Below are 288,358 nucleotides of genomic sequence, written 5' to 3'. Positions count from 1 at the left end.
CTATATGTTATAATCTCATTGGCAGAACAGTGGTTGGTAAATTAATTGAGACAGAAACTGACCCGCCACGCAATACAGGTTGTGAAGCACTCAACTTAAAGGCAACTAATTGTAGGCTAAGGCAAAAAGATGTGTTTTAAGTTTGGATTTAAAGGATTCAACAGACTGATTGTCTAATGGGAGCAGGAGGTTATTCCACAAGAATGGGGCCCAATAAGAAAAGGCCCTGCCGTCAGCTGACTTCTTTTTAACTATGGGTACACACAGGAGACCTGTATTTTGAGAGTGGCGAACTTGAGATGGAATGTACGGTTTATGGAGATCAGACAGGTAAGATGGGGCAAGCCCATTTAGGATTTTATAAGTCAGCAGATGCACCTTGAAATCTGATACAACATGGATAGGTAGCAAATGAAGGGAGGCATGAATTGGTGTAATATGGTCAAATTTTCTAGTTTTACTTAGGATTCTAGCTGCAGCATTCTGAACCATCTCAAGACTTTTAGTACTAGCATGTGGTAGTCCTGAAAATAGAACATTACAGTAATCAAGTCTGGATAAAACAAATCCATGTATTAGAGTCTCTACGTCAGCCATGGACAGGAAAGACCAAATTTTAGCTATGTTACGTAAGTTAAAGGCAGTCTTAGTGATTTCTTTTTTTTTTGTTAGATATTTTTCCCCCGTTTTCTCCCAAATTGTATCCGGCCAATTACCCCACTCTTCCGAGCCATTCGATCTCTGCTCCACCCCTTCTGCCGATCCGGGGAGGTCTGCAGACTACCACATGTCACCTCCAATACATGTGGTGTCACCAGCCGCTTCTTCTCACCTGACAGTGAAGAGTTTTGCCAGGGGGATGTAGCACATGGGAAGATCATGCTATTCCCCCCAGTCCCCCCGAACAAGCCAGACTGTCCAGTGGAGGTGCTAGTGCAGCCACATACCCACATCCGGATTCCCACCCACAGACACGGTCAGCTGTGTCTGTGGGGATGCCCGACCAAGCTGGATGTAACAAGGGGATGTGAACCACTGATTCCCATGTTGGTAGGCAACGGAATAAACTGCCACGCCACCCGGATACCCCCCTTAGGGATTTTTTTAATGTGCTTATCAAAGGAAAGGGTGGGATCAAACATCACACCCTGATATTTGGCTGCCACACTTTGTGAAATCACAGAGTTTACGATTGTTCTTGTTACTTGATCAATGTCTGTGTTTAGCAGGGCCAATGACCAGCATCCCAGTTTTGTCTGAATTTAAAAGCAGAAAATTTAGTGACATCCAATTTTTCACAGCAGCCAAGCAGGCATCTAAGTGAATCATTTGAGTATGATCATCAGCCCTTATAGGCACATACAGCTGAGTATCATCAGCATAGCAATGGAAATGTATTCCATCACTGCGTATAATTTGGCCAAAAGGTTAAACATAAAGAGAGAAAACTAAAGGGCCAAGAACTGAGCCCTGAGGTACACTATATTTAACGTCAGAGAATTTTAATGTAATATATTATAGCAGACACAATGCGTTCTTCCAGATAAGTAGGACTTAAGCCAAGAGAGAGCTAAGCCAGAGACACCAAAATTACAGTTTATTCTGTCTAATAATATACAGTGATCAGTGGTGTCAAGGGCTGGACTGAGGTCCAGGAGTAGAAGCACAGAAGTAGAATCAGAGTCCATAGCTAGTAGACGATTATTCACTACTCTGGTCAGAGCAGTTTCAGTGGAGTTACAGGCCCTGAAAGCTGATTGAAAAGGTTAATAAAGATAGTTTTCTTCTATGTGGGTCAAAATGTTGATACACAACTTTCTCTAGTACTTTGGAAAAGAATGAAAGTTTAGAGAGTGGTTGATAGTTATAAAGAGACATTGGATTGAGGTGCTTTTTTTTAAGGACAGGTTTAACCACAGCTGTCTTAAAACTGCAGTGCCAGTAGTAAGTGATACATTAACAATGTCTAGCATTGTAGGTCCCAGAAAAGGCCAGAGGTTTTTAAAAAGTTTTGTTAGTAAAGGATCAAGTAGGCAAGTAGTTGGTTTAGAAGCTGACACGAGCTTAGTCAAAGTATTCAATTCAATTCAATTCAATTTTATTTGTATAGCCCAATGTCACAAATTACAAATTTGCCTCAGTGGGCTTAACAGCAACACAACATCCTGTCCTTAGACCCTCTCATCGGATAAGGAACAACTCCCTAAAAAACCCCTTTAACAGGGAGAAAAAATAGGAAGAAACCTCAGGGAGAGCAACAGAGAAGGGGTCTCTCTCCCAAGATGGACAGCGTGCAATGGATGTTGTGTTCACACAATTTACATAATAGAACATTGAAAGAGGATAACAGAATTATAATGGACACAAAATGTATGAAGAACATGATGCACAGGATGCCAAGCAGTGTCCACATGCCAGCGGAGCAGTCCAGGACCTAAGCCACGCGACCAGCATCATTATGTAATAAAAAAAAACTTATGTGAGGAGAGGAAGGGCAGGCAGCATCAAAATGGTGACCACCATCACCACGGAGACCTGGGAGGGGAACCGACTGCACATGCATGCAAGAGAGACTCACATGACACCATTCAAACATAGAAAAAGAGAAAGGAGAAGACATCATTCAGAGAGAGAGAAAAGACATGTTAGAGAAGTGAACAGTTTGAAATAGTCATTAGTCATAATCAATTAGTCATAATCTATACTCTGTAATCTATACTCGATAATCTCATCGGCAGAACAGTGGTTTGTAAATTCATTGAGACAGAAAACCAACTTGAAGGCAACTAATTGTAAACTAAGGCAAAAAGATGAGTTTTAAGTTTGGATTTAAAGGACTCAACAGACTCTGATTGTCTGATGGCAGCAGGCAGGTTATTCCGCAACAATGGAGGCCGACAGGAAAAGGCACTGCCACCAGCTGACTTCTTTTTAACTTTGGGTATACACAGGAGCCATGTATTTTGAGAACGAAGTGCTCGAGATGGCATGTAAGGTTTAAGGAGATCAGACAGGTAGGATGGGGCAAGCCCATTTAGGATTTTATAAGTCAGCAGAAGCACCTTGTATTCTGATCTAACATGGATAGGAAGCCACAAACAGGTATGATCACTGTGTATCTAGTGGTAGATGGAAGAAACAATGCACATTATAGATAACTATACAACTTTACCATATGTCTCACTGAAATGGATCAAATAAATTTGCAGTAATGTCAGACAATCAGTGTACAGTGGTAGGATGTATTAAAGTGTATTAACAGTACAATGACAAGACTTTTGTACTTTACAGAGCTTCATCGAAGGGGAAAACATCTTTGCCTGATGAAGAGGAGGAGGAGGCCAGGGCAGGAACACCCTCTCCTGATGAAGAGTAGGAGAAGGCCAGGGCAGGAACTGAGCATAAGGTCAAGAGCAAGAAGGGCAGTCATTTTAAACTCAAAAAAGCATGAATCATTGTTTATCCGAATGGCTTGAAGAGAAAGCTTGACTTAATATTTCACCGGTGCCTTTAGTCCTGGGTAAGACGCTAAACTGCAACCGCAGGCTGTAGAGGGGTAGCACCTTACCTTAGCAAGGGTCCTTTGGCTAAGGACGACGTCCATTCTGATAGAGCTGGTCCTCCTGCATGCCTATGGTACTTCCCATGTCCAGCCAACACATTGGGATAGGAGAAGGGAACTCTGATTTCAAATCCACCTGCTGCCTTTTGGGTTGATGCCTCTTTAGGTAAAGGCTAGGAGAAGGAAACACTCTGACAACAAAACCACCTGCTGCCTTGCAGGTTGATGCCTGTTAAGGCAAAGGCTAGGAGAAGGTAACTCTGAATTCAAATCCCCAGGCAAAGTCTACCCAGCTGTCAGTACCCGGAAAGGGTAAACCATGGCGGCTCCGCTCAGTCAACTCGGTAGCGGTTCCGGCAACCGACAGCTCTGTTCGTCAACTCAGCAGCAGTTCTGGCAAAAAGCAACAGGTTTCTTCTGCGGCCGTCTCAGCTATGCTGTGCCACTGAACAACAGAAAATCTTGCCAAGGGACACTACAGAGGACCAAATAGTGTCGTCATCTAGGGTGCAGCCTCACATTTGAATATGGAGACAGCGAATCATAGATTTATCTTGTGTTTTACTCGTCTCGGGTGAAAGCGTGTGTGTGTGTGTGTGTGTGTGTGTGTGTGTGTGTGTGTGTGTGTGTGTGTGTGTGTGTGTGTGTGTGTGTGTGTGTGTGTGTGTGTGTGCCTTCAGTGAGGTGCTGTTTTGAGATTACCTCTGTTGGAACCAGTGTTGTAGTCAAGTCACTAAACCTCGATTCCGAGTCGAGTCTCGAGTCCCCAGTGTTCGAGTCTGAGTCCAAGTCCGAGTCCCCAAAGAAGAGTCCGAGTCCGAGTCATCAAGGTTGAATCTGAGTCGAGTTCCAAGATGGGCTCCAGTGCTCCACTCTGGCACCGTAGAAAAGCTGACATACAAATAAAAAAGGTCTACATTAAACAAAAATGGCACAGCTGTCACCATTTCAAAGGGAGTTTATTTACTTTGTGACACAATAGCCAAACAACAAAAAAAACTAACAAAAACAAATAAATGTCTTTATCAGTTAACAAGTCCGAGTTCTCATCTCCAACTTCCGAGTCTGAATGCAGTCAATGTTCGAGTCCAAGTCCAAATCCGAGTCATCAGTGCTCAAGTCCAAGTCGAGTCCGAGTCCTGGACTCGAGTACTACAACAACGTGGAACATTTATGTGCATGGAGATAGTACTCTCAAAGAAAACTCAGGAATGATAGGAGGGAGCAACATCAGTCACCACAACCTTAGAATGTACAGATCCGTGAGATAATTAAGTCCAGAGTGTGCCCCTTGTTGTGTGTGGGCTCCATCACGTGCTGAGTCAATCCATAGTTATCAAGAACACAACACAGTTCTTTAGTCCCTCTGTCTTGGGGGTTTTCAGCATGGATGTCTAAATCACCAGCAATAACTACACACTCAAAGTCAATACAGATTATAGACAGCGGCTCAGTTAAATCATCAAAAACGTTTGAATTGTAATTGAGTGGCCTATAGATATTTAAAAATACAACTAGAGGAGAGGAATACAACCGAAGAGCCACATATTCAAAAGAAGCAAAATTCCCTAAGATATCTTCTTGCATTTTAGCAAGTCATTAAAGAAAATGGCAAATCCACCTCCTTTCTTGTGCTGTCTGGTTTTGCTCACAAAACTGAAATTGGCAGGGGTGTACTCAATAAAAACAGTTGCACTGTTGTCTTGGTCTAACCAAGTTTCAGTTAAAAACATAAAATTGAGATTATGCTTGGTGATAAAATCATTGATTAAAAATGTTTTTCCTCCACTACGGACCAGGGTTCGCGCCTCGGTCTCGTCAGATCCGGCTATGGCTGGATTCGATGAATGACGATTTAGGAAGGATGAATCTGTTTGACCACATCCAATTCCAAAGTAGAATGACGGGAAGACGCAACCTTAATGGCTAGGTTGTGGGCCGTGTCCAAAACACCAGTTCGCTAATATAAGACATAAAAAGGTTCAGCCACTTGCTTGCAATCACGGTAACGACTGGTCATCTGCCAGCTTGCATAGAATGTAATGCAGAAAAGTACGAGTTTAACTGCTATTGCAAAATACATACTACGATTGAAATTAACCTTAATTAAAAAAAATTACCACCTACAATATTTCTACTCACAAACCTAATGTGAACATTTGTAAACATTTCCAAAATACATCAACCTCTAGAAGATATTAAAACCACAGTATAGCAAAGAATTACATTCACATTTTGTGGCTAATGCTAGCTACACATAGTGTGGTGAAGGCTATGAACCGTAAGCTAGTCACATCAACGTTGCAAATATATTTATGAATAACAATATTTAATAAACTTTTACTTTGCAGGGTACTTAAGATATTCAACACAAAATATGTTACACATGGTACTGATAGGTTTACACGTGCTTACCTAATATAAGAAATAAAAATGTTCAGGCACTTGCTTGCAATCACAGTAACGACTGGTGATCTGCCAGCTTGCATAGAATGTAATGCAGAAAAGTACCGCCCAGCAAGCCCGACCTGTAGAATCACGGTCTCTTAAAGTGACAGTACCGAATTAGGCATAAGATACTCATAAATGTAAACGTACTATTGTAATATGATAGGGGGTTACATTAAAAGTAATACCTGCACAGTTATTTGAGACAGACTGTGGCTGCTGGCATTCAACTGGAGTCAGGTTAGATGAAGTAGCTGTGCGCTTTGAGTACATTTTGTTCCTCCTGAAGCTGGTCAAAACAGCAATTGTAAACATTCGGGTCGCTCTTTGCTGTCCGGGGTGGGCTGTAACAGCAGCAGAGGGTCCATACCCAGGAAACAGAGGGAGACGTGAGGAGGGGGTGGCTGAGAATGATCCATGGTGTAGTCCTTGTTTTCTTGGGTAGAGCAATGTATGATGTCAATTAGTCGGAGAAGATGCAAATTGTTAATTGTGTCAATTGTGTGCAGGCACAGCTACTCTGAAGTGTATTCCGTAAGGCATTAAACTCAGTTAAGGACAGGATCACTACTCTTGGTGTCAAAACCAAATTCTTAAAGGACTGGTATTATACCACCAGGTGCACAGGCAACAATCCATATTAAAATTTAGTCAGTTGTGACATCACATTGGACTGATTGGCAGGACTTGGTCAGTCATCTCTGGATGTGATGTCACAAGTGTTTCAATTTTGAGATGGCTTGTTGTCTGTCCACCTGGTGGCACAATAACTGAGTGTTAAGCAGGTATGATTGAAAGCAAGCATTCAGCGGTTAATTCAGCTCCTATTGGTATGGAAATTAGAGTAGTCAGCATCATGCAGTAGGGTCAGAATACAGCAGTACACACACATACTCATCATCATGGAAGATAAGGGAAGGGCTGGAGATTGCCAGTTGATGTTGGCATGCAATTGCGGCTTTGCAGGTAATTAGGTTCCCTACTTTCAGGCCGAACATGATTCTATAATCAGACAAGTCGGGAGTAATGTACTTCATTGATTTAATGTCCTGTTTGAGTGCCAAATGGAGGAATGTTTTGAGAGGAAGCGGTTAAAGTGTACAGATTTGGCAGTTGACTTGTCCATCTTGGGGAGAGATCCCTCCTCGGTTGCTCTCCCTGAGGTTTCTTCCTATTTTTTCTCTCTGTTAAAGGGTTTTTTTTTAAATTTTTTTTAGGGAGTTGTTCCTTATCCGATGAGAGGGTCTAAGGACAGGATGTTTTGTTGCCGTAAAGCCCACTGAGGCAAATTTGTAATTTGTGATATTGGGCTATACAAATAAAATTGACTTAACTTGACTAGGGGAGTAGCTCTTGGAAATTTTTGCAGGTTAGTGGTAGGTGGAGGGTGGTTCTGGGAAGCCAAAACTCACTGTTGAGCCTTCTGGAGGTGTCATGGGCCAAATTCCAAATTCAACAAAACATCAGGGATGGAAGGTGCCCCCTTGATAACCCCAGTGAAATACTAATTTTGGCGTTCTAATTGGTATTTGCAGTTTTGCAGCCAAAGCCATTTGAAACCAGGTTTATTGCGATTTATGATGGCACTCCCTGATTTTCTCTCTTTGAATGCGGGAACAGGTGTGTGACGTTGGATGAATTCAGTTTTTTGTATTTTGGTTTGTTGAATTGGGGTTTTGTGTATTGCTCCCTAAATGGGAGCAATACACAAGGGATTTAACATCAGGGTTAGCACGGTGATGCAGTAGTTAGCGCGGTTGCCTCACAGCAAGAAGGTGCTGGCTTCGAGCCCCAGGGTAGTCTGACCTTGGGGGTTGTCCCAGGTCATCCTCTGTGTGGAGTTTACATGTTCTCCCCGTGTCCACGTGGGTTTCCTCCGGGTGCTTCAGTTTCCTTCCACAGTCAAAAGACATGTAGATCAGGTGAATCAGCCATACTAAAATTGGCCTTAGGTGTGAATGTGTCAGCCCTGTGATGGACTGGCGGCCTGTCCAGGGTATCTCCACATCTGCCACCCAATGACTGCTGGGGTAGGCTCCAGCATCCCGCGACCCTCAGCAGGATAAGCAGTTTGTCTAATGGATGGATGGATTACCATACTGTCTGTGACCATGTCTTTAAATAGTCATTCCTCATATACTTTTAATAATGTTTACAAGTAAAGTTTGTCAGTTCTGTTGATTGATAAATTGAGGATGTCACTTAATATCGTACAGGATCCCTGGATGCTGAATTGATTGTCTGTGATCAGTTTTATGACTGATATCTGGAAGCCCTTTTAACGTAGAAGCTCCAATCTTTCAAGATTTAGCATTTGAGCTGCTAGATGGAAGGCGTCACACTACAGGGAAACTTTGACTAACATCTGACTGGCAGAAATGATTACTGATGCAACGTGTGATGGTTAGATACACAATCAGCCTGTCCTCACCCAATTATGCATTAAAATCATGGCAGTAATTATTATGTAATGACATCCTATCCAGCTTCCAATTTCAGCTTACGCACTATGTACTAAGACTGAATTGAAAAATACATACAGAACACTATGAAAACAAATATAATTATGGACACTGATATACAGAATATTAATACAAATAGCTGTGCCACCCAGTGGTTTGATGGTACTAATTCAGTGGTTTGGTTGGGTTTTACTCCTGCTAGTTCAACTGGACTCCCAATCCTTCCCATTCTCCATCGGCTTCGAGCAATCTAGTATACTGCAGGCCTGGGGGTTGTAAAACCGACATAAGGCAAGCTTCTCATGGGATGACTGATTCAATGACTTATTGATGGAACACTGCTGCCCTGTGGATGGATTTGGATTCTGTATTATTTAGGGAGTAGATGAGAGGATGGATAAGAGTTTCTCAGATTCCTCTAATAAAAAAAAAACTTTAAAGAAGTGTATCGGAAGCTTATGAAAGTGCGGTAATATCGGTGGATTTATCTCATTCAGTCTCAGAATTTGATCGATGTTGTACCCACACACGCAGAGTTGTTTGTGGTACAGGCAATTAGGTTGGGGTATTTCAGATGGAGGAAAAAAGCAACATAGATGTGTTTTTATTATTGGCAAGTGTAAACTAAACAGGTTTTTGCCTTTAAGCTCAGCCTTGGTTGTGTGATATATTTTAAGAGTCTTTAAACTGCTTGTTTGGCTGTTATTGCTGCATATAAAAGCAAATACCATGTATATTTTGCTGCCAGCGGTTGAATTGATGTTCTTGTATTCTGTCGGTGGATCTTAATAGAGATGATAAAGAATAGCTTACATGTGTCAACATGCCCATGATACTGAGAAGCCACCAAAATCAATAACAAATATTAAAGTCATCACTAAATTTGCTTGATGTCTGCAAGTGTATGGTAATTTTGCTTTTCACCCCTAATCTTCCGATGTACTGTGCAGACTTGGACTTTGTTATTCTCAGATGATGATAATGTGGCTTATTCTGAGAGGATGAAAAATTGGGGAACATTTCTCTCTGTCTCCACCCTTCTCATACACCCCGAGTCCTCTATTTTCATTCCCCCCCCTCACCTGTACCTCTCACTGCACTGCCTCTGATCAGTCCTGACAGCTGTCCTCCTCATCCGCTCTCTACATATACAAACACACTCTACAAAGCCAGCAGCAGCAGCAGCTCACACACAGCCTCACGAAGCAGCATATCGATTCTGCTTTATGATTCACAGCAACATTATGACAGGCTCGGTGAGCTGAGGAAAATATTATCCAGGCAATGACCTGATTAGGGTAAAGAAGAAAACAAAAAGGGGCGCACTCCAAGAATCGGTGTTTTCTTGGACAGGTTGGTGCCATTGCACAGAAGGACACACTTATTCAGCCAAAAACAAATGACTGACTTCTCATGTCAATTAAAACAATGTTAGAGTTGTGGCATATGGTAAGTGCTTCCTGTATGCCCTGCTTGCTTGTGTGTAAAGACTTTTCTTGTTACTCTTGGCTGGCATTTCTTAGCCCTTAGTGCACTTTGTGCTGCCAACTTGGACAGAGGGGTTTTTACTTAACCCCAACAAACACATCCCTGAGACCTTGGAAATTGAAACTTCAACATTTTGTATGATTTACTTCTCTCACTATGGAAGTTGCCAATTGCAAAATGTATTTTCAGATTGCATGCCCAAATCCATCCATTATCCAAGCCGCATATCTGAATTCGGGGCACAGGATGCTGGAGCCTATCTCAGCAGTCAGTGGGCGGCAGGCGGGGAGACACCCTGGACAGGATGCCAGTTCATCACAGTGCCGACACATTCGCACCCAGGAACAATTTAATATGGCCAAGTCACCCGACCTGCATGTCTTTGGGCGGAAACCGGAGCACCTGGAAGAAACCCATGCAGACACGGGGAGAACATGCAAACTCCAAACAGAGGATGACCAGGGACGACCGCCCAAGGTTGGACTACCCTGGGGCTCGAACCCAGGACCTTCTTGCTGTGAGGCGACCGTGCTAACCACTGCGCCACCGTGCCACCCCAAATTGCATATTGAATTGCCAATTGCAGAATGCATTGCCATTTGAATAAAGAAGCCAAAAAACATCCATATCTCACAGCCAAACCAAACATTTCATTTCCCACTTAGTCGCTGCCTTTATGGTACCAGTAAATACTAATCATCTCAGGGAGGCCTGGCCCAAAGACTTGGGAGTTCCAGTGTCAGATGAACTGCGGAAGGAGGGCCTGTCCAATATACAGAACTGTTCTATCAATTCTAGATGTAGATTAATTCAATTTAAAATCTTATACAGATTGCATTACTCCAAATCTAAATTTAGTAAAATATTTGAATCCGTTTCTGTGGTACTGCCGAAGGATCACTGTCACACTTATTCTGGCACTGTCCATTACTATGTAGAGGAGCTCAATCAGGAGTCGTGACAACTTTCTCTGTCGGCTACGCGATGTGCACCATTTATTCCTTCACCATAACAACCACAAAAACCCGCGCAGCGGAAGTGTGTCACAGTAAACACGAACCGAGAAAACAGCAGCTGTTAACAAACGTTCCTGCTAGCTCAATAAGGGGAATTATGTATCCCTATAACCACTACACACGTCCCCCCAGAATTCGCCTTAATACAAAAAGTCAGTATGGCGAGGTGGGCGGATCTCTCTGCCCCAACGGCTCCGCTGAACAGGAGCTGGGGGCTGGTTAACCGCAGGCAAAGCAGCAGAGTCCTCACAGCTGGACCGGGGAAAGGGAGGGGCTGGGGAAGCAGGGGGCGGCTTGCCGGGGGAGGGGGGCAGAGCCGGTGGGCGCCCCCGCTGTGGAGGCAGGGCCAGACCAACAAGGCGGTCTAAGTCTAGGTGAGCAGGCTTGAGGCGGTCCACAGAAATCCGCTCCAGCCTGCTGCCAGCCTCCACCACAAAGTGCTTATCTCCAGTGTCCCGTACCCGAAATGGGCCGTCGTAGGGTGGCTGCAGGGGACCGTGGTGCGCGTCGTGACAGATGAAAACATACTCCACCGACCGCAGCTCCGTGGGGACATAGGACTGACAGCCGCCATGCTGAGAAGTGAGGATCGGTGCAAAAGCCCTGGCTTCCTCCTGCAGCGCAGTCCGTTGGCAGCTGGCGGACCAGGGAGCTGTGGCAGTGGGAAGGAAATCCCCCGGGACCCGAAGTGGCTGTCCGTAGACCAGTTCGGCGGATGAGGTCTGGAGGTCCTCCTTGGGGGCCGTCCTGAGCCCAAGCATGACCCAAGGCAGTCTGTCGACCCAGCGGTCGTCCTTGAGGGTAGCCCGCAATGCAGCCTTCATCAAGCGATGGAACCTCTCGACCAATCCATTAGCTTGGGGGTGATACGCTGTGGTGTGATGGAGCCTCACCCCTAAACCCGCGGCGATCTCCTCCCAGAGCGCTGACGTGATTTGCGGCCCTCTGTCCGAGGAAAGGTCAGATGGGGTGCCAAAGCGGGCGACCCAGGTTCCGATGAAAGCTTGGGCAACCTCAGGCGCCGTCGTGGACGAAAGCGGGACGGCCTCTGGCCATTGCGTGGTCCTGTCGACCATGGTGAGCAGGTATGTGAAACCACGGGAGGGGGGTAGGGGGCCTACCAGGTCCACATTCACGTGATCAAACCTCCTCTCAGGTACCGTGAAAGGTATCAGGGGCGCTTTGACGTGCCGGAGAACTTTGGAGTGTTGGCACTCCACACAGGTATCAGCCCAGTCCCTCACATCCTTTTTGAGTCCATGCCAGACAAACTTTGCCGCCACCAACCTCTGTGAAGGCTTTCTGCCAGGGTGAGACAGCCCATGGACTGCGTCGAAGACCCGCCGCCTCCAAGCAGTCGGAACGACGGGGCGGGGCTGACCCGTAGAGACATTGCACAGGAGCGTGGCACCGGCGTCGTCGAAAGCCACATCCTCCAACTGCAGCCCTGTGACGACGGTCCTGCATGCCTGCACTCCTGGGTCGGTGGCCTGGTCAGCAGCCATCTGGCTGTAGTCGAGTCCCAAATGGGCGGCACCAGCGATGGCCCGGGAGAGACAGTCGGCGACCGGGTTGGACTTCCCAGCGACATGCCTCACGTCGGTGGTAAACTCTGAGATGTAGGCCAACTGTCGCTGCTGGCGGGCTGACCACGGCTCTGCCACCTTGGCCATCGCGAACACCAGCGGTTTGTGATCGACGAAAGCCGTGAACTGACGGCCCTCCAGTAGGAAACAAAAGTGCCTAACAGCGAGGAAAAGGCCAAGCAGCTCACGATCAAAGGTGCTGTATTTGCGCTCTCTCAGGTTCAACTGCCGGCTGAAGAAGGCAAGCGGCTACCACGCGCCGCTCACCCACTGCTCATAAACCGCGCCGACAGTGTAGTCCGAAGCATCTGTCGTGATGGCGATGGGCGCTCCAGACACAGGGTGTGCCAGCATCGCCGCGTCAGCCAGGGCGGCCTTCACATCCTTAAAAGCCTTGTCCCTCTCTGCAGACCAGTCCACGGCGTATTTGGGGGCTGTGCCCTTCTTAGCCTCATATAGGGGGCGGAGGAGATCAGCAGCCCAGGGGATGAACCGGTGGTAGAAGGACACCATGCCAATGAACTCCCGGAGGGACTGGGCTGTGTGTGGGCGTGGAAAGTCTGCGACGGCCTCCACCTTAGATGGAAGGGGAGCCGCCCCGTCCTTGGTGACCCGGTGGCCCAGGAAGTCGATGGTGCTCAGACCAAACTGGCATTTGGCCGGGTTAACTATCAACCCGTGCAGGCTGAGCCTCTCGAAAAGGGCTCTGAGGTGGGACAAGTGCTCGGACACGGAGGCGCTAGTGACCAGGATGTCATCCAGGTACACAAAGAGGAAAGGCAGGTCCCGCAACACTGAGTCCATGAGGCGTTGGAAGGACTGCGCGGCGTTCTTGAGCCCAAACGGCATGCGCAGGAACTCGAACAGTCCGAACGGAGTTGTCACAGCCGTTTTGGGGACATCAGTAGTTTGGCACCTGGTGGTATCCACGGACGAGGTCCACCTTGGAAAAGATCACTTTCCCAGCCAGGTGGGCGGGGAAATCTTGGATGTGAGGGACCGGGTAGCGGTCCGGTGTTGTTGCGTCATTGCGCCGACGGTATTCACCACATGGACGCCACCGACCGCCAGGCTTAGGCACTATGTGGAGGGGTGAAGCCCACGGGCTGCTGGAGCGGCGGATGATGCCGAGGCGCTCCATGTTCTCAAACTCCGCCTTGGCGACAGAGAGCTTGGTCGGGTCGAGGCGCCGAGCTCGGGCGTGCACCGGTGGGCCAGTGGTGACGATGTGGTGCTCAACCCCATGTTTGGTCGTAGATGACGAGAATGTGGGCTGAGTGAGGTCCCAGCTGAACCGCTGTCCATTAAAACACATGTCAATGTGCCTCGTGCCGTACGTACGGATAGAGCTGCCGTTAGCAGCTTCCATGGGAGGGCCGTGAGCGCCGGACAGGGCGTCCACACTTGATGCAGGTACGACACTCCTCTGCGCCCCAGTGTCGCATAGGAAACGGAGCCCCGAGATGGAGTCTTACAGGAAAAGTAGCCTGTTGTCCTCCATGCCGACGCCCACGGCCACTAGTGAGCGCCGGCCTTGGCGTTTCCCGACGTAAAATTGCACGGGGAGTTGTACTTTTTCGCCTTGGCCCCGAACTTTGCATGGTAAAAGCACAGGCCGGGCTCCTGTAGCCGACCGGGGGTTGCCGCGGCGACCACCATGGAGTCACCAGGTGGTGGCGTGTGGGGGTGGGCAGGGGTGAGCGCGGACGTGCAGTGCTGCTGTTGGCTGGCCAGGAAGAACTTGTCAGCTTCTTCAGCTAGCTTGTGGAAATGCTGGCGTTAGCCAAAACGGCCCGCACCTGAGCAGGCAGTTCTCGCAGAAACAGTTGGACAAAGAGGAAATCAGGCGTGTGCGCCGGTCCCAGCAGATTCAGCATTTTGTCCATGAGCTCGGATGGCTTGCTGTCACCCAAGTGTAACCAGGTTAAAATTAATGTTTTTATTTTATTTTGTTTGAGTATGAAATATCACCAAATCCTGTCTGTGTGCTGTTATTTGTGTTTACTACATTTTATTTTATGTCATTATTTACTTTTATGTATGGTTTCCAACGACCGTCATATACATGTACTGTCGCTTTAAGAGAGAGGTCTTGTGGGTACACGGAAGAGGGAACGCGGGAGAGGCCATTTTTGTTTTGTGGGAGGAGTCTCAAGCAGTGATCGAGCCGAGCCACGCGTGTTTCTTACGGTAGGACAGTTTTGCTGGATGAGGAGAACGTAACCTTGAGTATCCCTGTAAGAAGATACTGCAAGCTGTGGGATAAAATACTTGTTTATCCTTTCTTACATCGGAGTCCCGTGGACGGTTTCTCCTTCTAACGCACACGAGTGGAGTCCGGGCAGTGGTTGAACTTCGACCCCCACGTCCGTAAGAAACACCGCTCCCGCTGGAGGACTGGACGGTTGTCGAAGGGTTTGAAACCAAAATAAATGGCAAGGTGGGCCAAATAGAGTCCTGTGTGTCCCCGCTCCTTCCTTGATCGTGATGATGATGATGATGATGATGAGAGACTGAGGCCCCCACCCCAACAACACCTGGGGCCCCACCCAAAATAGAACACAACGCAGAGCTGATGATGAGAGTGACGGGCGTGCAGCAGGCTGACCAGCATAGAACAGCATAGGACTGCCCCCGTTACATTGGTGCCGTGACCCTCCTGGATTCTGAGAGTGACATCAGTTGCTCGCCGCGGGAGGCTGCTGTCGTCATCAAGCCCCAGACGTCCTCAGGTATTTCTACAGACTGTACACTCATGTTACAGTGGACTGGAGTTGAGCTGTGTGGACACTGGACAGTCATAGCTGTGGTTACCATGGACTGGGCTTGTGAACAGGACATTTGTATATACTGAAGGAAGAAAAACACACGAAAAAAAAAAGGAAAAAAAGGTTAATGTTGATGTGATTGAAGGACTCGTGTGAATAATCTATTGATCTAAACTACTGGATATGTGCATATGTGATTAATCTATTGGTGAATTTGTTGATTGTGTGTGATTGTTTCAATCTCTTAGTGATTATTTTATTTTTTATTTTATCTGAGTGTTAGAGGTAGGAACATGGCAGAGGGTGGTTCGTACGTAGGTGGGGGTAACATTGCTGATCAGGATCTTTTGGATCGCCAGTGTGCTATGGAGAGGGGGTACCAGTTAGATGTGGGTGGGGGTTTACGGCTAGGTGTAGGTAGGAGTTTCGGGCAGCTCTTAGAGGGCGGGGAACCAGACACCAGAGCACCAGGACCTAGAGACCCGACCACATTTGGCACTCCTCAGTTCACCTCCACACGCTACGTAGAACGGGCCAGGCCAGGTATCAGCGAAGGGGCTGTGCTAGGTAACAGCGAGCAGCCAGTGGGTGAGTTAGCCATGCTCATTACTCGGTTAGCAGAGAAGATAGGAGAGTCAATCACTGCTAAGCTGCAGGAAACACAAGTGCTTAGAAACACACACACAGACAGTGCTAGGTCTGCTGAACAGCGTTTGGAGACAGCTCCTAGTGTTAGAGTAGTAATGCAGACAGACGCTAGGGAGCCTCCTATTTTCAGGGGCGATAGCTCTGATAAGTTTACAGTTCATGAGTGGGAGAGCCTTATGACTTTGTATTTGAGGAAGCGAGCCATTCCAGTTAGTGAGCAGTCACATGAGATTCTAGCTAAGCTTATGGGGAAAGCAGGGGACGTGGTGAGGATAAAGCTGCGCAACACATCTGTCGACCACATAGCGAACCCCCACATTATTTTTGATGTACTGAAGCAACACTTTAGTGACCTCACATACTCGAGCATGCCCCTGGCGGACTTTTACAGTACGCTGCCCAAGCCAGGTGAGGACGCTATGGAGTATTGGATTAGGCTTAATAAAACAGTGGAGGTGGCTGACGAATGCTTGAAGTGGCAGGGCCGTAGTATTGAAGAGCCAAGCCACGAGGTAAGCAGGATGTTTATCAAACACTGTCCAGATCAGTCTCTTGCCAATGTTTTTAAGTTCAAGTCCGCAGGGAAATGGTCTGCTAGCGAGATCCAGGAGAGGCTTGATGAGCACATGCTGGAGAGGAAGTCCCGTGTTGCTGCAGGTGGACAACGTGAAGCAGGCGCGGTAGAGCGTAGGTTCCATTCACAGGTTCATGTCCCTGTAGTCGACATGGCTCCCGACTTGAACACGACCGTGCCGGTGGTGCCATCTCCCGTCCCGGCTCATGCGTCATCTCCTATACCATTTTGTGCAAGGTCTCCTACACCGTCTCCCGCACCGTCTCCCGCACCTGTCTCTGGCGGTGATGACTATATTAGGAGTTTGGTGAGCTTGCTAGACCGTTTGGTCACAATGCAGACTCAGGTTCCAGTTAGCGCTGCAGTCCGGACACCGACGCTGACTCAACCGCCAGCTAACGCCGCAGGGCGGGTGCCAGACGCACCACAGAGGTTGTGCAGGGTTTGTAAGTCTCCGGATCACTCCACATTTTCCCACTGCAGCCGGGAGAACCGATGTATAAACTGTTTGTCTCCTGGTCATTGGAAGAGGGACTGTCCTCACCCTCAGCCGCCCAACCAGCTCCGTTCTCAGCCTGGTGGGAGAGCTGGTCGTCAGTCTCGTCCGTTAAACTACTAAACCCACACCTAGAGAGGGATGGTGTGGGTAATGTAGATGTATCCCTCACTGATGTCTCCGACCTGGCTCACTTGTATGAAGACAAGTGTGCCAAAGCACCTCAGGGTTCGCGTATGGTCATTCAGGCGACACAGAGGATTCAGGCTTTCAGTGACTTGTTCTATGCTCCTGTTCTTGTCAACCAGAGTGTGCAGCTTAATGGCATGTTGGATACTGGCTCTATGTCATGCAGTATCAGTGAAAATGCAGTAGAGAAGCTCCGCTCTGGGGGTGTTTTACCTGAGAAGCAGCAGCCTGAAGAGAACATTGTCTTGATTGGCTGCGGTGGTCTGGAGACTAGGCCTGATGGTTTTTATGACCTCAACATGCAGCTTTATGGTGTTTCAATGCCACTGTTCACGAGACCACGGGTTATGCACCTTTCTTCCTGATGTATGGGCGTGTCCCAAGACTGCCGGTGGATGTTATGTTCAGGCAGGTTTTGCATGATCCTCACGTTGTTGACTATGACTCTTATGCTCAGTCTCTGCTTTCCTGTCTAAGGAGTGCAATGGAGATTGCTCAGAAGCACTCCACGGCTGAGCAGCAGCATCAGGCGCGACAGTACAACAGACACGCCAAGGGCACTGTCCTGTCTGTCGGGGATCGTGTTTTGGTTGCGAACCAGAGTGAGCGAGGGAAGAGAAAGTTGGCTGACAAATGGGAGAACGGAGTGTACACGGTTGTCGGTGTCAACCCCAATATCCACGTCTACAAGATTCAGGATGCAGAGGGGCACACCAGAGTGGTGCACAGGAACCGTTTGTTGGAGGTCAACTTCTTGCCCCTCCCTGAGTTAGATCAGGGTGAGGAGTCCAGTACAACCAGTCAGTTGCTTGACTGCGCAGAGTCCGATGAGGAGGACAGTGCAGATGGCCTGACGGTCTCAGGGGATGCAGTGGGGCTAGCAGTCTCATCACTTGGAGACTCGCCTAGATCTGAGTGGGCAGAAGCGGAAGAGTTCATTCCGTCTAGTCTGGTAGTCAGTCCTGTGGGGGCCACTGCTCAGTCTCCACCCAACACACACGCACCACACAACACACATGCACCACACATAGAGGCATCACACTCACTCGATGTAGGTGTTATATCTCACACTGATTCGCACACAGGGGCACCACACTCACTCGATACAGATGTTGCAGCTCGCACTGTCTCACGCACACAAGTAGAGAGCGATGGTCGGGTTAGGACACGCACAGGGAGGGTGGTGAGGTCAGTGAACAGGTTAATAGAATCTATGGCTCAGATGCCATTTCTACGGAATGTGAGGGTTTGAACTTTGATGGAGGTTGGAGTCATTCAAACTAGTTTAATGTGAGTTATTAGGTGTCTATCAGACAGGGTTGTTTTGGGCCAAGTGCATGGTGTGGCGTATCAGGCGTCACATTGATCTAAGGGAATTCTGAGACTTGATCAACCTCATTATTTTCTGGACCTCGTAACCGAGGTAGCTCCTAAGTTGACTGGAGGACTAGGTCCTTCTTTTCACTTGTGCCAGTAGTCAGTGATGGACTTTTCCTTTCCTCTTTCTCTTTTTATCCTGCTGTCAGGATGTTGGTGAATTTCAGGAGGGGTGAATGTAACCAGGTTAAAATTAATGTTTTTATTTTATTTTGTTTGAGTATGAAATATCACCAAATCCTGTCTGTGTGCTGTTATTTGTGTTTACTACATTTTATTTTATGTCATTATTTACTTTTATGTATGGTTTCCAACGACCGTCATATACATGTACTGTCGCTTTAAGAGAGAGGTCTTGTGGGTACACGGAAGAGGGAACGCGGGAGAGGCCATTTTTGTTTTGTGGGAGGAGTCTCAAGCAGTGATCGAGCCGAGCCACGCGTGTTTCTTACGGTAGGACAGTTTTGCTGGATGAGGAGAACGTAACCTTGAGTATCCCTGTAAGAAGATACTGCAAGCTGTGGGATAAAATACTTGTTTATCCTTTCTTACATCGGAGTCCCGTGGACGGTTTCTCCTTCTAACGCACACGAGTGGAGTCCGGGCAGTGGTTGAACTTCGACCCCCACGTCCGTAAGAAACACCGCTCCCGCTGGAGGACTGGACGGTTGTCGAAGGGTTTGAAACCAAAATAAATGGCAAGGTGGGCCAAATAGAGTCCTGTGTGTCCCCGCTCCTTCCTTGATCGTGATGATGATGATGAGAGACTGAGGGCCCCCCCCAACAACACCTGGGGCCCCACCCAAAATAGAACACAACGCAGAGCTAATGATGAGAATGACGGGCGTGCAGCAGGCTGACCAGCATAGAACAGCATAGGACTGCCCCCGTTACACAAGCCTTGCAGAGAAAAGAGACGGTGGGCCCTCTCGGCGTCGGAAAGTTCAAAAATCTTCAAGAGGTGATCTTTGAGCCCCTTGTATTTGTCTGCCGCCGGAGGATTTGTAAGGAGACTCACCACTCTAGTTGCAGTCGAGCACCCGAGCGCCGATACCACGTAGTAGTATTTAGTAGCATCATCCGTTGTTTTGCGGGTAGCAAACTGCGCTTCCGCCTGGGCGAACCATGTCGTTGCCGTTGACTCCCAGAACTCTGGCTATTTGAGAGAAACCGCGTTGATTTCGTCAACCATGTTCGTTCGAAAGATTGTCTCTGATAACTACCAAGAGACAAACGTCGGGGTCGCCAGTGTAGAGGAGCTCAATCAGGAGTCGTGACAACTTTCGCTGTCGGCTACACAACGTGCACCATTTATTCCTTCACCATAACAACAACCACAAAAACCCGCGCAGCGGAAGTGTGTCACAGTAAACACGAACCGAGAAAACAGCAGCTGTAAACAAACGTTCGTGCTAGCTCAATAAGGGGAATTATGTATCCCTATAACCACTACAACTAGGTAATTTCTGGTGGGACATATTTAATCGGTTTTCCAAACATATGAAAAAAAATATCAAACATTCAGCCAGACAGTGATTTGGCAATATTTGGGATAAGGGCCCTTCCCTCGCACCAAAGGCAGACTCTAGAGATAGGTATGGTGGCAGCTAAAAAATGAATATTACTAAACTCTAAGACTCCATCGTCCCCATCTTTCAGGAGGTGACTCAACAAAATACTTTCTATTGCTAAGATGGAACAGATTCGTTGTAGTAAAAGGAATTCACAAAATTATTTCCTGAAGGTGTGGAAGCTGTTTTTGACAGTGCTGGATGAGACCAAACTGTATAACTGATGAGCTCTGTTGCTATGGTGCATCTTCATTCTGTGCAAACTCTGCCCCGTCCTGCATACTGACTAATTTTCTGGCAGTCTCCCACCCACATGTTTTTTCTTCGTTTGGTGTTTTATTTTTCTTTCTTCTAGCTTGACCCTCCGTGCGGAGGGGGCAGTCCCCCGTTTTGCCAATATTGCTGTCTTACTGGAGGCTTTGAACTATTCTTGGGCGTGCTGGATATGAATCCCCTGTCTTTTGTCCACGGTACTGGGTGTTTTTGGTTTATTGTTTGTTTTTGTTGTAAAAAAAAGTCATAAATGAAATAATAAAAAAATTTGAAACTTCAGAAATCACATTTGATTGCATCATACTCTTTTCTCATTGTAGCATAAAATGTCGTGTTGTGTGTAGGCGCATGTTGCATTTTTTTATTGAGCGATCTCTAATGAGTTGCAAGTCAATGATCCTTTTAATTGTTCTCAAATTGTGTGCAGCGGGTTGATCATAATGAAAAGTTCAGAATGTGTCTCTCTGTGTTTAAAACATGGCTTGGTTGGCTGCGGTTTGATAGAGCAGCTAACCTCCCTAATCAGATATTTCCTTCATTTCAAACTACTGCTATTGTGTATCCATCCATCCATCCATTATCTTAACCGCTTATCCTGCTCTCAGGGATGCTGGGGCCTGTGCCAGCAAGTCATTGGGCGGCAGGCGGGGGAGACACCTTGGACAGGCCGCCAGGCCATCACAGGGCTGCTATTCTATAATTTAAAGATATTATGAGATTGAAGGTGATGCTGCAAAAAAAAAGTATGAATGCAATCCTGGGTATTACTTTAATCTCGAAGAACTACAATAGCCCATACATTTGTTATGATCCAAGGTTGTTCTGCAAACACTTTTTTTATTTCCAAATGTAAAACTGTTCGGTGTAAGTGACACGTTCTACAAAGACAAACGTGTAAAATGTGTTGCCACTGGTTCGTCCTTGCTGCCAGTTCTTTCGTAATAAATCTTAAATCGAGTATTTTATTCTTTTCCCCAATGCACTTTGTAGTTTACACTCCACTCGGGGCTGGCAGCAGACCACAAGTTATTTATAGCATGCCGCAGAGCCGGTGACAGCCAGTAGTCATCTGCCAAATACTCGAGTGAGTCAAGTTCAACCCACGAACTTGTTTAGTTTTGTCAACGAAGTAGTTCAGGGCTGAAACGAGCTTCTTCTCCCCGACCCCTACGCGTCTCTCCCCGTTCACATGGGCAAGAGCCGGAAGTAAAAAAAAACACAAAAAAAGCATCTGACCAAAACCAGGAAGTGAAGGCGGTCGGTTCGCGAGCTTGTTTAGTGATAGGCGTAGGCGGGGAGAGAGCATCGCAACGGCAACAGAAACACAGGCGGTTGACTATGCTAAGGAAGTAACTAGCCCGGCAAGCTAACATCTCCAGTGACTCTGCACTATTTGACAATAAGTCCTGCTGAGACAGGGAGCTGGAGAGGGAAAGAGGCAGAGAAAAGAGAGCCCGATTCGTATACAAACCACCAGCGAGCACACGCTGGAGTGACTTGCACACTGGTTTAGCCCCACAGGGTAAGGAAGTGCGTCTGTCTCCGTTTCTTCCGTTGAGAACACGATGTGTTTGTGAGTCATGAGAGATAGAGTGTGTGTGTGTGTGTGTGTGTGTGTGTGTGTGTGTGTGTGTATGGGGGGAGTGAAAGGGAAGTTTTCTGTGTATGAAAAGTATTTTTTTTCTGCTGTTGGTTGGTTGTGTCTACAGAAGTGGAAAAAACCCAAAACAATGCACACAGAGAAACAGGAGGGCCCGCAGGAGAGACGAAAGAGAGTGAGATAGAAGAGAAATAGATGGGAATGGAAGCAGAGAGGCTTGTTTGCAACACAGACCCTGCTGTTTTTATTGTGTGTGTGCCAGGCGTGCAGCATGGTCTCTCTCCATTCTTCCTCATAGCTCCCATGGAGTGGACTGAAAGGGGATTGAGGGCTGAAAGATAAACATGAACATAACTGAACAGTGGCCTGAACATGAGCAAAAGGTGGTTGGGTTATTAGAGAAAGTTTGTATGTTGGGCCATCCTCCATGTTGCTTCTGTGTCAGTAAACAAAGTGAGTATGTGTGCACACAAAGTTGGATGACCACAGATGGTCTCCTATTGTTTATTGCCCTTGCAGCAACAGGGACACTACTAATATTGCACAGCTTGTGTTAGGTTTTATTGCTTTTAATATTTTATTTTCACTGTGCCCCCATTGGTTGCTGTCTTTGCAGGAATTTCAAAGCGGAAGACTGAAGTGATGATTCTGAAAGATCTTTAGGATAATATTCACCACATAAACTTTATTTTGTGCAGCGGTTGAAACTATGTCCCCAAGATCAAATTGATTTATATCTTGACTTCAGTTCTATGTGTCTTCCGTCAGACTTAACTGATCTTATTCGCAGAATCATCAGCTGCCATGAACAACCAGGACAAGCACTGGAACGAAACGATGGGACAGAAACAGGAGGAGCTACCGCAGATGGATGGTTCATGTGATGCATGTGAGCCTGATGAGGCTCAGCCTGCTACACAGGTGTGCCAGACCTGCAGCTTTGCCTTCTGCCCTACCCATGCAGAGAGACACACCAGCAGCACACATCACCCGTTGACTCCCTATTACCATGAAGCAACACAGGCTCAGAGACTGGAGCTGGATAACAACTCTATCGTTGAGACTGGGGTTGGCGCAGGGGGGGAGAGGGAATTGGAATTTGTTGAAAGTGATTCACTTAAAGAAAATGTTGCTCTGTTAGGGGCAAAGGTTCAGGAGGTTGAGGAAGATGGAGTGGGAAGGGCAGGTGAGAATGAGGAGGCTGGGGAAAGGCCAAGAGAGCTGGTGCAGAATGGTCTGCCCCTGAAAGCTGAAGGGGGTGCAAGGGCTGAGGGTGCAGAGGCAAGGCCGGAGGCCGTGGCTGCTCCGGAGGCTGGGAAGAGGGACACTGTGACAGTGGAGAGACTGCGCTGCAAGATTCATGGTCAGGAAGGCTCACTCTACTGCAAACCAGATGAGAAGATCATCTGTGTGGTGTGTGCTGTACAGGGAGACCACCATGAGCATGAGATCATCACACTGCAAGAAGCCTATTTTTGGCAGAAGGTGAGCTTCTCACTGATGAAATAAGAATGAATGAAGCTGTGGGATCCACCATTATACCCTCTACTGTATGTGACTAACAGCTTGAGTTGCATTTCTAATGCTGTATTTAGCAGTATTCCAATAGCTATTGGCCCTGTTGTCAACTTATTTGAGCTGTGTGTAATTTTAAATATGCGTCTCATCACCCAAATGACAACCTGAAAAATTTGCTAAATAATCTGGCTTTATCAATAGTTTGTGGGGAAACTTTTCAAATGGGCATTTACATGTGATAAACTTAATCCAGTGCTCATATGGATTTGTATAAACTACTGCTTCACTGTCTATTCCCCTGATATGGTTTTACTTCAGGCGTGTTTAATGTGGGACCAAAGAGTCAACTGCAGCATTGCAGTGGGTACATTAGGCCGGTCGGCTAACTTTCGGCTGAGAGAGATAAAGACTATCATCAACCAGTTTGGGCTGAACTCAGCAGAGCATAGACTTTATTATGATTACTGCCCCAGTCAGAGTCAGACGTTACTGGTGCAGTTGTCAACACATTAGAATTGTGTCACTGCACCAAGTGCTGTTTGGCAGGTATGTGTTAAGATCAGCATTCATGTCTGGTTTGGGGGTAATATTTTCAACAGTCACAGTCTATGCTGTGTTAGTCAGTCTATGCTATCCCCGTAGTACCTTTGCTTGAATTGATTGCTTATTTAGAAATGCTGAGATTGCAGAGTGCATGTCTGCAAATTAAAAAAAACCCATAATATCCAAGAATGAAGTCTACTGAAGCATTTACAATTTGTAGCAGCATTTCTAAACTGTAGGTAATGTATTTAGTGACAGCTGTAATGTCCCATGTAATACAGTGACTGTGATATTTAGAGTTAGAGTATGATCCTTTTTAAGGCTATTCTTCAATATTGACTTATATCACCATTGCTATGCATCAGAAAAATAGAACAACACTTCAGTAGATGATTCTTACATCATAGTTACGTATAGCTGCATATAGACAGAAAAAGGGGTCAAACTACACAGCCCCAGGCCACATTATTTACACTAGACCTACTGTAGCATTTAGTGTGCTTGCGGACGCTGGAATCAGGCTCCCTGTTTGAGCCTAGCCATGTAAAAGGATCATTATTTTCTAGGGTAGTGATGTGACGCCCTATTGTGAAAGTTTTGATTCGTTTTGTTGTGTTTGCTGCACATTGCAGTGAGCATGTCATGGTTTGTTAAACTACTTGGTATTCTAGTGTTTCACACCTAGAAATTAAATTAAAATAAGTATTCGGTAACACTTTAGTATCTACTACTACTACTTTCGGCTGCTCCCGTTAGGGGTCGCCACAGCGGATCATCCGTTTCCATTTCTTCCTGTCTTCTGCGTCTTCCTCTGTCACACCAGCCACCTGCATGTCTTCCCTCACCACATCCATAAACCTCCTCTTTGGCCTTCCTCTTCTCCTCTTCCCTGGCAGCGCCATATTCAGTATCCTTCTCCCAATATACTCAGCATCTCTCCTCCACACATGTCCAAGCCATCTCAATCTTGCCTCTCTTGCTTTGTCTCCAAACCGTCCAACCTGAGTGGTCCCTCTAATATAATCGTTCCTAATCCTGTCCTTCTTCGTTACTCCCAGTGAAAATCTTAGCATCTTCAACTCTGCCACCTCCAGCTCCGCCTCCTGTCTTTTCGTCAGTGCCAATGTCTCCAAACCATATAACATAGCTGGTCTCACAACCATCTTGTAGACCTTCCCTTTAACTCTTGCTGGTACCCTTCTGTCGCAAATCACTCCTGACACACTTCTCCACCCACTCCACCCTGCCTGCACTCTCTTTTTCACCTCTCTACTGCGCTCCCCGTTACTTTGGACGGTTGACCCCAAGTATTTAAACTCAAATGCCTTTGTCACCTCCACTCCTTGCATCCTGACCATTCCACTGTCCTCTCTCTCATTCACACATAGGTATTCCGTCTTGCTCCTACTGACTTTCATTCCTCTTCTCTCCAGTGCATACCTCCACCTCTCCAGGCTCTCCTCAACCTGCACCCTACTCTCGCTACAGATCACAATGTCATCCGCGAACATCATCGTCCATGGAGAATCCTGCCTGATCTTGTCCGTCAACCTGTCCATCACCATTGCAAACAAGAAAGGGCTCAGAGCTGATCCTTGATGTAATCCAACCTCCACCTTGAACCCATCTGTCATTCCAACCGCACACCTCACCATTGTCACACTTCCCTCATACGTATCCTGCACCACTCCTACATACTTCTCTGCAACTCCTGACTTCCTCATACAATACCACACCTCCTCTCTCGGCACTCTGTCATAAGCTTTCTCTAAATCTACAAAGACACAATGCAACTCTTTCTGGCCTTCTCTATGCTTCTCCATCAACATTCTCAAAGCAAACATCGCATCTGTGGTGCTCTTTCGTGGCATGAAACCATACTGCTGCTCGCCGATCATCACCTCTCCACTTAACCTAGCTTCTATTACTCTTTCCCAAATCTTCATGCTGTGGCTGATCAACTTTATACCTCTGTAGTTGTTACAGTTCTGCACATCGCCCTTGTTCTTGAAAATCGGTACCAGTATGCTTCTTCTCCACTCCTCAGGCATCCTCTCATTTTCCAGGATTGTGTTAAACAATCTAGTTAAAAACTCCACTGCCATCTCTCCTAAACATCTCCATGCCTCCACAGGTATGTCATCAGGACCAACTGCCTTTCCACTCTTCATCCTCTTCATAGCTGCCCTCACTTCCTCCTTGTTAATCCACTGAACTTCCTGATTCACCATCCCTACATCATCCAACCTTCTCTCTCTCTCATTTTCTTCATTCATCAGCCCCTCAAAGTATTCCTTCCACCTTCTTAGCACACTCTCCTCGCTTGTCAGCACATTTCCATCTCTGTCCTTGATCGCCCTAACTTGCTGCACATCCTTTGCAGCTTGGTCTCTCTGTCTGGCCAATCGGTACAAGTCCTTTTCTCCTTCCTTAGTGTCTAACCTGTCATACAACTCACCATACGCCTTTTCCTTTGCCTTTGCCACCACTCTCTTTGCTTTACGCTGCATCTCCTTGTACTCCTGTCTACTTTTTTCATCTCTCTTACTATCCCACTTCTTCTTTGCCAACCTTTTCCTCTGTATAATTTGCTGTACTTCCTCATTCCACCACCAAGTCTCCTTGTCTTCCTTCCTCTGTCCTGATGACACACCAAGTACCTTCCTAGCTGTCTCCCTCACTATTTCTGCAGTGGTTGTCCAGCCATCTGGCAACTCTTCACTACCACCCAGTGCCTGTCTTAACTCCTGCCTAAACTCCACACAACAGTCTTCCTTCTTCAACTTCCACCATTTGGTCTTCGGCTGTGTCTTCACTCGCTTCCTCTTCTTGGTCTCCAAAGTCATCCTACAGACCACCATCCTATGCTGCCTAGCTACGTTCTCCCCTGTCACCACCTTGCAGTCTCCAATCCCTTTTAGATGGTGCCTTCTACATAAGATATAGTCCACCTGTGTGCACTTTCCTCCACTCTTGTACGTCACCCTGTGTTCCTCCCTCTTCTTGAAATATGTATTCACCACAGCCATTTCCATCCTTTTCGCAAAATCGACCAACATCTGTCCTTCCACATTTCTCTTCTTGACTCCATACCTTCCCATCACCTCCTCATCACCTCTGTTCCCTTCACCAACATGTCCATTGAAGTCCGCTCCAATCACCACTCTCTCCTCCTTGGGTACCCTCTCCACCATGTCATCCAACTCACTCCAGAATTCTTCTTTTTCATCCATCTCACACCCAACTTGCTGGGCATATGCGCTGATAACATTCAGCAATAAACCTTCAATTTCCAGCTTCATACTCATCACTCTGTCTGACACTCTCTTCACCTCCAGCACGCTCTTGACATACTCTTCCTTCAGAATTACCCCTACCCCATTTCTCCTCCCATTCACACCATGGTAAAAGAGTTTGAACCCACCTCCGATACTCCTGGCCTTACTCCCCTTCCAGCTGGTCTCTTGCACACACAGTATGCCTACCTTTCTTCTTTCCATCATGTCAGCCAGCTCTCTCCCTTTACCAGTCATAGTGCCAACATTCAAAGTTCCAACTCTCACCTCCACATGTCAACCCTTCCTCCTCTCTAGCTGCCTCTGGACATGCTTTCCCCCTCTCCTTCTCCTTCGCCCAATAGTAGCATAGTTTCCACCGACACCCTGCTGGTTAACAGTACTGGTGGCGGTCGTTGGTAACCCGGGCCTCGACCGATCCGGTATGTAAGTCTTATTTATGATCCGCATATTTGATTTGGCAAAGATTTTACGCCGGATGCCCTTCCTGACGCAACCCTCCCCATTTGTCCGGGCTTGGGACCGGCGCTAAGGATGCACTGGCTTGTGCATCCTCAGTGGCTGGTTTTTCGGTAACACTTTAGTATGGGGAACATAAAAAAACTTAATTACTAGTGAATTAGTAATGATCAAGATGTCACTTTAGTATGGGGAACATATTCTAAGTAACAAAAACTTAATTTACAGTAATTTAACACTGTTAACACTTGTAGTTTTGTTATGTAAGAACAGACCATATTCATTAAGTGTTAGTAAGGGAGAATAACTCTTCTTGTGGTACTACCACCTTATAAAGTCCATACTAAGCAAAGCATATTGAGAGGGTACTACTAATAAGCAATAATTCTGAGGTTATAGAGGGAAAACTCATAGTTAATGGCTTACTGGTTGTATAATAAGGCCATGCAGAATAAGGCATTAATGAGTACGTAATAATGACCAATTAAGAGCCAATATGTTGCTAATTTGCATGCTAATAAGCACCTAATTAATGGTGACTATGTTCACCATACTAAAGTGTTACCAAGTTTTCATATAACTAAAAATATGAATGTAAAAAGATTGATTCTTTCTTGATTCAAGAGTAAATCCTTTTTACTTGTATACCATAGCCCAAATCACCAATTATTGAATTATTAAATTATTCAACAATGTTTAATTCTGATTCAGTCACTTCATTGATAAAAGGGTGCCCTGTGCCTAGAATCCTGCAACAGAAAGCGCTCTAAAAAATGTAACGATTGATTGATTGATTGATTTTTTTACATGAATGAATATGAAAAGAATGATGATATTCTCCTCTCTGTGTTTACTGCTCCACTCTTAGAGCCGGGAGGGCCATGACCTGCTGGGCTGCACGCAGCAGATGGCTGAAAAGATCAAGACTAAGTGGACCAATCCTGAGGTGAGTCCACAAGACTGAGCTGAATCCCAAAGCGAGTCTCATCGTTAAAACCGGGGCTCATTCATTTGCATTGCACATCTCAAAGATGCCTGAAAGCTTTGCCTAGTTGCTCTTCATCTTTCCATTGATTTGCAGTTAAGCGTCCATCATTAAAAGAGCTCTTTTATCAAGTGGTGGGGAAGTTTCTTAGATGAATTAATAGGTAGAGTTGAGCACATTGTAAGTGATGAAAATATTTTCATCCCTTCGTGGTTTAATTGCTTTTTCTTTGTTGTGATTTCACAGTAGTGTTCAAACGTCAACATTCTCTCTTGCCGGTTCACTCAAAGGGTCTAAAGCAGAGCGAACCAGGGTCATGGTTGTATGGTTGAAAGAAAGTTAAAGAGGGCTATTTAAATCCAGGACACTACCACCTTACCACCCACTTATGTTCTTTTTAAAGGGCCTACCCGGTGTTTGGTTTACGTTAGGCTCCTCCGCTGTACATTTTTAAATAATGCATCAGCTGTGTGTGCATTCTGTCTCGGGAGTGCTTACATCAGTGGGTAAGTTTTCTCATGTTCACCGTACAGCCAAGATGAAAGTCAGCAAATCTAAGCATCCTTTGGGAAGGAATGTAAAAAAAAATTATTCACTGCTGGACAGCCAAACACTGCAAGTTTTGGAGAGATTGGTGTTCGACCAGATAGTCCAGTTTTCAAATGATTTCCCCACATCTGGTCAGAGAAATCAACCAGATGTGTAAATGTTTGTTTTTTTAATCTAGAACAAACCACAATGCATATACTGCTCGAGTTAAGCAAATAATCATTTGGAAGAAAGAAAGCCACTTTATTTCGTCATTGTACAGGTTATAACGAAATGTGTTCTCTGCATTTAACCCAGTGGGAGCAGTGGGCAGCTGTAGCATCCAGGGACCAACTCCAGTTCTTACAATGTCAAAATTTCATTTAGAAGACGCTTTTATCCAAAGCGACGTACATCTGAGGTTAATACAACACAAGCAAGGATCTAGTCAGGACGCGGCAATGCAAGTAAGTGCCAAAAAAACTAGGTTCAAGTTCAATAGGACATAGGTGTCAACAGGCAGTGCACAAAGGCAATGCATAGAAGCCTTTTTTTTTCAGTTCTTCTTTCCATTGCCTTGGTCAGGGGCACAGAAAAGAGTATTAACCCTAACATGCATGTCTTTTTGATGGTGGGAGGAAGCCAGAGCACCCGGAGGAAATCCACACAGACATGGGGAGAACATGAAAACTCCACACAGAAAGGACCTCGGACGGTTTGGGGTTCGAACCCAGGACCATCTTGCTGTGAGGCAATAGTGCTAACCACTGGGCCACCATGCCGCCCCAAAGCGGTCGTGTTTGTTTACACACAAGCAAGCAGTGAATGGTTAGTCAGTGAATGTTTATTGATTCGCGCAAGGTTGACTGTCTGTGATTTCTCGGATCACAGATGGTAATTGGAAAAGCAGTCACATTGTGAATAGTCTATATGTGTGCAATTAAGGCATATGGTGTTCAACCACATTATGGTAGAAAGATCTGTTGTTTGCTCTGTAATTATTTCTTTTCTTTTCTAAAAGTGGTGGTTGTCGGTAATCTTTGCACTTGGTTCTAGTTTTTAAATTTTTAATTGTGAGCGTAGAAATTATAACACATGGGTAACAGGCGCAAAAATAAACAAGCGTTCCATCCACCAGCCTGAATCGAGACACACACACACACACACACACACTCACTCACTCTCTCTCTCACCCCAACCTACCTCTGAAGTAAAGGTACACACCCCCTGGCCATGTGTCGTAAGTCTAACGTGATAAGGAGCACTTTTGCTCAGTTCTGCTTCTTGACCAACATCTTAAAAACATAGCAAATGTAACTTTAGACAACCTGGTATTCATGCTCATGGTCACAAAAATTAATCTTTTGAATTGTGTCCTGGAGCACAATTGTCTGACTTTTTTCATGCAGCACAGAACGACATTTAAACCCATGCCTTTTAAATGGGAGCATTTGTCAGACATTTGTGTCTGGTTTTGGCTTTGCATGTGTGCATTTTATTTTCATAATTTCCATTCAGTGAATGTATATGATATTTAGTTTGTTAGTTATTACACAGATTGGGCGAAGGAGAAGGAGAGGGGGAAGGCATGTCCAGAGGCAGTGGCAGAGGAGGAAGGGTAGGGATGTGGAGGTGAGAGTTGGAACTTTGAATGTTGGCATTATGATTGGTAAAAGGAGAGAGCTGGCTTATATGATGAAGAGAAGGAAGGTAGATATACTGTGTGTGCAAGTGACCAGGTAGAAGGGGAGTAAGACCAGGAGCATCGGAGGTGAGTTCAAACTCTTCTACCATGGTGCGGATGGGAGGAGAAATGGGGTAGGGGTAATTAAAAATAATAATAATAGTAATAATACATTTCATTTGTGGGCGCCTTTCAGAGCACTCAAGGACACCTTACAGAACACAATTAAAAAAATCAGCACTGTATCAGACAGCATAAAATCAAAACACAGCAGGGTAGACAATAAAAAGTTAATACAACAGATAAGTATAAAATCATCATCTGCAAAAAACTCAATGAAATGTGGATCAGACTGAATGTACGAGTTTGAAAAGGTACGTTTTGAGATGGGAATCGAAGGTTGAAGGTTGGTTATGAAGGAGTTCAGAAAGATGTGAAGGAGCTAGGTTATTAAGGGTCTTAAAGGTGAGAAGCAGTATCTTGAAGTCAATATGGTATTCAACAGAGAACCAATGGAGTTGCTGAAGAACAGAAGTGATATGATCTATGGAAGGAGTTCTGGTAATGATACGGGCAGCTTAATTCTGGACCAATTGGAAGTTTATGAAGACACTGATTCTGAAGGAAGAGTATGTAAAGAGGGTGTTGGAAGTGAAGAGAGTGTCAGACAGAGTGATGAGTGTGAAGCTGGAAATCGAAGATGTGAAGATGAATGTTACCAGAGCATATGCCTCACAAGTTGGGTGTGAGATGGAAGAGAAAGAAGAATCGTGGAGTGAGTTGGATGAAGTGGTGGAGATGGTACCCAAGGAGGAGAGTGTGCTGATTGGAGCTGACTTCAATGGGCATGTTGGTGGTGAGGAGGTGATGGGTAGGTATGGTGCCAAGGAGAGGAATGTGGAGGGACAGATGGTGGCGGATTTTGCGAAGAGGATGGAAATGGCTGTGGTGAATACATATTTCAAGAAGAGGGAGGAACACGGTGACGTATAAGAGTGGAGGAAAGTGCACACAGGTGGACTATATCTTATGTAGGAGGCACTCTCTGAAAGGGATGGGAGAATGTATCTAGGCAACATTGGCTGGTGGTCTGTAGGATGACTTTGGAGATCAAGAACAGGAAGAGACTGAAGGTAGAGCCAAAGATAAAATGGTGGAAGTTAAAGAAGGAAGACTGTTGTGTGGAGTTCAGGGAGGAGTTAAGACAGGCACTGGGTGGTAGTGACGAGTTGCTGGATGGCTGAGCAACCATTGCAGAAATAATGAGGGAGACAGCTAGGAAGGTACTTGATGTGTCATCTGGACAGAGGAAGGAAGACAAGGAGACTTGGTGGTGGAATGATGGAGTACAGGAAAGTATACAGAGGAAGAGGTTGGCAAAGAAAAAGTGGAATAGTCAGGGAGATGAAGAAGGTAGACAGGAGTACAAGGAGATGCAGCGTAAAGCGAAGAGAGAAGTAGCAAAGGAAAAGGCATATGGTGAATTGTATGAGAGTTTGGAACCTAAGGAAGGAGAAAAGGACTTGTACCAATTGGCTAGACAGAGAGACTGAGCTGGGAAGGATATGCAGCAGGTTAGGGTGATGAAGGGTATAGATGGAAATATGCTGACAAGTGAGGAGAGTGTGTTGAGAATGTGGAAGGAGTACTTTGAGAGGCTGATGAATGAAGAAAATGAGAGAGAGGTTGGATGATGTGGGGATAATTTTTGTTGGGAGTGATGAAGAATGACAGGATTAGGAATGATTATATTAGAGGGACAGCTCAGGTTTGATGGTTTGGAGACAAAGCAGGAGAGGCAAGATTGAGATGGTTTGGACATGTGCGGAGAAGAGATGCTGGGTATATTGGGGGAAGGATGTTGAATATGGAGCTTCCAGGCAAGAGGAAAAGAGGAAGGTCAAAGAGGAGGTTTATGGATGTGATGAGGGAGGACATGCAGGTGGCTGGCATGACAGAGGAAGATGCAGAAGACGGGAAGAAATGGAAACGGATGATCCGCTGTGGCAACCCCTAACAGGAGCAGCCGAAAGTAGTAGTAGTTATTAAGAAGATTCTTATAGGTCTCGCTAGAAAATAGTTGGAATGCAATGTTTCTGACACTGAACACAACCCCAAAACACATTTCTGCAATACTTCGTAACAATCCTAAATAAATTGACGTTGTGTTTTTTTTGTGTTTTTTTTTTTCAAATAAACCCCCTAAATGTTGAAATATTGACCTCTGAAACTTGACCTCACTGCATGTTGGAAGGCTTGTCATTCAGCAACAGGGGGGGCTACAGACATAGGACCAACTGTTGTAGAGAGCTCTTGACTGCAGTTATATGTCTATACCCATATGGGTATAGTCACCAAGTAGGGGCTCTCAAATATGGTCAAAATTAATTTTCACCCATTTAACAATTAGATATTTAAAATATGATCACACAAATGTGTTTCTCATTCCCATGAAACCCTCAGTGTACTCTCAATTCAGTATTTACACCTAACAAATCTAGGAAATACACTAATATTTTTAAAACTACAATTTCCTTGAGCCGCGCCATGCAGCTTGATCCAAATCAGCACCATAGTTGTAGTTCTTGTCTTGCAAAAAATGGTTGTAAATAGGGTCTTAAAAAGATATATGCGGCACGGTGGTGCAGTGGTTAGCGCGGTCGCCTCACAGTAAGAAGGTCCTGGCTTCGAGCCCCAGGGTAGTCCAACCTTGGTGGGTCATCCCAGGTCATCCTCTGTGTGGAGTTTGCATGTTCTCCTCGTGTCTGCGTGGGTTTCCTCCGGGGGCTCCGGTTTCCTCCCACAGTCCAAAGACATGTAAGTCAGGCGAATCGGCCATACTAAATTGTCCCTAGGAATGAATGTGTGTGTGTGTGTGTGTGTGTGTGTGTGTGTGTGTGTGTGTGTGTGTGTGTGTGTGTGTGTGTGTGTGTTTGTTTGTGTGTGTGTGTCGGACCTGTGATGGCCTGGCGGCCTGTCCAGGCTGTCTCCCCGCCTCCCGCCCAATGACTGCTGGAATAGGCTGCAGCATCCTTGCGACCCTGAGAGCAGGATAAGCGGTTAAGATAGTGGATGGATGGATATAGTATATATATGTATCAACATGAGTTGATGATGAGTGTGAGACGCACGAAACAGGCCTGTACTGTGCATTAAAATCTTTTTTCCTGTATCCGTGTTGATATTCCGCTCCTCATTAGTCGAGCACTCAACACCATTGACGGTTTCGGAAAAAAACGCGATATATATATAGTGGGTTTTTTTTTTCTTTTCGGAAACCGTCAATGGTGTTGATAGAAGTGCTCAACTAATGAGGAGCGAATTATCAATATACGTAGATGTAGGAAAAAAAAACGTTTAATACATAGCAGTACAAGCTTGTTTCGTGTGTATTAACGCCTCATTAACAGCTGATGAGTGCACGACGCACGAAACAAGCTTGTACTGCTATGTATTAAAGTTTTTTTCCTACATCTATATTGATATATATATATATTATGTAGAATATATCAAATATTTACTGCAACCAAAACATAAATTACTCTGAATTTAGGTGGTTTATTTGGGGGAAAAAAGCTTACAAATGTTGATTTTATTTAGGATATTTTAGCAAGTATTCTAGAAACGCGTTTTGGGGTTGTGTTCAATGTCGGAAATGTTTGTAAACGTTGCATTCCAACAATTTTCTGACAAGACCTGAAAGAATCTTTGTAATAACTAACAAACTAAATATCATATACATTCGTTGAATGAAGGTTATGAAAATAAAATGCAAATTTCTCCCTAGAAATGTTATCAAAATGCATTTTATGCCAACACTATCTTAAGATATTGCATTTTCCACTGAGAATAAAAGGAATGTCAGCCATTTTTTTTCTTTTTGTAGAGAGAAACTTGACAGTCACGTGACTTGTATGCAGCCTCCACCAACATTGGCTATAAGTAGATGTGAAAAGATGGGAAATGTATTTTTGGTTCAGAAATAGTGAGATTTTTATGTATCCGTGGTTCACAGAAACATGAAATGCCAACATTTTCTTCTGGTGACTGGGTTGCCACCCCTTTTAAAGTCCAAGAAAAGCTCCCAACTGAAATACATTGGTTTAAATTTCCTTCAGTCCAGCATGAAAAAAGTCTCTGAGAAATGCTCAGATTTAAAAGGCATGGGTTTAAATTTCGTTCTGTGTAGTGTAATGACCACGGATGACTAGACTCGCTAGCCCTTGGCTAACGGGTCAGACCCTTTAGTTGACTGGTTAGTGCAGTCGCCCGTGGTCTGGGCTACCCGGGTTCGATTCCCGGCTGCAACGGATTCCTGGCTGGCCCTGAATGCGCTACAGTAGTTTAGAAAAAGTTGGACAATCGTGCTGCGGGACACGATTCAGTAGATTAATTTTCATGACTACGAGCACGGAAAAGCATGATACTGGATTGTTTTGGACTAAAACAATTACATAAAATAACTGTAGATCAAAGCAAACATGTTTGTATTGTCTTGGAGCAGTATTTGACTAAAGTGGGCCTTTAATCCAGAGTATAGCAATACTTTTGCTAAGTAATGCCAGTACAATATTGTTTGATTTACTGTCTTTCTTTATTCCTCTCGTTTTGTAACATATCAGACCCATTTGTCATGTTCATGCAATGTAAGCAAATTGGAAGGATGTTGATGAGTTGCATGAGTATGTAAAGGCTGATGAAATGGCCAAGTTACTAGATGTTCTTTCTGTGACTCCCGTCTCACTAGTCTAAATAGAAAATTGGAGTTTAAGGCTTACATGAAACATGCAGAAATAAATCAACATATTATGCATAGAATTCTGTGACTTTTCCTAGAATTTGACCACTCGGGAATAGTTCACAAAAATTATAAAGTTTTGGTAGAAAAGGGCTTCTGGGGACTGAAAAACTAGTCGAACTTTACTAAGTATAAAAAATGACTGCTTTCCTTCAGCCGGTATGTTTCACCATCGTATTGCGAAATCAAAATGATTCAGAATGATAGTTTAAAGCAAAACATGCACGTTGCAGCAAAGGCAACCAAAACCCAGTTTTATTCCGTAGAGAGCAATAACAAAGCAGAAAAAAATGAGCCATTACTCATTTCTAATTCAGTAAGTAGAATGGTAAGCATTGCAGTGCTGTAGACACTGCAGCAGTGGAGGCAGTCTGAAATGCGATAAAGGGGGATTAGACGGAGATTATGTCATAAAGGCGTCTGGTAGTAAACATTAGAGCCAATTAATTCAATCCATATACTCATCCATTCTGCCCTATTCACTGAGCTTGCCTACTGGGTCTTAGTAAAGATATATTTCCACCACAAGCTTAGGATTGATTTCATTCCAGGCTTCTGTTGATGTCACTCTTTTGACTCAGCACTTCTCAACCCCTGCATTGAGTCAGAGGTTGCATTTTCAAAGTTCATCTGCAATTTAAGTCCCAGGCTGTACAAAGTGGAGTAGAATATCATTGAATCCACTTTTCTCAGGTTTTTTTTTTCTTCGTCTTCTTGGTGTTTTTAACCTTTATTCAACCAGGTATGTCAGCAGAATCCGTTATCATGTATTGCTAGTAAGGCCTTTTGGAGTTTAAGGGTGGATTTGGGATTATGCACTTAAGTACACACACACACACACACACACACACACACACACACACACACACACACACACACACACACACACACACACACACACACACACACACACCAGAGAGCTTGCCCCATAAAGCCACACTCTATTACTGATGATAGCTGAGTACTTCTGATAGGGGACTCGTGCCTTGCTAGGGAGCACATTGATGGCAAATATTAACGGACAAAGAAAGCGGGGCTAGTTCTCGTTCCATACCAAGATTGTCTCTGTCGATCATGGGATTTTAGCACACGACATTCAGGTCACAAGCCCATGTTTTTAACCTTCAGGTTAAAGCCCATTAAGCTAAGGGGCATCGGTACATCTCCTGTAAAATCATCCTGTCACCAATTAAAAAAATTAAAAAAAACACCAAAAAGTAGTTAAAGCAGTGTTTTCCGGTTGACCTTGAAAACACTGGCTGTACTTCCATTACAAATGGCTTAGTTGAGGAATGCTCTGCCATGGAAAATAAAACCTGACCACAGACTGTGATGTATGCTGTGTGAGAATGTACCAGAGTTGCAGGGCCAGGGCAAAGCAGCTAAATCTCATCTGTTTACCATCTACAGTGGCTGCACCTGCTCCCTCAGCCACCCCTGCAGCCCCCAGCCCTCCGTGTTCCTGTGCTCTGTGTTTCGTGTAACATTACTGTCTCCGTTTCTACCCACGAGCCCCGGGACGTAGAATGAAGCATTGCTCACAGTCTTCTGAGACCTTTCTGGTGGCACAGTGGCATTATGTAGAAGGTTAATATTAATGGCCTGTGAGAGGTAATACCTTTTTATTGGCACTCATTGATCCACTCAAGCTGATGGCCATTATCATACCGAAATATCAGCTCAGCCCTTGGGAGCTCCTGGACATTTTGTTCCCTGTTGTCGGACAGGAGAGTCGCTGTCATCTCAGAGAGAACCACTCTCCTCTTCACTTGCAGGGAAATGTGTCAGACACCATTATGTGGATTTGTCAGTGTGTCCTCCTCTCACTCCGAAATGTCAGCACTTCTTATTATGCATGACTTGTAGCCAGTAGAGTGACTGCTACCGGTAAGGAACGAGTGTGCTAGTCTGAATATCTGTCGGTGCAGCAGAATAGCTTGGGGAGCTGAAACTCTGAGGGGGGGAGGAGGCTGTCGTCTGAAAAGAGTTTGGGAAGGATGAAGCATGAGCATTTGTTTGCACACATGGGCAATTACGTGTTTTCACATGTGCTTGTGTGTATTTGTCTGTGTGTATGGGATGAATGAATGAAACAATTTAACCCCTAGCTAGTGTTTACTTATTAAATATTCTGTCTTTAATTACGTACTTTGCCTCAGGTGTAGGGATTTTAATCTCTGAGCTCGCATATCTCCCTTCTCCGCGAGGGAATAGACTATAATACATAAAAACAGTGATAAGACCCCATACATATTAATAAGGGACCAGAGGGTTAGCTGAACATGGGGGGTCCGAGATAGCTGTTTAACAGTCAGCGAGTATTACAAACTCTTGATAGTCAGAGAATGGGGCTCTGTGTTTGAAGCATAGTGTGGCTTCAGAGCCAGACAGCAGGTAGTCAGCATATTTACCTCACTCTCATGTTTTATTTACTCTCTTTCTACTGTGCATAATGTCACCTATGGTGCTCTGCTGTCTGTGGATACAGAGAGAGTAGTGTGTTACCTAAAGAACACAGTATCTGGGCGTCCGGGTAGCATAGCGGTCTATTCTGTTGCCTACCAACACGGGGACCGCCGGTTCGAATCCCTGTGTTACCTCCGGCTTGGTCGGTCGTCCGTACAGATGCAATTGGCCGTGTCTGCAGATGGTAAGCCGGATGTGGGTATGTGTCCTGGTCGCTGCACTAGCGCCTCCTCTGGTCAATCGGGGCACCTGTTCGGGGGGGAGGGGCAACTGGGGGGAATAGTGTGATCCTCCCACGGGCTACGTCCCCCCTGGTGAAATTCCTCACTGTCAGGTGAAAAGAAGTGGCTGGCGACTCCACATGTATCGGAGGAGGCATGTGGTAGTCTACAGCCCTCCCTGGATCGGCAGAGAGGGTGGCGCAGCGACCAGGACGACTCAGAAGAATGGGGTAATTGGCCAGATACAATTGGGGGGAAAACGGGGGGGAAAAATCCAAACCCGCCCCCCCCCAAAAAAACTGCATCATCCACCCAGTTACACACACACACACACACACACACACACACACACACACACACACACACACACACACACACTCAGATGAATGTGTCCACTAGCTCTCTTGGTTTGCTGTGTTTAACGAAATTCACAGTAGCAGCATAGACGTCAGAGTTGAGGTAGACCAGGCTCAGAAACAGACCGACAGGAAGACATGAGGATACGTGGCTGCTGGGGCTTGTCTTATTTATCCTGCTTTTTGTTCTCTGCACTTTGTTTTCCTCCCATCGTCTGTATCTTCCTTCTTTCTTTATTCCTCATCTCCCTCACAATGGCTTTATCAATCTTACTTCCAATGTCCTTCTCCTCCCTCTGGATTTTAATTGAATTGGGCTATGTGTCATTTCCCGAGAGCTTACTTGGCTGACATTTCTCCTCTCACAGTGGATAAAAAGAGGCGAAGCATTTAAACTCCATACCACCGTACTGCCAGAAGCCTTCCACTCATCCATCCTCTTGACTCCTTTCACGTCCCCCATTCTATTACATATTATTTTGACTTTTGGGAAGGGGGGGCGCTTTTTAAAATTAACTTGCTGTGTATTCCTGTTTTGTGTTGTGTTGGATACTAAATTTGGAGATCTAATTTTGGAGGAAATAAGAGCGAGAGAAAGGGAAAGAGGGAGCGGAGTAAATGGATGGAAGTGTTCATTTGGAACAGGGCCACTGCTGCCAGGGGCAAGGACACAGTTCATGTCCATTTGCTGCTAATGTTCTATTAATGGTATTTAGTTCTTCAAAAAAAATGTATAAAAAAAAGAAATACCTTTAATAAGCAGTGGGTCAGACCCTGTTCAGGTGGTGAGAACAATCAATATCGAGTTAAAAAGCTTGAGTCATTTAGGTTTTTTTAAAAATCTTTTTGTTTTCCAATTTAGTTTGTGCTAATACTCTGTTAATGTAATGTGGCAGTGAAGTAGAACGTTTGCTCAGATTTGACTTCAATCTTCATTTCTTCTTCTTACTCGCTGATCTATTTGAGTCCCAAAATGTTGAGTTCCAGATGCGTTTGTCGTTTAATTTTTTCATTACCAAATTGCTTCTTTATGCTTCTGGATAACGCCACCCTTTTATTAGCCAGGCACAAAGAACATCCTTGTGTGTGTGTGTGTGTTTGTGTGAAGTTAATCCCATTGGAATGTGTTGAAAGCACAGCAGTCATGTGGAAAGTTTGTGGTACTTCTAAGGTGTTGCAGCTGTTTTTCATAAAGCATAGATCACAGCTCTCGCCATCAGCAGAAATGAATTCCTTCACTCCCCAAATCTTTTTTTTTTTTCAATTTCAAACCACATTCTCAGCCTCTCACTGCCCACCCGTCATACTTCTTTTTTCTTTTTGGAATTTTCCCCCTTTTTCTCCCCAATTGTATCTGGGCAATTACTCCACTCTTCTGAGCCGTCCCGGTCACTGTTCCACCCCCTCTGCCAATCCGGGGAGGGCTGCAGACTACCACATGCCTCTTCCGGTACATGTGGAGTCACCAGCCGCTTCTTTTCACCTGACAGTGAGGAGTTTCGCCAGAGGGACGTAGGGCGTGGGAGGATAATGCTTTTCCCCTTCCTCCTGAACAGGCACCCCGACTGTCCAGATGAGGTGCTAGTGCAGCCACCAGGACACATACCCACATCTGGTTTCCCACCTGCAGACATGGTCAGTTGTGTCTGTGGGGATCCCTGACCAAACCAGAGGTAACATGGGGATTTGAACCGACAATCCCCTTGCTGGTAGGCAACGGACTAGACTGCTACGCTACCCAGACACACCCGTCATACTTAAATACTATTCCCCTGTTTGTCAATTGAATTTAATAAACAAGAAGTGGGAAAAAAATCAGTCAAAATAAATTCTCTGGTTAACATATACATACAGACATGCATAACAGTTACAAATTATACTGTAATAAAACTGAATTGGCATTTCAAAGTATTTTAGTAATCGTACAATTTCATTAGCTTGCACATCTGTTTTTCCTGAGGGCTCCATTTGCATGATTCAGGGGTAATAACACTAATACATTTTAAACAAGTATTTTCTGATCTGCCAGTCTAATGAGGTACCTTTGCCTGTACTCTACTTCTCCGATTCTCTGCAACCCTGCCCACTGTGCCCCTGTCTCTTCTCTTGTTTTGGTTGGGGGCCCCAGCTTGTAGCCATGTAAATGAAGATTAGCACGCATGGATGCACCCCTTCTTCACCAGCAGGACAGATGCTCAGAGATACTCTGTTGCTGAGCAAAGGTTCCTGGGGCAGGGCTCCCACTTAACAAGTGGAAGAGCACTGATCAGGGATCAGAGCCTCCATCTGGCTCCGAGGTCAGGGAGATTGAGTTTGAGGCCAGAGGGGTTTTTTGAGGTCCCGCAGAATAGCAGAGGTGGCAAGAGAATGTGTCAAGGTGCCAGATTGATGACAGACTGGATACTAAAGAGAGGGGAAGGCCTTAGGATGCAGTGCTGTTCCTCTCTTTCTGTTTAACCATCGTGCTCTTCTGCAACAGTAGGTTTTCTGATGCTGCTTTGTCACTATACTGCTTACCTTTATAAATGAATTCAAGAATATCAATAAAAAAAATTTATAGATATTTTATTTTATGTTCTATGATCTTTATGCTATCAATCATGATATTCACAGTTGTTGTTTAGTACCATTCTAGCACCAACATTTTGCCCACATTTCTACAAATGCCGAATCCCAATTTATTGATAACTCTTTGCAGTGTCCATGGCCAAAGCCATGATGAATACATATTTACAATGGCTAAAGAGCATTAAAGGTACTACAGTGTCACAGCTGTTGCTGATGAGAGCCAAAGCACTATCTCAGATCAATAACTTTGGCATTTCACTCCTATAGCAAAATGGAGTAATAATAATCACGTCAGGGTCAACTTGTTTATTTGGGTGGCATGGTGGCCCCATGGTTAACACTGTCACCTCACAGCAAGAAGGTCCTGGGTTCGAACACCAGGGTTGTCCAACCTTGGGGGTCATCCCAGGTCATCCTCTGTGTGGAGTCTGCATGTTCTCCCCGTGTCTGCGGTGGGTTTTCTCCGGGTGCTCCAGTTTCCCCCAGCATCAAAAAGACATGCATGTTAGGGTTAACACTTCTGTCTGTGCCCCTGACCGAGGCATGACAAGACAAACTGGAGTTGGTCTGCAGGTACTGCACGGCGGCTGCCCACTGCTCCTAGCTACACAGCTAGGATGGGTTAAATGCAGAGAAAGAATTGCCCCATGGGGATTAGTAAAAGTAGTGAAGTAATAACCTTGACAGTCTTTAAGAGCATACACACATCTTTTTATGAGAGATTGTATTAGTCTGTTTTCCAATTTGCTAGTATCTATACTATTCATCTTACGGTTTGGAAATTCTCCTGCATTGTGTCTAAATGTACACATTTGAAGATACTGTTCAGTGGAATTTCTATGGACTCGGAATAGTACAGCTGGACAGTGCAGTTCATCAAAGTTCTTCGAGTTCAAAGAGAGTTCTTCTTCATTCATCAGGCCATTTTAGTGGGGAAAGAAATATAGGATTGTGACATGAGGATTCTTTAATTGCGAATTAACTCTTAACCCCTTCCTCATCCCAAATGAGTTATAGGCAAGTCCCCCCCCCCCAACTATGAATAGGAAGTAAATTAAAAATGTTACTTTTCTTGCTTGGTGTAATAGGCAATTCAGAGAATCTTGATTGCTTTAGTGGAAATGCCTAATACACAAAAACAAGTTGCCCTTGGGAGCCTTGTGGGTGGGAAGGCTGTGAGAAAATTAGGAAATAAATGGAAAAGAGAAGAGTAAAGTTTACCTTGGGGGAGAGAAGGGGCTGATGGAGCAGCTGAACGAGACCAAAACGATGAAAAAGCAATCTGGGGTAGCGGTAATGTTGGGGAAGTTTTGGTTGCGTGTGGTTGTGATACCATCTGTGTTAGAGGTGGAGCCAACTCAGCGGTAAGGCTGGCGGTGGTAGTGGGGTGTTGGTGTGTGGGTATGTGAGGCTGTGGGGTGGGTCTGCTCATTGATGTGGTGTACAGTAATGACTTGCAGCAAAAGAGAGTCTCATCAGGGATCTAGGAGATGGAATCAAAGGGAATCTCGATACGTGGCTCTGTTGCCTTGAAAGCCAAACAGATGGCCTGCTGAGGTAGAAAGCCTCTGAGGTCTCTATTTACTAATAGGATGTATGGCGATGGCCTCCAGAGGAGCCGCTTCATGCCTTCAATTAGCTACAAGATAATGGAGACCAACAGCCTCATTAAAATGACATTTTGGGAGGAACTGTTGACAACCGACATGACATTTGACCAGAGCTGCTGTACTCTGGTCATTCTATATGCATTTTGCTGCCCTCCTTTTTGCTCCTGTCGCTTACTACACCTATCGATTTTTATTTATTTATTTATTTTTTTATTCATTTCTTGTCTATATTTTTACTTCCACATTTATGTACTCTGTGCCCATCTCAGTTTCTGTATTTCATGAAATCTCAATGATTCATACCTACACCGAAGCACTTCATTCATGCTCATTTGAATTGACAGCCTATTATGTCTTTCTATCTTGCTCACTTGCAGCTTGCTTCTAACATTCCCCATCTCTGTCTGTCTGTCTGTCTGTCTGTCTGTCTGTCTGTCTGTCTGTCTGTCTGTCTGTCTGTCTGTCTGTCTGTCTGTCTGTCCCTCTCACCCTTTTTCTATCCATTATTTACTCCACCTAGATGTCTGCAGAGCGGTTAGAGGCCTATGTGAATAGCCAGTTTGATGAGCTCCAAAAATTGGTGCGCCTGGAGGAGAAGAGGACACTTCACCTAGTGGACCTTAAAGAGGCCTTCCTGACTGCCACTGCTGCTGAAAAAATCGCTGAGATCACCGTCCACACAGAGCGCCTTCAGGAGGAGATGGCCAGCATCACGCACCAACTGGGCCTGCTGGACCAGGCTGAGGCAGAGACACAAACACAGGCTATGCCAGCAGCTGAGGTCCTCGCAGGGAGGCTGAGCCCAGGTCCACCTAGAGGCCCGAGACTGCAGGTGAGAAACCATGTAATCGTTTTTAAGAGTATATATTGAGCAGTTTAGATCATAATGATAACTGAAAGGATTAAAGATAGTCCATAAAGACCAGAGCACACCAGTGCCAGTTGACACATGGTAGAAGGGACGCTCCTATTCATTGGAATAAAAAACCCCTCACCAGTGGCATCAAGCCTCAAGTTGATGCACATTTACATAACATGCAGTGACTCCTTAGAACACTGTTCTGTTCTCCAGCATTGCTGCTCTTACAGAGTCACATTTTCTTTGTGGAAAAAGGTGTTTTTAGTAGTGCTAAAACTGTTTTTCATATCTGTGTCTATCCTGTGCTTCCTGTTTATGCTATAGACTACACAATACCAAGTCATTTGCCTCACCACTCTGCTTCTGCACTGTTATGTGTTCCACTTAAGATAACCTTTCTACCTATGATTGGGATTGAATCTCACAAATAATTGCACACTGTGAACAGAAAGTGTAAATATGTGCCATCATACTCAGTCCAAACGAGTCCAAAGAGAGACTAGCTATGGTTACGGTGGCATGCTCTAAATTAATGTTGGGAACTATTCCATTTCATGGAGCAGCTGTGAAAATATGATACAGGTGTTTAGATGCAAACTTGTGTTTCGGTATTAGGCAGCAGGGCTTAACTGAAGCTATGTTTGTCCCATGGCCTTTTGCTGGTTATACATGAACTTCCCAGCTGTGTAAACTGTCCCTTCTTTTTGCATACCAACCTTGGGGTCATGGTGGGGTCCCCAAACTCATTATTCACATGCACAACAGCACGTGCAGATGTTGTGTGGCATGCACACACAGAGTTAAAGAGCATGTGTATTTATCTCTCTTACACCAAGGGTTACCCTCGGACTATAACATTTCACTCTCTCCACTGAAACATTCAATGGGAGGCTCTTATTGCTTATAGGCTCTAAATTAACGGATCCCAATGGTCTATTTGTTACCTGTAGTGCTGAATGCAGCACTCGGAAAGAGGCAAGCAACCAGCTTCATTCTCTCTAGGTGAAGCTGGCAGGGGCAGAGAGGCTACAGTAATATCTGTGACCAATGTGCAGATTACTTTGCCGACTGAGACATGATTCCTTGTTGAGCCAAGTTCATTAAAGCCATAAATGAATGCTAATGGTCATCCTTTTGGTTCTCGTGGATTAGTTATTGCTGCAGTGAGTAATACTGCTTGGAGATTTGGGGCTCTATTGTATATGTCCAGGTGGGTTCTACACTGAGTTGCCAGTTTATTAGGTACACCCCCCATCTTGGATATATGTGTGTATATGTGGGCTTTTCACGCACGTGTGTTTCAAGGGTTTACCAAGAATGGTGTGAAAAGCCAATATCTACCAATGATTGGCAATCTTGTGTACAAAAACAGCTTGTGGATCAGAGGAGTCAAAGGAATCATGCAAAACAGATGGTCTCAACCAGGCAACTCACAACTGAATTCAACATTAATGTCCAGAATGTAATCTCAAAACGCACCACTTATTGGGCCACCAACCATCAGTAGGGTTGCCACCTTTAGCTCAGAAAAATAAGGGACACTTAACCCTATCCCATCTTGGCTCCTACGACCGCCTACCCTAGGTCCCATGACCCCCACCTCAATGGAAAAGATTGCTTTTTTTTCCTTTTTTCTTCATAAATAACAATTTCCCTGATTCTATGGATGCACACAGTGTGGTATTAGTTCAGAATGTTGAACAAAGAAGTGAAGTCTGCACACTAAAATGCTCATAACCCTTATTTAATCGGCCGGATAAATATAAGTATTGGGAGCATTTCAGTGTGCAGACCTCACTTCTGTGTTCTATGTTTAGCAATTTTTGTCTTTCACCTGAATATTTTTTATGGATGTGAGCATACTTGGTTCCTCTTCATTAGTTCAGAAAGTACCAGGCTTGAAAGGTTTATGTAAAGGGAAATTTACAGTAGACTAGGCAACTGCCTACAGTAAGTAGACCTAGTCAGAGTAATATGTCTCTAGAAAACAGACATGTAGCATATATACTATTTCAGTTAAGTGATTTATTGGCAAAAAAAAAGCAATACACAAAATAAATTCCATGAACCTAATAGTGTACTGTTGTACAAATGTACAATTTACTTTCTTTTATTTTTAGCAAAATTATATTATTTGATTTAATGATAAATGTAGGCCCTACAATTTTAGGGTTTAGGCTATGTGCCCCTGGTACCCCGGGGAAGCTGCTCTGGTAAACCACCGCAATTTTCGGGTTACCAGAGAAGGAAAAAATACGGAGGCACTGCCTGCATATTTCTCCCTTCTCCTGTTGTCGGACTTTGGGCCGCCTGGAGAATACGGAACAAATCACACGCTGTATGGCTTCAGCAATGAACACATCGTTTCCTTCTAAAATACAGAATGATTCCATATTTTAAACATGTGTGCATCCTACTAAATGCCCCTCTCAGGTTGTCCGTGAGTGAGTGACCTCAATTTGCGACGCATATCCCACAGTGACAGTTGCGCGGTGCCGTGGCAGAAACAATTATTTTATATCATTTTTAAAAATTCAATCCTAAATAATAATCCCCATTTTTAAAAATAAAATTCAATTTATTGTCATTAAAAACAGTGTGCAGGCACATGTTAAAAATGAAATGAGGGCTGTGGCTTCACCAAACAGTGCAAGACAGTCATTGTATCTGATAACATCTTTTTTTCTGTAACTGTACCAGAATACAGGTTTTTTTGTACCCTAATTATGTAACACTCGTTACTGTATTCTGTTACTTCCCAAGCCTGCTTGTCACCGAGTGGTTCCAGGAACATGGCGGTGTGTTTTCATTGCTTAAGTGGCCAGCACATTTGCCAGATATCAACCCTATGGAGCATCTTTGGGATGAATCAGGAATCAGGAACACTTTATTTGTCATTTCACTTCATGTACTTGCGTACATGAAATAAAACGAAATATAATTTCCCCCAGCCCACAGCAGTGCAACACAAAGACAAAAACACATATCCAAAAAACTACAAGAACACATATATCCAAACTAAAACACATATCCAAACTAAGAACACATATATCCAAACTAGAACACATATCCAAACTAAGAACACATATCCACACTAGAACACATATATCCAAACTAGAACACATATATCCAAACTAAGAACACATACATATATCCAAACTAGAACGTATATCCAAACTAAGAACACATATCCAAACTAAGAACACATATCTTTGGGATGAATCAGGAATCAGGAACACTTTATTTGTCATTTCACTTCATGCACTTGCGTACATGAAATAAAACGAAATATAATTTCCCCCAGCCCACAGCAGTGCAACACAAAGACAAAAACACATATCCAAAAAACTACAAGAACACATACACTACCGTTCAAAAGTTTGGGATCACCCAAACAATTTTGTGTTTTCCATGAAAAGTCACACTTATTCACCACCATATGTTGTGAAATGAATAGAAAATAGAGTCAAGACATTGACAAGGTTAGAAATAATGATTTGTATTTGAAATAAGATTTTTTTTACATCAAACTTTGCTTTCGTCAAAGAATCCTCCATTTGCAGCAATTACAGCATTGCAGACCTTTGGCATTCTAGCTGTTAATTTGTTGAGGTAATCTGGAGAAATTGCACCCCACGCTTCCAGAAGCAGCTCCCACAAGTTGGATTGGTTGGATGGGCACTTCTTGCGTACCATACGGTCAAGCTGCTCCCACAACAGCTCAATGGGGTTCAGATCTGGTGACTGCGCTGGCCACTCCATTACCGATAGAATACCAGCTGCCTGCTTCTGCTCTAAATAGTTCTTGCACAATTTGGAGGTGTGTTTAGGGTCATTGTCCTGTTGTAGGATGAAATTGGCTCCAATCAAGCGCTGTCCACTGGGTATGGCATGGCGTTGCAAAATGGAGTGATAGCCTTCCTTATTCAGAATCCCTTTTACCCTGTACAAATCTCCCACCTTACCAGCACCAAAGCAACCCCAGACCATCACATTACCTCCACCATGCTTAACAGATGGCGTCAGGCATTCTTCCAGCATCTTTTCATTTGTTCTGCGTCTCACAAACGTTCTTCTTTGTGATCCAAACACCTCAAACTTGGATTCATCCGTCCACAACACTTTTTTCCAGTCTTCCTCTGTCCAATGTCTGTGTTCTTTTGCCCATCTTAATCTTTTTCTTTTATTGGTCAGTCTCAGATATGGCTTTTTCTTTGCCACTCTGCCCTGAAGCCCAGAATCCCGCAGCCGCCTCTTCACTGTAGATGTTGACACTGGTGTTTTGCGGGTACTATTTAATGAAGATGCCAGTTGGGGACCTGTGAGGCGTCTGTTTCTCAAACTAGAGACTCTAATGTACTTATCTTCTTGCTCAGTTGTGCAACGCGGCCTCCCACTTCTTTTTCTACTCTGGTTAGAGCCTGTTTGTGCTGTCCTCTGAAGGGAGTAGTACACACCGGTGTAGGAAATCTTCAATTTCTTAGCAATTTCTCGCATGGAATAGCCTTCATTTCTAAGAACAAGAATAGACTGTCGAGTTTCAGATGAAAGTTCTCTTTTTCTGGCCATTTTGAGCGTTTAATTGACCCCACAAATGTGATGCTCCAGAAACTCAATCTGCTCAAAGGAAGGTCAGTTTTGTAGCTTCTGTAACGAGCTAAACTGTTTTTAGATGTGTGAACATGATTGCACAAGGGTTTTCTAATCATCAATTAGCCTTCTGAGCCAATGAGCAAACACATTGTACCATTAGAACACTGGAGTGATAGTTGCTTGAAATGGGCCTCTATACACCTATGTAGATATTAAACCAAAAACCAGACATTTGCAGCTAGAATAGTCATTTACCACATTAGCAATGTATAGAGTGTATTTCTTTAAAGTTAAGACTAGTTTAAAGTTATCTTCATTGAACAGTACAGTGCTTTTCCTTCAAAAATATGGACATTTCAATGTGATCCCAAACTTTTGAACGGTAGTGTATATCCAAACTAAAACACATATCCAAACTAAGAACACATATCCAAACAAGAACACATATCCAAACTAAGAACACATATCCAAACTAGAACACATATATCCAAACTAGAACACATATATCCAAACTAAGAACACATACATATATCCAAACTAGAACGTATATCCAAACTAAGAACACATATCCAAACTAAGAACACATATCCAAACTAGAGTGTATATCCAAACTAGAACACATATCCAAACTAAGAACACATATCCAAACTAGAACACGTATCCAAACTAGAACACATATATCCAAACTAGAACACATATATCCAAACTAAGAACACATACGTATATCCAAACTAGAACACATATCCAAACTAGAATGTATATCCAAACTAAGAACACATATCCAAACTAAGAACACATATCCAAACTAGAACACATATCCAAACTAGAACGTATATCCAAACTAAGAACACATATCCAAACTAAGAACACATATATTCAAACTAGAACACATATCCAAACTAGAACACATATATCCAAACTAAGAACACATATATCCAAACTGAGAACCCATATATCCAAACTAAGAACACGTATATCCAAACTAAGAACACGTATATCCAAACTAAGAACACGTATATCCAAACTAAGAACACTTCTATATCCAAACTAAGAACACATATATCCAAAATAAGAACACATATATCCAAACTAAGAACACGTATATCCAAACTAAGAACACATAGTATATCCAAACTAAGAAAACGCATCCAAACTAAACGCATGAGGTGGAAAATGCTGTTTGCAGCAGGACTGTGCTGCTGTTCAATTTGCAGTAACTGCTTAACACAATCATTTCTGCATAGTACAACATTCCTGCACAAAGCAGTCAACATGCTAGAATCCATCCTAGACAAATTCATGCTGTTCTGAAGACCAGAGGTACAGCACACTACTAGATAGGTGTACCTGATAAACTGGAAACTCTGTATATGTTTAGGTGTACACATATGTAAAACAAAGAGAATTGGTTGTCCTTGTGAGCCTGATTGCCTGAAAATGGTCTTAGCACTTCGAACTTGCTTTTAGTTAGCATTCAGTATCGCCTACTTTGCATCTACTCTATAATGGCTGAAATGAAAAGCGAGCTGGAGTTTTTAATGTCATGAATGAAACCACAATGTTATATGATTTGACACCAGAAAATCCTCAAAGTGATGTATAGAAAGAAAATCAATTTCCTCAGCTTTGCCAGAATGAGAATTAATGTTAAGCATGCTAACCCCCCCCCCTTTTTTTTAAAGCATCATCTAATCTCATCCCTCAGTGAGCCTTAGTCAGTGCCTCTTGCCTTTTTTGGATGTAGTGCATTGATTTGAATGAGTCATAAGATGGAAAAGATACCATTCTTAGAGCCGAGTTAGTAAAAGTATGCTGCTTTATATACATAAAAGTAGCCCACTTGTACCACAGCCATGTAACATTAAGAAAATGGGTTGGAGTATTGCCGTTGAATGAAATAATTTCTCCATGATTATTATCCATCCTTTAAACTCCTCTCTAAAGTACAGACCACATAATTGAGGTGAGTCAGCTAGCTAAAGGTCAGGCAAATAAATTAACTTTTGGTTATATTCATAGTCCCTTTTCCCTCTTCTCATGCTTGTCCGTGCAAGTGTAAATGCACGCTCGCACACAACCGCTCATACACTAACACAATAAATAGAGTAATTGGTGATGAACTACTGAACTTTGTAGCAAGTGTATTGCTACGTGAAAATAGGTGGAGACTTATTGTACCACACTGCTTAGTCCATTCATTACCAAAGTGCTCATGCATATTTTGTTGTCCAATCTGCAAATCTGTCATTAAATCAATAAAAAGTGCTAATAGGTAAAGAGCTGAACAGCTATACTCTGTGTTTACTTGCTCAGTCACTTACAACTGTGATTATTGAGGACAGGAGACATACTTTAGACCTGACTGACAATCATGAATGCACTAGCGCACAAAGAGGTACATTATTGAAATCATACCCAGTCAAGTACAGAGAGCACAGAGTAGACATTCAACAATGCAAAGAAGGGAAAATGAATAAAGCATTTAAACAAACTCTTCAGTATGTCATCCACAGGAAATGGATACTGTAGCAAGCAATAGGTGCATACAACTGACAACCATGCATCTACATCAGAAGCCCAGGTTATGTTAAAGCAAACCATCAAACCCCTCTGGCCCTAGATTTTCATGCACATGGCCCACTTGTGCTCCACCTCTCAAACAGAGACCCTTTCTTTTGAACAGTGCTTGCACACATTTGTGTATACATGTGTGTATACACAAATGTGTTACTCAGACAGAGACACTAGTTACTCAAAGGTTACTTTACTGGGGAAGTCCGGGTAGCGTCGTGGTCTATTCCATTGCCTACCAACATGGGGATCGCCGGTTCGAATCCCCATGTTAGCTCCGGCTTGATCAGGTATCCCTATAGACACAATTGGCCGTGTCTGCGGGTGGGAAGCCGGATGTGGGTATGAGTCCTGGTCGCTCGGGGCGCCTGTTCAGGGGGGTGGGGGAATTGGGGGGGGGGGGATAGCATGATCCTCCCATGCGCTACGTCCCCCCTGGTGAAACTCCTCACTGTCAGGTGAAAAGAAGCAGCTCCTGACTCCACATGTTTAAGAGAAGACGTGTGGTAGTCTGCAGCCCTCCCAGAGGGGGTGGAACAGTGACCGGGATGGCTCAGAAGAGTGGAGTAATTGGCCGGATACAATTGGGGAGAAAAAGGGGGGAAATTCCAAAAAGAAAAAAAAACGTACGACGGGTGGGCAGTGAGAGGCTGAGAGAGTGGTTTAAAAATTTTTTCAAAAAGGATCGGCAGAGGGGCAGTGACCAGGAAGGCTCGGAAGAGTGGGGTGATTGTCCGGGTACAACTGGGGGGGGGGGGCAAAAGCCAAAAAAAAGAAAAAAGTTTCTTTTCCTGTGTTTGTGAATGGGTCTATCTAGAGAAGCAGAGTTGGTGTACTCCTAAATGGATAATCTATGAGAACACAAAAAACAAATTCAGTATGCCGTATTAATCAGGCGTTGGACTGTCCTCATCAGTGACCCAGCCCTAACCCTGTCTTTGTTCACATTGAGCAATGTTGTGACTGAGCTGAGTCAACACACCCTTTGCCTAACAAGCCTTGCTTTGCAAAGCCTGAAGCTCACTATAATAAGTCACAATCCTTTTATTATGAAATAAAGACATCACATAGTGTTTATCTGCACCTTTGTGTAGCAACTACAGAACACTTTGCTTCTTCAATTCTTTTGCAACAAAGATATAATCCTCCCATGGTGAAATGTTTAATTATTCAAATTAAACATTTGCATGGGTCAACTTCCTTTTGCAATCCAGAAAGCCTGCTTTCAGAGGTGATCATTGCCTACCTTAGGATTCATCCATATGATCATCTCGGAAATTTCTGTCAAGAGCTCTGCAAGGCAAGATCTAAATTGTGCCTCTAAGACACACAGCCTGTGGCTCTGCTGAAACAACCTTCTGCCCCTCTGAAAATAACGAGAAGCCTTATCTCATGGGACTTCGAGAAATGTCCGTGAAATCCATTTGCTTAACAGGGGACCATTTATTCTCTCGTGCTCATTTTGTATGGTACTGCTGCTTACTGAATCAGAATCAGAATCATCTTTTGATTGGCCAGGTATGTTTGCACATTCAAGGAATCTGACTCCGGTTTAGTGGCTCTCAGTGTACTTACACAGAGTAACAACACAGCAATCTTCAGGAACGTATACCAGGAATGACTGTATACCAGTGAAACCGTTTCTGTGAACTGTAAACAGGATACAAATAGTGCAAAGAAGTGAAGAGTGCAAGGGGTGCTGAGATACATATTAAACGGTAAAAGGGGAAAAAAAGACGTACATGTAAATTTTTTTGGATTTTTTTTTTATTTGAATTGTTAATCATTTAACAATCCCCATAAATGTATCACTACAAAAATAACTGCGCTCTTAAATCAGTTGCACGTTTTGTTTTGTTTTGGGTTTTTTTTCTATCACAGTAAAAGCAGAAACCTGCATTTGTATGATGTTTCCTCTGTTCTTCAGTGGTCCACTTCGGTGCAGGGGTGAATGTGTTTGGTAAGTCGCCATTGAGTTGGACTCACTGATGGAGGGTCTTATAGTCCACTTCCCCTCTGCCCTTGGGGGCTGGGGATACCCTTCAACATGGTGGAGCCTTCACGCAAACGGAGGCGAAGTGCGTAGGGATTGGTTTGGGATGGACCCATGCTTACATCTGAACTGAATGCTGACTAGTATGAGAACACAGCCACATGGGATATCAAACGGTTGAAATTAGTTATCACAACCCATACAGTGCGAGTTTGAGCCGTTAGTGGCTTAAAAAAAACAGATGAATTTTTTTTTATGTACAGTATACAGCCTGTTCAGATATACAGCAGTGAGTGGAATGTATTGTACATTAGTATTTTAGACTAAAATACATATATATATATATGAGTAAATACATTACTGCTGAAAACCCTTGGTCATTGCATTTTAAAAGCTTATGTCAGGTATAGGGTTATTTGTCAGGTCTCTTGTGGAGTATTTTTTTTTTAAAACAGGGTGCCTACAGGAAGAGTATCTTATTACCGATATCGAGAGGGAGTGGGAAATGAGGCTCACTTGGGTTTAAATGCCAACGGCCTCGTCCTCCCAATCGTCCACTCTTAAATTATGAAAGGTGGACCTTAAGGCTGCATCTGTTGATAACAGGTTGTTTTCAGTTTTGGGAAAAACATTTTCATGCACACATACCAAATGAATTGCTGTAGGCAATAACTGGAATTTGGTTAGTATTCTCCTCGTAAAGGAGGCATTTTCTCTGATTGTCAGAACCAAGTTCCACCGAGAAAAGTTAAATTTTATTGCATGACAAGGGGTATTAGCACTTCAAAAAAAATGAAAAATTCAAAAGTACCGTCATAACGTACAACATCATGTAATTGGTTATGCCAATCTCTCATGAGGCTCCCAGACAGCAATAATGTCCTTGTGACCAGTCCAGTGTGAAGCTAATCGCACTTAGGCAAATAATGCTTGAATGTATTCTAGATTCTAACATCCCTCCATCCATTATCCAAGCTACTTATCCGAATTTGGGTTGCGGGATGCTGGAGCCTATCCCAACAATCATTGGGCGGCAGGCAGGGAGACACCCTGGACAGGCTGCCAGTCCATTCTAACATTAATTCTAACATTAATGCTAACATTAATAACATTCTAACATTAATGTCTAACATTCTAACATTAATTTTAACATTAATAACATTCTAACATTAATATCTAACATTCTAACAGTAGTATTCTAACATTAATATTTTAAATTCCATCTTTACATTTTATTTTGTGCACAGCATCTGCACATTCATTTTCACCTCATAATGGATCTGCGTGCCAGCATTTGTCCTTTGACATGATATGCATGATACTATTGATTTGAATTAATTATGTAAATATTGCCTGAAATAAAAACATGCTTGTGCTGCAGATAGACAAATTGAACAATGGCAATGCAATTCAGAAATGCATACACACACAGCCATATGCATGTGTGTGTGCACGTGTATGTACTTAAAATGTGACTAGACTACTTAAGTGAAACTGTACACTCTTAAAAAGCACACTCTTACAAATTCACATTTTGGAGTGTGTGTGTTTAACAAGGTAAAAATGAAGAAAAAACATGCTTAGTTCAAATATTTAAAACCATATTTGAATATATTTGTCTAGATCCAGAGCTAATTTAATTTGTAGGCAAGTCTCAGCCAGCCAGCCAGCCAGCCAGAACTCTATTATATCTACTCATCAGCTCTCCTCTCATGTGCCCTGCCACAGAGCCACTGTATACCAGACATTGTTTGTTTCAGTCTAAAAACCGCTCCTTGCCCTGGTGGTCAAGGTCCAGTACTACCATTAGTTTTTGTCAGAATATTTAAGGGTGCAGAGCCAATCCCATGCCCAAAATCATCTGATCTGAAAATAGTCCAATAGAGATGAGCACTAGTATGACTAATAGCTAGATTATGGCACATGAAAACAATTTAAAATGTGCTACATGCACAGCAGCTTTGTGTGCATACATCACACAGTGTTTTGCAATATCAAGTATATGTGTCACATAATTGTGTTTTGTCGCATGAATGCGCGCAATTGCTAGAATGGATCATAAACTAGCCTAGAGATTCTATAGTGCAGGTCGTTGTGTGTGTGTGTGTGTGTGTGTGTGTGTGTGTGTGTGTGTGTGTGTGTGTGTGTGTGTGTGTGTGTGTGTGTGTGTGTCCGCGGCTAATCTCGCATACTACCAGCCCCATCAGCCTAAACATTTTTTTTTTTGCATAGTTATGACTTTATGATCAAGAACCTCTCATGGTTGCAGTGATTTAAAACCTTTGAAAAACCTTTGTTCTCTGTACCGCTTCATTCACCCTCTAGCTCGCTCGACCAATGCTGCTCTCTTTCGCTGCCCAATCAGTCGACTTAGATCGGGCAGCAACAGCATCAAACCATTATGTATTCAGGCACGAGACTTGAAAGTAAACGAGAAGTCGATTGTATTTCACAACTCAGCAAGTCATTCACTGTTGATCTCAGCACAGGAGAACTGCAGGAACACTGGATGAACCAAAAATAATAACCTCGGTCTTTATTTTTATAATATGATAAAGCTGGGTAAACCATTTATGTTTGCATATGCGTGACTCACATCTACGGTTGACTCCAATAGGGCAACGACATGATCAAAAGTTATTAAAAGAATTTTGATAATCCAAAAAAATGCCAAAGTTATATAAAGGAACAATTTCCTCTTAAGTTGCAGTCAAAACAGGAAGTATTGCAGATTTATGTGGCTGCCCGATCTGAGTCAACCGTAGATGTGAGTTGCACATGTGTGATGGTAAACAGTTTACCCAGCTTCATTATATTATGAAAATAAATACAGGGTTAGGGCCAGACCAAAATGGTCGCAGAGCAAATCGTTTCTTTGTGGAAAGTACAAGTTCATATTAGAATTGGTCGCATTTGTGCAAGGGTCCACCTAGGAGGCTGCACATCCACAGACTGACAAACAAAATATTTTTATTAGGTAGATTTTTTTAGCTTGAGTGCTGCACATTGAACCCCCCCATATTTCTTGTTCAATTGACTTGGGCCCTGCACAAATCTTGTAATGGCAGGAAAAACACTGTTTTTTTATTTTTTCTGTGTGTGTCTGTGTATCTGTCCCCTGCTAATATCACATGCTACTGAGCCTGTCAGCCTAATAATTTCTGTGCACAGTTATGACTTTATGAGAAGGACATCTCATGGTTGAAGTGATTCAGAACCGTTGAAAAACCTGTTTTTTACAGCAGTTGAGTGCTAACTCCTCAGCTGTTTTTTTGCCACGTATGAGCACCAGGAGAAGGGTAGATATACTGGCATTGCCTCCATATTTTCCCTTCTCCCGGTAGGTGAAAAAGGGGTGGTTTGTTGCCAAGTCCAAGCACTGGAGAAGGGGAATACGCCTGGCGGAGATCTGCGCTCTACTGAGTGCACTCTCTAGTTAATTTTAAGAGGTAACTTGCAGAAACAATCACTTTGCAGCCCTCGTTTCTTATCATAATGTAAAATTTGTGTAACTCATGTTGATTACTTGCATTTTGATAAGCAATGCCAAAATGACTAACATTTTCAAGATACGCTCAAATACATAGCTATCTCGGCCTCAGTCCACTGATGTGTTAACAGTCGAAACAAACAAGTCAGTGAAAGCAGAGTCTTGGCTACGCACTTTGTAATTCACTTCAGACTGCTCCTTGAAGAGCTCCTGGTCATTAATATACACCACCACCCCTGGGGGATAAAAGTGACATTTAATTGGTCAGATTTAAAGCCATGCCAGCTGTTAACGAAGTTGTAAATTATCTTGTTTACTTTTTATGTGATATCTACACCTGTGCAAAGTTTCTTATTTATTTTTTTTATATGTCTCCCCTCTCTTTCTCTCCCTCTCTTGCTCTTTGTTTTCAGCACGACATTAATGCCAGGCCAAGGTAAGACTGCCAACATGATTCATGCTCACATTTTTTTATTTCTTCAGCTGTGTAGGCACTAAGTACCCTTAAAACCTCCTCAGTAAGCTCCTGCTACCATTAGCCACCAAGACACTCACAGCTCGTATTCAGCCTGCAAAGTACCACACACAAAAGACGCATGCAAAGATGTCCCACCCTACCTTTTCCCCCCCTACTTGCTCACTCACACATACACTACACATGCACACATGACTTACTCCAACATGCCAGCCTTCCCATGCCATCAATCGTATGCCATCATTATGCAAGTCACGTCGGTGCTCCAGCAAGGCAATTAGTAGTTTTGATCTGCGTGTGCCTAATGGAAGCAGATGAGGTGACAATCTGCCTGGTCCAGTAAGAAAGGGCCAAGGGGATGGTGTGCAGGTCTGAGTTGTCAAGTCAAGTCAAATGATTATATCAGTGCATGCTGGTGTGTGTATATATGTTTGTGTTTACTCAAGCATCTGAGTCAATCTCCTGACCCCAAGGTTCAACAGAAGTATTGTCCTTATATTTGTAATATCCTCAAACTGATAGTGTTTGCTTCAAATAGAGAGCGAAAGAGAAACAGAGAGTCAGATGGACAAACATGGTTTTAATATTTTCAGGCACTATTGCACTTTGTTTCTTTCCAACCATATCTTCAGCCTTTATCTTATCTGCCTGTGTCAGAAACTCCAAAATTGATATTCTCCCCCCAGCCTCATCCATTGATCAGCTGACATGGAAAACCTACCCACCTCCCTTTTACTCAGGGGAGTCAGGGCAGGAAGACTAAGCCCCGGCAAGCTCTGTCTCTCTGCTTCCTGTCTCTCTGGCCTTTCATCTCAATGTACTCCTCCCATCTGTACGCACACACACACACACACACACACACACACACACACACACACACACACACACACACACACACACACACACACACACACACACACACACACACACACACGCACTCACACCCCCCATATACACATGCATGAACAAACATGCTTGGACCCTGTTTGACTGTCTGATTGCAGCAAATGCCAGACCATCTGTCTCCAGAGAAGAGAGGCTTGTTCTCTGCAAGACTTTGGTGTCCAAAGGAATGTTGGATGAGAAAAGATTCCTATATGCCACAAAACACACCTTGAAGTAAAGGCTCTTGAAAACAGACGAGGGCGCTCTGTTGTTGTAGCCCAAATTGACCATCTACTCCTCTTTTCTCAAAAAAAAAAAAAATCAAACACAAGTTAAGCTTTATCACTGACGGATCTTTATTGTGGTGTCAGTTAATCGTAGGAAAAATTAATTTGTTCTTTGGAAGGTTTATCTTGTAGTTCCAGCCCATTAGCTGACACAGTCATGACCAGTGCTGGCCTTAGGTATTCTAGTGAATAGCCAGCCTGTGTTAGTGCTGTGCCCTGACCTCTGGAACAGATGGCGGTGGACTTGGAGCCCAAGAATGAACCTGAATTAACTGGCTGTCCTTGGTCAAGTTTAAGTTTCCCAAAACACCTACCCTAACCACCTGATATACACATGTACACTCACTCCTACAGTTTTTGCAAGTCCTTTGTGTATTTGCCATAAAACAGAAGGTAAAGAAATAACTCTTGACTCCCCTGCTGGCAGAGTGGCATTAGAAATAATCTGGTGGAAAATGTCACACGTTCATAATGGAAGGCTGGAAAAAAGTGAGGTTTATGGGGAGTTGGCAAAGGTCATGTGAATGAAAGAGAGAGACGGGACATTTGGAACAGTTTCATGCTTGGATATACGATCGCGGTTAAAAAAAAAGTGGAGATAGGTGAGTAAAATCGAGATTTGAAAATCAAATGAAGCAAAAGGTGAACTGGAGGAAGAGATGAACCTCAAATGAAAGGCGGGGCAGAGAGAGAGAGAGAGAGAGAGAGAGAGAGAGAGAGAGAGAGAGAGAGAGAGAGAGAGAGAGAGAGAGAGAGAGAGAGAGAGAGAGAGAGAGAGAGAGAGAGAGAGAGAGAGAGAGAGAGAGAGAGAGAGAGAGAGAGAGAGAGAGAGAGAGAGAGAGAGAGAGAGAGAGAGAGAGAGAGAGAGAGAGAGAGAGAGAGAGAGAGAGAGAGAGAGAGAGAGAGATTGTGTGGAATCAGGCGAGAAATGGATGTTTTGGGGTGATATGTAACACGATCCAGACAGTAAATTTATTACAGAGCAGAATGCTAATCTCCTTCGCCTGAGCATCTTATCGCTTCCACAGAAAGAGCCTTCCCCCAGTAGACCATAATCTGGCAACCATTCTCACCTGCACTGTACTTCTAGCTCATCAGTAGGATTCCCCAGCTTCCCCAAGTCTCTTAACATATGTAGGCCTATTGTATGTCTGCAAAGGCTCAGTCTTCTTCATAGGAGAAAAACCATCTCCTGTTTTTCTAATGAGATGCATTTCATATTTCCCTTTCACTGCTTATGACTCTCATACCCCCTCTTCTGTTTACAAACCCTTTTTTGTGTATATGGACCCTGGGTTGTTTTTTTTTCTGTGTGTTTCTCTTTTTCCTTTTATGTGAACACTTCAGTTAACAAAATCCAAACCACATTCATCATCTGGTTCTAATCTTGCTTATTGCAGCATCTCTGTGACCTCGATCCTGTGCAGGCTCTGATGGGTGGGTCTCTGTGCATGCATGAGAAAATCGGCTCATGGCCCAATGTGCTACGGTCACCGCAGCAGCAGATCAGCAGCACAGATGGGCAGAAAGGATATCTTAAGCTACAGCAGACTTTTCTCTCTCTCACACATTAGTGTTGATGTGCTCTGCTTGACAATATCTGAAAAAGACACCTCAGACAGTTGTTCAGTAAATAAGAGATGTGGATTTTCTTCTTTTTCTGGAGATCCATTTTGTGTAAAACTGAACAATTGTTGCTTCTAGCACTGTAGGTTAATAGCTTTGACAAGTGTGGTGTATTAAATAATTTAGTTCAGTGCAATGGGGGCGACCATTACAAACAGAAAGCAGCACAGCAAGCTGGCTAAAGGTTTTCAAGTCAGGTCTTGTGAGGACTGGAACTTCCTGTGTTTTCTTTGGCTCCTGACATGAGCCATCCCTTTCTCCCTGCTACTCTTTCTATGTCTTTCCATATCCTGTCATGATTAAATATACAACAGAAGGAAAGAAAACAGGGAAAAAGCGGTCTTTTACAGACATGTCCAGATAAAAAAAGACTATGGTTGGAAAAATAACTAAACATAATCTATTATAATGCTGATGCAATTTGTCTAGCTGGTGCCTTTCCTTCCCAGACACTCATTTTACCATATGTCTTTATTTTGGGCAGATTTCTAACGTTGTAGGTGAAAGAACTTGCAACTTCAACTTGTTTTGAAGAGATCTTTTCAAAAGTATCTACCGTAGATGATCTTTGCACCTGTTTGCACTGTATCTCGCCAAATCCAGTCAATTCAGGAGCTGATTTTGAAACGGTATTGATCGAGTAAACATTCTTTAATTGAGTTACAGGGACTTTTACACTCCAATGTAAAGAATAGAAAGAAGTAATTACTGCATGCAACTCAGATCTCATTATTGGATAGATGCATGATTGAAGTATAGAATTCACTGAACACATCTGTCAGCGCACATCTGCCACACCCATACTCTGCTTATGTTTTTAAACTTACTAATATATTTTAGGTTTAGGTTTAATTCATTTGCACAGAGAAATTATAGAAACAGTATACCACAAGCACAGAAAGTTGACTCAGTTCATCTGGACACAACGTCCAGGTTGCACGACATGGGGTATCAAAGAACATTGGGAGAAACGTTTCATCACTCATCTAAGTGACTTCCTCAGTCTCAACTGACGCAGGTATCCCCACCCTTATAGACAATACAGTGGCATAACGACCGAAATCAATGACCAGTTTCATATGCAAATATGGTTTCGGTCATTATGCATCTGTCGCCATCTTACATTGATGTGACTGCAACATTCCCTAAACCTCTGTGAATAGTACACATGGCCATTGTAACTCTAGTTAGTGGTCACACCCATATTTGCATTCGAAACTGGTTGTTGGTTTCAGTCGTTATGCAACTGTATTGTGTTGTTTATAAGTGTGGAGATACCTGCAGTCAGTTTATAGGCTGAAGATGTCACTTAGTTGAGTGATGAAACGTATCTGTCAATAAACGTTGTATCCAGATGAACTGATTCAACCTTCTTTGATTTTCTTACCTGGATTATTGAGCATGCACCAAGACAATACAGTGGCATAACGACCAAAAACAATGATCCATATCATATGCAAATTATAGTGACCATTAACTAGTGTTACAATGGCCATATGTACTATTCAGAGGATTGGGGAATGGTTGCAATCACAGCATTGTAAGATGGTGACAGATGTACTCTTAGCACCCCCCCCCCCCGGTTCAGGGATGGTCATTCCCTCTTCAATTAGATGGCCTCTTGACTCCCCATTCAAACAAGCGTTCCTCCCTATCAAGGATGTGGACATCCTCATCCTTGAAAGAGTGGCCACTGGCCTGTACATGGGTGTAGACTGCAGAGTCCTGGCTTGACATTTTAGCTCTCCTGTGTTGTGCCATCATGGCCAGCATCTGTTTAGTTTCCCCATTGTACAAGTCACTGCGATCCTCCTGGAACTTAACAGTGTACACTATATTGCACTGTTTGTGCCTTGGGGACCCGATCCTTGGGGTGGACCAATTTCTGGTGCAGCGTGTTCTGAGGTTTGAAAGCAACTGTGACGCGGTGTTTGGAAAATACACGTCTCAACTGTTCTGACACTCCCGCCACATATGGGATACCTGCAGTCAGTTGAGACTGAAGAAGTCACTTAAATGTTGTGCCCAGATGAACTGATCAACTTTCAGTGATTTCCTTACCTGGATTATTAAGCATGCATCAAGACAAAAGTATACAACAAGAGAGGGCATAGCAATCATGCAGGTGGGACAAAGAAACTGGAAAACTTTTAAGAAACGACTCTCCCTGCAGAGCAGAAAAGAGGAGACGGAACAATACTATAATTGTGAAAGTCAAACATTACAAAATGCTTTAAACAAAACAAGGGGAACAGAAGTGAGAGTGTTGCAATACTGCTGGGCAATAATTGATGTTTTCATCTTACGAGAACCCAGGGTGGTTATTTTCCCCATAATAAAAAGCCTTGACCAGGGCAAAACGATTATGTTGGTGGAATGTGTTGGCTACAGGTCCTTAAGTCAGTACAACTATGTGAATGGAAAGCCCGGTGACATGAGGAGAGCTTGCTTAGCAATAGCGATGAAGGCCTTTTGAGGACTTAAATCACATGGTGCAATGACACTAATATGATGAGGCCTGGTGCCGAGTGTGGCACCTCTAATTACAATACCAGGTCCTTACATTGATTGCGCCAATCACTCATGGCTCATTGCTGCACCTCAGGGGGACCTGTCACCTGCCTTACTCATTTTGTCATGCATGGCCCCAAACACACACACACACACACACCCACACACACACACTCCTTCTGCTTTGACACTCTTGTGACACTTTAATACATATTCATATGGAGGTAAGCGCATGTTCTCCGATTTCTCCCCACAATGCTAGTAAGCACCTCACTGGCTCCGTTAGCATCACATTAGACACACATAATGCGAGTTATGCACTGTAACCAATCAGCCGTGCCATCATGCACGAGGTGTGTGTGAGTGTTTCTTCTTCTCCACACTGACATTTCGTTTTCCAGACTGATGCCTGTGCAAAATGTGCACTCTGGCGCCCCCCTTGTGGCAAGTTGATAACAGCTTAGTGATACTCAACCCGTCACTGCCCTTCATCAGGTCAAACAGATGGAACAAGCAAGTTGGGGAGGGGGAATGTAAAGGGTACATGGCTAAAGGACACAGGACAGAGCCTGGAGATGAAGCGATGGAAGAAGCGTCCTGGGTTCCCTCTTATGAAATATTCACGTTCCCTGAGGGAAAGTGAGCCACTAAGTCACTACAGGCTTTTCGCTTCTTCTCCGATTCCATTTGCCTGCTGTGGGTGTGTGGGTGTGTAAGCTTATGTGGGCCTTAACATTTCCTTGTTGAATTATTTAAGAGTTTTTTTTTTTGCTGGAAAGATTGTGTGTGTGTGTGTGTGTGTGTGTGTGTGTGTGTGTGTGTGTGTGTGTGTGTGTGTCTGTGTGTGTCTGTGTGTGTGTCTGTGTGTGTGTCTGTGTCTGTGTGTGTGTGTGTGTGTGTGTGTGTTTGTGTCTTCAGAGGGGCCGAGTTGCTTGCTTTGACCACATATGAACACACTTTCTATTTCAAACCCAACTCTCTCTCTCTTTCTCTCTCTCTCCCTCCCTTTCTCTTTGTCTCTCTTGCTTTTAATTTGCTTTATTATAAACGGTTGTGCCTGGTAGAGGTTAGAGGCACGGGTTACTGGAGCTGTTTATCTGAGTCGGTGTGAATTTATAATTAGAAGAAATGCATTGTTTGTGGATCTGTGTGTGTGTGTGTGTGTGTGTGTGTGTGTGTGTGTGTGTGTGTGTGTGTGTGTGTGTGTGTGTGTGTGTGTGTGTGTGTGTGTGTACATGCACACCCTTTGATGATAACTTTTGCTCACTAATGGCGGTTTTAATTTGAACTCCTCTTGGTTTACCTGAACACATAGACAGTGCTTTAGATACAAAAGGGCCCTCAGCCAATGGGCCTATTTTGACTAGGGTTATCAAATGTTTACTGGTTTATTTGACTTTTTTTTTAATTGTGTTGCTACATGAAAAACCTGAACCTTTCGATGAAAAATGCTGGTTCTAAGTGGAGCTTGGAAAATAGAAAGCCACCTATAGACTTGGGGTGGGGGTGGGGGGTTGAATCTGTATTGTTCTTGTCAAAAATACAAAGCAAACATAATTTATTTTCAAATAGAAGCCCCTTTTGTATTCAATATGACTGCAAAGGCGATTGCTATTTTATGAATATAATTCACTTTGGTTGCAAACATTCAGCTGTGTCCAGAGCTCTGACCAGAGCTCTAAGAGTGCTTTTAGTACTGATGTGCCGTGTAGATAAGCAGAAGAGCTGTGGCTGCTTCTCTGCCCTGCTTTCTGTGAGTCCAGAGAACAAAGGAGACACGTTAAATGTCTGTGGTACATTCAAGAGTTTTCCATTGCAGCAGAATTGGGTTTGCTGCATTTATGTTGATGCTCCAAGGCCATAGTACCTATTAATAATGGATCGTTAATCCATGTGTGTAAAGTACATCTCTCTCTCCCACCCTCTCTTTCTCCGTCTTGTTCCCTGTCCCTTGCCCTCAGCTCGTTCTCTCCTCCTCCCCTTGCTCTCATGCATCCTTTATATATTTGTCTATTTTGTTGTGCACATAGGTGTGTGTGTGTGTGTGTTTGGATTTGTGAATAAATGTGTGTTGAAGTGTTGTTGGTTTTCGTTTTTTTTTGTTTGTTTTTTTCCCCAGAGACCTTTGTGCCAGCTTATGCATTTTATTCATTGAGGGAAGGAATGATTGTCAGTTTTGTTATGCTGACATTGGAAAGCAGGTATGAGGATGAGAGGGATTTAACAATTCAACAAGGAGCGCCACAAGACTCAGCTTAAAATATTCATAATCGTAGAAATCCCTCTTTAAGTATTGAAAAAGGGGAAGATTTAACAGAGTAATGGATTGAGAGCATTTTTACATTTCAGACAGCTCGCTGATGCTCTTATCCAGTGGGACCTGCTGCAAGAGCAAATAGAAGACATCAGTATATTACAGTCGTTCCTAGCAGCATAGTAATAGAATAATGCAAAACAGTTCAAGTCAGTTTTTGTCATGATATTTAAAAAAAAAATCTTATAGGGTGCAGGTAAAGCGGTGCAAAAGTTTAAGAGAGATGAGGGTGGGTTGTCACTTGTAGCGATGTATTTTCCCTCTACAACGAAAGGTATGGAGTAAACACTGAGGAGGAAATAGACAAGAGGAGAAGAAAATACAGTGCGCTCTCTTACCAGGTTGGTAGCACAGGAGGGAAAGACATGAAAAATGAAATGCAGCATGGCAAATAATATTTCAGTAGGCTCCAGTGCACAAGACTGCAACAATAGGTTAATAGGTTAGTTTCCAGTGGCAAACTTCACCAAGCTTTGCAGCGTGAACATTGTTATTCTCTCCAGCTACAGCATGCATGCATATATATATATATATGTCAATACAGATGCAGGAAAAAAAATTTTAATACATATTTTGTATTGATATTCCGCTCCTCATTGGTTGAGCACTTCTAACAACACCATTGACGGTTTCAGAAAACGCTATATATATATACCCACCATTGAGTGTTTCATTTAATGAAGTTTTATTTATATATATATATGTATATATATTTATATATATATATATATGACCAATGCCATTGCAGATAACGTGTTTTACCTAATGTGTTAACAAGCCAAGTATATTGAACATTCAAGAGGACTCCTAATTCTGACATGGTTTTACTTTTTTTCTGCATTTTTTCTGTTTACTGTCACCTTGAGATTAAACCTAGACCGTAGATATCACATCAGAAACCGTGTTCAAGCATAAATGTGTGCTTCCTTATCACCTGCTCATTGCATTACCTATCCAGCCTAGGATAGCTGTCCCATCTAATCATCTCCTCAGCATAGCAGGCATCTGCAGTTAGGTCTTTTACGAGGCAGGCGGGGTAGAGGACGTACTGGAAATAAACAAAACAATTCCAAAATGTGTTGATTATGGTTCTTTCTTCATCCTGGACACAAATACCAAATAAGCATGCATGTATGTATGTATGTGCGTGTGCTTGCTCTCGCCTTTGTACTATTATGTGTGTGTGTGTGTGTGTGTTATTTTTTCCTCTATAAAAAGGACAATCAGGGAGGTGTCAAGGCAAATGAAAAGGAAAACAAGTCAGAGAGCTGAGTGTGAAAGAGTTTACAGACAGAACAAGGCAGGATAGAAGTGAACACAGTACAATGTCACCATTTCCTTTGTTCTGTAACTCCATCGTGTCAGCCAACTTCTGTAGGAATCTTAATTTGACGGCAGCAGGGGTGGGACAACGAAACCTTGTAATTCCAACATATATTTTTCCACTCAAGTTTCCGGCTTTGACTGTGCCTTACGATAGAGAATTATTCTTTTCTACAGGGATGGATTTTTTAATATGTCTTGGATTGCAACAGAGAAATCTGTTCTCTGCATGTATGTCTTAATTTCCCTGCCCCCCCCCCTCTCCGTATACACACACACACACACACACACTTAGTGGTCTGTTCACAAGGCAGATTGTCACACTACATCTGTAGAGAAAAGCCCATAGCCTATACCCCATTCCCTCTCATACATGCAATGCATACATTAGCCAAATGGCTCAAAAGATTTCACACCATTAATTATACATTCTAAAATGAGGCGTAAACACAAAAGAGTACACACGCGTAGTAATAGAAAATAACATGGCAAATATCTTTATACCAACAAAGAAGACACACACACACACACACACACTATCTCACTTCCACTTGCAGCCTTTCACCTCCTATGTCCAATTTAACCACACTTACACACATACACACACACACACACTATAACGTGATAGCCTTAGGGTAGTATCACAGGTCTGAATTTGGTTCTGTGGAGATGTAGGAAGATAGTGGCAAGCTGAACCAAGGTGATGAATCAGTGCCTTATCAACCCTATGGCCCTGGGTATGAACTGTCAACACAGAGGCAGGGGAGCCAGGCATCATCACACAATCACATAAACAATGCACACGACTTTACGCAACCCTTTTCATAGTTGCATACAACATAATCACACATCGCAGAATATTGCGTTGCGTGGCTCAGAAGGATGGATGTGAGGATGCTCTCCCTACCGTGGCCCCCCATCCATCCTATTGTTCAGTCATTCCTCCGTTGAGAGGGGGGCATGTGAAGGTGGACACTGACATGTTTAATTCAGGAGCCTTTGGATAAGTGTTGTCGCTATGCAGATTTATGTATAACCACCGAGCTGGGTACCATTCAACACATTTGTCGATATCGGTTAGAGTTGAATGGGAAGTTAGGATTTAACTGATCCCTTTACTAGGAGACTTGGCAAGAATTGCAGTTTTCTTTTTTTACTTTTTACCGACTGTGTTTCTCTTTTAAAGAGAAGTGCATGGATGATTTTGTAATGACTTTTTGCCATGATTATTGGGTTGCTAAATTTTACTGGCTTTTGTAGGGCAATCAGATGCTGAATTCTTCATATAGCTGAAAATGTGATACTCTAAACAGTTCATTAACTGATGACTGCTGCTTTGGTGTCCATTTATGAGAGTGATATAAGCATATTTTGAATAGGAATCTTGACTTGTGGTCATCTATTAGCTTCATCTCTTGTTTTGTGCCTGACTGCCAAAGATGGACTAGCCTAATGAGTTCCCAAAACCAGTCAAATGGGCTCCTGTCTCCTGCTGTGATGAAATATCCTATTGGGGAATATCACCTCTAGGAGATGGCAGGATTTTGTGACTGATGTTTTACAGGATCCATTAATATGCGTAGAGGTTTATTAATTAGGGCTGAGGAGTTGTCAGGCCTTGCGACTGTATATTACTGTGTTGCATTGTAATGCTGCATGGAATTGCAGGATCATAATAACAACACGTTCCCCATTCCAGCCTATTGATTTCATAACCCGGATCATCTTTAAGTGCTGCTGTCTGTTAAAGTCTAACGCCTATACACATCATGATCAATATTGCACATAAATCACTTCACCATGGGTCATCTTTTCTTTTTTTTACAAGAGGATGCGAGTCTTTGTGGTGTTTCTGTTGGGGAAATCTGCCCTTATTCCACTGTGTATTTTACATTCTGGAGAGGAAAGGGAGAGTGCTGAGGGATGGGGTGTATGAGACTTTTATCAGTCAAGATGAGAGTTGTGACAGGCTGAATCCCAGGCTTTCTGGGCTGTCTGTTGGAGTGTCCTTCAGACTGAGGGTTTGGATGACAAGACTTGGAAGAAAAGGGGAGGGGGTGGGGGAGGTGTTCAGATGACAGAAGGCTTTGCCTAATAGCCAGGCTGTTCTCAAGCAGTGTCTGTTTCACACACACACACACACACACACACACACACACACACACACACACACACACACACACACACACACACACACATGCTGAAGCTCTTTTTCTCCTCCCTGCTCCTCTGCTGTGGCCATATGTGGCTCTGACATCCCTCCATCTCTGATCGAGGGGGGAGGGGGCCAGGCAAGAAAAAGGGTCATCACATTAATATCATAACTCCTGCAAGAAGTAGAAAGTCTTAAGTCTGACATCTTTCCAAAGAGGTCCAGATTCCAAGACGGCTCGTCTGGGCACCTGGGTGGTTCTCTAATGGAGGCGGCGCCAGTATTCTGCCATGAGAGAAAGGGAAGGGGGAACCAGGGTATGTGTATGCATGCATGTGGGGAGGTTATTAAGTGAGAAAGACGGGAAGAAAGGGGTGGAGGTTAGCTCTGCCAGCCTGCCAAGTGTGTGGGCACTGCTGTGACCAGTCAGTCTTCATAATGGCTGTCTGGCCCTGGGACAAAGCCAGCCCAGCACTTGCATGACTGGCTATGTAGATCGGACCAGAAAGGATCCCCTCCAGCAAACCTGTATTTGATGGCTCCTGTGGTGACAACAGAGGATGGGAGGAGGAGACAAAGAGAGGAGGGAGGTGGGGGCAATGGGGACACTGCAAACGACAGACAAAGGTGCTTGGCTGACAGGTGGAACAGGAAAGGGGGCAGTAGAAGTAGAGATGTAAGAATGGGAGAACAAGGGGGGGGCATAATGGGCCAAACATGAAACGATTTAGGAATGATGGAGTATGGGGTATGGTGGTAAGCATATTTCAAAATGTTGGGCCTCCCTCACTTCCTTGTAGTGTTCTTATACTTTTGGATAGATTTGATATTACCCCTAGGAATGAGCATATTTGGGTGGCACTAAATCATAGTTGTTTTCTCAGAAGCCTTGGAGGAGGAACTTCCCTTTCTGTGCTCTGGTTGGTTCCAGCTCTTGTGACATCCATGGAGCAGGTTGCGGGTTAGATATCCTGCTCAGGAACACACTCACAGTGGCATTCAAACCAAACCCTGTAGTTGGGGCACAACCTCGCCATCACCCAGAAATATTATAGCCCAAACTACAGACTAATCTGTATTCTATAGACTATGTTTACATGCTGTCAATAATCTGATTTCGGTGAGTAATTGATGGTTTGGTTTAAGGTTTCCATATGTGTTGTGTTGCATGCAACCCCGCTTCCGACTGTTGGTGACTTCTTGGCAAATGTCTCCGTTTCTCTTTTTTCACCCATCCAAAATTTTAGGATATTAAGCGTCTTCATTTTATTGAACATAGACATTATTCAATAAAACATTGCTGACTTCTTCTTAACTTTGGGGACGCACAGATGCCCTGTATCTTGAGAGCGGAGAGCTCGAGATGGAATGTATGGTTTAAGGAGATCAGACAGGTAAGATGGGGGACGTCTGGGTAGCGTGGCGGTCTATTCCACTGCCTACCAACACGGGGATCGCCAGTTCGAATTCCCGTGTTATCTCCAGCTTGGTTAAGCATCCCTACAGACACAATTGTCCGTGTTTGTGGGTGGGAAGCTGGATGTGGGCATGTGTCCTGGTCGTTGCACTAGCGCCTCTTCTGGTTGGTCGGGGCGCTTGCTCGGGGGGGGGGGGGACTGGGGGGAATAGCGTGATCCTCCCACGTGCTACCCCCCCCCCCCCCCCGGTGAAACTCCTCACTGTCAGGTGAAAAGAAGCGGTTGGCGACTCCACATGTATTGGAGGAGGCATGTGGTAGTCTGCAGCCCTCCCCGGATTGGCAGAGGGGGTGGAGCAGTGACTGGGATGGCTCGGGTATCTGGCCAAGTACAGTTGGGGGGAAAGACAGGTAAGATGGGGCAAGCCAATTTATGATTTTATAAGTCAGCAGAAGCACCTTGAAGTCTGATCTAACATGGATAGGAAGCCAACGGGAGGCAAGAATTGGTGTAATATGGTCAAATAGTCTAGTTTTAGTTACGATTCTAGCTGCAGTATTCTGAACCATCTGAAGACTTTTAGTACTAGCGTGTGGCAGACCTGAAAATAGAGCATTACAATAATCAAGTCTGGATGAAAGAATGCATGTATTAGAGTCTCTGCTTCACCAAATTAATGTTTGCATCAGAGTTAAAAGTGTGGGATCTCCTTTTCTTGATTCTTGTTTATTGCCGTTCGCCATGTTGTCCTTTGTCTATCATTTCCAGGACAGATGCTTATAACAGGACTGGGTGTGTGCATACAACCTCTCAGAAAGAACTCTGATTAAGCTGTATGCAAAACAGAGGAAATCAAATAATTGATGGGGGAGAAAAATCTAGTTTGTTAATTGCATTATGCTTGCATCAGTTGTCCAACCAAGATGTTTGCAATAATCAGATTATTGCCCTGATGTGATTAAAAGCCATGGTTTTAACTTGCAGCATGTAAACACACTGTTCAGGTTATTTAGATGAACATCTGAATCTAAATATCCTAACCAAAAATGGAGAAAATGCACATTACCACAAGGAGTAAATGTAGTAAAATAAGCTCACAAGCAAGTGCAGCGTTTTTCTCTCTCAACTACTCGCCCCCTCCTTTTCTGACCCCCCCCCCCCAGGTTTCAGCTGCATGCTAAGCATTATGCTTATCTATGTTGTAGTGCTGTGCAACTGAGCTGACCATTTGGCAACCTTCCGCCAACTCAGTAGAGTAGAGTAGAGTAGCTTGTCCAGCCCGGTTACAGACGGGGCCCTGTGACTAACGCCGCTCCAGGCGTAGGTCTCGCTCCTGTGTCGTAAATGAAACGCTGAATCCGTAGTCTCTACTCATTAAATGGACCAGATCTGGAATTGCATCATAAACAGAGTGGACTGAGGCAGCGGTTTATCCCTTCTCCTGTTTTATCAAAAATACCATCGGATTACTTTATTGGAGTTCAGCTTCCGTGCTCTGCATTAGAATAGCTTTTACAGTTAAGAACCGGTGATGTGCTCTTATTTCTCAGTACAAAAAAAGGCGAAAGAAAATAAGAGAGCGGTGCTTTGAAGTTGAAACCCGTTCTTTACCGCGCTATTACACCCAACTTGTCTCATTTATTTACTCTCAAATTCCTTTGTTATGGACAGTTGGGATGCCGTTGAGATGGCTCCATTATCTCCTCTCTCATCCCTTCCGTAGGATTTCATACACATCATTCATTTCCATTTAATTGCTGATCAAGGCTGTAACGGCTCTGGGGAACGAGGAACACAGATGCGGCTCGCAGCCCTGCGCTTTCTCAATGGAGGGAGAGCAATTGTTAAGGAGAGTAATTGAGTAATTGTTTATCATCTGATTGCATTTCAGACAACAAGGGCTTTTAAGGGCACCGTATGGTACAACACCCCCATCCTCCCTTCCTTCCCTCATGACAGTGTTTGTGCATGCAGCCATCCCTGGAGTCAAGAACATTGAACTCCATTTTAATTTCACTCTCATAATTAATGAGTGGTTCTGTTTCAGCAGCCTGCGTGCATGGGATTGCCACAACAGTCCCCCAATTATTTCCTCACTTACCCCTGTGGCAACTGTAATTGTAAAATCACTAAATGAGCCAATGTAAGATTGACTCTTTAGTGTGGTTAATGTCCTTATCTGGGCAGGGCTGCAATAATTCCTATGAATGATTAGCGGCAGGTGCCAGTGTTGGAGTGAGTGGGGAAATTAGCTTGTGGAGCAGTTTTCATTTGACTCTCAACATGTCTCTGCGGCTCCAAAAAGCAGCAACGCAAGCGCACCATTTTATTTTGCATCACTGACCTTGTGAATTACTCCCTGATGTTTCATAGCCTGCATGCTTGAGGAGGACACATCCCCTGAATAATATATGCAACACACAGTGGGGCTGACCGCATGCAGCTGTTGGTGGTAGGGATTGCATTTCCTAATGTGCATTTTAACATAGCATGCATAAACATTTTCCTAATGTGCATTTTAACATAGCATGCATAAACATGGTCTTCGGTGGGGGGGCACACTCGGGACTGTACATCTGGTGGATGATGAGATGGATTTATCCTCAGTGCTGTTTTGGGGTGGGGGGTTGTTTTGTTTTTTTTTGACAAGATTTCTCAGTAAGCAGTGCACATTAAAAGGTCATGTTAAGCAACCTACAACTCTTTTGCCGCCCCATGATGCTTTTCCTGTTGCTATGCACTATCTCCTTCCTGCTTAATATTAACAACATGCATATCTCACACAGCGTGGCACACAGCGTGGCACACAGCATGGAAGTTTGAGCGTCGTTTACAAAGGGAATTTAATCACAGTACCTAGTGCATAGTTCTCATAGACCACCAGTCACTGCTGACAGCAAAAGAGAATGATGAGATCATGTCGCTGCTGGTAGCCATTCTGCTGTGAGCTGTGACAGCAGCCTCTCTAGCGATGTAGTGCAACAAGAAAGGAAGCTTTGTTTCACTCTACTGCACAGCGTTTCAAATTTAAGGATACAACCAGCAATTAATATGACCTGAATCTGGATCGAAATCTAACTTATTTGTCAGTATACCCAAATAGTTGGTTCCAAAATAAGTTGAAACCGTTGACAAAAGGTAAAAAAAACAAAACGAAAAAAACAAGCAATTTTACTTTCACAGAATAGGGATTGCATTCTATTTCACTCTTAATTTACATATATTCTTGAGTTACTGTTCTAGATGAAAAACAAACATATTACAAATATACAAGCCAAAAATTTAAACCCCAGCATATTAATGGAAATTGCTATTAATCAGAATCAGCTTTATTGGCTAAGTGTGCCTATGCACATGGGGAATTTGACTCCGGTTTACCGCAGCTTCTAGCAGTTGCAGACTCACACACAAAAAAAAAGAAAACACAACAAAGAAAAAGAAGAAAGAAAAAAAAAGATGAAAAAAATAAATGGTACAATAACAGGACATTGGAGGCAATCATGTATGCACAACAGCTATGTCACTACTGTACAGAGAATTGTTATGGTTGAATAATAATAAATCAATCTTATATAGCGCTTTTCTAACACTCAAAGTCGCTTTACAATAAGCGGCAGTGGAACAAGACAACAGATAAACATAACACAGACGTACAGGGGTGGATGGGAAGGGGGGCTACGAGAAGGTGAAGCGGCAGCCACACACGACGCCAGCAGTATGCTCTGACTTAAGCAGATACAAAAGGGCAAGAAAAACAAAAAACAACAGCACTGTAGACATTGGTTTTCTGTAGGGGTTTACTCCCGTAGCCTATTCCTCTCCCGAGGTATCCACTAGGCAGTGGCACTATTTAACCCATAGCTGGGGGAATAATCAACAACCTGTACCCATATCCATCCATCCATTAACCAGACCGCTTATCCTGCTCTCAGGGTCGCGGGGATGCTGGCGCCTATCCCAGCAGTCATTGGGCGGCAGGCGGAAAGACACCCTGGACTGGCCGCCAGACCATCACAGGGCTAATTAGGGTCTGTAGGGTGTAAATGTGATCTGTAGTGCGGTGATTTGGTACAAAGCCAATCTGACCCATATTATACTATATTGCTTATATACTATATTGCCCATACACTATACCATATACCATACCACAACCCATCATGCCCATATACAATGCTATATACACCCACTATATTACACTATATTATCTTATATACCAGAAGTATACACCATATGTTCACCTACCATCCACCTCACAACTACATACTATATTGTATACCTAGCATGTTACAACCACATTAACAGCAATAATTTTTAACCAGTATACAGCAGTTGAATATGTATTTACAATTGTACATTTGTATTCCACATCTGCTTTAATGAGGTAGTGTACATCATATATTTAAACATAGAATAAAGATTAGGTTACACTTTCTATGAAGCTTGCATCTATAACGCCCTTTAAGTGTAGCTGTAAGTCATTGTAATATTCATTATAATCATGTATACGCCCTCACAACACCTCATAACCACCTTTATGATACATTATGTCAATTTAAAACGGATTTATGTATTATAAATATGTCATCATTGGCCTGTTTTATCTGTCAAATGTCATTAATGCATCATAGCCAACTTGTTTTGCTGAAGTTTTGTAGAGATGCATAATGAGACTTCAGTGCTATTTCAGAGTCTTCAGCCATAGCTGTTAGTCATTGTAATACACATTATAGGAAAGTATGGGCGTTATAGATGCTTATAGGACCTTATAGATGCAAGCTTCATAGAAAGTGTTACCAAAGATTTTATTAATAACAAATTGTGGCAAGTCTCATGCCACAGGGAGGGTTCAAAGGTGGGGGACGAAAACACAGTGTTTCTTTATGTACAATCTTTATGGTAGGTCAGTGTCCACGCTCTCACGCTGCACGGGCCGGTGCTCAGCATTGCCAGAGCGTCCTCGCTCTGCTACTGTCTTCGTGTTTCCCCGTGTCTGCTGTGTTCACTTGTGTGGTCGTCAGTGTCAGTCCAGGACCCAGCTGTACTGCAGAATATAAAAAGCAGGTTGTTAGACTTGCACACCTGAGGCTGATCATCAGTCAGCTTCACTATCATGTCTGCTCCCCCATGACCCCCCCCCAACCTCCCCCCTCTCATTTCTCCACTTGCAGCTGAGGCTAAACCACATTGATTTCGAATATTGGTGTGGGTCACTACCCACACCAATATTTCAAAATAAATATTTTTATAGCCTTCAAATGCATGTAGTACTCGTATAGTTTTTATGTGATCGGTTCTTATGTTAAAAGCTGAGAGGAAAACGTTTTAAGAATTAAAAGGTCCTCCTCAATAAACTGCTATGCGCACAAAGTCGTAATGCGAAAAGGGCTGCCGCCCTGCAGTTACAGATTTAAGACTTTCAGGTAATTTAGAGTTTAATGTTGAAGGAACAGTTCCTCCCTTATCTCATTTCATAAGAGCATTACTATGGTTATTGTCCCTGCACTTGCACTCACATCAAACATCTCTGTGCATGTTTGCATCCTAGTTGGATTGTGTGTGTGCGCGCGTGTCTTTTGTTTCCAAATTACAGAGCTCCAGCTTTCCCCCCACCCCCCTTCCAAGGACAAGATTTTAAGACAAAAGCCTAGTCAGTGTACTCTGCTGCTGTGTAGAATCTCAAGCTGTACACCAGTAAAGAAATGCTCAGCAAATCATTACTATTAGCGTCTGATTTTCCCATCCATGTTGTTGCATCAACTTTTTTTTTTTTTTGGCTGTGCACATTACTCTAGCACAAGGATTGTCATCTGCAGCATAGTATCACAGACAAAATGCTCATATGCAGTGTATTGCAGTTCCCAAAAATAAACGGCAGTTTCTAAAATACGTTGCCTGGCAACATTTTGTCACATGCCTACCATTATGTGTCAGCAATGAATAAAAGCACTGTAGCACTATAACTTTATAGGTATGTTTAGGTATTGGGTTAGAGATGGTTAGGCATTGGCTTGGTGTAGTTAAGGTTAGGGTAAGGGCCTGGTGGACCAGTCGTTAATCATAGTCATCAATATTCCTCGTATGCCCATGTATCTTTCAGGGAGTGTATTCCCCGTTTCCTGCGGTGTATTTCCGTTTCCTCCCATGCACCCTCTCCTGCACTTCGTCAACAATGCCATGTGAGTCATTAGGTTTTTGTATCATGTTGGTTGCTTGTTTCTGGTTTTGCATCATTGAATGAACACAAGTTGCTGTTAGCGGACAGTCACTTTGACTATACTGTCTCACGAAATCAAGGATACAAGTAGCATGGACTTGTGCTTGTTATTATATCTAATATGCTGGTATTGCATGTGCCTCTAACAGCAGTCACATAGTACTAAACATTTGATACGTTGTTGACATGCATCGCCTGCACATGACAGAATGTTTTTAACATATTTTGGGAAACACAATTAGTTGTATATGTGTCATCTGTGAGGCTGGGTTCACCTGATGGCATTCATATTTATGCAGAGCATCTTTCTTTCCTGTCCCCTTGCCAGAGCCTAAACAGCCTCCAGTTGAGCCGATGTTACTTCCTGCCACGTTCTTCAGATTTCCTCCCTCTCTTTGCTCTCTGGGTCCATTTCCTCCCCCGTGAGTTGTGGGAGATGGGTTGATCTCTCTTTTCCTTCCATCTGCCTCTTGCCTCCCTCTCTGGTGCCATGCCATCGCCCCCATCATTTTTTCCTCTCTGTGTTTCCCCTCGTTGCGATCCAGCCTCACCTCCCGCTCTAGCTGGCAGGTGTGTTGTGGTGCAGACTGCTGGTGGATCGTGTGTGGATGGGGATGAGGGAGGCTTTTAATTGAAAGCGTGTGTGCAGGGGCTATTTTTAAATTACACATTTCTACAGAGGCTGTGGGATAAAAGGAAATGGAATAAACTCGCTGACAGGAGAGAGGGGATTGGCTGACAAGGGGAGAGAGAGAGAGAGAGCGAGAGAAACATCTTTCAGGACAATGGCCAATTAGACCCTGTAGAGCATTAGCTAAGAGATGTCAAATTATTCATATTCCCTCTACCTTTGTTTTTTTCTTCTTTCACAAAAGATTATCATCTGACTCTTCTCTCTCTCTCTCTCTCTCTCTCTCTCTCTCTCTCTCTCTCTCTCTCTCTCTCTCTCTCTCTCTCTCTCGTCCCCACTCCATTAAAGCGGTCCTCCTTCTTTCTCCTTATCCCTCTTCACTTCTTTATTTCTCCTCATCCTGCTCAGTCATCTCTCATCGCAAGAAGCTGTTTGTGGTGTTAAATCATCCTGGAGGAGCGACAAGTTTCACTTCATTAAGTTGTGACGAAGTGCGAGCGCTTTACCCAAGAGCAAGGGTAAGAGCCTGTCCTTATGCGCTCTATCAATACCCATTAGGGATCCTCTCTCATTAGGGCCAGATCTCACAGGTCCCCGGGGCTTGAGGAATAGGCCCTGCCACCTTATATGATGGTGAGCACCTAGAAGGCAGCACCCCTGTTTCGACATGCAAATTGCCATTCTTATTTTCCCCCATGGTTGATTGCTACCAGTGCAATATAGTCAAAGTGGTCACTCAACCTCTCTGTTTAATCAAGAAACTCAGCCCCCCTGACTCCTTCTCCTCCTCTTTTTCCCTACTAAGTGTTCCTTTTCACCTCACTCCATTATTTCATACCTCTTGCCCCCGCCTATCACCACCATTCGTTATGTCCAAGCTGCTGCATTATCATTATTCATCCATCAGTCATGGCGGATCATGATGGGAGTTCTGTGGGAATTTAAACTTAATCGGGATGAGGATTAGGGCTGGGCAAGATATTGATATTGATATCGTGATATGAGACTAGATATCATCTGGGATTTTGGATATCTTGATATGGCATAAGTGTTGTCTTTTCCTGATTTTAAAGGCTGCATTACAGTAAAGTGATGTAATTTTCTGATTAGACTGTTCTAGCTGTTATATTATTAGCCTTTACCTACTTAGTTGTTATGTAGGCATTACTGATGATGGCAGCAACCGGAAGTCATAGCAGCAGTAGTAGTAGTAGATTTATCAAAAATCAGATTGTGTAAATGTTTTGTGAAAGCACCAATCCCCACTATATCGTCACAATATCGATATCCAAAAATTATTGTGATATTTGATTTTGTCCACATCGCCCAGCCCTAATGAGGATCCCGCCCTCCTCCACCTCTGAAAGAGCTCTTTGGGGCTGTGGCCAAAACAGAACTGCATGTCAAAAGACATGTGTGAGAGAGAGAGAGAGAGAGAGAGAGAGAGAGAGAGAGAGAGAGAGAGAGAGAGAGAGAGAGAGAGAGAGAGAGAGAGAGAGAGAGAGAGAGAGAGGAGAGAGAGAGAGAGAGAGAGAGAGAGAGAGAGAGAGAGAGAGAGAGAGAGAGAGAGAGAGAGAGAGAGAGAGAGAGAGAGAGAGAGAGAGAGAGAGAGAGAGAGAGAGAGAGAGAGAGAGAGAGAGAGAGAGAGAGAGAGAGAGAGAGAGAGAGAGAGAGTGAGGTCAGACATTAGAAAACATAATGCTTGCTTGCTCCCTCCCCCTCCCCAAAAGAGAGAAGGCATTAGGAAGCTTTATTTCAGTCTATCAGTCCCATTCAAACTCTTTTCGTTCTCCAACCCTCTATCTTGAATGCATCGCCATAGCCCTACACAGTTTAAGAATTCACAAATTCCCACACACTGAGTGTAATGTCCATCCACCACCCAGGTGCCCAAGTCGTATCTTTCCCTGATCCTCAGACAGTGATCTCCATAGTGGACTTTTCAGCTCAGCTTGCCCTCATGTCCACAGGCCACGGTCACACCAAGGGGAGGAGACAATGATTGGTCCTAATCAATAATACATTGACTGCATTAAAGACTATGAATAAATCATGGTTGGTAAGATCCAGTAACACACCACCCACATGTACACATGCACACGCCCATACACAGACACACACACACACAACTGATCCTCTTTAAAGGCCAGAGAGGATGAAAACATAGAGAGATACATGGCATATACACAGCATACATATAGGAGATATTTTTACTTAGGAATATACACAATACACACCGAGGCACACAAACACCACACACCCTTCTCTCTGTCATTCTCTCTCGTTCTTTCTCTCCTCCCTCCCTCTCTCTCTCTCTCTCTCTCTCTCTCTCTCTCTCTCTCTCTCTCTCTCTCTCTCTCTCTCTCTCTCTCTCTCTCTCTCTCTCTCTCTCTCTCTCTCCCCCAAGTAATGGCCTTTTTTCTTGTGGGTGGAATAAATAACTTGTTACATTCATGTGTCCTAAGGCTTAGCACAAGGACCGTCTGAATATAAATAGTTCATTTGCCTCCATAGGGGAGGTGTCTCTTTGTGCCATATGAATATATTTGTAATTACTTTTTTTTTTATGGTGAGCAAGGTGACTGTTTTGGCTGACTGGAGATGCAAGATTAAATTGCCTTACACAAATAAGTCTGCCAACATTTTACCTAACCACCATCTCCGACACGGGGGGGGGGGGGTGAGAGTGCGTGCTCAGTTCAGCAGAGCTTTACTGCTGCTCTGAGAACCAGTTAACAGCCCGTCTAATGCTGGAGACACCCAGAATACTGAGTGAAAGGGACATCGCAGATGAAAATACATATGCCTGCCCTGCCAAGATTTCAAATTGGAAAAGGCTCTTTTGGATTATAAATATAATCACAATAGGTTCATGCTGACTGCACCACAGCTAAACCCTATATTAATATATATTATTACCTCAATTTTCTAATATCATCCCCTTTCGGCTTCCAGTAAAGTTGAACTCACTGCCAAGTGTGTGTGTGCGTGTGTGTGTGTGAGAGAGAGAGAGAGAGAGAGAGAGAGAGAGAGAGAGAGAGAGAGAGAGAGAGAGAGAGAGAGAGAGAGAGAGAGAGATGGTGGATGCATATCTGTGAACCTTTGATGATGGGTTGCAAGTTTGCGCTGTGATGATGTGCTCCTCCTGGAGGTGCTTGATGGGAGGAGAGGCAGCAGCTCTTTGTCTCTGCCATCAGAAGTGTGTCAGAGAGGAATACTCAGGGAGCAGTGCTCAGGGAGATGTTGCTGCTTATTAATGAATACGTGGCTTTGCTCCCAAAAACTGTTACTACAGAGAGAGATGCTGAGGAAGAATAGAAGATATGTCAGTAATGGTTCGGAGCTTCAATGCACGGAGCCTTTGTTGTGCTTTGTGTGTACTAGCCGAGACCACGGTGCGGTGAACCTGAAGGTTTTCAAGGCATTTCCAGCAACCTTTCTAGCTCAAGTACACGGCAGTTAAAATCAATGGAATGACTCTTAGAGCAGTCATATGGTAGACGAGAATATTCTCAAGCCACTATTGGATATCATAAGACAGCTGTTATAAAATCAATGAGTACATATACTGGGGCGTCCGGGTGGCGTGGCGGTCTGTTCCGTTGCCTACCAACGTAGGGATCGGCGGTTCAAGTCCCCATGTTGCCTCCGGCTTGGTCGGGCATCCCTACAGACACAATTGGCTGTGTTTACAGGGAAGCCAGATCTGGGTATGTGTCCTGGTCACTGCACTAGTGCCTCCTCTGGTCAGTCAGGGTGCCTGTTCGGGGGAGGACTAGGGAGAATAGCATGATCCTCCCATGTGCTACATCCCCCTGGCAAAACTCCTCACTGTCAGGTGAAAAGAAGCGGTTAGCAACTCCACGTGTGTCGGAGGAGGCATGTGGTAGTCTGCAGCCCTCCCCGGATCAGCAGAGGGGGTGGAGCAGAGACCGGGATGGCTCAGAAGAGTGGGGTAATTGGCCGGATACAATTGGAGTGCGTGAGAGAGAGAAGGAAATATAAATATATATTGGCCCTTATCAAATCAAGCCTTTTACATTAGAAATGGTCATTGCAATTTGCAACGAGTGCCAAGTTCTATTCATGGCTCTACTCATATTGTTCACAAGTGCGGTGTTTGTTTCCAACTGTATCTTAAAGTATAGGTTGCTATACATATTGTTATTCAGGAAAGAGAATAAAAGTAACAACAATCGGCAAACCTCATAAAATGTTTGCCAGTAAAGGCCAGGGGGACACTCTAGCCTACATGCTAAGAAGGCTGAGCTCATTTTAATGATCACCCATGATTAAAAGAAGGCATGTGACAAAGCATTTGCTCTCATTATTCAGAAAATTCTAGCCTGACTCACAATTTGCATTTGTTTCCTTTTAAAAAAAATTTTTTTTGCATTCCCGTTCTGTCTCATTTTATTCCACATACTCTAAAAGCTCTAAATAGTGACACTACATGTGCCTTATTAAAATGCAAGCATGCTTGTCTAGGAAATTGTTCATTCATTTTGTTCCCAACTGCGTGTTACCATTTATAGAGTTGAGGGGGAAATGATATGGGTACTCTTTTTAAGAATCGCCCTCTACAGCCTGTGTTATCTCTAAACATGAACCACACTCCGTAAAAGGGGTAGAAATGAGGGGACCAAGTATCTGATCTTAAATGCCATAACAGTGTACCTCACTGGTATCCAATCTAAGGGCAGAATGATGCTCTTGTCACCCTCACTAGGCTGTCCAATTAGAGTCCGTGATTAGCAGCCTGTCTCCAGTGAAAGAAATTAGATCTATGAGACTTGCTCAGATTGCTCCCTGCTTTTCAACAATCACTTTATCTCTGTCACTCCAGAGCCCCTGATATAAAACTAACATTATGGGTGATTTCTACTTAAGCCGTCCCTCATTTGAAGCTGATTACATTTCATAAGGGCTCATTATATTTCTGTAGTGTGTTGGGTGTGAGTGAGTGTGCATTTGCTTGGTTGAGCATGCATTTATTTGTGGTGGTGTGCAACTCTATGCAAGTTTCTTTGAAAGAGTGACAGAAAGAAAAGGGGGTTGTGGGACAAACTAGGTGAGAGCCTTATCTATGTTTCCCAGACGGCATGGTGGCCCAGTGGTTAGCACTGTTTCCTCACAGCGAGAAGGTCTTGGGTTCGAACCTCAGGCCATCCCAGGTCCTTTCTGTGTGGAGTTTGTATGTTCTTCCTGTGTCTGCATGGGTTTCCTCTGAGTACTCCAGTTTCCTCCCACCATCAAAAAGACATGCATGTTAGAGTTAATACTCCTATCTATGTCCCTGAGCAAGGCAATGGAAAGAAGAACTGGAGTTGGTCCCCGGGTGCTGCAGTTGCCCACTGCTCCTATTCAATAGGATGGGTTAAATGCAGAGAACAAATTCATTGTAAGAATAGAATTTGTGGGAAGAACACAACGGCAAAATAAAGTGACTTTCTTTTTCTTTCTGTGTTTCTTCCAGGCTGCCAGAGCCAAGGCGGGACCCCGTAGACCCACGGGACTATGACGACAATGAGCCGGGACCATCAATGGACCATGCTCCCTGATACTATCAGACAAATCAGCACCAGACCACCAGCCCTCCCACATCTGCTCCGCCCAGTCCAGACTGACCGCAAGGCTAGCATACTCATCTCCCTTCACCATCCATCCTGATGTCTGCCAACCATGAGCTGACCTTGAAAAGGCTGCTATGTAAAATATGGATGGCCACATCTTTTCTGCCCTTAAACTTTCAATTCCTCACTAGCTACTCGATCTCTTTAATTGAAGCACACGATTCCTGTGCAATCAATTACATCAGGGTCAATTTCCAAAGCCAGTCAGATGCTTGGCTGTCCAGTGAGTCTGGCTTACTCAGTGAGGAGACTGGATAAGCAGCCAAGATGTTTCACTTTTCATTTACTTGCAGAATTTTTTTTATTTTTTTTTTATTTTTTAACAAACATTCTTGATAATGCAGGAGAGAGAAAACATTTGTCACATCATATCTGGCACTGCTGATTTCTAGCCATGTGCCATTAAGATTTATTTGTATAGATAGATAGATAGTTGACTTTATTAATCCCCGCAGTGGAGGGAATTTAAAACATTATAGCAGCGAGATACATTAAAATACAAATAACAACAGATTGGGTCAATAAACAATAATAATAATAGTAATAATAATAATAATAATTCACAGCAAGAAGGTCCTGGGTTTGAGCCCCGGGGTAGTCCAACCTTGGGGGTCATCCCAGATTGTCCTCTGTGTGGAGTTTGCATGTTCTCCCCATGTCTGTGTGGGTTTCCTTCGGGTGCTCCGGTTTCCTCCCACAGTCCAGAGACATGTAGGTCAGGTGAATCGGCCATACTAAAATTGTCCCAAGGTGTGAATGTGTCTGCCCTGTGATGGACTGGCAGCCTGCCCAGGGTGTCTCCCCACCTGCCACCCAATGACTGCTGGGATAGGTTCCAGCATCCCGCAAGCGGTTTGGATAATGGATGGATTGATGGATAATAATAATAATTTAAAAAAATATAAGTTTCAAGTGTCCTCGTAAAGGCAAGTTAGTCCACGAGCAGTTCAATGTCAGCAGGCCTGACAAAGGCAGAGGAATTGTAAAATCTGATAGCACCTGGCAGGAATGACCTCCTGTATCGTTCTTTAAAACAGCAGGGTTGAATGAGCCTGTTGCTGAAGGTGCTCTTTAGCTTGGCTAACATGTACATGTTGTGTAGGGCATGGGAGGTGTTGCCCAGGATTGCCAGTAGTTTACCCAGCATCCTGTCCTCCATCACCTCCTCCAGTGTGGCCAGCTTGGATTCAATGATAGACCCAGCCTTCTTTTTTAGTTTATTCAGTCTGTTGGCGTACTTTGTATTGATGCCTTCGCAGGTATGTGGGTATACAGGTTTTTGCCCAAACCAATCCACAAAACCTATTGATTTCACAAATTCGTTACTGCTTCTCTGGTTGTTGGTATGCTAATTAATGAAATCAGCTGGTGCATTAGTGTTGGTTGGAAACAAAACCTGTGTACCCTCAGCTCTTAATGGCACATGGTTGGGAGCCCCTGCCTTAGACCTTTGAGAGAATATGCATTACAAAGTGTGGTTTCATATTTTACTGTAGTATGGTGGTGAGAAAAGGAAATATGTACAAGTGATTACGATGTGTGTTTGTTGATTCTGTTGTTGCTTCCTATTTCCATTATTACCCTGCTACCCTCCCGTCTCCCCTCATTTTCTTCTCTTTCTCTGCCTGAAACATCTTTAGATTTTGCCCTTCCTACCCATTATTTATTTGCACGCATGCTTGTCAGATCCATCATCAGAGGACGTTGTGACATCCATTGATTGGTGAGTGTTGCTGAGTCCATGTTAGGTGGAAATCGAACCATAATTTGACTGTGCACAATAGCACTCCCACAGTGTCAGCATTCTGCGTAATGTAAAGGCTCATTAACCCGTGAGCAATCTATGGTGTGTGACAGGGTACAGTCCAGAGACGTAAACGGACCTTCCACATTGGCCCACTCAATCATGTCCCTTAGGCATAACATAATGCTGCAAGTCTGTTCATAGTCAGGATTGTCTTTAGTGTGATTTGTTCTGTTGCCTTAAAATCAAAGTTTAAAGTGCTGTTATCTGTAAAATGTGGGACATGTTAAGACAGCAAGAATTCTGTAATGTAGCACTGCAGTGAGTTGTACAGAGTTGTTTATCCACCCGAGGGAAATGTTGCTTTCTCAACAGCCTATTGAAATGATTCCAATCAACAGCTCTGTCTCTGTACTTGTTTAGTGGAAGACATCAGTCAGAACTGTCTGATGTCTATTTTTGTCATAAAGTTGCTTGTTTCTTGAATTTGATGGTGAAGATGTTGTTCATTTATCCACTTCGAGAGCAGTTTCTTCATTATTGTTTTATTCAACAAAACACCAGCCCCTAAATACCCTGTTTACTTATTTTGCGAGATCCTCGCTGGCAGGTGACACCCTTAAAGAGAGATGAACTGGAGTCGGGGTGGGAAAAGACAGGTTAGAAGTTTTTCTTCATCAAGATTGTAGGGAACCCCCCCACTTCCACCCCCCTCAATTTATTGGACTGGATTGGGAATAGGTTGGGAAAGAGCAGCAGTGAAGCTGTTTAAAGTTCTATCTACTTGAAGATGGTTGCATTTAAATGCAGACTGGGTATTGCATGAAGATCCACCGCAAGCCAAAACCTTTATTCATCACCCACAGCCACAATCAAAAACACCTTTTCTTGCCCTCACTAATTTTGTGTATCTATTTTTCCCCCTCTTTTCTTCTCTGGCCTTCCCAGACTAAAGCAGCATGCAACACACGTCAGCTTTACACCTTCTTTCAACCTTAACCGAGGTGCTCCATCAAGCTGAGAAAGTTTTCTCAGCAGTTCTGCTTTCTTTGCATTGAGATATTGACTCAGAGAAACTCATTAAGCCAGTGGTCATGGTTATTTGGGTGGTTACGCATGGTTTTTCACCCTGCCTTTATAGAAATAATGTGGCTTAATAACTTATTGTAGGAGGCATTGATCGCATTCGAAATGACTAAGCCACTGCAGTATCAACGGACCACAGCGCTCAAGTCCACACAACTTATGTTACTTTTTTTAAACATGTATTTGTTAAGTTTCCTTTCTTTATCTACACATGTTTTTTTTTAAGATACAATATATCAATATATAATTTGCGAGGGAATGTGAAGAATTGCCTAAAAACCCTCCAGGGTCTTCAAAAGTGTCATTCTCCAGGCAGCATATTACAGGAAATAATTACAGCAATGTAGTGTACACAATTTGTATGTATCCATCAGTAATTTTAGACGCAGTAAAGAACAGACATAGTTTAGCATTGCACTTAACAATCCATCCCATAAACACCCATCTGTTACACAAGTATAATAATCAGTCATAGTCATAAGACACACACACCTCAAGAACACTCATTTATAATACATGCAAGTATTATACACAAACACTGTCATGAATAGACTAAGAGCATACACACATGATATGGCTTGGTTTTCATAAGACAAAAAAGATGGAGAAAAACAAATAATGACAAAAGAAAAACAAGCGATATTCCATAACAGGCCTTTATGGAACTACAGATGAAAATTAGCTATAAACTAACTCTGGTATAGTACTTAAAATGGTAACATTTGTTTAATACTGTACAGGTTGGATCCAGCTTATATAGGCAGTCAATGTGGAAAATATTGGTTGGTTATGAGAAGTGATTTCAGGGCTCTTAAACTGCTGTGAAGACTAATTTAAAAAAATGTAAAGGCATAGAATTCCATATTTTGGAACCTCAGTAGAATATACTAAACTGATATTGGGAAGTACGGGAATGGGATATAAGGAGACAAACTATGTGTGGAGTAAGTATGAAATTGATAATTGTATGCAAATATAGAAAAAAGGGGGGGATTCCTTTTAAAGAACTATGAACAAATAAACCAATCTAGAGATGGCTCACTTGATAAATGCTGAGGACACCTAACTAAAGAAATAGAGGCTGAGAGGAATGTCTTTTATGTATATAACTCGTGGTCATGGCCCTGACATGAGGTTTCCAAGATAAGGATTCATCAAACAGAACGCCAAGGAATCATGTAATGACAATAAATAATAATAATTACATTTATATGTAGAACGCTCATTAGTTGTGGGGATATTATCAATTACAATTTTAGATGAGTTTAAATCCCTGATGTAAGGCCAAAAAAGATTAAGCTTTTTTTTGTGTTAAGTGATAGTTAGTTGGACACCTTAATGATGGAGCCAGGATCTTTATGCAAATAGAAGACACTTGTGTCATCTGCAAATAAAATTTTAGACAGTTTGTCAAAGACATTGTTGAAGTCATTAGTATATATCAAAAACAACAAGGGCCCAAGAATTGAGCCTTGTGGTACGCCAGAGTCTACTACTACTACTTTCGGCTGCTCCCATTAGGGGTCGCCACAGCGGATTATCCGTTTCCATAAGTCTTATTTATGGTCCGCATATTTGATTTGGCAAAGATTTTATGCCGGATGCCCTTCCTGACGCAACCCTCCCCATTTGTCCGGGCTTGGGACCGGCACTAAGGATGCACTGGCTTGTGCATCCTCAGTGGCTGGGTTCTTGTGGTACGCCAGAGTATGGGAAGAAAATGAGAATTGGGGCGTCTGGGTAGCGTAGCAGTCTATTCCGTTGTCTACCAACACGGGTCTCACCGGTTTGAATCCCCGTGTTACCTCTGGCTTGGTCGGGCGTCCCTACAGATACAGTTGTCCGTGTCTGCAGGTGGGAAGCCGGATGTGGGTACGTGTCCTGGTCGCTGCACTAGCACCTCCTCTGCTTGGTCGGGAAGCCTGTTCGGGGGAACTAGGAGGAATAGCATGATCCTCTCACGCACTACGTCCCCCTGGCAAAACTCCTCACTGTCAGGTGAAAAGAAGCGGCTGGCGATTCCACATGTATCGGTGGAGACGTGGTAGTCTTCAGCCCTCCCCGGATCGGCAGAGGGGGTGGAGCAGCGACCAGGACAGCTGGGAAGAGTGGGGTAATTGGCCAGATGCAATTGGGGAGAAAAAGGGGAGAACATTTTTAAAAAAGAGAGAGAATTGGTTCCATCTAGGATACAAACAAACTGCTGTCTATCTTTAAAGTAACTGGTGAACCAAAGCAGTGCATTGTTTCTTACTCCAAGATGTGAAAGTTTCTGAAGAAGAATATGGTGATTAACTGTGTCAAATGCCTTAAGTCTTAAAAAAAAAAGCTAGTGTCTTCCTTTCTATCTCTAGCTTTGTATATTAATTAGATGTGTAATTGCCATATATGTTGAATGTATCTAAATCCATACTGATGTGTCTATATAAAATATTGTACTTGTTAAAATGTTCAATTAATCTTTGAAAGATGAGGTTTTCAAGTACTTTTGATATGGTAGGCAGAATGGAGATGGGTCTATAATGGTTGAAAATGGCTGGGTCATCATTCAACTATTCAGCTATTTATTTGGTCCTTATTTTAACAGTGTTACGAAAGCATACACATATACAGATAAATCATAAATTATATCAAACAAACAATTACATCTTAAATAATCTTATAATAATCTTGTATCTTTCTCTGATCGCAGCATATTCAATGCCATCCAATGATCATGCACATTCAAGATTCAATATTCGATTAGTTACGTCTCATTATAAAAGTACAAGAGAATAAAATTCTTGAGTTTCAGCTTCTCAACACTGCAGCAACAATAGCAATAAAATAACAAAACAGAACAAAAAAGCATTAATAATAATAAATAGTGGGTGCTGTGTGTGTGTGTGTGTGTGTGGGCCCAGCCTTAATAAATGTGCATATGTGTGTGTAGTTGTTTGCATATTTGTGTGTTTGTGTATGCCAAGCTACTTGTGTGTGTGTGTGTGTGTGTGTGTGAGAGAGAGAGAGTAAACCGATGAGCCGCTGAAGACCATAGGTCAGTACCATCAGTCCGGCACCAGGCTTAGTGTCTTTAATGTTCTTTGTTCAAAAGCCTGGTTGCTTGGTGGAAAAAGCTGTTCTGGAACCTACTGGTCCAGGCTTTGAGACTGCGGTACCGCTTGCCTGACAATAGCAGCTGGAACAGTCCATAGTTGGGGTGGCTGGGGTCTTTGATAATCCTACAGGCTTTGTTGACACAATGTCTATTGTATATGTCCTGGATGGGGGGAAACTCACATCCACTGATGTCCTGGGCCGTCCGCACAACCCTCTGCAGTGTTTTGCGGTTGTGGGCGGTACACTTCCCATGCCAGGCAGTGATGCATCCAGTCAGGATGCTCTCGGTTGTGCCTCTGTAGAAGGCCCGCAGAATCCTGGGCCCCATGCCGAACTTCTTCAGTCGCCTAAGATGAAATAGGCGTTGCTGTGCCTTTTTCACCATATGGCTGGTGTGTTCATCCCAGGTGAGGTCCTCGGTAATATGGACACCGAGGAACTTGAAGCTCTTGACCCTCTCTACAGCAGTCCCGTTGATGGTGATGGGGTCCAGCCTCCCCCCTCTCTTCCTGTAGTCTACAATCAGCTCCTTGGTTTTGTCGACGTTGAGACAAAGGTTATTCTCCTGACACCACTTTGTTAGATTGTTGCCCTCTCTCCTGTATGCCGTCTCGTCATCGTCGATGATCAGGCCCATCACCGTCATGTTGTCAGCAAACTTTATCACCGCCGCTCTGATGGCCGAGCGGAATAAACCGCCGTTCTTGCAATCCACTCGTCATGTGGCTGGGAGGTTCGTATCCCAGACTCGCTGTAACTGGTCACGGCCAGAGCGTCCACGGGGTAAGGCATTCATTAAGCCACCCTTACCCGAGAGATAGTGGGTGTAGATTGGTGTAGTGTTTGGGGACTTGTTGTTCTCCGGCGACCCCTCTGGCCCATCCGGGCACCTGCAGCCAAGCAACCAAAATCATTCTCCCTACATTTCCTTTGCGGGCTGAAGGTAGTGCAATCCATGTGAGGCTACACCATGTAAAATAGCGAGAGCAACCGACATGCGTTTGAAGGAAGCTGGTGTTACAACTATCTCCTTCCTGTGGAAACGTGAGACAAGAGTTCCGGCCATATGCCATTGGGTTAATCGGGTGGGATAAGGGGAAAAACTAGAAATAAATTTATAAAAAAAAACGTTATCACCAAGTTGGAGCTATGTGTGGCTACGCAGTCATGGGTGTACAGGGAGTAGGGGGGGGGGACTCAGGACGCAGCCCCGGGGGGGGGGTCCTGTGTTGAGAGGCAGAGGTGTTGGAGCCCATCCTCACCACCTGGCGTCAGTTCGACAGGAAGTTCAGGATCCAGCTGCACAGGCTGGGGTTGAGTCCCAAGTCCCTGAGCTTGGTGTAGAGCAGGGGTGGCTAACCATGTGCCATGGAGAGCCAAGTGTATGCAGGTTTTCATTCCAGCTGGACTCCACACCAGGTGATTTCACGGATATTCTTCCTCTTTGGTTGAAGGGTTGCTAATCAGTGGAATCACCTGGTGTGGAGTTGAGTTGGAATGAAAACCTGCATACACATGGCTCACCATGGCACATGGTTAGCCACCGCTGGTGTAGAGTCTGGCGGTGACTATGGTGTTGAATGCTGAGCTGTAGTCTACAAACAGCTTTCTCACATAGGAGTTCCTTTTCTCCAGGTGGGTGAGGGCGGTATGGAGTGTAGTGGCTATTGCGTCATCAGATCTATTTTTTCGGTAGGCAAATTGGTGGGCGGTAACATGCTACAGATTAGTCCCTTATCAAGCCTCTCAAAGCATTTACTCACTATGGGAGTGAGAGCAAAAAGACGGCAATCATTCAAGCATTACCTTGGTCTTCTTCGGCACCGGTACAATGACTGATGATTTAAAGCGGGGGGGGGGGGGCTACACACAGAGAGAGGTTGAAAATATCCGTGAAGACACCCTCCAGCTGCTGATGATCTGATCACCCGGCCTGGAATGCCGTCCGGGCCGGCTGCTTTGCGGGTGTTCACGCGCATGAATGACCTGCGCACGTCGGACTCGGCGATGGCCAGCGCGCTGTTCATATCGGCAGCGGTGGAGTCTTCTCCTGGGAGGTTGGTGTCAAAAACCTCAAACCGAACAATAAAGCTATTAAGCTCGTCCGGGAGGGAGGCAGCGGCGTTGGCTAAACTGCTGGGTCTCGCTTTGAAGTCCGATATTGTGTGTAATCCCTGACACCATGTTTGAGCTAGTGGTGTGTAAAAACGAGGCATACTCCAAGTTCACTGTTAAAGGGCTTTAGTGTCGAACTGTAAGTATCAACAATAGAGATGAACTGACGCACGCAGGAAACTGCGTGCCTTACGTAACATTGACAACAGCTAACATCCACTGGGTGGTGCTATAATAACACCCGTAACAGCTCTGTCGTGACATTTTTGGCAACAATTTTATGCTCACTTTTAGATCCTGGTTGTTTTACGTATATATTTTAACAAGGTAAAAAAAATGTAGTAATCGGACCTCTGGGTCTTAAATTCGACTGCTGCCAGCTTAACTAGGTTTATTTTTAGCCTGATGGCTAGGCTAGCCGGTCGCTTTTATTGAGGATTTTAAGCTTTTTGCATTTCTACAGACTTTTATTCCAATTTTCTTGCTAACTGCCTGACAACAAACATGGCCGTGTGTGGATTGCCGTCCTACCTTCGCACAATTGAAGACTGACGTTACCCGACTGCAGGCTGAACTCAGGGAGAAGGACAAGTTAAGCCTGGACCATAGGCGGAAATCCCGGGGGGCACCCCCATCCTGGGAAAAAATATGTACCCCCCCCCCCAATACTGAGGCCAACTTTGTGACGTTTCTCAATGGAGGTTATTTTAGATAAGATCACACCATCGACTCCTGTATTTTCACAATGTGTGTCTGGTGTGTGTCTGTGTGGGAGTCTATAAACGGGTTGCTGGATGGCGGGCGGAGACAGCGAGCAGCGTTGGAGATAGAAAGCGTCCGTGAAATAAGCCACAACGTCAGAGTCGCATTTGCATGGGTCGAGCACGGGCGTATATGGCGGCTGTCACGTGAAGTGAGCTCAATAAAGTTTTCTGTTTTTGAATGGAAATCAACGCGTGCGGGCGGTTCGGGTTTTGGCGGGTCTGACGAACAATAAAGTTGGCCGCTGTTGCGCGCGTGGAAGTGTCCGAGTGTCTTATCGGATGAATCACATTTAAAGGCCCAAACATACTCGGGCAGAACGTACGCGGAGCGGACTCCACGAGGAATGTCCGCAGTCATTTGGGCTTCCATAGTCGAGCGCACTTCCGCGTTGTAGTTTCCTGTAAAACTGTCCGTGAAACACTACATTACCCACAATGCTTGCGTGTTGTTTACACTCTTCTGTCATGGCGTCCGACACTGACGTCGAGGAAGACATGCTCTTGCCTGCTGGCTCTACAAGAAAATAAACTGAAGAGACGGTGGTATGTATCCTCTCTGTGACGTGTCGTACAGGTGTGGGTACTTTCGCACCTTCTACTCATATATTTTCGGAATGTGTGTGTGTGTGGTGTTTGTGTGTGTGTGTGTGTGTGTGTGTGTGTGTGTGTGTGTGTGTGTGTGTGTGTGTGTGTGTGTGTTAGTGTAGATAGCGGGACCGAAAACTAAAGCATTTATGATCCTAATTTCTTTTGGAGGTGGTAGGTATTGTTCCAGAGACGACCAGAAAAATAGCAGAAAATTAAAATATCATTATAATAATTATGCAAAATATGCATTTTCTAAAAATGGCTAAAAACCACTTTTCTCGGCATTTCAAGTGATTCTGAGCATTTGGGGGGAGGGAGTTGGAGTGGGGGGGTTTAGGGGCAGGGGGAAGGCGGTTAGCTGGCAGGATGACGAGGAGGGAGATTTAGACGGGTGGATAGCTAATAAACGTCATGATCACCGCAACTTGGTTGCGGGTCACTTACTAGTGCTTGTTCTATTTACGAAAACTGCACCCATACAGTGTACAGTATTGTCGCGGGACTGGGTTTAGATGTTCTTATATTAAGTAGTTGGAGGCTGGGAATTATGGTGCGACAACACAGTCTCTGGCGTTAATTAGCCGGGCTAGGCTACGGGTTTAGCAACCCACCTTGCACTGCTCCTGCAGTCTGCAGACGATGACGGACGCTGGCTAGCCTGGCTGGGATGGTCTCACTCTGCAGACACTCGCACTGTCACTGGCTGCACACTCTGATCTCTCTCTGGGGGCTGGTAATCACTCTTACTGGTTCTATTATGGTCGTCGCTGGTTAGTCACTGTCTAGCGTCAGCTCAGTCGAGGTGTAGGAGTCAGGAATGTTACGTCTGATCGCTAACACGTTATGCTAAGCTAACACTGTGTGACAGTCTGTAAACCACTATAACAACTAACTCACGCTGTGCTGTGCAATGGATAACAATAGGCAGCACGCACGCATTCCTAAGTCTCTTCTCATTGGCTAACAGGGTCTCGCGTTACTTTAGTCAGACTGTCTGTCTGTCAGGGAGCTGTCCCGCAACACTACCCCCCCTTTAGATTGTTGAGTCCCTTCAACATAAAGATAAAATAACTCTGGGAACTAGAGTCGGAATTACACCCGGGACAAAACACCCGGCACACAACTAGGCCCGGAACTAAGGGCGTCAAAATAAACTGGTTGGGTGGTCACTATTAAAGTAGGACTCCTGTGACTAGCCTAGTAACCCCCCTAAGTCAACTAGTCACGTCCGTCAAGATCAGTCTCGAACAGAGTCCCGGAGCCAGGCAGGCGGCCGGACTGGTCTGCCCCGTCTAGTGGTGGGGAGGGGCAGGGGCTCAGCAACGTCTGCTTCGGCTCCCTCTGGGTCAGGGGCGGAAGACTGCCCGCCTGGAACACGGGCTGCGGCCTCTCGGCGTCGAGTAGTGGTCGGCTCCCCTGGAGAACTGCTGGCAGCCAAGGGCGGAGACAAGGAGGGAGACACCTGGGCGCTCGTGGGGCTTTCATGGGGCTTTCGTGGGGCTTTCATGGGGCTTGAGCTTGAGCCCGCTGGCTTGGACCCGCTCGAGGACGATGGCCAGGTTCTTCAACCCATCTTCAACACTGCGGCCAATGACGATGACGTCATCTAGGTACACGAGGAGGCTCTTCCACTGCAACCCGCGCAGGACAACCTCCATGGCCCTCTGGAAGGTGCCTGGCGCGTTGCAGAGTCCGAAAGGCATTCGGGCGTACTCGTACAGGCCATAGCGAGTAATGAAGGCCGTCTTGCATCGGTCAGCAGGATGGACTCCAATTTGCCAGTATCCACTCTGCATGTCTAACGTGGAGAACACGGTTGCGCCTTCCAGGGTGTCCAGACACTCTTCAATCCTTGGAAGCGGGTACGCGTCCTTCAGCGTCAGTTCATTGAGTCTTCGGTAGTCGATACACCATCGAACGCCTCCATCTTTCTTCCTCACCCGGACCACAGGTGAAGCCCACTCAGACGTCGATGGCGTTATCACTCCAGCCTTCAGCATTTCCTGGAGGTGCTGTTCCTCCTCTTGCTGGAACCCCAGCGGTGTGCGGCGGGTTGCCTGGCGCACTGGGCGTCCCTCTCCGGTGTCGATGCGGTGCTGGACAGCATCAAAACAGCCCAGGTCGTCGTTTGCTGCTGCAAAGACCTCCTTGTGCTTGACCAGAAGCTGCAGTAGGGCTCTCTGCTGCCCCTCTTCGAGCTCCTTACTGGCGGCTGCATACAGGGATGACAGATGGTCTGGTAGATCCAAGGCTGTTGCGGACTCCAGCCGTCGCACTGACACTGGTTCCTTCTCCGCCGGGTTCGTGGGGTTCGGCTCTAGGGACGGGGTTTCCTCTGCCTCAACCAACACGCCCAAGCAAACACCTCTCCTTAGGGTCACTTCGCGGGGCGACAAGTTGCATAGTCGCACAGGGACTCTCTTGGCAACGTCGACTACTACACTGCCTGAAGAGACTCCTTCTGCAAGGCCAGTGGGCTCCAGGACGGCAGAAATTCCTGGCTTTGGGCCTTCCACTAGACCCCAGACGTCGCGTTCGCTCTCCGCTGGTAAAGTCGAGGGGCACTCCAGCAGTACTCTGGAAACCGTGTACTCTCCTAGCGACCTGCCTATGACGACAGTGCCGATCGGTTCTCCATCAACGTGTACTTGTCCTCCGACCGAAACTGTGACTCTGGCGGCTAGCATAAAGTCCAGACCCAGGAGAAAGGGGTCGCGGATGGGTGCGACGTAGACGTCCCAGTCCTTGGTCTTACGGCCCAAGCGGATGGTGACTCTATACTTCGGAGTCTCGGTCATTTCTTTCCCCTCCTCCGCGTTCCTCAGGACGGCAGTCCCCACACTTGGCTGACCAGCTAGCTCCAGCTGACGGAAGGTGTCTTCAGACATGACGGTCGCCTCCGCGCCGGTGTCCACAACGCACTTAAATTCCAGTTTGTTGACCGTGATGGGCACTACCAGACTAGGACCATCTCCTGCTGCTCGGTTTATGCGGGGTGCTGGCTGGCTATCGGCCTTTTCCTTGACGTGAGGGCTCGGTGAGCGGGAGGTGCAGTCTCGTTTGAAGTGGCCCTGGCCTCCACACTGGTAACAGGAGCCTCTAGGGGTGGCGCCCGGACTCGGTGATTGGTAACGCCGCTGCCCATTAGTGCTGCTCGCCGGCCGCTCTAGAGTTCTGCCCCGTTCCTCCTTCTTCTGTTCGGCTGTGTCGGATGTCAGCTGCGGGGGGGACGGTTTCCAGGAACGCCGCATTTCCTGCAGCAGCGCCGCTACCTCGGCTTTCAACTCCTTGATGTCAGCATTTAGGTCGGACTGCGTCGCGCCGGTGGCCGTCGATGTCGGGTTTGGCGCTCCCCCTTTACGCTCCGCTGGAGTACTGGTGACAAGGGGTTTGGGATGGTGACTTCTGTTGCGGCCATCCGCTACTGGGCCGACATTCTCCATTCCCGGGGGCAAAGCATATTCACGGGGTCTCACATCCGGTCCGTCTGGACGGGGGACCAGTGGAGTAGTTAACTCCATGTCCTGCACCTCCAATGTTGTAATGCTATGACTGGCTCCATGGCCACTATCAAAGCCCTCCTGATAGCCATTGAATGGCTGCGGGGAACTAGGGAGCGGGTGGAGTCCCGTGCTCAATTGCTGCACAGCGGGAGGTTGGGGATGTGGCACAACTCGCCCGACAAGTACCCCTTTAAGCATGCACTTCACCTCCTCCATTGATTGTTCCTGCTTTTCTTGGTTAAGGAGGGACCGCTCAAACATTTGGGCTAGACGACACATCTGCTTTTCCATTTCGCTTTCCACAGCGCTATCCTCTCCCCCCCCCTACAGCACCGTGCTCCACGTGCTCGATCTCCTCAGTAGGTTCCAACATCATCTAGATCACATGCAACGATGGCCTTGATAAAGTGCTACTGCGCGTAATTAGCCGGTTGCTAGTTAGCAAGGACGCTAACGTAAATAGCAATAGCACCGCTATTCTGTATGGAGACAGAATGCAATCCAATTTCACCACTTCTGAACACCACTTGTCGCGGGACTGGGTTTAGATGTTCTTATATTAAGTAGTTGGAGGCTGGGAATTATGGTGCGACAACACAGTCTCTGGCGTTAATTAGCCGGGCTAGGCTACGGGTTTAGCAACCCACCTTGCACTGCTCCTGCAGTCTGCAGACGATGACGGACGCTGGCTAGCCTGGCTGGGATGGTCTCACTCTGCAGACACTCGCACTGTCACTGGCTGCACACTCTGATCTCTCTCTGGGGGCTGGTAATCACTCTTACTGGTTCTATTATGGTCGTCGCTGGTTAGTCACTGTCTAGCGTCAGCTCAGTCGAGGTGTAGGAGTCAGGAATGTTACGTCTGATCGCTAACACGTTATGCTAAGCTAACACTGTGTGACAGTCTGTAAACCACTATAACAACTAACTCACGCTGTGCTGTGCAATGGATAACAATAGGCAGCACGCACGCATTCCTAAGTCTCTTCTCATTGGCTAACAGGGTCTCGCGTTACTTTAGTCAGACTGTCTGTCTGTCAGGGAGCTGTCCCGCAACAGTATCATTACCACCTACTGGCCTTTCATGGTATTGCTGGTTGTAAATACAAATACCTGCATACATACTGGTCTGATAAGGAACACTGCTATAACTAGTAGTAGTAGTAGTAGTATAATGATTTAAACATTTGAACAAGTTGGGACAAACCTTTAGTTAACTACCTATCAATTATACAGTAGTAGTAATTATGGTTCCTCAATATACATTTAACATATTACAACGTAGGCTATGTGTTACAGGACTGCTTTTGGTGTCCCCCTCAGGAATTGCGTTTGAGAAAATTTCATGTAATTGTCCCCTCCAAAGTTGATATCAGATTTTAGCCCCTGGCCTGGACCTATCATCCATGGCCACAGCGCAGACAAAACACCTCTCTCGTGGGCAATCAGAGGGGCGCCAGCCCGTCCTGCCCCCCAGACCATACAGCGTTGGCCCAGGACAATGATACCACTATTCTACTGCGGTCAAGTGAGCCATCATTTACAAAAGCCCGGTCAAGCCGCTACTGGCGGTGTTACGGTAGGGGTGCTTAGAGCGGACAAAAAGGACGAGGAAAGACCCGTATTTCACATTTCAGCAAATAATTTTCAATGGATTCATGTAATGGAAGACCCTGGCTGTGTTCGTGACAAGTTTAATGTGATTTTACTGTACAGGTTTTGAGGAAAATGAAAGCATATTTGAACTGTAATAAAACAAATTTGTTAATAGTTGACACAGAACTTTCAATAGATTCATGTAGTGGATGACCCTGGCTATGTCCATGACAAGTTTCATGTAATTTTACCGTTTAGTTTTTGAGAAAATTAAAGGCAAAATACACTCAAATTAGATTATAATACATTCATAATCATGTCACATTTGAACTGTAATAAAACAAATTTCTTTAATAGTTGACACAGAATTTTCAATGGATTCATGTAGAGGACAACCCTGGCTGTGTCCATGACAAGTTTCATGTAATTTCATGAATAATAATAAATACCAACACATGCTGGAAACGCTTATTCCGCTAGGCCTCGTACATACGCTCTGTTACTGTGTAACGGGGGACATTTTATACTAAAGTTAGCAACTACTACTCAAAATAAGCCTGATTTACGTTATAATACATTAATAATGACCACATAATTTGAACTTTAATAAAACATATTCCTTAATATTTGACACAGAATGGATTCATGTAGTGGATGACCCTGGCTACGTCCGTGACAAGTTTCATGTAATTTTACTGTTTAGTTTTTGAGAAAATTAAAGGTAAAATAAGCTCAAATTACATTATAGTACATTAATAATCTTGTCACATTTGAACTGTAATAAAACAAATTCCTTAAAAGTTGACAGAACCTTCAATGAATTCATGTAGGGGACGACCCTGGCTGTGTCCATGAAAGGTTTCATGTAATTTTACTGTACAGTTTTTGAGAAAATTAAAGGCAAAATAAGCTGATTTACATTATAATACATTAATAGTGTTCACATATTTGAATTGTGATTAAAAAAAATCCTTAATAGTTGACACAGAACTTTCAATGGATTCATTTAGTTGATAACCCTGGCTATGTCAATGACAAGTTTTATGTAATTTTACTGTACAGTTTTTGAGAAAATTAAAGGCAAAGTCAGCTCTAAATTCATTAGTTAATCCATGCATTTATAGCAAGTAGACTAGACTACTGCAATGGACTATTCACCGGCATCCCAAAATCAGATGTGCGCCAACTACAGTTCATTCAAAATGCAGCAGCACGTGTTCTCACCGGAACTACAAAGTATGATCACATTACACCTGTTCTTGGAGCTCTGCATTGGCTCTGCGTCAAAACTAGAATCGATTTTAAAATTAGGCTAATTGTATACAAAGCACTAAATGGCCTTGCACCACACTATATAAAAGACATGTTAAATACTTACAAACCTGCAAGAAGCCTCAGGTCCAATGGCTGTGGTCTTTTAACCATCCCTCGGGCTAGGTCTAGAGCAGGGGAAGCTGCATTTTCTATTTACGCCCCAAGTAGATGGAACGCCCTGCCTGAGGACCTGAGAGAACAGAGAACTTAGCCTATGGCTAAGTTCTAAGTGTGTGTTTGTGAGTGAGTGTGTTTTGTATATTTTGCTATTTATATATATTCTGCTCCGATTGTTGTTAACTTTTAATTAATCAGTGTTTATGGCACATTTATTTATTTTACTAACTCAGATTTGTCTGTACTTTTTTTTTGACCTGACCGTTGTTGTTTTTTGTTTTGTTTTTTTGTGAGGGAGGAAGATATTACTGTTTTATTGTATGAAGGGCTTTGTGTTACATTTGTTTGTATGAAAATGCTATACAAATTAAGTCTGATTGATTGATAATCTTGGCTATTTTTGGTTCAATTCCCTTTTCCAATCACATTGAAAATGTGAGATTGAGGTTTCACATTGTACTCATGAATGGATATCAGTAGTTTACTGTCAGTGTTATCATAACATGGAGAAGAATCTTTTAGATTGATTAGGGTCTCCCGAACCTCATCTTCTGTAACAGTTGAGAAATGTGAATTATCAGTGATTGGAGAATTCATAAACTGAAGAGGACTATGGTCACTAGATGGAATCTTGGAGGGCAGAGTTGGACCAACTTCTGCTGAGAAAAGCTATTGAAATTGTTGTGGATCAGTGAAAAGACCCCATCAACCATAAATTCATTAGGTAACTGCTTGGTTGGTTATGTTGGTGTTTTACATTTAACACGTTGTACATAAATAACTGAACTTTCCCCCAAATTGAACATACGGCAGTATATAAAATAACACTAAAAAATATCACTTGAAAATAAATAGCCAATAATCAAGTTAAAAAAGACAAAACGATTTGCAGTGAAAAGAAAAAATAATTAAGTAATAAATAAAAACTAAAGAATACAATCACGAACATAGAACAGGGTACAGCACACATTCCACAAAATAGAAGTTATTTTCAGTGTAACTTCACATTTCCAATACCTCTTCAATATCACCATTTTTAACAAAGTTCACAGACATCTCCCAGATTTTGTAACTATATACGTAAGCACCAAACTTGATAAGTTTTTCAAAAGAGGGGCGATTGAGAGTCTGACTTGTAGTAGATATAGGTAAACCATTTTTCTTTCTCTATTAGAAAGAGACAGTTGTCTGGATAAATGCTTAATACACACGGTTTAGGATTTAGACACGTTGGAGAAGAGGTCATTTGAGAGATATAGCGTATTGCCGAGCTACAAAATTTCTGAATCTCCTCACGTTCCCACAAGCAGTGTGATATAGCTTTGAGCGGTCAGTAGACTAGAAAAGCGCTATATAAAATGCACTCCATTTACCCCCCCCCTTTTTTTCTCCCCAATTTTACTTGGCCAATTACACCACTCTGCCGAGCCGTCCCGGTCGTTGCTCCACCCCCTCTGCCGAACCGGGGAGGGCTGCAGACTACCACATGCCTCCTCCGATACATGTGGAGTCGCCAGCCGCTTCTTTTCACCTGACAGTGAGGAGTTTCACCAGGGAGACGTAGCACATGGGAAGATCATGCTATCTCCCCCCCAGTTGCCCCTCCGCCCTGAACAGGTGCCCCAACTGACCAGAGGAAGCACTAGTGCAGCGACTAGGACACATACCCACATCTGGCTTCCCACCTGCAGACACGGCCAATTGTGTCTGTAGGGACGCCCGACCAAGCCGGAGGTAACACAGGGATTCGAACCGGCGATCCCCATGTTGGTAGGCAACGAAATAGACCGCCATGCCACCCGGACACCCAACATAAAGTACCTTGATGATTACTGCAGATATAACATTGGTCAGGAATATTAGGATCAAATTTATTTAGCTTCACAGGGGTGATGTACATTCTCATTATCCATTTATATTGTATCAAGCTTATTCGAGTATTGCCGGTTTGTATTTGTGCCATTGAACGCTAAGATGTTCTCTTGTAAGTCTTGTATCCACTCCCGTCTCTTACTTTCGTAGTTGTCTTTATGGTTTTCCACCATTATATTTTATTAATGAGTAACCTGACCTTTGCTGAAATGATTTTTTGTGGAAAATATCTCCAGTATGGACATCGGGGGTTGTTGCACCGAATTTGTTTTGGGGCGTGCCAGAATAAGACCTTTTATTTTCTATTCCTGTTTTTTTCTTCAGTGTGGATAAATTGACTAAAGCAACTGAAGCGGGAAGGCACTGCAAAAAGGGGCATTCGGGCTAAAAAACGAAGGCTAGTTTCAACACATAACCATTACCCTGTCGTGTCTGTCACCCGCGTCTGCCGCCATCAAAGAAGTAATAACAAATCTGAGGTGGGACAATGTGGCTGTTGTCTGAGGAGGAAATGGAGAGCAGAAGATTGTCTGATCTCATTTAGCCAGAGAGACTGAGGTTCCCCGTTTTCCACACCCAATTACACCTGCTCTCTCAGGTCCCGCTCACTCCACTGAGCATGTTCACATGCTTGCACACAAAGACATTCGCATAAAACACAAGCACAGCCATGATCTCCTTTCCCAGATGGCCCAAAGAGACAATATGTGTATTTGTATTGACGGGAATTAATTGCTTCATGGGTTGCAAGATTGAATTAGCAACGTAACATGGTTGCTAGTGGTGATGGCGGCTTTGATTGCTGTGTTTAATGTAGCGTAATTTTTCTCTGCCATCGTTTAAAGAGAGTTTGAGGCTGTGGTTTCATTTTAAGAGCGGCCTCGCTGCCTACCTTCACACTAGCGAGCACCTTAATGATTCTGCTTATTGGCATGCAAGGGCTAAAGGTAAAATAAGGGTATTTCTGCGAGAAAGGGTCATGCATTGCCTTAGAATTGGCACTTTCTGGGTTATGTTTGTGTGTGTGTGTGTGTGTGTGTGTGTGTGTGTGTGTGTGTGTGTAAGATAATGGTTTATTTGAAGACACCTCACGTCCATGCTGGCCTTGATTGCATGTTCCCGCACTTTTCAAGAATATGAAATACACTTTCCTTTTCAGTCATTTTCTTTCCCCTTGAACCATTCACACACACGCCCCCCCCCAGCCCCACTCACTCTCTCTCTCTCTCTCTCTCTCTCTCTCTCTCTCTCTCTCTCTCTCTCTCTCTCTCTCTCTCTCTCTCTCTCTCTCTCTCTCTCTCTCTCTCTCTCTCTCTCTCTCTCTCTCTCTCTCTCTCTCTCTCTCTCTCTCTCTCTCTCTCTCTCTCTCTCTCACACACACACACACACACACTGGCCCGCTGTGTGCCCCCCCCCCACCCCCTCCCGACTGTACACAGGTCGCTGACTGGCCATAATGCACACAAAGCTCATGTTCTATTTTTTGATTTGATTTTTGGCCTTTTTGATTTTGAGATACTTTATTCATCCCCGTGGGGGAAATTCTGCTCTGCATTTAACCCATCCTAGCTGTGTAGCTAGGAGCAGTGGGCAGCTGCCGTGCAGCAGCTGGGGACCGACTCTAGTTCGTCTTGCCATGCCTCAGTCAAGGGCACAGACAGGAGTATTAACCCTAACATGCATGTCTTTTTGATTGTGGGAGAAACCGGAGCACCCGGAGAAAACCCACCGCAGACACGGGGAGAACATGCAAACGCCACACAGAGGACGACCCCCAAGGTTGGACAACCCTGGGGTTCGAACCTAGGACCTTCTTTCTGTGAGGCAACAGTGCTAACCACTGCGCCATGGCAAAAGGGCAGCACGGTGGCAGTTGCTCATTTGGGCACAGCAAAGGAGCTCTCCTCTCCCACAGGCTAATTAAAAGGGTAGCCCAACCACCAAAATGCTTTCATTCCCCAGTCCCAACTTTAATGCTTTAATGGAAAATTGATAACAAACTGATCTGAACATACATCAGATTTAGCTACATGGAAAAATATTGGGACCTTAAACAGCCCAAATACAGGGGGTGTGCATGTAAACCTCTTTTCTAGTCTGGACTTCCATCCCGACTGGATTCGCCCTGGTCCCCCTTGCTCCGGCGGCGCTGCTAATGGTGTCCGGCATTGTGTGCGGCATCAGGAACCATCAGCATTGGGCCCTCCCTTGACCCAGGGCCCGGGAGAACTGACCCAGTGTTCCCCAAGTGTCGGTGGCCCTACACACACACACACACACAAGTAATTGTCAGTGAAAAGAGCACATCCCAGAATCTAAACTGGGTTCCATCACTCCCTCACTTACAAAAATTATAGCTGAGTGATGGTGAATGGTCTCTAAACATGCAGGAAAATTATGTGAATAGTTTCCTTTTCTCATCTAGCAGTGTGGCTGGTTGAATGGCTTTTTAAGTTGTTTGCCTTTTAGATTGGTGAAAAGAAACCCTTCCACATTTTTCATTGAAAAAGCAGCATAATGATCAGAAAATACGTCACCAATGAAATGAGATGTCAAAAAGCCTAAATGTTCCCACTAAATGTTATTTTGCACAAGAGTAGCTCCACTTGTCAAACGAAGTGCCATTGCTGGATGTCTTTAATTTGTACATTTATCTATTCATTTGTTTTCTATTCATTCATTAATTACCCACTGGTGTCCCACCAGGCTACTCTGTAGTACGTCTTGATGGTGCTGGGTGATATGGAACATTACCACGATAATCATAGGGAATTTTACATGATGATATCAATATATATATCACAATATCTGCTTTCATATAAAGAACTACTATGTTTAAGAATCCAGCTGAGGTTCATCACATTGAACTGGTTGTTAATGTAGAGACTCACAATAAAGGGCATCCGAGTAGTGTAGCGGTCTATTCCGTTGCCTACCAACACGGGGATCGCCGGTTTAAATCCCCGCGTTACCTCCAACTTGGCCAGGCATCCCTACAGACACAATTGGCTGTGTCTGTGGGTGGGAAGCCAGATGTGGGTATGTGTCCTGGTTGCTGCATTAACGCCTCCGCCTGTTCAGGGGGGGGGGGGAACTGGGGGGAATAGCATGATCCTTCCACATGTTATGTCCCCCTGGTGAAACTCCTCACTGTCAGGTGAAAAGAAGTGGCTGGTGACTCCACATGTATCAGAGGAGGCGTGTGGTAGTCTGCAGCCCTCCCCGGCTCAGCAGAGGGGGTGGAGCAGAGACCTAGACGGCTCGGAAGAGTGGGGTAATTGTCCGGGTACAATTGGGGAGAAAAACTGGAGGAGGGGGGGGGATCCACAACAACAACAACAAAAAAATCACAATGAAACAAAAAGTAGTTTTCATGCCATGCTCCCTCCAATATTTCAGACCTAATTTTGTGAGAAATTTTCGGCATAGATTCTCATTATCATTCATTTGATATGAAAAAATCACGAAATGACCAACTTTCATACAATACCATGGAAAGATGATAAGTGGTGACATTAACCTGCTTCCCAGCCCTACTTCTTCATACCTTTAGGAAAGGATTTGGCCTAATCCAAAAAATCTATGGAAACTTTAACAGTGAAAGAATCCCCCTCTTCTCTGTGTGGGCTGTCAGACTTCAAGATGATAATCATTTGTGCAGCTGCAGCTCGTATGTGATCCAACCAGCGCGAAGGTGTTGGAAGCCTGAAAGGCATTTCTGACTGAATGAAAGAATGCATCTGTCAGAGGGGACAGATAGAGACAGGTGTCTGGCAGCCCTGAGCTCATTAACAATGACTGGGTGTAGATGAGAGGGCCAGCGAATCCATCTTGGCTCTCAAGACAGCTTCAATCACTCTCCTGTCCCCGCTGAGTGAGCCAAAACACATTGCAAGGACTTTTGTCTGTGCCCTTCGCTCCCTCTGCAGTCCATCCATGTCTGAAGGTCCTATCTGAATTAGGTAGAAAGACTGCTGAAAGGGGATATTGCGATAAGTTGTCTGGCAGAAGACTAAGGTGCGGGCTGTCATGCTAAGTTTTGGGATGAGGCTCGGTGCTCAGAGCTGTGCGAGGGCCACATAAAAACAGCCACATACAAGGTAATGGATATGAGGATCATGATTGGATTGGGTTGTATGGTGTGGAGAAAAAAAGGAAGACAGCAAAGAGGCCGTTGATTTCCTCTAGCTGGTTGTGTAACGTGTCCCTGAATCAAATGAGCATCCTGTGCAGATAACAACCAACTGGTGTTCCATCTGGGAGCTGTAACACATAATGTTCCCGCTCCCTGTCACAGCAGTGATGAATCATCTTCACAACAAGCAATGTAACTGTATTTTGTATATGAATATGAATGTAAGGATGAGAGATGAAAAGAAATTGTTTGCAGGTGTTTCATCCCAATCCTCTGCCCACAGCAGCACGCAGATACACTGATGAGCCAAAACATTATGACCACCAGCCTTATATGATGTTGGCCACCGAAACAGCGCCAACCCATCGTGACATGGAATCTACAAGACCCCTGAAGGTGTCCTGGGGCAGGGGTTCCCAAACTTTTCCATGCCAAGGACCTCTTAATAGCTGTAGCCTCTGGCTGGGGCCCCCCTATTGCGACATGGCTTAAACAAATTTAAATTACACTGGCAAATATTTTAAAAAAATCAAACATACAGCTTCTTAATATTTCCTTATTTTTATGAAGGCAATATTCATTTAATTTACATTTCAAATAATCTCTCAGTTGTATTATATTCAATATTCTTTCTTTTATTAACCAAACGTTCATTGCCATTTGTGCTTTACAATATTCATCAACAGTTCTTTCTTTTAGTATTTTTTTCTTTCTTATTATTCATTTAATTTCCCCAAATTACTATTCAATATTTCTTTCTTTTTTAAGTGTCATTTCTCAGTTTTACAATGTTCAACATTTCTTTCTTTCAGTAATTGTCTTTCTTAGTATTAATGTCATTTCCCAGACTTGTTATATTCAATATTTCTTTCTACTATATAAACATTCTGTCATTCTGTTTTACAATATTCAACATTCTTTCTTTCTGTAATGTTCTTTCTTATTGTTCATTGTGTGTGTGTGTGTGTGTGTGTGTGTGTGTGTGTGTGTGTGTGTGTGTGTGTGTGTGTGTGTGTGTGTGTGTGTACGTGCCTCACTAGTGGGACGGGTGGGCTTGGTGGCTCCTACACAGTTTATCAATCCTGGGTTTTAGGTTTGTGAGTGCCATACGCATGTCATTGTGCACATGCAAACGTGCTCTGTGCTTTGTTTTCAGTACTTTCAACGTTGAGAATTCTGACTCACAAAGGTTATGTGGTGGCAAATGGAAGAAGGGATTTGACAGCCCTCTCAGCCAGGGTAGGACAGTCCATTCTCACATACAGCCAGTACTCATGGAGTGAAAGAGCATCAAATTTCATTTTCAATTCCCCTGAATTTGACATCTCAATGAGTTCCTCTTGGGACTTCATATCCAGACTGGCACCTACTCCTGGTGCAAAGGGGTCTCTGATCCAGTCTTGGTGGGAATTGTCAAGGTCAGGGAAATAGTCTTTGAAATATCCCTGCATGTGCTCCAGGTGGGATTGAATAAGTGGTGAGATGGTGCCTGACTCAACACCGGATGACAGCAGCTCTTGGTGAAGATGTGGGAGCATCTCTGTCACTCCCTCCTGGAGTTTGCTCGACCACAATGTGATTTTCCTGGAAAAAGCGCGCACTTTGTCCTGGCCATGTAATATGTATGTATCGTGCCCCTGCATGCACTGATTCAGTTTATTTAGATGCTGGAAAATGTCCGACAAATATGCGAGTTTCTGAATCCATGATGCATCTGAAAAACAGTCTGCCAGCAGCTGATGGTTTTCAGACCAGAGGATTTCAGCGATTTCCCTTCGCAGCTCAAATACGCGACTGATAACAGCCCCCCCTGAAAGCCAGCGTACGTTGAAGTGGAGCAGCAAACCCTCAAATCTAGCACCCATCTCGTTACACAAAAGAGTGAACAGTCGGTCTTTCAGGGAGCGCGCTATTATGAAATTGATGATGTGTGTAACGTCCTGTAATACCTGATGAAGTTCCTCATCGATCCGTTTCGCTATGAGCGCCTCGCAGTGGAGCGTGCAGTGCGTGGCAACGGAATTGGGGGCCTTCTGCTTGATGAATGCTGTCACTCCACTCTTTGGGCCGGTCATGGACACTGCTCCATCAGAACACACTCCCCACACAACGATACCAGTCAAGTCCATTTGATTCAATGTACTCATCTAAAACGTGGAAAATGTCTTTTCCAGTGGTCCTACCCTCAAGTGCTTTGCAAAATAATATTTCCTCAACAAAGCTTTCCTGGGAAATGAATCGGATGTGCAGCATTGGACACGTCCGTACTCTCGTCCAGCAGAAGTGCAACATACTCGCTGGCTCTCACCTGTTCCAAAAGCTGAACGGACACGTCCTGAGACATGTCACCTACCCGCCGACTCACGGAATTGTGGGAGACTGGTACAGTGTTGATTTTGCTGGCGGCATCCTCATCAAGCAATTCTCTGACAGTATCTTTGGTAGCTGGTAGAATTAATTCTTCTCCAATTGTGTGCGGTTTCTTAGCACGGGCAATGTGGTATGAGGCCAAAAAGGATGCCTTCAGTGCCCGTTCAGAAACCGTAGCTTGCTGCCCGGACGTAGCCGACTGACTGGCCAGATGTTCTTTCCGTTTGAGAAAGTCTACTGGTTTGTCGGCCTCTGACGGGTGCTTTGCTTCAAGTGTCGGTCAAGTTTAGACGGCTTCCAACACTCATTCGAGAGGGTCTCGAGGCAGAGAACACATTTAGGAATATCATGTCCATTTTTACTCGCGGATGTAAAGCCCTACTTTATGTACGCTTGGTCGTATCTTTGCGTTTTAGTTGGCCAGGAGTTGCGTGTTCGTGCATTTTTTTGCAGCTGAGTTGCTGCCTCCAGTCTGTTCATCTGACGTTTTTCTCTTCAAAAACTTCTCCATTATTTTAAGCTAGCACCAGCTAACTAGCTAAATTCAACGGCCACAGAAAAAAGATAACGTTAGCTCGCTAGCGCAAGCAGCAGTCGTAAGCTAATTTGTGATTTGATTTAACACGCTCGGGCAGCAGTTAGCAGCTAAACGTAATGCTTTGACTGACAGGCAGATGGTTAGTTATTCATTGGCTGCCATTAAAAGAAGGGCGTGGCAAAGACCTCATTTCGGTATGGAAGGATTTATAACAATTGATATTTTATTTTAAACCGGTACAATAATCTTATGAATTGAATTTGAATTGAAATTTATTTGTTGATATATTTAATTTTATTTTTATTATTCGTTTTTTTTTTAACTGTATTTTTCATTTTCCTCTCCCGGACCCCCTAGCGCCTCCTGGCGACCCCCCAGGGGGCCGCAGCCCCCACTTTGAAAACTGAGGTCCTGGGGTATCTGACACTAAAGCATTAGCAGCAGGTCCTTTAAGTCAAGTCAGTTTTATTTGTATAGTCCAATATCACAAATTACAAATTTGCCTCAGTGGGCTTTACAGCAACATAACATCCTGCCCTTAGACCCTCTCATCAGATAAGGAACAACTCCTTAAAAAATTCCTTTAACAGGGAGAAAAAATAGGAAGAAACCTCAGGGAGTGCAACGGAGGAGGGATCATTCTCCCAAGACGGATAACGTGCAATGGATGTTGTGTTTACACAATTTACAGAATACAACATTGAAAGAGGATAACAGAATTATAATGGAATTATAGAATTTATGAAGAATATGATGCGCAGGATGCCAAGCAGTGTCCAGACGCCACCGGAACAGCCCAGGATCCAAGCCACGCGACCAGCATCACCATGTAAAAAACAAAAAACAAAACCAGGATAACAAAATTATATGGCTTTATAAGACATATAAAAAGAAAATGTGATGAAAGGAATGCCAAGCAGCATCCAGGTGGCGACCACCATCACCACGGAGACCTGGGAGGAGGACCAACTGCATGTGCAAACAAGGGAGACTCACATGACTCTATTCATACACAGAAAAAGAGAAAGGAGAAGACATCATTCAGAGAGAGAGAAGAGACATGTGAGAGAAGAGAACAGTTTGCAATAGTCATTAGTCATAATCAATTAAGTCATCAATTAGTCATAATCTATATGCTATAATCTTGTCGGCAGAACAGTGGTTGGTAAATAAATTGAGACAGAAACCGACCCGCCATGCAATACAGGTTGAGAAGCACTCAACTTTAAGGCAATTAATTGTAGGTTAAGGCAAAAAGATGAGTTTTAAGTTTGGATTTAAAGGACTCAACAGACTCTGATTGTCTGATGGCAGCAGGCAGGTTATTCCACAAGAACGGGGCCCGATAAGAAAAGGCGCTGCCACCAGCTGACTTCTTTTTAACTTTGGGTGCACACAGGAACCCTGTGTTTTGAGAGTGAAGAGCTCGAGATGGAATGTACGGTTTAAGGAGATCAGGTAAGATGGGGCAAGCCCATTTAGGATTTTATAAATCAGCAGAAGCACCTTGTATTCTGATATAGCATGAATAGGAAGCCAATGAAGGGAGGCAAGAATTGGTGTAATATGCTCAAATTTCCTAGATTTAGTTAGGATTCTAGCAGCAGCATTCTGAACCATCTGAAGACTTCTAGTACTAGAATATGGCAGACCTGAAAACAGAACATTACAGTAATCAAGCCTGGATGAAACAAATGCATGTGTTAAGAGTCTCTGCGTCAGCCATTTAGAGAGAAGACCACATTTTACCTATGTTACATAAGTGAAAAAAGGTAGTCTTGGTGATTTCTTTAATATGCTTATCAAAGGAAAGGCTGGGATCAAACATAACACCAAGATTTTTGGCTGCCACACTTTGTGAAACCACAGAGTTGTCGATTATCATTACTTGATCAAATTGGTGTCTGTGTCACTTTAGTTGATATGCACACATTCACCCTAGCATTTCGAAAGGGCCAGGTGAAAACTAACTCGTTAAGTCTTAATATTAATTATTTCTTCAGTTTTAAACTGGGTTTATCCTTCTGTTTTATAGTAATTACAGTTATAGCTGTGTTAAATATGGTTGTGAACTCTTCACTTATTTTAGTAGTGTTTTTTTGGGGGGGGTTTTGCCTTATAGGCACAAATTGTATCTCTTTTTATTTGTTGCATTTTCACGCGGATGCTATCTGTAGTGCACCGCAGTTAGCTCAGGTCATGGACCGTAAGGGTTTTTATTTTTGATATTTGCGCCCTGTTCTGGTGTTGGCACTGTTGATTGAGCTTTGTTACAGGGCTGTATCCTTTGTTTCTCTGGGATTGCATATGTGACAGTGTCTAGCATTGTAGGTCACAGAAAAGGCCAGAGGTCTTTACAAAGTTTTGCTGGTAAGGGATCAAGTAGGCAAGCATTTGGTTTAGAAGCTGGCATGAACTTAGTCAAAGTATCAAGAGAGATAGTCTCAAAAGCTGTAATAACAGGGACTATCAGTGACTCATTGTATAGATATGAATTTGGTAAGACGGGATCTGCAGGAGTGGCTGGAGTTGAAGAACTAATTTTGTTTAAGAGCTCATCAACCTTATTGCAGAAAAAAATCTAGAAATTAATGGGCCGTGAATGGTGAGCAACTAATAGACATCTGCTTTTTAGTAAGTTTAGATACAGTGTCAAAGAGAAATCTGGGGTTATGTTTATTAATATTGATTAAGTGAGAGAGATACGCTGTTTTTGCAGCAGATAAAGCACTTTGTATTTCAATAAACACTCATGCCACGATAGGTAAAAACTTCCAATTTTGATTTGAAGCCCTGTAAATTGCGAGGTGGAGCCGCCGTCGATTGGACAAGTTGGTCCAATGCATCCCACAGATGCTCAGTTGGATTGAGATCTGGAGAATTTGGAGGCCAAGGCAACACCTTGAAGACTTCATCATGTTCCTCAAACTATTCCCGAACAATGTGTGCAGTGTTGCAGGGTGCATTATCCTGCTGAAAGAGGCCACTGCCATCAGGTTATACCATTGTCATAAAGGGGTGTACCTGGTCTGCAATAATGTTTAGGTAAGTGGCACATGTCAAATTGACATCCATATGAATGTCCGGACCCAGGGTTTTCTGGCAGAACACTGCCAACACTCCCTACACTGGCTTGTCTTCCCACAGTGAATCCTGGTGCCTTCACTTCCCTCGGTAAATGGCACACGCATACACAACCATCCACATTATCGAAAAGAAAATGGGACTCATTGGACCAGGCTTCTTCTCTATCTTCTATCTTCCACTGCTCCAAGGTCCAGTTCCGATGCTCAGAGCTGGACCTTTCAGGGTCATCATGGGCACTCTGACCAGTCTGCAGCTATGCAGCCCCATACGCAGCAGGGTGCGATGCATTGTGTGTTGTGACACATTCCTCCCATAACCATCATTAAAATTTTCTGTGACTTGTCCCACGGTAGACCTTCTGTCAGTTCGGATCAGGTGGGATAGCCTTTGTTGCCCTCGCGCATCGATGAGCCATGGGCACCCAACATCCTATTGCTGGTTTGTGGTTTGTCCCTCCTCAGACCACTGTCAGTAAGTACTCACCATAACAATTTGGCCCTTGTCAAAGTTACTCAGATCTTTACTCCTGCCCATTTCTCCTGCATCAAACACGTTGACTACGAGAACCGATTGTTTGCTTACCATCTAATCTACCCAGATCTTGACATGTGCCCTTGTTCGGAGATGATCAATGTTATTTGGTTCACCTGTGAGTGGTCATAATGTTTTGGCTCATCAATGTATATCCTGCTGAACAAAAAGAATGAGTGTTGTTTCATCAAAGAAAAGCCTTAATTTTCTTCATTGGAAAAAAAAACATGCTATCATGTTCGCTCCAACTGAAAAAGGCATATATACATTCAGACTTTCTGATTTTCAGTTGCTCGCTTTTGTCCTCAGAAAATTCAACAAATCTCACCATCCACCTACCCCAGCTGTTCACTAAAGCCAGGCAGGATGGCATGGTCCACCCTCCTGTGTTTATTTTCCCTCCATCTCTCCCTCCCTCCTCTGCTCTGTCATTCCCCTCATCACTCATGCTGTGTACATGGTCTGTTCTTTAATGGTTGCCCAGGCCCCTCTTGAGCTTGTTAATTGCTGTGGTGACACAGGTCTGAATGTGAGGCTGCAGTTGTAATTGCTCTGGCCAGGCTTGTGGAGGAGAGGGAATCACTGGCCATCTGCCCTCGAGTTCTGCCCCAAGGCCTTGACCCCCTGCTGCTGGATTAGATAGATGCTTCCTTGTTTAATGAGAGGGACAGCTTTAGCTTTCTTATCAGGATTTAAAGATCAAACTCGCACTGTCTGCCTGTCTGTCTATCTATATCTGTCTACCTATCTATGTCTGTCTGTCCCTGTCGATCTATCGATCATCTTCCCACCTGTCTCTCTGTCTAAAGTATAAAACAAGAACACATTGTGTCATAGATGCCAAGCACATCTCTCTTTACTAAATTGTGTGTTCTTTTATTAAAGAGGATTTTGAGAGCTTATCAGTGCATTCACTGCTTGTTTTCTCACACGTTAATGTAAACATCCACGATCCTTCACAGGGGTTGTGTGACTTTGTAGTAAAAGAATGATACGGGATCTTCGTCTTAAATTTGTAACTGAAAGTAGGCCAAGTATTGACCGCCCATTTTCAAGTTGAGTGGCTGATGTTATATATTTACATATCATCCAGACTGAATGCTTAACATTGATATTGTAAAACAGATGCTTTTGCAGTGGTTCAACAGAGCTAAAGTTAGTTTGTCTGGGTCATGTTTTTAGCTAAACAACAACCCAGAAAAGCAAAGCTGACACATCAGAAACACTTTACTTTTGTCAAAAGATTGATACGTTGGATTATGTTAAAGCTCCTGTAGGTTACTTTATATTATATAGGCTACCAACAGGTATCCATCAAGTAATTCTCCTGTGCAAAAATCCAGTCTCTCCAGTTGCTCCTGGGGTTTTATTTTGATTCACAAAATTCCATTTGGTCCAAATGAAACAACCAATCACACAAAGGACTCAATGCCACTAACAGGGTGGCCAACCCCCTCCCCAGCCAAGCACTGCTGCTGAAACTGGTGCTTTCTTCCCCTCCCCCTTTTTCTCCCCAATTACACTTGGCCAATTACCCCACTCTCCAAGTTGTCCTGGTCGCTGCTCCACCCCCTCTGCCAAGCTGGGGAGGGCTGCAGACTACCACATGTCTCCTCCGATACATGTGGAGTTGTCAGCCTCTTCTTTTCACCTGACAGTGAGGAGTTTCGCCAGGGGGACGTAGCGCGTGAGAGGATCACGCTATTCCCCCCAGTTCCCCCTCCCCCCTTAAAAGGCAATGGAATAGACCACCACACTACCCAGATGCCCCGAAACTGGTGCTTTCTTGTCAGTAATGTGGGTGTAACTAAGAGAGTCGCTGAAAAAAAAACATTTTTTTTATGCACAGATTATAATCTGTGCATGAAAATAATATTCAACTGTGACACATTTTCCTGTCTTCAAGGCATTGACACGGATCTTGGACAGAGGTCATCACACAAGGTGCTGGTGCTTTGAAAATTGCAATCTTTATAATACTTTACCTCTCAAGCCGGGATCAGACTACACAATATTTTTGTCTTTCACAATAGTCACCATGTCAGATTAGGTGATCATAGTGCAATAAATTCTTGCTGTGTCTTGGTCGGGAGACTGGCAACACTGCAAGCATGACCCCAACCAATCATCATATGCTGCCTTTCAAAATCTTCAGAATCAGAATCATGTTTATTGGCCATGTAGATTTGCACAAACATGGAATTTGACTCTGGTTTTGTGGCTCTCTCAGTGTACTTAACATAGAATAACAACACTACAACACAACAATCTTAAGATACATAAGATATATACACAAGGAGGTATATACACAAGGGTTGACTTATACAGTTGAAATAAGAGGTGATAAAGTGCAATGGTGCAGAGAATATATCAGAGATGCTGAAATAGATGTTAGCAGGTTACTTACATACATCCCTGAGGTAGATGGACATGGCAGAGCATACCAGTATACATACAATGTACGGTGGTGCTTGAAAGTTTGTGAACCCTTCAGAATTTTCTATATTTCTGCATAAATATGACTGAAAACATCATCAGAATTTCAAACAAGTCCTAAAAGTAGATAAAAAGAACCCAATTAAACAAATGAGACAAAAATGTTATACTTAGTCATTTATTTATTGAGGAAAACTATCCAATATTACATATCTGTGAGTGGCAAAAGTATGTGAACTTCTAGGATCAGCAGTTAATTTGAAGGTGAAATTAGAGTCAGGTGTTTTCAATCAATGGGATGACAATCAGGTGTGAGTGGGTGCCCTGTTTTATTTACAGAATGGATCTATCAAAGTCTGATCTTCACAACACATGTTCGTGGAAGTGTATCATGGTAAGAACAAAGGAGATTTCTGAGGACCTCAAAAAAAGCATTGTTGGTGCTCATCAGGCTGGAAAAAGTTACAAAACCATCTCTAAAGAGTTTGGACTCCACCAATCCACAGTCAGACAGATTGTGTACAAATGGAGGAAATTCAAGACCATTGTTACCCTCCCCAGGAGTGGTCAACCATCAAAGATCATTCCATGAGCAAGGTGTGTAATAGTCGGCCAGGTCACAAAGGAACCCAGGGTAACTTCTAAGCAACTAAAGGCCTCTCTCACATTGGCTAGTGTTAATGTTCATGAGTCCACCATCAGGAGAACACTGAACAACAATGGTGTGCATGGCAGGGCGGCAAGGAGAAAGCCACTGCCCTCCAAAAAGAACATTGCTGCCCATCTGCAGTTTGCTAAAGATCATGTGGACAAGCCAGAAGGCTATTGGAAAAATGTTTTGCGAATGGATGAGACCAAAATAGAACTTTTTGGTTTAAATGGGAAGCATTATGTTTGGATAAAGTAAAACACTGTATTCCAGCATAAGAGCCTTATCCCATCTGTGTGGTAGTATCATGATTTGAGCCTGTTTTGCTGCATCTGGACCAGGATGGCTTGCCATCATTGATGGAACAATGAATTCTGAATAATACCAGTGAATTCTTAAGGAAAATTTCAGGACATCTGTCCGTGAACTGAATCTCAAGAGAATGTGTATCATGCAGCAAGACAATGGCCCTAAGCACACAAGTTGTTCTACAAAAGAATGATTAAAGGAGAATGCAGTTAATATTTTGGAATGGCCCAGTCAAAGTCCTGACCTTAATCCAATTGTTACGGCCCCAGTGCCGTGTGCTATGTGGGCAATCACCCTCGTGAATACAAACTTAGGGTTTGTATTTATGGGAGGGGGTGTTATAGCCCTAGTGCCGTGTGTTGTGTACAGTTACCCTCTTGTATACAAACCTAGGGTTTGTTTTTATGGGAGGGGGTGTTACGGCCCTAGTGTCATGTGTCTGTAATTTTCCCTCTCCAGGTAATGCCCCGCCTCCTGGGGAGCTGCTGGTTGAGCCCAGGTTATATGAATTCCTCATCAGCTGGGTATATACCTTAGAGAGAGACACCCAACAGTGCCAGTGGGCCATTGTTGGCAGCGAGAGAGAGAGAGAGAGAGAGAGAGAGAGAGAGAGAGAGAGAGAGAGAGAGAGAGCGCGAGCACGCCATTTGATGTCAACCAGAGAGCGAGCTCTGGTGTCGATACCCAATACTCCTTGAGACAGACCGTGAGACTTGTTATTGTTCGTGTTTGTTTCTTTTTTGGTTTAATCGGAGTTTGTTTGTTATCCAAGCCTGGTTAGTTAAGAGCCAGCATTTTTAGTTGCCTTTTTTGTGTATATTTTGACTTAGGGTTAGGTTTTGTTAATAAATCTGTTTGTTTTTTACACCTGGTTCCGCCTCCCACCTTCCTTATTCCCTGGGACACTTTTATTTTCTTTGTTACTTCACCTCATCCCCTGGACCTTTAACGGGAAACGTAACACCAATCAAAATGTTGTGGAAGGACCTGAAGCGAGCAGTTCATGTGAGGAACCCACCAACCTCCCAGAGTTGAAGCTGTTCTGTATGGAGGAATGGGCTAAAATTCCTCCAAGCCGATGTGCAGGACTGATCATCAGTTACCAGAAACGTTTAGTTGCAGTTATTGCTGCACAAGGGGGGGGGGGTCACATCAGATACTGAAGGCAAAGGTTCACATACTTTTGCCACTCACATATATGTAATATTGCATAATTTTCCTCAATAAATAAATGACCAAGTATAATATGTTTGTCTCACTGTTTAATTGGGTTCTCTTTATCTACTTTTAGGACTTGTGTGAAAATCTGTGATGTTTTAGGTCATATTTATGCAGAAATATAGAAAATTCTAAAGGGTTCACAAACTTTCAAGCACCATGTCGTGTATGAAACACAAATATTGTTCTAAACTGTTTAAGTAGATAACTGGAAAGTGCACATGGTAGACTTATGACAGTAACGTAGTATATTTATTCTTACGCTGTAACAACCTAGCTATCCCGAGTAGAGCGGCGTACCAAGAGAACGCCCTGGTGGCGATTCTGCCTTATATATTCTTCAGGAACAACCAATAGCTGACCTCCACCTCATTCAGCACCAATCACATTTGATTGTGCACATTCAAAACCAACCAACCCACACTGGTTAATATTCTGTGTTGGGAACACCACAGCTCCTCCCCTGTAAATTCAAACTTCATTTTTTTTTCTTCTTCTAGGATTCTAACATATCCTTTTTGCTCTTAAGCTCATAACCATGTACAGTATTTCTTCAACAGTAACCATACATTACATTACAGATTTCTTTTCTTTTTTTCTTCTTTTTTTTTTATAACCAATCTGCATGTCAGTCACAAGTTCAGTCTATCAGGAGGACGTCTGTCTCTCACAGGACGAGTGTTCCTTTCCACAACTGGCGGTGGTGGTTCTACAGGTCGTTCTTCCACAACCTGTGGTTCAGGATGTTCTGACACATCAGTGTCTGCATTGAAATCATCAATCTCCCAAGAAGCTCCATCACAAGAGTCCACTTGAGTCTGATCTGGATTTCCCTTGACACCCAACATCTGGTTCACATGTCTTTTCACACAATTTCCATTTACTTCAACACTGTATGTGACAGGACCCAACACTTCACTTATAACTCCATTCAACCATTTCTCCCCTCCCCTGTAATTTTTTACCAACACGTGTTGACCAACCTTAAAAGACCTAACACGGGGAAGATTTGGTTCAGACTCGGTCTGCATTCTTTGAGAGAACTTTGGTTTGATAAGCCACAACCTGGTTCGCACCTGTCTTCTCAGAAATAGCTCAGCTGGGGTCTTTCCTGTCTTAGTATGGGGTATGTTTCTGTACCCAATCAGAAAATTTGCTACACAGTGCTCAAGCGTCATACCACCTATGGCTCTATTCTTTGCAAGAGATTTCTTAAGAATTTGGACCAATCTTTCAGCTAAACCATTGCTTGCAGGATGGTATGCAGGTGACTTGATGTGTTTTACTCCATTTTTAGTCAAAAATGACTCAAACTCTTGCGATACGAACTGAGGTCCGTTATCAGTTACAACCTCTTTAGGCAACCCATAAGCTGCAAATAAATTTCTCATTGCTTCAATTGTCTTAGCTGAAGTAGTAGTGGTCATGGGAACTATCTCTGGCCATCTAGCATAGGCATCCATCACTTACTAAAAACATCTGCTTGTGGTCCTCAGCAAAATCAAGATGTACTCTTTCCCATGGACTCGAAGACCATTTCCATGTATGTATCGGTGTGGTAGCAGGCATACTACGCTGCTGCTGACAAATAGTACACTGATTCACTTCATGTTCAATACTGTCATCTAATGTAGGCCACCAGAATAAACTTCTGGCGAGGGACTTCATTTTAACTATTCCCCAGTGGTGCTCATGTAATTCCGACAATGCCTGTCTCTTAGTTTATCAGACACTACCACACGGTAACCCCATAATAAACAATCATCCTCAGTGCTAAGCTCTAATTTTCTCTGAAAATAAGGCTTCAGTGACTCATCCTGTACATGTTTAGGCCATCCAGTTAACACCAACTGTTTAACCACTCTTAACACAGGATCTCTGTCTGTTTCTTTGGCTATTTCTCTAGCAGTAAGAGGTAAGTCTTCCAGGTAAGACACTCTGTAAATTGGGTTTGACACCACATCTACATCAGGCTTCACAGGTAATCTTGATAGAGCATCAGCATTGCTATGCTGCTCTGACTTCTTGTACTGGATTTCGTATGTATACGCTGCCAAAATTAGAGCCCACCTTTGTAATCCAGCAGCGGCCAGTGTTGGCACACCTGTTTTAGGCCCCAGAATTTTCAACAGTGGCTTGTGGTCTGTCAATAACAAGAATTTCCTTCCATAAAGATACTCATGGAATTTCATAACTCCAAAAACAAGACCCAGTGCCTCTTTTTCCAGTTGAGAGTAATTCTGTTCTGTTTTAGTTAACATTCTGGATGCAAATGCGATAGGTCTCTCACTTCCATATTTCATTTTGTGGCTGATTACAGCACCAACTCCATAAGGAGAAGCATCACATGCTAGTATGATATGTAACTCTGCATCAAAATGTACTAACAATTTATCTGACTGAAGAGACTTCTTTGCACTATGAAATGCACTTTGACATTTCTCTGACCATTCCCAGGTTGCATCTTTATGCAGCAATGCTGTCATTGGATGAATCAGAGTAGATAGATTAGGGATAAACTTCCCATAGTAGTTTAACAGAGCTAAGAATGACCTGAGTTCAGTTACATTTTTCGGAACTGGAGCCCTCTGAATAGCATCTGTCTTTTCCTTCACTGGATGTATGCCCCTGGCATCAATGACATGCCCTAAGTATGAAACGCTGTTCTGCATGAATGCACACTTCTCTCTTTTAACCCTGAGATTGTAAGTTTCAAGTCTACTAAGCACCTCTTCCAAGTTAGTCAGGTGCCTTTCTGTATCTTTTCCAGTAATTAAGATGTCATCTAAATAACAGATGACCCCTTCCATGCCCTGAAGAACCTGATCCATAATCTTTTGAAAAATAGCAGGGGCGCTAGCAACACCGTAGGGTAACCTATTGTAGTGATACAACCCTCTGTGTGTGTTGATAGCTAGGTAATGTCTTGAATTGTCCTCTAACAGAACTTGCAGATAAGCCTGCGACAAGTCTAATTTGGTAAACTGCTGACCTCCTGCTAGTTTAGCAAATAAATCTTGGGTTTTGGGTAGTGGATACTGTTCCACATTCAACCATGGATTGATGGTGACCTTGTAGTCTCCACATATTCTCACACTATCATCCTTTTTAGGCACACAAACTATTGGAGCTGCCCACTCACTGTAATTAATGGGTGAGATGACACCTTCAGCTTCCAATTTTGCCAGTTCTCTCTCTACGGCTTCTCTTAACGCATAAAGCACGTTTCTAGGCTTACAGAACTTGGGCACTGCATCTGGAACTACATGTAGTCTGGCTTCAATACCTTTTAACTTGCCTAGCTCAGGTTTGAACACTGATGCATTTCTGGCACACAAATCATCCACTGTATCAGGAGCCACTCTGTTGACTCTTGACCAGTCTAGCTTTAATTGACTTATCCAGTCTCTGCCCATTAATGCAGGACCTCTTCCTTTCACGACTAGTAGTTCTAGCTTTTCTGAGCGTTCCTTGCATTTCACCTTTGCTGCGAATTTTCCTATCAACGGCAATGATTCCTCACTGTAGGTTTTCAGCACACAATTTGCAGGACTAAGTTTCACATCTTTAAACCTGCGTTTAAGTAGGGTTTCAGATATCACTGACACGGCTGCGCCAGTGTCTACCTCCATTTTCACCCTTGTACCATTTACACTGACATACACATAGTAGGGTTTCACAATGTCACCTTTACCCGTGTCCATTGCAAAAAGTTCAGCCCCTCCACTGTCCAATGTCTGACCAGTGTCAATGTTCTGTACAGCATCCACCATGCACCTTGTCGGCACACAGCAGTCGTCTCTGGCACTGCAGAGCTGAGGCTGGATAGGATCTCCATCTGCCCGAAGACTGTGAGCGTTGCTCTGGTCCACGTGCTTGAGAGCGTGGCAACATTCCAAATGCCTGGTCCCTTTCGATGCCTTGCCATAGCTTCCTTCTTTAGGTGAACGGCATGCTTTTGCGATGTGTCCCTTTTTCTTGCACTGGTGACACTCTGCGTCCTTGAACCTGCATTCATCCGGTCTGTGGCCTTTTCCATTGCAGCGATAGCAGGGCTTTCCATTAGCTGTAGACTTTACCGTAGCCTCTCTATGCTTTAGGTTAGCCTTCTTTTCTACCACATTAGCTTTATAGCCTTTCTGTGCAAACTGTTGCGCACTGTTGCCTTTTGTTACCTCAAAAGAGAGTGCCATTTCAACTGCGAGCTGTAACGTTAAGTCTTTTGTGTGAGCTGCATTGAGTAACCGATCTCTTAGCTCACTTCTCTTAACTCCACAGACAAACCTATCACGCAGTGCTTCATCTAAAAATGTTCCAAATTTGCATGTGGCTGCTAACTTTCTCAAACTTGCAATGTACTCACTTATTGTTTCGTTTTCCTTTTGGTTTCTTCCGTGAAACTTGCATCTCTCGGCAATAAAGTTGGTTTTCGGGATGTAGTGCTTTTCTAGCATTCCCACCAGTACTTCATATGTTTTACCCGATGGCTTATCTGGTGCACACAAATCCATCAGCAAGCTATGTGCCCTTTTTCCTACTACTGTAAGAAATACCGCTTTGGTTTTCTCATCTCGAGTGTCCAATCCATTTGCTGCGAAGTACTGCTCTAACCGCTGGCGATAACTATCAAAACTTTCCTCACTTTCCTCGAAGTGGAAATCTTCTGGCTTACCGAATGCCATCTTCTGTTCGACGGTCCTTTCACTCACCGAACGTCTCCCTGGTTGTTCGTCGTTTACTTCTGCCTCGCTGGAGCTGCTTGACATGCTAACTCTGTGACTTCCAACTTAAACATCCCATCCTCGTCGCCAAACTTTCGTGTATGAAACACAAATATTGTTCTAAACTGTTTAAGTAGATAACTGGAAAGTGCACACGGCAGACTTATGACAGTAACGTAGTATATTTATTCTTACGCTGTAACAACCTAGCTATCCCGAGTAGAGCGGAGTACCAAGAGAACGCCCTGGTGGCGATTCTGCCTTATATACGCTTCAGGAACAACCAATAGCTGACCTCCACGTCATTCAGCACCAATCACATTTGAATGTGCACATTCAAAACCAACCAACCCACACTGTACAGTACAATACAAAATGGTTGGATTTATTGACAGTGTGAAGCGTTCATTTTAAAGACAGCCTGCGTAAAGCAACTTGCGTGAGTTCATAGGTCATCGGGGAGGAGGGTTAAGAAATTGTCAGTCATGGCTACAACGCTATGGGTGATGCTGGTGGTCTAGTGTTCTGAAACGAAAAAGAAAAAACGATTGTGGACGCTGATACGGTTAGCGCGACCGGGGAATAGCCTAGTTTAACCAGCTACTCACCGGGATGCTGAAGTGCCTCCGCTATTTCTCGCCAACATTTAGCCAACCTTTTTTGACTCCGTCGTGGTCCTCCCTCAAGGAAACGTCAGAAAGGCAGGGGTATGGTTGCCACTGCTCCTCGAACCTTTCGTCGGTTTTGTCATTTCACCCGACAGCAACAATGGCAACGTCATTTTCTCTTTGCCATGTTCACGTATGTGCGCCAGAGAACATTCTGCCATCTTATTGGTCAGCATCGTGGAACACGTCGTAGGAGTTGTAGGCAGGAAAATACATGTTCTAACATGCTAGACTCTTTGTCGGGGTGTCGTGGAGCGTCCAAGACGCCACAACGCTGTTTTTCAGTTATGTCACACTACACGGGGTAAAGACGCCAGTTCGTCGTCCCCGACGTTCCTAATCGGGCCCGACGCTGGAAATTTGTTTGCGACGACAAAATCGGGCTGAAATAATGTAGTCTGATGCTGGCATAAGTAAATTGGCTTCACAGGGCGTCCGGGTGGCGGCGGTCTATTCCGTTGCCTACCGACACGGGGGTCGGCGGTTCGAATCCCCGTTTTACCCCCGGTTTGGTCGGGCGTTCCTACAGGTGGGAAGCCGGACGTGGGTATGGGTACTTGTCGCTGCACTAGCGCCTCCTCTGGTCGGTCGGGGCGCCTGTTCGGGGGAGAGGGGGAACTGGGGTGGGGGGTGGCGTGATCCTCCCGCGCGTTATGTCCCCCTGGCAAAACTCCTCACTGTCAGGTGAAAAGAAGCGGCTGGCGACTCCACATGTATCGGAGGAGGCATGTTGGTAGCCTGCAGCCTTCCCCGGATCGGCAGAGGGGGTAGAACAGAGATCGGGATGGCTCGGAAGAGTGGAGTGGGGTAACTGGCCGGATACAATTGGAGAGAAAAAGGGGGGAAATTTTTAAAATAGAGAAGAGAAAAGAAAACATTGCTTCACAATAACAATGTTGGTGTAGCTACGATGTTCTCTGAAACAAACTGCATGACGGATTAACAACTGGGATGCGTTTAACTGTCTTCATTGCATTAATACAGATCTTGGACTGAGGCCATCACTAAAGGTCCCGCAGGTATAGCGATCTTCAGAAATAACTCAGCTATAAGTCAAATAGTGCTTCACAACAACAGTGTTGGTGTTACTAAGAAACTCACTAAATGTGTTTTGTTTTTGTTTTTGTTTTTTTACATGCATGGATAATCACTGACAACATTACTTTTGGGTTACAGGGGGGAAGCAGAACGAGGGAGGAAGTGGATTTTCGGGGGGATATTATGTCAAAAGTGCTCCCCTCTCCCAAGTTACCTACAGCAGCTTTAAAGATGAAAGAGCACCTCTTATTTGCATCTGTCGATGGTAAAAAAAAAAACGAAACAAAACACACATACACACACGCAATCATGAATGTTTTACAAGAGTATATATTTTGAGATGCACTCACAAACTGTTTTGGAAAAAAAGAGTTGGTGAGTGCATCTCTTTTTCTTTCTTTTTTTAATCTAAAAATGTCACTGAGCGAGGAGAAGAAATCAGCAAAAAGTAGACAGCTGAAGTTAGTGAATCTAATTGTACGAAAGTGGATAGCATGCCAATCTTGTCGAAATATTTTTTTTTCACTTTCATGAAAAAAAAAGGTCTTGATCCTCACTCGTTTCACACTGGAGTCAGAACACTGGGATCCCACTGAAGACGTTGTGCTGAATGAACAACAAGAGCCTCTCGTATACGAGCACCCTACTGTAGATTGAAATAATTTGAGTCCTAGCGACAGTTTGAATTTTTAGAGGCTACTTTTTCAATCTGCTGTAAGGCTTGGACTCAAAAGGGGCTAAAAGTAGACCACCGTACGAAATTCCAATAGAAGTTTGAGTTGTTTTGACAGTCGTCATGATTTATTCCTTTTGTTCCTGTCTGTCATGTTGTATTATTGCCTTTCCTTGTACTTCCCACCTACTCCAAATATTTCATTGACAGTCTCCCCACAGCAACTGTGTAATCAAGATTAGGAGCAGATTAAAAATCAGATCCTAATTGGATTTGCCGATGATGAGACACTTACTATACATGCACTCTTGTATTGTCCTCCATCAAAAAGACATGCTTGACTTGCATGACATGCATGGTAGAGTTAATATTCCTGTCTGTGCCCCTGAGCAAGGCAATGGAAAGAAGAACTGGAGTTGGTCCCCAGGTGCTGCAACTGCCCACTGCTTCTCTACAATAGGATGGCTTAAATGCAGAGAACAAATGTCATTATAACCTGCACAATGACAAACAGTAAAGTGGCTTTCTTTCTAAAATGCCATGGCTTTCTTCTAATAGTGTTGGCAGGCTCTCACTCCATTGGCTTTTCAAGGATTTGAGGACATTCAGGGCTTAGCCTGGACCTCTCTAGGGGGGTCCGGGGGGTGCTCCCCCAACAATGTTTTTTGATAAACAAGCTCTATTTTGATGCTTTTTTAAGGCACTGCTTGCTTCTTCTTCTTTCGGCTGGTTCCCTGTTTTTCAAGGGTCGACACAACGGATTTTATAGTTTCCATCGGTACCCTGTGAGGGCACAGCATCAATGGCGGCCGTTGTCAACCCAGGCCTTGACCAGTTCAGTCTGGTCTTGTCAATCCACATACTAATCTGGCAAAAAACCACTAACCCTATGGATGGGGGCACAGGTAAAGCGCTGGATGCCACCCCAGTATTCATGGACTTGCACCCATGCCTGTTGCCAGATGCTTTTTAAGGCACCTTATTTACATTCAAAGCACATGTCTTAATCGTTGAAAAATTGAAATATGTACATCACAAATGTTTGTTTACTTTCCAGATTATGAATTGTGATATAAAAATATTAGTATTGAGTAGAAGCGGAATACTTCACACCTGCTGCCATTAAACACTTGTTGATATGCTACAGGACCAGTCTAGAGAAAAACAGTTAAATGTATTTATGTTAACATTAGTTTATTGGAATATTGAATTTTTTCACACACACACACTATATTTTCAGATACAGTTCATGCAGTGTAGTGCTGCACTGTTCACCTCTCCATCATCCACTGCTGTCTCACTCTTCTTTCTCTCTCCATCAACTGATCTCTCTCTTCTCTCTCTCCATCATTACTGCAGTCTCTCTCCTCACTCTCTCTCCATCAACTGATCTCTCTCTTCTCTCTCTCCATCATCTAGTGCTGTCTCTCTTCTTTCTCTCCATCATTACTGCTGTCTCTCTTCTCTGTCCATCTACTGCTGTCTCTCTCCTCTCTCTCTCTTCATCATCTGCTGCTGTCTCTCTCCTCTCTCTCTCTTCATCTGCTGCTGTCTCTCTCTCTTACCTGTCTCCATTATCTGCTAGTGTCTCTGTCTCTCTTCTCTCTCCATCTGCTGCTGTCTCTTCTCCCTCTCTCTCTCTCCATTATCTGCTAGTGTCTCTCTCTTCTCTCTCCATCTACTGCTGTCTCCCTCTTCTCTCTCCATCATCTGCTGTGGTCTCTCTCCCTCTTCTCTAGCTCTCCATCGTCTGCTGCTGTCTCTCATTTTGCTACACTCTGTAAACCATGAAATCAGCTTAAATTAAACTCACAAGATATCCTACCTAATGCAACGTATAGGCCTACCCTATGTTTTGAACACAGCGGTTCCCTTTAAAACACTACCAAGTCCTGCGTTTTATTGAAATGTTATGGGTTTCATCTGACTCCAGTACAGCCAACCCACTGTTAAACCTTTAATTTTTACTGTTAAAGGAGCAAAATACTTTTTTCAATTTAAAACACCTGATTACATTATATTATCTAACTATAGTAGTAATTTACGTTGTGGGGGAGGGGGTCAAGTTAATGGTTTATTTACTGTAAATTAATTTAGATTTAAATCAATATGATGGTTAACTTTTGTTTGTGCCTGCAGTAAAATGAATTAGTCATTACCGTTTTAGTTCGTTTTATGGAAATGTTATTTATTCATGAGAAGGACAATAAAAGTATGCTGCGGGATCAGACGGGCATGGCCCGCTAGCTAAACAACAGAATATGATTCATATCATCAATCAAGAGGCAATTTCAACCATTATTGAAAAGTTACTGCTTGGGCTTGATTCATACCCTCTCTTCTCTTTTGGGAAAAAAATCCCAAAAAAAACAGTTGTATTTTTGTTTCTCCTCTACCCGTCTCTTGCCGCTGTAACTTGATGTCACTGACCAAAGACGTGTGTTATGTAACTCAGCGCTGACCATCAGGGACCCCCCCCCACACACACACACACACACAGCTGGTTTAGAGACCTGCATTTATATTTGACAGGCTGTTATGTTACAAAGACTATCGCACATTCACACATATTACGTTTTGTTTTGTTTCGTTTTTCGCGCTTCACGTAGGATTACGCATACGGGGTGACACTCAAACGTTCGGGGCCTCACAAAATGACCTGGCGACGCCGGTGTCTCACTCCTCAAAGTTTGTTTTTGTCCTCTCTATCAAAATCGTTGGAAGGAGATTATGACGATGACTGAACGCCTTCTCGAGCAGAAGTAACGTAGCGCCGATTGGAGGAGAATCGCAACGCGGAGTGAGTCTTCAGCCTCTTGACGCTCTCAGCTACGTGCTCCGACACCTTCCCATTGCGTTCTCTAGCTGCCCTCCCTACCTTCTGCCCATCTCTCCTCATACGTTAGCTAAGCCAGTGGTTTTCAAAGTGGGGGCCGCGGCCCCGTAAGGGGGCCGCCAGGGGACGCCAAGGGGGCCTCAGCAAATTGGAGGGAAGATGAGGGAAAATGCTAAAAAAAAAAAAAAAATTTTTTAAATAAATTGAATTAATATGTATATTATGATCAAATATATTTTATAACAAAAATGCTTATAATGGAAAACAGAAATATTCACTATAATGGAAGGATTAAAATTTGAAGTTTAAATGTCATTATTATTGCATTAACAAAAGTAAGGAAATATATTCAGGAGATTTTTTTCCCTTTTTAACATTTGCCGTAGTATTGTCAATGGGTTTTTAAAGACATCTTGCAAAAAGGGGGTCCCGGCCAGAAGCTAATGCTATTGGGGGGGCCTTGGCATGGAAACGTTTGGGAACCCCTGAGCTAAGCCGTCTGCCACGTTGTCGGTCCTGCGTAGATGTGCTCCCCCATACAACCTGTGAGTATGGCGACTTTGCTAATGACCCCCGCTCCAAAGGGAGGGGGGCTGAACTACCCTTGTGCATGGAAAGCCGGCGACTGATCTTAGTAACAACGCCTATGGAAGGAGGTCTACAAGCTAATATGACCGGGAGGAAACTGCAGCAGCCCACATGGGTAGGTTATTTGGCGAGCGGACATCAATTCCTCCGCAGTAAACTTTGACTTTATTACATGAGGAGAAATGATGCGAAAATTAAAAAAAAAAGTTGAAGGAGTTATCAGCCAGAGAACCAGGTATTGTTTGACAAGATTTTCCTTGTGGAGCGACCTTAAAAAAAATGTTCAGCCTATTAAGTTTGTGATTTTCCCCCCCCCCCCTCTCTCTCTCTCTCTCTCTCTCTCTCTCTCTCTCTCTCTCTCTCTCTCTCTCTCTTTGGATATTTCCCCCCTTTTTCTCCCCAATTGTATCCGGCCAATTACCCCACTCTTCCAAGCCATCTGGTCGCTGCTCCAACCCCTCTGCCTAGCCGGGGAGGGCTGCAGACTACCACATGCCTCCTCCGAGCCATGCTGAGTCGCCAGCCGCTTCTTTTCACCTTACAGTGAGGAGTTTCGCTAGGGGGACGTAGCGCGTGGGAGGATCACGATATCCCCCCCCCAGTCCCCCCCCCGAACAGGCGCCCCGACCGACCAGAGGAGGCGCTAGTGCAGAGACCAGGACACATACCCACATCCGGCTTCTCACCTGCAGACACGGCCAACTGCGTCTGTAGGGGACACCCGACCAAGCCGGAAGTAACACGGGGATTCGATTCGGTGACCCCCGTGTTCGTAGGCAACGGAAGAGACTGCTAACGCTACCCGGAGCACTCTTCTCTTTTTTAAGTACGGAATACAGGTGAGTTCTCCAGGAGTCATCCCTTTTATTCTGCAGGGGAAAAAACATTATTATTTGAAAAGGCCTAATAAATATGTGATACATGGAACAGTTTGCAGGGCGGGAACCACGGGAAGAAAAAAAGAGCATGCTCATTTTGTATCTGGCATTAAAACTCAGTACAGACTGAAGCTGCCTTTTGATGACGAGATAGCGTAAAAACCCATTTAGACACAGTTGTGAATACACCCAACGAGTTGTAGAGTATGATTTTTGGATTAGGTGTTTCCGTTCCCTTGGAACATCAAACACGTTTAATAAAACGCAGGAGACACTAAGGTGGAATAGAGAACAAATTAGACTGGCTCAATTTTATGGCGATAGCTAGACTCTGTCATGGTTGTGTGATCTGTGCCATCGGGGCTCGCCTGTTCCCCCATCCCCTGATTGGTATTTCAGCTCATCTGCGCCCCCATTTACATGAGCAACCCTGATTGCCTATGCGGTACTCACCTGATCCCCAGACCCTTATTTGGCTTGCCGTTCCGGTTCCTGCCCCTGTCCTGCGCACCTGCACCCAATCTCCCTGATTGGCTTCCCTGCGTATTCCCCCTCGTTGCCCTGGCTTTTGGTCGGATCGTCTCACAGAGAGACACACACACTGAACAAAAATGTAAACGCCACACTTTTGTTTTTGCTCCAATTTTTCAAGAGTTGAAATCAAAGATCTTTTCTATGTACACAAAAGGCCTATTTCTCTCCAATTTTGTTCACACATTTGTTTAAATCTGCGTTAGTGAGCACTTGTCCTTTGCCGAGATAATCCATCCACCTGACAGGTGTGCCATATCAAGATGTTGATTAGACAGCAGGATTATTGCACAAGTGTGCCTTAGACTGGTCATAATAAAAGGGCCACTCTAAAAATGTCCAGTTCTACTACACAGCACAATGCCACAGATATCGCAAGTTTTGAGGGAGCGTGCAGTTGACATGCTGACTGCAGGACTGTCTATCAGCGCTGTTGCCCGTGAACTGAATGTTCATTTCTCTACTATAAGTCGTCTCCAAAGTTGTTTCTGAGGATTTGGCAGCACATCCAACCGGCCTCAAAACCGCAGACCACGTGTAACCACGCCAACCCAGGACCTCCACATCCGGCGTCTTCACCTGCAAGGTAGTCTGAGACCAGCCACCCGGACATGCAACAATTGGTTTGCATAACCAAAGAATTTCTGCACAAACTGTCAGAAACCGTCTCGGGGAAGCTCATCTGCGTGCTCGTCGTGCTCACCGGGGTCTTGGTCTGACTGCAGTTCGTCGTCGGAACCGACTTGAGCGGGTAAATGCTCACCTTCGATGGCATCTGGCACTTTGGAGAAGTGTTCTCGTTACGGATGAATCCCGGTTTTCACTGCACCGGGCAGATGGCAGACAGCGTGTATGGTGTCATATGGGTGAGCGGTTTGCTGATGTCAACGTTGTGAATGGTGGTGGTGGGGTTATGGTATGGGCAGACATATGCTACGAACACGGGTACATTTTATTGATGGCATTTTGAATGCACAGAGATGCCGTCACGAGATCCTGAGGCCCATTGTTATGCCACTCATCCATCACCTCATGTTGCAGTATGATAATGCATGGGCCCATGTTGCAAGGATCTGTACACAATTCCTGGAAACTGAGAACATCCCAGTTCTCGCATGGCCTGCATACTCACCGGACATGTCACCCGTTGATCATGTTTGGGATGCTCTGGATCGGCGTGTGCTCCTCAATGTACCCCACTCTTCCAAGCAGTCCCGGTTGCTGCTCCACCCCCTCTGCCGATTCGGGGAGGGCTGCAGACTACCACATGTCTCCTCCGATACATGTGGGGTCGCCAGCCGCTTTTCACCTGGGGGACGATCGCACTTGTTCGCCCCCGGGACAGGCGCCTCGACCGACCAGAGGAGGCGCTAGTGCAGCGACCAGGACACATACCTACATCCGGCATTCCACCCGCAGACACGGCCAATTGTGTCGGTAGGGACGTCCGACCCAGCCGGGGGTAACACGGATTCAAACCACTGATCCCCGTTTTGGTAGACTACGGAATAGACCGACATGCCACCCGGACGCCCCCCTACATTTTGAAATTTAACTGCAAATGTTGAATCTGGTTTGTTTAGTTGCGCTGTTGTCCCTGCAGGTGGCTAACCTTAGCGCTCGGCCTGCTTCCTGTTCCTGCTTGGTTTTTCCGTGATGCTTCACTCTGAACACTTGGCATTTGGAGATCTGAAACCTTTTGGAAATCCCAACTTCCTAAATTGAACTGAAAGCAGCAACGGTCTTACAAGTACTGCTGACCATCAACAAAAACTCACCACAGCCGTATGACACACTTCAACTTTCAACCAATGCATTTCCTTGGTTTGCGCATGAGGGTTGAAGCTGAACAAGCGATTTTGGAAAACCTCAAGCTACAGAACAATGGAATGCGACACAGGCTTGGCTCTCTCTACGCCAAATGTGGTACATTTTTAAAGAGGAAAAACTAAAGGGAACAAAATGTAATTTACATTTTGCTCTACAGTTTACAATATCAAATTCAAGTTCCAAATATTAGTTACGTTGTGGTGATACACAATTGAGTGTAGATTCACCAGGGGCTGCTGCTCCTTTAAGGTAGACGTTCAGAGCGCTGACGTAGGCCCTGCTTAGAGTTTCCGGGGTGGAGCCATGTTTGCAGCAGCCTAGCGGTTAGCTCAGGGGTCGGGAACCTTTTTGACTGGGAGAGCCATAAAAGCCAAATATTTCTAAATATATTTCATTGAGAGCCATATAGTATTTTTGACGTATAATAAATTAAATATGTCTTACTTTTAATGCGACTTCTGGTGCTGCATGGTTTTGCTGATGGCCTTGTAGTCTGGTTCATACGTGGTGAGGTTGAGCTTCATGCAGGCGTTGAGGCTTCCATCAGTTAAACGTGAGCGTAGGTTGGTCTTAATGTTCCTCATATGCGAGAAAGACTGTTCACATGCATATGTAGAGCCAAACATGGTCAATACGGCAATACTCACACGCTGCATTGTGTGGTATGTCACAGGAAGCTCGTTCCAAGTTTTAAGAATCAGTTGGTCTTCAGGTTGAAGATTTTTAATTTCTGTCCACTTGTGTTCCCTCGCCAGCTCTGCTCGCTGTCGCGCAAGACTTTCCAACTCTCCATTAAGTGACTTGAACTTACTCATCCACATGTCTGATGCCTTCAGGTCAGCAACTTCCAGCTCAAAGTCTCCGATAGAGACCCCGGGGATGCATGTCAGGTCGATTTTGTCCACTGCACACTCATGTGGATGAGTGATGAACTTGAAAAGACCAGTGCGCGCACGAAATTCTCCAAAACGTGCTTTGAATGACTGCAGGAGATTGAACGTAAAGCCAGCTAGCTGCTGGAGATCCAGATGTTGAGCGGAGTCACTTGCTAAGCATGCATCTCTAAATTGTTGCAGTCTTTCAAAGTGCAGAAGACGACCTGTTTCAATGTCCCTGAGAAAGACTTCCAGCTTGCTTTCAAATGCAAACACTGCTTGTTGAAGGGATGAGATTGTATTTCCAATACCTTGCATTTTCACATTGAGCTGGTTCAGATGGCCAGTTATGTCCACGAGATAGTGAAACTGCAGGAGCTAGTCAGTGTTGTCTAGCTCAGGATGCTTGACGCCTTTCATTTCAAGAAAAGTCCGGATTTCACTCAGGCAAGCTGCAAAACGGCTGAGCACCTTCCCCCTTGACAACCAACGCACGTTGCTGTGTAAAAGCAGACCGGGATAATGATTCCCAACTTCTTCTAACAGAGCTTTAAACTGGCGATCATTTAAAGCTCGGGCAACAATAAAGTTGACCACTCGAATGACCAGAGACATCACCTCGCCAAGCTCCTGGCCACACGTCTGAGCGCAAAGCGCCTCCTGGTGCAGGATGCAATGAAAACTTAGGATGGCTCTCTTTTCATGTTCACGGAGAAGCGCTACAAATCCTTTGTTCTTCCCCAACATACAGGGTGCACCGTCAGTACAGACAGAAATAAGTTTATCCATCGGTAGTTTTTTTTCTTTAGCAAACTCCATGAAAGACATGAATAAATCCTCTCCTCTTGTTGTCCCTTTCATTGGCAAAACAGCCAAGCTTTCCTCACGCAGTGTGTCACCTGCAGCATACCTGGCAATGATACTGCACTGAGATAGATGGCTAACGTCTGTTGACTCATCTAATGCAATTTTATCGTTGCATATTAGACATACCGCAGATCCTGCTCTCTCCACAAATGCAAATTCCTCTGTCCACGCAGCCTGGAATGCACGGTAATCATCGTCTTTTTTTCTTTTCGCCATCTTTTCCATTACAAGGGTTGAAGCGGATAAACTAGTTGGCTATCTGATAAAATTGATTTCTTCACCTTTACAATGACCCGGACATGCTCGCGAGCCATTGGTTCCCGACCCGACCCACGGGTGACCCGTGAAATTTATCTTCAAAACTAATTTCTGTTTACTTTAAAATGACACAGTATTATTAAGAAATATCACAAGTATTTTAAAATCAGTTCCAAACTGATTTTTTTGAAAAAAAAATAATTTTCAACTCAAAATTGTCTGGGAGCCATATGCCGTCACCGGAAGAGCCATATATGGCTCGCGAGCCATAGGTTCCCGACCGCTGGGTTAGCTGGTTGCCACGAGAGATTGTGCTGTATCGGTGTTTTGTGTGGCGAGTAAACGGGGTTGACTCGATCTCGCCGTCTCCTCATTCCTGCCCTCCCACAACATCACGTTTCTTTCTAAATTAACAACGTTACTTCCAGTAAGTTTATTTTAACTTGTTATCCTTTTTTTTTTAGTTAACGTACAAAATAAACGTCTGATTCACCCCATTTACTAAATGGTCAGTTTACCGACTTGGAGCTTTCCATTAAACCTTTTTCCTCATCAAAATGTTCTGAGTGCACTGCGATAGGCTCCAGCATCCCCCTGACCCTGAGAGCAGGACAAGCGGTTTGGATAATGGATGGATGGATGGGATTGTTCTCTTTTCCGTGTCGTGCACACCAGGGGAGCCATTTAAGGAAAGTACGCGAGATGCATCCGCGTAGCTGTGGACCAAGACATTTCAGCACGACACACGTCCACACAAACACAAAATCGGGCGTACGTGCAAACGTACACCACTACCTGTCGCCCCACGCGTCTGCACGTACGTCTACATCCATAATGTGGGCATCTGCAAGTTCTAACGTGTATAAATATTCCAACATAAAAGACGTGACAGAAACGGCAGAAAAAAAATAAAGCACAAGGGAAAGGATGTTTCAAGATGGTGGACAAAGGCAGTGGAAGAATATTCATTTTGTTTTCTGTTTGGAGGCCGGACCGAGGGCGCAGAAATTTGGGGTGAGGGCAGGAGGGGCACGTTGAAGTCGTTGTGGGGGTGGAGGTACGGGGGTATTATGACGCACATTTTGGGGGTTAAAAGATATCAAGAATATAGAATTTGCTAGACTGGAATTGATTTGGGCATGCAGGTGGCAAAGCTAGGGGCTGGGGAAGACGCGGGACAATAATAGTGTAGCGATTACAACGGTTCGGACCTTTTAGTCGACTGGTTAGCGTGGTCACCCGTGGTGCAGGAGACCCGGGTTCGCGTCCTGGCTGCGGCGGTTCTCGGACTGCCCCCCCCCCGAATTCGCTATATTGGTGTCAGAAGTGGGATGGTGAGACCGTGAGGCCTGCGCTTCCCGAAGGATGGGGATAACGACCACGAATAAGTAGACTCGCTAGCCCTTGGATAACGGGTCGTACCCTTTAGTCGACTGATTAACGTTGTCGCCTGTTGCGCGGGAGATCGGGGTTCGCGTCCCGGCTGCGGAGGATCCTGGGTCGCCCCCCCCCCCGAATTCGCTACTATAGCAAAGAAAATATCTTTAGTCAGAGGAGAGGCGCATCAACGCACCAACCCAGGTGGGCGGAAGTAGACAGAAAAGGTTGTACATTTAGGATAATAGCCTTTGAACAACACAGGGCAATGGGGAGGGGTGTGGGGTGGGGAGTCCTCAACCAGACGGCGTCTATTTGTACGGCCATAGGAACCTTGTAACTTTGGAGCGTAGCAGCTTAATGAAGGAGCGAGGGAACATCTCTTTGGACTCCTGTGCGGTGTACCGGAAGTAGTTCTGGGGGTGGACCAGCACGTCAAACAGGACCTTCATCAGCTTCTTGTCCTTCAGTATCTCCTGGTGGTTCTCTGAGGCGTAGATTCGGCCGTCTCGCACTATTTCCTCTATCAGCTACTGGTAGTCCTCATCGTAGGTGACGTATGGCACTTGGAAGCCCATGCAGCTGTTTCCCTCGTTTGACCTGAACTGGATCCAGAGCTTCCGAGAGGGGGAGGTGAAGGCGATCGGCCTCTCGTACGTCTGACATGTCTCAGGTTGCGATGTAGGTGGGAAGGGACCGACAGTCTTTCTCCCAACTCGTCACATATGGACGCTTGTTGAGGACGACCTCTTCGTCACTGTTCAACGCTCTAGGTACCCCTTAACGTCAACTTTCAACGTGGAGGGTAGTTGAAGGCACTCACAAATTTTTTTTTTTAAATTCGCGATTACTCTTATTTTTATAGAAGTACAGAGTCTAAATCTTATATTTTATCTGTGTGCATTCATCAACATGCAACAGCATATCAGCTCCCTCACGCTTCTCGGCGCACGGGCATCCGATGGTCTCACCATCCCACTTCTGACACCAATGTAGCGAAATCGGGGGGGGGGGGGGGGACCGCCGCAGCCGGGACGCGAACCCGGATCTCCCGCACCACGCGCGACAACGTTCATCAGTCAACTGAAAGGTCAGACCCGTTAGCCAAGGGCTAGCGAGTCTACTTATTCATGATCGTTACAATATAATAACCGACCATCTTGGTAATTAGCATTAGGTGGTTCATTTCCATAATCTCCTTAGATTGTGCACTGGAATTGGAATTGCAATTCCCATAAATGCAGATTCATTAAGACTGACACACACAAAAAAACTCTGACCCTTGTTTTGTTTTTCATACGCATGTTAGAAGCTCATTGTGCCACCATGGTGATTATGGATAGCTACTTTTTAATGCACAACGATGGCTTGGGCAAGCGCAAAACCTGGGTAGATCTGGCCCCAAGTGACTACAAAATAAACTGTCACCCGTTCATGCTGGCAGTCAGTGGATTGATGTGCTCCAATTTAGACCCCCCATGTGAATAGCCTGCTGTGTCTAACAGTTCACTAGAGGACTACAAGGTCTGTGGGAGGTGGAGCTGTCCCAAAACAATTTGGGCCATTTTTCCTTGTCTTTGGTTCTTAACCTGTAAATGGAATACAGAGCACACGTGTGCTCATATACACTCACTGGCCACTTTATTAGGTACACCTTGCTAGTACCGGGTTGGACCCCCTTTTGCCTTCAGAACTGCCTTAATCCTTCGTGGCATAGATTCAACAAGGTACTGGAAACATTCCTCAGAGAGTTTGGTCCATATTGACATGATAGCATCACGCAGTTGCTGCAGATTTGTCGGCTGCACATCCATGATGCGAATCTCCCGGTCCACCACATCCCAAAGGTGCTCTATTGGATTGAGATCTGGTGACTGTGGAGGCCATTTGAGTACAGTGGACTCATTGTCATGTTCAAGAAACCAGTTTAAGATGATTCGAGCTTTATGACATGGCGCGTTATCCTGCTGGAAGTAGCCATCAGAAGATGGGAACACTGTGGTCATAAAGGGATGGACATGGTCAGCAACAATACTCAGGTAGGCTGTGGCGTTGACACGATGCTCAATTGGTACTAAGGGGCCCAAAGTGTGCCAAGAAAATATCCCCCACACCATTACACCACCACCACCAGCCTGAACCGTTGATACAAGGCAGGATGGATCCATGCTTTCATGTTATTGACGCCAAATTCTGACCCTACCATCCAAATGTCGCAGCAGAAATCGAGGCTCATCAGACCAGGCAACGTTTTTACAATCTGCTATTGTCCAATTTTGGTGAGCCTGGGCGAATTGTAGCCTCAGTTTCCTGTTCTTAGCTGACAGGAGTGGCACCCGGTGTGGTCTTCTGCTGCTGTAGCCCATCTTCCTCAAGGTTTCGACGTGTTGTGCGTTCAGAGATGCTCTTCTGCATACCTCGGTTGTAATGAGTGGTTATTTGAGTTACTGTTGCCTTTCTATCAGCTCGAACCAGTCTGGCCATTCTCCTCTGACCTCTGGCATCAACAAGGCATTTTCGCCCACAGAACTGCCGCTCACTGGATATTTTCTCTTTTTCGGACCATTCTCTGTAAACCCTAGAGATGGTTGTGCGTGAAAATCCCAGTAGATCAGCAGTTTCTGAAATACTCAGACCAGCCCGTCTGGCACCAACAACCATGCCACGTTCAAAGTCACTTAAATCACCTTTCTTCCCCATTCTGATGCTCGGTTTGAACTGCAGCAGATCGTCTTGACCATGTCTACATGCCTAGATGCATTGAGTTGCTGCCATGTGATTGGCTGATTAGAAATTTGCGTTAACGAGCAGTTGGACACGTGTGCCTAATAAAGTGGCCGGTGAGTGTACATTAACAGAAAAAGTTGCAGTGTCTTTCCCTTATCCTCTTCTTTGATGCTGTTTCTCTCTCTTTCACACACACACACACACACACACACACACACACACACACACACACACACACACACAGAGGGAACATCACATCTTCACAATGTATCTAATCATTTCAAGTCCGGGAACTCTTCATCCTTTAATGGATTCTCAAGTGACAGGTAGTCGGAACAAAAGCAATAGGCATTGCAGTGCACTCACAGGGCCCGCTGACTGAGAATTCAGACAGCCGGAATAAATAGCCCACCTTTGCGAACCAGAGCCCGTAGTTATCGAGCGTCTCAGAAACACTCCTGGGAATTGCGCTGAAAGTTTGACTTGGGACTGAAAACATACCGACCTCAGAGAAGGACATGAGAGGTAGTGCCAAAGCTTCCTACACCCACTTCCAGTGTGGAGTAGGACTTGCCTTTGAAGAACGAATGGCGTCATGATTTTATGACAGTCTGAGCCCCAGAATGTAAATCATGATAACGTCTTAACTTTCTGGATTCAACACACTCAGACTAAAGGCCTATCTAATGTGTATAGTTTGATGCAGAACATTCTTCAAACCTCAAAAAAAATTTAAAAAATGTAAGAGTTGGATATTGGTCTCAGCTATAAAATTGCACATGCCATGATAATATTGCAGAGCCTCTATCTATGGGCTGTGACACCTCTCCACATGGAGAACATTTAATCTTCTTTCCCCTGTCCAATTCCAGTTTCAATTATGCTTCGTGTTGTTTTATGTGCCCTGCAGATGACAAAAAGATATCACCAAGGCAAATTTGTCATTTATTTCTCTAATGTTACCAATCTTAAGCAATATAGCCTACACACAGTGTGAACATTTATCTCTTCTATCAAATATAGATCCACAATTTCATTTGTGATAACTGGACAAAAGAAAGAAGCTGTAGTATTTGTATTAGATTTTGCCTGTTGTAATTAAGAATGTGCATACTATTGAATATGCACGCTCTTCACTGCCTGAACGCCATCTACTGGAAACTCCTTATGGATCAGGAGAGCTCACCTAAATCCTGGTGGAGCTGGGAGTACTTTCCTAATGCAGGAAGATTATAAAGTGCTCTTACTCCTACGCATAAAGTAGGATGAAATTTGTGTCACTCTTGAGAATTTTTGGCCAGTTAGGACCAATTTCTGATGCTGAGACATTTGAACTACCTGACGTGAACTCCTTTATTCACACCACACTTTCAGAGATACTGCAGTCACATGGCATTTCTGAGTTTTTGTGCCAAATTACCCATGCTGCATTTCTCGGGATTTGTGATGTATGGAGTTTCTTGGCGTAAAATCAGGAGGCGTTCAGGTGATTGATTATCAGCTGTGACTTGGATGTTAGGTCTGTGTCCGATTCAGTCCGTTTGTCACTGTAGATGCAGTCTGTCCCTAATTTAGCAGTGATTGGTTGGAGCACATGCACTGCAGTTGTGTGGCATCATCAGCATCATCATATAACCACACCTTCCCATGAGCTCCAGTTCAGAGGAAGAGGTAAATGCCATGTGACTGCGGTATCTCTAATCATAGTCCTACTGTATTTCCAGATGAGAGCTTCATATGTTAAAGGAGTTAAGAGTGGAAGTAGCATGCCCACTCTCTGATACTTTTAATTTCTACATCCCGTTCCTTGTAATCGCTCTGAAATTGAGTCTTAATCCTCTCACAGCCTCAGCCTATCAGAATGCACTTTTACCCCTGTGCCCACCTCATTGCATTAATTGACAAGGTGAGGTGAATTGGGTTTGACTTTAACCATGATGAATGAGTCACCATAAAGATAATGAAAATAAAACGGCTGTCTGATTAAAAGAGTGGACTGTCATGCTAATTGTTCTTATGATAGGAAGTCAGACTCAGCATGTGTCTGCCCATGGTTGCCACAGGCAATGGTATTTAAAGACACTTTCTCAATTAAATTGTCCATAGAGAAAATAGAGGCAGGTCTCTCTGCTCCCAAATGACATTTATGGGGAGTGTTGGGTGCACGTGCTTGATGGCGCTTCAGCTGGAGGAGGCAGTTTACTCCATAGAAAACAAAAAAACACACAACATACAGAAACCTGAGCAACTACTCAAACATGTGTAATGCTTGAGCATTTATGGGCTAATTGTCTCAGCCAGCCATACACACACCTAAACACACACACACACACACACACACACACACACACACACACACACACACACACACACACACACACACACACACACACACACACATGCACACACATGCACATCAATCATCAGTCATACACCAACACTCTCTCTTCCCTTCAAATCCCTCGTTTGGCCTCCCCCTCACGGCATGCTGAGGTGGCCCTCTCTTCTGAGGATTGGAGACAAAGCTGTGCTCGTTTCATGCTCATATTTCTTTCCTCTTCCTTCAGGCGGGAAAACCCCACTGGCCAACACTCCTCTATAGTCAGCCAGCGGGCGTGTTGGGGAGGATGGGGGAATATGCAGCTGAAGACTGTGAACAACCTTCTATTACAGTACATGAATCCTGGTGTTTTGTTGCTTTGTTTACAGTTAACAATGGGTCTTTTGTAAAATCTTGGGGTGTTTCTTCTGAGCAAGACTCTTTACAACAACAAAAAATATCACAGATTGATTTTTTTCCATCTTTTAAACACTCCTAGAATCTGATTTATCCTACCGATCACTGATGCCGATATGCTTATAATACTCTTGTTTTATCTAGACTAGATTATTTCAGTGTCCTTTTCTCTGGCCTGCCACATATTTTCATGAAGAATCCCCAACTGGTACAGAATGCCTTTGCAAGAATCATGACTCAAACCAGAAAGCTTTGGCCAAATTACAACCACCCTAGCCTGCCTCTACAGGCTCCTAAGCCATGTGGGATGTAATGCTTTTAATAGTCTTCACTCCATTCTCTCCTCTAGGCTTTATAAAGCTTTGCATAGTGTGGAATGACTCGCATGGAGGCAGTGTTAGCGTCTAGGCTTAACATTTAATAATCATTGCAGGGGAACTCAGGTACAGTGTACAGGCATGTAGCTGTGTGTATAATGCCGCCACCAGGCTGCATGATCACGTGACTACTCTAAGTACGGAATGCAGGTCAGTACAAACATAACGCTACAAGGTTATCTACATCCTCCTTTTTTAGTTCAGAGCTGTAATTATGTTTTCAAAATGTTCACTGTGTTTCAAAGTAGCTTATATTTAGTAAAGTAGTACTGGCTATCTTGTGCTGGTCTTACACTAACTATGCCTGACATGTAACTCTGCAAAGGAAGCAAATCTGTGTTAATGTAACATTAAACATTTCAACAACATTTCAACAACAAGAGAAGTATACTTACGACGGTAGGTAGAATTTACCATTTAACATTTCAACCAATAAGGCAAGTCAGTTCTTGTGTCCATGTACTCTTCATTCGGTGTATTTTGGGTTGGGCTTTGAAATCCTCCCACATCTTGTGATATAAGGGGATTGAGATTGTCCAGGTGGCTCCACGACTGGTGGTGGCTCTTCAGTGGTCACTTGAGTGCCATGGTCTGGCTCTCTAGTGAGTACTGATGGAATGCGTTCCACTTGAGTACCATCCTTGTCTTGCTCTCTGGTAAGTACTGATGGAATGTGTTCATTTTGGTCGAGGATATGTTGAGGTTCAGATACTGGCAGAATGTGCTGTCGGATTCTCCTGTATTCCTTTCCTTCCGATTCAACGATGTAAGATCTAGGTTCGTTGCACTTCCTTTTGATCACTCTGATCTTGTCATGTCCCTTTGTAGTCTGAAGACAGACCATTTGGGACGGTTCCAGTGCAGGCAGTGGTCTGCTTGACTTGTCATAGTGCACTTTCTACATTCCCTGTTTCTTTGACAGCTGAGCCCGGACCATTACAGTGTCCTTTGACGACGGCGCCAACAGCTGCTGGCTGGCAGGTAGGGTGGTGCATGTTCTCCTAGATAGGAGACGCTGAGCGGGAGAGCCCAGGGTTGTATCTCGTGGCACGTTCTGAATGTTCAGCAGATTCAGAAGTAGATCTGTCCCATCTCGCTTTGCAGTTTCAAGCAGCCTCTTTGCGCTTCAAACTGCCCGTTCTGCCAGGCCGTTTGCTTGTGGGTATTCAGGACTGCTGGTGGCATGGTGGAAACCCCAGGTTGTGGCAAACTCACGAAAAGTCTGACTGGAGAACTGGGTGCCATTGTCTGAAAAGACAGTGTCAGGGATGCCATGGACTGAGAAGTGCCGCTTTAGCTTGTTGACCACACTTTGTGAAGAGAGGTTTTTGAGTGGATCGATTTCAAACCACCCTGAGTACGAGTTGACCAAGACCAGGTAGTGGTGACTGTTCCACTCGAAGATGTCTGTGGCGACGGTGGAGCAGGGCAGTTCTGGGATTGGGGTGGGTTGCAGTGGCTCTTTCTGTTGATGTCCTTTTAGATTGTTGCACACACTGCAGGCTTGGACCATGTTCTCAACATCCTTTGCCATGGATGGCCAGAATGCAACATCACGTGCTTTGCTTTTCGTTGCTTCGGCCTCAGGATGTCCTTTGTGTAGAATGGTCAGGTACTCAGACTGTAGTGTTTGGGGAATGACCACTCTTGTTCCTTTCATTACAGTGTCATTGTCGATGGTGAGCTCATCCCGGAATGCAAAGAATTGTCTTGCAGCGGCTGGAGTACTGTTTGCTCGGTCGGGCCATCCTTGCTTTATAGTGCACCAGAGAGCTTGCATTGAAGAGTCTGCAGCTGTGAGTTCTCGCAGCTCCTTCAGGCGATTTGATGAGATGGGCTGGACTGCCATCACTTCGAAGTCATTCTGTTAAGTTTGATGCTGTGATGTGCTCTTCTTTGGTGCACGAGACAGTGTGTCGGCCAAATACACGAAGTTCCCTTTCTTGTAGTCAAGCGTCAAGTTGAACTTGTGCAGCTTCAGCATCATGCGTTGCAGACGCGCTGGTGCGGTGTGGATTGGTTTGTTCAGGATTGTGATGAGGGGCTGATGGTCGGTTTCGACTGTGATTGGCTTGCCGTAGACAGTCGTAGAACTCGAAACATGCAAACACCACCGCCAGCAGCTCCTTTTCTATCTGTGCATATATTGTCTCAGTCTCCGTCAAGGTGCACGAGGCATATGCTATGGGTTCGCCTCCCTGTAGGCAAGCTGCACCAAGGCCATACTGTGATGCATCAAAGGTGAGTGTGACAGGCTCACATCGTAGTATTTCAGCACCGCTTATAGTATTTCAGCCGCTTATCCCAACCGGGGTCGCGGGGATGCTGGAGCCTATCCCAGCAGTCATTGGGCAGTAGGCAGGGAGACACCCTGTACAGGCCACCAGTCCGTCACAGGATCATCTACCGATGGGAATCCCCCCCCCCTTTGTTTGGTTCATGATTTTTCTTTCACTATTTGTGACAGCTCTGGCAGCGAGTCATCCTCATGCTGTACACTCTCTCTCTCTCTCTCTCTCTCTCTCTCTCTGTCTCTCTCTCTCTCTCTGTCTCTCTCTCTCTGTCTCTCTCTCTCTCTCTCTCTCTCTCTCTCTCTCTCTCTCTCTCTCTCTCTCTCTCTCTCTCTCTCTCTCTCTCTCTCTCTCTCTCTCTGTGTGCATTATGTGCCCGGGTCTGCTATGTATTACAAGAGCTCTCGTCATTTTCCAGGTCATTTTTGCACACAGTTGTTTATGCTGTGTGGGACGGGGGTATTTTTTAGTGACAATGATGCTACATGTACTTCTGCATAAAGTTCTGTTCCAGAATCCACTTCATTTTTTCCGAGTATTTCTTAGTGTTGTCACTACGTGTGGTTACGAAAGTGTTTTATTTTTTTATTTCTAAATCTGTTGACATTGTTGACTAGCTTGTCCACTCAGCACCTGTTGTACGCCCATCTATCCTTTTTTTTCCCTCAATTTTTCTCCCCAGTTGTATCCGGCCAATACGACCTCACTCTTCCGAGCCCTCCCGGTCGCTGCTCCTCCCCCTCTGCCGATGCAGGGAGGGCTGCAGACTACCACGTCTCCTCGACAGCCGCTTCTTTTCGCCTGACAGTGAGGAGGTTCGCCAGGAGGACGCAGCGCGTGGGAGGATCACGCTATTCCCACCCAGTTCCCCCTCCTCTCCGAACAGGCTCCCCGACCGACCAGAGGAGGCGCTAGTGCAGAGACCAGGACACATGCCCACATCTGGTTTCCCACCCGCGGACACGACCAATTGTGTCTGTAGGGACGAACGACCAAGCCGGAGTTAACACGGAGATTCGATCTGGCGATCCCCGTGTTCGTAGGCAACGGAATAGATTGTTTGCGTCACGTCACTGTGTTGCTTTGGCGCGAACTACAGATGGAGGGCAGGAAGTGATTTTCTACATAGGAAGCACTATCACAAACTTTCGAAATGCCTATGTTTGGCGTCATTTATGGTTGCTCAAATTGATCACATTGAGAAACCACAAGGAGTTTTTACTGAGTACCAAAAGTTGTCGTTCATTGTTGACCTTCTCCTCCCAGGTCTCCGTGTTGATAGTGGTCACCTCTTGGACGCTGCCTGCCGTTCCCCTCATCACATTTTCTTTTTATTAATCCATGTAATTTTTACTTTCTATTCATTTATTTATTTATTTTTGGTCGTGTGGCTTGGTCCTGGACTGTTCTGATGGCGTCTGGACAGTCCATTATCATTGTGTTATCCTCTTTCAGTGTTGTATTGTGTAAATTGCGTAAGCACAACATCCATTGCACGTTGTCCGTCTTAGGAGAGAGATCCCTCCTCTGTTGCTCTCCATGGGGTTTCTTTCTATTTTTTCCTCCCTGTTAAAGGGTTTATTTTTAGGGAGTTGTTCCTTATCCGATGAGAGGGTCTAAGGACAGGATGTTGTGTTGCTGTTAAGCCCACTGAGGCAAATTGGTAATTTGTGATATTGAGCTATACAAATAAAATTGATTTTATTTTGATTTAATTCATGGGAGGGGGGGCGTGCAAGAAACTGACCAAGAAACGCTGGAGAAAATGGCTTGCAAACCTTGGTCTGGCGGTATCAGATAAGGCGTATGTATGCAGTGACCACTTTGTCAAAGGTAACATAACTTATGTGGCTATGTTTATGTAGCTAACTGTTGGTCCATAACATGGAACATTTTAAGATATGACACTGCAACTACAATGTGTGTTGTTTGTCTTAGTTTGTGTTGTTTGTCTTAGTTTAAGACAAACCTTAGAAATTATAGTTGCCGTGTTTGATTAGCCTCCCCGTGTTGGGATTTGCAGAAGTGCGTTTTAGAAACTGACAGTTACTGTCATTTCCCTTAGTCGGGTAGGGTAGTGTTATGTCTGCACACATCGGCAGTGCTGCATTTGAGTTGGCGCTGTTCTATTGTGCTAGGATCGATTGATGATGCCTGCGGGCTCTGGGTTGTTTGATCGGGTCTGCCTGTGACGCTGTGTCAGTCAAAATAAGGAATGCAACGCAGAGGTTGTGTCGAGCGACAGCGCTGTGTCCTGACGTGATTTCTAAACACAATAGTGTAAACTACTAATAAGACACGTTAGTCCCTAGCTAACGGGTCTGACCCTTGAGCCGAGCGGTTAGTGATGTCGCCTTGTGGTGCAGTACACCCCGTATAGAATCCCGCACCGGGCAAGAAAATAACCGGTTACAATAGGTAGGCTACAATTACATCTTATACAAAAACAAAAGCAATTAATTTAGTGGTGTTTCACCGGAATTTTGTGAGTGGTTAATCTAGTAACGTTAAGTAAACAACCGTAATGTTAACATCGAGAGGTACCACGGCATTTACTGTTTGTTGCTAGTTTAATCCACAGGACCATAAAAGACACGCCACTCACCCTGGCGCAAACCAAACGACATCTGTTGTGGAGCACCTTGGTGCCAAGGTCATTGACCCAACCGCTAACAACAAAAAAAAAGTTGCATGCCTCCATACTTTTGTATGCTTCATTTGTTTTCTTAAGTAGAAGGATGTCTGGAGAACAAGTTACTTATATCTACTGCCTCAGGCAAATCTTTTAATTCCGTTGAAAAATCGCTCCTCTTCATAACATAAGGATCCGTCCAACGTATTTTTCTGTTTATACATTCCTCTTGTAATATCGCCTAAACTAGCACAGTATGGGTTTTCCTCCATCTCATCCAGTCTGCATTTCACTTCCTGCCCTCCATCTGAATTTCACGCGTCACTGGAATCACGTGACTGCAAACCACTTATAGACCACCACGCCACCCGGACGCCCACGCCTATCTATCATTAAAGAGGACTCCGCCCCATCGGCGTCGCCAGGTCATTTTGCCGGGGCTTAGCCCCCGAACGTTCTGATTGTATCCCCGAATATAATCTTAAATCTAAGCCTATGTGGAGCCCGACAAAAAACGTAACGTGTGTGAATGTCCGATAGTCTTTGTAACATAACCTGTCAAAATAAATGCAGGTCTCTAAACTAACTCCGCGCGCGCGCGCATGTGTGCGTGTGTGTAAGAAAATGTAATATTCCAAAAAAACTAATGTTAACGTAAATTCATTTAACATTTTTTCTCTAGTCTGGTACTGTAGCATGTCAATAAACGTTTAATGATAGCAGTTGTGAAGTATTCTGCTTCTACATGATACTTATACTAATGACTAACAACTGCTAATATTTTTAACATCACAATTCATAATTAATCTGGGGCGTAAACAACAGTTTTTGAGGTACACATTTCAGTTTTAGAATGATTAAGACGTATTTTGAATGTAAATGAGGTGCCAGAGTGCATAAAAAAAGCATCAAAATAGCGCTTGTTTATCAAAAAATTTCCGGGGGAGATTCCCTGCGAACCCCCCCTACAGAAGTCCGGGCTAAGCCTCGAAGGTCCTCAAATCCTGGAAACGCCCCTGCTCCACCCTCTGATGCTCTTCTTGTGGTTTCTCCTATTTTTCTTACTGAAAATTTTTTTTTCCCTGTTCAGTTTTTTCCTGAACTATATCAGTGCTGTAAGGATAGAGGGTGTCATCCGCTGTCATTTACAGTATCTACCCATTTTTCATTGTGTGACTCTAAAGCCTTCTAAGACTGTAACTTAGATTTAGGGCTATACAAATGAACTTGACTTATATTTCAGCTGTGTTCCACTTTTCCACTGCAGTTGTTTGGGTGTTTCTGAAAACTACTTGTCACACAGTGTGTCAGTGTCAGATGGCTTGTATAGAAATATACAGTATGAACGCGTGTGTGTGTGTGTTTGTGCGTGTGTTTGTGTGCATGTGTTTTTGGCAGACTGCAGACTGCCATGACCTTATTGCTTCTCACTGTTGACTCTGATGAGAGGTTGCTAGAGGCAAAACAACAAAGCAAAGCGAATCATTTGCGTTTACGTATGTGAGCATTTGTCTGTGTGGTGCATGCGTCCGTGCATGGGCACACATGTGTGCACTCCTCTGTCTTTGATTATGTGAGAGATGGAGTGCAAGGGGTTCAAAATTAAAATGTGAACATACTACCTCCAGCCACCCAAAACCATTTCCCATGGTGCTTTGCAGGAGCTGGGGCCCAGCAGCAATGGGTAATGAGCTGGTAATTCTTCACTCAGTGATCAAAGACCCAGCTTCCAACTAGCTCTCTGCACTCCAATCAGAGTCCAGAGCAGTCAGGCGTGAGTTCAAACCCTGTGGCCACCGTGCTCATTATCCCAGGGCCTGGGAGACCTCATTGGCATCGTCTGACTCTTACCCCCTCACTGTGCTGACTCTTACCCCTTCAAACTCAACTTACTGCTCACACTGTCAAAAGGTTCACGCCCTCTTAGCTGTTACCTGGCAGCACTCGCACTAAAACAAAAACGTTTAATTCCCTTCCTCACTGGAAAGTTAGGCACAGCCATTGTCTTTTGTCACCCTGCTGGTGACAACTTGGCTGCATTCTTGCTTTATCTAATGGCCTGTTGAAGAGCTTGTAACATCACAGTGCACTGTGTTGAATGCAAAACTTCTTGATCCTCAAGTTTCTCAAGCTTTTTTATTTTTGTTATATCACGCTCCCTGTTATCTTAGCCCTCTTTTGTTTTTAAACCTCCCTCAATCTTGATCCACCGGACTGTTGAAGCCTAAGCCTAAACCAATTTCTACTTCCCCCCCTTCGTACCAACTTTCTTTTGTTCGCAACGGCTGTCTGCTGTGCCGTCTGTCTTGATTCACACTTCAGTAGCTCAAACTCATCATTCAGCCGGCACTATGCATGTTCGCTCATTCAAGCATCTCCTCGACATCAAGCGCTGCTCAAATATTCTCAAGGTTACTCTCAGCGTCGCCCTCCCACAGATCTGGGTCTTTTTATCTGATGCAAATACATCCTGAAGCACGGAGCAGGCCTATGAAAAATGCAGAAAAGGCTGAGAGCAGGGCAGGGAATGAGTAGCCCACTCTGGCCCATAAAAAACACCTGTGACAGTCGGTGGTCCGCTTAACTGTAGCAGCCTGCAGGTGTGGGTGTGGGCCAAGTCAACATGATTTGTTATTAAACAGGCCACACCCACTGGGAGCGCTAGTGCGCTTCTTCTATCCTGGCCTCGCTCCACTGCTTGTTCCTCTGTCCTTGATGAACCAATCAATTCCTCCGGTTTTCTCCCTCCTCTATGTCTACTGTCTCTCTCTCTCTCTCTCTCTCTCTCTCTCTCTCTCTCTCTCTCTCTCTCTCTCTCTCTCTCTCTCTCTCTTTTCCTGTGCACTCCCTTTCTCTCCTCATTCTCTCACTGCAAAATCAATAAACCAAGTTGAATGGATTCAGTTTCTGTTTAAATCCAAATTTATCTAAACCTTGCCCTTGTTAGCCAGAGTTAATGACTGAAAAGTTTACAACCTCAATGAGTGATGCCACCAACAATTGCACTGGATGGTGGGTGAGGGTCAGAAGATTGATGGATGGATTGATGGAGGTGGAAAGAGGGGAGGGAGTTGGGGGGGGCAGATGCTGGAGAGCAAAAACAAACACAAAGAATGATTTGTCAAGGGCAGATGCATCTATGCTAAGTAGCAGGGGATAAGTATGCAGTTAGAGGTCTTGTTTTGGGGTAGGTGACAAGTTCAGGGCAGCTCTTTTCATTTAATGTCTATGTCTACCAAACTCAATCAACAATCATTTACTCATCTGAAGGTGGTTTTCATCTTTTATGTATGCATCTTGTGAAGGTGTCGAGTAAGCTTATATTAAGGCTCAGGGGGGAGGATAAGCTCTGAAGTGTGAAGGTTTAAGAACTGTGCAGAGTTAACGTAATGTCTAATGATTCTGAGAGTAGGTTCTAGTGTATATCGCATCAAGAGATTTTGAAGAGCCGTAACAGCGGGACTTCATGGAAGTGCAATTTAGAGTCTAAATATTACGCAAAAAAAGAGGAAGATTCATAAAGCATACCTTTAAACCTGGATTTCTTTGACCCTAGGACATGGGCACATGTCTTTTGCAAGGGGAAGTTGAGGTCCACAATTAATGAGAGGGAGTTATCTGGCGGGGAATACATTGTTTAAGGCTAGTCGTAACATCGATGAAGTGTAGTATGCTATAAGGGAGCGTAAACCTATCACAGACACAGAGACTTGCAGGCCTGCATCATGATCTTTTTAGAGAGGCCGGATCTAATTATCTCCACCAGGCGGTTTGTCTGGAGGGGATTATGCATTTGGTCGTGTGTGTGTGTGTGTGTTTGTGTGTGTGTGTGTGTGTGTGTGTGTGTGTGTGTGTGTGTGTGTGTGTGTGTGTGTGTGTGTGTCCGAGGCTAATCTCGCAAACTACTGGAGCTATCAGCCTAGAAATTTTTGTGCATAGTTATGACTGTTGGATGAACAATCTCTCGTGGTTGCGGTGATTCAAAATCTTCAAAAAACGTTTGTTCTATTGCTGCTCTTTCTCTTCATTCACTCTCTAGCTTGCTCGACCAATGCTGCTTTCTATCGCTGCTTGATCTGAGTCAACTGTGCGCGTGCGCGACTCACATCTACGGTTGTTGCTTGAGCACTGCATTTTAAAAACTTTTTTTTTCATATTTCCCAGTTTTCTGTCCTTTGTGTGTATGGATTTCCCCTCTCCTGGTAGGTGAAAAAAGGGATGGTTTGTCACCAAGTTCGAACAGTGGAAAAGGGGAGGTACATACATCTGGCGGAGATCTACACTCTACTGAATGCACTCCTCTAGTTTGTGATGTGCTAGCTGCAACTGAAAGATATGGAAGACATGGGCTAAAGGCTTTATGAGTCACTTACATTAAATGTGCTATAGCTGAATGTCTAGTTTTAAGAGCCTGAGTCATCTTCACCCCTATATGAGTATGTATGAGAGAATCATCTGTTGTTTGTTCTAAAATGCTTTCTGCCTTGTTGTTTGGGGACCAGACATGATTCAGTGCTTCTGCTGGCACTGGTGCCTAAAGAACAACTCTATTCTCTCCTTGCTCTCTCCAATCTATCTTAAACTACCAGTACAGTAGTCATTTTTCTTGGTATGCTATAAGGTGCCACTTTTGGTGGTGGCCCTTTGCAGTAATGAGTTTTTGCATTAACCAGATAATGCATTACTGCTCTCATTAACAAGCTGTCGTGTGTTTGCTGAGAATCCAGCACTAGTTTCTCTGAGTGGGCCTCAATAAGCAGCAGAACAAGTCGCCAGCATTCTGCAAGCATTCTGCTGAACCAAGAAAACCCAAAGATTGATCTATGTAGTTCATTACAATCTTGGTTGTCCTCTGTCTTTGTTATGTCTAAAGACTTAAAGGGACCGTTCACCCCAAAATCAAAAATACACGTTTTTCCTCTTTCATGTAGGTGCAGTTCAGTTTAAGAAAATGGTTCCCAAATGAAACTGTTCACAGCAAGGTCTGTGGATTATCTTGAGTAACTAGGTCATGATTTCTGGAAAGAGACATTGCTGTTGAGTTTTTCAATTATTATTATTATTATTATTTTTTTGTGCTTTGAGCAACACAAGCCGAGTGCTATCCAGTTCCATTGTATTCGAGAGAAGGCAGATATCTCTATGGCTGATATCTCCAAAACTTGACAACTCACACCAAACTCTAGATGGATAAATAGCACTACAGGTAAGAGGAAAAACGTATTTTTTATTTTAGGGTGAACTGTCCCTTTAAAGCTGGGGTATGCCGGCCCGTTTTTTATGGCGTCGCCGGGCAAACATTCCATAATAACCTTTCAGCATGTTGTAATTCAAGTGGTCTCAGAGAAAACTAGACTTATGCACCTCCTCTTGGCTGTGTACTCAGGCTTTGGAAAATATAGCCTGGGATCAAAGAAGGTTGAATCAGATCATCTGGATACAACATTTATTGACAGATTGACAGTTGTATCTGGATGAACTGATTCAACCTTCTTTGATTTTCTTACCTGGATTATTGAGCATGCACATAGCCCAGGATGGAAGATTTTAGCCAATCACTGGTCATTTCAGAGAGAGGGCGTTCCTAATGCAGATGAGCGTATACGCGAAATCAATTCATGTCCACCCTGCCCCGCCGGTTGCTTGTGGTTGTACCCTTAACCCTAAAAATCAACAAGACCAACTCAAAATGGCTGCTTCACATGAACGCTATTAGTGTAACTAAGAGATTTGCTGAAAATATATATATTTTACATGGATAAATTATTAACTACGATACAAGCTTCACAAGTCTCGTTTTGACATTTCCTGGTTGTACACGAGTGTAAGGGGCTGAAGAGCAACGAGGAGGTCATTTGGTGGGAGGGGCTTAGCGGAGTGATACGAGGAAGCAGAGAGAGAGGCGGAAGGATTTGCATTGGAAGGTTCAATGTTACCTACTGCAGCTTTAATGACACAGGCATTTCTTATCAATTCTGTAAATATCTCCTATCTCTGTCATCATTAAGTGCTCCTCACCTGAATTTGAACATGTGCCAAAATTATTGTCTGATTCCTATATACAAAAATATACACACACGCAGGGCGTGCGTGCAACTATTTTCATTTCCTAATTTATTTGTTGATACATATCTGGTACCGTGGTAGTCCTGCCTAGTGATACAATAGTTTTGCTGACTGATTGAAAGAGGGAAGAAGCAATGGACAGTGTCTTTATGCATGCCCCATAATCCATGTAAGGAAATCACAGAAATGATCAAGTAATTGATTACCAATTAATACATTTAAAGGAGCATGACGGAGACTCGGGATTAACGTAAGAATTTGTATATTTCTGGGGATGTTAGTGTTCACATGATACTTGTGTGTATGTGTGTGTGCGTGTGCGTGCACGCGTGAGTACCGAGGGATTATTGCTTTGAGCATCAACACTACTTTATAATGGGCCAACGTGTTCACTTGCTGAGATCATTAAAGAAATATGCCTTGGTGTATCTTTTTATCTCTTTCTCTTAATCACTCTCTCACACACAAACAAAGATGTCCTTCACACCCCTACATTGGTTATTAAATGTGAGAGTGTTGCGATATCAACACTTGAGTGAGACTGCCATTGCTAGTCCTTTAGAGACCCCGGCATTTCACAGCTTCTCTGATGGCAGTCCAACACAACAAGGACGTGTCATCCTGAATGTCTTGTGGCCTGTATTAACCCCCCCTCCCATACACATCAGACAATTTAGCTACAATGCAATAGTTTATTTACAATAGTTTGTAGTATCAATACTTGGTAATACTTTAAATCTTAACATAGTTTTGTCCCCATAGCCTCTCTCTTGTTGTTCCCTACAGTAGTTGTCTCTTCCAATAGCTCACTGTTTTTCAAAATCTCTATCCTCACACCTAATCACCCGCGCTGGCTTTCTTTTCCTCCTTCCTGTTACTCACCTCCTCTCTGGCATTCTCACTTATTCTTCTCCCCTTTCCAGCCCTATAAGACTTTTTCCATCTTACCACATCCATATTCAAATAAATACACACAAAACAAACACCATCCCCACTACTAATTTCCACTCCTCTTACCTCATCTACGCCTCTGTGTCTGTCTTTATAGCTCCCTCTCTTTCGGGTCGCTAACACAAACCCACTGGCAAAGTCATCCCAGGATGCTGACCTCACTGCTTTTAACTGGTCAGCTCTTTTGTCTACCTTGCAGTCATTTTCCAAATGTGGCCCCTAATTGGGTTTCGCCTGTGATTAAGTCAATAACACAAGAGTTTAATGTCCTCTAATGAGTCTATTTGTTGGCCAGCAGCTAATTAGGTCTGGGCTGTTCAGAGATTGCCTAAACTAATTGATGGGCATCACTGAAACACTACGTGTCAATCAGCAATGTAGTTAAGCCCATTTCTTGTTCCAGTTTGTGGTGGCGGTGCAGAGCCTCAAAAACTGTTAAGCCATTCTGGTTCACAGGTCGGGCTGGATTATTTATAAGGCAGACTTACATTAATGACAGCTGTTGGGGAAATCCATTTAACATTGACTGCTCAATCCCCTTCCTTCTAAACATGCACTTAATTTTATTAACACTATTGGTTGTATTAATGATTCAATCAGTAGTCCAGTGTTTCCTGATGTTATGTGCAACTTTAGAGTATAATCACTTACTATGAGAGAATTTTTCAATAAAGTATACTTAAAGTGTACTTTTCCAAGGAATTTAGTCATATGGAGTGGACAGCTTAATACAGTGTCATTCAGCATGCATAACAAATTTAACTTAGTGAGAAGTGAGGGTGATATCTAGACAAACCTTTATATAAACATATGAAGACTATCAAAGTGTGATCTTTGGTGATCCTTGACATGTTTAGATCCTATCCCCAGTGGTAGATTTTCAGCTTAACGTTAACAAGGCACTATAGTGTGGATGAAGTCAGAGCAAGCTGGAGGAGTTTGATACTGGGAGTCATCCTGATCATATGCCTGCAGGTAAGCATGCTATCAAAAAGAGGGGTTTGTTTGAAGCGGGCTGTCTGTCAGCGCACGGCTGTGCTCTGTCGATAAAAAGGAGAGGTTTGATTATACCTCCACTTCATGCTTCGCAGCTAAGCATGAAGAGACAAAAGATTATAAAATGGGAGAAAGAGGGAGAGGAGCTTCCCTCTTTCTCACTTTGTCTCTTTGTCATCATGCAGCAGATCCTACCCCCCCCCCAATAGAGTTTGACACAACCCTTTGGTTGTTGTAATTTTCCTAAAGGCAAATTACCCATTAAATATAGCTGTCCTTTGTGTTATGCTTTACTGCATTAATCTTGTATTATGTACCGCGTTTCAAAACAATTTATTTTCAAACTTCTGTTTACCCATTTATGTTATCTCACTCATACTATTTATGTTTGTGTTAGCATACAAATTGTTTCAGCTGACCATTTTCGAATAAAATCCAGGCTGAAGACAAAAAGGGACCGGGTATTTGCAGTTCTAGGGGGCCTAATCATTAGGATGACCTACGTCTTTTAAAATGGTCCTTCACACCTATTTTTACAGACTATCGTTGTATCTGAGGGCTCCTATGATTGCTGCTCTGTTTTCTCTTTATACAGCTGAATTAAGCAATATTTTCAGTAATAACCATGAATGACTCCCTATAATGTGAAAGGTCACTAGTACTGCAGATTTCATTGAGACTCAACACTGCAGTCTAAAGTTTTCCTTAAACCCGGTTACATTAATTTCCAGCCAATGGCAGTGGACGAAGCAACCCAGCCACTGAAGATGCACAAGCTAGTTCATTCTTAGTGCTGGTCCCAAGCCCGGATAAATGGGGAGGGTTGTGTCAGGAGGGGTATCCGGTGTAAAATTTTTGACAAAATCAATTATGCAGATCATAAATAAGATTTCCATACCGGATCAGTCAAGGCCCGGGTTACCAACGACCACCACCGGTACTGTTAACCAGCAGGGTGCCGGTGGAAACTATGCTACTGTTAGGTGAAGGAGAAGGAGAGGAGGAAGACATGTCCAGAGGCAGCGAGAGAGGAGGAAGTGTAGGAGTGTGGAGGTAAGAGTCTGAACTTTGAATGTTGGAACTACGACTGGTAAAGGGAGAGAGCTGGCTGATATGATGGAAAGAAGAAAGGTAGGTATACTATGTGTGCAAGAGACCAGGTGGAAGGGAAGTAAGGCCAGGAGCATCAGAGGTGGGTTCAAAGTCTTCTACCATGGTGTGAATGGGAGGAGAAATGGGGTAGGGGTAATTCTGAAGGAAGAGTATGTCAAGAGTTTGCTGAAGGTGAAGAGAGTGTCAGACAGAGTGATGAGTATGAAGCTGGAAATCGAAGGTGTATTGCTGAATGTTATCAGCGCATATGCCCCGCAAGTTGGGTGTGAGATGGAAGAGAAAGAAGAATTCTGGAGAGAGTTGGATGAAGTGGTGGAGAGTGTACCCAAGGAGGAGAGAGTGGTGATTGGAGCAGACTTCAATGGGCATGCTGGTGAATGGAACAGAGGTGATGAGGAGGTGATGGGTAGGTGTGATGTCAAGGAGAGAAATGTGGAAGGATAGATGGTCATGGATTTTGCGAAAAGGATGGAAATGGTTGTGGTGAATACATATTTCAAGAAGACAGAGGAACACAGGGTGACGTACAAGAGTGGAGGAAAGTACACACAGGTGGACTATATCTTATGTAGAAGGCGCGATCTGAAAGGGATTGGAGACTGCAAGGTGGTGACGGGAGAACGTAGCTAGGCAACATCGGCTGGTGGTCTGTAGGATGACTTTGGAGACCCAAGAAGAAGCGAGTGAAGGCAGAGCCAAAAATCAAATGATGGAAGTTGAAGAAGGAAAACTGTTATGTGGAGTTCAGGCAGGAGTTAAGATGGGCACTGGGTGGTAGTGAAGAGTTGCCGGATGGCTAGGCAAGCACTGCAGAAATAGTGAGGGAGATGGCTAGGAAGGTACTTGTTGTGTCATCAGGACAGAGGAAGGAAGACAAGGAGACTTGGTGGTGGAATGAGGAAGTACAGCAAAGTATACGGAGAAAGAGGTTGGCAAAGAAGAAGTGGGATAGTCAGAGAGATGAAGAAAGTACACAGGAGTACAAGGAGATGCAGCTTAAAGCGAAGAGGGAGGTGACAAAGGCAAAGGAAAAGGTGTATGATGAGTTATATGAGAGGTTAGACACTAAAGAAGGAGAAAAGGACTTGTACTGATTGGCTAAACAGAGGGACCGAGCTGGGAAGGATGTGCAGCAGATTAGGGCGATCAAGCTGGAAATTTGCTGACTAGCGAGGAGAGTGTGCTGAGAAGGTGGAAGGAGTACTTCGAGGGGCCGATGAATGAAGAAAATGAGAAAGAGAGAGAGAGAGAAGATTGGATGATGTGGGGCTAGTGAATCAGGAAGTGCAGTGTATTAGTAAGGAAGTGAGGGCAGCTATGAAAAGGATGAAGAGTGGAAAGGCAGTTGGACTTAGTAGTTTCTGGTGACCATTACATTGCTGTCGACAATCCACTATCTGCATACCGACTAAGGTTTGTCACTGGTCTGCTTAATGTCAGTAGTCTCAAACGGCCCATGTAAAATCTTTTTGTAATACACGTGTGAATAAGTTAATCGTTGTAAATCACGTTTCGGTGGCCTTACGCATACAAAATAGGCAGCGATTGTACAGAAAACGGTCTGTGTTTTATTATAACAGGTGTCTGAAATTCAGATTTGACCAGAAATGTAAAGTGCTTTGAGTGGCTGTTGCAGCTAGAAAAGCGCTATATAAAATGCAACTTGATTGATCTATTGATGGATTGATTGATTGATCCTGATGACATATACCTGCGGAGGCATGGAGATGTTTAGGAGAGATGGCAGTGGAGTTTTTAAACTAGATTGTTTAATACAATCTTGGAAAGTGAGTGGATGCCTGAGGAGTGAAGAAGAAGCACACTGGTACCGATTTTCAAGAACAAGGGCGACGTGCAGAACTGTAGCAACTACAGAGGTATAAAGTTGATCAGCCACAGCATGAAGATATGGGAAAGAGTAATAGAAGCTAGGTTAAGAGCAGAGGTGACGATTAGCGAGCAGCAGTATGGTTTCATGCCATGAAAGAGCACTACAGATGCGATGTTTGCTTTGAGAATGTTGATTGAGAAGTATAGAGAAGGCCAGAAGGAGTTACATTTTGTCTTTGTGTTTTTAGAGAAAGCATATGACAGGGTGCCGAGAGAGGAGGTGTGGTATTGTATGAGGAATTCGAGAGTTACAGAGAAGTATGTAGGAGTGGTGCAGGATATGTATGAGGGAAGTGTGACAATGGCAAGGTGTGTGGTTTGAATGACAAATGGGTTCAAGGTGGAGGTGGGATTACATCAAGGATCGGCTCTGAGCCCTTTCTTGTGGTGGTGATGGACAGGTTGACGGACGAGATCAAGCAGGAGTCTCCGCGGACTATGATGTTTGCGGATGACATTGTGATCTGTAGCAACAGTAGGATGCAGGTTGAGGAGAGCCTGGAGAGGTGGAGGTATGCACTGCAGAGAAGTGGAATGAAAGTCAATAGGAGCAAGACGGAATGCCTATGTGTGAATGAGAGAGAGGACAGTTGAATGGTGAGGATGCAAGGAGTAGAGGTGATGAAGGCATATGAGTTTAAATACTTGGGGTCAACTGTCCAAAGTAATGGGGAGTGCAGGAGAGAGGTTAAGAAGAGAGTGCAGGCAGGGTGGAGTGCATGGAGAAGAGTGTCAGGAGTGATTTGCGGCAGAAGGGTACCAGCAAGAGTTAAAGGGAAGGTTTACAAGATGGTTGTGAGACCAGCTATGTTATATGGCTTGGAGACAGTGGCACTAACGAAAAGACAGGAGGCAGAGGTGACAGAGTTGAAGTTGCTAAGGTTTTCATTGGGAGTGACGAAGAAGGACAGGATTAGAAACGATTATATTAGAGGGACCGCTCAGGTTGGACGATTTGGAGACAAAGCAAGAGAGGCAAGATTGAGATGGCTTGGACATGTGTGGAGGAGAGATGCTGGGTGCCAGGGGAGAGGAAAAGAGGAAAGCCAAAGAGGAGGTCTATTGATGTGGTGAGGGAGGACATGCAGGTGGCTGACGTGACAGAGGAAGATGCAGAGGACAGGAAGAAATGGAAACGGATGATCCGCTGTGACGACCCCTAACGGGGGCAACCGAAAGTAGTAGCAGTAGTAGGCGGTGGACGAAATAGCACGCTGTTTAAGTTGATTGCGAATCCCAAAATTCAGTTTCATGTGCTTGAATTACATAAGAAAATAATTTTGGATCGTTTCGCATTGCTTCTAACACTGTGACTTCTGGTGGCCTGTCTATAGTGTCTCCCCGCCTGCCGCCCAATGACGGCTGGGGCTCCAGCATCCTCGCGACCCTGAGTAAGGATAAGCGGTTCGGATAATTTTGATTTTTGAGATTTGATATACTTTATTGATCCCCGTTGGGAAATTCCTCTCTGCATTTAACCCATCCTAGGTGTGTAGCTAGAAGCAGTGGGCAGCCTCCGTGCAGCACCCGGGGACCAACTCCAGTTTGTCTTGCCATGCCTCGGTCAAGGGCACAGACAGGAGAAATGAATGACTGAATAACATATCCATGAAATACATCACTTCCTGTGCACCAGCAAAGATTTTGCGGGAAAGCACAGGACGTGGTAAGTGTAATGATCTGTGCCCTCTGGCTATGTTAACTTATAACATTAATAAAGCAAGGACGACTTCTCTCGTGCTGGGTGTTTATTCACCGACCGGATTCCGACTGACGTTACGTACATCACGTGACTTTGTTGTGGCGCTACAGAAAGCCGTAAGGGACATTAGCAAATCAAATGTTACTAGCAAATATTACATCTCCCTTTTTCTGAAAAGTGCTGCTTTCTCTGCAGAGATACAGACCACGTTGAGCACGTTTATAAGCGAATACAATCTTAATAAGAAAGAATATGAAAGTGGAACTCTTATATAACTGGACTGCAACAAAGTAGTGTAAAACATTTCCTTCACTGTCTAAATGTGACACCGTAATAACATTTCATCTTTTTTTTTTCATTTCATTACTGGTAACTGCAAACAGCAGGTAGGTACACAAGGTAAGTGAACGCTGTAAATATTTCTTTTCAGAACATAGCAGGTATAGTACAGGTTGGTGTAAAATTCTCTCTTTTTTTAACATTCATAAGTCAAGGATTTGTCTTGGTTTGATCGTGCGACCTGACCTCGTGGTGTAACCAGGCTGTGTGTCTGGTTGTCGCTGATTGTTCGTGTCTGGAGGTTCAGCATGCTCTTGCTGATGGGCTTGTGTGTTGTTGTTAGCGCTGGTAACAGTCTGCTGTGAAGTGTGTGTGTGTGTAGTGTGAGTGTTCACTCTGCTTTGTCGCAGGTGTTGACGGTTGCGTTGGTAGATCTGACCTTCTTTGGTTTGGATGTGGTAGCTCCTGTCTGTGTTCGCTGGTCTTTCCACAGTTGCAGGTCTCCAGGATCCATCCTCCTGCCGGAAGCGGATTGGTGTGCCTGCGGGCAGGTGGGGCAGAGGTTTGGTTGTTCGGTTGTAGTACGCCTGCTGGCGCTGTTGACATACCTCTCTCCTTTTGTGAACATCATCCTGACTGGTGATCTGTGGCTGCAGGTGTTTTGCTGTTGATGGGAGAATGGACCGCAGCCTCCGACTCATCAGTAGCTGTGCCGGTGATTTCAGGTTGTCCACCGGTGTGTTGCGATACTCCAGTAAGCTCATGTAGGGGTCTTTGTTCTCAGCTTTGGCTTTGTCCAGGATGTGTTTGGCCGTCTGGACAGTCTTCTCGGAGAGGCCGTTGCTCTGTGGGTAGTGGGGGCTTGTGGTGGTGTGTGAGAAACCCAATGTCTGTGAGAAGTTGCGGAACTCACCAGAGCTGTAGCACGGACTGTTGTCGCTGATGATAGTCTCGGGGATTCCGTGTCGAGCCATTGCTGCTTTCAGCTTCATGATGACGGCAGATGAGGTGCAGCTGTAAAGTCTCTCTAGCTCGAAGAATCTGGAGTAGTAGTCCACAGTGACTATGAAGTCCTGTGAGTTCCATGTGAATAGGTCTGTGCCTATCACTTGCCATGGCCGCTCGGGTATGGCGTGTGACATCATTGGTTCCTTTGCATTTGCGCTGCGCCGTTCTTGGCATATGCTGCAGTCTGCTACCGCATCCTCGATCTGTTTCCCCATGCCAGGCCAGAACAGTAAGTCTCTTACTCGGCATTTGCTTTTTTCCACGCCAAGGTGGCTGGCATGGATGCGCTGTATCATATCCTTGCGAAGCTTTTGGGGGACAATGATTCTCTCACCTTTGAACAGGATACCGTCCATTTCTGAGATTTCTGCTCTGTGGTTCCAGTATTCCTGGATGCTGGGCGGGCACTTTTTCTTTGTGTCTGGCCAGCCAGTGAGTGTGGCTCGTCTGAGTGCGGTGAGCTGTGGATCTTGCGCTGTTTCCTGCTTGATTTCTGTGAGTCTTGTGTCGCTCACAGGGATGTTGCTGAGGACTGTGTGCACTTGGGCCTCCATCCCTTCCTGTAGGTCACTGTCGTGGTGTTCTATTGACTTGTGTGACAGTGTGTCGGCCACCGGTATGTCCTTACCGGGGCGGTGGATGATTTGGATGTCGTATTTTTGGAGCGCCAGGATCATCCGTTGCAGCCGGGGTGGTGCTGCTGCCAGTGGCTTTTTTAGTATTGCCTCCAGCCAGTGGGGAAGGGGGAAGGAGAGGCCGGCGCTGGAGTCACAGCTCTTTCTGCGGGTCGAAATATGAGAGTACTGGACCTGGGTGCTGTGTAATGAGATTCTTCATCTCTTGGAACGCCTTGTCGTGGACTGCATCCCACACAAACTCACTGTCCTGTTTCAGAAGCTGTCTGAGGGGTGAGTTTATCTGTGAGAGGTGTGGAGCGAATCTGGCGAGGTAGTTGATCATGCCGAGGACTGTCTCCAGCTCTGCTTTGTTCTGTGGGGGTTGCATGTCCTTGACCGCCTTCACCTTGTGTGGGTCTGGTTTGATGCCTTCGTGTGAGAGCGTGTGGCCGAAGTAGCTTACCTCGGACACGCATATGTGACACTTGTCGGGGTTGAGCCTCACCCCTCGCTCCCTTGTGCGCTTCAGCATCGCTCTGAGACGCTGGTCATGTTCCTCTTTAGTCTTGCCGAACACTAGTATGTCGTCCACTATGGCCGTCACACCATCCAATCCTTCATATGTTTCATCCACGCGTCTCTGGAACTCGTCTTGAGCGGACACGATTCCGAATGGCAGTCTGAGGAAACGATGCCTGCCAAACACTGTGTTAAATGTCGTCAACATTGAGGATTCAGTGCTCAGTTTGATGGCCCAATAGCCTGACCGCGCGTCTAACACGCTAAAGTACTCAGCTCCAGCGAGCTTTGTGGTGGCGTCCTCCAGCGTGGGGAGGGGGTAGTGAGGTCGTTGTATCACTTTGTTAAGAGCTCTGGGGTCTAAACACACTCTAAGTTTGCCTGTCTTTGGCTTCTCAACAATGACGAGTGCGTTCACCCATTCTGTGGGTTCTGTTACCTTACAGATTATGCCGCCTTTCTCCATGCTGTCAAGCTCGTCCCTCAGTTTGCTGCGTAGGGCGATGGGGATTCTGCGTGGCGGGCAGACGACCAGCGTTGCATCTGGTGTGACGCGAAAGGTGCACTCGCCTGGGAACTCTCCTATTCCCTGGAAAACATCTGCATACTCATCCATTATGCTCTGTGATGTGACATTGTTTTCCTCGCTCACAGCCATCACTATTTTTACCAAGTTTAGGTCACGGCATGTTTTCATTGCCATGACTGGTGGGGCGTTTGTGTCAATGACGTAAAAGTCCAGCATCATTGCATTGTCTCTGTACTTACATTTGAGTTTGCATGTGCCTTTCACGCTCAGCGCGCCTCCTCCATATTCAGTGAGTCTGTGTATTGCTGGTTTCAGTGTCACATTTTTGAACAGTGCCTGGAACAGGTTGGTGGGAATAGTATTGGCCTGTGCCCCAGTGTCTAGTTTAAACTTTACCTTCTGTGGGGGTGTGCCAATTCCAACCTCTACGTAAGCCTGCTCGTTGCTTTTTCCGTTGTTCTCTATTGAGATGCAGTCTATGTACAGCTCTGTCTGTTCTCCCACAGCGGTGCTCTCCACTGTAATGTTGTCGAGGTACAGTTCTTCCTGCTCTCTGTCAGTGGTGTACTCTTCTGGGTTCTCTCCGACGGCATGTACTGTGCTGCGGTAGTACTTCGTCTGTCCCTGGGAGCTAGACTTGCATACTTTAGCAAAATGATTGAGCTTCTTGCATTTAATGCATTGTTTACCCTTAGCTGGGCAAGTGGCTTTAGCGCCGTGTAGCCCTCCACAATAGCTACACGTCCTAGCGGCGGTGCTAACGTTACCTTCCCTTTGTCTGAAGTTAGCGTTAGCTGCTTTGGGTGCGTTCGGTTTGTAAGTCTTTCTGCCTATTGCGTGCACCGTTTCATGTGTGCTGCCCTGGCCCATAAACTTTAGCTGTTGCTTTGCTAGCTCGTGTGAGCGGGCTACATCTATGGCTTTTTCTAGCGTTAGCTCAGCTCCCTGGCTAAGTAGCTTTTCTCTCACTCTGGGTGAGTTGGTGGCAAACACGATGCGGTCCCTGACCATCTCGTCGGCATTTGGGTAGCCACAGTCTTTGACTAGGAGCTTTAGTTCAGTTACAAATTGTTCGAAGGTTTCACTCTCTCCCTGCATCTTTTCATGAAATTTATATCTGCTTTGGGGGTGATGTACTCAGTGTACTTATCGTAGTACGTTTCTAGCTTCTTGGCTTGTTCTCCGCTGAGTGTCCAAGTGTTGTGCACATCGCGCCCTTTTTCCCCTATCCAGAGCAGGAGGTAGCTGCATTTCTCCTCTTCATTCTTCCCGCGCAGGGGGCCCGTGAACATTAGCTCCGTTGTTTGTCGAAATCGTCTCCATGCTTCAGGTAAGTTCGCCGATTCCCAGTCCATCCGTGGAGCTGGAACGCCGTACGAATCCATATTGGGTATTTAAACTCCGCTACTCTGACACCATGTAATGATCTGTGCCCTCTGGCTATGTTAACTTATAACATTAATAAAGCAAGGACGACTTCTCTCGTGCTGGGTGTTTATTCACCGACCGGATTCCGACTGACGTTGTTACGTACATCACGTGACTTTGTTGTGGCGCTACGGAAAGCCGTAAGGGACATTATCAAATGTTACTAGCAATATTACAGTAAGCAATTGAAAAATAGACAAATTGTCAGAAACATGTAACAAAGTATTGTTATTTTTGTCATTGAAGTTTGAAGGGACATTTTCGATACTAACAGCAATTAAAAGGTAATATTTTAATACAAAAACATTCACTCAAGCAGCTTTAACCAGAGACAGGCTTTGCCTTCACTTTCAGCTTGAATGAAAACTGTAGACTGTGGTTTGATTCTTAGTGCGATCGGCAATATAAGCAATCCTTTCATACCGAAATTATGCTGCTTAAAATCTATTTAGTTTATATGACTACAGCCCTGTTAAAATTCATCTCCTATGGGCGTCCGGGTGGCGTAGTGGTCTATTCCGTTGCCTACCGACACGGGGATCTGCTGTTCGAATCCTCGTGTTACCTCCGGCTTGGTCGGTCGTCCCTACAGACACAAATGGACGTGTCTGCGGGTGGGAAGCCGGATGTGGTTGTGTCCTGGTCGCTGCACTAGCGCCTCCTCTGGTCGGGGCGACTATTCGGGGAGGGGGGAACAGGGGGAATAGCATGATGTTCCCACGCGCTACGTCCCCCTGGCGAAACTCCTCATGGTCAAGTGAAAAGCAGCGGCTGGCGACTAGACATGTATCAGAGGAGGCATATGGTCGTCTGCAGCCCTCCCCGGATCGGCAGAGGGGGTGGAGCAGCGACTGGGACGGCTCGGAAGATTGGGGTAATTGTCCAGGTACAATTTGGGAGAAAAGGGGGGGTATCCAAAAATAAAATAAATAAATAAATCATCCCCTATGGGTGTACACGGTGTATTGTTTTCATCTTAATTTGAATTTTTCTTTTTTCAACCTGCCCGTTTACCTTTAACTCTTAATCAATTGGATTTTATTTCATCATATTTTGTAATTTGCTTTTAAGTCTTATTTCAAATTGATCTTATTTGTTGTTTGCAAAGCAAATGTGCAATCAATATAAATAGAACCATGTCATACAACAGTTATATGTGATTAAGCAATCTGACTGGTCAGAGACATGTTATTGCAGCGAACTCAGGTGGGCAGCCCGAGAACCATCGCCACAGCCGAGACGCGAACCAGTATCTCTCACATCGCGGGCAACAACGTTAACCAGTCGACTAAAGGGTCCGACCCGTTAGCCAGGGGCTAACGAGTCTATTTATCCATGCACGTTACACTACCTTATTTATTGGATATCTTTCGCAGCAGTGTACTGATTAACATATCGTTAGCCTCATATGATAAATGCCTAAGTCATTTTTTACGATTTTCGGATAATAAGAAAAAACGCATTTTCATATCCACTGAGTACATTTACACTAGGCCTACAGTAAATCAAAGCACAACCCACCAACGCAAAACAACGAGAGAAAAAAACAATAAGTAACCAGTGAGACAGCTCTCTCTCTCTCTCTCTCTCTCTCTCTCTCTCTCTCTCTCTCTCTCTCTCTCTCTCTCTCTCTCTCTCTCTCTCTCTCTCTCTCTCTCTCTCTCTCTCTCTCTCTCTCTCTCTCTCTCTCTCTCTCGCCACCAAGCAAAGGCACGCACACTGACCGACATAACATGCGTTCCCATGACTGGCCGGGAGACGACAGACTGACTCCGCCAATCAGCACTCCCAACAGTACAGGGTCACTACACTATATTTACATTTGAAAAAGCAGAAAACTAGCTAATAATGCATACTAATGTCATTCAATTCATTTTCACGATTTTATTTCCTTAATGTCATATGAAATGTCACAAAATGTTAATTTACATGTTACTACTAACGCGAGCTATGCTAGTTCATATGCTAGGGACATTTCCACTTTTTTTCTTCAGTTTTCTCCCTTTTTCTCCCCAGTTGTATCGGGCCAATTACTTTTGAGCCGTCCCGGTTGCTGCGCCACCCCCTCTCTGCCAATCGGGGGGGGGGGCGCCCGGCCGACCAGAGGAGGCGCTAGTGCAGCGACCAGGACAAATGCCCACATCCGACTTCCCACATCCACGGCCAATTGTGGCTGTAGGGACGCCCGACCAAGCCATTTCCACTTTATCGCCTAGAATTCGCCATGGCTTAACCAGCCTGGTTGCATAGCAACCAGCCACTCTGCAAGTAAGTAAGGAAATTAAGTTCAGTTCTGTCAGGAGAAATTGCAAAATATATGCTTTAAATAAACGTTTCTGGATTTATTTTCACCGTCAAACTGTTGATTAAAAGCAACAGAACAGTCGAGACCGTGTGTTGTCGCGAATAACATCATGGCTGGTTCCCGTCAGGCGACACGGATAGCTCCATCGAGAGTTCGTAGCCTGCATGTTGGTCCTGGACGACCTCTGGCTCTCGGATCTCCGACTCCGCCTCTCCCACCCGCACTAACTCCCCCGCCACCACCCCAAAGCCCCTTCCTTCCAGCGCCGGCCTCTCCTTCCCCCTTCCCCACTGGCTGGAATCCGTGTACTGCATTGCCCCCAAACGAGGAGCCACCTCTCCACGTCTAACGCCTTCCTAGTTTTTGCCCGAAGAAAGAAAAAAAGAGAGCGCTCTCAACTAAGGTGAAAAGTTGAACACGAGTGTACGGATTAAGTTTTCTTCTGCCCCCAACTGCTGCCCCGCTGCGGGGCGGATAAAAAAAGCAGGCCGAAAAGAAGTCCATATGATGTGGATCTGGTACCTCCTGCTCGGCTCGGGGTCCGGCTCAGGAACAGTCGGTAAGTTTTGTTCCCCCCCCCTTTAAACAGCGGACGCGAATGTGTTGCTGTTAGTTAACGTTCTTGTTGAAACGATGTGTTCGCCGCTACAGTGGGATGAACTTGTTGAAATATTGTCGCTGTGGCGAAGCTTCGCGATGTCGGACAGCGGCAGTGGGGGAAAAGTTATCCGACGTGCATTTACATTTCATATAACAGGGCTTTTGCGCAGGGCTTCCCCCTTTTTTTCTTGCACTGTGGACTGTGTAACTCGTCTGACTGAGAGGAGAGATTTGCTGATAGATTTTTTTTGTCGTTCAAGACCCCCCCCCCTCCTACCCTTCCTCGCCCATATTATGTGCAGTCATGAAAAAGGCATGCGCTATGAGATGAATTTATCCGGTAGGGGTTGGTCGCTACAGCAGGCTAGTTATGACCAGGAGTTGTTGACAGGGCAGCGATGACAAGTCAATCTACCCCGACATGGCAGCTGGGCCCCATTGAGTGCAGGGCCAGATAGCAACCTACTTCAGTTTACATTCAGGCCAGGCAGCTGGCATGTTGCCTTCACTATAGTATCAAGCTAGTGTTCCAGTTGGTAGAGCCACCTTTTAGGCTGTATACTCCCTGATTTACGTATTAGCCTTCTTCAGATATAGCCTAACCACTGCAATGGAGTGCAAAGAGTACGCAGGACAGGTTTTCTTTCTCAACCAATATAATTTCACTGATTAGCCCACTTTCAGCCAAAAAGAGACAAGACTAACTAAAGTGGAACATTACCTGAGATTGGTTGTACATTATTGTAAAGCTGTAACACTGCACAGCTGCAGGGCTTCTCCTTTAGAATATGCCTCAAGTCATATTTAAATGGTAAATAAATGTAGGACACCTGCTATTCATGATATTATTTTGCACTTGGGATGCCTAAGCATGTACATGCTCATATATTCAGGCTAGGCCATCAGAGTGTGTGGATGAGTGATTGTCATATTGCTGCATGCTAGAGAGAGGTAAAACAGAATTGGTGAGGGCTAAGTAGCCTGCCTTGGTTAAGTCAAGTCAAATTTATTTGTATACCCTAAATCACAGTTATGTATAGGGCTTTACAATAATATTACAATCTCATTCTTAAAACAGGTTAATGGAGTAAATGACCATGCCTTCTATCCCTAGACCCCCGATTCAGATAAGGATAAACTCCACAGAAAAACAATTTTGTTTCAGGAAAAAAAACGGGGGAAATTTTCAGAAGAGAATCAGGAGGGATTCTTCTTATAGGATGAATAGGTGTGCAGTAGGTGTCGAGTGGTGGTTGGGTGTTTTTGATGACACTAAACCAGTATTATATTACATTAGTTGCATCCCATTTCTTACAAGCAGAGGTACAGTTTTGAGTAAACAAGTAGTACTTTCAGTATTCTATTATATGGTCAAAACCACTGAGACTTGGAGTCAAAGCTGGGGTCCTGACCTCCCTAACACACACCAAGTGAAATATTAAGTAAAGTAAAGGGAACGTTAACCATGCCTGCGATAGTAAATCTGTCTTTTTCAAATTGTCTCGATGGATTTCACTCAGGTGTGTCTGATTTTAGTGACCATTAAAAGTTTCCTAATCACTCTGGCGACCCTGCTCCCAGGTATCCCTGTGTCCTGTTGACTTGGCCGGTATACTGTATCCATCATAATAACTCTTAATAATGAACTCTATCAGTCACATCAGATTGCCATATAACTGCCATATAACCGGACTGTGTGCGTGCGTGCGTGCGTGTGTGTGTGTCTGAATGGAGGAATAAAGCCAGGGATAATATTTCTATGTCTGTTTGTGGGAGGGCAGTCAAAACGAGATGTGGAATCCAGAAGTAAACTAATCTGGAAGAGGGCATTGCTGTGGTGTCACAAATTTGGCTTAACCCCTCCTGTCCTATTTGCTCATACATGGGTTTGCACAAGTTTAACGCACTCTTTTCCTTCTCTCTCTTTCTATTTTCCCTCCCTCTCTTATTCTGTCTCTTATATCAATGCTCACTTATATCAATGCACAAGTGTACTGGATTGGTACTGGTGAATATGCCATATATTCCATGGACTATTAATTTAAACATTATTGGTAGTCTGACACATTTCTTTTGCCAGATTTAATATTTACATAAGCCTTTATATTAATAATTCATTAATCCTTTTTGGACTTGAAGGACAATGCTGAAGTAGCTTTTTAACATAGCTCTTTGTCCTATGTCTAGCCAGATTGTCAGACAATCTGTTGGGACTGTGGCTGCTGAATGCAACATTGGTTGGCACAAATGCTCATTTGTAACACTTGGATTGATAGCCTCTCATTATTATTTTCTGCCATTCATGAACAAGGTCACTGAGCCCTCAAAGGCTAGGCTCAAATCTTACTTCACTGCTGAATACTGGATGAAACACCAATGTTTTTCTATGCTACTGCCAGGCCCACCTAGCGTAACAGTTCAGGGATTAGCTCCATGTGAATACTTGCCAAACATCACTATACAACTGGCAAACACCAAATTGCCAACTATGAAAGCTACCAACAGCTGGCTAACTTTATTTCGACAATGTCTGTGCTGTGTGTAAAGCTGCGAGACCAGGTACACTGCAGCTCATCGGTAGCACAGTTAGCAAACTGACATAGCCATGCTCCAATATCTCCTCATCAAGATTAATGTGTTCCATTACTCGCTCTGTGCAACCAAGCCACACACGACAGGTGGTCGGATATTTTCATTCATAACCACAACCACTCCCTAGGTCCTTTCTCCCACTGCATCCAGAAGTTGAATTGCATTGTCTACTGCTTACATTGTGCCCCTGTACCATAGCATCCTATGGGCAGACCAGTTGGTCTGTGTGGCTGTTCGAGTGGGTGTGTGTGTTTGGATATTTGTGAGAGAGAAAAAGACAGAGATAGAGATGTAGAAAGAGACAATGTGTTTTTGCCTTGGATTATGTGGTTGATATGCTTCCAGTCATTGTCACACTGTGAGACGACCAGGGATTAGTTTGGGCCTGTGTGTCTAAGCGAGGTGGCTCCAGTTCCCAGAGTTGTTAAACAAAGCCACATGATCGGAGTCACATTTCAAAACCTTGGCGCCAGTGCGACTTTAACTGAACACATTCTGTGTGGTTTCCATCTCATCTTCCATCAAGCAAGACAGACTCCACAATACATGTGGTTCAGAGCACTGAGCCAGTCCCGCATAGTTCTGCAATATATGCGAATAACTTCCTTGTCTATGAGTGTAAATCAGTGTTGTGTTTCTCTCTACAGTTTTTCTGTCTGTCCAACCTGAGCATCTTGACTGCATAAGTCATGATGCTGAATCTTTCATGGACTCTGGGCTAGATGTAAAGCAAACTGGAAAGACAGAGAGGAATAAAATGCACCGGAAAAAGTTAGAGGACGGCTCATTAACGATTGACTTTTGATTGATCTAAACTATTCTGCTATGCATTGAAGCCAAGGCTTTGTTGTTCCCTGATTGTTCCCGTATATTGATCCCCTGCCTTCCCAGTTGCCAAGATCAAACCCCTGTCTATCTGGAATTGTTTTGTTTCCTTTAAACTCTCTCTACTGGCCACCACATAGATTTTGTTCTTTTCAGCAGATGTGCTTTGTTTTTGACAAAGTTTGCTGAGTGGCTAGCATAACAGGGATGCATCGCAAACTTTCATTGCTTGTGTCACTCTGTTGTTAATGCATTGATCCCCAATTTTATTAAAGTAATATCACCTTAAGTACACCTTAAGTAGTACAAACTTCAGAATTACTTTGATTGGTTCCTTCAAAGCATTATTACCTAATCACTACCCAGTTCAGGCCATCTCATTAATTTTCCTCATTATTGTATATTTTCCTTGTCAGTTCTCCTTTCTATGAGAAGAATGGCCTATGCATTCCCTCTGCTTGCTTTGCCCCTTGCCAGGGATGGACAAGTTTCTGGCTGCTGAACAACTGGCTCCCCTACCGTCCTCAATGATGAGGTGTCATTTGCTGTGCTGTGTCACAATGCTGCCATGGCAGCCAGAGTAGATGCTGACAGGCTAATTTGGAGCACAATCCCAGCATCCCTCAGTCAGTCCTAACAAACATGTCACCTTTAAGGTAAACAAACTTTGTGAAAGGCAGGTAGAACGTCAGTGCTGCTGATCCTGTATTTGCGAACCCAGGGAAAAATATAGCCTTTCTGAGCATGGTTTGAAATGTTTTGTGCTTCCTAACATATGCTTGATTTGTCTCTCCAGACATCGAGGTGTAGGGTTGAAATGTTCACACTACTGGCTCCAAAAGAAAAAAGAAAAAAAAAGTCAAAACAAAGCAATTTGAATATTCATGTATTCAATTAGAATTAATATCAGGCATGCTCATATATCTCCATATCATAAGTCAGTTACATTTTGAAATTCTATAACTGCACCACCTGCTAAATTTCTGCTTTAATGATTGTGTGGCAAAAAAATGGATGATATATGTTCAGATAGACATGAAATTGTTTGTTTTCAAACAAACTGGCAGTTTCATCATTCCAATGAGCAGCTTGGCTCCATCCAGTAGCTTTGTGCATGCTAATTACCTTCAATTTTCCTAACATCTAATCACGGGGAAAGGGGTTATTTTGACTAGACACAGTTTCTTGATTGCAATCAAAGACTTTTTATTTATTTTTTTAAACTAATGCATGGCTGTCAAGTTTCCTCACGTGAGCATCCTATGTAATGTAGACTGTGTGAGTGGTGAATGTGAACGGACCTATATTTGTACCAAAAAGTGACTGCAATAATCAATGATAAAATTATGGTACAAAATTCAGATTATTTTAAGATTTATAAACTCTTTATTCTTTAATTAAACTGCACGGGATTTCCTATTTCTGTATTCCTCTATAGCAGTAGTATGCTTTGTCTAGTATGCACGTGACTGCTTCTCTTGTGCTTACTGTATCATAGACAATATCCTATCCCATAAAATATTTTTTGTGCCCCAATTCTGTCCTAAATACAAACTGTAGTGCACAGTCTCAGAGGGGATAGCCCCATTCACAACAATGACAGGATTTCCATGGATGATGGAGGGTTTGTGAGTGTATGTGTGCATGCAAACATATGTGAGTGGCTGAGTACATGAAGAAGCCAGCTGAAACATCAGGGGCCCTGATATCCTCCCTTCCCTGTGCAGGTAGAGAGGTGTAAGCCTCACCTTTTCTTGCATCACTTTGACTTTTAGGCTATTACACCAGTGGAACTGTCCTCGCATATTATTAGATGCTCCATCACACGGACACATGTTTGATTTAGCAACCTCTCAGGTGAAATTTCTATGCAGGGATGCAAAAGCTATTAGGCACTTGATGTTACTTCTTTGGGTGGGGGCATAAATGAACAAATAAGATCAAGCTCCATTCAGCAGACTCAAAATCATTGCCTCTCTGTCACAGTTAATTTTAAAGCTTTGACTTGATACCTTATGATATTGATATTGAATTTTCCATTTACTGCATGCCTGAAAACCTGCGTATTTGATATTGAATTTTCCATTTACTGCATGCCTGAAAACCTGCGTTTTAAATGTAACCGATTTCAAAGCGTTAGTCTTTTTCCTTGTTTGGATGGATGAATAAAAATTGTCAAGAAAGTCAGGGATCATGTTTCTGTCTGTTTTGAGAGTGGAGTCAAAGTGATGTGTCAGAGTAAACTAACCAGAGGAGAAGGAAACATTACTGTAGTGTCACACATTTGGTTTAACCACTGCCGCCCGTTTGCCACCTATCCCCTTTTCTCTCATTCCCTTTCTTCTCCGTTGGTGAGGATTCATTTGTATGTGTATGTGTGTGAAAGGTGTGCAATGTATTAGTGTGTTTTTGTGTATTTGTGTTTTTTTGTGTACATGTGAAAGGTTCATTGTGTGCATGCGTGCATGTGCACGTGGAATGAATAAAGGGTAATCCTTTCTTGGATGGAGACCAGGGGAGGCGAGGTGCTCATCTTCACAGGAACTAATCATCTGATTCTGCCTGCTGTTTACAGAGCCAACCTCATCAGCCCAAATCAAATGCAAAGCCCATGTTAATTGCCCTAATGCTGCATCCCTATCAACCATGGCTTGGCAGATCTCCAGCCCTGGGGCTAAAAAATGGATTATTTTCAATAGGTTTTCCTAAGGAGCAGGAAACAGCTATCCTTGGAATTTAGAATCAGGAAGAGCAAGCGGTGAAGTGTGAGTGGATGTGGGTTGTCTTTGGAGAGGGAGAGTGGCCAGGAGGTTCAGGCCTTGCTCTGGCCATTACTGGGCAGAACTGTTAGTCTTGTGGGGGCCTAGTGTGTCAGAGATGGTAATTGAGTTTGTCTCCCTGCGGCCTGCTCTAATAAGAGGCTACAGGCCTAAGATCTGACTCATTTCTTATGCCCAGGATGATGTGTTGGCCTGGCCGCCCTCTGCCTAATGACTCTAGATACTTAATGAAGGATTGGTGGGATTTCCAAAGACTTTGTTAGAGCTTTGCGTTAATGTACTGCAGGGTACAGTGGGTATGGTGTGCTTTTTACTGACTGGTCCAGAGACTTGTGCAATGACATTTTAAGTTTGTTTTTGTTTTGTTTTTTATCTCAGTATTACTATGCACACATAAGCAATCAGAAACTGTATGTATTATACGTATCGTTGTATTTGCTCTTGAGGCATATTCCATTGTCTCATATAGCAGAAATTTGGTTTGGGATAGTTGTTGGTCTTTGTTCATCACATGATTGAAACAACCTGCAGCTATGATGGAGTTTTTGAAAACCAAATAAGTAGAGCCACATGAGCAATGTTTCAAGTTTAATACTTTCACAGTCTTTCCTGTTTGAGAGCCTGAGAGTGTTGCTTTAAACGAGTATACAGCACTTTTTGTTTCTCATAGCAATGTCAGCTGGAGTATGGTTACCATATAGCCCTACTGCCTTCTGAAACCAAACAAATGATTACAGTGATAACCTATTTAATGGATTCTGTTATTTCTGCCTATTTGCTGTCTTCTGTTATTCAGCAGTGTGAATAACGGCTATAAATCAGACAAAACAAGTAACTTAAAATAGAGGCAACAGATGACGAGCACATGTGTGCCAACATCTGCCAGTTTTGAAATCCTTGAGCTGATATCAGCTTGTGGGGAGCAGAGAATCACAGGCATCCAGAAACTACCACAAACTAACTCCTGCTCTTTACTAGTCATCGTAAATTGTGCTTCAGGAAAGCTGAACTATTCCACGTAGTCCCTTCAAGTAGTCCTAAACCTCTTTAGCCTCATTTCTGTAATGATGATCTGTTGGGCCCAGTCATTCTGAAATTATATAATCAAGATTGCTAGAGTAATTGGCTTCAGCATGTAAGATAAGAAGTGCTCATGGGTACAGGTAATTCACATAGTATTACCTATTTGTTCAGTCATATTTGTGTAATGTGGCGACAGCTTCTGATCCACTTGTTCAACAGCACATCACATCTTCCGATTACATGTGAAGTACTTTTTGCTTCCAACAAATTCATAAATTCATATGCTTATTAATTTAAAGATCATGAACAGGCTCCTGTGTCAGCCTTTAAAAGGTCCCGGATAGTAAAATTATTACTTTGTTGATTCCTGAAATTAATTTTTGCTTGGCCCCTCAACACGTAGGGTCAGCTGTTGAGAAATGCCCTGTCAGCTGGCAGGGACTTAAGTGTCTTGCTCAAACACACAGAGTAGATGCTTGCCAATAGGGAGTCATCTTTTTGTTTGTTTCTCTTTTTTAACGATGAACCAGTAAATAAATGACTGAATAATGTTTAAGTTGGTTTCAAAGTTTAGACTATAACATTGCATGCTTTCTCAATGAGTGACGCTGGATATCCTTAAGGTTATGCATACGATGTGGTTGCATCATCTACAGACAGCCCTGGGCACACCAACTAAATTCCATGCAGAAAAGAAGTCAAGTTGGTAAACATCACATTTTATCCCCATGTGATTTTCATCTTCACCGTGTCTGCCATGGACCAGGTGCTCATCCATCCTGAAGGAACGCCGCAGCAGCTGATTATGATGGATTATGATGGATTCCTCCTTGACTGACCTCCGCAGCTAGTCACTCATTCTTTATTACGCACACACACACACACACACACACACACACACACACACACACACACACACACACACACACACAGTGCCGACACATACATAATAAACGTGCATATTTGAAGACATAAATACATATGCACTGTTAAATCACACACACTTGGGTGTAGGGCATAAACACACGTGCACACGCACACACACACACACACACACACACTAAAAAAAGAACTGCCAAGGAGCTTAGTGCTTTTGTGTCCCTACTGACTGTTGCACTCTGAAGTAACCATAAAACACGAGAGCTTTTCGAATGGAACCCAATTAACCAGCAGCAAACCTGCTCACATGAAAACAAATAAACCCAAAGAAGAAAAAAAAAAGAAGAAGATGATTATGAATGTTCCTAAGCCAAAGTTGGAACCTGTTTTCATAGTGGTCCATTTGTTTTCATGTGGCCTGGTGTCATTACCGGTGCTGTGCTGAGCAGTTGGAGTTGTGTGTCTCTGTCAGAATAGGCCCCTACCCCACCCCTGCACAATCCCATTACTCCAGATGGTGCTGGTAAAGTGGTAGAGAAGAGAAATGAGGCAGACGGCACTGATCGCAAGCCATTAGCAATGACACACGTTCATTTACCCACCAATGCACATCCAAAATGCTGCTCTTTGCTTTTCTTTTTGCACGTGGTTGTGACCGACTGTCAAACACAGTGGCTAAACTGGGGAGATGTGTGAGGATAGATGGTGAGATTTGCCTTGGGGGTGAATAAAAATTGAGGTTGCGGGGCTTCTAGCTGTGGGCGTGAGTCTGCATAGAAATGTAAGCGATATCGCCACACTAAGCCACACATTGTTATGTGCTGTGACTCAACACGATACGTATGAGTTAGACTGAGCATTGACATGTGTGTGTGTGAGGAGAGACACTAATGGGCTGAGAGGTCTCTCATAACACGAGCCTGATGAGAGAATGATTCCTCATCTTGCTTTGGTAGGTGCCTCCGTTTTAGTTATTACCATCACAACATACAGCCCTCAGACTCTTGGAGTGTGTGTGTGTGCCTTTGCATTTGTGCCTGTTTGAATGCTTGTATTTATGCAGTTGTGTGACAGATATTGTATCCAAAGGCTGGCAGATGTAGCTGATCTACCAGTGTGAAGGTAAAGCCAGATGAGGCAGACTCACAAGTAGAGCGGAATAACGAGGTCACAGTGGCAACTAGGATACACAGAAGCCATTAACCCTCCTCATAATGTTGAGATTTGTCTTTTGCGCACACAAAAATGAACAAACATTTCAAGGGCTAGTGCACAGGCACTCACTCGCCTAACCTCGCTACCGCATGCACACCCACTTAAATCGCAAGCAAATTAACAACTCCCATGCTTCCAGTTTCTACCCATATTGGCACCCACATCTGTTTCATTGGAGTATAGATCATGAACAAAAAGGGATGGGCGGACAGAGAGAGCAAGAGAGAGACTTATTTCCATATTGCGAATTCTGTGCCCCGACTGTCATTACTGGTGAGAAAGAACTGGTCACCTGGTAGTTAACCATGACCTATCTCATTACTGGTTATGTCTTGACCAGTTACATTGCCTCTTTGTCTTTGCTGTCCCATTAAAGATATCCGTGGACTGGAGTCTTATTGGAGTGACCTTTAGTTACAACATCACAGCTGTACCATTAGGAGGAATGAATTGGGCTATAGAGTTCGCCTTTTAAACTAACATCCTGCTCTACACTCATTACCATTCTTGACTCTTTGCCATTTGGTTGAGTTGATATTGCAGAGACAGAGAGGTGGTAGAGAGGGAAAGGCTTAAAGAGCAGACAAGACACTGGCACCTTTTCCCTCATCTGCATTCATTTGAAATAAGCATTACCATCGTAGTGGCCCCTCGATTCCCCCTTCACCTGCGTACGCCCTTCATGTAGTGTATATAGCTCACCTCTCTTTGTCTTTCGCTCTGTCATCTCCCTCTCCCTCTCGCATGAAGAAAAAAAATCATCTAAAACGTAAAACGTATAACTTGCAAACAAATTATTTGTCCAATCATGTAAAATATTGGTCTTTTTCTTTTTTGCTCTTTTTTGTTTACAGTTCCCTCTGCTTCTTTCTCTGACTTTTGCCCTCACCAGCTACGTTTATACTTGGAGCCTAATATTACGATTATAATCGGTTTAAAAGCCCAAACCGAATAAAAATGCTCCATATTAACGCCTCAATCAGAATAAACAGGCCCAAACCGATTCGGCTGCAGGGGGGTAGTCTGAACCTTTTCATAAATCGATTCTTTCTGGCTGCATTCTTTCTGTGCATGCCCTGCTGAGTCATTTTCGTTTGTCAGCCGACGGTTTGTTTGTTGCTCTGCTTCCTTGCTTTTCAACTTTTAACAACTTTAAATTGATTTTATGGTTTGCCTGTACCATTTCATCGATTTTAACTGATCATCGATTGTTGATCGCACTGAAGTCTCCGATTCCGTAGTGCTGGCGCTGGGTGGGGCAAGAACCGTGTAGACTCAACCCTTAGCCGTGGCAGAGATCGACGGTTTTGCTCGCTGAGCTTTTTATCCAATTTCTGGAAATGAAGCCTATTATTGTGTCATTCGCGAACGGATTCTACTGTTGCTCGACTGTGGCTACCTAACACTCAGACTGGGCTTTCCTGGCTTTGCTCACGATCGCCGATCCCCGCATTTGTACCGCTAGCGGATTCTGCTGCTAGCTAACACCAGCTTTTTTTTAAAAAATGTTTTTTTTAGCAAAGTAGCTAGCTAGTGGCTCAAGGCAGAAACTTGCGCCGGGTGGTACATCTCTAAAGAATCTGGAATTCTCTTGCCTGTGTCAGTGGTCTACCACTTGAGAGATTGACTTCATTCTCCCTCACTAAAGTCGGACTGTATCTGGATTAGAGACAATGCCCTGTGAAGACTGGCTGCCAGCTGCTCCAGAAGGCAAACAGAGCGTTAAAAACAACATTACTGGACACATAGATGGTAGGAAAATAAGAAATAACAATTTATTCAAACAAGTCCATGATAAAATGTCACACCGCTGTTCCGATTAAATGCGTTGGCGCATGTCAACACAAACGCCACGTCTTCTTCTTCATCTTCTTCTTCTTTGAGAGAGAGAGAGAGAGAGCATAATTTCAAGACTCAGATTTGGACACACTGGACTAAACAGTACACTTTTCAAATAGGCAAACACAATACAGGCAGATGTGGCTACTGTGGGCAAGAAGAAACATTAGAGCATGTTATGATATATTGTCAGAAATATGAGGCAGAAAGAAGGCGTCAGGCTCAAAAGCTCAGAAACATAAAAATACAACTTGATTTAACAGACATTCTACAAAAGAATTCAGCTGAGTGTTATAAAATCTTATTTATCTTCATAATATTTTTATTTTTCTGAGATTTTGAGTCAGACGCCTTCTTTTTGCCTCATATTTCTGACAATATATCATAACATGCTCTAATGTTTCTTCTTGCCCACAACATCTGCCTGTATTTTGTGTGCCTATTTTGAAAAGTGTACTGTGGTACCCATAAAAACGATACTGTAAGATCCATCATTTGAATTCTGTATATGTTGTGCCTTGATTAAAATGGCTGGTCTGCTTTCTGAATGATTGTATTGCAAACTGGCTAGTGATGAACTTGAGTCTGAACAAATAATTGCTCTCAGTGGTCTTGTTTGCCTCTGTCCACTGCACTGCTAACAATATTGCAAGCATTTCTGCTGTGTATACTGATATTTCCTCATTGATCCTTTTCCCTACTTTAATATGAAATTCTGGAACAATAAATGCTACTCCTGCTTGACTTACTGAACTCTTTGATGCATCTGTACAAATCTGGATGTAACTGTGGTAATTATCAATATAAACCTGTATGGTATGTGAATCATAATTAAACTGTCTTTATTCTTCTTTTCTAATAATGTGAAATCTACGGTGGTATCTGGAAGTATCCAAGGTGGTATTGCTGGCAAAGGCACTGTTGGACTAATGTTTAATTGATCTACTTCAATTAAACATTAGTCCAACAGTGCCTTTTTTTAGTTATTAGAGCGTGAGTGTCTGTAATAGAACTCAGTTTCCCCTCGGGGATGGATAAAGTATTCTGATTCTGATTCAAGTTCTATTGCTTTCTGTGTCATTGTCCATCCAAAGGTTTTTGTTTCCCTCCTCTCCTTTTCCCAACAAGGGATTAAAGTGTCTAATGTTTGATGATCCTGACTATGGCCCTGTAAATTAAGCCAGTAGTTCAAGGATCGCTGTATCCTTCTAATTTCTAGTGGCATGTCTCCCATATCCACCTGTAATGCTGCTGTTGGTTTTTTTTAAATGCACCTGTGCATAATCTCAAAGCCTGATACTGTATATTATCTAATTTTTTTTAGAGAAGTGTTTGCTGCTGACCCACACACCACACAACCATAATCTAATACTGACCGAATTAAACCACTGAATTAAACCACCTTCAAAGCAGTTCTATCTGCTCCCCTTTCACTTCCAACTAAACACCTCATTACATTTAGTACCTTCTTACATTTGCCCACTACTTTCTGAATATATATAAGCCATGTAATTCTTTCGTCAAACCATATTCCTAAAATTTAGTGTTTCACTCTTTCCAATTCCTTCGTGGTTCTCCTCCTCCTTGTTCTTGGTGCTTTCTCTTCTTCCTTGTGTTTTTCTGGCGGATTGCAATACCAACTTTTAGGGGCATACCGCCACCTACCGTACCGGAGTATGTAGAACATGATTTAGTTCACAAAAGAATCTGGTGTTTATTACGAAATCTTTTACCACACTTTATCTTCATTTGTTCCTAATATCCCTTCCAAATCCCATCCCTGTCCGGCCTCTCTCACCCTTTGTTGCAACCTCAGCCTTTCTTTTTATATTTGTCACAGTGCATTATTACGTGTTCCGCGTTTTCAGTCATATTGCAGTGTGAGCACGCTTGTGAATTTACTTTTCCCCATAGAAATAGAGTCCGCGGTGGTGTAGCGGTCTAAGCATCGGCTTTGTGTCGATGCAGTTGCCCACTGGGGACCGGGGTTCGCGCCTCGGGCTCGTCAAATCCGACTATGGCCGGACTCGATGAAGCAGCAATAATTGGCAACGCTGTTTTCGGGAGGGGGGGCGGAGTCGGCGTGTGTTCGTCACATGACTGCGTCTCTGTATGTGGGGAACAAAGCGGTGGTTCGGCCTGGATTCGCCTTGTCACGAAAGTGGGGAGGCGTCTCCTTCGAAACTGCCGAACGCATGCAGTACGAGGGTGGGTGTTTGAACTAAGATGGGGATCGATTGGCCACTAAATTGGGAGAAAAAGGGAAAAATCCGAAATTAAAGAGAGAAAAAAAAGAAATAGAGTCTTATTTACATTACACACCAGTGTGATCAAACCTTAACCTGGATAAAACAACCTCTTCTCTTCTCCCTTTAAGATTGTCTTTTTTTTATTCTATATGTTGTTTATTCTATATGTATGTTCTGCCCTTACTGTCCCCAAGTTCTGATATTTTCTTTTTGATTAGTGCTTTATCATCCCCTTCTCCAAATGGTACATCAATTGTATGCCTCAAATTTTGTGATCTTTTAGCCATCCTGTCTGCAAATTCATTCATTCATTCATTCATTCATTCATTCATTCATTCATTCATATCCAGCAAAATGCTGCATCTATTGCCAGTCGTTGAATTCTAAATAAACATTGAAAATTTTAAGCATGAGATTCCTGATTGACTTCATATTCTGTAAACTTAAAAGTACTGCTGCAGAATCAGTACACACAACACCACCCCGTCTGGCCTCACTTCTTCCACCCGCTGAAGACCAACAATCACTGCCATCATCTCAGCTCTATAAACCAATAATTTATCTGGAATTCTATTCCCTAAATGAATTTGAAATTGTGGGATTTATACTCGTTTTCCTACGTGATCTTTTGAGCCGTCAGTAAATATTTGTAAGTAGTTATAAAAATAACTCCTTATATACTGGTTTGCAAAATGTCCTATTTCACTTTCCACCCAATCTTTCCTTAGTTCCATGATACTAAAATAAACTTTAGCCTTAGGGGAATTAAACTTTGTTTCTTTAACATCAAATTCTTCTGCTTTATCTTTTATATTCCATCCAAAACCATATCCCCTTAAATCTGTTATCCTTTCAGCAGTAATTTTGGACACTTTTATTGGTATTTTTATCCCCACATCCTCTACGAATCCAGTAAGCTAATGCATAATTGGTCTCTTCTGAGCTCTAGTGGAATTTATCCCCATCCTACCAGCACAGCATTACTTGGTGTGGATCTCATAGCACCAATGCCAGCTCTCAAGGCTTTATTTTACATTCTATCAATTTTGTATAGGTGAGATCTGGCTGCTGCCCCATAAACAAAACACCTATGGTGATCTCATCAAAACTCTGTATATATCTATTAATGCCTGCTTATTTGCTCCCCAGTTGTATCCAGATATAGCTGTTGTTAGATTAATTACTTGTTTACGTTTTGTTTCTAGTTTTTCAACATATATCTTCCATGTATATCTTTTGTCAAGCTAAATTCCAAGGTATTTACATTCCTTTACTTTTTCCATTGGTTGTCCATATAAATGGAGACTCTGTTCATCTATCTTTCCCTTCCTAGTGGGATACATATAGCAAAACTTACTGGTTGAAAGTTTAAATCCCGAATTGTATGACCATTGTTCTAGCTTTAGAAAAGCCTCCTAAATCTTTCTCAGCACACTTGCATCATCTCTCCCCTTAACCCATATAGCTTCATCATCTGCGTATAGTGTTGAATATATCCTTCTGTCTAGATTCATAAAAATATTGTTGATCATAATGTTCTTAAGGGATTTCTCTATTTCATTACTTATTTTAACAGCAGCATCCATAGTAGATCTTCCTTTCCTAAATCCATTATGATATGATGCTATTAGCTCTCTGTTCTAGAATATAGTTAAGTCTTCAGACCAAAATCTTTTCCATCCATTTGCACAGGTGTGAAGTTAAGGCAATGGGCCTATAATTTTCAGCATGTTTTGCGAGTTTACTAAAAGGTAAAATGAGTGTGCTCTTCCAACTGTTTGGCATCAATCCTTCGCTCCATATCTTATTATATAGTTCCAGGACAATACTCAGTACTTGATCAGGTAATTTATGTAACAGCATACCTTAATTGGTCCTGACCCATTGCTGTGTATCCAGTGCCGTATATGTGTTGCTATATTTGACTCATTCATAGTCAGCTCAGTATCAAGAGTTGAGTCTTCATTATCTTTTTTCATCGTGGTTTTCTCAACATTTCAACTTTCCTCATTTTATTCAGATCATCCAAGTGATTTCCACTGTGTATAATGGCAAAGCTCTTACCCAATATATTAGGGTTTTCTTTATATGTTACAGCAATTATTTCTCCAACCACTAGTACTGAAATTTTAGTGTACTTCCTTTTGTCACTCATTTTCTTTAACATTAGCCATACTTCACCTAGTTTCACTTCTCTGCCTATAGTAGAACAGTATTTCCTCCATGTATTCTGTTTACTGGATTTGATAACTCTATGAGTCAGAGCATTTTTACTTTGGTAGTCCAAGTTTTCTTGATTCAAACTACTCGTTAATACTTTCAATGCTTAATTTCATTCTCTGGCAGCTTTATCACATTCTTCATTACACCATGGAACTGCTTTCCTCTTCCCAGTTATTCTACTCATGGGTATGCTCTTCAAAGCAGCATTCAAAATTAGATTAGTCACTATAGAAGCACATTCTTCTGTATTACCATCCATTGAAATCGAATTAGCTTTCTCTATGCAGTATTCTTGAAAATTTTCCTAGTCAGCTTTTCCTCAGCCCAATTTCTGTAATGCATACCTTTCTTGGGTATGCATATTGAGATTTCTAGAACAAAAAATGGGAAAATGATCGCTTCCTATGCTAGAACTAACATTAACGTTCCATTCACATGAACATGCTATATTTCTAGAAACTAAGTTTAGATCTAGACCTGATCGAGCATTTCTGTATACATCTAATCTTGTTTCCTTTGCCATCAGTAAAACAGACTAGTGATCTTTCTTACAACAGCTCTTCAGCCACATTGTCATTATGATCTACACTCACCGGCCACTTTATTAGGCACACCTGTCCAACTGCTCGTTAATGCAAATTTCTAATCAGCCAATCACATGGCAGCAAGTCAATGCATTTAGGCATGTAGACATTGTCAAGACGATCTGCTGCAGTTCAAACCGAGCATCAGAATGGGGAAGAAAGGTGATTTCAGTGACTTTGAACGTGGCATGGTTGTTAGTGCCAGACAGGCTGGTCTGAGTATTTCAGAAACTGCTTATCTACTGGGATTTTCACGCACAACCATCTCTAGGGTTTACAGAGAATGGTCCGAAAAAGAGAAAATATCCAGTGAGCGGCAGTTCTGTGGGCGAAAATGCCTTGTTGATGCCAGAGGTCAGAGGAGAATGGCCAGACTGGTTCGAGCTGATAGAAAGGCAACAGTAACTCAAATAACCACTCATTACAACCGAGGTATGCAGAAGAGCATCTCTGAACGCACAACACGTCGAACCTTGAGGCAGATGGGCTACAGCAGCAGAAGACCACACCGGGTGCCACTCCTGTTAGCTAAGAACAGGAAACTGAGGCTACAATTCGCACAGGCTCACCAAAATTGGACAATAGAAGATTGGAAAAACGTTGCCTGGTCTGATGAGTCTCGATTTCTGCTGCGACATTCGGATGGTAGGGTCAGAATTTGGCGTCAACAACATGAAAGCATGGATCCATCCTGCCTTGTATCAATGGTTCCGGCTGGTGGTGGTGGTGTAATGGTGTGAGGGATATTTTCTTGGCACACTTTGGGCCCCTTAGTACCAATTGAGCATCGTGTCAACGCCACAGCCTACCTGAGTATTGTTGCTGACCATGTCCATCCCTTTATGACCACAGCGTTCCCATCTTCTGATGGCTACTTCAGGCAGGATAACGCGCCATGTCATAAAGCTCGAATCATCTCAGACTGGTTTCTTGAACATGACAATGAGTTCACTGTACTCAAATGGCCTCCACAGTCACCAGATCTCAATCCAATAGAGCACCTTTGGGATGTGGTGGACCGGGAGATTTGCGTCATGGATGTGCCGCTGACAAATCTGCAGCAACTGCGTGATGCTATCATGTCAATATGGACCAAACTCTCTCAGGATGTTTCCAGTACCTTGTTGAATCTATGCCACGAAGGATTAAGGCAGTTCTGAAGGCAAAAGGGGGTCCAACCCGGTACTAGCAAGGTGTACCTAATAAAGTGGCCAGTGAGTGTATGTTTACTACCCAATAAATTATTGTGTGTTAAAATCACTGCACGATATTTCTCTTCTACTACCATGTTCAAATTTATCAAACATTTTGACACACAACTTCTTGCACGGATTGTAAAATTTGATTATTTTGAGGTGGATATTTGCATTACACACTTCAATAATTACATTCCATGTCTGATGGTGATGGTAATCTTTGAAAGGCTATGCTATCTTTTATAAATGTAACACAACCACCACCACCTTGATTGTCTACCCTGTTGTACTGAGCTGAGGTATGTCCTGATATAATAAAGTCAAGATGGGGCCTTAGCCAAGTTTCTTGTACATATAAGACATCTGGTCATGGCTCTAATTCTGATACACATCTTTTGAGTTCTTGGCCATTAGCAATGAAGCTTCTCGCATTCCACTGTAACAAGTGATCACCATAAAAACAATGTTAATCATTACTCTTAGACCCATCAGCGCTTACTTTCAACATTTAATGAATATCGTCTGCTTTCAGTTCTTTAATACCCAAAAGTTCTTCTGCCGCATTCACCACAGTCTTAATTCACTTCATTTACTTAATTCCACTGTTTTTTTTTTGCTTGGTAGCCACATTAATTATTTCACAAATGAAGTCTATGAAACTTGTCTGATTTACCACCAACGAGTCCTCTTTTACCTTATATTTATGGGAACATTGAGCCTGTTGAATTATTGGAGCTCTACCTGTTCTATCTATGTTCTATCTAGACTTACTTGTCCTTTGGGTTAAAGGCCCCCTAGAGCCACCACTATTTCCTTCGCCACCCACCACCTCTTCATATGTCACTGTGTTTTGCATTTCATCATTTACTCTCTTTAAAGCTTCTGCATAGGATATGTTATTGATTACTTTGTATTTCTGTACCTCTTTTGCTTTAATCTGGACTCTACACCCCCTATACATAGCACTATGTCCTCCTCCACAGTTGCAACATCTCAGTTTTGTGTCGTTCACACATTTACCGTAGTCATGTTCACCTCCACATTTTCTACATCTTTGTTTACCGTGGCATTGTTGGGCTATGTGTCCTATTCTTTGGCATTCATAGCATCGTATTGGGTTTGGGATATATTCTCTTACCCTATAATTGATCTGCGCCATTTTAATCTCTTTAGGATTTTTGCTCTCGAATTGCACCAACATTGACAGACTGTCCTTCTTTACGCCATCTTTGTTTGTCTGAAGTCTCTTAACATCTAGTACTTTCCCCCCTCTGATTTCTTTCTTGACTTCCTCAGTCATTTCTAGTGGAACATTTGAAATTACACCTCTCAGTTTAGCCACTACATCAGGGATGTGTGTTGTGATCCTTACACCTTCAAGTGTATCTAACTTGAGGGTTTTGTCTTTTTGCTGTTTATTTGTGGCTGAAATAAGGACTCTTTGGTTGTTAAGGAATTTGGCAAATCTGGTCTTTCCAAAATTTTCAGTTGCTTTAGTCATTTGCACTGGGTGAAACTGCCCCATCTCTCTCCCAAACATAATTATGACTTTCCACTCCTCCGCCTCCCGCTGTGCTGTATCTTCTCGATTAGCTCTTTTTTGTAGCGCCCCCCTTCTCCTTGACTACTTAGATATGACCAAGCTTTGTTTCTTTCTCTTCTCTCTAGCCTTTTCCTTCTTCTATTCAATGCAACATCCATATCTTCTTCATCCCACCCCTCTGAACTTGCACCCATTCTACAGTACAGTTGATTTCAATCCAACATGTTTTCCTGGTTTCAAAAAGTTTGGTTTGTACAAAGCGTTGTCCTCCTCCTTCTCACTCCTCTTCTGACTGTCTCCACCAGACTATATTTAGATCACATTCCATGTTAACAGTTGACCCGAAATCCTCAGTCGGAATGATTTCAGTCAGAATCAAAAAAGTGTACATGTAACCACTGCTATTGTCGGCTTTACAGTTACACTGCCAGTTCTCGTTTGCACTGCCTGATGTTTTTTTTTTTTTTGCATTTCTGACATAAACCTCTTGTGTGGGTGGATTTTTTTCAAGGATGCGTCTCCATTAGCTAATGAGATTTTGAGTGACAGCTCAGTGCCCTGACAACATACATGATCAATACTTCCACTTTATTAATCTTGTAGAAATTCAGTCAAGTTAGCTAGTGGGTAGTGAATGCTCAGTGCCGCTGTTTAGGGTGTCCGTGTCCGCCAAAACTGAAACTCACACTTGCTGCCCTGAACAACATCTGGGGCACAGAGATGTCACTCAGAAAAAGACTGTGTGGCCATGTGATATGCACTGTAACCATTCGCCTATGGAGGCACCCCAGATAGAAATCATTCCTTCTGTTTTCAGAAACCCCTGCAGTGTCTCCATGGCCTAGCTGCACAGTTAGGAACTCATTACCTGCTAATACAGAGACAGCTAGATGGATGAAAAGAACAAAGACAAGTTTTTTTATTTTGTTTTAATCTCTTCCTCTTCCATCACTACTCTCTCTCTCTCTCTCTCTCTCTCTCTCTCTCTCTCTCTCTCTCTCTCTCTCTCTCTCTCTCTCTCTCTCTCTCTCTCTCTCTCTCTCTCTCTCTCTCTCTCTCTCTCTCTCTCTCTCTGTACATTTTAAGTAAAAGTGTACAGTTTCTCGCCCTCCTCCTCCTCTCTCCTTGCTCATCATATGCTCTGCCTCTGTGCATCTTTTCCACAGTGCATAATGAAAAGACATGTGCTCGGGAAAAGTAATAGTCCAGACTCTTGGACATTGTTTTAATAAACATAAATTGACTTTCTTGTGGTGGAGGTAGTGATGGTGTGTGAGCAGGGTGGTGTGAGGGGGATGTTCATGCCACTGAACTGTTTGCATATAATTCTTACAGCTACTTTAGCCTCTTATAAGCCTAACTACATTTTAAATCTCATTCTCTAAAACATTTAAAACATCATGGGGTAATTTGAGCAGTCGTGCGTAATTGCAGGCATGCTTGTTTGATTTCTAAGCTAACGTGCTCCCTCAGTAGCCTGTCCTTTTTCAGCAGGAGTAGACTGAGAGAAGAGTGGGTGTATCTTAAGGTCAATGCTGGCAGCTTAGCATTGTGAAACTGCTGACATTGTTCCTCAGTAACATGCTGGTACCACCTAGATGCCAAGGCTCTTACCACCAAGCCTCAAAGGAACTGTTGAAGGATTGATTGAAGGGCTGCACAATGTTTACTATTGAATTCTGGGACAGATACTGAAAATCATAATTAATGGGATAGACCAGTTTGACAAGGGAGACTTCCTCCTTGGGACTGATGAGTAACAAACAACCATTGAGGTTGTTCTACTGGGCTGTTACTGTGTGTGTGTGTGTGTGTGTGTGTGTGTGTGTTGGGGGGGTATGTACTTTGCACATGCCTTGGTTTGTGCTTGTGCTTCTTATCCCTGTGCATGCTTGTCTATGTATCTCACACAAATTGTGTTCTCTTTTTGTGTGTTTACAAAAAGTGTGTTTTCATGCATGTGAGTGATGCATGGATTGCTGTTTGCATGAACTCTCTGAATCTCATTTTATTTGTTGTCCATTTCCCCCCTTCTCGTTCCTCTCTTCCACTCCTCTTTGCTGTGAAGGATTTGATGCAAGGACACTGATGAAAATGCCTGTCATTTCTCAGAGGAATAGATGGACAACTGCAACAAAACAGCTTTTCTGTAGTGAACTTTTACTTTAGTTTAGTTTTTTTTTTTAGTGCTTTAACAATTATGTAGGCTCACATTTGAGGCCCACAATATTGAGCTGAGATTTACTGAGTTGAGAAAAAAAATAAAGTTGAGATTGAATGTAAACTGTATTATGTTTTGATATTTATTTCATTTCATCACATATGGGCTCAAAAACAGCCACAATAAACAATTCCATGGGATTATAGCCCCAGTATGATCTATGATCCCAGATTAACGGAAGACCAGTATGTGATTAACGGGGCCTTGTTTACCTAAGACAGGCTAATGTAGCCAGTGTTTGTCAAGCGAGATCTAAAAGCAGTCGCTGCAAGAGCCATTTAATAGAGGGGAGGCTGCTAAATGAATACATAATCAAAAGGCAAGGGCTAATGAAACAATCAGTGTTGCACTTATATCAAAGAGGTGTGTGCGTGTGTGCGCGCACACGTGCGTGCATGCGTGTGTATGTGCATGTGTTTGTAATTGAGAGAAATATGAGTCTGCATACATCATTTGCATCTGTGTGTCCTATTAATCCTTATTTATCCAAATTACATGTTTGAAGAGGATATGCAAAAGATTATTCTTTTATTGATGGCAGCTATGATCAGGAATCAGGAACATTTATTTGTCATTTCATTTCATGTATCATTTCCCCCAGCCCACAGCAGTGCAACACAAAGACAAAAACACATATCCAAACTACAAAAACACATATATCCAACACATCAACAAAAAAATAAAAATAAATAAAAATTCACTGTCCAAAGAGCGAACACCAGGATGACTGTCGGAACTGCCGGTCTGCATGGGCTAGCAGTTAGCTTAGCCTGCCCTGCTTCCATATCCTGTCAGACCACCATCGGTGTTTCCTCCTCGGGTGCAGCTCCAGGCAGGGCCGTGGTCCTTGGGCCCACCTTACGCAGCAGACCAGGCTCCCCCGGCCAATCCAGCGCCAGCTCTCCCAGCCAGACACCTTCGACACACCTCCCCGCGTTCTACACAACAACACCAAAAACACAGTCAACGCTAGGCGAGGCCGCCGCCAGACCGCCCTCAGTGTTATCGGAAATGCCGATCTTCATGGGCTAGCAGTTAGCTTGACCTCTCCTGCTTCCATGTCCTGTCAGACTGCCCTCTGTGTTTCCTCTTTGGGCACAGCTCCAAGCAGGGCTGTGGTTCCTGGGCCCATAGGATGCAGCAGACCAAGCTCGCTCAGCCGATCCAGCGCCAGCTCTCCCAGCCATCAAATGAAGACACAAACTTCGATGTGGACAAATACTCTGCATGGATGGTACTGGGTGAGGCCGCTGCAAACGTAAGTTCGTGCTGCCACCTTCCCACGCCAGGACTGGGTGAGGCCACTGCAAACGTGAAATTGCGCTGCCATCTTCCCACACGGGAATGATACTGTTAATTGCATTGGCCTTTGACCACTGCACATCCCACTGATGCTATGCAACATGTACTTTTTCTTGGGATAGTCATGCCAGACAGTAACCATTAAAATTAACCATTACAAAAGTTTTCATGATTTGGAAATCTTTGGATTAGCGGCACGGTGGCCCAGTGGTTAGCGCTGTCGCCTCACAGCAAGAATGTCCAGGGTTCGAACCCTGGGGTTGTCCAACCTTGGGGGGTCATCCCAGGTCATCCTCTGTGTGGAGTTTGCATGTTCTCCCCGTGTCTGCGGTGGGTTTTCTCCGGGTGCTCCGGTTTCCCCCACCATCGAAAAGAAACATGCATGCTAGGGTTAATACTCCTGCCTGTGCCCCTGACCAAGGCAATGGGAAAAGAACTGGAGTTGGTCCCAGCATCAAGGCGGCAGCCTGCTGCTCCTAGCTACACAGATCACAGCTAGGATGGGTTAATTTGAAGTAACCGAATTTCCCCAAGTGGATTAATAAAAGAAATTTAATAATTTTATATCTTTGGATTACCTATTGTTTTAAAGGTACAATCTGTAATGGCCTGTGCCGCCACAGCTATGTGGAGTACTGTGACAACACAAGCGCTCTTATGACTACAAACATGACTAAAATCGCTGTCAGGTCAACACTGTGTATTTGTTGGAGGAATAAAGACAGCTTATAGCCTCTAAATGAAGTGAAAGCGATGTGGCTTTGGCTATTTTTTCTCATTCACTAGCAACAAAGCAAACAACGTTTGGAAAATGTGGCCAAAAAGAAGGCAGAAGTGAGAATGGACAGCTGCTGTGTGCGTCAGTTGCGGATTGTACGTTGAAAAACACCAGTGACACTGAGTATCAAAAAAGACTTTAATTTTAATGTAGATCTTCAGGACTGTAGCTTTCAGGAAACAGTTTTTGCTAACGAACCATCTGACCAATAGCCTCCATTTCAGATATATGGGTGTGGCACATAAATACTTGCCCATAAATGAATCAACAACCTTCCATAGAGAAAATTACCTTTCTAATCTGTGTGTGTGTGTGTGTGTGCGTGTGTGTGTGTGTGTGTGTGTGTGTGTGTGTGTGTGTGTGTGTGTGTGTGTGTGTGTGTGTGTGTGTGTGTGTGTATTTTGTCAGCTGGGGTGTGTGCAAAACAAAAATTATGGATTTTGCAACAAAATCTTGTTTTGTTATCAGTTAAGTAGCTAGCGCAATTCAACGTAGGTCTGAAGATGTAACGGACATTAAATCTAACAAGACAGTATAACCTTAGCTTGCCCAATGAAAAACCATACTACGACTTTCTGGTAATGTTATTAGCTCAAGCCTGATTGTGAATTGCTCTGTACTTAGGACAGTATTGCAGTTGAGCTCAGATTATTGCAGCCTCTTGTTACTGGGACTTTGCTTCATGCATCAGCTGTCCCTCTCTTTGCAGAGATACCCATTCTTTTTAATATGACCGCCTAACAGGCAAACACTGGATTTTGGTACTGCGCGTAAATGCCAGAGGGAGATGATTATATATAAATTTGATAACTATTTAAATTGCCTCCTATGTCTCATTTAATCAAGGGGCTTTTTTTCTTTCTTGCCTTTTAATGAGAAAATTATCTCAAAATCACTTGCTTAAATCATGTACGTGAAGTTCAAATCAAAATAGGAAACATTTTCCCGCTCTCTGGGTCCCTTTAGTGGGTCCAAAAACTGGGGTAGAGGACCTGTCGTCACATTAAAGCCAATTGTAGGTGTATGAAATTCACACTGAAGGTGTATTTTCAGAAATACACCTTCAGTGTGTAAATTCTTGGTCTCTGTCTGCCATTACCTCATCTTCTCTATCAGGCTCAAGTTGTCAATACACACACACACACACTAGTTCTCTTTCTTTCAAGTTTCTATCTTTTTCTCACTCTCTTTTTCTCTCTCGGCTCCTGTCACACCACGGATTCAGATGCAATAAAGCTGCCTTTAAGAATAAATATATTGATAAATAAATGAATGAATAAATAAAAGCAGGCTTAAGCTTTTAAGTGAGTCTGTGTGTGCCCCTCCCCTGTAGCTGCCAGCAAGTCTCTGGATAGCTGGATCCTGGCAGAAAAAAGGTTTTGATTTTATTCCGAGACCCGAAATACACTCGCTGTTAACAGATGCTTTGTACGTTATTTATATCTCTATCAAGGCTTGTTCTTCTAATGCTTGCCAGTGCCAAGAAACACTGAAAACGGAGAGTTCAAGAAGTCACTCTCTATCCAAGGAAAACGTCGCATTGATTGTTTAGCTGTGAGCAGTGAAGCCATGGCAGCCGGAGCCAGAGGAAAAGATCGGTCGCACTACCACTGTATAAAGTGCATTTATGGGTTGAGCTTGCTTGCTTTGTGTTTCCTTAACAAATGCACAGGTAACAAAAATCAAGTGAGGCATCATAAGCCCCTGACTACGCCACGCTGTGCTATCAACAAAACTATTCGTGAGGCAGAACCTGCGTGGTGCAGCCTGCTTAATAGTGTGCGCGAGTGCGTTTGTGTGCTGTGCAAGTGTTGAGCGATGTGGGTGAGTTCTGATTACTTGGGAGGGGGGTTTGCAGACGAGGGCTCTCTGACTAATGTTCTCCGCATCCACTATCTCTGTTATCCCTCAACACCTCTTAAGGTGCCGTGAGCCAAAAGGGATGTGAAGCCTTTCTCTTAGTTAAGCAAGTTTACTGAAAACAGGAATGTGTTTGATGTGTGTCCAAGACATTGAATCCAAGGCAGAAATGTTTGAATAGTGCACTCCTCAAGGCTGAATAACTTCTGCCCTGTTCTGTAGCCAAAAATGTTCCATATTTAAGAAAAGAGCATAGTAGAGAGGAATGAAAGCCCAAACAAATGACTGCCGTCTTTTGAGGTTATTGCAACAGAACTATGGTGACATTTTGCCAGGCCGCACCAACCCAATCTCTTTACAGTTGAAGTGTGCAAGTCAGTGTTGTCTGTTATGTCGGATTTTATTGAATCCAAAAAAAAAAAAGAAGAAGAAAAATCTGTTTTTTCAAGTCAGTAATGTGTACTGTTTGAGTGTGCAGAACATGATCTTTTCCCCTGCCTGTAAAAAAAACAACTATAGTGAGATGCTATATGGGAGTTTGTTTTGGACAGCAGGAGACAAAGCTTGCTTTCTGTGCTGCTTCCACGAGGAGTTTATTCGACCCTACTGCCTGCAGATTACCGCCTTGGAAGTCTTCATCCTTGTATATCTTTTTGTCCTTTCCTCACATGCTTCTGCTCTACCTGCTGCTGCTCGCAGAAAGTACAGTAGAGCATACGAATCCAGTTTATTTACAGAGCCTGTTTAAAAACAACCAACACTGACCAAAGTGCTGTACAACTCGATAAGAGTAGCGCGAGGCATAAAAAGATGTGTAACATTGCAAGAATAGCTGCAAGATAAAGGGGACACACAGAAGCTGCAGAAGAATAGAGATTTTTTTTTTTTTTGGTGGGATTTCAAATGAATTGATGAAATGATTCCGTACTCAGGACTGTTCTTCCTTCAGGTCTTGGAAAAAGGGATTTGGTGTGTGGAATAACTTTAAAAGTTGGGAAAAAAGCTGGTTTTCACTAGCAATTGTGAGAGCCAAATTGAAGAGAACATGATTTTTGGTATAGGGTTTGACATAGATGACAAGCTGGCACAGAGCTTTTGTAATGTGGTGGATGGAGTTAGGGCGGACAAAAAGGACTACTTATGATGTGCTTTATAGTCCGCTACAGGAAGTGTGGGGCATCCGTTTTTTTGTTATTACCAAGACAGCCACTGACATCATCCAAGCATGAGAGATCAGTGGGTTTTAGCGGTTAGATAGTAGAGCAGGGTGTTGTCAGCATAACAATAGAAGGAAACATTGTACGTCTGACTAATACAACAAAGGGAAAGAAAATAAATGGAAAAGAAATTGGTTTTCAAAATTAAATCTTGAAGAACCCAACAGGATAGAGCCAGAGAAGAGATGGGGTGGACTAAACTGAAAGCAACAAGACCGAAAGTGTTCTGTTAGTTAGCTGAGACTAATCCAGCCCTAGCCCTTGGCCGGACACAAACCCCTTGTTTCTGGTGGTTTAGGCATGAGGTGGCTTTTGCATGAATACCTCAAAGCTCATGAAAACACAATCAAATCCTGTACGGAAAGAAGTGAGATGTTTGCAAACCTGCAAATGGTAGCAAGAAAACTGACACACAGTCGTTGCTCTCTAGAAACTTCTGATACTAGTATGTTGAGATTAGACGCATCAGTCTACCAGTATTGAGAGTATTTGGCATGATTTGAACATGATGTGCTATGGAAACTAGTCGAATTATTTCACCAATTGTCTTTTTTTTTCGCTGCTACTTAAAAAAACAAGATCCTATAGTTCAGTACTTAAAAAAAAAGAGCTTGTTAAGGTGTGTTTATTTTGCAGTGCACTGCATGTCCTAGAATGACTGCAAGCAAGTATGTTAGTGGGTAAAGGCATCATGATTGCATGCAGATGGGTTTATTTAAAAGGGCTATGCACGTAGAGTCATCCATCCAAACTCTTCTACCAAAACCAGAATGAAACTTCACTTTGAGAGAGAGAGAGAGAGAGAGAGAGAGAGAGAGAGAGAGAGAGAGAATTTTTTACAACAGCTCTTTATTTAACAAGAAAATAGACTTTAACAATGAACAATGACATCATCAGACATAGTCACTCCTTTAAATTAACATGCACAAAAAGTTTCAACTTCCATCATTGAACAGAGAGAGAGAGAGAGCGAGAGAGAGAGAGAGAGAGAGAGAGAGAGAGAGAGAGAGAGAGAGAGAGAGAGAGAGAGAGAGAGAGAGAACAAGTAGCAAAGTGATAACTCACTGAAGGAGCTGAAGGGGGTGTGGGGTAAAAAGAGTGGCTGGGATCTACTGTGATGGGGATGTCAGGAGAAAGTAGAGCAGAGGGGATGTTACCTGTCCTAGCCTCTCACATCCGCTCTCCTCCACTCACAGAACAGCAGGGTCTGGGAGAGACTAACTTGCTTACATCGACATCCCCCGTTATTCCTTCTGCTCCATCCTCGCACTTATCTTCACTCTCCCATCTTCTTTCAGTCAGCTGTGAGCTTTCCGTCCTTTGATTTCCGCATCTCTCACCAGTTCTTCCTCATCTTGACTGTTTTCTTAGTGGGGGATTTTTTTTTTCCTGTTGGAGCATGCCACTTATTAAAAAGCTTCAATAATAGACATGGCCTACACAACACAGTTATCATTGTGATATTCAGCGCATTTAAATCTTGGGTATTGATGGAAAGTAGTTGAAACATTAATCATATCTCCAAAGCAAATGTAGTAAATATATACCATCATTGCACCATTAGCTTGGAGTGTGTGCTTCTTGTTGATCAAATCAAATCAAATCAATTTTATTTGTATAGCCCAATATCACAAATTACAAATTTGCCTCAGTGGGCTTAACAGCAACACAGCATCCTGTCCTTAGACCCTCTCATCGGATAAGGAACAACTCCCTAAAAAGAACCAACCCTTTAACAGGGAGGAAAAAATAGAATGTGGCCCCCAAATGAGTTTAGGTTAGATCACGATACAATTATCAATGTATGATAGATATTAAAAGTCTGATGAAGGATTCCATGGAAATGTTGTTAGTTTGTCAATCAGAATTAGAATGACTGTTTTCTTTTTTGTTAATCTCAGTTCCCTAGCCTTGTGAATCATGTGTAGGTCTATTAACTTTACACAGCACAACAACTTGTGATTTTCTTATAGTTTTTTTTTCTCCTAAAGGGGCATTCTTTTTTGTTTACCTATTTTTCATCCATGATTATGCAGAAAGTTTAAATCCTCTGAAAACTGCATAAAATTATGTGAGCGTGAGCGGTGTGTAAAATCCATTTTATTTTCAGGGCGGACGTCGTATGTTTCTTCATAAATGTCCCTTGGTTTACTGCTTTTGCTCTCAAGTATATACCTGCTGTCCACAAAACCATACTAAAACAACAACAGTAGTTTTTGATTTACAAACCTTTCTGTTTCACTCGCCACTCTACCCTTCCTGACCTGGTTATGGCTGTGTCACTGCAACTCTCTAAGTCATCAGTGACATGACTTCCGCTTTAGATTCGAAGCAGTATTGTGCAGCAATCCTTATTGATTTAGCTATGGCCTTTGACACTGTTGATCATTCTACCCTTGTTGGTAGGCTGGGCAGTATTGGGGTCTCTGGTCACCCACTGGCATGGTTCTCTAACTACCTCACAGATTGGGTGCAACGTGTTAAATCAGAACAACTCCTCTCTCAGCCCCTCCCTGTCACTAAGGGTGTGCCCCAGGTTTCGGTCCTAGCTCCCACACTATTTTATATATATATAAAAATGATATTGTTTGTTCTGTCAGAGACTCATAGATGTCTGTGAATGTTCTCATTCATCCAGGTCATGGTTATCCAAAGAAGTTGAATCAAGTGCAACTGGACTTAGTATATATCCGTGAAGACGTTTCGCCTCTCATCCAAGAGGCTTCCTCAGTTTGTGCCTTTCTGACTAGACCAAGCTAGTCTGCAATTTTTTTCTCCTATGTATAGGTCACTGCAATCCTCATTGCATTGCAGACTAGGTTGGTCTAGTCAGAAAGGCACGAACTGAGGAGCCTCTTGGATGAGAGGCGAAACGTCTTCACGGATATACTATACCAAGTCCAGTTGCACTTGATTCAACTCCATTGGAGAGACTCATAGATCCACCTTTATGCTGACAACACAGTCCTTTATGCCATTGGTCCATCCCCAGATGCAGTACTTATCTCACTTCAGGATAGCTTCCTCAGGGCCCAAGGCCTTCTCTACCCTAAACCTCCTGCTCAAAAACCACAAAGACCCAAGGTAGTGTGGTTCGGTAGGAAGGGTTCTGTGCCCCTTCCAGCCAGAGATATTACCACCCTTGACGGAGTTATCCTAGACCAGGTCACTGAATACAAATACTTGGGCATCTGGCTAGACGGCACTCTGTCCTTCTCAAACCATATCAGCAGGTTACAGTCTAAGGTAAAATCTAGGACTGGCTTCTTGTACAGAATGTGCTCCACCTTCACTCCCTCTGCTAAACTAACTTTTGCTCAAATGTCCATCCTTCTCATGTTAGCCAGTAGGCGTTTTTACACAGATTGCGCAATAATGGCGTAATTAAGACTTGTCTTTACGCCAGCTTTGTTTTTTTTCACTGAACCAAACAAAGGCGGCATAATCAGCATCAGCTGTCCCTTTTACACAGACTTCAATTCGGCTTTGTCACACACACACACACACACACACACACACACACACACACACACGTGGAAAAGGGCACAGGCCAAAGGCATCTCCTAAGCGAACAGCGGCTTTAATTCCCTGTCCAGACAGTTCTGAAGCTTTGTTGCAGCATTTGGGCTTTACTGTAAGTCTCCATGCATCACTCGCCTCTCTATTTTTCTCCCCATTAAGGACTTGCTTCCTTTGTTGTGCTGCTATCCACTGTTCTGTGTCTGTGTGGCTGCCTATGTGATGCCTTTAATTAATGCAGACCAGAGCCACCATAGTTCTGCTTATTTACTATGGACACTTCACTGAGCCCGAGTAACAAGAATGCGAATCCTCTCTCTTGCTCTCTCTCTCTCCCCTGCACTCTCTCTTGCTCGCTCACTCTTTTCTCTCCCTTACTAGCTAGCCCACATGGTTGAGAGACAGCAAAATTATCTGTACCACCTTGCTGCACCTCAGAACCTCCTGATACAGCCCATCCACTGACAACAATGGGGAAGTGGAAAAGATGCCTGAAAAAGGCTGTTATATTCAGAGCACAGCATCAGTCCACTGTCCTTTTTATCTCTCTTTTTTATTATTATTCCTTGTATTACATTTGAACTTGAAAATCAACCATGATGGGCATTTTTGTATCTTTAAACAGAATTTCACGGAAATCAGTGGAGCTTGATCTGCACGGCATAACACATTAAGACAAAGGTTGGATTGCTGACGTAAAATTTATATGATCTGTAACTCCTCACCATAAATGTTGTTGCGATGTCCTATCACTGCAGCACTGCTTTCACTGCTACTGTGGGTTGCAAGGTATTCAAAGACAGCCTGATCAATTTTGCTTTGCCATTTCAATTTTCTGCTCACCTTTTCACTCTGGAGTAATCGATGAAGGTCAGATTCCTCTGTTTCTTCCAGTGTGTCAGGTGAAAGCAGTAGCAGCAGAGCCAGTCGTCATGTGAGATGGAGATTTATACCACTGACCTTTTAAGCTCGGAGCAGAGGGAGTTGAACTTGCTTAGGGATGCTGTTACCACAGATCTGAGGGCAGAAAATTATGTTACTGCCATATCACTCTTATTTCTTCTCCTTTGCCACCATTCTTGTGTGCTCCCATGCTGACCCTGCACTCCCCCCACCATCACCTCATCCATTCATCTTTCTGTCTTTCTCTCAATCTTTTGCTGGAGGTTTTGTAGTTGAATGCCTTCACTTGTTTTCACTGCACAGTGGCCTGGTCTGCGTGTCTACAGCAGGGTTTTTTCCTCCTCCCACTCTCTCTCTCTCTCTCTCTCTCTCTCTCTCTCTCTCTCTCTCTCTCTCTCTCTCTCTCTCTCTCTCTCTCTCTCTCTCTCTCTCTCTCTCTCTCTCTCTCTCTCTCTCTCTCTCTCTCTCTCTCTCTCTCTCTCTCTCTCTCTCTCTCTCTCTCTCCTCTCTCTCTCTCTCTCTCTCTCTCTCTCTCTCTCCCCTCCCCTGTCAAGTATTGTAGCAATGGTTTCTTTGTTGCTTCCTATTATGCAAGCCATGGTCCAGCCATAACTACAGGGGCACAACAGGGGAATTAGATAAACAAGTTTTTTCTTCTTCCCCTAAATTAATGTAACCGTTATGAGCAAATAGATTTTATGATAGCATGCTTTTTGTATTCACAATACCTGGCGGATTTGGATGGGTGAGCCATAGACTGCATCGCTTGGCCTATCTTTGCATATGCAGAGAATCATTAAAGATGTGCTTGAGTGTCTCTCTTTTTTTAGCATCATCATGCATGAGCCATAATGAGCGATTTTAGTGATACCATTAATGCATTACTTTTGCGGTCTCAGGTGGGCTACAATGCCGAAATTATGTAAAACTTCAAATCTTTCAGAAGAGCTTGGAACATTTTAACCAAACCTTTCTGATTACTTTGAAATACAGTATCACATGAAAGTTACATTGATCACTTTAAAGAATGTCACACTGACAATCCCTCAACACCTACTCCCTCTAGTGATCCCTGACATCTAATATTCATGGTTTCATGAAGTAGACTGAAACCTCAAAAGAAAGCCAGTTGTCTTGGTTTAATCCCTTGTGACATTCTTAGATTTTAGAGTTAGCCCATATATAGGTTATGTTGGTCCTTTCAAAAAGCAACTATGAGTTCTGTGCACATCCAGCATTTATCCAATTCAATTGTGTGATATTCAAACTGAACCTCTGGACCCCCCCCCCCCCCACACACACACACACACTCGCCTTCTGCAGTTACGAGGCAAAGTGTGGCATACAACTGGGTATTTAAAACAAGAACAGAACATATTGCATTAGGAATGGCTTTGCTCATAGGAAATATTTTGAAGAATGACACATTTTATTTCAGTGTTATTCAAACCCATTGGGAAGTTAGACCTGTACGTATTGTCTGTGTTCATTTTTTTTTTTATTTTAAATTTGGACAGAGCTAAGATATGTGGACTCAGTATAACAGGAACACAGGCAGAGCCCAAAAAAAATGGGGAGGTCGAATTTCACCTCGGGTAAACCAGCAAAAGTTCTCAGCAGTAACAAAAACAGAAAATGCTAATGCTAATTAAGGGAGCATTGTGCTGACGCTCAAGAGTGTCCACACTTTTTGAATGCTTTTAACGGACTAACTAGGGCCTTAGTGGACATATAGAGTGATGGGTGGGTGGGTGGGTGGTGTGATGAGGGGGCGAGGGGGGTTCTTTGAGGCAAGGGTAGTATAGTCAATATTTACTCTGAGTAATTGGCCCACATTCAGCCAGGGAGATACACAGACACACACTGTCACCCCGGCCTTATCGCTACAAATTCAAGGCAAGGCAGCTTTATTTATAGAACGTATTTCATACATATGTGCTTTACATAAAAATAGGATACAATAACAAGAGGAAAAGAGGAAAGAATTAAAATAAGTAAAATCGATAAAAAGATGAGCAGCAGAAAACAAAAGTAACCGAATAAAAGCAATAAAAATGAGACAAAGTTGCACAGATGATGAAAATAACAAAATTATTGGTGCTACAACTCACAGCTGAGATAGGTACACCTTTGTGGGGCTACTCTAAGTGAAGCAAGTCAGTTTTCTTGAGCCCTACAAAACGAGAAAATTGTGAGCTTGGATTTAAAATTCACACACACGCTCCACACACCTGCAAGCACACACACACACACATATTATTATTGCAAACACTGTGCCACCACATGGGTACACAATGAAGTTGTGCAGCTGTGCATAAAGAAACAAAGCCTTGAGCTAACCAAACCATTATAAACGCACAGGGGAGGAGTGAGTGACTCACTGTCCATAGACGAAAACATTGCCAATTCAATTAGAGTCTTCCCCAGGTCACGGTGATAATGTAACAGTAAGCAGGTAGAGCTGCAGTGAGGCAATCATCACATCATTTTTAACATGCTGATAAAACGTTGTGTAATTAGCTGTGCAGCCACTGTTACCTAGCTGCAGTGGTGAGGTGAGCCTTATGGTTTACCCCCGCTGCAAGCAACTGTAAGAGAGCTACCTCATTACTGTGTCAGTGGGATGGCAAGAAGAAACAAGGTGTGTCGGGCTTGTTGCGAAGATGAGCGACTCAGGCGCACACACACAAACACACAAACCTGCTTGTAAGAACTGCTTCTGGGGTTTGCTACTGGCAAATTTACAGGCCCGTGGGATAAAATGTACGTTGTTTTTTTTTAATCTCTCTCTCTTTCCGTCTCTCTTAATCCCTCTCTCTCTCTCTCTCTCTCTCTCTCTCTCTCTCTCTCTCTCTCTCTCTCTCTCTCTCTCTCTCTCTCTCTCTCTTCATCGCACATGCAGATACATACAGCACAACTCATACACAAACGCACACACACACACACACACACACACACACACACACACACACATAATCCGCTCTGTTTCTCTCAGTCTCTTGTGCTCTCCGAGCAACTCGCCAATTAACCTCTTGCTCCTCTCAAGCAGCCCATCTCTTTGAAGTCCTCTTACTCCACTCTGTCCTACACTTGTTCAGTTAGCGTGAATGCAGGCGTTCTCTCAGGCGCTGCAGGTGTTTCATTAGTCCGTGTGTCTAAGTGATGTATGTCTGTGTAAATGCATGTGTGTCAATCTCAGGGAATATTAATAAAAACTGGGGGGGGGGCACCACCAGCAGCAAAGCCTCTCTCCTACATGCCGAAGCTTAAGTGAATTTAATTTCCTGTAATTACCTACCAGTTTCTCCCGTAGCATAACTCATGGTGTCAGTCGTGTCACCGTGCTGCGAATAGCATATCGCCTAACACTGGGAATCTCGGTCTAGGAGTCAGATTTGAAGAAAAAAAACAAAAAAAATCAGCTCAGTCTACCACTATTACAAGTTTTAGGACCTACGAAGGTCGTTCAGAGAAAGCTAATTTAGATGTTGTAAAATATCTAATCTAATTCTCAAAGAAGGTTGAATCAGTTCCACCTTTGATTTTCTTACCTGAATTATTGAGCATGCATTGAGACATCAAATCTGAGGGACAGCCAATGAGAAGATTACCTTTTGGGACCGACCCATCACCATTGCTCAAGTGTGGCTGTTTCCATTTCAGTACTACATGTTTGATCGCTAGTCAAGCTACAGATCTCCACGCTGGCTAATTGGGCTGCAGTATATGGTCGGTGTACAACATATGGTGGCATGTATTAATTTACATATACTCCTACAGTTACTTTTGGTATGAGTCTCATCAATGAGATAATGGTAATTAGAAGCTACCCATAGGTCCCTTGTTATTAGGGCATTTTGCTTTCTGCCTTTCTCCCTTCATCTTTTATTGCAAGAGACAAAAGGAGGGATTGCATCATCCCCACAGAGGATTGGAAGGGCCGCACTTTCTCATCTAAAACTGAATCTAGATGATTTCCAGAACCTGCCATCATCAAAGGGCAATGGCGCAACAGATGATTTCAGGATGTCAATTACTGAGATGGAGTTTGGTGAGCCTCTCAAGAGGGTGTCAATCAATTGGATTCGACCCGAAACTTCTCCAAATGAATCCTTTCTATTCTTAAAAGTGATAGTTTTCAAATTGCATGTGATAACTGGCGAGATTCTGTTTGTGGAAAACTGACATATTCATAAACTGTATTTAAATTGCTTCTACGTATCTGTGATGAAGCAAAGAGCAGAAGAATTAATTTTGTCTGAACCAAATTCGTTGAATAAGTTTACTTTTTTTATTGATACAACACCCCTTATCTGAATGACAGAAGCATCTTTAACAACAGCAAATGGCATCTGGGTGGTGTGGTGGCCTGTTCCGTTGCCTACCAACATAGGGATCGGCAGTTCGAATCCTCGTGTTATCTCTGGTTTGGTCGGGCATCCCTACAGACACAGTTGGCTGTGCTTGTGGGTCAGAAGCCGGATGTGGGTATGTGTCCTGGTTGCTGCACTAGCGCCTCCTCTGGTCAGTCGTGGCACCTGTTCAAGGGGGAGGGGGGAACTGGGGAGAATAGCGTGATCCTCCCACGCGTTACATTCCCCAAGCGAAACTCCTTACTATCAGGTGAAAAGAAGCAGCTGGCGGCTCCACATGTATCAGAGGAGGCATGTGGTAGTCTGCAGCCCTCTCCAGATTGGCAGAGGTGGTGGAGCAGCGATCAGCATGGCTCGGAAGAGTGGGGTAATTGGCCGCATATAATTGGGGAGAAAAGGGGGGGGGTCACATTAAATGTCTTCACACAGGCAACCTAAAGATCTACTACTACTTCTAACACTGCAAAGCTCCAGAATTATTTTGATGTCGAGAGAAGTTGGTCTAAAAACAGCCAGTGTGCTCTGTGGCAGCACCCTCCCTTTGTTCATGTAGGTCCCTTGTGGAGGCAGGTACCCCACCTAATTTTCCTCTCAAATGGAATGAACTCCCTCCACTGGCTGAGTTCATTTTCAGCATCGCAGTATAAATGCATTCTCTGGTCTATGTAAAACTTCTCATTAGAGCCCTATAGTTTAGTTTATGAGCTAAGCTGCTCACCACACAATGTCAAACTTCAGCCAAAAGGCCATGTTTCACATTCCAACCTGTTATGCCACGGCTGTACTGCGTCAACAAGAAATGCCCTGACTGAATGTGTTTATCTCTGGTCTGGGTCAGTGTGTGTTTAGTGTGAGGCTGTGCATGTGTATGCATGTCTATATGTGTATATCTTATCTATATGTGCATCCGTGTCCAAGGCCAAGTACATACGTATTTTGTATGTTTCAGTTTCTGAATCCCTGTCTGGCTTTTTCTGATGGTACACAGCTCTAGACCGACTGTTGCACCCGCTACACTGTTATCACTTGAATGACCCGCCTCAGATTTGTATTCATGAGCTAGTCCCTGGTTTATACGGCCGCTAGAATAAGGCCTTCTATAGAGAGTCGCCGCCTTTAAATGGGGAGATAATAGCCTTTCTTTGTTTTAAGTGTGCCGATGATTATCTTTTAAATGCAGTATCTCCCCCTGACCTGTTTGACTCATGTATGGACTGAGATTACAACATTGTGTCCTCTTCCTCGTTCTTTCCTTTTCTTCTCTTCCTCCTCCTCACTCTCGTTCTACCTGTCTGTCCTTCTGTCTATGAATTTATTCATCAGAGAGCCAGCTGCTGCCGGGGAATAACTTCACCACAGAGTGTAACATCCCGGGGAATTTCATGTGCGGAGATGGGAAGTGCGTCCCAGGTGGGTGGCAGTGTGATGGACTGCCCGACTGCTTTGACAAAAGCGACGAGAAAGGCTGCCGTAAGTCCATTTTAGATTCAATTATGAAGTTCTTAGCTGTGCTTTTAGTCAACCATGCCAGTTAGCACTTTTAAGAGTCCTGTCATGTCTTCTCAACCCTCACAAAACCCTTTTTGCTGTTCAAGTGTGGCGTTTTAGTCCTCCGCCCCCTTCCCAGCCATACAGCCATGAGGGCTATTTAAACCTATTGCCTTCTGAAATAAACTTCCCTCCTCAATCTTCACTTCCTCAGTCTCCCCCACAGTCCGCTCCCCCTCCCTGTGCTCTGACAGACCCTTAACCCCAGTTTAGCACCAGGGGAAAAAAACATAATACCATCAAAGCGAAGGCCGATTGCCTGTGTGCTGGCCCCGTAGCATGTGTGTAATGCTTCTGTGAGGCAGCAGAGTAATATATTTCAGTTTTGATCCTAACACTGTTAGTTAGCTTTGATCTTTGTGCTTCCCCGCTTCTCCTCTTCCCCCATCTCTCTGCGCCCTATCCTCCCTACTCCCCCTCAGCCTGAACTGCACATGAAGACTGGACTGCTGGTTAAGGTTGACTTCAAGGTCTTGCCGTAGTACTGAACAGGAACTCCCTTTCTGACACATTTGTACCCCACTTATTCCTTCCTTTACTCGTCATGATATTTTATATTTTGGCTTTTTGCCAGGAATTTGTGTATTAAAGGCTTTTATACAGAGCTAATATATATATATAGACTTAGCATAACAAGTAAGGAAATTTGTGTTTGGTAGATTATTTCTTTGTTGTAACAATGCTTCTTCGCAATAAATCTTATATCAGGCACCTGATTGTCAGCACCTGGGGTACCAGAAGCTCAAAACAAGAGTCGATAGCAACAGCAAAATAAGCTGTTTGGCATTGGCAGAGACGATTTGGCAAATTCTTCATGGGCGCAACCCACATACTCAGCTCTGCTGCTCATCCCACAAATGCATGTTCCTTACAAATGTGGCACCATTTAAAAGGGAAATAAACAGGCTTTCCAACGGTATAAGATTTATTGCCAAGAAGCATTGATACAACAAAGAAATAATCTACCAAACACAAATTTCCTTACTTTTTGTGCTAAGTATATATATGTGTGTGTGTGTGTGTGTGTGTGTGTGTACGTACGTGTGTGTGTGTGTGTCCACATATTCTACGTTTTGCAGAAATTGCAGACAGAATCGCGGAATCTTGAATGAAACACGGAATTCCCACATAAATGCAGAATGCCATGGAATTCTGAGGTTTGGAGGCAGATTGCTTAGCGAATATTTTTTGGTGCTGTTCAACCATTCAAAGATTCAGTAGTTCACTATGACAGACCCTGAATAGAATTGCCTGTGCGTGGCTGTGTAGATGTCTGCAAGCAGGTGTGATTTCCTGTGAGGAAAAACAGAAAAAATGTCAAAGCAGCAAGGAGAAAGTTGTAACACTCTGCTCTGTATTTTGCTGAAAGCACTAGGTCTCTCATCTTTTTCGGCACTGTGGTAGCGTTTGAATTTTCTTCTTGCCATTTCAACATTTTTCTCCATGGTGTTTTTCCTCACAACACGTGCATGCAGACACGCACGGGTACGTGTTTGCACTCTGACATGTGGACTACTGAATCCTTGAATGGTCAAAGAGCACCAAACAACATTCCACATTCACAGGATTGATACAAGTATATTTCCTTGTCCAATCAATTGTGTGCTGGTAACGTGAAACCCAAAATCCACAAAGAATAAAGAGAAGGCAAAAAGAGAAGCGGAAAGCAGCAGTAGACCACTGCAGACCTCACTCAAGCATGGTAAAATCCTCAGATACATGACATGATTTTGTAAAGGGTTTTGTGGCTATGCCCGGTCTAACATCCCATTGGAGAAAGAAATATTTGTAGATATTGAGTTTTTTCTTTATAAGAAGCAAATGTGTTATGTCCACCAAACATTTTACATTTTGAAGCACTTTATGGAGGCAGTTTGAATGAAGTATTTAAAACGTTATTTTTTTCCATTGTCTTTTTACACAGGGATCTATAATAAAAAACAGATTTTATAAAGCCTTATATATATATATATGTATATATATATGAAGAATGATTTATGATTTATTCCAAGTGAAAAGTGGTGAATTGTGTTGTGGCATAGAAAATATACACAGCATCCAAACATATTACTTTTCAATAATCCAATAACATTTTAATAGTCTCTTATCTGATTTGTGGTGGAATAACATTTCAACAGACAAGCGGGAACCTTTTGTAGCAACAGTGATGAACCTTTTCATAATTCAGTTTCTTTTTCCTTTACCAGGTACCAGCAGAAACATAAAACACTCCTCTTGTGGAAAGATTTACCCAGCCAACAACTTGAACAGCAAATGTAATTTCATAAAACACTTTCAAGAATGCAGGCTGAATAACAATTCTGGTATAAAAACATGTATCATATAAACAAGTTACACAAGACAAAATAAACTTGACAGCATCATTTTCCTATTCCTTTGCAGCAAGGCAGTTGCTAAGACAAACAAGCCTACTGACGTTTTCAGATGATAAGCTTGCTTGCTTCCTCTGTACAATATGCCCAGCGAGGGAAAACAACCTCACACAAGGTACAGATGTGGCAAGCATTGCCAAGTACTTCTGTGCAATGCAGGCCAGCCTGCTGTGTGCCCCTGCATGTTGTGACCACCACTGTAACGGACATACCTCCACGCTGATGGTGGCAGTATTTGCTCCACAAACTTCTCAATTGAGTCCTCCTCCTTATCAGAATCAGACCCTGAAACAACCAAGAGAGCTGCTTTTTCTTTGGTTGCTCTGACTTTGTTGCTTCCACAGGTTGCTGTTAAACCCTCTCTTCCTTGAGTAAAGTTGGTGACTGCAGCCCACACCTCACAACTCAGCTCTGGGAAGAAACTTTCATCCATCCATCCATTATCCAAGCCACTTATCCCAATTAGGGTCGTGGGATGTTGGAGCCTATCCCAGCAGTCACTGGGCAGCAGGCGGGGAGACACTCTGGATAGGCCTCCAGTCCATCACAGGGCAGACACATTCACACTTGGGGACAATTTAGTATGGCCAATTCACCTGATCTACGTGTCTTTGGACTGTGGGAGGAAACCGGAGCACCCAGAGGAAACTCACACAGACACGGGGAGAACATGCAAACTCCACACAGAGGACAACCCGGGATGACCCCCCCCCCAAGGTTGGACAACCCCGGGTTTCGAACCCAGGACCTTCTTGCTGTGAGGCAACCGTGCTAACTGCACCACCGTGCCACCCTGAAGACACTGCAGGTCCTTAAATCTTGGGTTGAGTACTGTGGCAAGCTTCAGCCGTGTGACGTTGATGTTTCCCTTGCATTTCTCCAGGTCTGTCATGAATGTCAACTTGAATTTTACCATGTAGGTAAGGTCATCATCAGAGCTCTCCGTCACCTGAGAGAGATGGCAAAAAGCAGGCAGCACCAAAGATCATTAAACAAACTTTTCTCTTCCCAGAAGTTGAGTCAAGTACCTGTAATAGAAGAGAATTCAAAATCACCGCAGTCAATAGTGGGAAATTTGTTACATTCACTGACTCACAAATACACACATTTTCACTCAAAACACTTTCTCAGATGCTGGGGTCAAACTACACAAATTCAGCCCAATTTTGACATGATTTTATCGTTGCCGACAAATTTCTGGGTTCGGGCCTGATTATGAATGTTGGGAACAATGAACAGGCATCTTTACCCTGTGTAGTGTGACATAATCAAAGAACAGCGATTTTTTTTTTTGTGGCTACTTTTATTAATCCCTGTGGGGCAATTCTCTCTCTGCATTTAACCCATCCTAGCTGTGTCGCTAGAAGCAGTGGGCGGCCACCGTGCAGCGCCCGGGGACCAATTCCAGTTCATCTTGCCATGCCTCGCTCAGGGGCACAGACAGGAGTACTAACCCTAACATACACGTCTTTTTTTTTTGACAACTGGGACGTGACAACTAGAATGCCCCACGACACACCCCAACAAAAAGTCTAGCGTGTCAGAATTTTTTGTATTTTTCTGCCTGGTCTGACAATTCCCAAGAACATGTTCTTTGATGTTGACCAATAGGATGACAGAGTCCTCTTGAAAGAGGGATGCTGTTTCTGCTGTCAGGTGGAATGGTGAAACTGAGGAAAGGTTCGGTGAGCAGTGACAACAGTACCCCTGCCTTTTTTCTTTTTTCTTTTTTTTTGTAAACATATTTTATTTATTTTCAAATGTTTTATCCCACAAGAATTACAAAACATGTATAATGTCAAATCAGCTACTAATCCCCAGATACAAAGTATTATTCATCACATGTATTAACAAATTGAAAACCCCATTCCCATCACTACCAAACCAACCCACCCACCCACTCATAGGATCACAGGTTACAGAATACATTTAGGCAAAGAAGGGAAAACATATGATAATCAAATAATTGTATGAATTATTCAAATGAAAGGAAGAAAAAATGAAGGGGGGGGAAGCAAAAACAAAACAACAACAAAAAAACTGGAAAAAATAACAGGAGGGGGGATGCTCATTACTGTAATAGGACATTTATGGCTTCTACCTTACTCTTTGAGTGGGTTCCTGTAGAGAGTCATAGAAACCCAGATAGGGCCTCCATATCTTAGCAATGGTTCTAGATGACCCTTTTAGGTTGTATTTAATTTTCTCTAAAGAAAATTAAATACATAACATCTTGGACCCAATGAGAAAAGGATGGAGGAGTGTGTTGTTTCCATTTTAAGAGGATCAAACATCTCGCAAGCAATGTCAGACGATCACTGGCCAGAGGGTCAGCAGCAAACAGGTGTGACATCTCCCTGTCGCCAGTATGAGTGGCACCTGCCCTTGATTGGCCTGTGATTAGGTGCACCTGTGCTGGGGACTATTTGACTGGGTGCTTTGCAGACATTCCTTGTCGAGTCTTGGAAAGCTTAGTGTCGGTCTGCGGATCCCTGTGTCTCCTGAACCCTCGCCTGTGTCTCCTGAACCCTCGCCTGCCTCCTCTGTGTGAGAGAGTATTTCCCGTGTTTGGTATTTTGTGTTAATTCGTGTTTGCATTTTTGCCTGCCCTGTTTGGCAGTGGTTTTTGGTTATCATATATTTTCCGGGGTCCAGTAAAGCGACTTATTACTTGACAAGTGCCTCTTCTCTGCGATTGGGTCCAGACACACGGCGTTACACAATGTGGTGAAAGCTATGATCACATGGGCTTTATTTGGTAAGAGATTGTGAGATTGCTGTGATGTTAAACCAAAGAGAGCACAGATTGGGTCAGGGTCAAATTGGATTTCAAACATCTCACTAAAGGCTTTGAAAATTCTTATCCAAAAGGTGGAGAGATTCGGACACAGCCAAAACATGTGCATTAAATCTGCTGGCTGGCTGGCCTCTACATCGGGGGCATAAAGGCTCAATGTTTGGATAAATCTTTGCCAATCTAGCATTAGTAAAATGTACTCTGTGTACAACTTTTAATTTTATTAAGCCATGTTTAGCAGATGTAGAAGACGTGTGTATCAAATCTAAAATAGAGTCCCATTGGTCATCTCTTAAAGCTATTCCAAGATCAGAGTTCCAGGCCAGTTTTAAAATTTCCATGGACTGTGGATTGATGTTGTTAATGAACTCCTAAATCTGGGATGTCAATCCTCTATGGTCTGAATTTAAATCCGGGATATGGTCGACATGTGTTTTTTTTTTTTGGGTTTGTTTGGAAATGAGTTATGTCTTTTGTACAAAATTCCTGATCTGTAAATAATGAAAGAAGTGGCTCTTAGGTAAGTCATAGTCTTTGGATAATTGAGGAAAAGATGCAAATACGTCTTCTATGTATAGATTATGATTGATCTAATCCCTTTGTTAAACCATTAAGTAAATGCAGGGTCTGTACAGGAGGGAATGAACTTGTGATTTGACTTAATGGGGCAGAGGATAGAAGTTCCTTGCAGCCCAAAATGCCTTCTAAACTGAGCCCATACTCTTACTGAGGGATTGACTATTATATTTGAACTCAGGTTATTGCTAAAAGGGGGAAGGCTGCACCAACCACTGAACCCAAATGGTGTTGGCATGATGAGAACTCTAATCGTACCCAGTCTGCCTTCCCTGCAATTGGTTTGTCTTCAAACCAGTGAATTATTTTCTGAATATTGCATGCCCAATTATAAAAAAGGAAATTAGGCAAAGCCAGGCCTCCTGAGCGCTTTGGTCTTTGGAGATGGGTATGCTGATTCGGCTAGACTTATTCCCCCATTTGAATGAGATGATCCTTTTATCAAGGGTTTTAAAAAATGATTTTTAATTAGGATGGGGATGTTTTGGAAGAGATATAAAAACGTTGGTAATACTATCATTTTAATTATGTTAATGTACCCTATTAATGATAATGGTAAAGAGGACCAGTGATTCATATCCTCTTTACACATATTAAAAAGGGCAATGAAGTTTTTTGTAAAAGTAGCTGGAAAGGAGCGAGTGACCTCAATTCCCAAGTGTTTCAAATCATCTTGGACCCTTTTAAAGGGGAAAAGGCTAGGAGGAAGTGCATCTGCTTCAGCGTTTAAAGGGAAGAGTTCACTTTTTTGCAAATTTATCTTATACCCTGAGATTTTTCCAAATTGATTCAGGATGTTTAGAATGCAGGGGAGTGATAAAGCTGGATCAGAGACATACAGAAGCAGCTCATCAGCATAGAGAGAAACTTTAAACTCTAGCCCACCTCAGTGTATGCCTTTTTAAAGTCCTTACAATGTCGCACTGCTATTGGTAGGGGCTCAATTGCTAATGCAAACAATAGGGGGGGGGTGGGCACCCTTGTCTTGCCCCCCTTCCAAGGGGAAAGTAATCAGACTGCGTGTTATTAGAGATTATGGCTGCAAGGGGAGAGGAATAGAGCAATTTGATCCAGGCAATGTATTCGTCTTTAAAGCCAAAATTTTGGAGGGTGAAAAATTGATATTTCTACTCGACCCGGTCAAAGGCCTTCTCAGCATCAAGTGAAATCATGACTTCTGGGCGTTTTGACTGGTTCGAGAGGACAACATTGAATAGTTTTCTTAGATTTGATTAAGAGTGCTGGCCTTGAATAAATCCTGTTTGATCTGGTGAAATGAGATTTGGAATCACACTCTCCAGGCGCTTGGCTAAGACCTTGGACAGTACCTTAAAATCTACATTTAGCAAAGAAATAGGACGATATGATGGATCTTTATCTTTCTTTGCCAGCAGAGATATAGAGGCCTGTCTCAAAGTCATAGGAAGAATGCCTGAGGAGAGTGCCTCTATAAACATAGCTTGACGAATTGGTGCCAATTGGAGGGAAAACTTTTTATAAAATTCAGCCGTAAACCCATCAGGACCGGGCGACTTGTTATTTTGCATAGATTTAATGGCCGTAATTATTTCATAGATCGAAATGTTCGCACTCATCTTGGTATTTTGGTCTTCTGATACAATGGGAATAGTCAAATTTTCAAAGAAGGGATGTAGGGGAGCAGGGCCATCACTACATTTTGATGCATAGAGGCTAGAGTAAAATTGCAAAAAGGCTTTGTTTATGTCATCATGATCTGTCAGCATCTCTCCTGTATGACTGAATCTTTGTGATTGAGGGGGTAGCAGCTCTTGATGGGCTTGCAAAGCCAATCTATTCGCTTTATCTCCAAATCCATTGATGTGTCTGGATTTCAAAATGAGATGTGTTGCCTCATCAGTGGATAAAAGATTAAATTCAGTTTGCAGTTTCAAACGTTCCTTATATAGACCTGGCTCGGGGATTGGGCATATTTTGGGTCATTATTCAGGATTTGTTGAGAAATCTCATTTAATTTTGAGGTTTTTTTTTCTTTTTTAATTGTAGAAGAATAGGCTGTGATTTGCCCTCGGATGTACACTTTAAGAGTCTTCCATAGTGTGTGTGAGTTGAGATCTCTGGGGAAGTGTTTGTCTCTAGGAAAAATTGTATTTGAGCTGAAATGAAGTCTACAAATTTGTCGTCCGTACCCCTGCCTTTTTGAAGTTTCCTCGAGGGAGTACCATGACAGTCAAAAAAGATAGGCTAAATGCTGGCAAGAAATGGCGGACGTATTTCAGAAACTCGGTGAGTAGCTGGTTAAGCTATGCTTGGTTATCATTCTTCAGTAGCACTAGTCTCAACAGCGTCCACAATTTTTTTTCTTCTTTCTTTTATGTTTCTTTTCAGAAAATAAGACTGCTAGTATCACACACAATGTTTCTGTAATCATGATTGACAGTTTCTTGACCCTCCTCCCCAATGATCTATGAACTCGCGCAAGATAATGAAAGGCAGCATACAATGATTGGTTGGGGTAATACCTGTAGTGTTGCCAGTCTCCTGGCCAAGACACGGCAAGAATTTATGGCACTATGATTGCCTAATCTGACATGGTGACCATCACGAAAGACAAAAATAATGTGTAGTCTGATCCCGGCATTTCTCGTTCACATTTTTATTCTCTTCTACCATCCTCTCTCACACACACACACAGGCTATACATGACACTGAAGATTATTAAAGCCTACCTGCAGGGCTGCAGTAGTGTCTCCAATTTATGCAATTTCTCTAGTTCAGCTGTTGCTGGCATGGCATTATCGGTTTCCTGTAAAGCCAGAACAGCTCTTAATGGTGGTTCATTTCTGTAGACGCTTTTTATAATTTCCAGAGTTGAATTCCGTCTTGTCGGGAAGTCTTGTATAAGTGATTCATTCTTCTGCCCATTTGCAATTTGTTGTGTTCTGCAGCGTTTGATGGAGCGTGTTTGAAATGGCCATTGATTTTTCAGCGTTTGGCTAGGGCACTGTCAAACACGTTCTGTACAGACACTGTGACAGATCATTGGACTCTGTGCGGGGCAGGTGTTCAGAAGGCGGCTGTCTGGCAGCTGCAGTCATGTTTCTTGCACTATCTGTGCTAAGTGTGCTAACTTTATTTTCGACATCCCACTGCTTTGCAACTTTTATGAAATGCTCGGCGCATGTTTCAGCATAGTGGCTTTCTTCTGTTTTCAGCATGTGAGTGCAGTTTCCAATGTTATTGTGTAACTATATTGCAATGTAACCCTGAAGTCAGTGATGTCCAGTAGTCTTGAGTGAGAGCAACAGTTGTTGCTTGTTCCAATTCCAGCACTCTCCTAGCTCTCTTTTTCATACATTGTGTATGTTCTTGTTACAATGGTGGCTTTTGAGGGTAACTCATATGTGGGGTCATTTGACATGATCCTAATAACAACCCTCAGGCCTTCTTCCACAATACGAATTGGCCTGCAAGTCATAGCTACCCACTTTGCTATAACATTTGTTAGTTTGTTGTTCATTGATTTATCGATACTTCTCCCACATGCAACGTCTAGCGTAGTCCGCCGAAGTTGTCCTCCACTGCTAATGTTACTGACATTACACCTGCCGGTCTTGTTCACATCAACAGTGTGTTTTGGGGCATCCGGGTAGTGTGGCAGGTTATTCCATTGCCTACCAACAACACGGGGATCGCCGGTTCAAATCCTCGTGTTACCTCTGGCTTGGTCGGGCATCCCTACACAGTTGGCCATGTCTGCGAGTGGGAAGCTGGATGTGGGTATGTGTCCTGGTCGCTTCACTTGCACCTCCTCTGGTCGATCGGGGCGCCTGTTCAGGGGGAGGGGGAGCTGGTGGGAATAACGTGATCCTCCCACGTGCTATGTTCCCCCCCCCCCCTTGCAAAACTCCTCACTGTCAGGTGAAAAGAAGCGGCTGGCGACTCCACATGTGTCGGAGGAGGCATGTGGTAGTCTGCAGCCCTCCCCGGATCAATGGAGGGGGTGGAGCAGTGACTTGGGATGGCTCGGAAAAGTGGAGTAATTGGCCGGATATAATTGGGGAGGAAAAGGGGGGGGCTGTATTTTGCCTGTAAATGATACCTGGGACTTAATGTACTTAGGTTGAATTTGTTTATCACCGAGCAGTGGCTACAAATAACTTTGGTTTTATCAAGAGATTCCGAGAAATTCATCTGGGAGAGATTTGTAATGAAACTGGTCATTTAAATGTCCTGCAGCTTTCTGCAGCTGGGTTTCGCTTAGCTTAGGCCTATGGATGGTTCAAAAGGTTAAACTAGGAAATTGCATTCATGTTGTTAAAGAAAATAGAATCATGTATGGTTGCTTATCAACAGTTTTGTCACTTCCTCTCTTCTTTCTCCTCCTATTCCTCCTCATCCAGCAGCAGTCAGTACTCGGGGAATAAATGGACAAGTCAGGTCAAGTCAATTTTATTTGTTTAGCCCAATATCACAAATTTGACTCAAGGGGCTTTACAGCAACACAACATCCTGTCCTTAGACCCTCGCACAACACACACAAACATCCTAACTTATAGGATGCTCACTTATACACAGGGAAACACACACACACAAGGTACCCAAAGCTAAACTTTTCAGTTGTCAGTATGCTTAGTTTGTGCTGCTTTGGCCATTTTAGTTTACCCTTTTAATAGACTGCCAAACTCACCCTACTTACGTCACAGCACCTTTAGACTTTTATCGCTGGAATCCCTTCAGAGTTAAAGAAAATCTACTCTCTCTCTAAACTAGTTCAGAGCCAGACATGAAGGCCAAGGTAAGGTAAACATCTACAGTCTTCAAATGTTGTCTGCCCCATAGCTGTATTTAACCACTGATAATGTATTTAACCACTGGCTATAGCCTACATCTATCAGAACTTGACCAAGTAGTATATGCAGTTGAAATAACAAAACAAAAAAAGTTTCAGTTGTCTTATCATGTAATTGAATTGTCCATTCCTGAGGCTGTATAAAGTTTATTGCCAGATCAGTCCAGCACACCTCAAGTTGTTAATCTGAAGGTCAACCAACTCAAAAGAGCAAGCCAAACTTTTTTTTTTCAATTTTTTGCAGACTATCATCACAGCATGTTGTATAGGTAAAAGGCAAGGTGAGACTCATATCTGGCATCTCTCTCTGGTTGTCAGGCCTATCTTTGTTTGTACTTATCTTCCTACTCTGCTGTGGCACAAGTGGGCCTTATTATTGTCAAGTAGATGGCCAGGTGTCACTTGTTATCCTCAGTACTCCACAAAACCTCAACTCCCAGCTCTATTAGCTGCTGTGCGAAAGTGAGTGTGTGGTTGTACGGTGTGTGTATGTGGGGGGGATTGCTAGGAGGTGAATGGGGAGGCGGAAGGAAAGGGGAGGAAGTGTAGGGAGACTCATTAAGAGGGTGGAACAGGAGTTGGATTTGGATGTCTATTATCTGAGTGGAACAGAATGTCTGCACATTGCAATGCTGCAACACTGGATTGTCTGAGAGCAGAATCATAATTAAACCCCCACTCAAAACTCTTCCCACTTTGTAGTCATACCATTTCCTCAGCCTTCAGGGACAATAGATTTGCTAATTTGACAGGCCGAGAGTGATGACTCAGATGCGCTCCCCCGGGTTCAATGAATCCCAAGATAGGCTATTTGAATAGACCCTTCAGGCCTTGGTCTAATCCCCCGCCATTCTTAATGAAATATTGCCATTAGACTAAGTTGCTTTACCTCTATGTAGTCACAGAGGAACCTGGCACATGGTATCTGATGCGGCTATCCTTACCAGTCACAGTAATGACCATGATGACAGCTATGTTGACCTCCACAGGATATTAAGTTTCCCATCGGGTTTAAGGTCTCTTTGGAGAGGCTGTTTGCAAACTCTCTCCCTGAGCCTCCTTGGGGATTAAACATCAAAGAATATTTTGTCCACTTTGGACCAATTATCTGTTAATTGAGCCAGTTTGGTCCAGTTATCGCCATTTTAGCTTTTACGCTTTAGTATCATCACTGCTTTTGTTTTCTCTCTGTTAGGCATAGAGAAGGTGTGTCCATTTGTGTGATTGTATTCTTAGATTTATGTTTGACGTGTGTGCATGTGTGCCAAACATATGTTCATAAATTGATGCGTGAACATCCTCTGCTCCAGGATAAATGATTGCAATGTTTGCCACGTGTCTTTCCCAGAGAAGGCAGGTGTAGTTTACATATAATTTTCTCTGTCACAAGGTTGTTTGGCCAGCAAATTCAGCTCAGCTGATGTGGACGTGTGTCATCCAAGAAGTAACACATGCAGAGCTTGAGGTAAAGGTCACTTTCAGTGACGTCTCCCTCGTGTCTCATTAATGAGAATTTCCTTTTGGGAAACCGTTAGCCAAAGGGGAAACTGAGCACAAACAGAAATGGACTTTCAAACTCCTGCAGTATACTCATTTGTACATGCAATAGATCCATGGTGACTTTGCTGACAGACTCCAGAAGAAGATTAGACCCCCCCCACACACACACACAAGCAGTTGTTACTGTGCATCAGTCCAGGCCTGGTACTAACGGAATTTCCCAGTCAAAACCACCCACGCACAACTTTACCCATTCCGGTGGACGTTTTTTATCCAATACTTTCTTTGCACCACAAACAAACTCCTTTGCCTATCCCCATGTTGACCTGGCTTTTGCACAGACGTTCCCATGGCAACTGCAGATTTTGAGGTCATGCAAAACCTGGTGGATAGTTGCCCATCTCAATGTTTTATATATTGTTCGTTCTTTTTCTTTCTGTATTTTCTTGGGTTTTTGTATTTATTTTTTGTGTGCATCTCTAGCCTAGCCTGTTTCGTTTGATAAGTCCCGCTACATCTGCCCAAGGTCTAGGGATGTTTATTTACCAAGAAAAGACAGGCTTCTCCCTACCTCCCAAACACGGCGGCTCTTTTTTGCTTTGTTTATTTTCTGCCTTCCCTCCAGCACGAGGGTCAGTTTGAGTCATGTAAATACTTTTGCTGGCTCCTAAATCGCGGTCTGCACTGAGAAGGGCATGTAGTATCCGCAGCCTGACTGTTATTGCATTAAAGGTTTAACATATTGTATTACCGTCTTGACATGTTGCAGCAAGACACCTTACAAATTGGTTTTATGTAGTTTTTTTTTTTTCTATTGAGTCTAATCTCTGCACTACCTCAGAGGAACCCAAGGGGAACGCAAATGAAAACACATCTGTGGTGGTTTAGTTAGACAATATTCTGTAATTGCTGTCTTTTTGTGCATGTTTGCATCCATGGATGAATGAGTGCGTGTTGGCATGGGGGTCATCAAGAAATGATTCACTCGCAGGCCGCTGACTAATTCATTTTACAAGAGGTGCGAAGCCATCAACCTGCTCCCTGGTGTCCATGATGGTAGTCTGTGAGGGAGCAAAAGAGGAAGGGGATGAGGAGGAGGACCAAGAGGGGGGGGGGAAGCTTTTTGGGCTTTACTGGAGAGCCAAGATTAGCCCCTTGGCCCTTGTCTGTGCAGGATATGAGGAGAGCAGTGAGTAGAGATACACAGGAAACAAAATATAAAGTTGAGGGCGTCCGGGTAGCGTAGCAGTGTATTCCATTGCCAACCAACACAGGGATTGCCTGTTTGAGTCCCTGTGTTACCTCCGGCTTGGTGGGGTGTCCCTACAGACACAGTTGGCAGTGTCTGTGGGTAGGAAGCCAGATGTGGGCATGTGTCCTGGTCACTGCACTAGGGCCTCCTCTGATTGGTCAGGGCGCCTGTTCGGGGGGAAAAGGGGAACTGGAGGGAATAGCGTGATCCTCCCATGCGCCACATGCCCCTGGTGAAACTCCTCACTGTCAGGTGAAAAGAAGTGGCTAGTGACTCCACATGTATCGGAGGAGGCATGTGGTAGTCCGCAGCCCTCCCTGGATTGGCAGAGGGGGTGGAGCAGCGGCCGGGACGGCTTGGAAGAGTGGGGGTAATTGGATGGGTACAATTGTGGAGAAAAAGGGGGGGAAATCAAAAAAAGAAAAAAGTTGTGAGGAGACATTTTAAAGGGTGATCAAAGATTAAAAAAAAAAAAAAAAAGTTGTCAGTGATGAAAAAATGTAGGGACTGAGTTATGACCAAAAGACGGCAGCATTTGAAATGAATGACAGGTCTGAACTAGCTGTGGAGACAAATGGGAGACCACACTTTTGAAGGAGTTGATATATTACTCGCTTGAAACTGCGAAACTTCTCCCCAAGTTGAATTTTCACTGCACCCTCAATAAGGACCCACAGATAGTGTCATATATGTGAAGCACAGCTGTTGTGTGAAGGATGAGGGATCATTCTAAGTTTGTAATTGGGCAAAGGCCTAGACTGCACATTTGGAATTGAGTAGCTAACATTACATATTTACATAATGTCCTTATTAGACACACGTGTGATGTTGTTGCACCGGTTCAGCAGAGCTAAATTTATCTCATCTGAATCATGTTTTTAGCTAAACAACAACCCCAAAAAGCAAGCGGACACATCAGAAACTCTTAAAAACTTTCATCAAAAGATTGGTTTGTTGGAGCGTGTTGATAGAGCACTTGTATCTGTTGATGGCATCTCTGTACCAAGTGATAGAATAAGAGAGAATTACAGATGCATTGATTGCAGTTTTCTTGGCCGATTCCAATATTTTACAAGTCTGATCTACCGATTTTGGCGGACGTGTGTGCACGACGTGAACCATCATGCGGTGCATGCATGTAAATTTGAGCGGAACAGAGTTGGATATCTGATGCTGACCGGCCAGTCACTGGTTATGGCCGATCAAGCTGAAAATTGGCCAATTCTGGTTACAGGCCGATAGATCGGTGCATCTCAAGAGAGAATAGTGGTGGTGGTTCAGTAAGCGCTCTCTCTCTCTCTCTCTCTCTCTCTCTCTCTCTCTCTCTCTCTCTCGAGAGAGAGAGAGAGAGAGAGAGAGAGAGAGACAAGCTTGTTCTGCCATTTAACAACTTTGAGCTATGAGATATACGTGTGTGTGTGTATATATATATATTTTTTTTTTCTCTCCCAATTGTACATGGCCAATTACCCCACTCATCCGAGTTGTCCGGATCGCTGCTCCACCCCCTCTGCTGATCCGGGGAGGGCTGCAGACTACCACATGTCTCCCCTGATACATGTGGAGGCGCCAGCCGCTTCTTTTCACCCGACAGTGAAGAATTTCCCCAGGGGGATGTAGCATGTGTGAGGATCATGCTGTTCCCCCTCAACCCCGAACAGGCGCCCTGACCAACCAGAGGAGGCTCTAGTGCAGTGACCAGGACACCTACCCACATCTGGCTTCCCACCCGCAGACACGGCCAATTGTGTCTGTAGGGATGCCCGACCAATACGGAGGTAACACAGGGATTTGAACCGGCGATCCCCATGTTGGTAGGCAACGGAATAGCTCGCTACGCCACCCAGACAGCCCGGTAAAAGAAATATTTTATCAAATTTGTTACTTATGAGGATTATACCGTTAATAGAAAACTAAAAAAGGCAAATTCTTTATCTTAGAATGCAATATACTTATAGATGCAGTCGTTCACAAACATTTTCAGAGGTGTCGCAATACCCAGCGACAAATCTATGTGGATAATACAGTCTAATGTGAGATTAAATGTCAGCATGTTAGTGATTAGCCCCACCAAAGGTCTGGCAACAATCTCATCCTTGATTTTGGCCCACAATCAATTTACATGTATGTTTGAAATTACAGCAATACATTGCTATAGCGTATATATCAAACGATATACAGCAAATTTGAACATTTACATTTCTACCAGAAAAACCCGACCGTGTGCTGCCCTGCCTCTGATATCTCGCACAGTCATTGTGTTCTACAGAAAGGAGCCTTTCACTAGCCCGGTACATGAGCTACATTTTAAAATTAATTTCACAGTGTGCGTCTGTGTTTGGCCATGATTTGCACATGAGCCTTTCACCCTCCTCCATTGTGACTGTGCCCTCTTGGTTCACAGCTGACGAGGGATGGGTGCCAAGGTGGAACCGAAGGGTGGGACATTGACACATGCACAGCAGCTGATTACTGTCGGAGTCTGTTAATCTACGATTACGCCGCCACTTGTAGACGTTTTGATTTCCTAATGTATGGTTTCATGTTCCTATTAGCTCCCAACAACATTACAGGAACCAAATCCACATTATTGGATTACTGTAATGTTTTTTTTTTTTTTTTTAGCAGAATCCTGGAGAAGGTTTGGTGCTGCTCTCTGCTTTGGGTATCCGGCTCCTAGCTGTATCCCCCCCGAGGTATTACGTTCCATAGAGTTGCTAACGTCTTATTGACCGAAAAGTCCTGCTACGCAGCAGGGGTGGAAATTGCTAACAAACCCCTGGGAGACGTTGGGTTTGATTTAGATATTGATGCTCAAATACACCCGGTCCTGCACCACGCGGTCCTCGGGGAGAGACGGGGGTGGCTGAGATTAGGAGTGTGCGTGCTTGCGATAAGAAGAGTGACCAATGTACTGACGCAGGGAGAAGGAAGCATGTACCGCTGACAGATAGGCTTTTTCTTCTCTTCTTCTTTGTCCTGTTCTGCTCTGCTTTTCGCAGTATGGGTGCACTCGGCTGCGAGAGAGCGTGTGCGCACGTGTGCATGCGTGCATGTCTTTATGTAGCTAGGCTGTGTCATGGAAGAAAAACCAGGCAGAATCGTGGGAGTTAGGGGGACTTGGCGAGGAGCATGTCTTGGTTTGGATTTTTTTTTTTTAGCCTTTCTTGGTATGAAGAAAGCTTAATACAGAAGAGAGGGGAGCTATTGAGTGGTAAGAAGAGGAGGAGAGGAGAGAAGAGGCACATAAATGGTTAGTGCAAATTGAGGGAAGGAGAAGAAGATTTAATGGGACTGACTCTGGTGCAGCCCAGACGCTTAATGGATGACTGATCAATGAGCTGGTGTAATTAATACCAAGAAACGGGGATGAAATATTGATTAGGGTCTTACACAGTCTCCCTGTGTCTTTCTCTTTCCCCTGCTTTCTTCGTTTCAGTGCAGTTGTCCTATCTCCCTTCTTACTTTATCTATTCTATTACACTTAACGGCATCCTTAGCCCCTTGACAGCCACAAATTAAGCAAAACGATTGCGCTGAAATCTGCAACAGGAAAACGAAACGTTATGAGGTCAGTGGGTGCAGCCAGTTCAAACAGCCCTCGGTTAGAGGTACATTCCCCTTAGTGATGAATATTGCAACAAGCGTTTTATCTGATCTATCACTCCTTTATTTTTCAGCCTACATGTGGTGGCTTCCCTTGACCCCCCCCCCTTTCTCTCTCAGAAGTGTGTCCACAATCCAACTCCATATTTGATTTTTTTGTTTTGCACATGTGCTCGCTATATCATGTAAGCTTCATAAGAACGGACTCCCTGCCTCATTTCGAAGGCGGAGGTTGCTGGCCTTGCAGAAAACTAGTGTTCCAAACAGTTCTCAGCCGCTTAGATGAAGGCTGCTCCACAATGTGTGCAGTGCCTACTTCTGCATGAAGGTTATTGTATTGTACAAGTACACCGGGCCTGAACAGTGAAACGTACCGATTGATTAATTTGATTCCCAGCTCCCCCCCCCCCCCCATCTTCTTCACAGACTGGCCCCTCGACAACCACTGGCCTCCTCGCTTTCACCCTGACTCCACTACCTATTGATTTTCCTATCGCTCAGAAATGGTCAACAAGGGCAAAGGATCCGTTCAAGTCCTCAGTTGTCTGTGCTCTTGCTCTCACCCTCCCCCCACACACATACCATTTTCTCTCTTGTTGTCATCTTCCCTTGGTCCTCCTTCCTGTGTGTGTGTGTGTGTCACTCCTTACTCTCTCGCTCATGCATGCCTGTCACGACTCGGCCTACCTGTGCTGAACAAGTTATTCTCTCCTCTCGCGTAGTGGGCACAGGGAGAAAAGGGGAGAAGTGAGGAGGAGGACATAGAAGTGGGTATGGGAGAACGAGAAACGTATGAGCTAAAACAGGACCTGTGCTGCTGGGTTCAACCTGGCGGGGTTGTTGACTCCAGCTGGGGGAGGGGAGAAAGAGAGAAATGGCAGCGCTGTTACTTCAACTTTACGCTGCGTTATTAAAGGGCTTCCATTTAGTTGTAAAGAAAGACAGTCGCAGTCGCATATACGTATGTCCTGCTTGCCCATGCACCGGTTTCTTTCTGTAACGGTGTGAGAGAGAGAGAGAGAGAGCGTTGAAACAGGATGTATACATGCATGCATATGCACACACCGTGTATATTTGCATGCAGACACGCGGTGTGTTTCTTCCCGCTGTGCATTTATTGTGATGAGGCAGAGTTTTTCTGCTGATGGTTGTCTTACCTTTAGGGATCAAATTGACTGCTACCTCATTCATTTTCATTTGTACCACTCAGCTGAACACTGGAACTGAGTTTGGTAACCATTCAGCACCCAGCCTGGTTTTTGTAAACAACTTCTCTTTAGGCTTTGGGAAGTGAAAGAAAGTTTGGCACCGAGCTTAACAAGTTTAAACTCGGGGCTAGAGAGCGTGACGGGATGGATGGGAAACAGACAGAAGGTTGTATGTAAGGCAGAGAAATGAAATGAATCGACATTACTTGAATCAACAACGTGAATTTGGATGGGGACAAACAGCAGAGGAAAAGGGGGGGGGGACACCTTCATGGAAGGATTACCAAGGGAAATTTAATAACTGGTGCCTGAGTTTGTGTTTTTAAAGTCTCTTGCTCCCAATCTTTTCCTCGCCTAACTATCTCCCTTTAATAAATTTTGATTAGTTTTATGTCCATAAATCCCTGCTCAGCCCTGGCAGTGAGTACAAGCCCTAAAGCAGTCAAGCACATTAGGCTACTGAGCTAACAACTATTACCCTTCCAAATCAGGGTTTCCATTCTATAGAACTGTGATATATGTGTTGTTTTAAGCTAATTTCAGAAAAGGTCAGTCAGCTAACGCGGTCCGCGTCATCCCTGTATTCACTATACACAGATTCCTATCACCTTTGCAGACTATTGAATAGTACCGGTTGGTGGTAGTGCTGGGCAATATCAAAAATAATTTTGGGGTGGGGGGGTGTTAGAAGGTGGTGCTGGGGAGATGAGTACTTGTTAGCGTTTCCATGTGGATTGATACATTCCACACTGCAAAGTGGACTTTGGTGCAGAGGCCCAACCAAGAGGAGGTCAGTCATTGATTTGCAATGGGGACATTCCACAGTGCAAGGTGCAGCAAAGGAGGCAGCTCTTGATGTGATGGACAGGCGAATGAAGAAGGAAAGAGACAATAAAAAAGTGGGGCACAGAGAAAGTACCAATACAAATGACAATGTGGCAACCGCGACGTGTGTGTGTGTGTGTGTGTGAAATTAAAGAGAAAAACCTGAATGCTTAACCCCAGTTAGGGGGTTCGGGGCCTCTATTGTTATGCTTTTCTTTCAATACAATTGACTGATGATCTTAAGTATTTAATTATTGCCCATCCCTAGATGTTGCTGCTCATTAGTTCGGTTGTTGCTGTTGTTACGATTGCATGGTGGGATATCCATGGGGCACATTTTCTGAAAGATATAGTGCACTCAAGGTGCAGTCAGTACATACAAATGGATCTATTGCCAAAACTAGAATAATAATCTATGATTTCTAATGCAGTCTTCCAAATACTTGAGTTGTGCTGACCAAAATGGGGCTTGTTTAGCCTGCCATCCATTGCGATGCTCTGTATTAGCCAGCGCTCAGATTAAAATGGAGAGGGCTTTCAGCAAAGCCTCTGTCTTTCTGAACAATCCTGCCGAGCACATGAAAAACCTAGGTAGAGATCCAGCAAGCAGAAAAGACTTTTCTTCTCAAAGAGATGCTTAATATGTGCCACAACCACCTGAACAAGTGCTCATTACTTTCCACGGCGAGCACACGAGCAAAGTAGCAGGAAGTGGAAAGAAAGAACAACATTTTGCAGGAAATGCAAAATGAATCGATGAAAATAGATGAAACATTTTGGGGAAAAAAAACTTGAGATGATTTTAAATGACCTTCTTCACACAAGTTCCCCTGTCTTTTTTTTTTCTTATACCACAGTTCACAGTTATGTTCAGCCTCTCCCTGGAGACTAAAAGATGTGATACACCATGTAAAACTGCCTTTGAGCAGTCCGGGTCTCTGCTGTGCAGGTAAGCAAAGACTCGCCAGAGCGTGCGTGCAGAGACCAGGCGCGAGTCCAGCTCTTCTCGCAGCTCGGAATATTACATTTCATCCTGGAGACGGGGGGGGGGGGGGCCTTTAAACTTTCACCGATTGTTAGGCCTGCCCCTCCCCATTCACCACAAATAGTCCCCACTGCTTGAAAGAACTCATAAATCAGCCTACCACCGTTCGCTGCAGGGGGAGAGATGTGTGCCCTTGGCATTTAAGACGACCCCTTGCCAAGCTGTGAGCTGGCCACTTCCACCCCTTAGTAGTATGGGAAAAACACACACACACACACACAAAAAAGGGTCGTTTAGCAGTTGGCTGAGATGTCTGGTGTGCCTGCTACACCCTTCCTCGTGTGTATGGATGTGTGTGTATTGTTGCATTCTTTGGTTGTAACACAAGGTTTATGATCCCGTGCTATAGTAACAGTAATGACTACTCCTGGGGCCTCATTTATAGGTAGTCCTAGCGTTATATTCGGTCCTACCAGGTGACAGTATGTAGAAAATCACATCGAAGTAGGTATTCATAAAATGTCGATGTAGAAGCTGGAATGGTTATAGTCATTGGCATATGTTGAGTCCCTTGACATTCACATATCACCTGCTGTCGACTGAAGAGGATTTATAGGTTTCATTTAATGTATTGTGTGATACACAAGTTCTAATCTTCTCTCCTCTTTTTCTCTTCATGCACACATATACATAGACACACACACCTGCGTAGACACATACATACACACAGGTTACACATTCCTGTTCCAGGATTCACAATCGCACGCATATACATGTACATACACGTATACTCGCATGCACTAAATGTGCACTACAATACACACTGAGTAGATGTTTGGACACTATTTATACTGTGATCAGACAAAGCATTGTTGAATCTCTGTCTAGACCGACTTTCCAGCTGGCATCAGTTTAATTTGTACAATGTTCAGCAAATACTTTGCAAAGAATTAGTTCGTGTTTTGCCATTTCCATTAGCCACACATTGCTCTAGAATCCCATTTTTTCAGGTTTTGAATCCTCTACATTTAATTGGCGCCCAACATGAAAACGTCAATATCTTCAGAGGGGCATTGCTGTCTCCTCGGGAAGAGACGCACTTGGACCCAGGTTGCCGGGTCTAAATTGAGGTAAAAGAGGCGATATTAGCCTCTGATTTGACAACTCTCCTGTAGCTGTGTGTGTGTGTATGTCTCTGTGGGGCTGTGATGCTGTCTCTGTGTGACGACGTTTGAGCAATGTGTGGTTAATGGAAAAGGCAGAACACGAACTAATTCTTTTCAAAGTCTTTACTGAACATTGTACTATTACAAATTAAACTGATGCCAGCTGGAAAGTCGGTCTAGACAGAGATTCAACAATGCTTTGTCTGATCACGGTATAAATAGTGTTCAAACATCTACTCCATGTGTATTGTAGTGCACATTTAGTGCATGTGAGTATACGTGTATGTATGTCTGTATGTGTGTATGTACATGTGTATGTGTGTATGAAGAGAAAAAGAGAGGAGAGAACATTAGAACTTAAGTGTATCATACAATACATTAAATGAAACCTATAAATCCTCTTCACAACTTGAGGAATGACTGAATCTTTGTGTCAGAATTTGCTCTGAACTATTAGACATGACTGCTATAATTCCAGAAACGTTGCCTGCGATAATTTGATTTTTATTTATTTATTTTGATATACAGTATTGATCCCTGAATGGAAATTCTTCTCTGCATTTAACCCATCCTAGCTGTGTAGCAACGAGTAGTGGGCAGCCGCCATGGAGCACCTGGGGACCAACTCCAGTTCGTCTTGCCATGCCTCGGTCAAGGGCACAGACAGGAGTATTAACCCTACCATCCATCCATCCATTATCCAAGCCGCTTATCCTTATCAGGGTCGTGGGGATGCTGGAACCTATCCCAGCAGTCATTGGCCGACAGGCAGGGAGACACCCTGGACAGGCCACCAGGCCATTAAAATGTAACCCTAACATGCATGTCTTTTTTAATGGTGGGGGAAACCGGAGCACCCGGAGAAAACCCACCGCAGACACGGGGAGAACATGCAAACTCCACACAGGACGACATGGGATGACCCCCAAGGTTGGACAACCCCAGGGTTCGAACCCAGGATCTTCTCACTGTGAGGCGACAGCACTAACCACTGCGCCACCGTGCCGCCCATGATGGGATTTGTTATTGGCACAAAAATGAGTTTTGTTAAGGACTTGAATGGGACAGTGTGGATCATTTTGGGTCCACAAAATTTGCATTTGTCTACTGTTCACTTTCACGAAGTTTCTTCGTGTGTGCTTAAATTGGTGTGTGCATTTATGACTCTTAGATTAATGGTATAACAAGGTATAACAGCATACACTGTTTTCTTCTTTGCTGTGACTCCAATAAGTACTTTTTAGACAGAGGCAATTCTAACATAATTGTATATTTATCAGTTTTGGGTTTTAAGTTATAGTGCAGAATCCCAAAAGGAAACTCTCCATGAGTAATTGAACAAAATGTACTTTAAAGTAACAGAACTGTCATGTGTTACATAGCAATAGGTGACATTGTAACCTGGAAAACGCTGATCTCTTACGCCAATTCTCTTGCTTCAGTCAGGCTTGTAAGCTGTGATATGTGAAGTGGCTCTTCCAATATCGTGTTCGAACTAATAATTTTTTTTTTATGTAAATACCTTTTCTGTCCCAAATGCTCTGCTGATAATATGAAAGAGTGGGTTGCATGATGTGCCATTTGTGCCAGTAACAACCAGCGGCTGTAGCAGGCAATATCAGCAAACAGTACTTTTAGATCCCTGAGATACTTCCCAGGAACTACACTCAACCCAGTCATTTTGTGCCCACCACCACGGGGCTCGCCAGTTCGAATCCCCGTGTTACCACCGGCTTGATTGAGCATCCCTACAGGCGCAATTGGCCATGTCTGCGGGTGGGAAGCCAGATGTGGGTATGTGTTCTAGTCCTTGCAATAGCGCCTCCTCTGGTCGGTCAGGGCGCCTGTTTGGGGGGGAGGGGGAACTGGGGGGAATAGCGTGATCCTCCCACATGCTACGTCCCCCTGGTGAAACTCTTCACTGTCAGGTGAAAAGAAGCGGCTGGTGACTCCACTTGTATCAGAGGAGGCGTGTGGTAGTATGCAGCCCTCCCCGGATTGGCAGAGAGGGTGGAGCAGAGACCGGAATGGTTCAGAAGATTGGAGTAATTGGCCATGTACAACTGGGGAGGAAAAAAAAGGGGGGGGGGTCCAAAAAATTTTAAAAAAAATGCGCCCTTATTACTGATTATGTTCCTGGTTTGAAGCAAACCTCCATTTTTGCCACTATTTCATGCACATTCATTCTTGTTGTCATCCCAAATTGTCAGCTGCCTACATCATATGAGACCTTTTGTGACTCATTGGTTTGCGATGTGATGCGAGTCCTCAATGTCACAAGCAAACCCTTAAAGTTTTAACTTTTCTCAATTTTAGAAAGCAACTGACTGTGCAAAAAAAAAAAGAAGACGGGTACAGCACTTTTTCAGAGTAGCTGCTTTCCTCTCATCTTAAAACAATTCTATGCTTTTGATGTAATGAAGGCACTGACAGTCTGAGAAGAGAAGAATAGTATGGACAGGACTTGAATGAGAGCCTCTCTTTTTTGTCTTTGCTTACATCTGCTCATTACCTTGTTTTTCTCCGAGCCAGGAAAGATCAATTGATTTAAGTAAAACTCGGGGTTAGTGCTAAACGGAGGGTGATGGGCATTGATGTTCTGGGATGATCATCAGTCAGTCCCAGGCCTGTCCAGAGAGATAAGTCCTGTGGCCTGCTTTAAACTGATCGATGGCAGGATCCATACTAACACTCACAGATTTGCTCTCTCTGTCTTTGTCTTTAACTTGAATTTTATTTCTCTCTCTCTCACAGCTTCTTCCTATTTATGTTCTTGCTCTTTAATTTTCTGACATGGCAGGAAGGAGATAAGAAGGGCACAAAATGAATTAGGGATGCACGATGATATCGGCACAATATCGGCATCGGCCGATAAAAACTCAGGAAGTTAATTCTCTGCATTGGCAGATAGGAAAATTTCTGCAGATGTGCCTTGCCGATAAGGTGACGCATTACCTATGCGCACGCGATGACGCTACCTAAATGTTTATTATGATCGCCAGCGAACAAGCTTCAGCATGTCAGCTGTATGGAAGTATTTCGAAGTCTGAAATGGATAACAAAATTGCTTTTTACAATGCTTATAAAGCACCAGTGATGCGAAGAGGGGTAAAATCACACTCCTTTAACGCTACCCATTTAATTTTGCATCTTGAGAGCTGTCATCCTGAATACCACAAAGAGTTTCTGAAAAGTAAGCAAGAAAAAAAATGGCATCAGGAAAAACCTGTCAGAAGCCTCTACTTCAGTTCTTTGACAAAGTTAAGAAATATAGTAGCGACCACCCAAAGGTGAAAGCCCTTAAAAACAAACTCATTGAATTCAATGGAGAGACTTGGTGTTCTCTTCAATGAAATAATAATAAAAAAATAAAAAAAATGTGTATGTATCGGCAATCGGCCAAAATGAGTTTGAAAATATCGGCATATAGAATATCAGCAAAAATCCAATACCATGCATCCCTGAAATGAATTTATAAATTCACTGATCTGTAGCACACGATCGTTTTATCTGTTTGAGCTTTATGTAATATGCTGTAGTTGCATTTGTTTATAAAACAGATGTGAATAGTTGCCTGGCATACTGTACATAATGCGAAAGAATGTTAGGTGCCTTATAGCTGTGTTTCTTTTATAAAAATACCTCCAATGTTGAAACTTGCTTCTTCATTATGAAACATGATGTCGCACATTGAAATTTGCAGCCTCATCTTCCCATGGCCCATAGATTATTTCCTCATTCTAATCTTTCCCCCTCCCCCCATCTATCTCTCTCTTGTCTTTGCAGCTAAGGTCAAGTCCAAGTGCGCGCCCACCTTCTTCGCCTGTGCTAATGGGATCCACTGCATCATCGGACGCTTCCGTTGTAATGGCTTCAGCGACTGCCCTGACGGTAGTGACGAAGAGAACTGCAGTGAGTTTCCCATGGCAACCAAACACAATAATAACCACCAAACTGATTCCACAGTGACCACATATCATAACATACAACCTCCCCTAAATACGCGAAACTGTATGGCAGTAACTGATCCATCATAGTCAAGTTTATTTAAAGAGCACATTTAAAAACAACCAACATTAACCAAGGTGTTAAAAACTGGACAAAGGGCGTCCGAGTAGCGTAGCGGTCTATTCCACTGCCTACCAACACGGGGATCCCGGTTCGAATCCCCATGTTGCCTCCAGCTTGGCCGGGCATCCCTACAGACACAGTTGGCCGTGTCTGCAAGTGGGAAGCCGGATGTGGGTACGTGTCCTGGTCACTGCACTAGCATCCCGTCTGATCAGTAGGGGCGCCTGTTCAGGGGGGAGGGGGGACTGGGGGGAGTAGCGTGATCCTCCCACACGGTACATCCCCCTGGCAGAACTCTTCACTGTCAGGTGAAAAGAAGGGGCTGGCAACTCCACATGTACCAGAGGAGGCATGTGGTAGTCTGCACCCCTCCCTGGATCAGCAGAGGGGGTGGAGCAGCGACCTGGAATGTTCAGAAGAGTGGGGTAAATGGCCGAATACAATTGGGGAGAAAAAGGGGGAATTTAAAAAAAAAAATACCTGGACAAAGTGCTGTATTTAAATCAATAAATAAGAGAGTAGATAAATACATTGAAGAAAAAAAACAAACGAGGACAGGACCACACATGACAAATAAAGAGCCCCTCAGGTAAAGCTCAAATGTGAGGAAATAAAGCTGGGCTTTCAAGAGGGATTTGAAAGTGTCGGGGTGGGGGCAGACCTAATAGAAAGAGGTAGTTTATTCCGCACTCTTGGGGCAACAACAGCAAAAACACAATCCCCCTTCAGCTTTAACCGAAACCGTGGCACACACAAGTATTTCGCTGGAGGATCATGAGTGACCTAGAAGTGGAACGGGAAAAGGAGGTCAGAAATGTTTGAAGGAGCAAGCCCATGCAAACAATAAATCCTTAAAATCAATCCTAAAACTTACGGGGAGCCAGTGGGGAGAGGTCAATGCAGGAGTGATGTGTTCATTCTTTCTGGTGCCCGTCAGAAGTCTGGCAGCAGCATTTTGGACAAGCTGAAGGTGGGAGAAGGATGAATGATGGACATCTGTGTATAGGGAGTTACAGTAGTCTATGCGAGAAGAGATGAAAACATGCATGATTTTTTTACAGGTCATGGAATGAGAGAAAGGGCTTCGTATCTGCTATATTTCTGAGCTGCAAGAGGCTAGATTTTACAACAGAGTTTGTCTGTTTGTCAAGTCTGAAGGCTGAGTCGAAGATAACGCCCACATTCTTGACACGATCTTTGAAATATGGGGGCAGAGGTCCGAAGTTGTGAGCGCTATAACAAGTAGGGCTGAACAATATATTGTTTCAGCATCAACACTGCACTATACACATGTGCAGTACTGCAGTGCAAACGATGCAGTGTAAGACGAGCTGGGCCAAGGTCATTTGAAAGAAGTTTGTTCTATTGATTTTATCACTGTTTTTACTGCTTTTTCTTGTCTAATTTTGGTCGTTTAAAAGAATTCTATTTAAGAGGTTTGTATTTTTTGCAATAAAATTTTAAATGATCTGTTTTATCATGTCCCTCGGTGATATTGCGGCTGAAGCCATTCTACATACCACCCTTCTTTTACTCATTCACAGAAGAGCCCCCTTCTTTAGGTGTAAGCAAAGTACATCATAAATGTGATGATAATGGGCTAGCCTTTATTAATGGGGGGAGTATTAGCTGAATACAATGGGATCATGATGAGTCAACCAGAATATTGAATAATTGCCTTATTTCCCCTTCTAATATCACCATCATCATTACTAGAGTGATGAATCCTCTCCAAATGAAGCTATTTAAGTTAAAAGCTCCATTTATTTGGTGCAATTATCTCTTGTTTTTCTTGCAAAGCAAATTGCAGAAAACAAAAATATTGCAATGTCGTTTTTTTTTTTCCAATGTTGTTCAGCTCTACATGTACTTACAGACACAATGAAGCCTTTTTTTCTTGAATCCTTTATAATAACCTAAGTTCTAGACTATTGTTGATGACATGGAAGGGCATTTGGGGGAATTTGAGATCAAGGTGTAGCCAACATAACTGCGATGTAGACTATTCTCACATGGGCTCAGTCCCGGCACTGTTCTCAGCTCTTGATATTGCAGCGGAGCAACTTGCAGTAAGCCAATCACTTTTCATTGTTAGAGGCAATGTTCCTAGCTTGCCCATGCACACAAATCTAATCTAGCCATTTAAATTGAGCTTTGCTCCATGCTTCCGCCACACACTGCATCACCACCGTGTAATAGTCTGGATCTTCTCACAAGATAATTCTGCCTCATTTCACAGAAGCTAGACAAAAGGCAACCAGAGTGTGTGCTAAACAGAAATAGTAGCACTTGGAAGGTTGGTTTTTTGTGTTTGTTTTTTGGATTTTCGTCAAATCCCTGTATCAAATGCTCTGCAATCATGTTGCTGTGCTACTATTAAATTTTTCATCACTTCTCTCTGAAAATTCCTCTGAAAGTGTGAAATCGTATTTTTCAATGGATACAAACGAGGCGATCCAGTTGGGATAGGACCAAAAATCTATATGAAGCCAACTTCAAACAAATTGTACATACAAACACCACAGAGAGGTTTATCATAGCATAAGTACATCCCTCAGTTTGTGTTGGTAAAACACCAGCAGCTCCTTGAGGGAACTGACATAGGTGCTGTTCTTTTCCAGGGTAACTATAAATCTTGCCCTAACCTTTAACCTCTAATCTCTGCTCTGACCCAACCACAGCAGGTAACCCGTTGGTGTGCTCAGAAGCTCGCTTCAAGTGTCGAAATGGCCGTTGTGTGGACCGCAGCTTCTTGTGTAATGGCAAGGACAACTGTCAAGATAACAGTGATGAGGAGCACTGCCTGACCACTGCAGGTAACCCCCAAATGAAATCCAAGTCATGTGTGCAAAAAAAAAATTGAAAATCATATAGTTACCTTCATGTATGGTTTTCTAACTTTAAGTGAAAGTTGAAGCCATTGTTTGTAACAGGAGTTTGTTTAACTTTGGAACCTTGAAATCTGCCAGAAATTCATTGCTTGATATCAAATGTGAAGAATGTGTTTTTTTTTATTGACCCAGTTTTTGATAAGATGTATTGTATCTGACAGACAACAGCAATATGCACTCTACACATGCTTATTTACATACAGCAGGACATTTACGTTGGCAGTTGCTTTGCTGGTTGATTACATGTGCAGCAAGTGAGCCTTTTCAGTTTGCAAACAGTGAACAGTGCTACTGAAGCTTGGGCTAGAACAGAATGTGGATAGACATTAACCAATGTTCTTAATTTCCACATGCTGGAGCAGCGGATGAGCAGTTTTATCGTAGCATGAATGCTAATTTAGCGACATGCTAACACAGCAAGACCTTGGAACATGACACGTGTACAAATTTAACTCATTCAAGTGTCAGTGCAGCTGGAGTACATCAGGAATCAGGAACAATTTACATCCAACATGAGTCTGATTATCCATCCATCCATTATCCAAACCACTTATCCTGCTCAGGGTCGCAAGGATGCTGGAGCTTATACCAGCAGTCATTGGGCAGCAGGCAGGGAGACACCCTGGACAGGCCGCCAGTCCATCACAGGGCCGACACACACACACACACATTCACACCTAGGGACAATTTAGTACGGCCAATTCACCTGACCTACATGTCTTTGGACTGTGGGAGGAAACCGGAGCACCCGGAGGAAACCCACGCAGACATGGGGAAAACATGCAAACTCCATACAGTCTGATTAGAGTGGTAAATGATCTTCTACTGGCGATCGACTCTGATTCCACTTCTGTGCTTCTACTCCTGGACCTCTGGCAGCCTTTGACACCATTGATCACTGTATACTTTTGGATAGATTAAATTGTAATTTTGGTGTCTCTGGCTTAGCTATCTCTTGGCTTAAGTCCTACTTATCTGGAAGAACACATTGTTTCTGCTATAATAATATATCAAAATTTTCTGACATTAAACATGGTTTGCCACAGGGCTCAGTACTTGGCCCTCTACTTTTCTCTCTTTACATTACACCTCTTGGCCAAATTATACACAGTTACGGAATAAATTTCCATTGCTATGCTGATGATACTCAGCTGTATGTGCCTATAAGGGCTGATGATCATACTCAAATCACTAACTTAGAGGCCTGCTTGGCTACTGTGAAAAACTGGATGTCTCTTAACTTCTGCTTTTAAATCCAGATAAAACTGAGATGCTAGTCATTGGCCCTGTTAGACACAGACACCAATTTGATCAAGTAATGATAACAATCGACAACTCCGTGGTTTCATAAAGTGTGGCAGCCAAAAATCTTGGTGTTACGTTTGATCCCAGCCTTTCCTTTGATAAGCACATTAAAGAAATCACCAAGACTGCCTTTTTTCATTTACGTAACATATCTAAAATTTGGTCTTTTCTCTCCATGGCTGACGCAGAGATTCTAATACATGCATTTGTTTCATCCAGACTTGATTACTGTAATGTTCTGTTCTCAGGTCTGCCACATTCTAGTAGTAAAAGTCTTCAGATGGTTCACAATGCTGCTGCTAGAATCCTAACTAAAACTAGGAAATTTGACCATATTACACCAATTCTTGCCTCCCTTCATTGGCTTCCTATCCATGTTAGATCAGAATACAAGGTGCTTCTGCTGACTTATAAAATCCTAAATGGGCTTGCTCCATCCTACCTGTCTGATCTCCTTAAACCTTACATGCCATCTCGAGCACTTTGTTCTCAAAATACAGGGCTCCTGTGTGTACCCAAAGTTAAAAAGAAGTCAGCTGGTGGCAGGGCCTTTTCCTGTCGGCCTCCATTGTTGTGGAATAACCTGCCTGCTGCCATCAGACAATCAGTCTGTTGAGTCCTTTAAATCCAAACTTAAAACTCATCTTTTTGCCTTAGTTTACAATTAGTTGCCTTTAAGTTGAGTGCTTCACAACCTGTACTGATGGCGGGTTGGTTTTCTGTCTTGATGAATTTACCAACCACTCTTCTGCCGACAAGATTGTCGAGTTTAGATTATGACGAATTTATGACTTATTTGATTATGGCTAATGACTATTGCAAACTGTTCTCTTCTCTAACATGTGTTTTCTCTCTCTCTGAATGATGTCTTCTCCTTTCTCTTTTTCTGTGTTTGAATGGTGTCGTGTGAGTCTCGCTTGCATGCATGTGCAGTCGGTTCTCCTCCCAGGTCTCCATGGTGATGGTGGCCGCCATTTGGATGCTGCCTGCCCTTCCACTCCTCACCTAAGTTTTTCTTATTACATGATGATGCTGGTCGCGTGGCTTGGGTCCTGGACTGCTCCGTTGGCACGTGGACACTGCTTGGCATCATGTTCTTCATAAATTTTATGTCCATTATAATTCTGTTATCCTCTTTCAATGTTGTATTATGTAAATTGTGTGAACACAACATCCATTGCACACTGTCCGTCTTGGGAGAGAGATCCCTCCTCTGTTGCTCTCCCTGAGGTTTCTTCCTATTTTTTCTCCCTGTTAAAGGGGTTTTTTAGGGAGTTGTTCCTTATACGATGAGAGGGTCTAAGGACAGGATGTTGTGTTGCTGTTAAGCCCACTGAGGCAAATTTGTAATTTGTGATATTGGGCTATACAAATAAAATTGATTTGATTTGATTATTTCTGTTATTTTAAAGTCTACGAAATTAGCACTGGTCCTATCACCTTATTTTGGGGTATTTTGCAAACTTGTATGCTTGGAGCACAAATGTCAGATGCTCACAAATGTACAGACACACATGCATGCACACACACACACACACACACACACAAGCATGCAAGCGTACACACAGAAGCCCATCACCTTATATTCAGCTCTGACTTTGCCTCTCTCTATAATAAGCAGAGACCTGCAGGTGACAGATAAGGCATACAATATCCGCTCTAAGCCACCCGAGCAAAGCTTTTCCTCCTTCACTTCCTCATCCTCTTCTCAGTTTTTCTACCTATCTTCCTCTCCTCAACCTCACTTCATCTTTACTCTTTTTTTTTTTGCTTCATTGTCTACATATTTGCTTCTTCTATTTGAGAAGCCACCTATTGAGAGATCAACAAACAGCCTATCTGTGGAGAAATCATCAGAACAGTTGTAGAACGGCATTCGGGTATCCCTCCCTGTAAGGTGTCGGATAATTAGATCTACACTAGCTTGCCCTTGGTTTTTTTTTATTCCCCTGGTGTTTTATTTTCCTTGACTTTGATTTTAAACTGCTTTGCACGGTTAGATACAGCCACTTTTACTGTTCATCGGAATATTTGTTGGATAATGGGTTTTTAGATGAGCAGAGAGGTGGCCAAATGGTAAACAGTGTATTGTAACAATACATAAGTGTCTATGAAGGCACTGGTCCAATCATTGCGCAGCAAGATAGAGGGAGTCGGGGTAGGAAACATGTAGGGATAAGAGAGATATATAGAAAAGAAGAAAGGAAAGCACAACATTTCAGCACAATGCAGTGAACCAGTTAGGGAGCAGTGAGGAGCAATGAATAGGAATGGATAGGAAAATGGTGGGGTAAATAGAGAGAGACAGGTGATTTGGTGAAGGGATTTAGGGATTCGGATAGAACTGAGTGAAGCGTTGAGCTAAACCAACGAGGATGGGAGTAGCATCCATTTCAAGTCAAGCCCTTCCTCTTTTCCTAAGAAAAGGTTAGGGGGAAAGGAAAGGAAGGAAAAAGAAGTAAGAAGCGTATTTATGTTTCCTCCTTCTTGGTTTGTTTACAGGGGGGGATTATGTGGGATGCAATGACAGCAGTGTCTTTGACCCCTCTCAAAAGACTTGTTGTTGCAGCTCAGCCCCAGGGTGCAGATTCTTTTGGGACCCTCATTGAGCATGCAAAAGACACTCCGCACACCCGAGCAAGCACACGCCCATACATTTGCAGACACAAAGGAACACAGAGGCACACCAAAACACATGCACGAACGCACACACAAAACATACCCTACACACGCTACGTCTCATAATCAACTTTCTGTATACCTAAACACGGAAACGTTTCTTTAAATTTATCTTTTTTATTTTTACATTTAATTTAAAAAAAATTATATTTAAGCACAAACATTTCTGGGAAACTTCAGCAAGGTCAAATATGTGATGAGTTTGAGGGCTCGATCTCACAATGCTGGGCGACACTGCTTTTTCAAAATGGGTTTGAAAGTCCTTTTAGAGTTGTTAAGAAAAGTAATTGATTTTAAAAGTAGACATCAGTGTCTTTAATTACCCATTAATTAACACCCATCACACAGAGTGTCAGAGGGCCCAATGAGACTGCAGGAGAGTCTGACAGAGATGATGATTAATTCTCACATGTCCTCGATCTCTCGGAGGCTCCCCCTTGCCTTTACTGAAGTTGTTCTGAGAAAAAGAGAGATACTGGTATGCGGTTGAAACCGAGTGCTAGAGTGTGGTTTTAGGACCTCAGATAGCTCTCAGCTGGCTTTATGTGTTTATAAAGTAAAGGCACACTTGATATGATCACAAATATCAAGAGGGTTTATCTTGGCAAAGCCTTCATGTATGTGTTTGCATGTGTCTTTGTTGTTTGGATGTACATGTGTGCATACTGTATGTGCATACAGATTTGCATATGCACATCTGCCAACCTCTACGCATTCTGCATAGTCACACCGCATTTTGAGACCAAAATACGCGACTATGAGTTGATAGTCCAAAATCCGCAAAAGAGCTGCCTTTAAAATAAATGCTTGGCCGCTCTGATGACCGAGCGGAATAAACCGCCGTTCTTGCAACCCGCTCGTCATGTGGCTGGGAGGTTCATATTCCCAGACTCGCCGTAACTGGTCACGGCCAGAGCGTCCACGGGTAAGGCATTCGTTAGGCGATCCTTGTCCGAGGGATAGTGGGTGTAAATCGGTGTAGTTTTCGGGGACTCGTCGTTCTCCAGCGACCCCTCTGGCCCATCCGGGCGCCTGCAGCCAAGCAAGCGAAAGCGTTCTCCCTACGTCTCCTTTGCGGCCTGAAGGTGATGCAATCCATGTGAGGCTTCAGCCTGTAAAATAGCGAGAGCAGCCGACACGAGTTTGAAGGAAATTGGTGTTACGACTATCTCCTTCCTGTGGAAACGTGAGCCAGGGGAGTTATTCGACAAGAGTTCCGGCCATATGCCATTGGGTTAATCGGGTGGGATAAGAGGAAACACTAGAAATAAAGTATTTAAAAAAAATGCTTGAGTGATTTTAGGCCATCATAAAACTTTTTAGTTCATTTTGGGCTTCAAACTGAATTTCTTTATATATTTTTTTACCCGATGCAAGCCTACTAACATGGTGAACAGTCATGAATCCCAATGACTGGCAGTTTTTTTTGATTTCAGTATTCAGTAAATAAGTGTTTTTTCCACAATGTACTGTGTGATATTTATTTTTCTTCAGCGTGTACTTTCGGCACGCACACAAACAAAAGAAAATTGTATGCACGTGCACACAAAAAGGACTACTCATTTTTACTCTTTAGGGTTGGCAGGTCTGCATATGTATTCTCCCAAAATGCCACAGACACATTTAAAATTCATGAATTTCATGAAAATTCTTCTATGTGGAGGCGTCCGGGTAGCGTAGCAGTCTATTCCATTGCCTACCAACACGGGGATCGGCGGTTCGAATCCCTGTGTTACCTCCAGCTTGGTCGGGTGTCCCTACAGACACAATTGGCCGTGTCTGCAGGTGGGAAGCTGGATGTGAGTATATGTCCCGCTCGCTGCACTAGCGCCTCCTTTGGTTGGTCGGGGCACCGGTTCAGGTGGAGGGGGAACTGGGGGGGAATAGCATGATCCTCCCATGTGCTACGTGCCCCTGGTGAAACTCCTCACTGTCAGGTGAAACAGAAGCGGCTGGCAACTCCACATGTATCGGAGGAAGCATGTGGTAGTCTGCACCCCTCCCCAGATCGGCAGAGGGGGTGGAGCAGTGACGGGGATAGCTCAGAAGAGTGGGGTAATTGGACGGGTACAATTGGGGAGAAAAAGGGGGAAAAGAAAAAAAGAAAAATATTTTGTTTTTAAAAAAAGATTGTCACAGTATAGCGCTCCCTTAAACAATGTGCATATTTTTTACCCTGATTAAGCTTGCTCATGCTATTCAGTCGAGGACACCTTTGTGAGAGATTCGTTTTAATCTCGGTGAGTTAAAAAAAAGGTAAATAAAATCCTTAAAAAACTGAGAAGTGGGCACATGATGTTCACAAAAGCTTTGAAAATAATTAATGCTTTCACATGATTTCACTGAACCAAAGCTTTGCTTGATTTCAACTGTCTGCCTGTGTTTACATCCCTACCCCAACATGTATGCTGTGTACATATCCCAATGTCTTGCCTTCTCTAAGGACAAATAGACTCACAGCAAGTATAAAATCCTTTCCCAGAATCACATGGTTTACAAAAGACATCCTGTGGGTATGAAAACAGGACCATATTAGCAGTTTTTTTTTGTTACAGTATGGGTCTATCACTGATCTCATCAATGTAATTACTGGCCTTCGGGTCCTCGGAGAACTGTCAGTTATAGTCCATGGGCCAGAGCCCAAAATTTCGTATTTCGGTACACTCAAGGTGGCAAAACTTACTTATAATTTTTGAAAGGATCCATGTCTGTAGATGATATTTTGGTATGATAACCATTCCTGAGTGGCAGCTGTATCACAGTTATCAGCTCATGAAGTTAACCACCCGCTAAACTAAATTGCATTTTAGACGCTGGTGCATATCCTGGTTTAGCCTCATGGTCAGGACATTTTTCAATGTTCTATAATATTGTCTTTGGTATCATTTTAAAGGGGACCTTCTTAGCTTTCATTCAAGCCCTGTCGTGGATATTTCTCACAAATATAGAGGTCACTTGAGCTCTTCAACCCGTCAATAACACACGTCTTTCGGCAATGTTCGCCTAAACTATATATTTTCTTTTAGCCCTGTGGCATCTAGGAATATCAGGGACACAAAACACAAAAACTGGAATACTCACAGGACTGTAAAGATTCAGGAAATGTATAATATACCCATACTATTTCATTGTGTGAGGTGATTGTGAACCTTAAATTAGAAGGGCATTATTACTAAGAAACTAACTAGACCAAAGCCAGTTAGTCCATGGGTCAGACCAGATATCGATATCACCCAAGGTGACACAACTTCACTGGTGCCATTTTATTTGGTACACTAACAGAAGTAAAATAATACATGATAACCTTTCCAAATGAGCAGCTATTTCATTTTTCTTTCAGGAAACCTGTTTCTGTGCCTCTCACGATTGTGTATTTGCCCAGATTTTTTACAAATATAGCATTTCAACACCCCTGGTACTGATTAGCCTAGCTTAAACTCTGGGACAGTTCTTAGTTGGCCAACAACCAAGGATAACCAGTACTGTGTACTTCCATTCATTGTGCTAAGCTAGGCTAACGTGCAGCCAGATAGCTTTCTACTAAACACATATAGAGGAAACTGGTATCTATCTTCTTGTCTCACTCTGGAGAAGATTGTAAGCTAATTTCCCATAATGTTAACATGTTCTTTTAATGTATATGTTAATATGATTAGTTAAAGTGGCTACGAGGAACTTTCATCTTGTGTTGATTTTAGCGGCCTCATGTGGACAAAATACAGCTGTTGCATAGCAACTAGGTAATGTATCTATTTGTGGCTATGTAAGATAAATAATGGTAATATGACGCTGGTGAAGCAAAGTAAACTTTGTTTTAGTAGTGTTCATACACCTAAGTTACATGTATTTGTTTGTATGTGGCAGGTGAAAACTGACTGAATATGGCCACTGGTGAACAAGCAAGTTTTTACCCAATACCAAAGCGCCCACGGGTGGAGTGCATTATCCACTGTTCTGATGATACAGATAAGCTGGTTTCACTACAAAGTGTCGACTCATGGAGAACTCTACTCAGGGCAGCTCAGATACGAAATCATGCACCAGTTTTGAAACTGGCAAAAGACATTCCTCAGGGACAGATTCCAGCAATCTACTACCACAGAAAGTGTCGCAGTATCTTCACTATGAAGCAAATTCTTGATGGCCTCCTTGCAAAAGAAAAGAAAAGTTGTGTCTCTGCTGAAGAGAAACAATCTAAGAGAGTAGCTCGACATGCTCCAAGTACATCTAGGACTTATGATGCAGAGTGCATATTTTGTCAGAAAAACAGCAAATATTCCAAGAGACAGAATACGAGAGAAGTACTGGTGCAGTGTCGAGAACTGCGAGCTGATGCAAAGATCAGGAGTGCAGCCACAAAGAAAAGGGACAGCAGAATCCTTGCCATTGTGAGTAGAGGCCTTGTAGCAGCTGAAGGGCACTACCACAGGTCATGCTATAGACTTTACACCAAAGAAGAGGTTTCCAAAGGAGAGGTTGCCAGCAATGAAGATGATGATGCTGCAGCCCAGTATGAAGCTGCTGTGAATAAGGCATACAATGAGCTGTTCCTCTTCATCAGGATGGAGCTTTTTGGCAATCCTCAAGTGATGACAATGACTGATCTCTCTTCTAGACTGGTAGCTTCAATGAACTCCCAAGGCATTGCCCAAGTCAAGGAATCAACCAAGAAGCACATAAGGCGAAACCTGGAGAGTGAGTTTGCTGGAGCCTTGCAGATATTCCCTGATGAGAAAGGAAAATTCCTCCTCTATCCCGATAACTTGTCCATGAGGGAACTTGCCAAAGAAAATCAGTCTCTCAAAAGGGAGCTGCAGACCCTGAAAAGTGTCAGTGCACAAGATGTTATAGCCAAAGCAGCCATCAAATTGAGAGCAGACATTAAAAGTCAAGATGTTCCTCAAACCTGGACGCCTGAAGTCAAACCAGAAGCAGAATGTCCTACCATTCCAGAGTCGCTCATTATCTTCCTGTACTCTCTACTCACAGGCTCAAATGATCCTGATCATGCATCCCAGAGAGTGCAGTGCCTTCTGCAGTCATTTGGCCATGACATAGTATATGCAGTGACATGTGGAAATACCAAGCCTTCCAAGCACATTGTTCTGCCATTCAGTGTCAAATCGTTGACAGGAAATGTAGAGTTGATAAACATCCTCAACCGACTTGGTCACAGTGTGTCCTATTCACAGATGGAAGAGATCAACACTGCCCTGTGTCTCCAGAAACTCTCATCATCAGGGAGTGGCATTGCCCTTCCAGCTAACATCCATCCTGGCATATTCACAACTTTAGCCTGGGACAATATCGACCGTCTTGAAGAAACTGTCAGTGGTGAGGGAACATCTCACAGAGTCAATGGGATTGCTGTGCAAGCAAAGCCAGTCAACCCACTTCCTGTCCAACCCATGCCCACTGTTCCCAAAACAAAGAAGAGAAGCATTGATGGACCCCCACCAATGTTACCAACTTACAATGCTGGACAACGGGTAGGGCCACCACAAAGCAAAAAGTCAGATGCCGATACTGCAGCCAATACTAAGCTTGCCAGAGAGAAAAACCTTCTTTGGGTCCTAGCACGCATGTCACAACAAGAAGAACAGTCAGTCAGCAGCTGGACAGGCTTCAACATCCTGACTCGAGGAGAGATGACGGTCATCCCCGACAATATAGGCTATCTGCCTACCATCAATGCTCCAGCGACACAAATGTCTACTGTCAACGAGGTGCTTAACCAGTCACTGAGCATCATGCAGTGCTTAGGCCTGAGGAAGATTGTCTGTGTCTTTGACCAAGCCCTGTATGCGAAGGCTGTCGAGATCACATGGAAACACCATGACAAGTTCCATGATATCATCGTTAGGCTTGGGGTATTCCACACCATCTGCACACTGCTGGCAATAATAGGAAAGCGTTTCAAAGATGCTGGACTCAAAGACCTCTGCATTGAGTCTGGCATGATTGCAGAAGGCTCAATTGCTGGTGTTATGGATGGCCGCAAGTACAACAGGGCAGTGCGACTACACAAGCTCCTGTATGAGGCTCTCATGCGACTGACTGAATGAGACACTGAACACCATTGACAGCCTTGGGAAAGAAGTCTCACAACATGCTTTGAAGGAGGTCCTCGAAAACAGCTCTTGTACACGCATCATGGATCTATTTGAAGTCTACCGTGAGTTACTTAGAGGTGGAAACGGCAGCCTCTCGAACTTCTGGATGTCCTATTTGGACATGGTTGAAATCTTGTTGGGGCTCATCCGAGCATCCAGAGAGGGAGACTGGATGCTACACTTGGCTAGCATTCGAGCAATGATCCCATGGTGCTTTGCTTATGACAGGATGAATTATGCACGCTACCTCCCCTACTACTACGCCCAGATGTCTGAGCTGCCCATCACACACCCAGATGTGTACACAGAATTCATGGAAGGAGGCTTCTCAGTCCAACTGGGCTCCACCAATCCCTTTGGCCGAATCCCTGTTGACCAAGCTATAGAAGAAACGGTGAACAAAGACACCCAAACAGCTGGAGGGACAAAGGGATTCAGCTTGAAGCCAGGAGCTGTGACCAAATATTATCTCACAGCTGAGTATAGAAGCATGTACCTCAGACAGCTGAGAGACCTGACAGGTCAAGGCAGGTGCAAATGGTCTCATCCAGATCTACAGAGTCCAAGGATCAAGAGAGATGAAGCAGATGTCCAGTCTCTCATGGACCTTATGGAGAATAACTGGCTCAATCCTATGTCCCCTGATGAGATTGATTTGGTTAGCCTCTCCACTGGCAACATGGCTCCACCTGATGTGACCATAGATCTCTTGAGAGCTCTTGAGAAAGGAGAAGAGGCCTACCAAGCATTCCAGCAAACAAGGTTAGATGCAGACCCACCACCTGTGAAATTCCACGACAAGATGACCAAGCAAAGTCTGAAAACATTCTCCAATGTCAGCACAAAACAAGCTCATGGAAAGAAAGCACAGGATGTGGTTCTGAAGGCAGATAGAAACCTTTTCAGTCACATGATCCTGGTGGCTGAAAGCAGGAAGGTGAATCTGAAGGATGTCCTTGCCTACCCATTGGGCCCACTACCATGGGCACTGGCAAGTGCTGATGGGTCCTTACGAAAAACAAACAAGGCTGCACTTGCCAGAGAGCTTGAAAAGAATGTATCTCCTGCAGAAGACATCCCAATCCCATCTACTTCCATCATTGATGGGATGAGCCTGGTCCAAAAAATGAATGGCAACAACAAAACCTTTGCACAGGTGGCAGATTCAGCCTTGACCCAGGTCCTCCATGAGAGAGCACAGAGTGGGAGGATTGATGTTGTTTTTGATGTCTATCACCAGACTTCGATCAAAGATGCTGAACCGGGGTGGAGACATCACTCTCCAGTACAAGAATCTTGCAGGGGCACACCACGTCCAGCAGTGGAGAAAATTTCTGTGCAGTTCCTCCAACAAGACCAGTCTCATCAAGTTTCTGGTGGAAGAGTGGAAACTCCCACGATACAGAGCTATGTTGCATGGCAAGGTGTTGTACATGACCTGTGAGGAAACCTGCTACAAGTTGACAGAAGATGGGTGTGAGGAAGCAGCAGAACTGCACTCCACACATGAAGAAGCTGACACCCGTCTGCTCCTGCATGCATTGCATGCAGCAAATGCGGGCTCAAAGTCAGTTATCATCACAGCTGAGGACACTGATGTCATGGTGCTTTGTCTTGGCTTCCAGAAGGACATTACCTGTCCCATCTACCAGAAGTGTGGGACTCAGAACCGCACACGGTTTGTCGACATCACCAAACTGGCAAGTTCACTTGGAGACAGCATCTGTGACAGCCTAATTGGCTTACATGCCTTCACAGGCTGCGACACTGTCAGTGCATTCGCTGGTCGAGGGAAGCTGAATGCCCTGAAGGTAGTGAGAAAGCACACTTCCTGCCAAGAGACTTTTAGTCAACTGGGACAGACATGGAATGTAAGTGATGAGCTGTTCCAGAAAATTGAGCAGTTCACCTGTCGGATGTATGTTGCTAATAGCAGCACTGCTGAGGTGAACAAACTGCGTTACCAGCTCTTCTGCACCAAAAGGGGAGAGGTTGAGTCCAGCCAGCTGCCACCATGTAGAGACTGTCTCTTTATGCATGTTCAACGAGCCAACTATCAGGCAGCAATATGGAAGTGCTGTCTGCAGGCTCACCCTGTGGTGCCAAGCCCTACTGAGTATGGATGGACAGACGATGAAGGCAAGCTGGCCATTTACTGGATGCGCTCCCCACCTGCACCAGATGTGGTCTTGGAAATGCTAACATGCAAGTGTGTGCATTCATGCAAAATGCCAAGCTGCATGTGCCTGTCAAATGGACTTCCATGCACAGACATGTGCAGGTTACAGACCTGCAGTAACCAAAAACAGCAGGATGGTCCAGAACTGGACTTTGAACTTGGGGAGTCAGATGATGAGAGAAACGAGCAGTTTGATGAATGACAGTGTGATGATTCTGATGGTATTACTGTGGTAGTAGTCTATTGATGCACAGGATGTTGATTCTGGACTTGGTTACCCAGAGCTTGATAACAATAATGTAACCATATTCACATACACCCATTACCCTACCCATTACCATTACATATACCCACTAATGATATGGGATTACATGTATCATTGACTAAGTATATGTAAATGTCAATGTTGTTTAAAATATTAAAATAGTTCATTACCTCACTATGGCATTCCTTTTTATCATGTATTTTGATTGTGTATTTAAACAAATGTATAGAGACCAGTTTGTGACCTAACTGGCTTTGGTCTAGTTCTCATTTAAGGCTCACAATCACCTCACACAATGAAATAGTATGGGTATATTATACATTTTCTGAATCTTTACAGTCCTGTGAGTATTCCAGTTTTTGTGTTTTGTGTCCCTGATATTCCTAGATGCCACAGGGCTAAAAGAAAGTATATAGTTTAGGCGAAAATTGCAGAAAGATGTGTGTTATTGACGGGTTGAAGAGCTCAAGTGACCTCTATATTTGTGAGAAATATCCACGACAGGGCTTGAATGAAAGCTAAGGAGGTCCCCTTTAAAATGATACCAAAGACAATATTATAGAACATTGAAAAATGTCCTGACCATGAGGCTAAACCAGGATATGCACCAGCGTCTAAAATACAATTTAGTTTAGCGGGTGGTTAACTTCATGAGCTGATAACTGTGATACAGCTGCCACTCAGGAATGGTTATCATACCAAAATATCATCTACAGACATGGATCCTTTCAAAAATTATAAGTAAGTTTTGCCACCTTGAGTGTACCGAAATATCGTCTGGCCCATGGACTATTAGCCAATTAAAGCATGGAGGTCGAAAGAGAGAGGGCTAGGACCGTCTACACTGTCAACACATCAACAGCAAATATCAGCCATGCTTCTGATTGGTTAAGATGCGGCCACCTACTCAGCATGGTCCCAACATCTGCTGGATAAATTGCGGCCCCTTTTTTCTTTCTTCCAGAGAATGTTATTGACTAGCCGAGTTCTTTTGTACATTTGACGAAACCATTTATAAGAATAGGTCTTGCTTTTAGGATTCCTGTTGAGGGAATTGGGGTTATCATTACAAGCCTACCCAACCGAAAAAGAAACAAAGCTGTCCTGATTTATTTATGTATGCATCATTGTGGATTTATTCATGTAGGTATCTACTGTATGTATATGTTGAGTTTATTTATATTCCCATCCCCCTGATATCGTTCATTCCTTGGGTACATTCAGCACAACACATAACAATGAGTAGTTTTAACTTCCTAGTTTGTGTTTGAGCCCTTTTCTCTCTGAGATTTCAACCCCCCCCCCCATTTTAAACTCCGGGGGCTGCACCCCTCCTATGGAAAGTAATCTGCAGCTTTCTGTTTGTTATATCTGCCTAACGCTGTAAGAACTACTGGATAAATCCATCAGCATCTATTGTTTTGCGTAAGCACTATGTATGTATTTGGCTACCTGTCTTTACAGCTCAGCCATTCAAAGGGCTAATAACAGCAGTGATTCAGCCAGGTCTGTATTTACAGTAATGATCCCTGTACATCTGGCAATAAATACAACCTCACCCTTAGCATCCTCGGTAAACTAGACATAAGTGTACAATGTCAGTCTGACATATAGACAGAATGAAATATGCCATAGTGATTAAAAGTCTCTCAGCCAGTGTTAAGTGTTGGTATCCTTTTGGCAAAGTAATAGCTTTTCAAACAGCCATGTCCTCTCCCATTGATTTCTGCCATGCTTTGGGACCGGAGAATATAGATGCCGTAGATTAAAATGACAAGTTAATCCATATGCCTTTTTTTGTGGTTGAGCTGTGTGTGAGGCTGAGATGTCGGTCTGTCCATGCCCCTTGTCATTAGCACTGAGAGAGCTAGCAGAGACCGAGAGAACGGTGTCGGTGGGAGTATGAAATGGCCGGGGAATATAATGGCAGTAGACTGAGATGTGGGAGTAGAATGTAATGGTGCCAGTTTATCAGAGCCAACGCACACTTGACAAGTGCAAATAGGGGAGGTTGCACATGTCACCGCCCATGGATTTGGATTCAGGAAAAGTTTTGACTTTCTGCTTTTGACGTTCAAAGAAATGTTTGCAACCAAGTAGTGATGGACCTTGAGGAGCGCAAGGCAGTTGGCAAGATGTTTACTATTTACTGCATTTGGCAGTATTGGAGAGTCAGGTCGGAATTGCTTTTTTTTTCCCTCTGTATTTCATTTATAGTTATATAAAGTTCTGGGTTCAGGTATTCCTCTACACAGCAAGTGAAGGAAGTAAACTTATTGCCAGAAAGTTTGGCTAAAGCATTTGAAAATGTCTTTACTTTTTAAAATCTTGTGCCGATGGTAAAGGTGTGGATGTGAAATTGGTTGCTGAAATATGCCTTTGGATGTGCTACTGTAGTATTATGTCTGGTGTATGCTGTCTGTGTATTCATTAGGGTTGAATCCATCTCCTCCAGTGTTTCTCGTTGACTCTTATGCTATCCAACCTTCACCCCATCCCACCAGTACAAAGAGCCCTCTAAACCTCATCAAGACCGTCAGTCTTCATGGAGCCCCTGTTGTTTAAAGGCCTCAGTGCCCAGAGAAGGGGTCCCCTCCTGGAGCCTCAGTCTGCATGAATCACCCATGTGCCTGAATCAGGACCAGTCATCTATTGCTCTCTCCTAGCTCTCTGATATTAACAATCGCTCCCTCCTACATCTAACCTCATTCAGTCACCATGGTGACGATGGTCAAGTGAGGACCTGTGCCCACAGACTTGAAGAGGAATTTTGGCCAGGACAAAAGCACTACTGTTCAAATTTATGTGCTTGGAGTTGTAATTGGAGATTGGAGTGTGTGTGTGTGTGTGTGTGTGTGTGTATTATCAAGGACAGAGACAGCACTCATAAATGCACAAACACAAACATACATATACTACTTGGACTGCAGCCAGATACCAATTTCCATATTTACGTAGCCATTTAATCATGGGTTGTTCCTTTGGTCTCATTTTGGGCACACAACTTCCAAAAGCAGGTTTTTTAACAAGAAGTATTGTAATGCAAAAGTCAGTCTTGACCATATTGGCTTGAGCCATGATGACAACCCGCAAGTGAAAACCTTTGAATTGTGGTTTACTGTCGTGAGTTTAATCCATTGGATTATTTAATTTACACCATAAAGTGTTAAACCCTAAATATGATCAGGATGCATACATAATAAAATATGATCAGGATGCATACATAATAAAACAAGATGGCTGTTATGCAACTTCTTCCTTTTATGAGCATTAGATTTGCATTATAGTGTGTTGTGTCTGGCCTCTCCTACAACATTCCTCTGCTCCATTGGGACTTGGCTTCAAAGATGTGCCCCCTCTTGGCCCCCTGGTACACACTCATCCACACTCATTGGCTGGCAGCAGAAAAAAGGTGAAACCACAATGCATAGTGCATATTTCTCCTGGGTGTTTCAATAGGGCTTAGTAAGAATGGTCTCCTTCTCATTCTCTCTCTGTCTCTCTCTGTCTGTCTGTCTGTCTGTCTCTCTCTGTTTCTCTCTCTCTGTCTCTCCCTCTCTCTCTCTCGCTCTCTCTTTCACTTTCACTCTCTACATCTCGGACTTTTGCATTTTTCAGCCTTTTGCTTCTGCCTCAACCCTGCTCACACTACATCGTCCTTAATAAAGAGCGAGCGTAGCGGTCTTGCAACGTGAAAACATCGATAAAACCAATTGGGTCATCTTTGTTTTACACTAACGGACAAAAGAAATGAACAGGGTTGTCATGGCTGCACTGGTACGATACGCCAGCCAGTCACTCATCATCCCAGCTTTGATTGTCAGTCACCGTAAATGGTGTGGTGGCAGATATTTGAGCAGTTTTTAGCGAATGACTATTGAGTAAATAAAGTATGAAATCAAAGTATTGGGTTCCTCTTTAGTTTTGCATTGTAGATTTTTTTTTTATCTGTTTGCTCTTCATGAACATCAGAGATGCTATCAGGGATTACGTGCATGGAATTCAATTCAGCAGTATTTTGTTTTACCATATTACAATTTCTTAAGGCGTGTCTCATGCACCAATCCATAAGTAGCATACGCTGTCAGTAGCATTACAGCGATGGGGTCAGCCTTAGTAAATCATGGCATGTCTCAGAACAGGTATCACGGTGATTTAGTGGATACACATCCTGTGGCGTTAGATCACTGTTTTCACGGGAGTAACATGGTGATACATCGTGTGTGCATAACCAATTCTGGCTGTTTTAGCACCAAGCAGAGAGGGTGTTTAGTATGTGGATAAAACTTACTGGCTACATTTAATCTTATCAGTGTACATTCAGCAATAAATCCCTAAATATCATCTCCGTTGCCTGAGGAAAAACACTTAAACCCCATGGTGAATTGCTGTTGGGTCTGCTAGACCAGTTTAGGCTGGCAATATTCTAACTTAATTGTCACCACCCAGTGCATCTATCTACAGGGGAGACACCCCCCCCCCACTACTGGAAACCATACAATACACACATGATTTATCCATGGTGTAGATTTAAGTCAGGGACTTGTATTTGTAATTGCCATGGTATGAAATTCCCTGTAATCGTAACCTGAAGGCAGTACAATGCAGTTCTGTCTGTATACTGATTTGATAATTAACTAAATTATTTACGGCTCTGCCCAGTAAACGATAGGCAAGTGTGTCTGTCAGCCCGTGATAATAATGGGCCAGGTTTATTTTCCGCTGACATCACATGTGTGCATTCATCCATGATATGGTGTAAGCTGAAGGCATTAGGCCTCCATAAAGAGCGGTGGAAATTATATAGATTAGGTGGGATGTGGATGTAAGTTTATGAGATGACAGGGGTGTCATGGGATTGAGGGTGTATGTTTTTTTTTGTGTCGGTGTATGTACTGGGGGAATATGTGTTGGTGTGTATTTGTGTATCCATCAGGGAAATGCAGAAGGAGAAAATGCTTAAGTGGAACAAAGAGCGCCCTGGAGAGCGAGAGAAAAAGAGTGATTGCGTGTCAGAGTGTGAGAGATAGAAATGTGAGCGGACCGACTGGGGGTGAGGCTGGGCTGGGGGATATGGGATGAAAAAGAGCGAAATGTGAATACAATGAAAACGGGGGAGCGGAAGAGTGAGGGAGAGTGTGAGAGAGAGAGAGAGAGAGAGAGAGGGGGGGGGGAGGGCACTGATGGAGACGGAGAGGCGGGGTGGTTGGGGGATTAGGGAGAGTGGCAAAGCCATTGAGAAAGCAGATAAAACCCTCTGGATTCATTGTGCAGTGAGAGACAGGGTATCGGGGGGAATACGGGTTAGAGGAAAGAGACAGGGAAATGGAAGGAGAGGAAAGGGGTCATGGGTGAAAGCAGAGTGAGCAAAATTACTGGAGGGAAACTACCGAGCGAGGGGGGGGGGGGAGTCAACCGGGGGGAGGGGGGTAAGAAGTGAGGGTGATGCCTCAGATAAATGGAGGCAAGCAAGCAGAGAGAGCGAGAGAAAGAGAGAGAGAGAGAGAGAGAGACACCTCAGGGAGATGGGCAGCAGAGGTAAGAGGAGACGAGGGAGGAACACGGTAACAAAGAGATGGAAGGAACGAGCGAGGGATCACGAGGGAACAGAGGTAGTGTGTGGAGGCTCTAAGAACTGAATAAAACAAAGGAAGCAGCTTGGACAAAAAAGAGGGGAGAGAAAGTAAGAGGACAAACATGGAAATGAACAGCAGAAAAAGAATGGAGGGTGACCGGATGGGCAGAGGGAGGGGAGAAAAAGAAAGGACAGGATATGAGATTTTTAAGGGTTCTTGTCCCTGGAGCTCAGAGGATTGAATAGGAGGCCTGGATTAGCCACTGCAGCGAAACACTGCTCTCGTTAGGTTTATTTACTGGACTCTTTTCTCTCTACACTTTTCTTTCTCACTGCCGCTCCCCGGCTTGCTTGTTCTCTCTCTTTTTTGCCTCTCCTCCATTTTATCTCTGCTCGTATAATGTCAAACCTCCATCCAAATTCTTTCACTTTTATGAATTTTCTAACAGGGCTTTTTGCTCCAGTCTTCACTGTTTTGTCATCAATTCTCCTTCCTAGACCTTCATCTCACCTCCTTGTACCTCCCTGTCTTGTCTCCTCTCTTCTCGACTTCTTCCCTCTCTTCTCTGCTCTCATCTTCTGGCAGTCCTGTGGTGGCTTTGTTCAGAGTGACGAGCCTTAAACACAACTCTTCGACGAGAGATTGTTTTTAGCCTCTTTGTTGTGTTTTATACTTGTTTTATCCCCTCAAATACCTTCTTTCTTATCTCCCCTCTTTTTCTTCCTCACTATTGCCCATACCATGTATGGTACAATACTATTGACACCCACAAGCAAGAAGCAGGTTGAAAATATGCTGCAGATCGAAAGGGCGGGCACAATGGAAAGTGAGAAAGAGAGAGAAAAAAAGAACATAATAACAGCAGCCAATTGTCTTTGTACATTTTACCTTTGGTCCTTTTCTCTCTAAGCAGCTTTGTTTTGTGGGTATGACATGCAAAAAGAAAATGCATGTCTGCCTGCAGAAGAAATATGGCTAAATGACTGCATTGTTATGTGGGCTGTAGGGCAGCGAGAGCTGCACTGTTGAGAGAAAGAGAGATATTAACATTTTCTCAAAGCAAAGTGAGGACTTTATTGCTTCGATCAGCTACATAACCCATCAGTACTGATTGCACATACACAAAACCATTGGTGAAATTTCCCTTTAATGACGTGAATTGTTTTATGATGTGTGTATAGTCGGTATAGTGATAGCCAATGCAGAAGTCCCTCATTGTGTCTCTATCCTTCATCAAACCCGAAATAGCACTGCCATAGCTACGCTGATTATCACCCCCTCTGCCTGCTGAGAAGAACAGAACAAATTTGATTTGTTTTGATTCAAAATTATTCCTATTGTGGATGACTGGAGCAACAGGGGAGTGGCAGTGCACTGCTCTGCTTTCTCATGCAATGGCTCCATTTAGAAAAAGGTACATCACGGGGCATCGGGGTGGCGTGGCGGTCTATTCCGTTGCCTACCAACAAAGGGATCGCCAGTTCAAATCCCTGTGTTACCTCTGGCTTGGTTGGGCGTCCCTACAGACATAGTTGGCCATGTCTGTGGGTGGGAAGCTAGATGTGGGTATGTGTCCTGGTCGCTGCACAAGCGCCTCCTCTAGTCGGTCGGGGCGCCTATTTGGGGGGGAGGGGGAACTGGGGGGGAATAGTGTGATCCTCCCACGCGCTACGTCCCCCTGGTGAAACTCCTCACTGTCAGGTGAAAAGAAGCGGCTGGTGACTCCACGTGTATCAGAGGAGGCATGTGGTAGTCTGCAGGATTGGCAGAGGGGGTGGATCAGCGGCCGGGAGGGCTCAGAAGAGTAGGGTAATTGGCCAATTACAACTGCGGAGAAAAAGGTGAAAAATTAAAAAACAAGTACATCATAGTGGTCACATCTGTAAGTCAATTATTAAATAATGAGATATTTCTGTACTCAGTGTGATATGGGCACATCAGGTAATTTCAGCAAACTTGCTGACTGCTGAACTAGTTGGCCCCAGTCATGTATTAAACCACATGTTAACTACACACCAATCACAATTGCCCTTCCTTAAGAGTGGGCTATTTAACCAGGGAAAAAAAACAGTTTGTGCTCCTTACGTATGCCTATGCCATTCCTATTATGTTTGGTTTGTTTCCACTCAACCTCCTCCACCCCACCTGCCACCTGTTTGGATCTGCTCAATTTACTGTACGGGGTATTGTGTGCTATTGGTGGATCCATTAATCACCAGAGCTCGTAGTCATACTGCCACTTTAATCCAATGAAATATATACTTCAAGTAGGTGAGTGAGTTGTCCTAGTCACAAGGTTTGTCTGTTCCAAAAGCAGAGTGATCATAAGAAATTCTTATTGAAAGAGAAATGGTTTTGTTTCATATCTTATTTGCATGTGCACGTTAGTATATAGTATATAGTTAGTATATAATGCATCTGTTGTGTGTGTTCTGTCCTGGAGTGTTTATGTCAGCGGGTATGTTCACCGTACATCTGTGTTGAACATAAGTGAATCTAAGCATCCTTTGAGGAAGAATATAAACTTTTATTCACTGCTAAGCAGCCAAACACTTCACATTTCTGAGACATTAATTTTCGACCGGGCAATCCGGTTCTCAAATCACTTCTCTGGGTCCGGTCAGAGAAGTCAAACCGCATGTCTAAAAGTTTGTTTTTTATCCAAAACCAAAACCTACAATGCATATGGCCCCATGTGTGTGTACAAATGTGTTCTTACACACACATGGAATTGTTTAGTGCTGAAGGTTGTCTCAGAGACCAGTGTAGAACCTGGGTAACCCCTGAATTTAGACACCGATTGGTTAACGCTGATGTCTTTGCAAGTCTGGGTGATTGCTCGCTGCCAAAGGTCAAGTCAAGTCAATCTTATTTGTATAGCCCAATATCACAAATTACAAATTTGCCTTAAGGGGTTGTAGAGGTAGACAATAGATATTGGAGGGGTTACAAATAATCATCTGGCTTTGCTTCTGACCGTCAGACAATCTTGAGAGCTAAAAAAAAATTGTAAGAACAAAAGCGTGTACGACCAAATTTGTACGATTGATGAATGAGGCCCATTGACTATAGATGGCCATTTTTTGCACAGTTTTTCATACTTTTTATTGGTTTTACACATTCCTTTATTCTCTTCAACCCCCCCCCCCTTTTTCCCCCCAATTGTATCCGGCCAATTACCCCATTCTTCCCAGCTGTCCTGTTCACTGCTCCACCCCCTCTGCTGATCCGGGGAGGGCTGCAGACTTCCACATGCCTCCTCCGATACATGTAGAGTCGCCAGCCGCTTCTTTTCACCTGACAGTGAGGAGTTTCATCAGGGGGATGTAGCACGTGGGAGGATCATGCTATTCTCCCCCAGTTCCCCCTCCACCTGAACCGGTGCCCCGACCAACCAAAGGAGGCGCTAGTGCAGCGAGCAGGACATATACTCACATCCAGCTTCCCACCTGCAGACACGGCCAATTGTGTCTGTAGGGACACCCGACAAAGCTGGAGGTAACACAGGGATTCGAACCGCCGATCCCCGTCTTGGTAGGCAATGGAATAAACTGCTACGCTACCCGGACGCCCCCGTCATACTTTCTATTGTTTTTTCGCATTAGTTTATTTATTCTGTTCGATTCTTTGCATTTTTTTTTTCATGCAGTTTTTTTTCTGCTTTTTGCATTACTGATCTCATCCCTAAAACTGATACATGAACATACAAACCCTGCACGCCAACTACCATTTTCACTAGAATGATATCATATAATTCCCTCCAGCAATGGGTGATGCTTAGCTGTATGCTGCATTATTAATTAAATGGGCTTAAAGAACTCACTACCATCTGCCATTAGCAGCCAGAGCTTGATGTCTTGTCTGGGTTTGTATGGAGAGTTTCTGTGTTGCAGAAGACCAAACGTGTATCCCTGAGACTAGCTGACAGGGTCATCAATAAATGTGTGGATGTAGAAACATTTTAATTACAAGGAAACAATGCCGTGTGTGTGTGTGTGTGTGTGTGTTTGTGTTTGCAGTGGTTTAGTTTCATTTTTTCTGAAATTCACGACAATCTGGGACCACACAATGTATGCTTCCTATTTTGCGTGGTTTCTTTTTTTCCCTATTTCTTTTACTGAGAGACAAGTTTGACTTCTGTCGTTCAGCCGGCAATCCAATTTGTGCCTATGCTCTTTTTATTTATAAACTTTATCGATTTTTGACTGCAAAATTTGCTAATCTGCTCAAACGACACATCTTCCACATTGCAACGTTCAACCAGTCGTTGCCGTCTCTACTTTTGTTTTGTACTTTTGTTCCGCTACCCAGCTATTAATCAAAACAAAGCCATAAGGAGTCATTAAGCGGAGTTGTGTTAATTCTGGAAAAATAGTTCCTTTCATTTTCTGTATTCCAAACTCGTATTTCCTTGATATAGGAGCCTGTTCAGACCTGAGTTTATCAGCTAACCTCGACGCAGTTTCCCAAGTAGATTCTGTAATGTTTTCATGAATATGGAGAAAATTTAAACATGTGAGAGCTAGCAAATAACGCAATTTAGGGGAAAATGGTCTGCATTTATATGGGACATGTGGCAGATGTTGTAAATTGGCAGTGACTTGTAATTACTTTGGTATGGTCCTTTAAGCGATTAAGGGTGGGGAAAAAATAGAAGCAAATAGACATACGCCAATTGAATGCAGAGAGAGGGAAAGAATACAGAGCGAGTAAGTAAGAAGGATGAAAAGAAGGCTAGAAGATTAAGTGAGAAAACTCTGCACCCCTTACTTAAAAGAGGTCAAATGCTGGCAGAGCACCCCTGCTTTGATTCATCCGGCGAGCCATATGGCTTTCAAAAACGCATATGTACATGTGTAATGATTGTAAAAGCGTTGATCTGAAGTGATTTTGTTATTTCCCAGCATTTTCCCTTCAGTGACAAGAAAGTGTTCCTGAATAATTATACCTAGAAATTGAAGCTGGCACACCCTATGAGACTGATGGAGTGACACTGTCAAGGGATTTTGTTCTCTTTAGGAAGAGTTCACTCAGCTGTTTCCAGCTGCGCGTCTTGCTGACATGTGAGCGAAGAGGGAGACGATGTAAAAGAAAGAGAGAAAAGGTGAACAAGTTAGATGCTCTACCTAGAGAGCTTGCAAAAAAAGCATGTAGAAACTGACATACTTGACATTTGTCTTTTTTTAATGAGGCAAGCTGAGCTTCTCACTGTGAAGGAGGCATCATCTCCATTTTTATCTTATCAATTTCATTTGTGTGGCTCCTCCTCTTTGTTCTCCAAGTTAATGGTGCTTTGCCGTTGAAGCTGATGAGAAAATACATTCCCACTGGATCGCTCTGATGCAAATGCTTCGCAATAAAGGGATGACAGTTTGTATTAATGCTGCCTATGTGTTCCAATTACATACGAAAGCTGAAGCACATGTCGCTGTGGCTCATATTTGCACACTCGCTGCAAAGTTTTGCTGTTGAACACATTTCATCAAATTATGTTGAAATGCAACCACTGATAGCCATGTCTAATCGGTTTCATCTCGGGGAGCTGAGCCAGAAAATCCTTGTCTGGAACTCTGCACACGTTTTGCAGCAAGACAGATGCTTTCCAGATTAATTGTGAAACCGGTACCAGACAGCATACAGTATAAGCCTCGCCTATGCCATCCCCTCGCCCCACAGCTCCCTATCAAGGAAGGGGTCAATACTCATAGCTCATTTCTTCCATGATGCTCGAGGAACCAGCCTTATCTCTGACCTCCAGGTACAAGCCTCTTCACAGGCACCGATCGCCAATCTTTCTGAGCTCCCATGACCATCAGGGAACACGCGAACACATGCTGCATCACTGACCATCGCTGTACTCCTTATCACTCAGACAGAGGCCATTGATTCCAGCGAAGCTGAACAGAGATTTATGAGCGGGAGCCATAGACCTTCAGCAATGGGTTGCAATGTTGCTGTGTTGTTTGACTTTGATAAAGAGGCAAGGGCCCCTCGCGCCTTCACTGGCTGACCAGGCCTATTGTTGAGGGAGAGAGGATTAGACCGTGGAACGGGCATCAGAGGTCTTGCTTTGTTTCTTAACAGGGAGAAGAATGGGGCAGAACTAAAGGCGGGGGGAAGCTGGCATTTTTTTATGTGCGCTGATCTCTGTTTGTGTGCGTGTTCATATGTTTGTGTGTACGGAGTGCGTCTGTGCTTGCATGGTGTAACTGTCTTCATCTGAAGCCAGTTCCTGGCCTAACCTCCCCAGATCCTTTCCTTTCTGAGCTCAGACTTATCAGTAGATGGCCTGCCAGCAATGCCAGGATAGAAGGGAGATTTACTGCTTTCTGTTACAATGATAGATATGCCCAGCCTTAGACCACACTCTCCATGCTGGCACATGGCCTGGTTCAGCCTTCACTTGCCCTTCTACATACAAACACACACACATACATTTTTATACACACAACATTGCAGCAGGCGCTTGTGTGTGTTTGTATATTTCTTTGGGATGTGCACTGTGCACATGGGTGTGTACATGCTGCAATGTGCATACTTACATGGTGTGTTTATGCAGTCTTACATATCTCAGCGTAATTAAGAAAATGTCAAACCCTTGTAATTAACCCTGACTTGGTAAATATGATCTCTGCTTTGTGCGCTGGATCAGATGCCTTCAACCTGAACTTCAAACACTTGCGAGGTCTCATTTCACCTCTAGTTCTCACGTAGATAGGGTTACCAGGAAGACTGTATGGTTTGTGTCTTTTTGTGTGTCTGTGTGGTCTGTATACTGTGTATCCATTTGTGTGTATGTTATTCAGCGGAGGGATCAGCGCAGCCTTTGTCATTGCTTTTTGATTGATTTCTCTGCTTGTGTACTATGTCTGTTGTACTTAAGCTATGTCCTCTCAGTATTTTGTTAAAAGAATTGTATTCCTGCTGTTTATGGTCTCATAGTTACATGCTATATTCGGCACAGCAGGATATTTGTATGACTAATATTAAGCTCTGTCCTGCTCTTGCGGTATCTTGAAATGAGGCTATAGGCTATTATTAACCATGTATACCATTGCACCATTGGTTGCAAACCTATGACAGATGGCTAGCATATCTCCTAACCACAAGGTGCTTGTGATGTCTTTGCATCCAAACACAAGCACTCTGAGAACGACATAAAAATGTGTACCTATTATGTCCAATTTTGGTGTTGCTTTTGAAGCAAATTGATCCATTCTCAACAAAGTCATGGCCAAAGAGCAATTTTGACCTTTTTCATAACCCGAATCATGACCTTGACCAAATTTCCCTCAAAATTAAATAGGTCATCAAGAGACCATTGCCCATCTTTCCAGAACATTTTGAGCTCCATCCATCCTTTATCAAAGCCGCTTATCCGAATTCAGGTTGCGGGATGCTGGAGCCTATCCCAGCAGTCATCGGGCGGCAGGTGGGGAGACACCCTGGACAGGCCACCAGGCCATTACAGCGCCGACACATTCACACCTAGGGACAATTTAGTATGGCCGATTCACCTGACCTACATGTCTTTGGACTGTGGGAGGAAACCGGAGCACCCAGAGGAAACCCACACAGACACGGGGAGAACATGCAAACTCCACACAGAGGACAACCTGGGATAACCCCCGAGGTTGGACAACCCCGGGGTTCGAACCCAGGACTTTCTTGCTGTGAGGCGACCGCAATAACCATTGCACCACCATGCCGCCCTGCTGTATAGCTGTTTTCCTGTAAAGTTGACTGACAGACAGACAGAAAGACCACATCAAGGCAAGGGGTACTAATGAATCCTGAAAATCACTGCAATATACTGTGTAACTATTGGGATACAACCCATTATACCTGGTGTATACTACTCAAATTTTCCCCCGATCCACCTGTCCGAGGCACATTTTTGAGATTTGCGACAAAAGACCCTGATCAGAGTCAGATTGGCACTTGTGCCCATCATCAATGCTCTTGTAATATGAATAGTTCAGAGACATATCCCGACTCAGTCTGTTTCTCATCCCAGACCCTGCAACATTTTGAAGCATGTTTGAAATTATCTGTACCTAAACTCGTGTTAGCATATCTGAGACCAGAGATGTGTAACAGACAATGAGAGAACGAGAAGAAACCAGGGGGCGACGCAACTAAGACGACTTAAAAACACAGACGATCCTGCTGCCTGCATCTCCCCTCAATCATTTAATTTTTACTTCTTTCCTCCTTTCCTGTTTTTGGCACAAATTAGTCCAAACTTGAATAGCAAGCTCCATTTTGTAAAAGTTGCATTAAAAATGAAAAGACACCTCTCCCATGAGCTTTTGCGTGACAGTGGAGTTTCAGGAGCAGATAGTTCAACCTCCAGTTGGAAGATCCTATAATTTGCGAACCTGATCTGCAATCGGTTGTGTTTTGTGCGCACCACGACAACATGAACCAAGACAGAATGTTCTGTAGTGTGAGCGTGTACAGCATTTTTTGGATTTTGAAAGTTGTGTGGTGTGCACTTAGCATTAGGAAAAGTTAGTAGAATAAGTACACTACCGTTCAAAAGTTTGGGATCACCCAAACAATTTTGTGTTTTCCATGAAAAGTCACACTTATTCACCACCATATGTTGTGAAATGAATAGAAAATAGAGTCAAGACATTGACAAGGTTAGAAATAATGATTTGTATTTGAAATAAGATTTTTTTTACATCAAACTTTGCTTTCGTCAAAGAATCCTCCATTTGCAGCAATTACAGCATTGCAGACCTTTGGCATTCTAGCTGTTAATTTGTTGAGGTAATCTGGAGAAATTGCACCCCACGCTTCCAGAAGCAGCTCCCACTAGTTGGATTGGTTGGATGGGCACTTCTTTGAGCAGATTGAGTTTCTGGAGCATCACATTTGTGGGGTCAATTAAACGCTCAAAATGGCCAGAAAAAGAGAACTTTCATCTGAAACTCGACAGTCTATTCTTGTTCTTAGAAATGAAGGCTATTCCATGCGAGAAATTGCTAAGAAATTGAAGATTTCCTACACCGGTGTGTACTACTCCCTTCAGAGGACAGCACAAACAGGCTCTAACCAGAGTAGAAAAAGAAGTGGGAGGCCGCGTTGCACAACTGAGCAAGAAGATAAGTACATTAGAGTCTCTAGTTTGAGAAACAGACGCCTCACAGGTCCCCAACTGGCATCTTCATTAAATAGTACCCGCAAAACACCAGTGTCAACATCTACAGTGAAGAGGCGGCTGCGGGATTCTGGGCTTCAGGGCAGAGTGGCAAAGAAAAAGCCATATCTGAGACTGACCAATAAAAGAAAAAGATTAAGATGGGCAAAAGAACACAGACATTGGACAGAGGAAGACTGGAAAAAAGTGTTGTGGACGGATGAATCCAAGTTTGAGGTGTTTGGATCACAAAGAAGAACGTTTGTGAGACGCAGAACAAATGAAAAGATGCTGGAAGAATGCCTGACGCCATCTGTTAAGCATGGTGGAGGTAATGTGATGGTCTGGGGTTGCTTTGGTGCTGGTAAGGTGGGAGATTTGTACAGGGTAAAAGGGATTCTGAATAAGGAAGGCTATCACTCCATTTTGCAACGCCATGCCATACCCAGTGGATAGCGCTTGATTGGAGCCAATTTCATCCTACAACAGGACAATGACCCTAAACACACCTCCAAATTGTGCAAGAACTATTTAGAGCAGAAGCAGGCAGCTGGTATTCTATCGGTAATGGAGTGGCCAGCGCAGTCACCAGATCTGAACCCCATTGAGCTGTTGTGGGAGCAGCTTGACCGTATGGTACGCAAGAAGTGCCCATCCAACCAATCCAACTTGTGGGAGCTGCTTCTGGAAGCGTGGGGTGCAATTTCCCCAGATTACCTCAACAAATTAACAGCTAGAATGCCAAAGGTCTGCAATGCTGTAATTGCTGCAAATGGAGGATTCTTTGACGAAAGCAAAGTTTGATGTAAAAAAAATCTTATTTCAAATACAAATCATTATTTCTAACCTTGTCAATGTCTTGACTCTATTTTCTATTCATTTCACAACATATGGTGGTGAATAAGTGTGACTTTTCATGGAAAACACAAAATTGTTTGGGTGATCCCAAACTTTTGAACGGTAGTGTACCTAGCTCTTTCTAACATGAGGTTTTTATACTGGGAATCCACAAAAGCTGTGTCTCAATGCAGGGGAAACATAGTCTTTAACCCTAAGGGGTTGTTTTCATACCCATAGCCCCTAGGGAAAGATTAGCACTCGAGATGCACAGTTTCTGTGAGGGGGGAAAAAAGAGAATGCTGTTCGGGTACTTGAAGGGAACTCGTTGCCATTTTTCGCTGATGGATGGGTGCTCAGCGGTGCGCAGAGATATTCTGTCTGAGTGAGTGAAATGCAAGAGAGTGGACAAAAAAGGAAATAGAGGTGGGGGGGGCACAAAAAGGTAGGCACAGAGGCCCAGTGGTTAGCACTGTTGCCTCATAGAAAGAAGGTCCTGGATTTGAACCCCAGGCCGTCCCAGGTCCTTTCTGTGTGGAGTTTGCATGTTCTCCCCATGTCTGCATGGGTTTCCTCCAGGTGCTCCGGTTTCCTCCCACCATCAAAAAGTCACGCATGTTAGGGTTAATACTCCTGTCTGTCGGGGAGCACCGGTTCGAATCCCCGTGTTACCTCCAGCTTGGTCGGGCGTCCCTACAGACACAATTGGCCGTGTCTGCGGATGGGAAGCCGGATGTGGGATGTGTCCTGGTCATGGCAGTAGTGCCTCCCCTGGTCGGTCAGGGCACCCGTTCGGGGGGGAGGGGGAACCGGAGGGAATAGCGTGATCCTCTCACGCTACGTCCCCCTGGTGAAACTCCTCACTGTCAGGTGAAAGGAAGTGGCTGGCAACTCCACATACTATATTGGAGGAGGCATGTGATAGACTGCAGCCCTCCCCGGATCGGCAGAGGGGGTGGAGCAGCAACTGGGACGACTCGGAAGAGTGGGGTAATTGGCCGGGTACAAGAAAAAAAAAAGGGGGGGTCTCCAAAAAATAATAAAAAATACTCGTGTCTGTGCCTCTGACCAAGGTAATGGAAAGAAGAACTGGAGTTGGTCCCTGGGCCCTGCAGCTGCCCACCTGCTCTTATACAACAGGATGGGTTAAATGCAGAGAACAGATTTAGTTGTAACCATACAATGACAAAATAAAGTGGCTTTCATTTCATTTTGAAAAGGTAGGAGATAAAAGTCAGGTTCACGAGAGCCAATAGAAATACAGGGTTTGAGAGAAATCCAATGGTCACTGCTGTGGCTTTCCCATTTATAAGTGAAACAGCCTCCTTCTAAACTCCCTCCTGCTACCACGCTTTGAATAATTAGACCTGAGCTTAAATAACCTCCCTGTTTCTAACCTGATGTCTGTCCCTGTCTCTGTGCATCACAGTAAAAGAAATATCTTGTTTCTCTCCAAACAAGTCTCAGATCACATTAATTTTACATAACGGGACATGGCTAAATTCTCAGCTCCTGGTTCTCCTTTATATCGAATACATTGCTTATGTTCCCCACTTGTCATCTTATTTCAAAGAATTATCATTTTGTAAATACTTCATGATCTGTATTTACATTTGTAGACCCAACAAACATTATTGGGTCTTAGGAGTATAAGCCAGAGCAGATTTTAAAGATGCACACTCCAGTGTTGCAATGTCTGACTTAAGAAAGGGCTGCAGCCTGCCCTTCAGAACCAGACGTTTCATATCAGGCGTCCATCGCTGAGTCCGTCGGACGAGCTGCTCTGATTCTGCCTGTCTGCTGCGTGACTCCGGTCTCCTCCTGGCTGCTGTTTTGTCGGTCCAGCTGCAGGCTACAGTTTATAAGAGTCTCCCCCTCCCTCCTGGGGAGGCTGGACTAAGCCTGTGGATCTCATCCCAAAACTAATACACACACACACACGCACGCACACACACACACACACACACACACACACACACACAAAGCCTGAAAAAAAAACCCTTATTCTCCCAATTGTTATCACTCATCTTCCTTAGAAGGGGTTGTGTGTGTGTGTGTGTGTGTGTGTGTGTGTGTGTGTGTGTGTGTGTGTTGTGTGCGCACGCGCACATGTGTGATTGTCTTTTTTCTTTATGTCTGTGTGTATCTACTCTCAGGCCCGTTAGTTCTCTGCCTCCACTTCCCTACTCACCTTTTGTGCCCAGACCAACAGAGTTTCCATGGAGACCAGACCCCCTCAGGTTTGGTGGGACGGGCATGTTGTCAAAGCCGGCCAACGGCTCTCTCCAACCTCTCACCCTTCCCTATTCTTCCTTTTTGTCAGGGGAAAAAAAAAAAGTCTACCCCTCTCAACCACATCACATCACATTGCTGCTCCATCGAAAAGAATGTCTAAAGAGGAACCTGTGTCTTTCGTGTTTCAGTTGCAGGACTTCCTGCTGAGTCTTGACTCCCTATGATGCGCGCGCACACACACACACACACACACACATATGCACACGAGATACATAACCCATCTTTACTCACTCCTTTGTGTTTTATTTAAGAGCAACAGTGTAATGTAAAATTCACTTTGGTGAGCGATTTAACGGCACTGTTGTGCAACGTTATTACACTGTAGTGGAATAGCTCCCTCTTTTTGATGTGCGTCTATTTCTGATCAGTGTTCCAACGTTTCCGTGTTGTATTATATCTTTCCTCCTCCCCCCTTTTTCTCCCCAATTGTACTTGGCCAATTACCCCACTCTTCCAAGCCGTCCCGGTCGCTGCTCCACCCCCTCTGCCAATCCGGGGAGGGCTGCAGACTACCACATGCCTCCTCCAATACATGTGGAGTCGCCAGCTGCCTGGGCACCCCGACCGACCAGAGGAGGCGCTAGTGCAGCGACCAGGACACATACCCACATCCGGCTTCCCACCCGCAGACACGGCCAATTGTGTCTGTAGGTACGCCCGACCAAGCCGGAGGTAACACGGGGATTTGAACCGGCGAACCCCGTGTTGGTAGGCAACGGAATAGACTGCCATGCCACCTGGATGCCCTCAGATGTTTTATTACATGCTTTAATGTAAGGTGACACTGACTGTACAGAAAGATGGCAGTCAATTAAAACTGAGGGCAGGATGCTTTCTGTTGAGGCGCTGCAGCAGGGACGTTGTGCGGCTAAGATGGCAAGTTCAGATTTGCAATGCAGACCACCACATTTTCTTTGCATTTTAATTGGAGATGGTCCCAAACTTAGGGACTTTCTATCATTTCTGGCTCCTGCCTCTTCTTTTTGTTCATTTGTTTTCCTTTATTTTCATTACTCATGCAACGTTAACAGTTGTCTCACTGGTTTGCTACCCTACATGATCATCTACATGCCCGGCATGTTTAGACATACATCAAGATATGAACTGAAGCTTTGGGCAGAAAATTGTAATCTCGGCACTTTTTTCTAATTGGAGTTAAACAAGTTACTCGTTTACTTCTGACAGGCCATGTAGTATTATCATTAGTAGTAATTGTAGTAACAAGTCGTGCTTTTAGCAGCTGTGTTAAGGGTTGTTGTCGTTATTGGCATTAGCGATAGTATCGATATTGACATGATAACTATTATAAACGTTCTATTATTTTCACACTTACCCCCCTGTTTCATCACTCCCTTATTTCTGCCCACCATCCCATTAAGTGTCCCAACCTTTTGAGGCGGCTGCTCTTTTATCAGTCTCTCCCCCCTCTCACCTGCCCTTCAACCCACAGTCTGTCACATCTACTCCTGCACCCACCTCTTCCTCTGGTGATGTTCTTCAGCGGTTGGAGCGATCCATTAAGTCGCCCCCCCTCCAACCTGCAGCTGCCCGCAATACACTGTGACTGAGTGTTATGACGGCCCTGATAGAGGCAGGCAATGGAGCGGAGAAGTTATTACAGGACAGGCAAATAGGGGCCCGATGGAGCATGAAAAACCTCCCTGCCCCAAAGTGGCGCTTGGCCCTGTACACGCAGTGACAAACAGATACATAGACAAACCGGCATGAAGACAGACAAAACACGGGCCCACTCTCTCTCTCTCTCTGTCTTCCCCCACACCCTCATTAAACGTCTTCTCTCTCTGAGCGTACTAACCAGAACAGACGTATCAGACATGGCAGGGCACAGTAACTGCAACAAGGTGAAGCATGGGCCATGAATAGTAATTATCTGATGTGGATAGTTCAGTCTGATAGTTAGCAGGCATGGTTTAGTGAGGCGGCATTCAACCCACATATATCATGTCATGCAGCCACCTCATGCATAACCTGTGAAAACACTTCCAATTCATCAAGGACAACGTCAGGACTATTGTGACTTGACCTTTGACGGTATTTGGACAAACACTGCGTTTGGAACAGCGCATCAAGTGTTTCCACATCTCTCGCACCTCGGCGTATCCGAACATAGGCGTCTATCTCGGCAGCCATACTGCCGATGTTTCAGCTGTAGATCACAGCAAGCAGGCAAACGCCGTAACTCTGGACAACTGAGAGGAGAAGTGGGAAATATTGAAAAGGAAGGACCGGTGAGGAGACAGAAGAAGGGCAAAGGAGTGAGCCGTGGTTTTAGTGCCCCATTTAGCAAAGTTCATTACAACCGCAGAAACCAGACTCGTTTTTTTACGAGTTTGTTTTTCAGTCTCTCCACGCTGTCTGTGATGCCAGTAGAGTCTGGGCAGAATAAAGGCTTGACTGCACTAACCAATCCCCAACTACGTGTTTGTAGTGTCCCCCCCCCCACCTTTTTTAGATTTCTGCGCCATGTCACATGGGTTTAGCTGAGTCGCTCTGGACCAGGATGAAAGGATTTTTCAGATTTTGTTGACATTCTTTTATTTTTTTCATCTTATTTGTGCTCAAATGAGTGTAAGTATCTCGGTATGTATGGATTTTGTGTGTGTGTGTGTGTGTGAGTATGTGAATATGTCTGGTCTTTACCGCTGATTGACTTTGGAAATGCATGAAAGCCTGTGTGCACATTAGTGTGTGCCTGGCTGATTAATTTCATGTGTGTGTGTGTGTGTCTGCTTTTTGGTATGTTTGAAGCCTGTCAACCATATGGGCATTGTCCGCGATGGTAAGACTCCCATTCGCTCCCTGGGTAATACATTCTCCTTGCTGGCCTCTCTGGAGGAGCGCCCAGTCCTATTGGGTGAGTGTAATGGGTTGTGCCTCAATGCTGAGAAAGACTTACATTCACAGGTAATTGTGTGTATGTGAGTGTTTGTGCATGAAAGTGTGTGTGTGTGTGTGTGTGTGTGTGTGTGTGTGTGTGTGTGTGTGTGTGTGTAGCCAAAAAAACGTGTGAACTGTCTGCCCCCTAATGGTCTTCTCACAAATCACTCCTCCCTTCTGCTCTCCCTGTGGTCCTTTTATTCATTCTGAGGTGGCTGCAGAGTCGCCACCTGGCCCCAGCAGGTCAACGATACTGGGCAGTGCGTCACGAAACCGTTGTTTTTGCTGTCACCTTGGCAACAAAACTACCAGAGGAGCCTGTGGTCCCACAGCTGTAATTACAGTCAGACACAGTGACTCTGGTATGAGGAGGAAGCACTATTCCCGCCGCCCCCTATCAGCCAAAACATAGCCGCAGGTGACACAAGACAGAAGCCCCTGGAATGCCGGAGTGAGACGATCATTCCTTCTTCTTTTTTTTCATTGTTTCCTCAGTCTTTTTTTTTCTTCTTTTTTTTGGAAGATGGTTCCTTTTGAATACAGAATGAGTCATCAAGTGTGAAGGGAAAGTACAGCACATCTGTGCAGCCCCTGTCTTCTCCCTCAGGAATGAACCGCAGGGGGAATATATCTCCATTCGCTGTTCAGAGGTGTTTTAAAGTGCAGCAATTAAGACATGTGGAGTCTTTTATTAGCCTGTTCTCTTTTCATGTATTCACTCGACCCTTCTCTCATGAGCCGGCCATTAGCATATTCAGCGGCAGGTGGTCAATCAGGATAAGGAACGTGCTCCATTAGCGAGTGACCAAAAAAAAAACAAAAAAACTTGTATCCAAAGAAACCAAACGGTGTGTGTGCTGCTGATGTGTCTACTGCGTAGTTTGATAAGACAGCCAAAGCAGAGGTTCATGAATTGTTTTAACCACACTCGGTAGCCATTTGGGTTGTAATGTCTTTAGGTTTTCTTCGGTGGCTGGAGAAAGCGTGTGTGTATGTGTCTATGTATGTACCTGCCACAGGTCTGTCTCATGCTCTTGTCATGCGGCTAAGAGACATTCTGTTTTCATGATTTCATTTCAACTGGTATGAATTTTTCCGAGCTATCTATGACCACTTCATCCTCATAAATGGTGCTATAATGTAATGTAAGTCCTGTGTTTCTTTTTAGATGGTGCCATTTGCAACAGGAGTGTCTCTACTGCTTGTATAATGTGGTGCGGCAATCATTTGTCTCATTTTATTCCACCACCCACTGTCATTGCTAGATTTTTCTCCACTGCAAAAGTTCCCCCTTTGGATAAATGAAACAAACAAACACACATATGCATACAAACTGTGTGTGTGTGTGTGTGTTCCCTTTTTAAAAAGGCATGGGTGAATAAAATAAACATCAGAAGAGGAACCAAGTGTGCACACATCCAGAAAATATCATTAAGGTGCAAGACAGAAATTGCAAAACTAGAATGAAACAGTAAGGTCTGCACAATAAATTGCTCCCAAAAAAACCCCAACTAATTTATTTGCAACATTTCGATCAGTCAGATCTTCCTCAGTCAAATATGACTGGGTAAAACCGGCATTACTTGTAGAGGCAGGCTAAATAATTTTCAACTGCTGGTCAGCAGGGAGGACAATCAACACAAGCTGACGGTCACATGAATGCACACAGTCATTCCAAAGAAGGAAAGGAGATAAGAGGGAACAAGCTAATAAGCCAGAACAGTACCTGTAAAGAAAATATAAATGTATGTGTGTGTATATAGTGGCACGGTGGCGCAGTGGTTAGCACGGTTGCCTCACAGCAAGAAGGTCCTGGGTTTGAGCCCCGGGGTAGTCCAACCTTGGGGGTCATCCCAGGTCGTCCTCTGTGTGGAGTTTGCATGTTCTCCCTGTGTCTGCGTGGGTTCCCTCCGGGTGCTCCAGCTTCCTCTGCCATACTAAATTGTCCCTTGAGGTGAATGTGTGTGTGTGTGTGTGTGTGTGTGTGATGGCCTGGCAGCCTGTCCAGGGTGTCTCCCCACCTGCCACCCCAATGACTGCTGGGATAGGCTCCAGCACCCCCGCAACCCTGAGAGCAGGATAAGCAGTTTGGATAATGGATAGATATAGATAGATATAGATATATCAGGCACTGTGAAAACATGCAGCAAGTATACAAAAAAACTGCAAAAAGTCTCCAAAAATAGGGAAAGGCCCAAAAGGCAAAATATAGCTCAAAAGGAGTATGCAGACCTTAGTCCTTCATTCACTGAATAAAACACACACACACACACACACACGTGCGCGCGCGTGTGTACACACACATGCACGCGCGCGCGCATGCACACAAACACACACAACATCAAAAGGCTCTGCAGCACCATACCTGGGGCGACAAAGCCTTCTCCATAGCTGCCCCCTCCCTCCCTCTGGAACTTTCTCCCCAAACACGTTGGAGACTGAACCGATCTCTCCACATTCAAACCGTTAATCAAAACTCACCTCTTCAGAATTGCTTTTAATGCGTGATTAATGTTGTGTTTTACGTTTTTGGTGTGTGGCTTTTATGTTCATTTTAGCTTAAGTAAAGTGTCTTTGAGTACTCTGAAAAGTGTACTATAAATAAAATCTATTATCATTAGTAGTAGTAGTAGTAGAAGCTGAATAACATTCATGCATGCATTTGCAATATTAATGGATCAGAAATATTACATCTGACCAACTTCATGTGCAACGGGATTCAATTCGTCAGATTTGTTCGGTCACCATCAGATACAGTGCCAGACTTAAATGCATCTGCTGGAGGATTTGCTGCTCCATCTCCTTTGTGTTCAAACCCAGGGAGGCTTATTTATCAGGCGTGACTTGACTGAGTCAACCCTCTGCCTGCCACCCACCCGCTCCCAAGGGTTTCTTGTCTTCTACTCTCACTCAGACACGAGACACGATGTTTGTCAGATTCTGATAGAGAAGCATGACTTGGAGGAGCATGTCACAGAGGGAGAGAGAGAAAGAAAGTGTAGTCTGTGTTGCTGCAACTCTCAAAAAAGGGTGGAAGGTAGCATGTCCCACCAATCATTCATTCTGCCTTTCACTTTGCATGATAATACGCTCATATTATGATAAATGATGTGCTTCAGCAAACCAGCCTTCTTGTGTGTGTGTATGTGTGTGAAAACGGGAGGTATCAGTACATTCTTTTTTACAATTGGCAACAATTACAGCTGATGGTCACTATCACTGTTTACAATCTGAACTAATCACCATGTTTGCGTTCGCTAATATGGGATGCACGTTGGGCACACAGACATGACAGGAGAAAAACACCCGTAGCCATTCACTTGACACATTACACAAACCAATTTTTTTTTGGGGGGCGGCACGGTGGTCCAGTGGTTAGCACTATCACCTCACAGCAAGAAGGTCCTGGGTTTGAATCCTGGGGTTGTCCAACCTTGGGGGGTCATCCCAGGTCGTCCTCTGTGTGGAGTTTGCATGTTCTCCTCATGTCTGCGGTGGGTTTTCCCCACCATCAAAAAGACATGCATGTTAGGGTTAATACTCCCGTTTGTGTCCCTGACCGAGGCATGGCAAGACGAACTGGAGCTGGTCCCCGGCTGCTGCACGGCGGCTACCCACTGCTCCTAGCTACACAGCTAGGATGGCTTAAATGCAGAGTGGAATTCCCCACAGGGATCAATAAAGTATCTCAAAATCCAAAACACACAAATGAATCAATCACAAAAAAACTTTCAAGCTGAAACCACTGTTAAGGCCGTTTTGGGTCAATCTGTTAATCCGGTAAATTTTACATTGGTCCAGTTTTTGAAGGATGTTACCACCTCTATTGGATGGGGTGATGCACTTTATCCCCACAAAGCCCAAAATTGAGGGTGACTCATGAAGTGCCTCTGTAAAATGTTAGTCCAGTCCATGTTCTGAATATTATTTTCTAATGGCTGTTTAATGTTCAGAAAATCCAAACTTTAGACCGTTTGGTTTGTCTTGCATATGCCAGACTGCAGGAGTAGGTCAACATATATATATACTCGATGGCCCGACTTGAAGTTAATGTGTTGTTTGATAGATATCCTCCTGCCTGTAGTTTGATGATTGAAATATTTTGTGTTTACAGTATTACGATGACATGCACATCCTCCGTTCCTACAGTGGTCAGCCAAATTACACTTGTATGGCAGATAGGATTGTTCTCATCAGGGCGTCCGGGTAGTGTAGCGGTCTATTCTGTTGCCTGCCAACATGGGGATCGCCGGTTCAAATCCCCATGTTACCTCCGGCTTGGTTGGGCATCCCTACAGACAGACATTGGCCGTGTCTGCGGGTGGGAAGCCAGATGTGGGTATGTGTCCTGGTTGCTACACTAGCGCCTTCTCTGGTCAGTTGGGGTGTCTGTTCGGGGGGAACTGTGGGGAATAGCATGATCTTCCCCCACGCTACGTCCCCCTAGCGAAACTCCTCACTGTCAGGTGAAAAGAAGTGGCTGGTGACTCCACATGTATCGGAGGAGGCATGTGGTAGTCTGCAGCCTTCCCCGGATCAGCAGAGGAGGTGGAGCAGCGACCGGGAAGGCTCGGAAGAGTGGGATAATTGGCCGGATACAATTGTGGAGAAAAAGGGGGGAGGTTGTTCTCATTAATACACCTTATTAACAAATGCAAAGACAGTGATGTATGTGTGTGTGTGTGTGTGTGTGTGTGTGTGTGTGTGTGTGTGTGTGTGTGTGTGTGTGAACAGTGATAATGAACATTAGCTGTGTTGCCAATTGCATATAGGGACACCTCGGTATCTCCTGTTATCACATGTTCTCAAGATGGCTCATGCCTCATAGGAATTTGTGTGTTGAAGCACGACCTTCCTCTATCCCTCCGAGTGTGGTGTGTGTGCCCCATAGTGCTGGCTTGCAGCAGGGGCTCTGGTTAACACAGAGGATGTGGGGCTAGTCTGAGCAGGGTGGCCAGGGATTGAAAAGGTCCAGTGCAGCGTAACAGATATAGGATGTCTGCTGAGCCGACACACCCTGAAGAAGCATGCGATGATTCAAAGCTCGATCTGTTTGCTTGTCTCTCACCTACCCTCCCTTTTGATTTGTCTACCTCTATCCCCATTTCTTTATCCCTCTCCTCTCCACCGATTGAGCTTTCTCCCTCATCCAGTGACCAGTTACTGTGTCTTTGACCCTTCTTCTTCTGTGTGTGTGTGTGTGTGTGTGTGTGTGTGTGTGTGTACACACACATATACATATATATATATATATGGCGGCACAGTGGTTAGCACGGTCACCTCACAGCAAGAAGGTTCTGGGTTCGAGCTCCGCGGTAGTCCAACCTTGGGGGTCGTCCCGGGTCATCCTCTGTGTGGAGTTTGCATGTTCTCCCCATCTGCGTGGGTTTCCTGTGGGGGCTCCGGTTTCCTCCCACAGTCCAAAGACATGTAGGTCAGGTGAATTGGCTATGCACTTTTATCAACACCATTGACGGTTTCTGAAAAAAAATAAAAAACACTATATATATATATATATATATATATATATATATCTGCGTTTTCACTGAGGTATGAGATGCATGCAGACAGTAAATAATTAAATATGAAAGAGAGTAAGGGAGGCGAGGGAGAGTAAGCGCTAAGAGAAAGGATAAAAGAGAGAGGCATGTTGTTGCTTTTTGTGATGTGCACCCTGCAGTGTTTGGGCTGAACTGAATGCAACTATTGTATATTATGAAAGCCATATCCATGCCATCTCTGTTGAGAGGAGAGTGGTGTTAAGGGGAGAGAAGTGGTTTGGAAAGCAGAGTGAGGAAACAAAGACGGGGGGACAGATGAAGTGAGGGCGGGGGGGGGCAGTAAATTTGAGGTGAAGAAGAAAGAAATTATCGAAGGACAAAAGAGGGGAGGCAGGGGAGGGGAGAAGAAGATGAGAGGAGAGCTGAAGGGATGGCACAAGGTGGGAAGGAGGCACTCTACTGTAATTAAAGTGGCCCATTTGACAGGCTGCACCTTGGCCCCTCCAGATGGAGAAGGTTTATGAGCACTAAGAGTATAGAAACCCTGTTAGTGGTGCCAGATGTCATTGGGAGAGCTGCAACGAAAGGTTGTGTGTGTGTGTGTGTGTGTGTGTATGTGTGTGTGTGCGCGCGCACATGGGTGTCTGCTGCTAGATCTATATCTCATACTTGCCAACCCTTACGAGTCCCAAAAACAGAGGCGTTGTGGCATGAAATTAAAGTAAAAAAACTACTGCTGCTGTAATTTTATCCTTAACTTCTTTTTTCTTTCTTCTTTTTTTTTTTTTGGAAGTCCACTGATTCATTTTCTATACCATTATGTTTCCATTCTGGGTCATGGTCCATTTTAGGGCTGTTGGAACGAATTCCAGGAGTCAAATATAAATCAAACAGTAGGAAAAAAGAAAAAATTAAATAAAGAAAATACTAATCGAATGCCGAAATGACTATTCAAATTTGTATGTTATTCTTTCTTTGTTTTTTTAAATGTGTTAGCTACATAGGCAGATCGTGAGACAATGGGCCCCAGGGCACGGATGTGTAAAAGCCCCCCCCACCCCCCACCCCCCCAGCAGGGCAGGTACACTGATTTGCAGCCCGCAGCACAATAACTAACCTGTACCTCAACAGGATTTACAGTGCACATACACACAAGTAATGCCAACAGCATATTAACTATTAACTAGGCTGTTCCTTCAGTTTGTCAGTAGGACTTTTGAGGCTCTGTTATTGACATGATTGACTAAGCCCTTTAACTAGGCGACAAGAAATGCAAAGTTAATAACAGGGACTACATGCAGAGGCTCTGGTTTAGGGCCCCCCTCAGCCCTTGGGCCCCGTAGGCCCGTTTGGTAATACACCCATGGTTGGCTAATGGTAGTGAATCTCGCCCTTCTTGCCTCTTGTGTGTAGATGGTTGCCCTAAATTTGCGAAACTGTGGCACATGTGCACTTCATACAGCACAGTAGTGGTTCACAAGCATTGGATTAAGGTTAGGTTAAAAATCCCACACGAGTTTAGCAAATCCTTCTCACCTCGGCCTACCTGCTTTTGTCACGTCTGATGAACAATAAGGTTTTCTGAGTCTGACTCCGAATCACAATCTCATGTGCAGTGTGCTAACGTCAATATCAGACATGGCAGGAAGTGATCCACCCACGGAGATCACCACACCTCGCCATTTAAGAAGAGATGTGAGGAAACTTTTTGGATTTCCGTCAACAGTATTGTAATGGTGGAATGCCCTCTAGTGGTCAGAATGTATAACAACCACATGCTGATAGTGGCACTGCATAAGCCTGTGCATACAGTGTATAGGTCCATAGTAAACATTAATAGAAGATTAAATTTGAGCATTAAAAATCGAATATAATTCGAATATTAAAAATAATAAGGAATGAAATTTGAATGGGATTATAGAGGAAGCTTGTGAACCTGAGTCCATTTACAACCCGGGTGTACAGCGGAAGAGGACCGTGAAAATTGGTAGCAGCTTCCGGAGAAAACAGAAGGGTTGGTAAATATGCTATATCTGTGTGTGTGTGTGTGTGTGTGTGGGTGCACACTGTAGTGATGCCTGTGTGTTCAGGTACAAAAACATCAACATATCACTGCGATTCTGACTATTCCCATCAGCGTGTGAAACACCAGTGAAATGGTGCCTCGAGGAACTAGACTGCTAACATCTTAAAAAACAGCTCATTCACACACACAGCAGGGGACAGAAACAAGCTGGACCCCTCTTCCAACAAAGGGAGCCAGCTTCAATCCCTTCCTCTGTTTTTCCCTCTTTTTTCCATCTCCTGTGAGATTCGAAACAGTCTTTTAGGTCTCTGCCACTAATGTATGAAGTAGTCTCCCATTGTTATTGTTATGGTTACAGCATTATACGTCTCTCGTGTGGGTTTCTCCCTTCCCTCACAGGGCTGCACTGAAAAGCAGGCAGAATATGGTGGCAGTGATTTTAACAATTTATTTGTGGGGCGGGGGGGGTGGGGGTTCCAGCTGATGTAAGAATGGAAATAATTCCTCTTGCTCTTGACTTTACAGAGAGCCCAGTTTAGAATTAATTGGATAAGGTTCATTTAAAACGACTGGCCAATTTTACGTAACATGGGAGGGGTTGGGGTCGGGTGCCTGTTTTATTGACTGGTACCTTGTTAGGGCAGCAGGCTGGTGCAACATCTGAAATAGATTGGATTCAATTAAGGCTTGGGGCCCTGAACTACACACTGGTATATAAGCAGGCTACGTGCCAGGATGGTTGATGTTGGAACCGCAGCAGTGTGTGTGCAGACACACACACACACACACACACACACACACACACACACACTATTTACACTCACTGGAAGCGTTTCTGAAAAGTCACTCAGGCACTGGAGGTGAGGTTGAACGTTGAGGAAATATGCAGCATGTTTTCTGGAAGAGAGAAAAAAAACAACCTCAAAATCCCCCCCAGGACCTCCAATATGCCTTTTTCTCAAGTTCAGTCTGTTGTCTCCCGAGGTGCAGGACTCACATTCTACTACATATACTGTGCTCTCATTTGAAATCAAATCCGTAAGCTCAACGGTGAAGGTTTCCATCTTACTATGGGCTTCTTCTTAATTTTTAATTTCATGTCTGCTCATGTGAATCTGATAGGATTCACTGAGGCCCCTGTGCACATTGCTTTTCCATGTATATGGAGTCTGTACCCTACATTATCCCCTCCGAGCCTGTAAGTCTGTCTAAGCCTGGAAAACTTCCACAACTCCAGAGAGGCTTGCCTGCTTCGCTGTTTCAAGGGATCAGGTCCATCGATGAGAGCATTTTGGGACTATTGATTTACTCTTAAGATATCTCGTACCATTCAGTTGTCTGAATAACTTTTTGGATATTATACTTTGTTTGTACAAGGGTGAAGGGATGGAGATGTAAAATTTGTCGAATAGGGGCGTCTGGGTAGCATAGCGGTCTATTCCGTTGCCTGCCAACATGGGGATCACCGGTTCGAATCCCAGTGTTACCGCCGGCTTGGTCGGGCGTCCCTACAGACACAATTGGCCGTGTCTGCGGGTGGGAAGCCGGATGTAGGCATGTGTCCTGGTCACTGCACTAGCGCCTCCTCTGGTCGGTTGGGGGCGCCTGTTCGGGGGAGGGGGGGACTGGGGGGGAGTAGTGTGATACTCCCATGTGCCACATCCCCCTGGCGAAAACTCCTCACTGTCAGTTGAAAAGAAGCGGCTGGCGACTCCACATGTATCGGAGGAGACTTGGTAGACTGCAGTCCTCCCCGGATCGGCAGAAGGGGTGGAGCAGCGACTGGGACGACTCGGGAAAGTGGGGTAATTGGACAGGTACAACTGGGGAGAAAAGGGGGGGCGGGGAGTCTAAAAAGAGGGGAAAAAATTGTCAAATATGCTTCCATTAATCAAGCATACAATCATATATTTATACTAGCCAGTGCTGAGCATATATTTATACCACCCTGATGCCACATGAAGGTACTCAAACCAGCGTTTTGAACGCCTTTATGAGGCACAGACGGTTTTGATGTATACAGTCTCTACAGGCATTAGTGTAATTTCAACTTAAACTGCTACAATAAAATGCTTTTTATTGCGCCTCTTATTAATTCCTTCCCCCTTAACAGCAGTGTGCTGCAGCTCTCCGGCAAATGGGAACTCCTCATCCCTCGCTCAGAGCCACAGTACTCCGCTAGTAAAGCAGCTGATACACCATTTATATGAGCTGCACCGCCAGCACTGATTTAAATTCTCCCACAGTAATATCAGTCAACGAAATTGCCTAAGTGCTATTCCCTCTTCCCATCTGCACTGATAAGCTGTAGTGCTGCCTGGCATTACAGTCCTCCCTTACCTCATTTCAGGCAGCCTGATTGGTTGTGCTGGTGCTTTGACTGCCGCCCAGCTCCCATCCCAAATGTTGTGTTTTCCCAGACTTTCTCCGTGGGGCTTCTTCCCTATATGGTGTAATGTCAGATGGTCTCCAGTGTCGCTCTGCCTCCTCTCATCTTCTCCGCCAAGCATCTCGGTGTCTCTCTTTTATGTAAAACTGCTGTAAGCTTTTTCAGCCCCCCAAAAGAAACAAGTACATCTCTCTCTCTCTCTCTCACTTGCTCACTCTCTCTCCCTTTAACTCTTCTTTTCTCTTTCCTTCTTACAAAGAACTGAGGTTCTTAAAGACTGACAGGATATATCTGAGAGTGACTGTGCATCTGGGACTCAGCTGTCGCCTATACATTTTACATGATGCTGCTTTTGTTCTGCTCATCGCGGTGGAGAGCTCCCGGGTAGAGTCTGACTGCTGTTTAGCTCATTATGTACCACTCTCATCTCGGGGAGAGACGGGCCTCGATTGAGTCACATAGAATCTGTTTCAAAATGAACCCTAGAAAGTCATTTAAGGCTTGATGTTCACAACGATCTCCTCTAACCTCGTCCCCGTTCTCCTCTGTTTCTCCATATTCACCCCTTACCCCCTTTTTCCCCACCCCCTTACATCCACATGACTTCTCCCATCCTGAACTCGATCCCCTTCTCCCTGCAATCCATCTCTCCCTTGACCTCAGAGGCTCCCGGGCAAGACTTCGTGACATTGGACTACCGTCTGCGGTACTATCCCAGCATCACCTACGCCGTCATAGGCAGCGCCGTCATATTCGTCCTGGTGGTGGCGCTCTTGGCCCTGGTTCTGCATCACCAGAGAAAACGGAGTGTCCTGCTACCCAGAGGCGTAAGAGGCGGCTCCCATCACCACCACCACCACCACCAGCCGTTGCTGCTGTCTCGCCTGGTGATTTTGGACCGGGGACACGTGCACCCCGGTGGTCCGGGACTCTCCCCCAGCTCGCCAACCACGACAGGCCGGTACAGCTCAACTCCCCCGGGTCTGCAGCTTCTCTCCGGGGCGCTGTATCCCTCTGGGCTCTCCATGGACTCACCTCCGTCATACTCTCAGGCTGTTCTGGATGCCAGGTGAGCTGGAAAGGAGGGGCAACATTACAGCATTTGTATGATAATTCATAAAGCTTGGTCCACTCCACGGTATAAGAAAATATGGAATTGCATATTTGGACTCACTTGCAGAGCAACAGCAGTCAACACCAATTCCCCAGGTCCACAGATCTTGAAGGACTGTATAATCAAAACTGCGCTCAGATACCTGGAGTAGAGGCACTACCTTAAATAAGGGTTTGATTTCATCAGTGATGAGTCGCAGCGCACACTCCATTACAGAACCATATTTTATTGATTAAAAGAATAAAAGATGTTTCTGTGATGGAGGAAGTGCGGGGCCTCATCACCGATGTAATTCATAATCAAATATAAGGAATAATTATACCACAAGCTAATATAATTGTAAATTTATTAGCACAATATCCCTTACATATCAGTTGTTCACACAGATTGAATTTAGAATAACTTGTCAAGGATATTATCAACGTTCCTCATTGTTTAGCTCAGATTTTCTTTCTGCACAAATAATACGTTCAAAAATGTAGGACTACATATTTGATCGTTTTCAATCAAGAGTTATTTTTGCTGCTACAAAAGGAAAGCAAAGACCTTGAAAAGATGTGGGCCTCATTTATGGACATCTTTAAGAACAGTACACCTGCATCTGGGTAGTGTAGCGGTCTATTCTGTTGCCTACCAACACAGGGATCGCCGGTTCGAATCCCTGTGTTGTCTCCGGCTTGGTCGGGCATCCCTACAGACACAATTGGCCGTGTCTGCAAGTGGGAAGCCGGATGTGGGTATGTGTCCTGGTCACCGCACTAGCGCCTCCTCTGGTCAGTAGGGGCACCTGTTCAGGGGGGAGGGGGAACTGGGGGAATAGCATGATCCTCCCACGTGCTACATCCCCCTGATGAAACTTCTCCCTGTCAGGTGAAAAGAAGCGTCTGGTGACTCCACATGTGTCGGAGGAGGCATGTGGTAGTCTGCAGCGACCAGGACGGCTCGCAAGAGTGGGGTACAATTGGGAAGAAAATTTTCAAAAAACAAAAACAAAACAAAAAAACAGTACACCTGCAGACTCTGATACAAATAATAGTCTGTACTCAAAAATGTAAACATCCTAGTATGATTTCGAATGAAACCAGTCGAGTTCATTTTTATAGCCCAACACCACAAAGTAGTCCCAAAGGGCTTTACAATCAGGGCAATCTACGACACTCCCGATCCTTAGACCCTTGACACAGATGAGGAAAAACTCCACAAGAAAACCTCATGGGGTGGGGGGGATTGGGAGAAACTTCAAGAGCAACAGAGGAGGGATCCTTCTTCCAGGACCAATGGACATGCAATAGGTGTCAAATACACAGAGTAGACGACAGTAATAGAATTACAACCATACATATACACTCACTGGCCACTTTATTAGGTACACCTTGCTAGTACCGGGTTGGACCCCCTTTTGCCTTCAGAACTGCCTTAATCCTTCGTGGCATAGATTCAACAAGGTACTGGAAACATTCCTCAGAGAGTTTGGTCCATATTGACATGATAGCATCACGCAGTTGCTGCAGATTTGTCGGCTGCACAACCATGATGCGAATCTCCCGGTCCACCACATCCCAAAGGTGCTCTATTTGATTGAGATCTAGTGACTGTGGAGGCCATTTGAGTACAGTGAACTCATTGTCATGTTCAAGAAACCAGTCTGAGATGATTCGAGCTTTATGACATGGCGCGTTATCCTGCAGGAAGTAGCCATCAGAAGATGGGAACACTGTGGTCATAAAGGGATGGACATGGTCAGCAACAATACTCAGGTAGGCTGTGGCGTTGACACGATGCTCAATTGGTACTAAGGGGCCCAAAGTGTGCCAAGAAAATATCCCCCACACCATCACACCACCACCACCAGCCTGAACCGTTGATACAAGGCAGGATGGATCCATGCTTTCATGTTGTTGACGCCAAATTCTGACCCTACCATCCGAATGTCGCAGCAGAAATCGAGACTCATCAGACCAGGCAACGTTTTTCCAATCTTCTATTGTCCAATTTTGGTGAGCCTGTGCGAATTGTAGCCTCAGTTTCCTATTCTTAGCTGACAGGAGTGGCACCCGGTGTGGTCTTCTGCTGCTGTAGCCCATCTGCCTCAAGGTTCGACGTGTTGTGTGTTCAGAGATGCTCTTCTGCATACCTTGGTTGTAATGAGTGGTTATTTGAGTTACTGTTGCCTTTCTATCAGCTCGAACCAGTCTGGCCATTCTCCTCTGACCTCTGGCATCAACAAGGCATTTTCGCCCACAGAACTGCCGCTCACTGGATATTTTCTCTTTTTCGGACCATTCTCTGTAAACCCTAGAGATGGTTGTGCGTGAAAATCCCAGTAGATCAGCAGTTTCTGAAATACTCAGACCAGCCCGTCTGGCACCAACGACCATGCCACGTTCAAAGTCACTTAAATCACCTTTCTTCCCCATTCTGATGCTCGGTTTGAACTGCAGCAGATCGTCTTGACCATGTCTACATGCCTAAATGCATTGAGTTGCTGCCATGTGATTGGCTGATTAGAAATTTGCGTTAACGAGCAGTTGGACAGGTGTGCCTAATAAAGTGGCCGGTGAGTGTATATATATATATATATATATATATATATATATATATATATATATATATATATATATATATACACAGTGCATCCGAAAAGTATTCACACCCCTTTACTTTCCCCACATTTTGTTATGTTACAGCCTTATTCCAAAATGGATTAAATTCCTTTTTTTCTCATCAATCTACACACAATGCCCCATAATGACAAAGTGAAAAAGGTTTTGTAGAAATTTTTGCAAATTTATTAAAAATAAAGAACTGAAATATTGCATGTACATAAGTATTCACACCCTTTGCTATGACACTCAAAATTGAGCTCAGGTTCATCCTATTTCCATTGATCATCCTTAAGATGTTTCTACATCTTGATTGGAGTCCACCTGTAGTAAATTCAATTGAGTGGACATGATTTGGAAAGGCAAACACCTGTCTGTCCCACTGTTGACAGTGCATGTCAGAGCAGAAACCAAGCCATGAAGTCAAAGGAATTGTCTGTGTACCTCCGAGACAGGATTATATCGAGGCACAGATCTGGGGAAGGGTACAAAAAATTTCTACAGCTTTGAAGGTCCCAAAGAGCACAGTGGTCTCCATCATTCGTAAATGGAAGAAGTTTGGATCCACCAGGACTCTTCCTAGAGCTGGCCGCCCAGCCAAACTGAGCAATCGGGGAAGAAGGACCTTGGTCAGGGAGGTGACCAAGAACCCAATGGTCACTCTGACAGACCTCCAGCATTGCTCTGTGGAGATGGGAGAACCTTCCAGAAGGACAACCATCTCTGAAGCACTCCACCAATCAGGCCTTTATGGTAGAGTGGCCAGACGGAAGCCTCTGCTCAGTAAAAGGCACATGACAGCCCGCTTGGAGTTTGCCAGAAAGCACCTAAAGGACTCTCAGAACATGAGAAACAAGATTCTCTGGTCTGATGAAACCAAGATTGAACTCTTTGGCCTGAATGCCAAACATCACATCTGGAGGAAACCAGGCACCTCTCATCACCTTGCTAATACCATCCCTACAGTGAAGCATGGTGGTGGCAGCATCATGCTGTGGGGATGTTTTTCAGCGTCAGGAACTGGGAGACTAGTCAGGATTGAGGGAAAGATGAATGGAGCAAAGTACAGAGAGATCCTTGATGAAAACCTGCTCCAGAGCGCTCAGGACCTCAGACTGGGGCGAAGTTTTACCTTTCAACATGACAATGACCCTAAGCACACAGCCAAAACAACAAAGGAGTGGCTTCGGGACAAGTCTCTGAATGTCCTTGAGTGGCCCAGCCAGAGCCCAGACTTGAACCCCATTGAACATCTCTGGAAAGACCTGAAAATAGCTGTGCAGTGACGCTCCCCATCTAACCTTACAGAGCTGGAGAGGATCTGCAGAGAAGAATAGGACAAATACCCCAAATATAGGTGTGCCAAGCTTGTAGCGTCATACCCAAGAAGACTTGAGGCTGTAATCGCTGCCAAGGGTGCCTCAACCAAGTACTGAGTAAAGGGTGTGAATACTTATGCACATGCAATATTTCAGTTTTTTATTTTTAATAAATTTGCAAAAATTTCTACAAAACCTTTTTTGCTTTGTCATTATGGGGTATTGTGTGTCGATTGATGAGAAAAAAAAAGGAATTTAATCCATTTTTGAATAAGGCTGTAACATAACAAAATGTGGGGAAAGTGAAGGGGTGTGAATACTTTCCGGATGCACTGTGTATATATATATATATATATATAGAATATAGCAAAGCAGATTTAATTGTATTAGGTTATAAAAACTGTAAGAAGTGCACAGCAAAGCATATGGAGTGAATGCCCATATGGAAATACAGAATCGCTAAGGATGTGTCATTAGTGGCTTTTTATCCTTTGTCTCTGCATGTCATTCTCTCTCTCTCTCTCTCTCTCTCTCTCTCTCTCTCTCTCTCTCTCTCTCTCTATATATATATATATATATATATATATATATAGTATATATATATGTGTGTGTGTGATTGTGTATTAAAAAAGAAAAGACTGCCGCTGCTGATCATGGACAAATACGAATATAAGGAATTGTGAGAAAATCTGCAATTATTGCAAATGACAAAGTTATGCTTAGACCCTAATATTCTGATCATAACTCTATGATGTTTCTAAGTCTTGGTGAAATGTTCAATTATTTTTGTAAACGGGGATCGCTAACCAAAAATCTCATCTGTCCGATAGCCCTTGAAATACGTAGTGCATATCCTGAAGAATGTATTCTTAATGGAACAACCTGACCTTTGTGCTCCTCTAGCCGGCCTCCCTGGTTTGACCTCCCTCCGCCTCCTTACCTCCAAGATGCGGAGCTGCCATCGGAAGGAGAGCTTCCCCAGTATGAGGCCTCCAGTCAGCCCACAGCACACAACTCTGCCTCTTCCACACCAAGAACTGTGGCATCAGCACCTAGGCCTAGACCGTGCTCCAGAGAAGAGTCAGAGCAGCTGTAGTTTCTCTTGGAAAAAAATGGTTGTATATAGAGAGTATTGGGGCTGAAGGACCTTTTGCCCCGTGGAGCAAGGAATGGGCTGCCCTCCCCGGGGGATGGTTCAAAGCATTCTGCTATTGGGAACCAACTGAGACTGAGAAACTGCAATGCTCTTCTCTTGCTAGCCACACAGTTGGCTGACCAATGCACTTGACTGAGGCAAACTCACCTCTCCAAACAGCTCTTGTATACTGGCGCCCTCTGCTGGTGTGACAGCTGCACAAACACCTGAGCGAATGGCACATTCAATCTGTAAATTTATTCTCATTTTGTTAATTCTTTATAAAAATGCTGTTTATGATTGGAAAAAAAACAGATAAAAATCTGGACCTCAACCAGCACCTGCATCTCCAGAGAAGTTGCAAGATTAACTTTTAAACTGGCATAACTGACCAGTTATGGTCAGTATCATGCATTTTATTACCATCTACCAAGAAAGGTTACTGTGCTGTCCATAATAATTATGCAGCATTGTGCATTGTTGGCCGAAGTTAAATATAGATTACAACAACCTAATAATGCAGTTGTTATTCTCCTTAGTGTAACAAATTACAGAAGCACTCGAGGAGCATTGACGTAGACCATTTCTTAATTCCCCTTTAATGTTGCAAGGTTCTTTTTATAAAGACATTTACCTGACACACATGAAAAATATGTATGTCATGTTTGATTTACATCTTAAAAGACTATGCCGACTTTGTGTGTGTGTGTTGAAATGATGGAAAGGGCCAAATTCTGGATTTTTTTTTTCTTCTTACTACTGCTTGATCAATTTCGAGAGTTGTAGAGCTCCAAGTTAGTGCCTTGTTCTTACTGGAGTTGGTACACTACACTTGTGATAAGTGTTCAAATGAAGATTAAAAGTACATGTATTTTGGCATGTACAATGCCTGCCCTTTATAGCAAATCAACAGTATGCAGGCAGTTCAGACAAAAGTCACTTTCTTTCTTTCACATATACACTGTGAGGTTTCTTGGAGTGCTTCAGGCAGTTGTATGGAAATCATCTCATTGCGTTGCATGGATTGCCTTAAGAGACACATGATGGGTTTTGCAGAATCACTCAGACAGCAGTGATATATTCTATTGCAGCCTATCTGTGCTATTCATCAATCAAAGTGTGTGTTTTTTTGGGGGGGTTTTCAGTGTAAATGTGAAAATGTAATTAACCGTACATATGAATATCAGTTAATCCTTACATTATCATTATTGTTTAATTTTTGTTAGGGAAGTATTAGAAAAGCTCTGCCAAATTTGATAAAGTATTTCCTTCCAAAAGCTCACCAGGTTCTCTGTCTTTCACAAAAGTTACTTCCACTGTCTCAACAGTCAGCAACTCTAGACTGACCCGTGTAAAGTTTGGACTGAGAATCTGTTGAAGTACAGTACACGTTTGATGGAATTTGGTTTACGTGGCCAGTAAAGCAGATTCTTCTTTAAAAGGGCAACTTAATGTGCCCCGTGTATAAACAGGGCCACTAATATGAGTGGCTCTTCTAACTGAAAGAGCCACGTCAGATGTGTCACCAGCCCCATTTTGTGCCTCTCTCTTTTTTTTTTTTCTTTGTGGACTTTTCCCCCTTTTTCGCCTCAGTTGTACTTGGCCAATTACCCCACTCTTCCAAGCCGTCCCGATCGCTGCTCCACCCCCTCTGCTGATCCGGGGAGGGCTGCAGACTACCACATGCCTCCTCCGATACATGTGAAGTCGCAAGCTTCTTTTCAGCTGACAGTGAGGAGTTTCACCAGCGGGACATAGCGCGTGGGAGGATCACACTATTCCCCCCAGTTCCCCCTCCCCCCTGAACAGGTGCCCTGACCAACCAGAGGAGGCGCTAGTGCAGTGACCAGGACACATACCCACATCCGGCTTCCCACCCACAAACACGGTCAATTGTGTCTGTAGGGACGCCCGACCAAGCCGGAGGTAACACGGGGATTCGAACCGACGATCTTCGTGTTGGTAGGCAACAGAATAGACCGTCGTGCTGTCTGGACGCCCTATGAGTAGCTCCTCTAACTGAAAGAGCCATGCCAGATGTCAGCAACCTCATTTTGTGCCACTCTTTTTTTTGCCTTTTTGATCCAGTCTGTTAATACACCCACAACCCACAATGCCACGTGTAGCAGCACACGTGGCTTGCAAACCAGTTGTTTTATGTGAAGTCAAACTGCTATCTTTCTGGAAGCCCCATTCTGTTTTCGCTCGTAGAGAATTTGATGGCTTCTTAGGAAAAGTGCTGAACTGAGTTGTTGCAAATTGACCAGCCACATGCCTGCATAAACTTTATTATACAGCAAGTTTATATTGAGTAGCTAGCTGACTGTGTAGTAACATGCCCGTGCTGACCCAGAAAAAAAAAAGCCAGCCTTTTGCGATCCGTGTATCATTCAGGAAAACTGCATCCACAGTAGTATTATCCCACGACTGATGAAAACCCTCACCGAAGGATGTGTGTATATAAATGCATTGCTGTTTGATTGTTTTCATTATTTCATTCATTTCAATGGAGTTTGTTTCATGTTGTACATAGGGGGTAGGGAAAGTAGAGGAATTTATTCAAACGCAGCATAAAACTATTAATAGTTAGAAATCGAGCAGGGGAGAGAATGTGTAACATTGAGCTGTAGTACTTTGCGCCTTGCCTTATAATTTAAGCCAAAGATAATCAGCATTTATGAACCTTTTCCCAAGGAAATACTCTGACCCTCCAAAGCAATGACTTTTATTTTCTGTACTCGTGGCCTGCATTGTGTCAGGATGTACACATTAATGGATGAAAGCAGAGTTTGTGGCAATTTCTCTACAACTGGATTAGGATTCTCAGGACAAATTGTAAATTCTGGTCTGTGTATTCCTTTGTTTTTGTTGTTGTTGTTGTTTATGTTTTTATTATAATTTTTAGTGTGACACGTCACCATTGTTCAGAAGTTTCCTAAAAAAAATGCCATTTATTATTTTCAAATAAGGCCAGTTATTTTATGAGCCTCTAAAGTTTACCTGTTAATGACTTTGCCTATTTGATCCCCCCCACCTCTCTATTCTGTACATTGAAAGTAATATAAAATTCTGATTCAAAACTGTACATTTGTCTTCCCTGAAGATGCATTTTCTCAGACACACACAAAAACACAAAAAAACAAGATATTTTCTCGAAATATCCTAAACGCAGGAATTTTCAGACGCCTCTTTTTTCCTGTCATACATCATTTCTCTCTGTCTTTGTCAGAATTGGGCAGAGCTGAGTGGTTCTGCTTCTCCGGCAGTAGATGTCACCCTGTCACCACAATGCACCGAGTGGGGACTTTTAAAAGACCGCACGATGACCGACAGGGGTTCTTTCTAAGACACCAAATTCCCACTCTTAGCCACGAAACCCAAAATATTTCTTTTCACATTACATATGTGTACATATTCAAGACTGAGAAGATGCCCAGAATTGTAGCCATGGTAACTATCTAAAACTCACATCACAACTGCTGTGAATGCATGAATGAAATATCTCACCAAGAGCCCACGTATGAATTGTAATGCTCTCCGAATCCCCGCATCTCATCTCAGCCCCCACCCCCATATCCCGACCACATTATGACACATCAGATAACATTCGATAGTGGCTCTGAAAGTTTATACTCATCCCCTTGCTCGCCGATCCCTCTGTCACTCATCTCCCATGCCCCTTTGTTCCAGCCTACTGATATCCTCATCCTTTATCTTCCTATGCTCACACGTCTCTTATTGTCGCTTCTTTCCGCCCCTTTCCTCTCCCCGATACTCGCTTCTCCTTTCATCATGCCGTCTTCCCCCTCTTCTCGAACTGCGGTGCCGGAGGCCACTGTTTGCATAGCCCCTGCCTTTACCACACAGGCTTTAATTAAAAGGCTGCACGCTTTGCGTCTCCACATCCCTCTCTGTCCCTGTCCACCCTGTCTCCCAGTGGTTCCCCCACTTCCACTCTTTGGGGGCTCCTAATCTTTTGATCAGAACGTCTATGTGCCTTGTGGGCAGCTGGCGAGGTGGAGAAAAAGAAGTTCAGTGGCGTTGTAAAGCCTGGACACGCCATACAAATACTGTATAGAGGCTTCAGAGGCACATATAAATAAAAACAAACACACGCACACACACACCAACTATCTGGTGCACCCCTGGACCGTCGGGATTTTGACCGAAAAATGAAAACAAAATGTGACTAAGCTCATCGCTATTATTGAATCTGGCCTTCATAGGGCAATGAGGTTAGGAGCAGTGATGATGATGATACCATAGCTGTGATTGTATTATAAAAAGCAGTGGTAATGAGGTGATTATAGAATAAAAGAAAGAATTGTACACTCTAATTATAGATAGTGATATTTATTTGACCAATGTTTAGGTCTTCGTCTAGATCGTCAGTAAGATCTAGATGAAGGCTTTAGGCTGAAACGCCGGTCTATTAAATATCATTGTGTCTTGAACTAGAGAGTGCAATTCTATCTTTCCATCTATACCTGCTTTTATCCACAATCTGCATCTCGTATGAAAATTTGGTCTGTGTTGCATTTTTCCTCCCACGATTTAATGAAGATGATTGTTAACACAGGCACTATTGCAATTCAGCAAACTGGCAGAGGACAGGTCTCAGAGATTAGGTCATATTCTCTTGGGTGTCATTGGTTTTGTATTACCGCAGCCCATGGCTTTTGGATACAGTACAAGTCGGATAAAGCTGGCTACTGTCCTACTGAAAATCAAGACCGCTAAACCTTAAACTCCCACACAATTGAAGACAAGCTTGAGGTCAAGCCTAATTTCCTCCCCGTCGCCTATTGTAACACCACCGTGCTGAAATATGTAGAAAAATAAAGTTTTGAGTAGAAATGTAAAACATTATCTTCAGGACATGTACACTTGTTATCCTTCACTCTCTCTCACAAGGCTGACTGCTTGCATTCGCGCTCGCGCACACACACACACACACACACACACACACACACACACACACACACACACACACACGCTCCCTTAGACTTGGCTGTTGTGCCATAGCTCCAGTGAACTGGAGATAAGACCCAGTGTTTTCACATGTAAATGGTGTGAGTGTGGAGGGGAAGGAGGGCATATTGTTAGTTCTGAGGGGCTCTGAGGAGCTCTGCTGAGGGTTTGGCCGACGTGGCCCTTATCAGATGAAGAGCAGGCCTCAGAGAGTAGGAGGGGCCGTGCGAGGGACGAGGGGTGGGCAGGGTTGCGGGGGCCAACAGGAGAATAGAACAGCTGGCAGAGTCACGCGTGCAACCCCGAAAACATACAGAGCCCAGACGTGCTGAGCACGGTGGGAATCTCCTCGGCTAAGACATCCACAAACACACAGCCTCTTGTGTTATTATCAGCCACTGGCCAGCAAGTCTGAGCACACACACACACACACACACACACACACACACACACACACACACACACACACACACACACACACACACAGACAATCACTCACACAGCAGCAATCTCACACAATCGTAGAGACACATGCAAGGACAATCATTGAGAAGAACCAACTCCAGCCAATCACACACGCTCATAAACACACATGCAAAGCATACACATTTCCATAAAGCCTGTTTACTAACCCAAATGTGCATACGCACACAACCACACACAGAGGAACATGTATGACATCATTCCCTCCAAAAGAAAGAACAATGCAGCCAACATTGTTTTGTGAATTCAGATATTGTCATTTGGCCATATTGACTATTTCCAGTTATGAACAAGATGCCACTTTAACTATTATTTGGTTTCAACACCCGCCTCTTGATATTGTTCGTAACGGCAGAAAAGATCCGACTCTAGGATCTCTGATACATGGCGGTGTCATTTTTATCGTTATCTTACCCAAGCTCATCCTGTCTTTGTCCTAACCAAGCACTGGGGTTGTGTTGATCTAGAGGAATCAGTTCAGCGGCTGTCACCGTGTGATAACCGATAAAAGGGCCGGTTCTGGTTTTCAGAAGGCTCGCCCAGCGCATTGTTGAGACAAACTGAAAAGGGGCTTAACTCATGAGACATGAATTTTGATCCTTTAAACTGTTATTTTGCCACACCTTTTCTTTTTTTCTTTTTTTTTTGCAGTGCAACAGTCCATCCAAGACTCACCGACGGGCCAAACATAATCAGAAAAACTCTGGTATTGAACCGAATTGAACTGAACGTAACGTCATCGCAGCACAAACAGACAGCATACCGATAGAAACCAAGAGTCCTCTCATATATATGCATGTATGCGTATATATATATATGCATAAGTCACAACCGCATTAGCAGCTGAAACAGTAACACTTCCCTGCTTAAGAATAGACCGGGCTTCTGGCTCTTGTCCTTTCCATTCAGGCCAGAGTTAAACACACAGACTAGCATGCTAATGGGTAATCCCCCAGGACCGGCCACCTTTGTCCCAGCCCTGAGAGGATGTCTCTCTCTGGGCACTGGGTGACAGCCACCAGCCTGTGTGCTCCTGGACAACCAGCAGGTTGCCAGATACTGAGCTCAGGTTTCCTCTGGCATACCAGCAGGTTGCCAGATACTGATCTCAGGTTTCCTCTGGCATACCAGCAGGTTGCCAGATACTGATCTCAGGTTTCCTATGGCATACCAGCAGGTTGCCAGGTCCTGATGGGTATACAAAGAGAGGAAGACTGACTTTTTTTTTTCCTTTTCTTGTTGTTGCGGGGTTTTTTTTCAGTTTTTTTCAGTTTTTTTTTTTTTTTTTTTTTTACTGTGATGCACCATGACAATCTCTGCTAAGTGCCATCCAGCAGGTGGTCTGTATGCACCAATAAAGACCCCCGGCTGGTCTGATAGACTACAGTATGGAGTGATATGAGGTTTCTATTGTCAGTCTTTGTTTGAATGCCTCTATCCAGCACCCCTGGCAACAATTTGAAGCATTTCAGGTTTCAAAGTTAACAAACAGTCACGGCGAGTGCAAACTTCCTGCCGTTTAAAACAAATATAGCGGTGCTTTCGATCTCCTTATGCATATGCTGCCCAGATGAAATGAATTTCAGTTGAAATATAGGCTGTAGGAGATCTGTTGATCTCCTATGAACTGTTTCATGAAAATCAAATAATGGTTGACTAGTGTGTTGGGGTCAATAGAGGGCGCTGTTTGGGATTGGCCGATATGTTACGCAGAGGCTTTGCAGATTTGATTTTTTTGGGGGGGGGGGTTAAAAGGCGGTGCTGGGGAGATGAGCACTTGTCAGCGTTTCCATGTGAATTGATACATTCCACATTGCAAAGTGGACATTGGTGCAGAGGCCCAAGAGGAAGTCAGTCATTGATTTGCAATGAGGACATTCCACAGTGCAAGGTGCAGCAAAGGAGGGAACTCAGGAGGAGACTCGGAGCACAGTCTCTCGGGAATAAAACTATTCCTGTTTCAACTGTGACTTGATATGATGGACAGGCGAATGAAGAAGGAAAGAGACAATAAAGAAAGGGGGGGCAGAGAGAAAGTACCAATAGAAATGACGATGTGATAACCCTGTCATGCAGTGTGTTGTGGGGGGTAATCGTATGTTTCTGGTGGTGGCAGAGCTCTATGATGATCACCTTAAACTATTTATCCAGCCCTGGTTCTATACTGTCTATGATAAAATATGGAAGCCTCATCCCATCTCTGTACCATTATCTGTCTTTTGTCCCCAGAGGACTGAGCCCCACATATAGCAGCATCCAGTATTAACAGACATGCATGCACGGCCACATGTACAAACACACACTCACCTTCCCTATCCTAAGGTTCACTATAATAATGTCTTTAGAGTGTATGGGCACATTTGGAGCAAAGTTTTCGGAAATCTGATCGAAGCTCAAAGTACTGACGTTGAAGTGCATTTAAAATTAAAAAAGTGTTGTTTTTTTTTAAATGTATGATCACTATATTAATTCTAAGATAGCATATCCATTGTCTAATGTGCAGGGACTTTGCAGCACAACAGCTGTTATTCACTAGACGACCGTCAGATTTGCTTGTTGTGGGTTTCTCTTGTAGAACGGCGAGGGGAGCAGGAGCCTCCCATGACGCCAGCATAATATACATTTGTTCTCTCCCTCAACATACGCTCCCTCGCTAACAAACCCCGCTCTCAGCAACATCCTCACATATGCTTTCTCATCCGCATGCACACATCCTCTCCTCCTCCATTATACTTCCACTCATGCAACATCCCCACCACCACAACCACGAGCACCACCACCTTCCAAATGCTTGCTCCCCCTCCCGCTCCCTCAACACACACACACACACACACACACACACACACACACACACACACACACACAAAACCTCCATGCGTACGCCATACATGCTGAGCCCGAGTACGCCCACTGCAGAGGGCCACCCTATGCCTCGCACGTTCCTCTCAGACAGGGGAGCACGACACCGCCCCCCCCATCTCCATCCTCCTTTCCCTCCCCCTCCCCCCCCCCGGTCCGTCTGACACCCCCCCAGCTCCATCCATCATATCAGCCCCCCCGGCTTCCATCATGGCCCCACAAAAGCAAATGAAAAGAAAAGAAAAGGTAAAAAAAAAAAAAGGCGAAAAGAATACAACCGCTACCAAGCAGAACAGTACCGGCCCGAGGAGCGTCTTTTGTTCCAGGCCCTGCCTCTCTTCCCCTGGTCTCTCCCCCAAACACACCCTCTCCTCCAGCGGAACAACGGGCCGGGGCCTTGGGGGATGGAACTGGGGTGTGGTGGTATCTAAAGCAGTATAGTTCAGCCCCCTCTGCAGCCCCCTGGTCACCAGCAGACCCTGTATGTCGGGCTGTCAAAAGGGGGCTGCTCCGGCCCTCCCCTTGCGTTCATGGGCACAGGGGCCCTCCGGGGAGCGGTGAGGGCCCAAAGCCCCTGGCTCAAGGCCCCGTCGGCCGAGGCTCGGTGCGCTCGACTGACCTGAGCGGCTGAGTGATCGGTAAAGTGGAACCGAATAAGCTCAGGTGAGGCAAAAGCGAGCAGGGACACAGAAATCTGCGACAGAAGAAAAGAAGGAAGAGCGGCGATGTTCTCTGAGGGGACCACTTGCACATCCGCAAAGAAGGGAGAGAGATGGATAAAGCGGGTCATTTGCATAAGTTCCCATCAAAGGCATCGAAGTCACGACTTCTGTGTTCGTGGACGATATGTGAACTCAACTGTAATGCGGCTGAATCAGAAAGGGTCTCTCAACGCTGACACAATAAAAGAGATGGAAATAAAGGAACTTTTACGACACAGCTTTGCACAGGGTGAAAGGAAGTGAGAGCGAGACAAAAGGCAGAGATGATATGAGCTGAGCTTGAGGAGGAATGTGAATGGGCAGCGTCTATTAAGTACAAACAAAAGCAGGTTAGCTGCCGGTGCGACGCCTTTGTAACCCCGGAGGAAAGTGGGAAGTCCACACTTGGTCACGTTCACACCCTCCACTGACAAGAGCACCGCTCGGCACTGGTCCTACCTTTCACAGTTCACAGCATCTGCATGGGCACAGATGGAGGTGAGCAATGTGAGAGAGAGAGAGAGAGAGAGAGAGAGATGGAGGGAGACCGAGCTGAGGGCAGTCATTTAGAGAAGCGAGGATCGGAGGACACAACAGAAGTGAGAAGGTAGCAGAAATAAATAAAACAGTCACACCACTTTCTTATTTTGTCACTGATATAAACAAAGAGAACTGGACACGGGGTGTAAAAAAAACGCAAGAACGGGTTATCATGCAGGCCTTTGTGAGTCCAGGGCGAGACGGCTGACGCAGGAAAGATGGTAAAATCGTGCAAATTGTAATCAGAAGAAATCCACAGCTTGGGGAAACGGAGCACATGCTGGACGGGCTAACCATAGCCAGCTTTTATATGAGACCCTTGAGGTTTATGAAGCAGATAGACTGGTGGAATGGCGCAGGAGTTGGGGGGTGAATGGAAGGATCAGGGTTCTACGTGGCAGGGCTATTGTTCAAACAAGGCCATACCACTTAAACGGCATGAAAAGAGGTGGAGCTAGCTAGCACTAACTCATCTGCCTAGTCTGTCCTTGCTTCAAAAGGCTGACAATACATTGAAATCAATGTTTATTCGGTGCAGAGGTAAAACCAGACTTCTGGTTCTGCACGGGAAAAACAGAAAGGCAGAAACACACAGACACGCACACAAAGACACGCACATGACGTCAAACACACACAGACCCACACAGGCAGACACACACACACATGCACACCCTTCTTAAAATATACAGCACACCCTAATGCAACCGTGACTGACCATGTTCCCAACTCTATTCACCAAAAGGAACAATTGTGCTGAGCCTGCAAAAAGACTGTTTGAATGTGAGTATCTGTTACGTGTGTGTGTGTGTGTGTGTGTGTGTGTGTGTGTGTGTGTGTGTGTGTGTGTGTGTGTGTGTGTGTGCATCCAGTGTTCATCTGTTTATATGCATAGACCAGTGTTCGATCGGTGGGTGTGCAGATTGTGATTTTCCCAGGTGAACAGTGCCATACGGAGAGCTTTGCATCTTCAAGCCCATTAAAGACCATTCTAACCCATTATAAACCTTTCAGCAGGGTGTACATTCCCCCAGACTCCGGTGTCAGGGCATGGAGCTGTGCCCAAAGGCCCCAGGGTGGGGACCTATGCTAAATGGGCCCAGGGAACACACCAGAAGGAGCAAATCCTTTTTCTTCACTGAACACCAGTTGCTTCTTTTGGATGGCTGCGGGGGGGTTGTGACAGCTTGTTGAGTTCCCTCACTGGAAGCTAACAGAATACACACACACACACACACACACACACACACACACACACACACACACACACACACACACACACACACACACACACACACACACAAAAACTGTTGCAAATGTTGAAAAGAGGAAAAAAAGTAGATTTTTTTTAAGAGTTAACTCGACACTTAAAAAAAGTGTTTAAGAAAGTGTGTGTGTGTGTGCGTTATGTATGCATAAGGAGCTTTGGGCTTGAAGATGCAAAGCTCCGTGTGTGCATTGTGTGTATCATGTATGCATAACACACTCACACGCACACATATAGAAAGAACGTTTGCGATGATATGTTAGCAAAGCAAAAGTAGTCTATACAGCTGATCTGGCCCCCTAGTGGAGAGTTGCATCTATTTCTCCAGCAGTGGCCCAACTCCTG

The 288,358-nt window shown here is 44.1% G+C and overlaps 2 protein-coding genes across 3 annotated transcripts; both read left to right on the top strand.

Moving 5' to 3' along the window:
* The first annotated feature begins 21,756 nt into the window (after window positions 1-21,756).
* Window positions 21,757-84,278, top strand: trim44 (tripartite motif containing 44). 2 transcript variants are annotated; one of them, XM_056281928.1, is made up of 6 exons: window positions 21,757-21,980; window positions 22,858-23,543; window positions 28,743-28,820; window positions 43,611-43,922; window positions 57,010-57,032; window positions 81,909-84,278. In XM_056281928.1, the coding sequence occupies exons 2-6, from the start codon at window positions 22,863-22,865 to the stop codon at window positions 81,991-81,993; spliced, it is 1,179 nt and encodes a 392-aa protein (XP_056137903.1). In that variant the 5' UTR covers window positions 21,757-21,980; window positions 22,858-22,862; the 3' UTR covers window positions 81,994-84,278. The 2 variants fall into 2 exon arrangements, with proteins under 2 accessions (XP_056137903.1, XP_056137902.1); XM_056281927.1 differs by having other exon boundaries at window positions 22,849-23,543.
* A 78,436-nt stretch (window positions 84,279-162,714) lies between these two features.
* Window positions 162,715-278,037, top strand: ldlrad3 (low density lipoprotein receptor class A domain containing 3). The gene is made up of 6 exons (XM_056282213.1): window positions 162,715-163,002; window positions 199,488-199,634; window positions 224,638-224,763; window positions 227,604-227,738; window positions 271,688-272,093; window positions 276,964-278,037. The coding sequence occupies exons 1-6, from the start codon at window positions 162,948-162,950 to the stop codon at window positions 277,154-277,156; spliced, it is 1,062 nt and encodes a 353-aa protein (XP_056138188.1). The 5' UTR covers window positions 162,715-162,947; the 3' UTR covers window positions 277,157-278,037.
* Window positions 278,038-288,358: the final 10,321 nt, after the last annotated feature.

The sequence above is a fragment of the Lampris incognitus genome, chromosome 6 (genome assembly GCF_029633865.1).
Source record: "Lampris incognitus isolate fLamInc1 chromosome 6, fLamInc1.hap2, whole genome shotgun sequence".
Taxonomy (NCBI): domain Eukaryota; kingdom Metazoa; phylum Chordata; class Actinopteri; order Lampriformes; family Lampridae; genus Lampris; species Lampris incognitus.
This window is presented reverse-complemented; position numbering and strand designations above follow the sequence as displayed.

Excerpts from the sequence above, each read along its gene's own strand:
- ldlrad3 (XM_056282213.1), top strand. The coding sequence starts at position 162,948 with ATGATGTGGATCTGGTACCTCCTGCTCGGCTCGGGGTCCGGCTCAGGA. Across the intron at positions 224,764-227,603 it reads TAGTGACGAAGAGAACTGCA|CAGGTAACCCGTTGGTGTGC; the intron begins GTGAGTTTCCCA and ends ACCCAACCACAG. Across the intron at positions 227,739-271,687 it reads GCACTGCCTGACCACTGCAG|AGGCTCCCGGGCAAGACTTC; the intron begins GTAACCCCCAAA and ends CCTTGACCTCAG.
- trim44 (XM_056281928.1), top strand. The coding sequence starts at position 22,863 with ATGAACAACCAGGACAAGCACTGGAACGAAACGATGGGACAGAAACAG. Across the intron at positions 28,821-43,610 it reads CTAAGTGGACCAATCCTGAG|ATGTCTGCAGAGCGGTTAGA; the intron begins GTGAGTCCACAA and ends TACTCCACCTAG. Across the intron at positions 57,033-81,908 it reads GACATTAATGCCAGGCCAAG|GCTGCCAGAGCCAAGGCGGG; the intron begins GTAAGACTGCCA and ends TGTTTCTTCCAG.